Source organism: Pongo pygmaeus, chromosome 6 (assembly GCF_028885625.2).
Source record: "Pongo pygmaeus isolate AG05252 chromosome 6, NHGRI_mPonPyg2-v2.0_pri, whole genome shotgun sequence".
In the NCBI taxonomy this organism is placed as follows: Eukaryota; Metazoa; Chordata; class Mammalia; order Primates; family Hominidae; genus Pongo; species Pongo pygmaeus.
Window position 1 is genome coordinate 129369128 of NC_072379.2, and position 288358 is coordinate 129657485.

The 288358-nt window shown below is 40.8% G+C and overlaps 4 protein-coding genes and 1 pseudogene across 15 annotated transcripts; 1 reads left to right on the plus strand and 4 right to left on the minus strand.

Moving 5' to 3' along the window:
• Positions 1–6087: 6087 nt before the first annotated feature.
• MEST (mesoderm specific transcript) lies at positions 6088–26122 on the plus strand. Of its 2 annotated transcripts, none has more exons than XM_054497312.2 (12): positions 6088–6222; positions 15169–15323; positions 16968–17047; positions 17748–17825; positions 17949–18085; positions 18238–18296; positions 19697–19737; positions 20283–20353; positions 20610–20711; positions 22483–22559; positions 23768–23831; positions 24769–26122. In XM_054497312.2, exons 2-12 carry the CDS (start codon positions 15170–15172, stop codon positions 24884–24886), a joined length of 981 nt encoding a protein of 326 aa, XP_054353287.1. In that variant the 5' UTR covers positions 6088–6222; position 15169; the 3' UTR covers positions 24887–26122. The 2 variants fall into 2 exon arrangements, with proteins under 2 accessions (XP_054353287.1, XP_054353286.1); XM_054497311.2 differs by lacking the exon at positions 6088–6222 and adding an exon at positions 11885–12150.
• Positions 26068–190244, minus strand: COPG2 (COPI coat complex subunit gamma 2). Of its 2 annotated transcripts, none has more exons than XM_054497299.2 (24): positions 190124–190244; positions 188976–189028; positions 188344–188424; positions 184425–184496; positions 174257–174336; positions 138124–138199; positions 134689–134781; positions 133303–133389; positions 132101–132258; positions 85461–85594; positions 84484–84551; positions 82264–82452; positions 74547–74642; positions 73992–74235; positions 71864–71939; positions 70750–70853; positions 70039–70164; positions 68820–68882; positions 67925–68064; positions 67196–67367; positions 28388–28485; positions 27512–27650; positions 27096–27194; positions 26068–26636 (listed from the first exon to the last, which is right to left on the minus strand). In XM_054497299.2, exons 1-24 carry the CDS (start codon positions 190158–190160, stop codon positions 26506–26508), a joined length of 2616 nt encoding a protein of 871 aa, XP_054353274.1. In that variant the 5' UTR covers positions 190161–190244; the 3' UTR covers positions 26068–26505. The 2 variants fall into 2 exon arrangements, with proteins under 2 accessions (XP_054353274.1, XP_054353275.1); XM_054497300.2 differs by lacking the exon at positions 190124–190244 and adding an exon at positions 189716–189854.
• Positions 166835–171078, minus strand: LOC129040789 (glutamyl-tRNA(Gln) amidotransferase subunit C, mitochondrial-like; annotated as a pseudogene).
• Positions 190245–190341: 97 nt separating the features above from the next.
• On the minus strand, positions 190342–214941 carry TSGA13 (testis specific 13). 10 transcript variants are annotated; one of them, XM_054497316.2, is made up of 11 exons: positions 214829–214886; positions 214558–214683; positions 207853–207952; positions 207671–207717; positions 206599–206769; positions 204993–205071; positions 202358–202429; positions 200568–200780; positions 194180–194322; positions 193133–193260; positions 190342–190675 (listed from the first exon to the last, which is right to left on the minus strand). In XM_054497316.2, the coding sequence occupies exons 5-11, from the start codon at positions 206619–206621 to the stop codon at positions 190506–190508; spliced, it is 828 nt and encodes a 275-aa protein (XP_054353291.1). In that variant the 5' UTR covers positions 206622–206769; positions 207671–207717; positions 207853–207952; positions 214558–214683; positions 214829–214886; the 3' UTR covers positions 190342–190505. The 10 variants fall into 10 exon arrangements, with proteins under 10 accessions (XP_054353291.1, XP_054353299.1, XP_054353295.1 ...); XM_054497320.2 differs by having other exon boundaries at positions 190354–190675; positions 214558–214652; positions 214829–214909; XM_054497314.2 differs by lacking the exon at positions 214558–214683 and having other exon boundaries at positions 190354–190675; positions 214829–214909.
• Positions 214942–254489: 39548 nt separating this feature from the next.
• KLF14 (KLF transcription factor 14) lies at positions 254490–257992 on the minus strand. Its single transcript, XM_054496879.1, has one exon. The coding sequence runs from the start codon at positions 257819–257821 to the stop codon at positions 256850–256852; it is 972 nt and encodes a 323-aa protein (XP_054352854.1). The 5' UTR covers positions 257822–257992; the 3' UTR covers positions 254490–256849.
• Between the last annotated feature and the right edge of the window lie 30366 nt (positions 257993–288358).

Sequence of the window (288358 nt, forward strand, 5' to 3'; positions counted from 1 at the left end):
GGCTGGTCTCAAACTCCTGGACCCAAGTGATCCACCCACCTTGGCTTCCCAAAGTGCTGGGATTACAGGCATGGGCCACCATGCCCACCCATATAAGTCTATTGTTTAATTTTCAAATATTTGAGGACTTCCATGTATTTTTCTGTTACTGATTTATAATTTAATTCTACTGTGGTTAGAGAACATATGTCATATGAATTCAAAATTTGTTGAGACCTATTTTATGGTTCATAATATGATCTATCTTGGTGAATATTTCATGTGTAGTTGAAAAGAATGTGTTCTACTTTTGTTGTGTGAAGCTTTCTTTATAGCAGTTAGTTCAAGTTGATTATTATGTTGCTCAAGCATTCTATATCCTGATTTTCTCTCTACTTCCCCTTTATGTTATTGAGAAAAGAGTATTTATCCCCAGTTATAATTGTGGATGTGTCTATTTCTCCACAAATTATCATCAGTTTTTGCTTCAGTTATTTTGAAGCTTTACTATCATATGCATATGCTTTTAGGATTTTTTTATTGTTTTGATAAATTGATCCCTTTTTCATTGTGAAGTCTTTCTTTACTCATGATATAATCTTTGTTCTAAATTTTTTTAGAAGAAGGAATGTATCATTATTGAAGTAGCATCAAAATTATGCCACTTCAGCTTTTTAAATTAATATTTTCTTGGTATACATCTTTTTAAATAACTTTATTGAGATATAATTTACATGCCATATAACTCACCTACTTAAAGTATACAATCATATAGCTTTCTGTTATTTACAGAGTTGTGTAACCATCACGACTACCAATTTTAGAATATTTTCATCACCTCCCTAGAAAACCCTGTACCCATTAGCAATCACTCCCCTTCACTGTTCCCCATTCCAGCCCTAGGCAACCACTAATCTACTTTGTGTCTTTATAGATTTGCCTATTCTGGACATTTTATATAAATGGAATCATACAATATATGTTCTTTTGTGACTGGTTTCTTTTACTTTTCAAGGTTCACCCATGTTGTAGCATGGATTAGTCCTTCAATCCCTTTTATTGATTAATAATATTCCATTGTACAGATACGCCACATTTTATTTTTATCCCTTCATCAGTTGATGGACATTTGGGATACTTGTGTGAACTCAGTGGATTTGCCTTAAAGTGCTTGAACAACTATGATAAGCAGAGTGTTGTAGGATAGAGATAGTGGAAATGGGGGTAGGTGGGTTACAGATGGGAAGGCACCCCATCTATGGTTTTAGAAATTCTGGGTTTTGTTCCTTTCTTTGTTCTTTTTTTTTTTTTTTTGAGAAATGAACAGGCCAAAGAGAGGAGTAATTCATGGATCTGACTTTATTCATGGTTCAATCTCCCCACTTTAGTACCATATTCCATTCCCCACTGCTTAGATCACAGAGGAGAAAGTCTCTGAAATACCAGCCTAAATTCAGTGAAACCTTTCTAAATAAATAATTTCATTCAACTGAAGAATTTTCAGTAGATAAAATAGATAAAATATGGCCTCCAGGACTCTTGCACCAGTCTGACTTTTAGCTGCTGCCAAAAACAAAAGAATGTTTCACTTGGAAGCGTTCCTTGTTCTTCTTTTAAGGTAAATCTTTACTTTGCAGACTGTAGAGTTTTCAATATTATCTTGATGTTAACTGGGGAAACCACCGATCCCATGTTGTAGACATGGGTCAGGACAGTACTCTCTGGTAGACCTTGGCTCCGGTACATTCGGGTTTGATTTCCATAGTACCTTTGGTGCTGACAGCTCCTGCTTCCTACACAGCTGGTGCCAGCACTGTGAAGAGTGAGAACTTAACTTGCAGGGACAGGAGAATGAGACTTTCTGGGTGTGCTATGGGCAGAGTTAGACTCCCATAGAGCACAACAGCCCATGTGATCAAGCTCTGCCCAGCAGCCCATGTGATCAACCACAGGCTGCAATTTTTCATGGTGGAGAAAGAAGGAATGAGGGAGCTTGCGCATTCCTTTAACTGTAGTAGCCAAGAAGGGATTCAGAAAGAGGCTTTAAACCTGGGTTTCACAATTTATCCTTGCTGTCACTGGCTAGTTTGAACTCTCCTTGCTCCTTATCTAGACTACAGCAATCACTTCCCACTCAGTGCCTCTTCTTCCAGAATCCTTATTTTCCTCTATTCCTTCTTCTCATGGATGTGAAATGATGGCAGTTCCTAGTCTACCCTCCCTTAAGTTATGAAGTAATGTTTGCTTAGTGTTGAAACGGAAAGGAAAGACTAAAGCATCCCTTCAGCTGCCCCCACCACCATGATTTCTTTCCTCATTTGCCTCTGAGGGCCAGAAGGAACTGAGGGAAGCAGACAGTGTAAGATAACAGGGAATACATTGAGGAATAAATAGGAACTGATATGGGAGCCTCTCCTAAAGGCATTCTAATTTAAGTGAAAAAACAACAACAACCAACAAACAAATCTTCCTGCAGATTAAATTTGTTCCTGTGCTGCCAATTTGCCCCACCTAGATCTTTCCAGCATTTCTAATACATATACATCTATACCAATATTATAAATGTAACTATAGATGTTTAGATACATGGTACATATATGTTAGACAACTAGGATTACAATATACACACTATTTTGAACTTTGCTCTTTCATGTAACATTGGGAAGCTTTACACGTTAGACAACCTCATAACTAGCACCCTGTAGATGGACATTTGTTTCCAGTTTGAATTTTTTTTTCCAAATAATACAGCATTGTTTGTTCTTAGACATGTGTCAGGGAGTATACATAAAGTATAAATGTGAAACAGTGGAATAGCTGGGTCAAGTTTGATAGCTATTGCCAAAATGCCTTCCCAAAAAGTTGTATCTATTTAATTCTACCAACAGTGTTCCTCTGTTTAATTTTGAACTTTTTTTCTCTGTATATGTTTTATTAGTTATTCACATCAGAACAGCTGCCCTCTTTTCACCGGTCCAGAGTGAACTACCCACAGAAAGTTTCTTTACTCTGTTTATTGAAGAACCGGAGGAACATAAATATGTTTTGCCTACATAAAGTTAATGGCCTGTAGTAAAGAATGTAGACTTTTAAGCAGCCTTCCATGTCATTTGGCTTAGGAAACACTGAGTTAGTGTGCTAGACACCTGGCATGGGTTTGGAGGAAAAAGGTGGGCTTTCTCGGGCAATGCCCGCCAAGTTGGGCCACAGCTCCACCGCCTACCCCTTCCCTCTTGCTCAATATACACATCATCAAGTCTGTGCTCCACTGTTTCTCCTCTGCTAGAAAGGGACAGGAGCCTGGGGGATGGGGATCTGTCTTCCCCTCCTGGAGTCTGAACATCCTAGTTGGACTTCTAGGTGAGGCCAGAACTTCCTTTGAGTACTGGGCCACATCTTCATAAGCTTCAGAGACCTCTTCCCCCTGTTCCCCATTCTCATATCATCTTGGTGAAAGCCTTGCTCTTCCGCCCAGTGGCCCCCTTCCCCCAACCACCAGAGGCAAAGGAGTGCTTGAAACTGTGGAAACTTTAAACATTGTGGATTCTAAGAAGTAAAGCCTTTAGTAGTAAAATATTTGCCAACAAATAAAGTGTTTCTGAAAAAGGTTGCATTGCTCTAGTTCTAGCAACGTGCTCACTCTGCAGTTGTGGGATCTCTGGATGCCATCTTGTTTTCCTGCCACTCTCCCTATTCCCTGGCAGACCCTGTCCCCTTGGAACGCCCACAGAATTTTGATCATAGCTGAATTACATCATTTATCACATTACTTGTTGTCAGCTTATGCGTTTATCTCTACCACTGGATTGCAAGCTACTTGAAGTTCTTAATAAGAACAGCGGCAGCAATAACACAGTGCTTCCTCTGTGCCAGGCACTCCACCAAGTGCTTTACACATATTAACTCCTTTAGACCTCACATGTCCCTCACAATATCTTGGTATCTTCATCTCTCACAACTCATTAAACATTCTATGGTTGTCTTTCAATTTAGATCTCTCTTCTTCAAAAGGAGTTTTTGAGAAAAATCTATTACTGGTTTGTAATATATCAATCTCTAAGCAAAAATACTCATAACATTCATATAATAAGAATGGATTATATGGGATAAAAGTAGGATAATTTTCTCATTTAGCCTGACATCAAGAGTATTTATTTGGCTTTCTATACCATTAGTTTAAATTAGAACACTCTATTTCCATCCACTAGAGTAGAATAGCTATGTGTTTTCCCTTTAAAAGATAAATTAACTCTGTAAGCATTAATACTTTAAAAAATGACTAGTGGTTTTTCAAATATTTTAGTTCTACCAAACTGATGAATAGATAAACATGAGCAGATAGATCTGGATTTAAATCTTGATTCCACAATTTACCAGCTCTGCAACCATGGGCAAGCTCCTTAATCTTTCAAAGCCTGTTTTCTCATTAGTAAAATTAGGATAATAATAGTTCTTCATAGGGTAATCATCAGAAGTTAAAAATGTACATATGAGAAATTCAGCACAGCGTCTGGCACAAAGCAATGAACAAATGTTTGCTGTTATTCATTCTTATCATCATTATTATAAAATGTTGGGTTGAGCTGGGCATGATGGTGCATGCCTGTAATACCAGCTATTCGAGAGGCTGAAGCAGGAGGATTTCTTGAGCTCAGGAGTTTGAGGCTGCAGCAAGCTATGATCACACCACTGCACTCCAACCTGGGAGACAGGGTGAGATCTCTTGTCTATAAAAAGAAAATTAAAATGTTGGGTTGGCAAAAGGGACATAGAAATGAGTAAGATGCTGTCCTTGTCCTCAAGAAGCTCAGCTCTGTGGTAGGAGAGACAAGACAGGTCTGCAAACATCATCACAAAACAATGTGATAAGGCAACTGAGGGACAGAGAAAGCACAGAGGAGGGAGGGATCATTTCCATAGGAAAGTTTCATGGAAGGCTTGCAAGAGGATGTGAAAATTACATTGATTTTTAAAGAATGAAGAGGAATTTTTTAGGTAGCCCAAGTGGGACAGGACATAGCTGGTCCTGGAGAACATGTGTAAAGGCACGGAGAAAGGAAACCGCATGGTGTTTTGGGAGGAACTATAATTAGTAATGTTTGGTCAGATCATGAGGTTTTGGTGGGGGTGGGTAAGATGGAGGTGGTAAGATAGAAGATTCTAGAGGAAGTCAAGGCAAGGACCAGATTTTGAAGTGTTTTGCATGCAGAGCTAAAGAGCTTGAATTTAGCACCAGCAATAGGGTATCGGTAAAGAGTTTTAGAAGAGAGATGTGATCAGATTTGCATTTTAGAAAAATCACTTTGGCAGGTTTGTGAATGATGGACCAGAAAGGTGTGATGGTGGAGACTTGGAAGCCAATTAGGAGGCAGTAGTCCAGGTGAGAAATAATGCCCCGAACAAGGGCAAATGGCATTAGGAATGGAGGGGAGCAAGATGAATTCAAGAGACCCTTGGGAGGTAAGATGAAAAGGATGGGGAGGAGGGAACTTGTTGGGATCTGTATCCAAGGGTACCCGACCCCTTGGCCTCATTCCTCTGTTCCACAGCGGTTGGTGACAGTGTGTGGGAGGCAGGGGTGGATGGAAGTGCATTAACCAAGATACAGACTAGAAAAGGAAGCATCAGTTCTTAGGACAGGGGTCAGTTTGTAGTGTGGGAAAGAGGAGGTAGAGAAAGGGTAGTGAATTTCACCTAGCCCTTGTTGAGTATGTGATGTCTGTGTTCGCCATGTGAACAGCAGAAAGCAGGCAAATATAAGGATCTAGAGCACGGGGTAGAGGGAGGGCTGGCGATGGAGACCATCTTTAGGGTAATTGCGAAATTAGGGGAATGGCTGAAATACGGAAGGCTCGCCAAAGATCTCTAGGTAGCTAATAACTATCAAAATGTCACTTCTTTGGCCTTCACTTTTATTATGTAAAAGTACTCAGATCAGGCCGAATACAATTTTATTCTCTATCCAATGCCGGAGGCTATTGTCGAAGCCACGGCCTGCCATTTCATACCCTTTGCAATAGGTGGCGCTGACGCCCGGCAGGGAGAAGGCGGCAGCACATGCTGGGCTCGGGGGCGATGGGCTTGTGCGCGGACCTGGCGACGCTCTAGCCCCGAGCCGCGTATTCGTGGCCGGGTCCTCCTTGGGAACAGGGTGAAGGCCGAGAACCTCTGGCCTCAGGAAGCGCATGCGCAACCGGTTCTCCCAAACATGGAGTCCTGTAGCCCAGGTCTTACCTGAATCAGGTAAGAGGCGGGCGGGGAAGGAGTGGAGCCTCCACGTGCACCCTCGCAGCCCGCTCCAGGAGTGGGACTAGCCCTCCTTGGGGGTGTGGCTCGTGTGCGTGGGCCACACCAGTCCTGGGGGCAGGTAAGTGCGCGTGGCCCAGGAGGCGTGAGGCTGTGCTGGCGAGGGAAGGGCTCCCGGGGCGCGTGGGTCCCCGCACGAGGTGCGCCGCCGCGGGTCCAGAAGAGGGCCACGTGGGCGAGAGCCTCGGTCGTCGTCTCCCAGCACCTCGGGGTCGTAGAGAACACAAAAGTCACACAACCCTTGCCGAGGCTTGACCCCCGCGACAGCGTTTAGTCATTCCGTTAGCTGGCTCCACCCGCCCTCCTGGGCGTGGGGACTCGATTTCTTGGGAGGCTGCGCCTTCCTACTTGTGGGACAGCCAGCCTTGGAGGTAGGAAAGGTCGCAGGCACACGGGTGTGACCGAGTGGTAGAGGGCGCGGCTGTTCGGGGTCGGAGCTGCAGGTGCCGGTCCAGGCGCTGGGGTCACCAGGGCGGAGAGCGGCAGTGGTGGCGCGGCTGGGGGCCTGGTTCAGGGAGGGGGACAGCTGAAGAAGGTGTGAGGTGAGGAGAGCAATCGAGGAAAACGGAAGCACCTGCTCCTGGTTGACTCATTCTGGCTGGAGGCATAATCTAATGTGGTAAAGTAGTAAAAGGAAAAAAAAAAACAAAAACGAGAAAGAGCGACTGTGCTTGTGCTGAAGCCCTTTCCTCCCCAGGCAGCTAGGAAATTGCCTGTCTGAAAGAAAGTAGCTGTTTTCCTCAGGGGACTGTGGTGAGCGACAAATGAGATGATATATGTGAAAGGGTAAAGAGCTATAAAAATGCAAGATTCTGTTACTTAATTAGAATCCTTCAGCCTATTTATCTGTTTGAGTGGATAAAATGTCCTCTAGGTGCGGGATAGTGGGGCAGGAGTACCTGGTGAAGAAGTACCAGCTGTGGGATAATGGGATGTGTGGAGTAATGCAGAGAGTGTGTGAAGATAGTTTAGGGGTGCCCACTAATACTGTCACCTGGAGAAACAACCGTCTGTCATTTAGGGTCATCTTATTTGGGTAAGAGATTATTCAGTTCCACTGCTTCCCTCGTCTACCACTCATCTTTTGAGCTTTTTACAGCCAAACACTTTTACTCAAAAATGGGCCTGAAGAGGAACACACCAGTCGCTTCAGGGATATATTGGTTAATTTGTTGTTGTTTTGTTTTGTTTTTGAGATGAAGTCTCGCTCTGTTGCCCAGGCTGGAGTGCAGTGGCGCCATCTCATCTCACTGCAACTTCCGCCTCCAGGGCTCAAGCTATTCTCCTGCCTTAGCCTTCCGAGGAGCTGGGACTACAGGCACACACCACTACACATAGCTAATTTTTGTATTTTTGGTAGAGACGGGGTTTCACCATGTTGGCCAGGCTGGTCTCGAACTCTTGACCTGAAGTGATCCGCCTGCTTCAGCCTCTCAAAGTGCTGGGATTACAGGCGTGAGCCACTGCGCCCGGCCACATTGGTTAATTTGGTTGAGAGCGAGGTCGATGTGATTTTATTGATGATAATGTCTTCAATTTGCTTTGCCCTCAGTACGAAGCAGCATGTTGTACTAAGGGTTCTGGGCTGAGGGACATAACTAGGGAAGACTGAGTTGTGGATTTGTCCCGTCAGTAGAGGATCACCCTGGCCAAATTCCAGTTCGTCTTAGAGCCTTATTTTACATCAGATGGGAAAAGACCTTGCAGGTCATTCATTCAGTCTTACATGCAGAGCTTGCATACCTGCCACAGGGTTACCCAGCCCCCAGTGAACAGAGAATTTGTCCCATCCCAAAATGGCTGAGCCATCCAATCCCTCTAGACAGCCCCTACTGTTGGAAAATTCTTTATGTTGAATCGACATCTGTTTCTCTACAATTTGCACTCATTGGAGCCATACAGAATAAAATGTCTAATGCTGCTTCCACAAATATTTGAGGACTGCTAACACATTTCCTTCTTCTACTTACTCCACAAGGCTTCTTTTCTTCAAACTAAACATGCCCAGCTATTTCAAACAGGGAGGCAGTGTGGAGTAGTGGAAAGAAGGCCAACTTTGGAGCCAGGCACATCTGCGTTCAGTTCCCAGCCCCTTCACATCCTAACACTTAGCGTTCCGAGCTGCCGTATCTCTCTCTGAAATCTGTGAGTGAAAATACTCATCTAGCCAGGCTACTGTGAGGATCAGGGATATGTTGGGTGAAGATCCATGCTCATGGTAGGAGCTTAAAATACGAGAGCTGTTACACCTTCAGTTTGCAGTTCATTTAGTTGATCTTCTCTGAATACATTCCTATTTGTCTCTGTTTCAGTATCTATCTGCTATGTAGAACAGAATAAAATGCTGTCTGTGAGATCTAACCAGCAGAATAGAGTAGGATTAGCTTATTTTTGGTACTTCCCCTCAGTCTGCAGTCACAGTAGCCTTTTTTAGGGTCCTGTCTTACTGATTCAGTAAGTTTCTCAACCAAAACCCGTTCGTTAACATGTGCTGCTGTTCAACCAAGTTTCTCCCATTATGAAGTGTTTTAGTTGATTTGAATCTACAATGATGGCTTTTGAAAGTGGCAGTCCTGGTTGTGTCTTGCTGTCTCCATAAATATCCTGCACTTGTCATATTATGGATCTCAAACTGGGGTTAGAAAAATATGGTTCTTGAATCTGTGGTACCATCTCTGCTGATCCCATACCACTGTTGTGAATCAGCGAGATAATAAATGCAGAGCTTTCTACATGAATTTTTGCACAAATCTGAGGTCTTATCATGAGGCGGAACTGTGTTAGACTTGGAATGTGACAAGAATGTGTGATAAGCCACTGGGTGAGGGAGTACTACTGCATGAGATATCCTGCACAGTCCAGGATAGCATCTGTCCAGAGGAACTGAAAGGGTGCAACTTCGAGCAAGCCAGAGTCGACTTTGAATTTATGTGTGGCTGTGTGTTTTCTCAGGGCTCCGAGTGTTTTATACCTTGGGTCAAATTCTCCCCCTGCGGAGGAAGCTCCTTTCTGGAAGTAAATCAGGCACATTTAGAAGATTTGTTAACTCTTTGGCTCCTGGGGGATTATGGCCAGCATTTTCTCTCTTAGACTTCCCACAGCGAATTCCTGGTTGGGCCAAGCTGATATCTTTGAGCTGACTTCTGTATTCAGGGTTCTTCCAAACAGGAATATGCTTTCTCTGCCTAAGACCTGGGTTCCATGCCCATCTCAACCTCAATCCCTCCTTCAAGGAAGTTTTTCCTAACTACTCGGCCAGACATCAATAATGTCTGAAGGGAGGATTTTTCCCGAGTGCCAGACTTGGAATTCCTGTTGTCTTCAGGAGCTCTCCGTGGCGCCCCCCGCTTCCCCCAGGGCCTTTAAACTGTTCCTCCTCCAGTCTGCCCACTTGATCCATGTGGGTAGACATATTCCATGGCCTTCAGAATAAGGTCCTTTATGGGGCACTCAGTCCATAAACAGAAAATTGCCTTCATCTTGGATGCTGGTGTTTCTGGCCTGGTGAGAATGAAAGTGTGGAATTGTTTGTAGGACTCAAAGTTTCCATGAACAATAAATATGAAAAATATATAATACAAAGGCTTTTGTTATTGTTATTATTAAAATAGGAAAGTCTTTACCTTTTTGGAAGAACCGATTTAGATTTTGCAGAGTAATTCAGTCTTTAAAAGGTAGTGGTAGTTAAAATAGGTAATCTTTGACTTGTAAAGAGACTAATTTAAATTTTGTTAAGTAACCAATTAAGGCCATAAAGAGTTTAAATCCATCTGTGGCTTCTCATTTTCTCTAGAACAAATTCCTAATTCCCTACGATGAAATTCTCTTGCTAGCCTAATTTTTTGCCGGCTAAAAGGACTTCCCGTTTTCCCCAAACACGCGGCCCTGAGCCTCCGGTGCTTTGCGAAAGCCGTCCCCTCCGGCTGGAATGTTCTTTGTCTCTTTGGTAAATGTCTATTCATCATTCAAGACCACCCTTCCCCCTCCCCTTAATTACTTCCTCCCCTGTGCGCCCTCAAATTCTTGTACTCATTCAAGCAGTATTTATTAGGGGCCAGCTTTGTGGCCGGCACCGTGGCGGGCTCTGGGGATACAAAAGGTGAATAATACTTGGGCTCGGCCTCTGAGGGCCTTACACGTTAGGGAGGAGTGGGTCAACTGCCACAAACGTTGCTAGGAAATTAAAAGGAAAATTTTAAAAAGTGGCAGTTCTTGTCTGTCTTCCCCTCCAGATGGCCCATGTCTTGCTCTCGGGTCGCGGCTATTTCTCATTTATTTCGCACCCCCGGTTCTCAGCGCCCTGTAGGTGCTAAATCAGCATTTGTTTCATGAGTGCTTTTACTGGGGGCAACCAGACCCCTGCAGAAGTGTACCTGTGTTGTGCCACAGGTTCTGATGATAGGCTCATAGGCGGTAGTTTCCTCAGTGTCCGTGGGTCGCCCCCGGTCCCGGGTTGGATGCCCCGCGGTCCAGCGCCGAACCTTTCGGGGTGCAGAGTTGCAGAGCCGCGGAGGGCCTGGGCCGTGCGCAACCGAAGGGAGTCCTGCAGCGCCCCCTCTGGATGCAGCGGGCACCGGCCGGCCGCCCCGCTCACCCGCTCGCACCCCACGTTTGTTCACCAGTATTTCAGTTTACGGTCAGAAAATGAACACAGACACTTCGTGATACTCTACACTTTTCAAAGGCGTAAGGGATGCCTTTTAAAGGATTATGGATTAGAAAAATTCCTCCCTCTTTCTTGTGCTTCTGGGCCCTTGCATTGTGATTCTCTCTTACGTAAATAAAGGGGGCTTTGCTCTCCTAATTGTGCCCACTGTTCTGGGCAGCGCGGACCGGCGCATGCAGAGAGTGGGGCCGCGAGGGCGCTGCTGTGGCCAGGCGTCTGGCATGCTGACCACGTCGCGCTGCTGTAAAGGAAACCTGTCCCGCGCAGTGGCGGTGGCTGGAGTGGGAGAAACCGGACTTTGTGCAACTTTGGCCATAGTGGCCATCCCATGAATCTGTTTACTAGCTTGGTGGTGGGTCCAACAGAGCTTGTTGCTCCCTAGCCGCTTGCTCGTGCCCTTGGTGGTTACCGGTAGTTAAGCTGAGGGCGCATAGGGCCCTCGTGGCTCGCCACCTCTCACGGTTCAGTACCCACGCTTCAAACGAGGGATGGGAGCAGGCGCCACGGACGGCACCCCAGAGCCCTGCTGCCCCTTAGTTTGAGCGGCCATCCTCCTGTGGGGCTTGTGGGCAGCCTGTGGGGTTTGTGGGCGGCCTGTGGGGTTTGTGGTGGTCTAAGGAAAGAGTTGGGGCACTCAGGGCTCTGCTGTTTTTGCCCATGGCCTAACTCGGGGAGGGTTTCTGCAGCAGAATCTCGGGCTCAGGGTTGGCGGTTCACGAAGGAGCAGCGGGGTCTTGGGGAGGGGGCTCGACACCCCTGAAGGTGCCCCCTAAAGGAGCCACTGTTAGAGGAGCACCCCATCTCTGTGGCCATGGCGGTGGTAGAGCGGCTGGGAGGGGCTCTGCGGCGAGCAGGGGAGCAGGCGGTAGGGGTTCTGCGGCGATGGGCGGGCTAGGGGCGGGGCGCGGGTGGGCTCTAAAAGTCGGTGCCCACTCGCTCTGCGCTGCCGCGGCAACCAGCACACCCCGGCACCTCCTCTGCGGCAGCTGCGCCTCGCAAGCGCAGTGCCGCAGCGCACGCCGGAGTGGCTGTAGCTGCCCGGCGCGGCGCCGCCCTGAGCGGGCTGTGGGCTGCGGGCTGCGCCCCCGCTGGCGGCCGGCCCTGCACGGCTGCGGGCTCCGCGGCGCCCGGTGCTCTGCAACGCTGCGGCGGGCGGCATGGGATAACGCGGCCATGGTGCGCCGAGATCGCCTCCGCAGGTGGGTGTGCGGTGGGAACGAGGGGGTGTGGCTGGCCGCCCTGGGACTAGGGCGCGGGCGAGCCGAGGACTGTGTGCCCGTGTCCGAGCTGGGGCTGCCTCTGGGCGAACACTCTACCGACAGGCGGCACGCATTCCGCGCCCGCTCTGCGTACTTGAGGAGGGGTGTCACTCCTGCCCGCAATGGAATGTTCAGAACGCGGGACCTCCTTGGGTTAGGATTTCTAGACCCCGGGATCGCCTTGGTGAGATTTAGGACTTCTGGACCCCAGCGTCATCTTGATATGACTTAGGATCCATAATGACCCTGGTCTCACCCTGATGCGAATTGGGATTTTTAGATCCTGGCATCACCCTGGCGCGATTTAGGATTTTTATACTCAGCCATTGCTGCAGCATGATTTAGGATTTCTAAACCCCAGCATCGCCCTGGTTTGATTTAGGATATTTAGACTCCGGCTTCCCTCTGGTGCGATTCAGGATTTTTAGACTCCGCCGTTGCCGTGGCGCGATTTAGGATTTATAGATCCCGGCAAAACCCTGGTGCAATGTAGGATTTTTAGACCCCTCCATTGCCGTGGTGCGACTTAAAGGATAGACCCCAGCATCGCCCTGGTGCGATTTAGAATTTTTAGAACCCCGGTATCTCCGTGGCGCACCTTAGGATTTCAAGAACAGGATAATCGCAGTGCCGAGATCGCCGTGGTGCAGCTTAGGATTTCAAGACCCAGATATCACGGTGGCGGGAGTCACCGCAGAGTGACTAGAACTCGCAGTGCTCGTCAGCCGCCTTAAGTATTTTTCAGATTTCAGTAACAAGCGCGAGTGAGAACGGCGATGTGACCAAACTCATGTTGCGCAGGGATTGTTCACCTTGGTTTCGCGGGTTTTCAAAGTGGTTCGTCTCGCGGCGACGCCATCAGGTGGGCGGCAGGTTGGGTGGTATTTTTACGGGAGTGTGTTTTTCTGTTTACAAGATGAAGAAATCAAGGCTCAGAAATTTCTGGAAAGTTTGTTACTGGAGTTTGCTTATTGTGTCCGCTCATGGCTCATCAAATAGTTGGGATTTTGGCCAAAAAATGTTTGCTTAACCCATTTTGCCTACTGACTGCTAGGTTGCTTCACTTCTAAAAATCCTAAAAGGTCATGGGGGCATTTTTACTGAGGTAATAAGACAAAAAAACGGCCCCCTGAGAGGTTGCCTCTTTGCTTTCTTGGAGTAAGAGGAGGAGGGTGTGGAGGGGGGTGTCCAGGAGTGGAGTATGTTGGTCGATCGCCTCGTTTTTTAACCCCCACTTTCCTAAGCACCGGCGGGGAAGCATCCCCATTTGCCGCTCTGGCCGCCCCTCCCGGGGCTCTCTGCTGAGTCACTGCAGAGATTCAGGGAACCCGGTGGATGAATGCGATGAGAAGCACTGGGGGAAGGGAGTAATGAAATCCGCACATGAAAATGTATACATTAAAGTACAGGACAGATAGGGCTGGGCAAATAATCGTCAAAACCTAATGCTTTTTGTCATCTGACCTTTCAAGGATATTGGGATATAGCCTGCTATTGTTGTGGGGTGAAAGCTGTGATATAACCATCATGTTCTGGCACTTTTTTGAACCATTTCTAGTATTATCTTGAGAAGTAGGACCAAATGGTTCTCTCCGTCTTATGGACAGGTACTTTGGAGAAAAAAGGAAATGACTGCCCTAGTAATGCCTAAAAAATAGCCTGGGGAGCTGACATTCTTTAAGAAACATGGTTATTTTACCACTGTAAAACCACAGGCTTGTTTTTAGAGTTTAGCAAAAAGTATCGGGGATTTGGGGGGAAAAAGTATCTCGTAAGTTGAAGTTAGTGAACGGGTAGGTAGATTACAGGCAATAGGGAAGAATGTGTGTACAGACGGAAAGCCATTTCCCCCAGGGCTTTAGCAATTAATTTATTTCAGCTCTATGACAACTCTAATTTTAGTTTTGGAGGGTATTTTTTCCATTCTGGCTGTTTTGAGAGAACTTCCATTCTACTGACAATTCTTGATCTGTTGACCATCAGAAGTCATAGACTTGAGACAGAACTGTTGATAATTCCTGTTTGGCACTCCTTGTCAATGTGGATAAACTGACTTGTGCCTTTGAAGTCCTGGGCATGGGAGGGTTGGGTGTACCAACCAGTGCTCTTTTTCCAAAGACAAAATCAATTCTTACACGCTGGGTATGAGTTATGCCTTATCTGGGGGTGGGGGAGCGTCTTAGGAAATTAAATGGAAACTTAAAGAGTCTGCTAAGAAAAGCAGAAATGTAATCTACCGCCTTGACCTCTCAAGAGATTAGATATTCAGGGTCATGACAAAGCTGCTTATGTTGGAATACACAGTGCAGCTATCTTACTTTCACAGACTGTTTACCCTGAGCAGTTTCTCAGCCCAAATCCAGAAAGGAGTACTAAATGGGGCTTCATTTAGGCAGGAGGGCTGAAAATCAGGAGCAGCTCTCTGCTTGAGGACATGTGATAAGTTACTACACACACACACTCTTTAAAACCTGAGATATAGCACATATATATTTTTTGAACATTTTACTGGTGGGGGCTAGTGGGTAGATGGTAGAGCTTTTGGAGTAAATAAGAAAGAAGTTATTTTTTTCCTGGGAAGCCTTGATAAAAGTCAATGAAAGAGTGTCCAGCATTTAAGTCATGTCCCTTTTATTTATATGAAGTCCTCTTCAGCAGGTATTGGGAAGACCACAAGGGTAGGGGCTAAGGGGTTAAAGTCAGGGAGCAGAGGCAGAAGATTATATGTTGAAATAATGTATTTTTTGTCCTTAAGATTAGAATGATGAACAAATATGGCGAGTGCTATGGCAGACAGAGGTTTGATTATAGTCTCGGTCAGCTTTGTGCCTATGTGAAGGGCAATGTAATCATTGCATAGTAACAGCAATCTCCCACCCCATCTTACCAGGTTTTGGTTTGTAGATGAGTGGACAATGTTACCTGACTGCTTACAGTGGGTCTCTGCTTTTCCTACAGGATGAGGGAGTGGTGGGTCCAGGTGGGGCTGCTGGCCGTTCCCCTGCTTGCTGCGTACCTGCACATCCCACCCCCTCAGCTCTCCCCTGCGCTTCACTCATGGAAGTCTTCAGGCAAGTTTTTCACTTACAAGGGACTGCGTATCTTCTACCAAGGTAAGAAGTGGACTATTGGAACACCTGCGTGTATCGGTCACATAAGTCCCAGCTGAGGTATTTATTTTGTGGCTATTGGTCTCTTGTTGCCCCTTAATGATGGAGAAGAGTATCTCTCTCTCTTTTTCTGTGTAGTGTGCTTACAGAGAAGTGCAGAAAACTGCTGGGAGAATGGGGGTTGGGACTGAGATTCCAACCTGCAGACCTTACCTTTTAGTATAAGTTTTCTTTGTAGCTTGATATATATTCCAATATTAGTTTTTTTTTTTTTTTTTGAGCAACCTTAGTGTCAGGTAATATGTAAAATATTAATAGATGTAACCACCATTGGTTCTCTCTCCTTACCATCCCTGATTTCATTTTATCTTTTTCTGTAGATTATTTGTAGTGTAACTGTGATTTAAGTCTTAATACCATTATATAAATTAATTTGCTAGTGATTATTATGACCACTACTTATCAAGTAATTACCATATGCCAGGCACTGAGTTATGTTTTCAGCCTTCATTGTTTAATCTTCACAACAGCATTTGGAGATAGGTGCCATTAACCTCATTTTATAGGTGAAGAAACTGAGAAACAGATTGGAAATGATTTATTTTGAGCGGGGGTCAAGAGCAATAACGAAAAATGTTTGTCATAAACCGTTTTTCATTATTGCTCCTGACCTCCTCTCATTTGCTATATTCAATTAAGTAAGTATACAATTTTTATTATGTTGGCTTGGGTTATTTCCAGTTTTACTGTTTTAAAAAACTATTGTTGAAGGAAAAGCTTCATGTCCGTACAGTTTATTTTTTCCTTACATTTTCAAACTATATTACTTGTATAAATGGAATGATTTTATTTGCACAGATTCTCAAGAACAAAACTCTTAGGCTAAAGTATATACAATTTTTAACTGCTTCTAAATTATTTTTGAAAACCTTATTACCAAATTTTCATGTCACTGGCAGTACATGAATATACCAGTTTTAATCCAATACTATTAGCAAGGTTAATATTGTCTAAATATTTACCTAATTTCGATGATGCTGAATGCTTCCATATTGTCATATGCATTAAAAAAGTTCATGTTTATGTTGATTAAGCCCTTTATATAGCTGACAGGATTTTGTAATAGTTTATTATGTTTTTGATGTTAGATTGGGTCTCCTGCTGAATAAAAAGTGCTGAGCAAACAGCATAAGCTAAAGGTGTTCCTTGGGAATAGTTGCTATATCTTAGAGAATTTCTGTGAGGCCATTCATGGTAAAGTACAAAGAATTTGTAGTTTATGTGTTGTGATCATATGCTTTTAACTGTGAAAATTTACTTTTCGCTGTGAAAAAATTTGCGTATTACAGAACAAAAGGAGAAATGGGGAGATGCTTTTTAAAAACACCGAGGTGAAAGTAAACAAGGTGCCTTCAAGTATTTTCACATAGCATGATTTTTACAGTGTTTTAATATACAGATTAAAAGGAGAAAAGGCCTGTTCTCACCTAACGCAGTTAAGCTTACATTTTAAAAATAATTGTGTCATTTTAATGTCAATTTGGTCACAGTTTCTTGTCCTTTGTATCAGATTACTTAGATTTTAACATCTTCGAGGTTATTTTTATAGGGATTTGGCATAATTGATTGTACTTTCCTTCTTCCTAGACTCTGTGGGTGTGGTTGGAAGTCCAGAGATAGTTGTGCTTTTACACGGTTTTCCAACATCCAGCTACGATTGGTACAAGGTAATGAAGTCAGACTTCTACATCCTACTATGTCTTAAAAAACCTCGGCCAGGCGCGGTGGCTCAAATCCTAGCACTTTGGGAGGCTGAGGTGGGAGGATGACCTGAGGTCAGGAGTTTGAGACCAGCCAGGCCAACATGGCAAAACCCCATCTCTACTAAAAGTATAAAAATTAGCCAGGCATAGTGGCACAAGCCTGTAATCCCAGCTACTTGGGAGGCTGAGGCAGGAGAATCACTTGAACCCGGGAGGCAGAGGTTGCAGTGAGCCGAGATTGCACCACTGCACTTCGGCCTGGGTGACAGAGCGAGAGTCTGCATCAAAAAAAAAATTTTTTTTAATAAAAATTAAAATGACCTCAAGGATTTTGTTGTCAGCACTAGAAGGCTCTTGCACATTTGAATTGCTTTTAAAAAAATATTAAATGTTGAACTGTTCCTTATTTACTGAAGGGAATAATAAACTCCTTGGCACTCTGGAAGGGATCACTGCCAAGTTACCCTCCCTCAACAGGGATTAATCACCAGGAATAAAGCATTTTCCAAGAGGATCATCTGTGGGACCTGTGGTAGTTTCATGGCATTTTCTCTTTATGGAAGTCTGTTAAGCCAAGATAGGGCTGAAGCGCCTGTGCTACTGTAGGTCTGGTGAAAGGGAGGGGCAGGAGCAGAAAGCCCAAATCATCCTTTCTTTCTTGTAGATTTGGGAAGGTCTGACCTTGAGGTTTCATCGGGTGATTGCCCTTGATTTCTTAGGCTTTGGCTTCAGTGACAAACCGGTAAGCGGCACCTATCTGGGGCTGGTGATGGGGTGTGGGGGCAGACGCAGACTGTGAGGGTCAGGCTGGCAGAGAGCTGTCCTCATGACTTCATCCTGTGTATGTGGGCTTTCCTTTCCTCAGAGACCACATCACTATTCCATATTTGAGCAGGCCAGCATCGTGGAAGCGCTTTTGCGGCATCTGGGGCTCCAGAACCGCAGGATCAACCTTCTTTCTCATGACTATGGAGATATTGTTGCTCAGGAGCTTCTCTACAGGTCAGTGGAGCTTCAGACTTCAGCTTATGATGCTAGGAGAGTACATTGTTTCTGGACTCTTTGTATCCTTTTTCTCTCTTGGGAGTTGTCTTCAGCGGTGCACTGGTTTAAGTCTGCTCAGCTACATGTGTGTTCCCTCATCTCCCTTCTAGGTACAAGCAGAATCGATCTGGTCGGCTTACCATAAAGAGTCTCTGTCTGTCAAATGGAGGTAATTGCCTTGGCGGTAGGTAGAAAGTGGGTGTAGTGTAGAAGGGCCATCTTTAGATACAGCGGCACCTAAATGGTAATCTGATAATGTTTCAAGTAGACATAATTAAACTATGGGATCTCTACCTCTTCTGTGCCATCAACTCCTTTGGTGGTCTGACAAGATTTATGGACCCTTTTTCTGAATGTTTTTAAATAAAGAAACAAACAGCATTACAAAGGATAGTGACTTTACTTACATAGTCAATAAAAAGCTGCATTATAGTCATATGTGCTTTTTCAATGCATTAGATAGCAAGTTCTAGTGGAGGACCTAGTAACAGCTACATCAGAAGGAATGAGGAGTGTAAAGACTGTTTGCCATATCTGAAACAACTGCAATAGGTTATGAGAGTATAGGACTGAAGATACAGAAAAAAGCCACAAGTGTTTCTATACTACTATGATGTTAGTGTAGAAAATCCTTACTTAATGTCATCAATGGGTTCTTGGAAACTGTGACTTTAAATGAAACGTTATAATGGAACCAATTTTTTTTCTCATCAATGTTTTAAAGAAAGGATGTTATTCAAGGACCTGCTGTACCTCATTCTGCTTAAAGCCGAAGTTTCCAAGAACCTATCCTGATGTTAAGTGAGGACTTAATTGTATGAGATTCCCCAACTCCTAACTGATGGCAGTGCCAAGTTTCAGTTAGAAAATACCGAACCCCTGATTAGACTTTCTGGGCAGCCAGCTTGCAAGTTCATGAATACCCAAATGTCTCCTGAATGCCTTAAGAGCAGACTGGGAGAGAAATCCGTCTCTCCCTTTATCACTTATGCTCATGGCTTTCTTCCACTGACTCTGAAGAGAAAGGGAAAAGGAAAAACTCTAGGTTTTTTTAAAGGACCTATACTTATTTAAAAACTTCTTGTTTTATTCTTGCAGCCCAAATCATTAACCCTTGTGTTCTGAGTGATAGGGGGAAATGCTAAGGGGAGTCAGAGCCTGGTTATCAGCATTTTGGATGACCATATATTTTCTCCCTGTTTCACTATCTTTAAGATGGGAAAAGTAATTCCAGTGGGATTTATTGTGACCAGTTAAACACAGAATTCCTGGAGAAGTAATTAGATGACAGTTTTAAATTGTTATTTGTAATTCTGTTTTGGTAGTAAAGGTTGCAGAGGTGATGGTGAATAGGGTGGGTAGTTTCTGATAATGGGCTTGCCTTTGACCTAAATGTAGGTAGGCTGGGCGAGGTGGCTTGCACCTGTAATCCCAGCACTTTGGGAGGCTGAGGTGGGAGGACTGCTTGAGCTCGAGACCAGCTGGGCAACCCAGTGAGATCCCGTCTCTCTAAAAAAAGAAAAAAAATTAAAGCTGTAGGTAAATGACTAAGATAAGTCTCTTCTACAGGTATCTTTCCTGAGACTCACCGTCCACTCCTTCTCCAAAAGGTTGGTACTTCACTGATAGACTTTAGTTTTAGGATTTGTACTGACGTAAATAATGCTGGGACCTTTTAAGGGCCATAGCTCCTGTAATCGGCAGTAGTGAAATCCTCTTCCTTGTGAATTTATATTAATGAAGTTACTTTTTCCCTTCTTAGGCAACTAAAGCAGAGGCAGTGGCCCCTACATAAACCCAAAACCAATCCTAAGATAAGAGATCAACAAATATTTGGAGAAATAACAGCTATGGAAAGATCTGTGTTCACAAGCTTGATGTTTGAACAAATTAGGATCCTACTCTAAACTTGAATATATCAGAGTTAAAGTTTTAGGGATTTAGTGAATTGTAGAAAAGTAATCTTAGATGGAATTAGAAATAGATTTGTCTTCTTTGAGAGAAGAATGCGGGTAGGCAAAACAAAATGCCAAGTACCAAACCATTCAGTAGCAGGAGATCTGGCTAAAGATTTAGTTCCTAGTATAAAACCTTTTGCCCTGGTGAGGATCTTCCTCTGGGTTCTTGAGCTTTACTTCCACTTATTCCCCTCCAGCTACTCAAAGATGGAGGTGTGCTGTCACCTATCCTCACACGACTGATGAACTTCTTTGTATTCTCCCGAGGGTAAGTGTCACTGTCAAAGATTGTGGCCTAGAGCAATGTTGTGAAAAGTTGCTGCCATTACAGTTCTGGGCCAAATCCTAAGGCTTGATATTTTACAGCAAAGGTGTTGGCCGCTTGCCAGGGAAGTAGAAGGAATTCATAAATCACTTATGGGTCAGACTGCATGGCCCAGACTGCATGGCCTCTGAGGTTCCAGCCATATTGAACATTCTGAGTTCTCCTCACACTTACCTTCCTGTGTTTTGGACTCTTTCAGTCTCACCCCAGTCTTTGGGCCGTATACTCGGCCCTCTGAGAGTGAGCTGTGGGACATGTGGGCAGGGATCCGCAACAATGACGGGAACTTAGTCATTGACAGGTAAGAAATTACCCTTTGCTTTGGTTTCCAGAGAAGTGTTTTTGTGGAGAGTGGGGATTGCTTGTTCTGTTCCTTGCTGGTTTATTCCCTATCACAGGAAGGCTGATGATAACCTATGGGGCAAACCAAAAAGTCATGGTCTATATGAAGAAAGAAATAGAAAACAGAGTGAAACTGGACTCCTTGTTAGTATTAAATGCTTCAAAGTATTGAATCATGGTCGTGAAAGTAGCCTAGTGCCTCCCTCAAGGTACAAGGCTCTTCCTTTTGCCTGTCTTTCTGCAGCAACGGGGAGTAAGAAGGCAGACTTCTCTTTCTCTGTCTTGTACAAAGAATTCCCATGCCTTGGTTCAAATGAGAATGTAGACACTTTCACAAGGGACCCAGAGGTGGTGATAGCTGTAACTACTTGGGATAAGGCTCTGTCTTCTAGCCACCTGGCTCAGTGTAGGTTCCAGTGTTTTTACTGATGGCTTTGCTGGGAATTGTGTGTTAGAGGGAGCCAATCCTCCCACCCTCTCCTAACCCCCAACGGGATCCCTGAACATTTCATTTTAGTATTAAAAAACTGAAGAACAATTAAGACTGTCTTTTAAAATTATATTTTCCTTTCCAAAAAGTAAATACTATTTCTAAGATGAGATATTTGAGGTTCACAAAAATAACTGTCCTGGAGTTGCCAGGCAGAATGAGAAGAATACATGAGTTTGAGTTCTAAAATGTGGCAGTGGTGTCTTACACTGGAGAAAGAGGAATCCTCTCCATTTTATCTGTGGTCAGATGAAGCTTTGTGCTCATCAACATCTACACTTAGAATTTTGAAGTAGATGTTGGCTGGCCACAGTGGCTCACGCCTGTAATTTGAGCACTTTGGGAGGCCAAGGCGGACGGATCACATGAGGTCAGGAGTTCGAGACCAGCCTGGCCAACATCATGAAACCCCGTGTCTACTAAAAATACAAAAATTAGCCAGGTGTGGTGGCACACGTCTGTAATTCCAGCTACTCAGGAGGCTGAGGCACAAGAATTGCTTGAGCCCAGGAAGCGGAGGTTGCAGTGAACTGAGATCATGCCACTGCACTTCAGCCTGGGCACAGAGTGAGGCTCCGTCTCAAAAAAAAAAAAAGAAAAAAAAAAGTAGAAGATGTTAACACAGAAGATCATGTGTTACAATCCTCTTATTTTAAAAATGGGGAGGCTAGTCAGGTCCTTTGGCACATGCCTATACTCCCAGCTACTTGGGAGGCTGAGGTGGGAGGATCTCTTGAGGTCAGGAGTTATAGCTGTAGTGAGCTATGATTGCACCTGTGAATAGCCACTGCACTCCAGCCTGGGTAACATAGGGAGACCCTGTCTTTTAAAAAACAAACCAACAAATGAGGAAACCGAGTTGAAATATCTGTGTTATATATTTGAGTCAGAGAGGTAGGTAGTGGTGGAGCCTAAATTGGAACCTTAGACCTGGGCTTTTTAGTTACATAAAATCCAAACCAACTATCAGCCTTTCTAGATCTCATTCCCTGCTTAATAAATACACAAAACCACTAATTCTTATATTGATAGTAGGCATAATCACTACTAGAGCTACATGGTGGTTAACTCTAGAGGTTAACAGAGATGGATAGATTAAGTGGGAGATTTCCAGGAATGCTAAACTGCTTCTGGATTAAGAAATTGTATCTTGTGTTCCTTGTGGCTGTTGTTATGCCCTTGAATCCCTGTAACAGTAAAGGTTTCTTGTTCTGCGCATGCTGACTTACCTGTCCTACAGTCTCTTACAGTACATCAATCAGAGGAAGAAGTTCAGAAGGCGCTGGGTGGGAGCTCTTGCCTCTGTAACTATCCCCAGTGAGTATTTTTATATTATTGATAGGAAACTGAAGGACTATAGGGTTAAAATAATTGCAACTCCTTTATACAATTAGGGTTACCAGATTTAGCAAATAAAAATATAAGATATCCAGTTAAATTTGAATTTTAGATGAACAACAAATGCTTTTTTAGTATTTAAGTATATGTTGTACAATATTTGGGACCTACTTACACCAAAAAAAATCATTTTTCATCTGAAATTCAAATTTATCTGGGTATCCTTTATTTTACTGGCGACTGTACTCATGACATCTGGAACAGTGATGTGTGTGTAGAGTGAAGTATATAAAAAGCTGAGACATTACTGTAAAGGTAGTCGGTATTACTGATTTCTGTGGTGTGCATTGTCAGTGACTGCCACATTACATGCTGAATTGCTCGGATGGAAGGCTGTTTGGATTACTAATCAAGAGGCTATAGGTGGTTTGTGCTTATTTGTCTTTTCATTCTTACAGATTAAAAAAAAAATTACAGTGTTTCACACATAGTGATAGTGCTCAGGAAATTATTGGTTGATTTCAAATGTCAAGGGTCTGTTATAACTGAAGAGAGCCTTAAAGAATGATAGTATCCTGGACTTAGAGAATGTTGAAAGTTGGGCATATTCCATTTGGTCCAGGGTGCAGGAGAGCTGGATGAGGGACCAAATGGTTGTCTGTAGGAGGAGATGTGTCCAATGAATGAACTGGTGCGTGCCTAGCAGTTCTTTAGAGGTTACCTAATAAAACAAGCTAGGTTTTCTATCACACAAAAAATTATTTATAGAAAATATTTTCTTCGGCTGGGTGAGGAGGCTCACGTCTGTAATCCTAGCTCTTTGGGAGGCTGAGGCGGGAGGACTGCTTGAGCCCAGGAGTTTGGCACCACTCTGGGCAACACAGTGAGAACAATTTTTCTCTACAGATAAATTTAAAAGTTAGCCAAGTGTGGTGTTGCACACCTGTATGTAGTCTCAGCTACTGAGGACACTGAGGTGGGAGGATCACTTGGGCCAACGAGTTTGAGGTTACAATGAGCTATGACTGCACCACTGCACTCCAGCCTGAGCAACAGAGAGAGACCTTGCCTATTATAATAAAAAAAGGAAGAAGAAAACATTTTTTTTTGGAGAGGAGTTAATTTTAGGGTGGGAGTAGGACAGATGTGAGAGCTGTTAAGTATTTCATTCCTTTTCTCTTTTCTAGTTCATTTTATCTATGGGCCATTGGATCCTGTAAATCCCTATCCAGAGTTTTTGGAGCTGTACAGGTGAGTCTCCCCGAGAGAGGTCTATGTTTCGTTAGTATCTCATCCTGACAGTGGTAAACAGAATTGCCTGTTGAGGGCTATTGGCTCTAGCCATTGTCTCTAACCTCACTGGCTGTTCATCCAGGAAACAATAAAAATATTGAGTTGAGGAATCTTATTCTAACATAATTGTAGTATCAAGACATTCAGTTATACATTCTCTTGATTTATACATAGTCTGTTTTTACTGTCATGACTGCTACATATTCCTTGGTGTACAAAAAGCTCTCATGTGAGTCAAAGGTTGAAAGTGGATATATCCTACAAAGTGTTTGTTTTAGTCTGATTGTAAAGCCAATTCATTGATTTAGGCTGAGCAGATGGCAAGGAGAGATTGAGAAGAGCTCATTGTGGAAAAGTGCCTTCTCATTGGTTGCTATTCTCTCTAGGTACTTATTTGGAAGGTATCAGAATATGAAATCTTGATTATGTCACATAAGAATGTTCCATACCTTCCTGTGGCCTACTGGATACAAGCTAGTAGTAAACAGCTTGCATATAATTTTAAATAAAATACCCCCTCTCATCTCCTCCTGGGATTAAGGGAAGATCCTTGGTTATCTCTGCTTGGGCAGTGAGTTGCTGTGTGATCCACTTGTTTGATGCTTCATCCTTCTCTAAGGAGCTGAAAGTCATCTTGCTTTGACAATTGTTGCAAAAGTGTTATATTTTCAAGCTGCTGTTTGTTGGATTATGAACATTTAAAAACTAGTTTGTATAAATGGAATTGGCAAGTTTATCTGCTTAAGATACAATTTCAGAGTAGAAGGTGAATAAGCTCTTTGGTGGCTCCTTCCAGTGTGGTGTGTCCACAGGGTCATTTACTGGGGCTTCCCACTGGCTTACATCCCTCCCCCTCCAGCCTCAAGTTCACCTGCGTGCTGTTCTCTTCCACTAGGAAAACGCTGCCGCGGTCCACAGTGTCGATTCTGGATGACCACATTAGCCACTATCCACAGCTAGAGGATCCCATGGGCTTCTTGAATGCATATATGGGCTTCATCAACTCCTTCTGAGCTGGAAAGAGTAGCTTCCCTGTATTACCTCCCCTACTCCCTTATCTGTTGTGTATTCCACTTAGGAAGAAATGCCCAAAAGAGGTCCTGGCCATCAAACATTATTCTCTCACAAAGTCCACTTTACTCAAATTGGTGAACAGTGCATAGGAAGAAGCCAGCAGGAGCTCTGACTAAGGTTGACATAATAGTCCACCTCCCATTACTTTGACATCTGATCAAATGTATAGACTTGGCTTTGTTTTTGTGCTATTAGGAAATTCTGATGAGCATTACTATTCACTGATGCAGAAAGACGTTCTTTTGCAAAAAGACTTTTTTTAACACTTTGGACTTCTCTGAAATATTTAGAAGTGCTAATTTCTGGCCCACCCCCAACAGGAATTCTATAGTAAGGAGGAGGAGAAGGGGGCCTCCTTCCCTCTCCTTGAATGACGTTATGGGCACATGCCTTTTAAAAGTTCTTTAAGCAACACAGAGCTGAGTCCTCTTTGTCATACCTTTGGATTTAGTGTTTCATCAGCTGTTTTTAGTTATAAACATTTTGTTAAAATAGATATTGGTTTAAATGACATAGTATTTTAGGTATGATTTAAGACTATGATTTACCTATACATTATATATATTTTATAAAGATACTAAACCAGCATACCCTTACTCTGCTAGAGTAGTGAAGCTAATTAAACATGTTTGATTTCTGAATAAATTGAACTAAATCCAAACTATTTCCTAAAATCACAGGACATTAAGGACCAATAGCATCTGTGCCAGAAATGTACTGTTATTAGCTGGGAAGACCAATTCTAACAGCAAATAACAGTCTGAGACTCCTCATACCTCAGTGGTTAGAAGCATGTCTCTCTTGAGCTACTGTAGAGGGGAAAGGATTGTTGTGTAGTCCAAGTCACCATGCTGAATGTACACTGATTCCTTTATGATGACTGCTTAACTCCCCACTGCCTGTCCCAGAGAGGCTTTCCAATGTAGCTCAGTAATTCCTGTACTTTACAGACAGGAAAGTTCCAAAAACTTTAAGAACAAACTCTGAAAGACCTATGAGCAAATGGTGCTGAATACTCTTTTTTTTAAAGCCACATTTCATTGTCTTAGTCAAAGCAGGATTATTAAGTGATTATTTAAAATTCACTTTTTTTTAAATTAGCAACTTCAAGTATAACAACTTTGAAACTGGATTAAGTGTTTATTTTCTATTAATAAAAATGAATTGTGACAAAAGTGGACTCTGGCTTCCCCCCCTCCCCCCCCCCACCCCACCCCTCTGGGATAAAAATTTTCCAGCATTGCCAGGAGCTTTCAGGTACACATTAAAGAATAAAATGAAGTTAAGCAGCTGCAGTATAGGATAGTATTTGATTTTCAAGATCACCCGAAGCTGCACCTATCGTCCCAAAGCTGACCAAGTAGAATAAAAAGAAAAAAAAAACAACCCATGCGCAAAGATAGACATTTGCTTGATCTGCTGGCTCAGGGCCAAATGTTTAATTTGCTTCTCCAAAGTCATTCATCTTCAAAAGTCTGATTCTGGGAAACTGATGCCACTAGCCTAAAAGCCCACTGACCATGAAGTGTGCATCAGTTTCCTCTTGTCCAGTAAGCATTTATCCAACAGAAGCTAAGATAACATCTACAGGTGTTCTCTCTTTGCTTCTGACAGTCACCTGCATGGTCACTCCATCGGCTAAGGCCAGCCTGGACCTCACCAATAAATCATAGCCACCTCTGAATATACCTGAGAGAAAAAAGTGAGGAAAACCATATTAAGAACCGAAAACAAGCACTGGATAATGAAATTTATCATGCTGTTCCTGCATCTCCTTTCTATTTATTAGTTTAGCTTTTCCAGAGACTTGTGGAAATTGAATCCTACGCATAAATTCCAAATATGTATATTTTTATATTCCCATGAAACCAGGTACATAGAAGGTATTCAAAAATACCAACTTGGAGTACTCAAAAGGAATGTTGGTGGTGGCCTTGGTATCTGTTGGAGAGATTTGTTTTAGGCCAAATGTACATCTTAAAAGAAAAACTAAGAATAGCATGCAAAACAAGTTATTCATTTTGACTGGGTATCAAATTGTTACTCATATAATGGGATGATGGCACAACAGCAAAGCATAAGATGCCCCTCTACATCCTATTAAGCTTTGCAAGAAAATGGAAGGAAAATCTGATGGAATCTTCTTACCTGCCAGATAGAGCGAATGGGAATTCTTGTTCTCAGGTACTTTATCGGACCTCTCACATGGCTGCATGCCCAGAAATGTGATGATATTGTTGACAGCCTCTGTGTTGAGATGATGTATGAGATAGTATTAGGAAAGTAAAGCACAGGGATCTCCCTCTGCACCAGTGTATGCTGGGAGCTGGGGTGGAAGGGGCTGTTGGTGAAAGGGGTTGTTGGTGATGTGCAGAGGGAGGCTACTACTGGACTAGAAAATGGCTGATCAATTAGATGATGAAGACAGGGTGCTGGCCTTTTAAGTAAGAGATTTATGAAGTTGTTTTTTTTTTTTTTTAAAGCAGTTCTTCTGGAGTAACAAATATGCCTGTTAGGTGTTATACTGTTATCAGGCGATATACTGATAGCAAAATGGGTCTCACCTTCAAGGGTTTTGGTAGAACTGAGGGCAAAGGTTTCCTCTTTCTCAAAGGTATCTCCCACCTCTTCCCAAGCAGCAGCAAAGTTAGGCTTCAGTACTTTCTGAATATGGTCAGACACAGTCACTTCGAGATCTTCCAGCTAGTGGGTGACAAGCAAGCAGTCAGTAAAGAAAAGTCCTTTCTGTTATAGGGCAAAGATAAAGGAACTAATCAATATGGTCCTCTGGAGCCTAGAGAAAACTCTACCACCAAAATAGTTTAAGTTCTGTAGTCTGGATAAATCTAATGTTGTAGCCCTTAGCAAAGGAAAGCAAGAAAACAGAACATCTGGCAAGAGCCTCAGATCAACATCTGTAGCCCTGAGGTACAGAGTAGTCATGTTGCACCCACACTTGACCACTGAGTTCTGGGCACACGGTACCCTCTGATCATTCACTAAGAGGTTGATATTTCTTAAAAAGTTTTCCCTCCATTCTGTGAAGGTTTTTAAATCCATGATCTGGCTATAAACTAACAGCTGCTGAAGCAAAAACAAAACAAAAAACAAAACCAACCCCCCTCCCCAAATCATTTTAAACAAAACTGATCTCAATGAAAATCATGTCATTATTTTCATCTCTTAATTATCCCTATTATAAAGAAAAAAAGGGTGAGTTTGTTTTAATGATGAAGTGGTAAATCTCAATTCTCTCTGGCCTGATGCTGTCCAGTTACAGAAGAGGGTTAGTCCAGGTCCTCCTAAGTTGTCATCTGTTTCAGAAGAATAGAAATCCCTTAAGTTTATGTCAGATGCTCCTAGAAAAATGTTCTCTCAAGGCAGAAGTCACTTAGTGTTTTGAAGGTGTCAAAGAAAGTCTCTATGCTGGGAAGACTCACCACATACTCATCATCATACCCATCCTCATCTGGAACTCCAGTGTTAGGGTCACAGTCCCGGACTGTAAACTTCATGGTGCAGCTAAAGGTGCCTGCAACTGGAGGAGAAGGAAGGCAAACCTGCATCAGTGGGGAGTGCAAGCGAGACGTTTCCATCATTTCTTAGGAAGTGCCATCTGTACTCAGCACTGTGTTCCACATTTTCCAGTTAAACACACATGCCCTGTTTTCTAGGGTAGTGGTTCTCAAAAGCAGCCTACAAGCGGGTCAGAAAGGCAGTCTCACAAAGCATGAATGTAAAGTCTATTCAACACTGTGGGTTACACCAGTACAGAAATGATAACATGGGCAGACTGTTTCTCTATTGGTATGAAGAAAGCAGCAGAGAGGTACTTTTGGGGGCTTTTTGCCATGCCTATCAAAGGGGCCTAAATGTTGAAAAATAAATATTTTGAGAACCACTGCTGTAGGACCTGACCAAAAAAAAAATACTGATGGTAAAAAGCATACAGATCATCAGATTAACATTGACCAATCTCATCAGCATCTCAATACCATCTTTAGATTGTGGACTGATGGCGGGTCCACAGATCACCAGAGAGAACTTGCTTTATTGGTCAACCTTCAGCCTAAAGTGAGTAGGTCAGTAATGAGTTTCTAGTATTGGTGAAGTCAGTGTCTTAAATGGAAAAGCAAGTGGGCAGTTGTATGTTTTCACACAAGTGGTGTTAAGTAATAAGAAATGGAGGTGGGGGTACATTTTTGGAAAGTGAAGTCTTTATAAAGTAAAGACAGGATTTTCTGAAATTTTTGAAGGAGGGGATTTAGCAAGCAGGGATGAAGAAAAGGCATTTAGGATCTTGTCTGTGGTCTGGAAAAAGCTTATAGGTACAAAAAATATTAGATATTGGGAGAGTTAAAAAGTTATTTGGGGGATAGGCAAGGAGAGGAAAGAACAGGCTCAGATGTGAAGACCTTATATGACAGATTGGGTAATAAGACTTTCATCTGCTCAGTCTTGACTTTAAATTCCATCCATTCATCCATCCACACATGTAGTGACTGTCAATACATGTTGATATTACATGTAAAGGTATAAGCTTATGTGCCAGACACTTGGATAAAAAGATGACTGAGACATGATCTCTGTCTCTAGGAGCTGTCTAGGAGTTAAATAAGTGTGTGGGCTGTGTGTGTGCGATCTATCTATGACTTTACAACTCAATGCCATAGATCCTCTAAGTTTTAAGTGAGTGCCATGTGAGGGTGCAGGATTAACAAACAGCCTGGGAAAACTGCAAAAAATGTGAAACGATACAATAGTTTAACTGGCTCTCAAAAGATGCAAAAGAGGTTTGGCAAGCAGAGGAAGATGTACGAAAGAGGCCAGAAAGTCCACGGGGCAGCTGGGAACAGTAAGCGGCATGCTAATGCCTAGGTGCTGAGAAGATAATTTGTTTAGGAATAAATTGTAAAATACCTTGTATTTCAAATGATTTTCCAACAGGCTCTGGTGAGCTGAGGCAGTCAAGAGATTGAAAGGTTAGAGATAAGCTAGATAAGATGTGCCTAATTTAAGCCACTGGTGGGGACTATGAAGAATGGGTCTGAATTCAGAGAGCAGATGGATTCAACACAATATGCTGAAAACAAACGATGGCAGCGGGTTGACCCATATAGGAAAGAATGAACCTATCAAGCCTGCAGAATCCATTTCAATGCCATTAGGAGTTGAGGAAAGAACGACTGTGGTTTAATTAAGATAGGATTTTCTTCAGAGAGAAGGGGAAAGAAGTGAAAGTTAACACAAGGCCAGAACAGGTCAGGTGAGGCATTTTTTTGAAACCATGAAAGAGATACAGGATATGGTAGGGGAAAAGGTCATGATCAAGTTAGAATGAAGAGTCAGGAGAGACATTAAGCAGTAGATTATAGCAACCCAGTGCGGTTCCAATTAAGCAGAGAGGCTACAGCAAATGAGGACAAAGAGACAACATCAAGTATGAAGGCAGATCACAGACTGGGCACAGGGGCTGGGTTTTATGTGGAGGTAAAGACAGAAGACACTTACATATAAGGACCTGATACAGAGAAAGAGATTAACGAAGTAAATAGGAATGGTGTTAGTAGAGATAATGTTCCTGACACCTTAGTGGGAATTTTTTTACTTAAATGGTTTGATTGATACAATGAGAGGTTACAGGGATCTAAGGAAGTCCAGGCAGTAATCTATCGAAGCTGCTAGAGAGGATGAAGAAGTGGGGCGAGGAGGCAAAGGGGGGGGGGCCTTTCCATGGCAAGAAAATATTGAATGCACTGCCATAATGTAAATATGAGAGTTACACAGACAAAGCAAGGCAAATTACCAAAGGGAATCAGGAAAGAATGCCCTGAAGATCTGCATTAAAACTGTTCTCTGAAATTAGGCTTGTCTTGTGAGGATTCACTGAAAATGAGAGTCAGCCACTAAGGAGATTTGTATGAAAAGAACCCAGCGAATTAGAGAAAAGATGGATGCTGGCAGCTAAGACAGGAGAGGGACATGTGAGTTGGGCCAGGGTACAGAACATGCAGTATGGCAAAGGGCAGGGTGGGAAAGGTGGGAGGGAGCTGCCAGGTCTCAACCACCTGGGGGAGACCATGACAAAGTAAGAGACACTTACGAGGTATTTCCAGAAAGCTTTGTTAGAATAATAATTAAAGAAAAGGGTATGTCACTAGGGCAAAAGATTAGAAAGAGGGCAAAAGAGATGGATCTGTACAGGCTAATTGCAGCAGTCTATGCAGGTCTGGACTGAACTGAGAAGGAATGGGTGCAGCATAGCGTGTAGGACATCGAGGAAAGCTGGGCAGTGACTGCCAAAATAAGCAGTACACACCTACCTGGAAAATCGTGTTGAGTCTCTTGGAATGCTGTACAAATGGTGGGAGGGTTTTTCTCTAGGACAAAGTCAGAAAGGGAAGGAGGAATGGTACTGGAAAGCAACATTAGAGTTTTCCTCAGATGAAAAGGAGTTGGTCACTAAGGAATGACACACATCAACAGGAAGGTAAGACAGCATTGCTGGGCCAAACGTCATAAGAGAGTATGAAATAAGAGACTGGAAGCAAAGGAAAGAAAATATTACATAAGGAAGGGCCTACTGGCAGAGCAGGTGTGGAATAAAGATTTAGAATGGGGTATCCTGTCTAGGTCTAAATGGTCGGCTGGATGGGAAATACACAGAAAGGGTTAAGGAGCAAGGAATTCAGTAGGAGGCAGCAGCAGACTAGCTCTTGAAGCTTTTGAGGGAATGGCTAATTAAAGGACTTGCTTGATAGGAAAGTTATAAACTGATGAATGCTGATAAAAAGCTATAGATGGGCCAGGTGCAGTGGCTCACGCCTGTACTCCCAGCACTTTGGGAGGCTGAGGCGGGTGGATCACCTGAGGTTGGGAGTTCAAGACCAGCCTGGCCAACATGGTGAAACACTGTCTCTTCTAAAAAAAAAAAAAAAAAAAAAAATTAGCCAGGCGTGGTGGCTCACGCTTGTAATCCCAGCTACTTGGGAGGCTGAGGTAGGAGAATCACTTGAACCCAGGAGGCGGAGGTTGTGGTGAGCCGAGATCGCACCACTGCACTCCAGCCTGGGCAACAAGAGCAAAACTCCATCTCAAAAAAAAAAAAAAAAAAGCTATACATGGCAACTTTAGAAATATTAGGCTTGATTTATCAAGAGAGTGTGAACATGTAGTTTGTCCAGAGAATGGATTATTGCTACTAGATGGGGAATGGGTGATAATGAAGAGTGAAGTAAAAAAGTCTGTATCTATTTCTGTAGAGACGGTAGGGCCGGGTGCAGCGGCTCACGCTTGTAATTCCAGCATTTTGGGAGGCCAAGGCTGGCAGATCACTTGAGGTCAGGAGTTTGAGACCAGCCTGGCCAAGATGGTGAAACCCTGTCTCTACTAAAACTTTTTGTAAAATACAAAAATTAGCTGGGCGTAGTGGCACATGCCTGTAATCCTGGAGGTTTCAGTGAGCCAAAATCATGCCACTGCACCCTAACCTGGGTGACAGAGTGAGACTCCATCTCACAAAAAGAAAGAGAGATGGCAAGTGAAAGGATGACCGACAGTTAAGATATCGTAGACTATTGCATAGTGTTCCACTGAAGTTGCCTAGAACTTACTCTGCTATGTGAGGATTGGCTAAAAGTGACAGACATTTCCTAGGGAAACATGAATGAAAATATCACAGGGGAAAAAAAAGAGAAGATGGAGGCTGGAAGCTAAAAGACGAGAAGATGTAGGATTTAGGATGGAGTGTGGAATATAAAGTGTGGGTAGGGGCTGGGCACGGTGGCTCACGCCTGTAATCCCAGCACTTTGGGGGTCTGAGACAGGTGGATCATTTGAGGTCAGGAGTTCGAGACCAGCCTGGCCAACATGGTGAAACCCCGTCTCTACTAAAAATGCAAAAAGTAGCCGGGCGTGGTGGCAGGTGCCTGTGATCCCAGCTACTTGGGAGGCTGAGGCAGCAGAATCACTTGAGCCCGGGAGATGGAGGATGCAGTGAGCCGAGATCAGGCCACACTGTACTCCAGCCTGGGTGACAAGAGTGAAATTCTGTCTCCAAAAAAAAAAAAAAAAATTATATATATAAGTATGGGTAGGGAAGGGCATTAAAGAGGGCCAGAATGAGGAACACCAGAAGATGGCAGAGCTGCATATGCAGTAGAGATATGAGTTAAGCTGGGTTACAACCAAAGAAGAAAAGAGAATGCAAAGAGTAAGCAGATAAATAAGAACTGGTGTCATGAGGAAGTGCCATCTGGGAATCTTTGCTTGAATGATGTTTGAAGCAACAAGTGTGACCAATAGAGTGAAAGGTCAAGGAGTTTAAATGAGATGGAGTCTTGCCATAGGCAGTGGCATGAACCCTATGAAGGTCTGGAATGAACTGAAAGTGCAAGTGTTTTCAGAGTAGTGTGGAGGTGACGAGGAAGAAAAGACTAAATCCATGAGAATGATACACAAGATGATAGCTGAAAAAACAAGTGACTAAGTAACAGTTGTTTTACTAGGGCCAACTGGGGAAAATAATGGAAGAGCCTGCAGAACAGACAGAAGAGACGGAGTCATTTGAAGATTGGCAGGTATTGACAGGAGGGATATGGCCCCATAAGTGTAAGATTAAATAAGGAGAGACTGAAAACTGTGTAAAGGGAGAACTATACAAAGAGTAGGTAAGCGTAGGTGGAGTGGCATGGACAGGTAAAATGAGGAAAATCGTTTCCCAGAATGGGAAATCTTGTAAACCCTTAAAATGTGGGTTTATTTGGTCAAATGTTGGCTCTTAATTGCAGACTTTGAAAAGCAGTAGATACAATGGAAGAAGAACAAGTGCTTGAAAAGTAATGGGAAGCTTTTGTGAGAAGTTTAATGAGAAGGATTAGAAGGAGATGGATTAAGATGAGCCCTAATAGGGCAGCACTTAAAGACACCAGGATAGATCTTTGAGTAGTTTGTAGAATGGACGACTAATATTGGAAGAGGAGTGGCTGGAGATCGTGTTGGAAACACATCTCAAGGGTAAAACTTCTTTGTTTCCAGGTACAGATGGTAGATGAAATTATACTCTATATAATTAAGGGAGGGCAAATCACCAAAGGGGAAAAACAAATGAATATCATGTAAGTGCTGTATTAAAGTTACTCTTAGAAGTTACTCTGTCATGTGAAGATTTTCTACAGATGAGAGACAGACACTAGAGAGAATCTGGCTAGGAAGTGCCATTCAGGAGGAGACAGAGTCCATCTGAATGAAATATGGATGGCAGCTAAAAGAAGGGAGGCTGAAGATAAGGTAGTGTACATCTTTAGGGCAAGATAGGTAACAAGGAGAAAAGGAATAGGAGAAAACATTAAAGTTGCCTCCAGATGAAAAGGTCATTTGAAGAATGGCAGGACTGACTGGAGAGACAGTCCCATATTTGGGCCAAAAGACATGAAGAGGGGTTAAAGCTAAGGGGAGCATTATATAAACTAGATAATGATTCTGAAAAGGTAGCGTGGTAATAAGAAAGACCACAGCGCCATAAAGATGCCCAGAGAATCCTGCCAGATCTCAGAATGGGCCCAACTGGCCAAATTCAGTGGGTGTAAGGCCAGATTGCAGTGACTAGTATATGGGAGAGAAGGAAAGACCTGAATAGGAATGAGTCAGTAGACTTGCTCTTGATGCCTTAGTGGGAGATTTTTAATTAAAGGGCTTGGTTGAGGGAGAAGTTGAGAGCAATGCTTCTTAGAATGTGTTACATGGCACTATCTAGGAATCTGTTAGAAATATGAATTCTTCTCCCCTCCCCCAGACCTAGTCAGAAACTCAGGGTGCATTAATCTGTTCTCACATTGCTATAAAGAAATACCTGGGACTGGGTAACTTATAAAGAAAAGAAGTCTAATTGGCTCAAGGTTCCACAGGCTGTACAGGAAGCATGGCTGAGGAAGCCTCAGGAAACTTACAATCATGGCGGCAGGTGAATGGTGGGGAGCCAGCAGTTCACAGGAGAAAGATAGAGAGTGGGAGGAGGTACGACACACTTAAAACAGTCAGATCGTGTAAGAACTCTATCACAAGAACAGCACCAAGGGGATGGTGCTAAACCATTTATGAGAAACTGGCCTCATCATCCAATCACCTCCCACTAGGCCCTACCTCCAACACTGTGGATGACAATTCGACATGAGATTTGAGTGGGGACACAGATCCAAACCACATCATGGGGTAAGGCCCTGCAGCTTGTTTTAACCAGCTGCAGTTGGAGAACCACTGCTTTAGACAAAGGCAGGCTAGGAACAATTCTGATAAAGAGCCTCTTCTAGCAACTGTCGTGTTAGGGTTAGCTGAAAATTAAAAGAAGCAACTGAAGAGACTTAAATGAAAGGAGAGAAGAGATGGAGAGAATGGAGGTGATGGAGGGTACAAAAGGGAAGCGATAAATGAATGAGGCTGGAGGCTGAACTTGCAGCACAGTAAGCGGGCCAGTGAGGAAGGGCACTGAAGCATGACGGGATGAGGAATACTGGGACGGGGAGAGTAGCCACTCTGGTAGAGTGATTTTATGTTAATCCAGTCACAGCCACTCAAGAAGACAGAAGAAGGAGAGAATGTGGCTAGGTAAGAATTGAGGTTATGAGGGGGTCACTGTTCAGGAAGCTTTGGACCTCAGATCCAGTGTGCGGTCTGAACAGTGAGTGTTGAGTGTGAGGGGTCTGTTTATCCAAAGACAGTACTGAATCTATGGAACTGACATATACAGAGTCTCTGAATGAAGAAGGGATACTGAATATAGTTTTTATAAGGCAAAATAAAAAGGTGTACAATAGTGAAGTTAAAATTGCTTCCAGACGAGAAGGCATCACTTAGTATTGACCAAAAAAAGTGTCAATGATACTAACTGGAGGTATTTGGCACCATACTTGGGCGAAAGGTCATGATGAAAAAGAAAGAAGCTAGGTTAGATGCTATCTAAGGGGAAGGGAAGGCTTATCTGAAGAGTAGAAAACTGGTTTTGAATGAGGGAGAGAGTGGGGATATGAGGGGAGGAAACCTCAAAAAGAATATGTATCCATCACTATGAAAGGTTAGGCTATACAGGGGAAGCCTCCAAAGGGAAATTTGGAAAAATGTTCTGAGAGGGACATTAAGGATGTACTCAGAAATTAAGAAAACATATTAGGACTTGCCAAAAGTGAGAGAAGCAACTGAGGAGACTTATATGCAAAAATCGCAAAGAAGGAGAGAACAAAAGATGGAGGCTGGATGCTAAATAGAGAGAGAGAACGTGTGAATGAGGTAGGGGGCAGAACATGCAGTGCAGAAAAACAACAGATATGGAAGGGCATTAAAGAGGGCTAAATGGGAATATTAGGAAATGAGAGTTGGAAATTTGTCAGAGTTGTGTATTAACAAGGAGAGAATAAGGTAAGACGGTGGCAAAGTAAGAACCAGGGTATAAGGTTTTGCTGTCCAGGAAGCTTTGTTGGAAAAATGTTAGAAGTAATGGGTTTGGTCAGTATGGTGAGAGGTGAGAGAGGCTAAGTGGGATGGGCATAAAAGGCAGGCCAGTGGCAAGAATCCTATGAAAGTGTAGGCAGATCTGAGAGCACAGACAAATGCAGTGGAGAATGTGGCACAGGCCAGAGGGCAGTGGGCTGAGCAGCGAGTGCCCAAGGGGAGGGGAGTATCCAGAAGAACCCATTGAGTCCATAAGAATGACACACAGGTGACAGCTGAAAGAAGGAGGAACATAGAAGATACAGCAGCATGATTCTCTGGGGCAAAATGAGGAAGAAAGGAATGGAAGAAGAAAGTGAAGAGTTCCTGCTGATGTGAGGGGATGACTGAAGGAATGGCAGATATTGACTGGGGGGTAAAGGAATCATTCTTGGACCAAGGTTATGATGGAATAAGAAGGAAGAGAGAGCTGGCTAGCTGAGTAAAGGACCATCGTATAAAACAGACAAAAGTTAAGAGTAGATGGAGTGGCAACTAGGCAGATCAGATGTATTTTTAAAAGGGGAAACTGCTAAGATCTCAAAATGGGCCCAAGTGGTCAAATTGGGTGGGAAGGCCCAATGGTAATGAATGGTGCATCTAACAGAGCTTCAGGGACCCAGGCAGGAATGGGAATTAGTAGATTAGCTCTTGATGCTGTAGGTAGACATTTTTGGTTAAAAACTTGGTTAATAAGAAAGTTTAAGGGAGTTTTATTAAGATGAATTCTCCTAAAAAGGTACTGCTAGCAACTTTTAAATACATCGGTATTGACCATTTAGGGAGGGTGGGTGAGTAGTTTGTCTGTAGAGGAAATTAATTGTATTTCTTGAGGACTGGTAGGGAATCTTGAGGGAAGTAAACCTCAAGAGTATAATGCTATATCCATTGCTATGATAATTTAATGCTAGTAGCCAAAATGGATAGGTAAGATATGATAGAGCGCTAGTAGCCAAAATGGATAGGTAAGATATGATAGAGCATAACAGAATAAGAAGAAAGGAGTTTTCATCTAAGTAATGGGAGCACTGTGTTAATTAGAGCAGGGTTCTGAGTGGTCAAGTTGCAAAAAGACAAATAAGCTGTGGACTAAAAAGAACTGGAATGGAGAAATCTGTCAAATCTCAGAAGGGGTCTAATGGGTTAAATGTGTGTTGTTGAAGATTGCAATGAGTGGTGTAGATGGTGAAGAGCAGCGAAGGCCTGAATACGAGCAGGAGCCAGAAAGCAGACTAGCTCTTCAAGTCTTGATGGGAAGTTTTTTCTATTGAGAACACACACATACATTTATACAGCATTGCAAACACAGCACTACATATTATTTATGGATATGTAGTAAAATTATGAAAATATGTATGAGGATAAGTATCAGATTCATGTAGTGATTTTCTCTTGGAAGGGAGAGAGGTAAATGATTTTGGGGAGTGATACCGAGGAATCTCAACTATATGTGCAATATTTGGTTTCTTTAAAAAAGATCTGAAGCAAATACAACATCAAGATAGGAAGAAGTGGGTGTATTAATTTTAGGGGAATGAAAAGTTTTAATTAAAGAGCTTTGTTGATAAGAAAGAGTAGAGGGGGAAGATCAGGGTGAATCTTGATTCAAAGCCACTGATAGCACCTGAAAGACTGGTTTGAGAGAGCAACTGGAGAGCATGGGTGAGTGGTTTATTTGGTGAGAAGATGATCTGTATTTGGTATGGAGCAGGTGGGTGGCATTGAGGGAGTATACCTCAAGAGTATACCTTGAGAAGAATGATGTAGCCATCACTGTGATTATCGATGGAGGCTGATAATACTGATGTTAATATATATGACAGTGCAAATAAAAGAAATTAGGAAGAACTTGCTGAAGCAGGATATTAAGATTTGTTCAGAAAAGAAATATTATGTTAGAACTGGCTATAAGAGCAACTATTAAGATATGTATAAAAAAGAGTGAGTAGGCTGGGCACAGTGGCTCATGCCTGTAATCCCAACACTCTGGGAGGCCGAGGGGGGCAGATCACCTGAGGTCAGTTCAAGACCAGCCTGGCCAACATGGAGAAACCCCGTCTCTACTAAAAATACAAAAAAATTAGCCGGGCGTGGTGGCTCATGCCTGTAATCCCGGCTACTCGGGAGGCTGAGGCAGGAGAATTGCTTGAACCCGGGAGGTGGAGGCTGCAGTGAGCCGACATGGCACCACTGCACTCCAGCCTGGGCAACAGAGCAAGACTCTGTCTCCAAAAAAAAAAAAAAAAAAAAAAGAGTAGAGAAGGAAAAAGTGAAGAAAAATTGAAGCTAAAATTAAGGAAGGAGAAGGCATGTTAGATTTAGGTTGGGGTGCTGAGCATGCAATGCAATTTTGCAAAATGTTAAACAGGGAAGGGTATAAGGAGGGCCGGGATGAGGAGCACTAAGAATCAGAATTACAAGTTCAGTGGAGTTGTATGTTAAGCTAGATACCAACCATGGGAGAAAAGAAGGGAGTGAGAACATAGCAAATAAGAACTGGAGTATATGTTGCTGCCCAGAAAGCTTTGTTGGAAAAAGATTTGAAGCAATTGGTGGAGTCAACAGAATGGGAGGTTAGAGAAAGATTAATGTGATGGACTTAAAATGGGTCAGAGCAGGGATCCCAGGATGTCTAGACTGAATGGAGGGTGGAAAGAGATTAAGTACAAAGTGAGGAAGATGGAAGATGGTTGAATAGTGCTGAATATCAAGAGTGTACATATCATCCAAAAGAGATGGTTATATCCACTAAATGATACAGCTGAATGAAGAAAGAATGCTGGAGAAAATGTAGGGAGTTTGCAGCCAAAGGAGAAAGAGAAAAAGGAGAAAAGGAGTAGAAGGGAAATGTTCAGGTTGTTTGTAAATGGAAAGACATTATTTGAATAGTCACAGATATTGATAGGAAAAATGGCTGTTGCTCTATACTTAAGCCAAAGCTCATGATAGAAAAAAGAAACAGAGGATAGCAAGTCAATAAATGGGACGTTGTATGAATTAGAAAGCAGTTTTGAGTAGGTGGAAAAACAAGAAGACAGATTAAGTATAAATTAAAGAAACAGAACTGTCAGATTGCAGAAGAACCGTATACAGAATGAAAAAAGATCAGGAGTCTGAAAAAGAATAGAAGTTGGATAGGCTGGCACTTGAAGTCTTAGTGGGAAATTTATTTCTTAAGTGACTGCTTGCTAGGGAAGGTTAGAAGCAGATGAATTAAGATAAACCCTGATAAGAAGCCATTGGTGGAAACCTTAAAAACATGAGGATTGACAGGTATAGATCGGGATTCTTTGTAGAACAAATGAATGCTATTGCTTGAGGACTGGTTGGGAATCATGATAAGGTTAACATCCAGAGAATAATCCAGCATTCACTTATTATAGAGTCAGTGGGTAAATGATTTGTACAATATTTACGATATGGCAGGGCAGATATTCAAAGGGAGTTACAAAAGGACATAGCAGTAAGTATGATGTTAAATTGGCCAAGAAGTTAAGAAATAATGTTAGGATTGGCTGAAAGTTAAGCAACTGAGAAGACTTGTGTATATAAAAAAGAAAAAGGAAAAGGGAGAGGAGAAGATGCTTGGTTGGAGGAAAAAAATGTATGAATTAGTCTGGGTTTGGAATATGCAAGGTATGAAACAGCAAATATTATTGAGACCGGAATGAGGAATTCAGATATCACCAGCTATCTGCTCATACAGACTAAATACTTGTTAATATGAAAAGATTTAGATTATATATACCTCTCACCATGTACTTAGAAAATCTGGTACAGTGAGTTAGCATTCTTGTGCTAACAAAAACTTTTAGCTTGCACCCAAGCCTACTTGAGATGGCATATTTTTGCCGTGGCTCTTGTGCTGATAGGCTCATTCCCTATGCTGAAGGATGTTAAATGTGTTATGCATTATTCCTGTCATCTTCCCCATGATATGAGTGGGACAATTCAAGCAACTCATCAGGTGGTAAGTAAATATTTCCAAAAAACTTCTTGTTTTTATATTTTATTTAAAAATGTATATGCATTTGTTATTTATATTGAAAACATTCCATTGTTCCTTGCAGTATAAAAGGCAAATGCAATTATAGTCTTTATTACAGTATGAGACCATTTTGTACTACACACAAACATGTCTGCTAATGAACTGATGATATGTTAAATAATTAGGTCATTATCCTTTAAAATGGTGTATATTATGAAAAATACTTAAAAGTTTTTTTTTTATCATAGTGTTTTAGTGATGATTGAGAAAATAGGTTGAGTTTTTTTAAAGGGAGATGGATAAGAGCTTTTTCAAATTTAAGATAATGCAATATAAGTGTTTGCTACCAAAAATTATTATTCAAGCACACAGGATAATGAAAATTGCTTGTACTTAAAAAGTCGAGTCAGGAAGAAGACTGTGTAGGCAGTTCTTAAAGGGAGAAAGAAAGGGACAAGATAAAATGATAACTAAAAATTGGACATAAGAGAGACAGTGTCCAGGAAAGTACATTTGCATTAAAAAGTGCAATTGACACAAAGATTAGCGACACATTCAGTGAAGTGGACATAAAACAAGGCAAGTGGCAGGGATCCTACCAAGGAACAAACAGAGAACTAAAGCAGTTCAGCATAGTATGCTGGAAAGAAGAAATACCGAAAGGGACTGAGCAGTGAATGGCGAACAGAAGGAGGTGCCTGACAGCAAGATCTTAGTGAATGCACAGGAGTGACACACAGTGTATGAGTGATTAACAATGTGCTCTTCCAAGGCAGAAAAAGAAAAACAACAAAATAAAGGGAAAAGGCATTTAAAATTTACCTTAGGATGGGAAAGTCATGCGAGGGATGACATACTAAAAAATAAGATTTGCCACTATAATCATATCATATGGAATAAGGAAGAAAACAAGTGATGGACACTAAATAAAAAGAGCACTGCATGGATTTGGCAACATTTCAGAGTAACTTAAGTAAACACAGGGCAAATCAGCTTCACAATAAGGAAACCCAGAAACAATGAGGTCAGAAGAACAAGAGCATAAATTAAGAAAAGAGTTATGTGATTAAAGATGGACCAAAGATACGGAAGGGAAAAAGGGTGAAGTAGAAAAGAAGCAAGTCAGAAGACAACTATATGCATCAGAGTAGAATATTAGAAAAAGGCAAAAAACAAAAAAGGTGGAGAGGCACCGTAGATTGAGTAGTATACTTAAATGTGATTCCAAAAAGGAGGAAAGAAGTTCAGAAATGAGTAAAGAGGAACTGAGCTGAGACAGGGGAAAGGGCACCAGGAAATGGAATTGAAGGGTGCACATCCACATCTGGAAAGGGCTGCTCACTGCACCAGAAAGACGGTGGTAAACAGATTATAGTGGCACAGGGGCTTCAAAGTGTCAAAGAAGAGAAAAAGAGGTGCAGAATGGATTGCCAAATGAGCTTCCAGGTAGGACTAAAAGAGTCTTTAAGAAAATCCAAACATGAGATGAAAACATCCTGAATAATAATGAAAAGACAGGAAAGATGCATGGATTAACAGTATGAATGAAGATAATGAAAATACTATAGCACAGTAAAAAGAATGCACGATGGGGATCAGAGGAGTGGGGAGTAACTGGAGGCAGTCCTAAAGGTGGAATCTTGCCACCTGTGTCACAGTAGGTAAACCTCAAGGATAGGAAATATTAAAATAAGAACAGAAAATATTGTACGGGTGTGGAAGCTATCAGGCCGATATGAAGGGGGTTTAGAGTATAGGTCGCTTTCATGTACTGAAGGGTCAAAGTTTCAATGTAGATCTTTAAGAGAAATCCTTTTAAGAGCTGGAGGGTGAGTATGGAGTAGAGAAACAAGGGGTGGGAAGAATGGGGTGGAAGGATGCCAAAGGAAGAAAAGGAAATGTGCAAAAGAAAGTGCTTCCATGGGAAGACTACCAGGTTAGTTAGAATGCAAAAAACACGAAAAATGCTAAGAAAGAAGTATAAAAAGCACATGAAAGAAGTAGTAAAAAAACGAACAAACAGAAACAGGTAGAAAGGGGCATTCTGGCCCTTCAAAACAATGATCTTCAACAGTAAATGCAAGCATAAGAAGGCTCCAGGCTTGGGAGGCCAAGGTGGGTGGATCGCTTGAGGACAGGAGTTCGAGACCAGCCTGGCCAACATGGCGAAACCCTGTCTCTACTTAAAAAGAAAAAAATTAGCTGGACATGGTGGTGGATGCCTGTAATCCCAGCTACTCGGGAGGCTGAGGCAGGAGAATTGCTTGAACTCCAGAGGTGAGGGTGCAGTGAGCCGAGATCGCACCACTGCACTCCAGCCTCGGGCGACAGAGTGAAACTCTTGTCTCACAAAAAAAAAAAAGAAGGCTCCAGGCCTCAAACTCGGGAGACTGAAGTGCAGGGAGTCCAGGTGGCCATAGGGAGTCAAGGTGGCCGTCCACATCAGTGATTCTTATCTGAGGTGGGGGGTGGGTTTCACCCGAGGGAGGGCTGGGGGCATGGACCCCCAGGCAGGCCTATCCAATCATCTGAAGGGTGAGCAGTGTTCAGCTCAGAAAAAGTGAGGGAAGAAAAAAGCAATCTCTAAAAGGAACATAGACAATAGCAAAAGAAGAAACCGAGCCCAAAAGATGCTTCTGATAGGCCGCCTTGGGGTCCTGCATCCTCGGGTGAGAATCACTGGTGGACGCGGGAGGATGGAGAGTCGGGCAGACATGTGGAGTTAGAGGGGAAGATGGACGTGTGGCGGGGCTGATGGAGGCATCAGGGTCAAGACTGTCAGCTGTGGGAACACAGTTCCCGACAGACCAGGACAAGGATGACAGCGAGCAAATGGATGTAGCTGAAAAGGCACCGGGACCATGGTGGTGCAGCTGGGGTTTCCAATGCCTCAGTCCCAGACCCAAGGACTAGGTGGAGGAGTGAGGCCCAGAGAAGGGCCCAGTGACTCAGAGGAAGTGGGCTGTGTGGGTGAGAGCAGAGTGCAGGGGATCTGTTGTCACGGGGAGGGAAGGCACAAAGGGGAATGGAGACGGCATGGAAAAGAAAGCATCTTGAAGACATGGGTGCTAAGGAGGGAGGAGGCAGGAGGAGGGTGGGACTGACAGGAGCACCCAGGAGGAGTGGAGGAGCCGGGTTTCAGGCAGGGCAGGAGAGTCAGGTTGAGACTGGGTGCGTTTGTACCCGTGGGATGTGGGGGACGAGGGTGGGCGGGTGGAGTGGGGACAGGAGTGAGCACTGATGACAAAACTGCTGTGGTGACAGGAAGAAGGTAGGAAATTCAGAGGTGCATGTTCCCCAGAGTGTTTTCACAAGAATGTGAAAGAAAGGATGCAAAGGGAATTGAGAAGGTTTTGGGGAGTCAGGGTTGTGGGGTGCTGGAAGGTACCCATAGCCTGGGCCACTGGGATGTGGACACTGAGAGCTGGGCAGAGCAGGTGGATTCAGTGCAGTACGTGTGACGCAGAGATGACTGCATCTGGCAGAGCAGCGGGTGCGGGGCCGGGTCAAGAAGGGAGGAGGCACCTGAGATCACGAATTAGGCCAGTGTGGGAATCACAGATCGTGCTGAGAGAATGCAGGAGGGTGCAGGTGGGATAGTACCGTGCTATGCCGTAGAGGAGGAAAGCAGGAGAAACGACCAACCTGCGCCCCAGGGGCTGACTGCTGGGACATCAGGGGATGAGTTTGCAACACGTGGGAGAGGAGGATAGAGGAGAGGTGTTCCCTAATGGGCAAGAAGAATGAGTCGGAGCAGGCAATGGAGCCCAGCAGCTAAGAGAGGAGAGCTTGTTGAGAGCAGGAGGGATGCGCTGCAGTAAAGGAGGCATGCCAGGCGCCAAGAGGGAGGAAGCAGATGCAGAGAATCCAGGGAACTTACCCCAGATGGGGCAAAGTGTGTGACACAGTTCATGGATGACGAAGCATAGTGTGGGTAAGACAAGCAAGGAATGAAAGAGAGGTGCGAGGAGGCCAAGGGAGAAGCAGGGCATAAGTGCTGCCACCTTGGAAACACAGGGGACCACGTGTCAATGAATGGTGTGGTGAGATGATGAAAGGTCAGGTGGATTGAGTTCGACAGAGGAAAGGACTGTGTCCGACATGGTGGAACAGACAAGGTAGGATGGTTTCAGACAGCAGATGGACTCAGTACAGCATGCTGGGGATAAAGAGGCTGTGGCAATGGTGGCAGCAGTGAGGGTAGGGAAGGAAGGATTGGATGCTGAAGATGAAGTGGAGAGTATCTGGAAGACAACAGTGGGAGAAAATGCGTGGATGAGTGATGCAAGGTTTTAATGTGAATCCTGAGGAGAAAAAGAGAGACGTGGGAGTGGGGCAGCCATGTGAGGTGGCGTATGGGATGCATGTTGGGTCAGGTAAGTGAATAGGAAAAGAAAGGGACTGAAAGCATGTAACAGGAGACAACCTCACAAATCTGTGGCGGTGACGAATGCTGGTCAAGGGGCCAAGGTGGAAAGGTGAAGGGGAATGCAGAGTTCTCAAACTGGGGCATTGACAGATCTCATGTGGAAAGTTGGTTTCATGACCGTCATCAAGGCCAGACTGTAGGATCAGAGCAGACGCAAGAGCCCAGGAATATGCAGAACTAGGTCCACAGGAGAATGTGGGGGATGGGGACAAATGACTCAGGTTAAATGAAGGAAATAGCATCACTGCATGGTAAGATGGCACTAGGCATGGTAACCTCAGGGACTTGGCAATGGACTCGTGGTTTGAGTCTACTGTGTAGGTAGAAAGATGCTTGCAAATAGTGGAGGAGTAGTTAGGAACCAATGCAGAGGAAGCAATTCAGAATGATCACTGAATCTGAGCTTCTGCTGTCACGGAAGGCTAAAAGGATAGAGGTATAGCTTACAGCTGAAAGTATGTACATAGAGATGAAATAAAGTAGGCAAGGGAGAGTCTCAGACACAGCGGGTCTTGTAGTTGTAATGGGAGTTTAGATCAGTATCAGCTGGGTACATGGGACAGAGTATGGCCAAGGACTGGAGAGAGCTGGGGTGTTTGGTGCTGGAATGTGGACTTCATTTATGGAAAACTTCATCTAGAGGAAAACAGGAGGAAAAGCAGAGGAGGACAGAGAGTGGGACCTATGTAAGAAGGTCTTAAATTCTACACACGGGTGTTGTGAAGGTAGTGCAACCAAGAGGGAAAGAAGAAATGAGTGACCTGGACAGCCTGAATGGGTAACGAAAGGGTAGATGTGATGGGCAGGGATGCATCAGCTCATTGGGGCTTCATCTGAGGTAAATGGAAATAAAGGAGGTGAGGAAAGGAGGAAGAGAAGGAAGTGGCAGGACTGGCTGTGGAGTTTTGTGGGAGCCTTCTTCATGGAACAGAAAGAAAAAAGAGGAGAAAAGGCTGGAGTGGAAGAGGGGAAGGAAAAGGCAGCCTAAGGGAAGGCGCTGGCCTGAATCAGTGGAAGATCCGGAGGAGCAACAGAAAACAGTTCTTGAAGAGAAGGTGGGATAGAGAGAGGATGGAAAAGTTTGAGCGGTGAGGACAGCAGGTCAAAGTAGTGAGCACATCCCTATGGAGAAGAGATGACTGAGTCCGATGAAGCAATAGGCCCTGGGTGGTTGACAGAAATATGGGCCACAGACAGGCAGGTACCTTCCCTTGGCCAAGGAAGCAAAGAGAAGAAATGTATCACAAGGGGAAAAGCTTCAAGAAAGAATGTGGAAGTGGGACAATGAGGCAGCGCAACGGGGGAGTCACCTACAGAAGACAGGGTGGAGGGGCCCCCAGGGAAGGATGGAGGGCAGAGAGCGTGATGGAAGGGAGCTGGGCAGGACAGCCACAGGCAGGACAGCCACAGGTGAAGTGAGGTGAAGGGGCAGGTCCCAGAGTATGAATAAAGGAATCTGGAGTGCCCAGAGCAGCCTGCAAGGTTCGGCATGGGGAAGGGAAAGTGTAAAAGGGGTGGACAGCAATGGGCAGGAAGGAATGACTGTTCTTAAAGCCTTGAACTTTGTTGCAAAGGTGTGAATCTTGGGCCAGGCTCTTTACTACGGATCCGGCGGGGAAGGGTGGGTGGTGGGGATGGGGTTCGGGGTGGGATTTGGGATTGGGTTTGGGATTGGGTTTGGGTGGGGTTTGGGTGGGGGTTGGGTGGGGGTTGACTGGGTTGGGAGCAGTGGGATTGCAAGTGGGAAAGGGGTGGGGATATGGGTGGGGGTGGGAATGGGGGTAGGGGGAGGCAAACCAAACTCTAGGCATTTGAAAAACCATCTTACTTAATTGAGCTGGTGGACTATTACATGTTGACTACTGGGGGTGATGGATACTGGCTGGAGAAGACCTCTGAATCCAGTAGAGTAGCTTCAGGTAGGGTGGAAGTTCAAAGTAAAGAGATGGTTTTTGGGAAACAAACAGGTACATAAGACACAAAGAGGGAAGTCTCTGCAGGACTACCCTGTTAAGGATCTGAAAATAGGAGGAGTGATTAAGGAAACAAGCAAACAGGAAGCCCCTGGAAGGACCTGATGGGTGTCCATAACACCTAACGGTCATGTGGGTAAGTGGGGCCACAAGTGTGTCTGTAGGGATTTTAAAGAACAAATCTCTCATACAGAGTGGATTTTGAGACATGTGTGTTTCAATGAGTAGACAGGGAGGAGAACAAGGTGATTTCAAGCAGAGTGTGCCTGGCATACATGGGGGTGAGGGAGGGAAATGCTAAGGTCTTTGAGTAGGAAGTGTAGCTGGAACTGCAAAGTAATAAATGCTGGAGATGGCAGAGTAAAGGCCAGGGAGTCAAGGTGGCCGTCCACAGCAGTGATTCTTATCTGGGGTGGGGGGGTGGGTTTCACCCGAGGGAGGGCTGGGGGCATGGACCCCCAGGCAGGCCTATCCAATCATCTGAACGGTGAGCAGTGTTCAGCTCAGAAAAAGTAAGGGAAAAAAAAAGCAATCTCTAAAAGGAACATAGACAATAGCAAAAGAAGAAACCGAGCCCAAAAGATGCTTCTGATAGGCCGCCTTGGGGTCCTGCATCCTCGGGTGAGAATCACTGGTGGACGCGGGAGGATGGAGAGTCGGGCAGACATGTGGAGTTAGAGGGGAAGATGGACGTGTGGTGGGGCTGATGGAGGCATCAGGGTCAGGACTGTCAGCTGTGGGAACACAGTTCCCGACAGACCAGGACAAGGATGACAGCGAGCAAATGGATGTAGCTGAAAAGGCACCGGGACCACGGTGGTGCAGCTGGGTTTTCCAACGCCTGGGTGCTAAGGAGGGAGGAGGCAGGAGGAGGGTGGGACTGACAGGAGCACCCAGGAGGAGTGGAGGAGCCGGGTTTCAGGCAGGGCAGGAGAGTCAGGTTGAGACTGGGTGCGTTTGTACCCGTGGGATGTGGGGGACGAGGGTGGGCGGGTGGAGTGGGGACAGGAGTGAGCGCTGATGACAAAACTGCTGTGGTGACAGGAAGAAGGTAGGAAATTCAGAGGTGCATGTTCCCCAGAGTGTTTTCACAAGAATGTGAAAGAAAGGATGCAAAGGGAATTGAGAAGGTTTTGGGGAGTCAGGGTTGTGGGGTGCTGGAAGGTACCCATAGCCTGGGCCACTGGGATGTGGACACTGAGAGCTGGGCAGAGCAGGTGGATTCAGTGCAGTACGTGTGACGCAGAGATGACTGCATCTGGCAGAGCAGCGGGTGCGGGGCCAGGTCAAGAAGGGAGGAGGCACCTGAGATCACGAATTAGGCCAGTGTGGGAATCACAGATCGTGCTGAGAGAATGCAGGAGGGTGCAGGTGGGACAGTACCGTGCTATGCAGTAGAGGAGGAAAGCAGGAGAAACGACCAACCTGCGCCCCAGGGGTTGACTGCTGGGACATCAGGGGATGAGTATGCAACACATGGGAGAGGAGGATAGAGGAGAGGCGTTCCCTAATGGGCAAGAAGAATGAGTCGGAGCAGGCAATGGAGCCCAGCAGCTAAGAGAGGAGAGCTTGTTGAAAGCAGGAGGGATGCGCTGCAGTAAAGGGGCATGCCAGGTGCCAAGAGGGAGGGAGCGGATGCAGAGAATCCAGGGAATTTACCCCAGATGGGGCAAAGTGTGTGAAGCAGTTCATGGATGACGAAGCATAGTGTGGGTAAGACAAGCAAGGAATAAAGGACAGGAGGGAGGATGGCAAGAGAAAAGGAGGATGTAGAAGATGCTGGCACCTTGGAAAAGCTGGACACCACAGTGTCAATGAAGGGCATGGGAATTGATGAAAGGTCAGGTGGATTGACTTTGAGACAGGAAACAGCTGTCTCCAGCATGGTAGAACGAAAAATGTAGGACGTTTAAGGGTGACTTTAGATAGCAGATGGATCCAATGCAGCAAGGATGGCAATGTTGGCAGTAGCAAGGGCAGGGCAGGAAGGGAGCTGACATCAAGGAAATGACTGCAGCGTGCAGTCATTGACTTAGAAGTGGCAGAGGAGGGAGTGGATGCTGAAGATGAAGCTGAGGGTCTCTGGAAAATAACAGTAGGGGGATGTGCAGTACATCTTAACTAGAAAAACAGAAACTGCTCTCAAGTCCTCAAGGCATGATGTCGGACTCAAGATGGGTCCAGGAAGTTGATGGACATAAAAAAGGACAGAAGGTACATGATAGGGGGAGAATCTCATGAATTTGAAGGTCTCAACATTGGTAAAGGGGCCAAGTGAATAGACGGGAGGCAGAATTCAGAGTCCCAAACTGGAGTGTCCGCAGATCTCAGGATACGTTGGTGGTATGCCTGGTATTAAGACCAGACCACAGAGGCAGAATGAAGCAATAGCTCCGGCAGCCTTTAGGAGAAAGTGGGTTAAGGGCCAAAGTGACTGGTTAAACAAAGGAAGCTGGTCAGCACTGCACACTAACATGGCACCTGCATAAAAACCACAGACAGGTAACTTTAGGGACTTCACAGTGGACTCAAGCAGACTGATCCCAGATTGTAGGTAGAAGTGTGTTTGCAAAGGCCAGAGGAGCTGTTAGGAAACAATGCGAAGGAGACAATTTGCAACAATCACAGAATCCACGTTTCTGCTGTTTAAGGGTGGCTGAAAGGATGGAGGTATAGCTTGTAATGCAAAATATACGCAGAGGTTCATAGTGAAGCTGAGGAGGAGGGCCTTCAAAAGTTAAGTGGGATATGTTTAGGTTAGTAGCAAATGGGCCCAGCGGGAGAGAGTACGCCCAGGGTTTGGAGAGGGTCAGGGTGTTGGGTGCTGGGATGAGGGCTTCATGTTTGGAAGCTCAAGGTAGAGAGCAAGAGAGGAGGAAAGGTAGAACAGGATGGAGGGCAGGACCTGTGTAAGAAGAAGTCTTAAACTGTAAACACGGGTGTAGTGAGGGTAGTGTGGCTAAGAGGAAATGGATCCAGATGGGCTTGATGGGGAGCAGATGGGCAGGCACGATGGCAGGGGTGCATCGGCTCACTGGGGCTGCATCCGAGGTAAATGGAAATAAAGGAGGTGAGGAAATGAGGAAAAGAAGGAAGTGGCGGGACTGGCTGTGGAGTTTTGTGGGAGCCTTCTTGATGGAACAGAAAGAAAGAAGAGGAGAAAAGGCTGGAGTGGAAGAAGGGAAGGAAAAGGCAGCCTAAGGGAAGGCGCTGGCCTGAATCAGTGGAAGATCCGGAGGAGCAAGAGAAAACAGTTCTTGAAGAGAAGGTGGGATAGAGAGAATGGAAAAGTTTGAGCGGTGAGGACAGCAGGTCAAAGTAGTGAGCACATCCCTATGGAGAAGAGATGACTGAGTCAGATGAAGCAACAGGCCCTGGGTGGCTGAGAGAAATATGGGCCACAGACAGGCAGGTACCTTCCCTTGGCCAAGGAAGCAAAGAGAAGAAATGTGGACGCAAGGGGAAAGGCTTCAAGAAAGAATGTGGAAGTGGGATGATGAGGCAGCGCAACAGGGGAGTCACCTACAGAAGACAGGGTGGAGGGGCCCCCAGGGAAGGATGGAGGGCAGACAGCGTGATGGAAGGGAGCTGGGCAGGACAGCCACAGGTGAAGTGAGGTGAAGGGGCAGGTCCCAGAGTAGGAACAAAGGAACCTGGAGTGCTCAGAGCAGCCTGCGAGGTTCGGCATAGGGAACGGAAAGTGTAAAAGGGGTGGACAGCAATAGACAGGAAGGAATGGCTGTTTTTAAAGCCTTGAACTTTGTTGCAAAGGTGTGAATCTTGGGCCAGGCTCTTTACTACGGATCCGGCGGGGAAGGGTGGGTGGTGGGGATGGGGTTCGGGGTGGGGTTTGGGTCTGGGTTGGGGATGGGGTTTGGGTGGGGGTTGCATGGGAGGGCAGGGTTGGGAATGGTGGGAGTGGGGCAGGGCATGGGGAGAGGGAATCGGGGTGGGTGGGGGGTGGAGGGTGGGGTATGTTGAGCCAAGCTCCCAGCATTGAGAACACCACTGTATTTAACTGATAGATGATATATGTTCAGGGTTGAGGGTGATGAATTCAGGCTAGGGAAGACCCTGAATCCAGGGAAAAAAGAAAGTAGCCTCACGTAGGGTGCAAGGTCAAGGTAAGGGGCTGGATTCTTACAAACAAAAAGGATTATGTGGATCAAAAGGGAAGTCTCTTGGAGGGGGGCACCTTACCACAAAAGTGGTGATTAAGGAAAAGGGACAATAGTCAACACCCAGAAGAACAGATGGAGGCCAAAGGTAAGGACAGAGTACCTGAGAGTCCTATCAGGTGGCAGGGAGGGGCACAAAGGGTGGGGTGGGAGGCATTGAAAGAACAACTCTCACAGAGAGTGGGATTCCACCTATGTTGTATTTCAGAGAGAAAATAAGGAAGGGAATGGGGTAGTTCCACGTGGAGAGTGCCAGGCCTATTTGAGAGGGTCAGAGGAGGAAATGCTGAGATCTTTGATTAAGAAGTTAAAGGAAAGCACTAGAATGCTCCAGGCCTGAAACTGGAGAGACTGAAGTGCAGGGAACCAAGGTGATCACAGGGAGTCAAGGTGGCCGTCCACAGCAGTGATTCTTATCTGGGGTGGGGGGTGGGTTTCACCCGAGGGAGGGCTGGGGGCATGGACCCCCAGGCAGGCCTATCCAGTCATCTGAATGGTGAGCAGTGTTCAGCTCAGAAAAAGTAAGGAAAAAAAGCAATCTCTAAAATGAATGCAGACAATAGCAAAAGAGAAAACCGAGCCCAAAAGATGCTTCTGATAGGCCGCCTTGGGGTCCTGCATCCTCGGGTGAGAATCACTGGTGGACGCGGGAGGATGGAGAGCTGGGCAGACATGTGGAGTGAGGGGAAGATGCACATGCAGCAGGGCTGATGGAGGCATCAGGATCAAGAGTGTCAGGTGTGGGAACACAGTTCCCGACAGACCAGGACAAGGATGACAGCGAGCAAATGGATGTAGCAGAAAAGCCACCGGGACCATGGTGATGGAGCTGGGGTTTCCAACGCCTCGGTCCCAGACTCGAGGACTCAGGTGGAGGAGTGAGGCCCAGAGCAGGGCCCAGTGACACAGAGGATGTGGGCTGTGCGGGTGAGAGCAGAGAGCAGGGGATCTGTTGTCATGGGGAGGGAAGGCACAAAGGGGAATGGAGACAGCGTGGAAGGAGAGCATCTTGAAGACATGGGCGCTATGGAGGGAGGAGGCAGGAGGAGGGTGGGACTGGCAGCAGCACCCAGGAGGAGCGGAGGAGCCGGGTCTCAGGCAGGGCAGGAGAGTCAGGCTGAGACTGGGTGCATTTGTGTGGATGTAAGGAGGAGGGTGGGGGGAGATAAGAGTGAGTGCTGATGACAAAACTGCTGTGGTGACAGGAAGAAGGCAGGGGATTCAGAGGCAGAGGCTCCCCAGAATGTTTTCACATGGTGTGAGAGAAAAGGGTGTGAAAGGAATTGGGAAGGCTTCTGGGAGTCAGGGTTGTAGGGTGCTGGAAAAGTCCCATAGCCTTGGCCACTGAGACGTGAGCATGGACAGCAGAGGAGGTGGATTCGATGCAGTACGTGTGATACAGAGATGACTGCATCTGGCGGAGCAGTGGGTGCGGGGCCAGGTCAAGAAGGGAGGACACACCTGAGAACACGAATTAGGCCAGTGGCAGAATCACAGATCGTGCTGAGAGAATGCAGGATGATGCAGGTGGGACAGTACCGTGCTATGCAGTAGAGGAGGAAAGCAGGAGAAATGACCAACCTAGGCCCAGGAGCTGGGAGCTTGGAGAGCAGAGGGTGAGTTTGCAGCATGTGGAAAAGCAGGACAGAAGAGAGGTGTTTCCCAATGAGCAGGAAGAATGAGTTGGAGCAGGTTATGGAGCCGAGCAGCTTAGAGAGGTGAGCTTGTTGAGAGGATCAGGGAATATGTTCCAGCAAGGGAGAATTTGCATCAAAATCCTTGGTTTTGCTGTTTAGGAGTGGCAGAAATGAATGGAGGTGTAGCTTGTGAAGCAAAATATTCACAAGGAGAAAGAGACAGCCTGAAGCTCTAAGGTGTAGGGGTTGGGGCACAAGGGTGGGGGTGGGGGGTCCTATGCCAAGGACCAATAAGGAGGGAGAGACATGGGAAATCCATAGACTTTACAAAGTCTATGAAGAAGCCCATGGAGGAGAAATCATGGTACAGGAAAGACAAGCAAAGAATGAAAGAGAGGTGGGAGGAGACCAAAGTGGAAGGAGGGTGCAGCGGTTTTGGCACCTCAGAAATGTTGGGACAATGTATCAGTGAGGGAGAAGGTGAGAGGAAGGAAGGTCGGGCGGATGCCATCTAGAGAGGAAACCAGTGTCTCCCTAGTGGCAGAACGGAGAAGGTAGAATGATCAGAGCTCAAATCAGACAGCAGATGAATGAATACAGCATGTTAGGGACAAAGAAGCTGGCAGTGGCAACAACAGTGAGGGCAGGTCAGGCTGGGAGCAGACCTTAAGGAAAAGACTCCTGAGTGCATTGACTGATCCTGAGGTGGTAGGGAACGTAGACTAGATGCTGAAGACCAATCAGAGGGTTTCAGAAAGACAACAGTGTAAGAAAAGGCAGAGGATGGCTGGTGAAAGGGTCCACACTTTATCCAGTCTGGAGTCATAAGGCACTATGTGGGTCATGAGATGGGTCAGTGATGTTGATGGAAAAAGAAAGGGACAGGAGGGGCGTAAGAGGAGAAATAACCTCATGAATTTGTGGGGGCGGGGGGGGTGGTGGAGCAGAGTTGAGCTTTGATAGAGGAGCCAACATGGAAAACAGGAAGATGGAACAAAGAATTCCTAAAATGGGGGCTGCGCCAGACCTCATGGTGCAAATTGTTGAAATAAGCAGTATTAAAGCCAGACCATAAGAGCAGAGCAGATCGAAGAAGCAAGAGCCTGGGCATTTTTGCAAATTGAAGCCCTTAGGAGAAAATGGGGGAAAGGGCCAAAGTAACTGGGGTTACAGAAAGGGCATCAGGAAACACTGCACATGAAGACAGCACCTCCACAGAAACCACTGGCAGGGAACTCAGGAACTCGGTGATGGACTCATGTGGTTTGAGTCCAGTATGTGTGCAGAAAGATGCTTATAAAATGGCAGAGGAGGGACTGCTAAGCAATGCACAGGAGACAATTTGCAGTGATCACTTAATCCTTGGTTTTGCTATCCAAGAGTGGGAGAAAGATATGGAGGTGCAGCTTTCGAAGCAAAATATCCACAGTTGTCATGAGGCTCCAATGGGGGTGGGGGGCACAGGCTTCATACCTAGTGGAGCATCATAGGATTAGTGGGAAAAGTAGGTCGGTAGCAAATGGGGATGCAGCAATACAGAGTAAAGCCAGTGGTAGTCAGGGTGGCAGAGATGGGTAGAGGCAAGGGTAATTCTTTCTTGGGAGGCAAGAGTGGAGGAAAGGTAGAACAGGACAGAGGCCAGAACCTGTGTAAGAAGGTCTTAAATCCTAAACACAGGTGTAGTGAAGGTAGTGTGGCCAAGAGGGAAAGAGGAAACTGTGGATCTGGACAGCTGCAATAGCAAGCAATATGGGCAGGGGTGCATGGGCTCACTGGGGCTCTATCCAAGGTAAATGGAAATAATGGAGATGAAGAAAGGAGGAAGAGGAGGAAGTGGTGGGACTGGCTGTAGAGTTTTGTAGGAACTCACTTCATGGAACAGAAAGAGAAAAGAGAAAACAAGGCTGGAGTGGAAGAGGGGAAGGAAAAGGCAGCCTAAGGGAAGGCGCTGGCCTGAATCAGTGGAAGATCCGGAGGAGCAACAGAAAACAGTTCTTGAAGAGAAGGTGGGATAGAGAGAGGATGGAAAAGTTTGAGTGGTGAGGAGAGCAGGTCAAAGTAGTGAGCACATCCCTATGGAGAAGAGATGACTGAGTCCGATGAAGCGACAGGCCCTGGGTGGCTGAGAGAAATATGGGCCACAGACAGGCAGGTACCTTCCCTTGGCCAAGGAAGCAAAGAGAAGAAATGTATCACAAGGGGAAAGGCTGCAAGAAAGAATGTGGAAGTGGGACGATGAGGCAGCGCAACAGGGGAGTCACCTACAGAAGACAGGGTGGAGGGGCCCCCAGGGAAGGATGGAGGGCAGACAGCGTGGTGGAAGGGAGCTGGGCAGGACAGCCACAGGCAGGACAGCCACAGGTGAAGTGAGGTGAAGGGGGAGGTCCCAGAGTAGGAACAAAGGAATTTGGAGTGCTCAGGGCAGCCTGCAAGGTTCGGCATGGGGAAGGGAGAGTGTAAAAGGGGTGGACAGCAATGGGCAGGAAGGAATGGCTGCTCTTAAAGCCTTGAACTTTGTTGCAAAGGTGTGAATCTTGGGCCAGGCTCTTTACTACGGATCCGGCGGGGAAGGGTGGGCTGGGTGGAGGGGATGGGGTTTGGGGTGGGGTTTGGGTAGGGGATGAATGGGTGGGGCAGGGTTAGGGGCAGTGGGACTGGGACTGGGGGAGGGGTTGGGGTGGGGTGAAGTGAGCCAAGCTGTAGGCATTGAGAACACCATCTTATTCATCTGAGCTGGTGGACAATTACATGTTGAGTGTTGAGGTTGATGAATACAGGCTAGAGAAGACATCTGAGTCCGGCAAAAGAAGAACAAACAGAGTAGCTCAGGAAGGGTAAAAGGTTAAGGTAAAGGGCTGGTTTCTGGGAAACAAACAGGATGATGACCACCAAATGGGAAGTCTCTCTGGGGGCACCCTGTCATTGATCTGAAAAGAGGAGGGATGATGAAGGAAAAATGTCAGTAGTAAGGGCCTACGAAAATTAGATTGAGGCCAAAGGTATTAACTGAGTGCCTGGGAGTCTTATTAGATGGGTCAGGGCATAAAGGGTAGGGTGTGAAGGTGTCAGAAGCCCAACTCTCTCATGCAGACTGGGCTTTTGGGCACGATGTGTGTTAAGGGGTAAATGGGGAAGACAATGAGGTGGTTCCAAGTGGAGAGTGCCAGGACTGTTGGGCAGGGGGAGGGAAATGCTGGTCTTTATGAGTAGGAAGTGTATCTGGAAATACCAAAATACTAAATGCTAGAAATGGGAGAGTAAAGGCCAGGGAGTCAAGGTGGCCGTCCACAGCAGTGATTCTTATCTGGGGTTGAGGGGTCGGTTTCACCCGAGGGAGGGCTGGGGACATGGACCCCCAGACAGACCTATCCAATCATCAGAGGGGTGAGCAGTGTTCAGCTCAGAAAAAGTAAGGGGAAAAAAACCAATCTCTAAAAGGAACACAGATAATAGCAAAAGAAGAAACCCAGCCCAAAAGATGCTTCTGATAGGCTTCCTCGGGGTCCTGCATCCTTGGGTGAGAATCACTGGTGGACGCGGGAGGATGGAGAGCCAGGCAGACATGTAGAATGTGAGGGGAAGATGCACGTGCAGCAGGGCTGATGGAGGCATCAGGGTCAAGACTGTTAGGTGTGGAAACACAGTTCCCGACAGACCAGGACAAGGATGACAGCGAGCAAATGGATGTAGCCGAAAAGGCACCGGGACCATGGTGGTGGAGCTGGGATTTCCAGCGCCTCGGTCCGAGACTTGAGGACTCAGGTGGAGGAGTGAGGCCAAGACAGGGGCCCAGTGACACAGAGGAAGTGGGCTGTGCGGGTGAGAGCAGAGAGCAGGGGATCTGTTGTCACAGGGAGGGAAGATGCAAAGGGAAATGGAGACAGTGTGGAAGGAGAACATCTTGAAGACATGGGCCTTAAGGAGGGAGGAGGCAGGAGGAGGGTGGGACTGACAGGAGCACCCAGGAGGAGCGGAGGAGCTGGGTCTCAGGCAGGGCAGGAGAGTCAGGTTGAGACTGGGTGTGTATGGGGGGGGATGAGGATGGGCAGAGAGCGAGACACGAGTGAGTGACAAAGACAAAACTGCTATGGTGATAGGAACAAGGTAGGAGATTCAGAGGCAGATGTTCCCCAGAGTGTTTTTACACAGTGTGAAAGAAAGAACGTGAAAGGAATCATGAAGGTTTAAGGGAGTCAGGGTTGTGGGGCCCTGGAAAGGACTCATAGCCTGGGCCACTGGGACGTGAGCTTGGACAGCAGAGCATGTGGATTCAGTGCAGTACGTGTGACACAGAGAGGACTGCATCTGGTGGAGCAGTGGGTGCGGGGCCAGGTCAAGAAGGGAGGACACACCTGAGAACACGAATTAGGCCAGTGGCAGAATCACAGGTGGTGCTTAGAGAACGCAGGATGGTGCAGGTGGGACAGTACCGTGCTATGCACTAGAGGAGGAAAACAGGAGAAACGACCAACCTGGCCCAGGAGCTGGGAGAGCAGAGGGTGAGTTTGCAGCATATGGGAGAGCAGGACAGAGGAGAGGTGTTCCCCAATGGGCAAGAAGAATGAGTTGGAGCAGGTTATGGAGGCCAGCAGCTTACAGAGGTGAGCTTGTTGAAAGGATCAGGGAATGTGTTGCAGCAAGGGAGGCATGCCAAGAGCAAAGAGTGTGGGTGTGAATGTAGAGAATCCTCCTTTTTGCCCAAAAGGGGCAAAGTGTTTGATGCAGGTCATGGAGGAGAAAGCATGGTGTGGGTAAGACAAGGGAGGAATGAAGGAGAGGTGAGATGAGGCCACAGAAACAGGGTGTAGAGGTGTTGGCACCTTGGAAACATTGAGGACCGTGTGTCAATAAAGGGCATGGCGAGACGACGAAAAGCCAGAGGACACAACAGAGAGAGGAAACCGCTGTTCCTTAGAGGCAGAACTGAGAATATAGGATGGTTAGGGGTGAACTGAGACAGCAGATGGACTCAGTACAGCAGGTTGAGGACATGGAAGCTGGCAGTGGTGTCATCAGTTGGGGCAGGGCAGGAAGGGGTCAGAGTTCAGGAAAGATTCCTGAGTCTGTGGATTGACCTGGCGGTGGCAGGGCACACAGGACTGGATGTTGAAGAGGAGGTAGAGCGTGTCTGGAAGATGAAAGTAGGAGGAAACAGTGGTGCAGGAATTAAGTGTGAACCTTGTGTGGAAAAAGTGAGACATTGGAGTGGAGCAGCCACATGGAGGTGGTGTGATGTGAGTGGGGTCAGGGAAGTTGATGGGAAAAGAAAGAGATTTGTGGTGCAGGAGGGGAAAGAACATCATGAACTTGTGGGGAGCTTAGTGCCCGTACAGGGTCCAATGCAGAAAAGGGGAAGGAGGAAATCAGAGTTCCCCAAATGGGGTTTTATCAGATCTCAGGCAAGTTGGTATCATGCCTCTTACCAAGGCCAACCCGTAGGACTACGGTAGGGAGGCAAAATCCCAGGCGTTTCCGAAGTGGATCCTTAGGAAAGGAAAGTAGGGGGAAGGTGCCTAAGTCACTCAGGGTAAATGGAGGAAATGGGGCATCACTGCACATTCAGACTGCACCTGCATGGAACGTACTGGCAGGTAAACCTTGGGGGCTGGGGGCCTGGGGATGGACTCATGTGTTTTGAGTCTAGTATGTGGGCAGAAAGATACTTGCAAGTGTTAGAGGGAACTAATGGAGAGAAGACAATTCCCAGTGACCACTGAGTCTGAACTTCTGTTGTCAAGGGAGCCTGAGAGGATGGAGGTGTAGCTTGCAACTGAAAATATGCACTACACCACACTTCACTACAGAGGTGCAGTGAAGTAGGAGGCGGGGGCCTTCAAACACAGGTAGCATCTTAGATTTAGTGGGAGATTAGGTCAGTAGTAAATGGGCACAGTGGGCATGCCCAGAGGTTGGCTAGGATGAAGGTTTGGGTGCTGATACGGGGGCTTCATTTTTGGAAACTTTTTCCAGAGGGCAGAGAGGAGGAAAGGCAGAACAGGATGGGATGGCAGGACCTGTGTAAGAAGAAGGTCTTAAATTCTAAACAAGGGTATAGTAAAGGTAGTGTGGCCAAGAGGGAAAGAAGAAATGGTGGATCCAGATAGCTTCAATGGGTACTGCAAGATCAGGCATGATGGGCAGGGGTACATGGGCTCACTGGGGCCCTATCCAAGGTAAATGGAAATAATGGAGATGAAGAGAGGAGGAAGTGGCGGGACTGGCTGTAGAGTTTTGTAGGAACTCACTTCATGGAACAGAAAGAGAAAAGAGGAAACAAGGCTGGAGTGGAAGAGGGGAAGGAAAAGGCAGCCTAAGGGAAGGCACTGGCCTGAATCAGTGGAAGATCCGGAGGAGCAACAGAAAACAGTTCTTGAAGAGAAGGTGGGATAGAGAGAGGATGGAAAAGTTTGAGTGGTGAGGAGAGCAGGTCAAAGTAGTGAGCACATCCCTATGGAGAAGAGATGACTGAGTCTGATGAAGTGACAGGCCCTGGGTGATTGAGAGAAATATGGGCCACAGAGAGGTAAATGTCTTCCTTTGGCCAAGGAAGCAAAGAGAAGAAATATATCACAAGGGGAAAGGCTGCAAGAAAGAATGTGGAAGTGGGACGATGAGGCAGCGCAATGGGGGAGTCACCTACAGAAGACAGGGTGGAGGGGCCCCCAGGGAAGGATGGAGGGCAGAAAGTGTGGTGGAAGGGAGCTGGGCAGGACAGCCACAGGCAGGACAGCTATAGGTGGAACGAGGTGAAAGGGGAAGTCCCAGAGTAGGAACAAAGGGATTTGGAGTGCTCAGGGAAGCCTGCAAGGTTCGGCATGGGGAAGGGAAAGTGTAAAAGGGGTGGACAGCAATGGGCAGGAAGGAATGGCTGCTCTTAAAGCCTTGAACTTTGTTGCAAAAGTGTGAATCTTGGGCCAGGGTCTTTGCTATGGATGCAGTGGGGAAGGGTGGGTTGGGTGAAGGGGATGGAGTTTGGGATGGATTTGGGCTGGGATTGACTGGGTTGGAAAGGAGGGAAGGATTGGGAAAAGTGGGGTGTGAGTGGGAGAGGAGGTAGGGAACCAGATGGGGAGAATCGAGCCAAGTTCTAGTTGGAGGAAACTTTCTTACTTAACTGAGCTGGTGGGTTACATATCTAATGTTGCGGGTGATGAATACAGGCTGGGGAAGCCATCTAAATCCACCGAAAGAAGTAAATGAAAGTGGTTTGTTGTAGGTTGAAAGGTCAAGGTAAATGGCTGGTTTTTAGGAAACAACTGAGAACTCAGGAAACAAAGGGGGAAGTTTCTGCAGGCCGATCTTGTAAGGGATCTGAACAAAGGGGTGGGGATTAAGGAAAACTGACAATAGTAAGCACCCATAAGAAACAGGTTGAGGCCGAAGATACTGACACAGTGCCTAAGAGTCCTATCAGGTGGGAGGACAAGAAGTATCAGGTGGGGAGGCATTAGAAGAACAAGTTTCCAATGCAGACTGGTGTTTGGGGTCAGAGGTGTGTTAAAGGGCAAACAGGGAAGGAATGAGGTGGTTCCAAGCAGAGAGTTCCAGGCCTAATGGGGGTGGGGAGGCAAAAGATGAGATGTGTTGAGTGGGAAGTTAAATGGCAAGCACTACAATGGTCTAGGTGTGAAATGAGGGAGTAATGTCAGGGAGTCAAGGTGGCCGTCCATAGCAGTGATTCTTATCTGGGGTAGGGGGTGAATTTCACGTGGAGGGAGGTCTCTGGACATGGAATCCCAGGCAGGGCTATCCAATCATCCGAGGGGTGAGCAGTGTTCAGCTCAGTAAAAGTAAGGGGGAAAAAAAAGCAGTCTTTAAAAGGAACACAGATAATAGCAAAAGAAGAAACCAAGCCCAAAAGATGCTTCTGATAGGCCGCCTTGGGGTCCTGCATTCTCGGGTGAGAATCACTGGTGGATGCGGGAGGATAGAGAGCCGGGCAGACACGTGGAGTGCGAGGGGAAGACGCACGTGCAGTGGGGCTGATGGAGGCATCAGGGTCAAGACTGTCAGGTGTGGGAACACAGTCCCCGACAGATCAGGACAAAGATGACAGCGAGCAAATGGATGTAGCCGAAAAGGCACCGGGTACCCTGGTGGTGGAGCTGGGATTTCCAATGCCTCGGTCCCAGACTCAAGGACTCAGGTGGAGGAGTGAGGCCTAGAGAAGGGCCTAGTGACAAAGAGGATGTGGGCTGTGTGGGTGAGAGCAGAGAGCAGGGGATCTGTTGTCACGGGGAGGGAAGGTGCAAAGGGAAATGGAGACAGTGTGGAAGAAGAGCGTCTTGAAGACATGGGTGCTAAGGAGGGAGGAGGCAGGAGGAGGGTGGGACTGATAGCAGCACCCAGGAGGAGCGGAGGAGCTGGGTCTCAGGCAGGGCAGGAGAGTCAGGTTGAGACTGGGTGTGTATGGGGGGGGATGAGGATGGGCAGAGAGCGAGACACGAGTGAGTGACAAAGACAAAACTGCTATGGTGATAGGAACAAGGTAGGAGATTCAGAGGCAGATGTTCCCCAGAGTGTTTTTACACAGTGTGAAAGAAAGAACGTGAAAGGAATCATGAAGGTTTAAGGGAGTCAGGGTTGTGGGGCCCTGGAAAGGACTCATAGCCTGGGCCACTGGGACGTGAGCTTGGACAGCAGAGCATGTGGATTCAGTGCAGTACGTGTGACACAGAGAGGACTGCATCTGGTGGTGCAGTGGGTGCGGGGCCAGGTCAAGAAGGGAGGACACACCTGAGAACACGAATTAGGCCAGTGGCAGAATCACAGGTGGTGCTTAGAGAACGCAGGATGGTGCAGGTGGGACAGTACCGTGCTATGCACTAGAGGAGGAAAACAGGAGAAACGACCAACCTGGCCCAGGAGCTGGGAGAGCAGAAGGTGAGTTTGCAGCATATGGGAGAGCAGGACAGAGGAGAGGTGTTCCCCAATGGGCAAGAAGAATGAGTTGGAGCAGGTTATGGAGGCCAGCAGCTTACAGAGGTGAGCTTGTTGAAAGGATCAGGGAATGTGTTGCAGCAAGGGAGGCATGCCAAGAGCAAGAGTGTGGGTGTGAATGTAGAGAATCCTCCTTTTTGCCCAAAAGGGGCAAAGTGTTTGATGCAGGTCATGGAGGAGAAAGCATGGTGTGGGTAAGACAAGGGAGGAATGAAGGAGAGGTGAGATGAGGCCACAGAAACAGGGTGTAGAGGTGTTGGCACCTTGGAAACATTGAGGACCGTGTGTCAATAAAGGGCATGGCGAGATGATGAAAGGCCAGAGGACACAACAGAGAGAGGAAACCGCTGTTCCTTAGAGGCAGAGCTGAGAATATAGGATGGTTAGGGGTGAACTGAGACAGCAGATGGACTCAGTACAGCAGGTTGAGGACATGGAAGCTGGCAGTGGTGTCATCAGTTGGGGCAGGGCAGGAAGGGGTCAGAGTTCAGGAAAGATTCCTGAGTCTGTGGATTGACTTGGAAGTGGCAGGGCACGCAGGACTGGATGTTGAAGATGAAAAGGAGTTTCTGGAAGATGACAGTGGGAGGCAACACTGTGTGTAGACTGTGCAAATTTACGTTGGCATACCGCATGGAATGAGAGAGTCTGGCAGCCATTCTAAGGCAGTTATTGGGATGTAAATTGGATGACGGAAGTTTATGGTAAAAGAAGGGACAGGAGGCAGGTAGGAGGGGAGATAACCTTATGAATTTGTGCAGGGCTTAGCATCAGTAAAAGGGCCGACATGGAATAGGGGAAGGTGGAATGCAGAGTTCCCAAAGTGGGGGCACTGGCAAATCTCAGGGGCAAGTCGGTGGTATGTTCGGTATCATGGCTGAGTGTAGGAGCATTTTAGGGAATAGAAGTTAAATCCTAGACGACAAGGGAGTGGGGTAACAACACTTTACCTGTCATGGTAACTACTTCATTGAATAGGATAACAGAAAAAGAAGAAACCTTATAGACGGTGATGGTAAAGCAACCCCAACCGATATGGAAGGCAGTGTTGGCAATCACTGAAGGTCAGGATTTTGAAAGCAAACAATTAACAATGTAAAATTTGCAAGTGTGGGGGTTGGACATAGGTTACTATGTGTTTAACGTGGTCTCCAACAAAATTAGCAGAGCCAAAATGAGAAGGAAGTATTACTCTGTTTAACAAGATTGAAATTAAGGGGACAGTATACAGTTTAAACCACTTTGGGATTTAGGAATGTCAGAGTTGGTAGGGTGGGTATTGTTGCCCCTTGATCCACAGTATGGAATAATGGCAAAGAGGAAAAGTATATAGAAAGAACTTGTCATTAGGGAATTTGGTGGCTTCCTTAAAGCTCCTTGAGGGAAACACTTGATGAATGCTTAGAGTCAGGAGAATAAATGGTCCCATATAGAGATGGGTTTATGAAGTGGAGTCTGAAGGATGAGCTTCATCAGCAATCCTCAGAACATCAGTTCTACTAGCCAAGGATGCAGGTAAGTATGTTGGACAACAAGAGAACAGGAAGGAAATGTTTTGAACACTGGAGGTGGGTCATGAGGAAGCTTATACATATTCACATTGTGAATCAATTTCAAGGACAGATGAACAAAGACTGGGCGGTACCAATAGAACAGGGTTTTGTTTTGTTTTTCCCCTAAGGCAAAAGGCAGAAATGAGTGGGTATACCATGATTAAACTGCATTCTGTAGAGATAGGATCATTTAAGTAAAGTCAGCAACAAAAATTAGAGACATTGAAGATGATGGGGTAGAAAAGGGATATCAAATAGGTTAGAAAGATGGCTTGAAAGGAAATGAGGGAAATTTCAGTGAGTTTGAGGAATGGCAGACTGGGTATGTGACAAATGAGTGGGTAAATAAGGAGATCTCAGACTGAGAATCCTGGCAGATCTTTCAATGGGTTAGACTGCAGGAATATTGATTTTAAAGCCAGGCTGAAGCAAATTCTAGTGATAAAGGAAGGGGAAAGGGTGGCTGAATCATAATGTTCTACCAATCCTGCTTTTTTTAGTATTTGAGTTAAAATTCAGATTAAATGCTTGGCTTAGAAGAATGCAAAGTTTCACTGAGCCTCATTAATATGGATCCCAGTGGGTGAGTGGAGGTGAGTTAAAGTAAAAAACTCTGAGGCAAATCTTACTTAACTGAAGTTGTGTTTTTAGTACAGAATGCCAAGTGAATATGGTTAATACCGAACAAAAAATAATGGAAGGGCGACTACAGTAGCTTAAGCTGGCACTTTAAGGAAATGTAGGCAGAAAGTCAAGAAATTAAAATAATTATGAATCATTATATGGCAGGCAATATTTCCAATGAAAATCAGAGAAAATAAACTCACATACATGTACTGTTACAGCTGATCTTAGTACGAATATTTTCTATTAAAGACTGTTTTAAAATAAGTTATTAATATTTGTTGAAATGGTTCCAGATAACAAGAAATATGATGCAATAAAACCTGATAAATAAAAGCAATATAAAGATTAGAATGGTTCTGAATAGGTAGTGGAATAAAAAGTTAAGTTGGTAGCGGCATTAAAAAGGTCCAACATTGGGAATAATTGGTAGAATGTTGGGTGTATATAATATATACTGTTAACGGGTGCAATAAATATTCAGGGGAAACAGAGCTGCTGAAAGAGAATGAATGCTTAGAAGGAATGTTGCCTTAAAGGCTTTTCTAAAACTTTTTAGGTAAAGGACAAATTCTGGGAGGACGAAAGATAATAAGTAGGACTAGTTACATAGAGACTTAGGATGTCCATAGTCTTTCAAGAAATTGCCCAACCTTTGCGAGAAAGTGTTATGTTGTAATATATTGATGTTAGGTTAAAGCAAATTTTTTCAGATAGGGTAGATTTTTATACATTTATAAAGTAAAGGGGAGTAGGAAAGATTAAAGATAGATCAAAGAAAGGAATAATTGATGGAACAACTTTCTGGAAGAGATTAGAGGGTATGTGTCTTTTGAACTCTGGAAGACTTGATTTTAGAGAGGATAAAGGAAGAAAGTGGATAATTCTAGAATTAAACACCAAAAGGTTCTATGTGTCTGGCACAATGTGAAGCAACTTACCTATTATTTCATTTCATTTAATTTCATCCTATTCACAGTCCTAAGAGATCAAATAATTTGTCCAAGATCACACAGTCAGTATGCAGCAGGGCCAGAATTCAAATCCTCATCTGTCTATCAAACCCATATTCCTTTCTATTATGCTATACTGTTTTCAAGTTGAAGGAAATCAAACCAAGAATTTCTGTTTTTTCACTGTGATTATAAGGAAAAATATTATTTTTCTGAAATGAGACATATTGATGTTTAAGACCTTGAGGTGATAGGTAAAATTTGGAATATCTGTGATGGGAAAATGCAAAAAGGAAGGAATGGGTAAAAGATACCTATTACCATCTATGCCCTGGTATTTCACTTCTTCCATTGCACAGCATAGACTTTAGATTGGCCATGGATTAAAAATTTGAGAATTGTGACAAAAAACTAAATAGAAAGGAGTTTGTTTTTTAAGTAGGTATATGATGGGTCAAATATAAACTTACTACTAACAAAACTTTAAACAATTCCCTAAATGCCAAACTTTTATAAACAAAAATCAAACAAACCATCAAGCAAAAGAGTCCATAGCCAGCAGACCAAATGTTGAAATCTCTGGGCTAATTTGTAAGATCTATGTTTTAAAACTCCTTAGTGAAGAGGGGCAAGAAAACCTCTCCTCTTTTTCCTCTCTTGGTGGAAATGTTTTCTGTTGTTGTTGTTGGTTTCTTCCTATACTATATGTAATTTGTATATTGTTGTTTTGTGTATTTTGGTATTATAAAATTGTACTTCTTAGATTCTGTTAAGAATACTTCCTGGGGTGTGAGCCACCTGAGTTATCAGTTAGCAAAATGAACCTGGGGAAGTGGGAAGAGCTAGTATTCTCAATTGGCAAGGGATTGATTCTTCAATGGGTTCAGCATTTCACTTCCCTCTGAAATTAAGTGGCAAAGTGATAGCATCCCTTAAAAAACAGAACGTTGGTGAGAGGCAGAATAGTGGGAGGAATTTTGAAACATGGAGGGATGGCTACTGGAAAAGAACTGATGAAGTGCAGAGTCTCCCCAGACAATGGTAGAAACCGCAGGACTACATTAAGATTGGGCCCAAATACTAGTTTAGAAAAAGGTAAATAAAACTAGCTTTACTTAAGAGTACAGCCAGCTTAATTACTGGCTAGTGGACATATTTCAGACAAATCTAACTGGAGAGAAAAACAGACCAGGAGAGAAAGCGAAGTTATAAGGAAATGGAACTAGAGAAACCTCACAAAGGGATAAAGGAGGTATTAAAGGTTAAAGCCAGATAGCCTTGAGCTCAAAGGAGAAATATTGGAGGCCAGATAGGAAAGTGCCTTCCTACTCAGGGGGTTATGGATCCAGGGTGGCTAAAGAATAGAGGTAGAGTTCCACCCAGGGTCAGAGGGAACAATCTGGGATTCAGACACAGCAGTGGTGCCAACGTGAATCTACCTCGTGCTAGAGTCTGATTAGCCTGGTCTATCACCCAACACAGATAAGACTGGACAGGGGCTCCCAGGAACCAACATCTAAGAAGGGAGTTTGGAGAGGGGCTAAAAGAAAGCAGGTTAAGCCCCAAATGTAACTGAATGATGACCAGGGATAACTATTTACTAGTGCTTTTATGATTTCTTGTAACTCTATAACTTTCCCAGTATTTGTTAATTTTTTAACTTCTGTTTCTCCTGTACTTACGAGCAGTAAAATTTGTTCAAAACATAAATGTGATGTGTGTGCTTATTTCTGTGAAAACTGGGTAACAGTTACAAATATTGTGCACTGAACATGAGAAGAGAAGAAATCAAGGAGGAAAATGACAGTGGGGGGGGGGGGGAATCAAGTAGAATAAATACTTGACATTCACCTTCTCAAGTCTCCAAATAAGTAAATACTACTATTGGCACTAGTTGGCTGTCTTTTAGGGGCTATTTTTCCGCCCTGCAAAGACTGCATATGGGTCAAGCAGGGAATTAAAAGCCCCTCTTAATGTGGACACATATGGTTGGCTAAGCCACTCACTAGGCTGAGACATGTTCTCAGACAGCAACCTTATGCTACAGGACCTTCGAAAATGATGTATTTTAAAATGCCAACAATCTACTACATAACCAAGTTCTATCTAACTAGATAGAAACTTCGAGGAGAAGCAGGTCAAGATTCTTCACAGGAGACATCAGGTATATGAACTCTCACAAGTGGTCACATTATTCGAACAGAAAGCTTGAGTTCCTTTTTGTGCTACTGCTATACACACTCAGTTTCTCTTTTAAGTGTTCAGCAAATTTTACTCAGAGATTTAGTTTTAAAATTAATATTTCTGCAGCAGTAACCAATTTTATAAATATATATTCACACACACACAAACACATACACACACACACTCATTATCATTACATTAAATTCTAGAAAAGCACCACATTCTTAAACTGAGCATTTGAAGAGTTGAAGAGCTCACAAGGAAATGCATTCTGAATCACGTATCTCCTCCCTTCTGAGGGTTAGTACCTGCTGTAGGGTCATCATCAGGCAAACGAACAAGAGTGTAACATATTCCTGGTTGGTTATAAGGAAGGCTGGGGGCTGGGATACAAGACAGCACTTCATAGGAATCTGATGGCTCCATCTGTACTGTCACTTTTTCCAGCAGCTGGTCATTGAGAGTGTTGGTGCAGTCAAACTGAAAAGTCAGTAAATGGAAAAGTTGTGAAGGATAACAAGTTATCCTTCCTACTCATAACCCACTACTCAGCTCTGGAACCCACTATACCTTCTATCTCTAAAGAGAAGGGTAGGTCTCCTCCTAAGATTCTTCTTTTGGCAACAGGGAGAGCCTTATTCTTGAGGTCTTTTGTTTATATTATTCATCAGTTTTTTCTCTTTCCTGAGACTGCTGTACCAAACAAGATGGCAGAAGTCTGATGGCTGTCAAATCTAAGTTCTCAGAATAGCCCACTTAATCTACCCTGATGTTAAATGATGATTTTAGAAAATTGGTTATACTTTATGTTGTCCAACTTCTTCACACATTTCAGTTTTATGTCCTTTAGATTTTAACCATCAAAAGTTACCCATCACATGAAGGGATCTCTATAGCTCTGGTGTTAAGCAAGAAAACCAGAAATTCTGCCAAATTAATTCTCTATAAAAGAAACTAGAATTATAGGTAAAGGGTATTTGTCTCAAAGCATACCAGTTTATACTAAATCTCTACAGGAGTCAAGGGCATTATCTTACCTGGAACACGATGTGATTGGTAAACATGTGCTTGATACATCGAACAAAATATTCTGTCTCTGCTTCTGTAAGTTGAACAGGCTCAGAAGACTTGAACAAGGGTCCTATATTCAGAAACTCAGGAATGGCAGCCAATTGTTCTATCAAGAAAAAAGAACGTAGGCTATGAAGAAGACAGGGAAAGACTTTAGTCTGGATGCTTAAAAAATGCTTTAGTTGGCCAGGCGCAGTGGCTCACGCCTGTAATCCCAGCACTTTGGGAGGCTGAGGCGGGCGGATCACGAGGTCAGGAGATCGAGACCATCCTGGCTAACATTGTGAAACCTCGTCTCTACTAAAAATAAAAAAAAATTAGTCAGGCATGGTGGCGGACGCCTGTACTCCCAGCTACTCGGGAGGCTGAGGCAGGAGAATGGTGTGAACCCAGGAGGCAGAGCTTGCAGCGAGCCGATATCGCACCACTGCACTCCAGCCTGGGTGACAGAGCGAGACTCTGTCTCAAAAAAAAAAAAAATGCTTTAGTTTCCATAGCCTTACTAATAGTTGAACATTCAACTAATATGTCCCCAAGTTTTAGTGATCTTTCAAGTAAGTGAGCTTATACATTAATGAAAGCAAAAAGCAAAAAAAAAAAAAAAAGAAAGTAAATACTTATTTTACAATGAGTTCCCTGTTAACCAACGAGATACAGAAAAGAAAAACATTCCCAATTAGCAATCACAAACTGGAAAGTTCATGGACTCCGGGTAGCCTCAGCAACTATACCCTATGGTGTTCAGCCACACGAAGATTTCCTATACTGAGAACTGATCAATTTGAGTAAGACTGATGGACTTTATTATATTTACAACACCTAGGGGCAAGATTATTACATCTAATCATCAAATCATCATACCTTGGAAAATGTCTTGCCTGGAAGGAGCCAACTTCTCTGGCTTAGTAGCCACAAGTGTGATTTCTATAAAGACAGATATGAGCAAGTAAGTGAACTTCTCCCCCTACTATCAAGCTAGCAATGCAGACAGAAAGACAGGAGAGCAGACATTTCTAGCAGATGTATAATGAGCTATTACTAAATCATACTTATAGGTTATCTATCACTTCTGGTGGGGGGACACTCAAATTAAAATGTATTTAGTGAACATATGTTGTGGAATCATAAAGTAAGCCCTAAAAATATAGAATTTGATTTAAATGGACTGGAATGTACAAAAATTACTCATAAAAGGAAAAACAATTTATTTTAAAAATCTTCTCATGATCAAAATAGGAAAAATTATATCAACAGAAAAACTGAAAATGTTGAAAAGAAGCATAAAATTGTTTCTTCCCAGTTTTGTGTTCTCACCACTAAACATTTATGTCTTCTTTTGTTTTTGGTTTTTTTTTTAAGTTTTAAAGTTAGATTTTCTTTGGGAATATTTTTTATGATTGTGTCCCATAAATTCTTTTAAGACGAACCTCCAATAACAAAATCAATTAACTTAGAGATTATCAACTTCAGAAAATAAAAATAGGAGGCGACAGCACTATTACTGCTCTGAGATGCACAGTGGCAACTGACTTCAGATACTGTAATGCTTTGCATTAAAAAAAAAACCCTTCATCTTGGAGTGCATTTCATATTACTGCTTTTACGTAAAAACCAGGAGTTTTTTTTAAACTCTAATAAAAATATGTCTTAAATCTAAAAGATTTAGAAGGGGTGACAATTGGCCGAGCACGGTGGCTCCCGCCTGTAATCCTAGCACTGTGGGAGGCCGAGGCGGGTGGATCACCTGAGGTCAGGAGTTCAAGACCAACCTGGCCAACATGGTGAAATCCAGTCTCTACTAAAAATAGAAAAATTAGCCAGGCGTGGTGGCGCATGCCTGTAATCCCACCTACTCGGGAGGCTGAGGAAGCAGACTCGCTTGAACCCGGGAGGTAAAGGTTGTGGCGACTAGAGATCGCACCGCTGTGCTCCAGCCTGTGTGACGGGAGCGAGACTCGATCTCAAAAAAAAAAAAAAAAAAAAAAAAAAGAGTGACAATTAAATGAGTATTAGAGAAAATATGCTAATATTTTTTAGTTTTGCAAAACTACTTATACACAGAAAAACGAATAGAGTTAACCTGCTTTCTGTTCGAAGACAGGAGCCATAGCAAGAGGAATTGATTTCATGTCAAATGGTTTTTCTGAAGGCTCCAACGTGTACTGGTGCAAGGCTTTTTCCATCCCTGGTACAGAGACCGTCAAACCTGTGAAACACAGAGAAATCTCAGCATTATAACCTCTTGCCAATCCTCGAATCCAAATAGGCCCAGGTTTGTAATATTTATGTAAGCTTTCTGAAGGAAGAGAAAAATATAACCAAAAGCTTTATAACCTAAATATAAAGGATATTCTTGAAATTACCTTATAAACTTATAAACTGACTTATTTCATTCCAGGAAACATGGGAGCATAGCATACACATTTTCAACAAAATGTATGTACCTCCCAGAAAAGAAAGCAACTTAGCTATATGGGAATAATGATAGCATAAGAAAACGGGAAAAACGTAAACCCATCCAAGAGAGAGTTCAAGGAGAACCAGGAATAAGTGAGCAACGTTCTTAAAAAATGTAAGGGCCCAATCTATATTCTTATAGATTGTTGCATAGGAATTACCATCACCAAATTAGAAAATATCCTATAAACACAGGTTTCTCTAGAAATGGAAGTGCACTCAAAGACAAAAACCAAGCATTTGCCTAGTGAAGTTAGCTCATATGCAAATCATGAAATATGCTTCCAAGACACCATTTGAGGAACAAAAGTGTACATCCTTGGCTTTCACTGACCATTAAAGATATATGTGGCATTTAGTGCCATCTGCCTCTGCTGCAGCACATTCAGATAGAAGGTAGCTCTGTCTCGTACCTCATCATCAGTATCCATCATACACCTGTCCAGGGGAAACAGAATAGTCATGTCACAGTACCCCAAAGACTTCCAATAGCTCTACTACCAAATCTAAAGGACACAGCTCAGGTCGTCATTTGATACTATCTTTAAAAAAGTGCTCAACAATAGCCAACAGTGGCTCCTAAAGTCTCCACAAACCTTGGGTACTGCTCTGAATTACTAAAGAAATACTGTTACTGTGAATCACAAGCACTACATAAGTAGGCATTAAAATAACGAGGAGCACAAGAACATGAAATACCAGTCTGGAGTCTTTTCTTCCATCTGTAACCACATGACCCTGTTGAAGACTTAGACTTCTCTGTAATTAGGAAATGGGAGTATTATACTTTCCAAGGATACTAAAAAGATAAATTCAAAATCCAGCCATTGTTATTGCTCAAATGACAATTTGTTTTACGTAAACTAGCCAACCTTTGGCTTATAATTTATCTGCTTCAATTATAAGATGCAATCACAGTTTGCTAAAGCAAGTCTTTTCCTCATCAAATAGAGTCATGAAGACAATGAAAAACTATTATTTTTAACTCTGCATAGTGAATTACCTAATAGTTTTTTTAAGTAAGCCCCTGTTGTACAAATTGAGGCACATGTATTTAAGTCATTTTCTCAAAATCATGTGAGAGAAAGCCAAAATCAAATGTGACATGTACCTAGCAAATAAAACCCTATGGAGAACTAATATTTTAGGGAATGGGGCTGGGAAGAGAAGCTCTATAAATAAGAGTGAGGAGTGATGGAAACATGTAGGCTATTGTGTAAACCAAGGCTAGGGGCTTTCATGAAGTGATCAGTCAATAGTACATCAAATTGATTGAGAGGTATACAAAATTACTAAAAAGAGAAAGGAATTGCCATTTGCTCCTGACTTGCTCCAATAGCTCTACTCTTAGGGCTTAGAGTGCATCCGCCCTATGGTAGAATGAGGATTTCACTATTTAACGATATAAAATTCTTATTTTTTTTTAAAAAAGACATTATTTAACTTACCTCTGTAAGAGTACAAGGATGCTTGGGAGAAGACTCTCATTCTGAGCCCCAAATTTAGCCAAAGCACTCACAGCAGCTATAATGAAGCATACAATTATGCTACATAAATATTGGTTTCTCAGAGTTAACCAATAACCATTTGAAAAAAAAATAGAAAAGTGTCCCCATGTTCAATGGAGATAAACTCTCTTGTTTTATTGAGTGTTTCTTGATCTTATTTCTTTGATACTGTTAAGCATAAATAGAATTCTGCAAGCCCAAGAGAGCTCTGAATAGGAAAATCTTCCAAAAATTGAGGAAAAAGATTCATACAGATTTTCTGTAGGAGCTGTATCTCCACCCCACCACAACCCCTTATATATCACACTGATGTGATTAAGCTCTAATCTCAAACAACCAGCCCCAAGCATAAAAAGAAATTCTATTATTAAAATTCCTCTCATTCAACAAAGATTCATTGTTCACCAAACTTTTGTCAGGAATTGTGCCAGGTACTGGGACAGATAAAAGACATGTCCCTGATCTCAAGGAGCTACACTCTAGTGGGAAAGATAGGTATGTAGAGAAAGAATTACAACACATCATAAGTAAGTCCATGGAAGAAATATATCCAGGACGCTATGTGAATACACAGAAAGGAACTAAATCCGAATTGGTGGTGGAAAACTAAGACAAAGAGTTAACACATATTACTTGAGCTAAAATCTGAAGAACAAGTACTGTTAGCCAGAGGAAAGAGGCAGGATAAGAGTATTAGAGGCAGAGAAAATAACAAGTTCGAATGGCCCCTGCCCAGAGAAGAAAGTGTGGTATATTACTGGACAGTTGGGCAAGGCTGAGCATAGGACCCATGCTGGAGAGCAAGAAGAGACAAGGGAGAGACTGGCAATAAAACAAAATTAGGGTATGGTTTAATCTCAACATTATTATTAAAGGATATTAAATATGAGACAAATTTGTATATTTGAAAGTCCCCCCCACCTTTTTTTTTTTTTTTAGCAGAGTGTAAAGAATAGGCTGGATATATGCGAGTCTAGAAGCAGTCAGATAGCTAGGCATCTGAAATGGATGAGATCCTTAATCAGCACCATGAAAATAGAAGAGAGAATGAAGAAATATTAAGGAGACACAATTGAAAGCACTTTGCTAAAGAACAGATAGGGGCTATAAGGCAGCAGAACAAGATTCTATCTTGATAACTGAGTGGATGATGAATGTGAGGTTAGTTTGAATTTCAGGTTGAGTTTGAAGTGCTTTAAGTTATTTGGACAAACAAGTTCAGGAAAGAGACATGATTGGAATGTCACAGCCTATCAGTAGAGCTCTGAAAATGATCACCAAGAGGAATGCAGATGTTCAGAAGTCAAAATCTTACAGAGAACTAATATTTTAAGGAATGAGGCTGGAAAGAGGAGCTCTATAAATAAGAGTGACGAGTGATGGAAACATGTAGGCTATTGTGGAAACCAACGCTACGGGGTTTCACGAAGTGTTCAGTCAATAGCACATCAAGTGGACTGAGTGTAAACAAAGGTAAGAACATTAAAGTATCTAACTTGATTTTACAACTAGTTTATAAGTAATTTTCAATAAAATTACTTCAGAGGATTTTTAAGGGAGAGCTACATTATACTGAGTTAAAGAGAAAAATGAATAATGAATTCATGCAGGCAGCTAATAATGGCTACTTCAAGTTTATCTCCGAGGGGAAGGAAAGTATAGTCAGTAGCTAGTGAAAGGCTCATAGATAGTTTACATCTTTAATGGGAGAGATTTGGATCTATTCATATGCTAAGGGAAAGAAAGATTAGGGAGGAAAAGTCACTTAAAAAAATATATATAGAAACATATAAACAAATTCTACAAACATTCATACTTACGGCTATAACTGAAAAAACGGATGAGCCATCATAGTATTCCTATCATACTGAAAGCAAAGGGTTATTTGTCTAATCTAAGGCAAAAATGAGGATGGAAACTGAGTACAAAGAAAGATATCTGGGCCCTAAGCATGCTCTAAAATCCCACCATCCAATAAATCCTGCACCTTCATTTTCCAATTTCATTATCACTCTCTTAAGTATTTCAAAAGATCAGCATCGTCAATATCAATGTCCCAATGACTCACCAGCTCTGACAGCCTCATTCTCCAGAACAACCCTATTAAAAATAAAGCGGATATATTTGGAGGGGACAGGCGTTCTAGGGCCCTCTTTGCCCAACAAGTGTAGAATCTTAGTAGCCAGAACAGTGTGTTCACAGTCCTCAATGAATTCACAAAGGTGGGCTAGGCCTGCTTCTTTACTCTCAGGGTTCTCTTCCACAATGCTGATTATGCAGTCCACAATGGCCCGCTTGTACTCAAAGCCTCCCTGGCAAAAAAGAAGATAAAATGCCATTCATTCTAGGGACACATTTTGGAGAAATGCTTACACTCCAAGGTTTATGCTTATAATATTCAAATTTCATTTCCCACCTTTTATGAGAGAAACAAAAGTGTTTTTTCTCCAAGTGGGGAAAGCAAAGCAATGGCATGTTTAGTAATAAGACGGTAACCAGACTTAGTGTACTACTTGAGAGGCATACTGAGATGATAAAGAAATCTTAAAACACTATGGTATTTCATGGCAATCCTAAGAATTTAAGACAGCAACTTCCTATGATTAAAAAGTAGTCTACCTACATCATCTCGGAGCATGTTGGAGAGGAAAGTCATCATGACACTGTGCTTTCGAGGGTATTTCTGACAGAGAGCACTAATTGCCTGTACAACCACCACCTGTAGAAAAACAAAAAGAATATTCACTTTTATGACTGTACAACCACCACCTATAAAAAGCAAACACAGAAAAGACATTCATCTTTATAACTTTGGCTACTAAACATATTTTCCTACTTACTCACTACAAGCTAAGAAGATACTGTAGTTGCCTAAAATGACAATAATTGTTCCTCATGGAAGATAACCAAGGAGACCACAAAGGAAAATACAAAGCAATGTAAAAATAAAGTTCATTCAAGAGATCCCTTCCCTCTGCCTCAAACAAATAATCACATCAAAGATTTTAAAGTGAACCATAAAGATAAAAAGCTTGAACAGACTGATTTCCATAGAAGAATAGAGAAAGCTATCAAGGAACTACTTCACAAAATGGTTTCTAGGGGAATTTTACCACAATTTTAAAGACCAGTGTCAGCCAGGCATGGTGGCTCATGCCTGTAATCCCAGCACTTTGGGACGCTAAGGTGGGTGGATCACCAAAGGTCAGGAGTTCGAGACCAGCCTGACCTATATGGTGAAAAACCGTCTCTATTAAAAAAATACAAATATTAGCCGGGTGTGGTGGCGTGGGCCTGCAGTCCCAGCTACTCGGAGAGGCTGAGACATGAGAATTGCTTGAACCTAGGAGGCGGAGGTTGCAGTGAGCTGAGATTGCACCACTGCACTCCAGCCTGGGTGACAGAGAGAGACTCTGTCTCAAAAAATAAATAAAATAAAATAAAATAAAAGACCAGTGTCAAGATGTGTGAAGAATGTGATACTTGTGGCTAACAAGTTAACCTGTCACAATTTCATGGATGCTGGTAGAAAACACGAGACTCCTGGCTCAGCGATGAAAGACAGTTAACTACTCACAGCAGTAGCAGTAGCCAGAGGATGAGCATTTTGGGGTGGGTCTCCTGAGCCCCAATTCCCAAAGTGCAATGCAAAGAGAGCCAGATAATACCTGGTCTTGCAGTAGGCTGCATTACCAAATAAGAACCCTAAGGATGGAACTTGAACATTTTACAGTGAGGAGTAAGCACGCCTGTCCTTTTTTCTGAAGGAAAACATTATTACATTGGACCATAAACATGTTTGCTTTTTTGCCCCAGAGAGATTTTTGCCCAAATACTATTAGTATTTCCTGGGGCTGCAAGGAAATCTTCCCTTTCCTTTAGAGGGAGACAAGATCTCTTATCTTCTAAGGCCAGAAGATGTCTTGTATTATAGAAAGGGAATACAGTTATGGTAGCAGGAAACAGAGGGCAGTTAGCGCCTAACTTGCAAGATGTGCAGAAATGAGAAGAGACTCATGTAGAATTTAGAATTGTCTACCAACAATCGGATAACCCCAAATCCATATATACAGTTTCAGAGCATAGAAAATGAAAGAAAATCTCCATAATGTTTGTATGAAGCAATGATACTTAAGCCTAATAAAGATGGTATATATATACAGAAAGAAAAATTACAGACTAAAATCATTTATAAATACTGATGTAAAAATTCTAAGAAATAATATTAGTTAATAGATTCTAACACTACATTAAAGAAATAATGCACCGTGATGAAATGGGGTTTATCAAGAATGTAAAGATGGTTCAGCATTAGAAAATTGATAAAATAACATCACATTCATGAGTCAAAGGATTATATCCAAAATGCTGAAAAGCCTTTGACAAAATCCAACATCCATTCCTAATAAACATTCTTGAAAAAAAAAAGGAATAGATGGATATGTCCATAACATAAACATATATACTTCAATCCTAATGCCAGCATATTACTTAATATGGAACCCTGAGAGGCATTCCCATTGAGGTCAGAAGTGTTGCAAGGATGCCACTATCTCCACAATTATTTAGCATTATTCTGGAGATATTAGCCAATGCAGTTAGATAAGGGAAAACAAAGAAACAAGAATTGGAGAAGACAAAACAAACAAAAATATCTTTATTTTTAGATGACATGATGGTATATATGAAAACCCTAGAGAATGAATAATAAAACTAACTTGATAATTCACCAAGGCAGCAGGATATAAAATTAACATGCAAAACCAGTAATATTCATATACATAAATGATAACCAGGTAGAAGATAAAATGGAATAAAAAACATTTATAATAGCAATGAAAAAGGTAAGTCATTTAGAAATAAGCATTTTAAAACCATTCAAAACTAATATAAAAATATTTTTTAAAAAACATTCTTGAAAGGCATAAAAGCAGATTTGAACAAATTAAGACATCCTTGTTCTTAGGATGTTCCAACATCATCAGGATATGTATTCTCCCCTAACTTATGAATTTAATGTGATCCCAACAGAAAATGTCAACAAGGTTTTTTATGAAGCTAGACAACTTGATACTAAAGTTCATTAGAAAAATAAACATGTGGCTGGGCATGGTGGCTCACACCTGTAATCCCAGCACTTTGGGAGGTCGAGGCGGGTGGATCACCTGAGGTCAGGAGCTCGAGAACAGCCTGGCCAACATGGTGAAACCTCGTCTCCACTAAAGATACAAAAAATTAGCTGGGCGTGGTGGCGGGTGCCTGTAATCCCAGCTACTTGGGAGGCTGAGGCAGGATAATCGCTTGAACCTGGGAGGGGGAGGTTGCAGAGTGAGCCGAGATCACGCCATTGCACTCCAGCCTGGGCAGCAAGAATGAAATTCCATCTCAAAAAAAAAAGAAACATGCAAGAATAGCCAGGAAAACAATGAAAATAAAGAACTATGATGGAGGGCTAAGCATCCTACAAAGCTTCTATATTTAGAACAGAGTGTAGCAGTAGTATATGAATAAACAGACCAATGTATAAGTAGAAAAGACACTCCAGAAACAGACTCAAGTATATATGCAACTTTTTTGAGTTTGTATGAACATACAAACTCAAGTACATATGATAAAGATGATGTCTCAAATTATTGGGGCAAAGATGGTCTTAAAAATTTTCTTTCAGCTTTCCCGTCTATAGAAAAAATTAAAATAATTTTTTTTTTAGATAAGGTAATGTGGTTTGGATCTGTGCCCCCACCCAAATCTCATGTTGAATTGTAATCGCCAGTGTTGGAGGTGGGGCCTGGTGGGAGGTGACTGGATCATGGGGGCAGATTTCCCTGCTGGTGCTGTTCTTGTGATAGTAAGTTCTTGTGAGACCTGGTCATTTAAAAGTGTGTGACACTGCTCTGCACCCCCCTTGGTCATGCTCCTGCCATGTAAGACGTCTGCTCCTGTTTTGCCTTCCACTGTGAGTAAAAGGCTGCCCCAGAAGCAGATGCTGCCATGCTTCCTGTTCAGCCTGCAGAACTGTGAGCCAATTAAACCTCTTTTCTTTATAAATTACCCAGTCTCAGGTGTTTCTTTATAGTAGTGTGACAACAGACTAATACACAAGATCTTGCTCTGTTGCCCAGGACAGAGTGCAGTGGCATGATCACAGCTCACTGCAGCCCCAACCTCCCAGGCTCAAGTGATCCTCCCACTTCAGCCTCCCAAGTAACTGGGATTATAGGTGTGCACCACCATGTCTGACTAATTTTTGTATTTTTTGTAGAGACAGGGTCTCACTATGTTGCCCAGGCTGGTCTTGAACTCCTGGACTCAAGCGAGGCCTCTGCCTCGGCGTCCCAAAGTGCTGGGATTAAAGGTGTGAGCTACCACACCTGGCCTTAAATAAAATTCTGGGGGGCAACTAACTGTGTAGTCAATGGAAAAGGATAAGATTGAATCTGTTTATAGCATATATAATAAAAAAATTCAACGGACCAGAGATCTAAGTGTAAAATATGAAACTATAAATGTATTAGAAGAGAACATGAGTGAATTACTCTAAAATTTGAAGGGAATATAATTTTTAATTATGACTCAAAGTCAAATAAAATAAAAGGTTGGCAAATATGACTACCTAAAAAAAATAACACTTTTGCATGTCAAAAGACATCATAAGAAAAGTCAAAAGACAAATGACAAACTGGGAGAAAATATTCATAATATCTTTCACAGATAAAGAGCTAATATCCTGAATATACAAAAAAATTAAGGAAACAAAAGACTAAAAATCCTAAAGAAAATGGGGAAAATGCAGGTGGGCATGGTGGCTCATGCCTATAATCCCAGCACTTTCGGAGGCTGAGGTGGGTGAACTGCCTGAGCTCAGGAGTTCAAGACCAGCCTGGGCAATCAATCCTTTTGCCTTTCTCCCAATGGTGAAACCCTCTCTCTACAAAAAAAGCAAAATTAGTCAGGCATGGTGGCTTATGCCTGTAGTCTCAGCTACTTGGGAGGCTAAGGCAGGAAGATCACCTGAGCCCAGGAAGGTTGAGGCTGCAATGAGCTATGATTATGCAACTGTACTCCAGCCTGAGTGACAGGGTGAGATCCTGTCTCAAAAAAAAAAAAGATGGGAAGGGGTAAAATACAAAACTGAAAGCAAACTGAAATGAATCTATCTGTATTTCAAGAGATTTATATAACTGCACTGAAAAAAAAGAAGAAATAACCCACTTAGTCAATATTCAACTATTCTGTGTGCAGATGTTAAAAGATCAATTATAAACTAGCAGTTCTTTCCATACTATACATACATAAAACAACAGTAATAACAGACACATATATTATTCTTAACTATTATTTCATTTATACTTCACAATAACTCTATGAGGTAAGTACTATTATTATCTCCATTGTACAGCTAAGGAAGCTGAGGCAGTAAGAATTTATGTGACCCACCTGAGGTCGCATATCTAATAAGTGGTAGAATCAGGATTTAAACCCAGGGATTTTGATTCTAAAGGTCATTCTCTTCACCACCACAAAGACTGCCTCCAAAACTTCTAACTCCTTCGCCTGACATTTTTAATTAGTCTTGTGCACAGCTGCAACCACTGCCTGGCCAAGGAGGGACAGGGAGATCTCAGTCTCACAGCATCCTGCTGCAGGACAGTAGGTATTGTCCTAAATATGCCATCCTGTGCATCATTAGGATATGCATAGGATAAATTAGGATACGCATTAGGATAAATCTGCTATCCTATGCATCATTAGGACAATACCTACTGCCCTGCAGCAGGATGCCGTGAGACTGAGACATGAGCAGGCTGCTCTCTTCACGGTTTCTTGCCCATACTGGTTGCCTGGGAGGTGCCCTACCCTCTCTGGTCCCAGCCCCAAGGTGCCATTTTGAGAGTTTAACACTGGGCTGTGCCCTGCTCTCAACCTGAGTTAGGGATGATGCAGTTGCAGCTGCTACCTGGCCAAGGAGGGCAGGGAAACCAGGCTATCCTACACATATCTAGGATCATACCCACTGCTCCGCAGCAGGGAGCTGTCAGACTGACATGTGACCAGACCATACTTCTCACGGCTTCTTGCCCATACTGCAAACCTGGGAGGGACCCCTCCCTCTCTGCTCCCAGGTCCATGGCACCATTTTGAGGGTTTAATGCTGGGCTGTGCCCCACCCTGGGTTGAGTTCAAGATGATGTGGCTGCAGCCACCACTTGGTCAAGGAGGGACAGGGAAGCCAGGTTCCCCTACACATACTTAGGACAATATCCAGTGCTCTCCAATGGGCTGCTGTGAGACTCAGACCCAAGGGAACCACACTCCTCACAGCTTCTTCCCCATGCTGCTCACCTGAAGGGTCCCCATCGTCTCTGGCCACAAGCCCACAGCTGGCACCATTTTGAGAGTTTAAAGCTGGGCTATGCCCCACCCTCAGGCTGAGTTTGAGGTGATGTGGCAGCAGCTGTCATCCAACTGGGGGAGGGACATGGGATAACAAGCTCTCCTGAACACACTCAGCATAATACCCACCACCCTGCTACAGGCAGCTGTGGGACTGGGGCCTAGCCTACCCAACCCATCACAGCTTCTGCCAACACCAACATAGACTGCTTGTGTCCCTGTGGGTTGCTCCAACACCACTACGGCCCATCACCCACATCACCCCAGCTGCCAGGGGCCGGAGAACCCACTCACACACTGAGCTCACTGCTCTCAGTATCTCTTTCTAGCAAGCCACCTGGAGGTCCAAGCATAGCCCTCTAGTACCCACAAACACTGGAGCCAGTGTAAGCTGGGCCTAAAAATAGGCACACTTGGTGTGCTGCTGCCACTGAAGCCCAAAGACTGACTGACTATGTGTCCAGATCCCCAGCTAAACTTCACCACAACCTCAATTAATGCCTGTACCCTAAGTCACTGAGGAATCACAGAGACCACTGATCCTGTGTACTGCTCAAGAGGTCATACAAAGATCTCACTACCACAGGCACTCAAAATCAAAGCCAAGGTATCTTAATAACAAATACACGTCTTTAGGAAAAAACTCACTCCTACAAATGCAATTTGAAAAAACTAGAACAGCAACTGCTACACCAGATGCACAAAACTGTCTGCTTGAATACACGGGTAAAGTTTGTTTTTTAAAAGTCTGGATGCATACTAAGTAGAGAGTAAATAGGGTTAGTTATATTACTTGACTGAGTATAAAGAAAGAATGAAGCAATAAAATGTTTCTACTTTTATTCTTTTAACTGAAATTTATTTATTTATTTTTTTAAATCATCTCTGACATACTCTCACCAGTTCTATTCAACCCCATTCTGGAAGTACTTTTTTAATTAGGCAAGAAAAAGAAAGGAAAGGCATTTGGATTGGATATAAAGAAGTAAAACTGTCTCTATTCACAAATGGCACAATTATTTATATAGATAATCTCAAGGAATATGTATAATGATGACTAGAACCAGTAAAGGTACTCAGCAAGGTTACAGGATACAAAGTCAATATGGAAAAGTATTTTTTAAAAGTTTTTCATTAGTAGTAAACAATAAAATAAAAATTTTAATAAAATATCAAAAGCATAAAATATTTAGATATAAATTTAACAAGAGATTTGCAAGACCTCTAAACCCTACAAAACACTGCTCAGAGAAATTAAAGAAGATCTAAAGGGAGAGATATACCATATTCATGAAATAGAAAAATAATGTTAAGATGTCAGTTCTCCCCAAATTGATTTACAGATTCAACACAATCCCAGTCATAATCCTAGCAGGCTTGTTTAGTAGAAATGGATAAATTGGTCCTAAATTTCATAGGAAATGCAAAGGAACCAGAATATTAAAAAAGAAGAAGTTGGAAGACCACACTACTTAAGATGTACCATAATGCTACATTAACCAATATTAGTGTGGTACTGGTACTGGATTGACAAACAGTTTAGTAACATAATACAAAGCCCAAAAATATACCTAAAATTATATGGGTATTTGCTTTGTAGACAAAGGTGCCAAAGCACTCCAACAGGGAAAAGGAAGTATTTCCAACAAATTATGGTGGAATACAGTAGATATCAGTATGGAAAAAATACTGAACTCAACAAACAGTAATTCAAGTTGGATCATTGCCTAAAATGTAAAATCTAAAACCATAAAGCATTTAGCCTAAAGCATGAGAAAATAAGTAGATAAAGGTTTCTTAGGGGACAGTAATAACCATGAAAGAAAAAAACTGATAAATTAGACTTCACAAAAATTTAAAACTTCTGCTTCTCAAATGACACTGTTAAGAAAATAAATAGGCACCCAACAGACTGGGAGAAAATATGATCATGTTTAAACTCTTACCTTGAACTCATCTGAGATTTCAGACACAAAAGAAGATATCTGCTTCATGAGCCTGTCCACACTGCTCTCACTTCCTGTTTTGAGGAGTGTGGTAATGGCTAAGGTAGCAATGCTTCTGTTTGAGTCTGTGATTAAGTTTTCTAAGTCCAGATTGCAGGCAGTAACAGCAGAGGGGTGCTTCATTGCCACCTTGTGGAAGGGCAAGAAAAAAAATTAAGCAAATTGCTTTTGATAAAGGCCAGAACTTAAATTTTAATTGAGGTAAGTGGCAATCCAAAGAGGACAGGATAAGTTAAAAGTAATTGTTTCAAAAAGAATGGCTCCAGTTAACAAGGTATATCTTTTAATAAATGATCAATGGCCAGAGTATAGCATCGTACTCTCTTTTGTTAGGTTCCTCTAACCTTTCTAACATTACCATTTTAAAAAAATTTTAATTGGCCTGTATTTCCTTATAGTACATGTGTTCATATATGTCTATTCTATTAGATGTTAGCAGCACTGACAACAGGATCTAGCATAGTAGACAGTGCTCGACAAAGACTTATCAGTTAAAAAATACTGCTGCATTTCAAGATGCAAACTCCAGCCAAACTGCATTATCTATGGTTACTACATGGTCTGCCATTCTCCTGCATCCTTGTTTTTGTTGATGTTGTCCCACCTCTTTGTCTATCCCAATATTGGTATGGAATCCCTTACCCACAATTTGGAAAATCCGAAAACACTCTGGAAAGCAAAGCATTGGGATGAAAATCCATTTAACAGCAAAATATGACACAAACTAATGCAAAACTCTTTAATTCTTAATTTATACCACTTGACAAGGATAGTCATATGTTTTGTGCAAAAATATTAATGTTTTTTAATGGTGGGATGCTGCCCCAGGCCCACTGGGGTTAGTAAATAAGAGATAACATCATATAACCTTCCTAAAATTTAACTAAAAGCAAATTCTGAGACACACCTGGCCCCAAGATTAGAGATGAGGGATTGCAGACCTGTATCAACTCTTTAAAAACAATTTAGGCTGGGCCTGGTGGCTCATACCTGTAATCCCAGCACTCTGGGAGGCCAAGGTGGGCAGATTACCTGAGGTCACGAGTTTGAGACCAGCCTGGCCAACATGGCGAAACCCTGTCTCTACTAAAAATACAAAAGTTAGCCGGGCATGGTGGCAGGTGCCTGTGATCCCTGCTATTTCGGAGGCTGAGGCATGAGAATCGCTTGAACCCGGGAGGCGGAGGTTGCAGTGTGCCGAGATCGCGCCACTGCACTCCAGCCTGGGAGACAATGTGAGACTCTGTCTCCAAAAAAAATAAATAAATAAAAAACAATTTAAATTGTTGTTCTATAAAGATTTCTTCCATGGCTGCTCTAAACTTCTCTTTTCTTCAACTGTTTACACAATTAATTTATAATTATGTATTGCCTATGACAAGTCTTCTATTACATTTAACTTTCATTTACATTTTCTATGCTTATTTAATTTATTCTGTGTTTCTGTATTATATCCTCTAAATCTATACTGTCTAATAACGTAGCCAACAGCAACATGTGACTACCAGGCATTTGAAAGGTGGTTAATCCAAACTGAGTACGCTGTAAATGTAAATGTACTGGATGTCAAAAACTTGAGATATGTAAAAATATCTATTACATGTTGAGATGACATATTATATGTATTATGATAAAATATACTATTAAAATTAATTTTACCTTAAAAATTTTAATGTGGTTATTATAAAATTTAAAATTATATATGTGATTCACATTGGGTTTCTACTGGACAGGGCTGCTGTAGACCAGCACTGAGCAAGAGAACTTTCTTCAATGACAGAAATGTTCAAGATCTGCACTGTCCAATAGCCACTGAACACATGTGGCTGTGAGTACAAGAATTGTGACTCATGTGACTGAGGGCTGAATTTTTTATTTTAATTAATTTAAATTTAAATAGCCACTGGTGGCTAATGGCCACCATATTGGACAGTGTGGCTCTTGAATATAAAATGCTTAGAAGTCAGAAATGAGTTATAATCTTCAGCTAAATAATAATAAAAATGAGCATACCCAAGGCCACAAATACAAGTGAAGTGTTGTAGAGGTGAAGCCCATAAATCATATATACTAACCTTGGAGAGAAAACCAAATGCTTCACATTTAATGTTTCTCAATTAAATATTGATATAAGTCAATAGTTAGCAAAGAAACACCTACCTTGTTCAAGGTCCTCACAGCTGCATATCTCAAGGCTGGCTTAGGAGAACTACAGAAAAGTTGAAGAACTAAAAAATAATAATAATAATAATATGTAACATTAAGTAATATTACATATACATACTGTGAATACGCCTGGCTTAGGAGAACTACAGAAAAGTTGAAGAAGTAAAATACAGATATAGATACAGTGAATATTACCTATATATGCTGTGAATATTCCTCATCTCATCATATACCATATAGCTGAAAATACAGTACATAATGAATCACATTCAAAACATGCATAAATTTTATCACAGCATCAAAAATTTACATGAAAAATGTAACATCAAAATAGAAAAAGCACTTTTGGGGCGCCTGTAGTCCCAGCTACTCGGGAGGCTGAGGCAGAAGAATGGCATGAACCCAGGAGGCAGAGCTTGCAGTAAGCCGAGCTATCGCGCCACTGCACTCCTGCCTCAGTGACAGAGCGAGACTCCATCTCAAAAAAAAAAAAAAAAAGAAAAAGCACTTTTGGTCAGTTATAAAAACTTAAATAGGAAACAAAGTTTGCTCTTTTTTAAAAAAAATCAGAATATCCATTAATACCTGAACTAAATGGTAGAAATATTGACAGTTCTGAAAACAAATGGGCTTTTTAAACACCAATGAAAACTGTAAAATGTTTTCAAAAGTTTCATACGAGGAAACAGAAACTTTAAAAAAAAGCAATAAAGAACTATTATTAATAAACTATGTACATATAAATAAAATTCTTTCAAAAGTTTTATATAGAGAAATAGAAACATTAAAAAAAGTAATAAAGTAAGGAACAACTAAAATAAACTATCTACATATAAGCTATCAGAATGCAAAGGCTATTTATACACAGAGCTAGTGTTCAAAAAACATTCTTAATACCTATTTTGCAGATCTATGAAACTTAAAGCAAAAACTTAGGAACATAAAAGCCAGCCATCAAATATAAAACAAACCTGAAACAGCAGGTGCCAACTCTCTTGCAGTGCAGTTAGGAAGATGGATGATAGCTGAAGCAGCTTCATAAATAACCATTTCATGTTTATTTCGCAAGCAGCTCTCAATGAAATCAAACAGTGGACTTTCATGGCTGCCAATAAATATTTATAGGCCATTATTTAGATATCAAATAGAGAGGCAATATGCATAGAGATTAAAAGCACAGGCAGATTGAGAGGCACTTCTGGAATGGTGGATGAGGGATTTCTAAAACTTCATTTCATCACAAAGCAATTAGAACACTGGCAAAATTGTCAAAATCAACTTTTGCAGAATTCTAAGAAATTAATCAAAGATTTGCAACAATCCCAACATCTATTTAAGAAAAGTAGCTGAATCTTAGTAAAAATGGTGAGCTTTCTGGTGTTTTAACCTACTCATTCTCAATTTCCATGCACCTCTTCCCAGTTCCATAGTAGCCTTGGAAACCAGCAGCCTCAGAACCACAGTAACTGTGAATGCCAGCAGCCTAGCTACAAAAGCAGCTCTGGGCCAAAACCTCATCCCCAGAGAACTGTCACTATGTGACCTGTCTGGTGCTCCTAGAAAAGCCCTATTCACAGGCTAATCTTTATTTCACCTGACTCAAGAGCTCATTCAGCGTGAAAAGCCCTATGCCCAGGGAGTTTGTCCAAAAAAATCAGTAGTATTTGGTTAATCTTGCAGCTGCCAGAAGAAGCAATTTTAGCAGGGGCAAACAAGAGGCTGGCCAAAAAACTTAAAAGGAAAATTTGGGAAATGAGATGTCCTTAGGGGGCTTTGAAAATTTCTAAAATACTTCTGGGGATACAGAAGGTCATGTGCATGTGCAGGGCTAAGCAAACAGCTACTAAAGACCTGACAGAGCTCCACTCTCTAACCTTTGCTTGATTCTGAGGCTCTGCACAAAGCAGGAAGTGAAGGCTAAGGCAGAGCTGTGAACTCCCGGGGCATGGAAAGCATGCCCCAACATACACAGCACCCATTGGAAAATGATGGTTTAAAGCATTTAAGAAAATCTGTCAAATCATTATTTGTGGGTCAGCTAATCAAACAAAGACTTCAGTGTCTATACAAGATACAGAATAAAGACTACAGAAATAGTCCAGGAAGGTCACAAACAACAACAAAAATAACAAACCCCAGGGATAGGGAAAGGGAAAGTCTGATTACCAGTGTTGTCACATTATGATATTTAAAATATAATGTTTTTGACAAAATAATTATGAGACACACAAAGAAATACTTAAGTATGACCCATCTATGGGGAAAAAGAAGTAGTCAATAGAATTTATTCCTGAGGAAGCCCAGATGTTGAACTTACTAGGCAAAAACTGTAAATCAGCTAATATAAATATGTTCAAAGAACTAAAGGAAACTAAAACATTTAAATTAAAGGGAAGTACAACAAGATGTCTCATGAAAGAGAGACTACCAATAAAGTGACAGAAATGATTTTTTTTTTTAAGAAACCAAATAGAAATTCTAGATTTGCAAAGTGCAATGACTGGAATGAAAAATTCACCAGAAAAAGTTCAATAGCAGACTTGCACAGGCAGATGAAAGAATAAGAAAACTGGTAGATCTACTGAGATAAACCAGCTGATGAAAATAAAAAAAGAAGGAAGAAAAATGAACAGTGCTTTGGAGACCTGTGTAACATGACCAAGGGTACCAACATTTTGGATGCACAAAGGGGAAAAAGAACATAAGAAGAAACCATGGCCGAAAACCTCATAAGTCTGATTTTAAAAAAAACATTAATTTATGTACCCAAGAGGCTCAAAAAGTCTCAAGCAGAATAAATACAAAAATATTCACATATATACACATCAGAGTGAAACTGTTGAAAGCATAAAAATAGTCATTCTGACTGGTGTGAAATTGTATCTCATTGTGGTTTTGATTTGCATTTCTCTAATGATTAGTGATGTTGACCATTTTTTCATATGCTTGATACCATTTTGTACCAGTCAGAATAGCTATTATTAAAAAGTCAAAAAATAACAGATACTGGTGAGGTTGCAGAGAAAAGGGAATGCTTACACACTGCTGTTGGGAATGCAAATTAGTTCAGCCACTGTGGAAAGCAGTTTGGAGATTTCTCAAAGAACTTAGAACTACCATTCAATCCAGCAATCCCATTACTAAATACAAACCCAAAGGAATATGAACTGTTCTTCTTAGGTTTTGATGAGAAGGCGAGGATTAAAGAAAGACTGAGAGAGAGTTGGCGGCTCTACAGCAATGCAGGTTTTATGTCCAGCATAAGACCTGCAGAGGCGGGGCACCAGCTTAATGCCAGGGCCCACCTCTGCTTACAGGCTGGGGCAATTTTAGGCCTGGGAGGGAGGGGTCTGAGGGTTATGGCTTGCTGCCTGGGAGGATGTTGATAAGACGTTCCCATGATGAGGTGGTTTGGCCCTTGTTCTGGCAGGATGTGACAGTGGACTTTTTCCCAGCAGAATGTGATAAGAAAGTCAGGCAGTCGGGCAGGATGTTTCTCACGGCCCAGTCCCCCAAGGAATGTTTCACTTTGATCAAGGTCTGTGAAATGACAAGGGGCTTACAAAATGGTACAGTTCGGACTAACAGTTCTACCATAAAGACACATGCCCTCATATGTTCATTGCACCACTACACACAATAGCAAAGACATGGAGTCAACCTAGATACCCAACAACAGTGGACTGGATGAAGAAAACGTAGTACATATACACCATGGAATACTATGCAGCCATAAAAAAGAATGAGATTATGTCCATTGCAGCCACATGGATGGAGCTGGAGGCCATTATCCTAAGCAAATTAACACAGGGACAGAAAACCAAATACTGCATGTTTTCACTTATAAGGTAAGCTAAACATTGAGTGCACACGGGCACAAAGAAGGGAACAATAGGCACTGGAGCCTACTTGAGGGTGTAGGGTGGGAGAGGATGAGGATAAAAAAACTACCAACTGGGTGGTACGACGCTCATCACCTGGGTGACAAAATAATCTGTACACCAAACCCCCATGACATGCAATTTACCTGTATAACAAACCTGCACATGCACCCCTGAACCTAAAATAAAAGTTGGAAAGAAAAAATAATAAATAAATATATAAACAACAACAAAGAAAGCATAAGATAAAGATAAAATCTTGACAGCAGCAAGAAAAAAACTACTTATCACACTGTACAGGGAAAAAATCAGTATGATTAATGGCTGATTTCTCATCTGAAACAATGGAAGACAGAGACAGTAAAATGTCATATTCAAAGTGCTAAAATGAAAAAACAAGAATTCTATAATCCAACAAAACTCTCCTCCAAAACTGAAAGCTAAAAATGACATTCCCAGATAAGCAAAGACTGAGAGAATTCATTGCTAACGGACTTGCTTTGTAAAAATACTAAAAGAATAGACTGAAAGACTGACTGTAGACAGTGACATGAATCATCAGGGAGAAATAAAGAGCATCACAAAGTGTAAATATATTAATTGATATGAAAGAGTCTACAATTTTTCTCATTTCTTAACTACTGTGAAGAACATAAAATTGTATAAAGCAATAATTGTAACACTATATTGTCGAGTTCTTAACATATACACAGATAACACACATGCCAATAATAGCAAATAGGAGGAGAGAAGGAACAGAACTATATTGGAGCAAAGATTCTAAATTTTACTGAAATTAAGTTAGTATTATCTGAAGTAGACTGTGGTAAATTAAAATGCTTATTATGATTCCTAGAGGAACACCTATGAAAAAACTTTTTTTAAAGTTAAAATATAGATGAAGGTATTAAAATAATATACTAAACATTTTTTAACTCAAAAGCAATCAAAGAAGAAGAGAGAAACAAAAAAGACAGGAAATTAACACAGAACAAATAGCAAAATGGCAAAGGTAAACCCAACAATAATTATATTACATTTGAATATACTAAATACTCTAACTAAAAGACAAACTGCTAGACAGGTTTAAAAAGCAAGATCCAACTACATGATGTCTAAGAGATACACTTTAGATTCAAAGACACAAATAGGATGAAATTAAAAAGACAGGAAAATGTATGCCATACAAACAGTAAGTGTAAGAGATCATGAACGGCTATATTAATAGCAGACAAAATAAGAGTTTAAGACAAAAATGTTATGCAACAAGGAGAGACATTACACAATGTTAAAGAGGTGAATGCATCAGGAAGATTTAACAATGATAAACATACTCATAAAATAGAACCACAAAATACATAAGGCAAAACTTGACAAAAAGAAAGAGAAATATATAATTTAAAAACAACAGGCCAGGAGCTGTGGCTCACGACTGTAATCCCAGCACTTTGGGAGGCTGAGGCAGGCGGATCACCTGAGGTCAGGAGTTCGAGACCAGCCTGGCCAACATGGCAAAACCCCGTTTCTACTAAAAATACAAAAATTAGCCAGGCATGGTGGCACGTGCCTGTAATCCCTGCTACTCGGGAGGCAGAGGCAGGAGAACTGCTTGAACCTGGGAGGTGGAGGTTGCCGTGAGCTGAGATCGCACCACTGCACTCCAGTCTGGGCGACAACGTGAGACTCTGTCTCAAAATAAACAAAAATAATTGTTGGGGGACAAGATCTCAGCCCTGCTCACCAGCTGCCTGGATATAAACTCGGTGGTATTAGTGGGGCACGGTGGGAGAGAGACTTGCCTTGTTGGCTGTGTGGTAGCTGGGTTAGACCTGTCACTGGCAGCTTTCCCCCACTTTCATGGTAACCTGTATGTTGCAGCAGAAGCACCATAATCCCCCTGGGAACATAACTCCACGGGCCTGAGAACCATACCCCCATCTCCCACACCAGCTGCAAGAAGCCCCACCCAAGGACAGTCTGAGCTCAGACATGCCTAACCCTGCCCCCTGCTGATGGTCTTTCCCTACCTGCCCTGGTAGCTGAAGACAAAAAGCATAATCTCTTGGGTGCTCTTTGGCCCCAACAGTCCCTTGAGAAACCCAAATACTTACCCAAGTGACCTCAGAGCAAGCTTGTATCCCCCCATACTACTGCAGCTGATGCTCTCTTGAAGGCGCCACCTACTGGCTGGAGGCCAACCAATTCAAGCCACTGCAGCAACTAATGAAAGAACAACCTTGATCCAAGAAAACAGAAAACAACAGCTAATTCAACCGCTTGTAACATCCTGGCTAACCAGAGGTCCAGAGTCAGTACACATGACAACTTCACTGCTAGCACAACCAGCATTTGAGAAAACCAGCGCACTAAACAAAACTACAACCAAGGACCCTCACAGAGTCCTCTTCACTCCCTTCACAACTTCTGGAAATGAAAGACACATTTAGAGAAATGACAAATACACTGGAAAGTTTCAATAATAGCATCGAACAAGTAGAAGAAAAAAACTTCAGCACTCAAAGATGAGGCTTTCAAATTAACCCAATCCAACAAGGACAAAGAAAAAAGAATCTTAAAAAAACAAAACACAACAAAAGAAATGAATAAAGCCTCCAAGAAGTTTGGGATTATGCTAAATGACCAAACCTAAGAAGAACTGGTGTTCCCAAGGAAGAAGATAAATCTAAAAGTTTGGAAAACTTATTTGAAGGAATAATCAAGGAAAACTTCCCCGGCCTCGCAAGAGACCTAGACATCCAAATACAAGAAGCTCAAAGAACAGCCGGAAAATTCATCACAAAAAGATCATCACCTAGGCATTTAGTCATTAGATTATCTAAAGTCAAGATGAAGGAAAGAATCTTAAGAGCTGTGAGGCACAAGCATCAGGTAAGCTATAAAGGAAAACCTACCAGATTAACAGCAGATTTCTCAGCAGAAACCCTACAAACTAGAAGGGATTGGGGTCCTATCGATAGCCTCCTTAAAAAAAATAATTATCAGCCAAGAATTTTGTATCTAAGCTTCATAAATGAAGCTTCATAAATGAAGCTATGAAACTAAGCTTCATAAATGAAGGAAAGATAAAGTTCTTTTCAGATAAACAGATGCTGAGAGAATTCGCCACCACCAAGCCAGCACTACAATAACTGCTAGAAAGAGTTCTAAATCTTGAAACGAAACGTTGAAATACACCAAAACAGAACCTCCTTAAAGAAAAAAATCTCACAGGGCCTATAAAACAATAACACAATGAAAAAAAACAAGGCATTCAGGCTACAACTAGCATGATGAATAGAATAGTACCTCACTCACATCTCAGTAATAACACTGAATGTAAAAGGGCCAGGTGAGATGACTCACATCTGTAATCCCAGCACTTTGGGAGGCCGAGGCAGGCAGATCACGAGGTCAGGAGTTTGAGACCAGCCTGGCCAACATGGTGACCCCGTCTCTACTAAAAATACAAAAATTAGCTGGACATGGTGGCGGGTGCCTGTAGTCCCAGCTACTCGGGAGGCTGACACAGGAGAATCACTTGAACCTGGGAGACGGACGTTGTGGTGAGCCGAGATCGCGCCATTGCACTCCAGCCTGGGCAACAAGAGCAAAGTCTCAAAAAAAAGAATCCACCAACCAAGTCTGCTGTCTTAAAGAGACTCATCTAACACATAAGGACTCACATGAACTTAAGGTAAAGGGGCGGAAAAAGGTATTCCATGCAAATGGACACCAAAAGTGAGCAGGAGTAGCTATTATATCAGACAAAACGGACTTTAAAGCAACAATAGTTTAAAAAGCAAAGATGGACATTATATAATGATAAAAGCATTAGTCCAACAGGAAGATATCACAATCCTAAATATATATGCACCTAACACTGGAGCTCCCAAATTTATAAAACAATTACTACTAGACCTAAGAAATGAGATAGACGGCAACACAATAATAGTGGGGGACTTCAATACTCCACTGACAGCACGAGACAGGTCATCAAGACAGAAAGTCAACAAAGAAACGATGGACTTAAACTATACCCTACAACACATGGACTTAACAGATATTTACAGAACGTTCTACCCAACAACTGCAGAATATACATTCTATTCATTAGCACACGGAACATTCTCCAAGATAAACCATATGACAGGCCACAAAACAAGTCTCAATAAATTTAAGAAAATTAAAATTATACCAAGTATGCTCTCAGACCACAGTAGAATAAAATTGGAAATCAACTCCAAAAGGAACCTTGAAAACCAGGCAAATACATGGAAATTAAATAATCTGCTCCTGAATGACTGTCGGGTCATCAATGAAATCAAGATGGAAATTAAAAAATTCTTTGAACTGAACAATAATAGTGTATACAGACCTCTGAGATACAGCAAAAAAGGTGCTAAGAGGCAAGTTCATACTACTAAATGCCTACACCAAAATGTCTGAAAGAGCACAAATAGATAATCTAAGGTCAAACCTCCAGGAACTAGAGAAACAAGAACAAACCAAACCTAAACTCAGCAAGAGAAATGAAATAACCAAGATCAGAGCACAATTAAATGAAACCGAAACAACAACAAAAATACAAAAGATAAATGAAACAAAAAGCTAGTTCTTTGAAGATAAACAAAACTGATAGACCATTAGCAAGATTAACCAAGAAGAGAGAAGATCCAAGTAAGCTCAATTAAAAAGGAATCGGGAGATATTAAAACCAATAATACAGAAATATAAAAGATCATTCAAGGCTACTATGAACACCTTTTTACACACAAACTAGAAAATCTAGAGGTGATGGATAAATTCCTGGAAATACACAAACCCTCCTAGATCAAACCAGGAGGAAACAGAAACTCTGAACAGACCAATAACAAGCAGCAAGATTGAAATGGTAATAAAAAGTTTCCAACAAAAAAAAGTCTGACAAGATAAACTCACAGCTGAATTATATCAGACATTCAAAGAAGAATTGGTACTAATCTTATTGAAACTATTCCAAAAGATAGAGAAAGAGTGAATCCTCCCTAAATCATTCTAAGAAGCCAGTATAACCCTAATACCAAAACCAGGAAAGGACATAACAAAAAAAGAAAACTACAGACCAATATCCCTGATGAACACACACACAAAAATCCTCAACAAAATATAGCTAACCAAATTCAACAGCATATCAAAAAGATAATCCACCATGACCAAGTGGGTTTCATACCAGTGATGCAGGGATGGTTTAACATATGCAAGTCAATAAATGTGATACACCACATAAACAGAATTAAAAACAAAAATCACATCATCATCTCAATGGATGCCAAAAAAGCATTCGACAAAATCCAGCATACCTTTATGATTAAAACCCTCAGCAAAACCAGCACAGAGGGGATGTGCCTTAAAGTAATAAAAGCCATCTATGAGAAACTTACAGTCGGCATTATACTGAATAGGAAAAAGTTGAAAGCATTCCCCGAGAACTGGAACAAGACAAGGATGCCCACTTTCATCACTTCTATTCAACATAGTGCTGGAAGTCCTAACCAGAGCAATCAGACAAGAGAAAGAAATAAAGGGCATCCAAATTGGTAAAGAGGAAGTTAAACTGTTGCTGTTCACTGATGATATGATTGTCTACCTAGAAAACCCTAAAAACTCATCCAAAAAGCTCCTAGATCTGATAAATGAATTCAGTAGTTTCAGGTTACAAAATCAATGTACACAAATCAGTAGCACTGCTATACAGCAACAGTGAGCCAGCAGAGAATCAAATCAAGAACTCAACCCCTTTTACAATAGCTGCAATAAAATAAAATACTTAGGAATATATCTAACCAAGGAGGTGAAAGACTTCTACAAGGAAAACTGCAAAACACTGCTGAAAGAAATCATACACAACGCAAACAAATGGAAACACCTCCCACGCTCATGGATGAGTAGAATCAATATTGTGAAATGATCACACTGCCAAAAGAAATCTACAAATTCAACATAATTCCCATCAAAATACCACCATCATTCTTCACAGAACCACACACACACAAAAATTTTAAAATTCATATGGAATCAAAAAAAGAGCCCACATAGCCAAAGCAAGACTAAGCAAAAAGAACAAATCTGGAGGCATCACATTACCTGACTTCAAACTATACTATAAGGCCACAGTCACCAAAACAGCATGGCACTGGTATAAAAATAGGCAAACAGACCAATGTAACAGAATAGAGAACCCAGAAATAAACCCAACTACTTATAGCCAACTGATCTTCAACAAAGAAAGCAAAACATAAAGCGGGGAAAGGACATCCTACTCAACAAATGATGCTGGGATAATTGGCTAGCCATGCGTAGCAGAATGAAATTGGATCCTCATCTCTCGCCTTATATAAAAATCAACTCAAGATGGATCAAAGACTTAAATCTAAGACCTGAAACCATTAAAATCCTAGAACACTGGAAAAACCCTTCTACACATTTGCTTAGGCAAAGACTTCATGACCAAGAACCCAAAAGCAAATGCAAGAAAAGCAAAGATAAATAGATGGGACTTAATTAAACTAAAAAGCTTCTGTACAGCGAAAGAAATAATCGGCATAATAAACAGACAACCCACAGAGTGGGAGAAAAGCTTTGCAAACGGTGCATCTAATAAAGGACTGATACCCAGAAACTACAAGGACCTCAAACAAATCAGCAAGAAAAAAACAAATAATCCCATCAAAAAGTGGGTTAAGGACATGAATAGACAATTCTCAAAAGAAGATATAAAAATGGCCAACATACATATGAAAAAAATGCTCAACATCACTAATGATCAGGGAAATGCAAATTAAAACCACAATGTGGTACCACCTTACTCCTGCAAGAATGGCCATAATTAAAAAATAAAAAGATAGATGTTGGTGTGGAGATGGTGAAAAGGGAACACTTCTACACTGCTGGTGGGAATGTGAACTAGGACAACCACTATGGAAAACAGTGTGGAGATTACTTAAAGAACTAAAAGTAGATCTACCATCATCCAGCAAACCCACTACTGGGTATCTACCCAGAGGAAAAGAAGTCATTATATGAAAAAGGCACTTGCACACGCATGTTTATAGCAGCACAGTTCACAATTGCAAAAATATGGAACCGGCCCAAATGCCCATCAATCAATAAGTGAATAAAGAAAATGCGCTCTCTCTCTCTCTCTCTATATATATATATACACACACACATGCGTGTGCACGTATATACACCATGGAATACTACTCAGCCATTAAAAGGAATGAAATAATGGCATTTGCAGCAACCAGGGTGCAGTTGGAGACCATTATTCTAAGTGAAGTAACTCAGGAAAGGAAAACCAAACATCACATGTTCTCACTTAAAGGTGGGAGCTAAGCTATGAGGACACAAAGGCATAAGAATGATACAATGGATTTTGGGGACTTAGGGGGAAGAGAGGGAGGGGAGTAAGGGATAAAAGACTACACATTGGGTATAGTGTACACTACTTTGGTGATGGGTACACCAAAATCTCAGAAATCACCTCTGAAGAACTTATCCATGTAACCAAACACCACCTGTTCCCCAAAAGCCTATTGAAATAAAATAAATAAAAATAAAAATAATAGTTGGAGATGTCTAGTCCCACCCAATAACTGATAGAACAACTAAGCAGAAAATCATCAAGGATATAGAAGACTTGAACAACATGATCAACCAACTCAAGCTAACTGATTATAGAAAACATTCAACCCAGTAACTGTAAAAATACAAATTCTTTTTCAGTGCTAATCATTTCCAAGAACAAATTAAATACCAAGTCACAAAACAAATCTCAATACATTTAAAATGACAGAAATCATACAAAGTATGTTTTTCAACCAGAACTGAATTAAATTATAAATCAACAAAAGAAAAGAAACCAGGGAAATCCTTAAATATTTCTAAATTAAACACCACACTTCCAAGTAACTCAGGGATCAAGAAGAAATCAAATGGGAAATGAGAAAATATTTGAAGTTGAATGAAAATGAAAACACAACAAATCAAAATGTATAGGACTCAACTAAAGCAATGCTTGGAGAAAAATTTATTTTAGAAACCTATATCAAAAACAAAAAAGGGTCTCAAATCAATAACCTAGGCTTCCACATGAAGAAATTAGGAAGAGTAAACTAAGCCTGCAGCAAGCAAAAGAAAGGAAATAATAAATATTAGAGCACAGGTTAATTGACTAGAATACAGAAAAATAATAATAAAAAAAATCAGTGACACCCAAAGTTGGTTCTTTGAAAAGATCAACAAAATTCACAAACCTTCATCTAAAGTAACCAAGAAAAAAAGAGGAAAGACACAAATTACCAAAACCAGGGATGAAAAAGGGAACACATCACTATTGACACTAAAGAAATGAAAAGAATTATGAGGAACTATTACGAACAACTGTATGACAACAAATTAGATAACTTAGATGAAATGGAAAAATTCCTAGAAATACCAAACTACTAAAACTGACTCAAAAAGAAACAGAAAATCTAAATAATTTCTAATGAGTTGGTTATTAAAAATCACACCTCAAAAAAAAAAAAACACACAGATCCAGATGGTCTCACCAGTTTTTATCAGATATTTAAAATAATAATAATACCAATTCCTCACAACTCTTTCAGAAAATAAATGAGAAAAGAACATTTACTACCCAACTAATTCTATGAAGCTAGTACTACTCAGATAAAAAAGCATGACAAATATTTCACAAGAAAATTACAGTACAATCTCTTCTACCAAAAACAAAAATTCTTAACAAATATCAGCAAACTGAATCCAGTAATATGTAAAAAGAATTATATACATAATTAAGTGGTATTAATCACAGGAATGTAAAGGTGGTTTAACACCAGAAAATCACATTATATATTACATTAATAATATAAAGGACAAAAACAACATAATCATCTTCATAGATGAACAAAAATCAATTGACAAAATCTAACACCCATGCATGATTTTTAAAAAACTTTTAATTTTAGGTTCAGGGGTACATGTGAAAGTTTGTTCATAGGTAATGGTACATGTTACATAGGTAAGTTCAACCACAATGGTTGAACTAATTTACACTCACACCAACAATGTATAAGTGTGTTGATAAAGACATAGAAAACTGAAATTCTCATACATAATAGAAATAGTATGGCTATTTTGGAAAACAGTTTGGCAATTTCTTTAAAAGTTAAATATAAACTTATCATATGACCCCGTTATTCTATTTATAGAAATCTTTGCAAGAAAATGGAAAAATATATGTACACATAAAGCTTTATACATGAATGTTCACAGCAGCATTATTCATAATAGATAAAAATGGGAAAAAAAAACAAGTGCCCATCAATTAATGAAAAAACCAAGTGCCCATCAATTAATGAACAAGTAAACAAAATTTGGTCTAGCCATACCATAGAAGAGTATTCAGTCATAAAAAGGAATGAAGTACTGATGCATGCTACAACACAGTGAACCTCAAAAATATTATATTAAGTGAAAGAGTTTCATAAAGTTAAAGAAGTGAGGCAAGGTACAGTGGCTCATGCCTGTAATCCCAGCACTTTGGAAGGCTGAGGCAGGTGGATCACCTAGGATCAGGAGTTCACATCACAGGACTCTGCAGACAATCCCTGGTACCAGCTTGGAGCTGGGTAGACTTGCTGGGTGTCTAGACCCAGAAGAGAGACAACAATCACTGCAGTTTGGCTCATAGGAAGCCACGTCCATAGGAAAAGGGGGAGAGTACTACATCCAAGGAACACCCAATGAGACAAAAGAATCAGAGCAACAGCCTTCCGCCTAGACCTTCCCTCTGACAGAGCCTACCCAAATGAGAAGGAACCAGAAAACCAACTCTGGTAATATGACAAAACAAGGCTCTTTAACACCCCCCACCCAAAAAATCACACTAGTTCACCAGCAATGGATCTAAGCCAAGAAGAAATCCTTGATTTACCTGTAAAAGAATTCAGGAGGTTAGGTATTAAGCTAATCAGAGAGGCACCAGAGAAAGGCAAAGCCCAACGCAAGGAAATCCAAAAAATGATACAAGAAGTGAAGGGAGAAATATTCAAGGAAATAGACTGCTTAAAGAAAAAAACAATCAAAAATTCAGGAAGCATTGGACACACTTACAGAAATGCAAAATGCTCTGGAAAGTCTCACCAACAGAATTGAACAAGTAGAAGAAAGAAATTCAGAGCTCAAAGACAAGGCCTTCAAATTAACCCAATCCAATAAAGACAAGAAAAAGGAATAAGAAAATATGAACAAAGACTCCAAGTAGTCTGGGATTATGTTAAACGGCCAAACCTAAGAATCATTGATGTTCCTGAGGAAGAAGAGAAATCTGAAAGTTTGGAAAATGTATTTGGGGGAATAACTAAGGAAAACTTCCCCGGCCTTGCAAGAGACCTAGACATCCAAATACAAGAAGCACAAAGAACACCTGGGAAATTCATCGCAAAAAGATCATCACCTAGGCACACTGTCATCAGGTTATCTAAAGTTAAGACAAAGGAAAGAATCTTAAGAGTTGTGAGACAGATGCACCAGATAACCTATCAAGGAAAACTTATCAGATTAACAGCAGATTTCTCAGCAGAAACCCTACAAGCTAGAAGGGATTGGGTCCTATCTTCGGTCTCCTCAAACAAAACAATTACCAGCCAAGAACTTGGTATCCAGCGAAACTAAGCATCATATATAAAGGAAAGATACAGTCTTTTTCAGACAAACAAATGCTGAGAGAATTTGCCACTACCAAGCCACCACCACAAGGACTACTAAAAGGAGCCCTAAATCTTGAAACAAATCCTGGAAATACATCAAAACAGAACCTCTTTAAAGCATAAATCACAAAGGACCTATAAAACAAAAATATAAGTTAAAAAGCAAAAACAAAAAACAAAAAAACCAAAGTACACAGGCAACAAATAGCATGATGAATGCAACAGTACCTCACACCTCAATACTGAGTGTAAATAGCTTAAATGCTCCACTTAAAAGATACAGAACTGCAAAATGGATAACAACTCACCAACCAACTATCTGCTGCCTTCAGAAGACTCACCTAACACATAAAGACTCTCATAAAGTACAGGAGTGCCTTTATGAAATGCCTCATGCAAATGGACACCAAAAGCAAGGAGGGGTAGCTATTCTTATATCAGACAAAACAAACTTTAAAGCAACAGCAGTTAAAAGAGACAAAGGGGTACATTAGATAACAGTAAAAGGCCTTGTCCAACAGGAAAATATCACAATCCTAAACATATATCCACCTAACACCTGAGCTCCCAAATTTATAAAACAATTATTACTAGACCTAAGAAATGAGATAGATGGCAACACAATAATAGTGGGGGACTTCAATACTCCACTGACAGCACTAGACAGGTCATCAAGACAGAAAGTCAACAAAGAAATAATGGATTTAAACTATACCTTGGAACAAATGGACTTAACAAATATATAGAACATCTCATCCAACAACCACCGAATACACATTCTATTCAACAGTGTATGGAACTTTCTCCAAGACAGGCCATATGACAGGCCATAAAACGAGCCTCAATAAATTTAAGAAAATTGAAATTATATCAAGAACTCTCTGAGACCACAGTTAAATAAAACTGGAAATCAACTCCAAAAGGAACCTTCAAAACCGTGCAAATACATGGAAATTAAATAACCTGCTCCTGAGTAAGCATTGGGTCAAAAACGAAATCAAGATGGAAATCAAAGAATTCTTCGAACTGAACAATAATGACAGAACCTATCAGAACCTCTGGAATACGGCAAAGGCAGTGCTAAGAGGAAAGTTCATAGCCCTACATCAAAAGCTCAAAAGTTCAAAAGCTCAAAAAGTTCAAGTGCCTACATCAAAAAGACTGAAAGAGCACAAACTGACATTATAAGGATACACCTGAAGGAACTAGAAAAACAAGAACAAACCAAACCCAAACCTAGCAGAAGAAAGGAAATAACTAAGATCAGAGCAAAACTAAATGAAATTGAAACAAACAAACAAACAAACAAATACCAAAGGTAAATAAAACAAAAAGCTGGTTCTTCAAAAAGATAAATAAAACTGATAGACCATTAGCAAGATTAACCAAGAAAAGAAGAGAGAAAATCCAAATAACTTCATTAAGAAACGAAACAGAAGATATTACAACTGACACCACTGAAATACAAATGATCATTCAAAGCTACGATGAACATCTTTACACACATAAACTAGAAAACCTGGAAGAGATTAATAAATTGCTGGAAAAATACAACTCTCCTAGTTAAAATCAGGAAGAGTTAGATCCCCTGAACAGATCAATAACAAGCAGTGAGACTGAAATGGTAATTTAAAAATTACCAACAAAAAAAAAAGTCCAGGCCTGGTAAGGTGGCTCACGCCTGTAATCCCAGCACTTTGGTAGGCTGAGGCAGGCGGATCATGAGTTCAGGAGATTGAGACCATCCTGGCCAACATGGTGAAGCTTTGTCTCTACTAAAATACAAAAAATTAGCCAGGCGTGCTGGCGCACGCCTGTAGTCCCAGCTACTTGGGAGGCTGAGGCAAGGGAATCGCTTGAACCCCCAGGAGGCAGAGGTTGCAGTGAGCCAAGATCGCACCACTGCACTCCAGACTGGTGACAGACCGAGACTCCATCTCAAAAAAAAAAAAAAAAAAAAAAAAAGTCCAGGACCAGACGGATTCACAGAAGAATTCTACCAGACATTTGAAGAAGAATTGGTACCAATCCTTTTGAAACTATTCCACAAGACAGAGAAAGAAGCAACCCTCCCTAATTCATTCTATGAAGCCAGCATTGCCCTAATACCAAAACCAGGAAAGGACATAACAAAAAAAGAAAACTACAGACTGATATCCTTGATGAACATAGATGCTAAAATCCTTAACAAAATACTAGCTAACTGAATCCAACAAGATATCAAGGATAATCCACCATGATCAAGTGGGTTTCATACCAGGGATGCAGGGATGGTTTAACACACACAAGTCAATAAACGTGATACATCACATAAACAGAATTAAAAACAAAAATCACATGATCATCGCAATAGATGCCGAAAAAGCATTTGACAAAATCCAGCATCCCTTTATGATTAAAACTTTCAGCAAAATTGGTATACAAGGGACATACCTCAATGTAACAAAAGCCATCTATGACAAACCCACAGCCAACATAATATTGAATGGCGGAAAAGTTGAAAGCATTCCCTCTGAGAACTGAAACAAGACAACGATGCCCACTCTCACCATGCCTCTTCAACATAGAAGTTGTAGCCAGAGCAATCAGATAAGGATGCCCAAGAAATAAAGGGCATCCAAATCGATAAAGAGGAAGTCAAACTGTCACTGTTTGCTGACGATATGATCATTTACCTTGAAAACCCTAAAGACTCCTCCAGAAATCTCTTAGAACTGATAAAAGAATTCAGCAAAGTTTCCGAATACAAGATTAATGTTCACAAATCAGTAGCTCTTGTATACACCAATAGCAACTAAGCGGAGAATCAAATAAAGAACTCAACCCCTTTTACAATAGCTGCAAAAAAAAAAAAATACTTAGGAATATATCTAACCAAGGAGGTGAAAGACCTCTACAAGGAAAACTACAAAACACTGCTGAAAGAAATCATACATGACACAAACAAATGGAAACACATCCCATGCTCATGGATGGGTAGAATCAATACTGTGAAAATGACCATACTGCCAAAAGCAATCTACAAATTCAATGCAATCCCCATCAAAACCATCAAAACACCACCATCATTCTTCACAGAATTAGAAAAAACAATTCTAAAATTCATATGGAACCAAAAAAGAGCCCATAGCCAAAGCAAGACTAAGCAAAAAGAACAAATCTGGAGGCACCACATTACCTGATTTCAAATTACACTACAAGGCCACAGTCACCAAAACAGCATGGTACTGGTATAAAAACAGGCACATAGGCCAATGTAACAGAATAGAGAACCCAGAAATATACCCAAATAGTTACAGCCAACTGATCTTTGACAAAGCAAGCAAAACTATAAAGCTGAGAAAGGACACCCTTTTCAACTAATGTTGCTGTGATAATTGGCTAGCCACATGTCGGAGAATGAAACTGGATCCTCATCTCTCACCTTATACAAAAATCAACTCAAGAAGGATTAAGGACTTAAATCTAAGACCTGAAACTATAAAAATCCTAGAAGATAACATTGGAAAAACCCTTCTACACATTGGCTTAGGCAAGGATTTAATGATCAAGAACCCAAAAGCAAATGCAATAAAAACAGAGATTAAATAGTTGGGACTTTATTAAACTAAAGAGCTTTTGCACGGCAAAAGGAACAGTCAGCAGAGCAAAGAGAAAACGCCGCAGAGTGGGAGAAAATCTTCATAATCTATACATCTGACAAAGGACTAATATCTAGAATCTACAACAAACTCTAACAAATCAGTAAGAAAAAAACAATTCCATCAAAAAGTGGGCTAAGGAACTGAATAGACAATTCTCAAAAGAAGATATACAAATGGGCAACGAACATATAAAAAAATGCTCAACATCACTAATGATCAGGGAAATGCAAATCAAAACCACAATGTGATACCACCTTACTCCTGCAAGAACGGCCACAATCAAAAAAATCAAAAAACAGTACATGCTGGCATGGATGTGGTATACTTCTACCGCATCCCTGTAGAAGTATACAGGGAATACTTCTACACTGCTGGTGGGAATGTAAACTAGTACAACCACTATAGAAAAACAGTGTGGAGATTCCTTAAAGAACTAAAAGTAGAACTACCATTTGATCCAGCAATCCCACTATGCAGTATCTACTCGAGGAAAAGAAGTCATTATATGAAAAAGATACTTCACACACATGTTTACAGCAGTACAATTTGCAACTGCAAAATCATGAAACCAACCCAAATGCCCATCAATCAACAAGTGGATAAGGAAACTGTGGTATATTTATATGATGGAATACTACTCAGTCATAAAAAAGGAATGAATTAACGGCATTCACAGCGACCTGGATGAGATTGGAGACTATTATTCTAAGTGAAGTAACTCAGGAATTGAAAACCAAACATTGTATGCTCTCACTTAAATTAGGAGCTAAGCTACGAGGACTCAAAGGCATGAGAAAGATACAATGGACTTTGGGGACTTGGGGGAAGAGCGGGAAGCGGGCAAGGGTTAAAGGCTTCAAATATGGTGGAGTGTATACTGCTCAGGTGATGGGTGCACCAACATCTCACAAATCACCACTAAATAACTTACTGGTGTAACCAAATACCACCTGTACCCCAATAATTTATGGAAAAAAAATTTTTTTTTTTTGAGACAGAGTCTCACTGTGTTGCCCAGGCTGGAATGCAGTGGCGCTATCTCGGCTCACTGTAAGCTCTGCCTTCCGGGTTCATGCCATTCTCTTGCCTCAGCCTCCTGCGTAGCTGGGACTACAGGTACCCGCCACCACACCGGGCTAATTTTTCGTATTTTTAGTAGAGACAGGGTTTCACCATGTTAGCCAGGATGGTCTCTATCTCCTGATGTCGTCATCTGCCCGCCTCAGCCTCCCAAAGTGCTGGGATTACAGGCGTGAGCCACCGCGCCCAGCCAACTTATGGAAAAATTTTCTAAAAAATAAGTATTTACAGCATCCTAAATGTGAATCTTTTCCTTCCTAAGTGGCACCAAAAGTAACTTCTTTCAATTCCAATCAACAAACTATGATTGATTAGAACCATAGCTATTAGCCAACACTCTAACAGTACTAAAAAACTCTTGCATTTTAACAGCAGTTTATAAATTACATATAATTCCTATACTTTAATATTAACCCATCATAAATTCTATTATATTAAAAAATACCACTCAGCCGGGTGTGGTGGCTCACGCTTGTAATCCTAGCACTTTAGGAGGCCGAGGCAGGCAGATCGCCTGAGGTCAGGAGTTTGAGAACAGCCTGGCCAGCATGATGAAACCCCGTCTCTACTGAAAATACAAAAATTAGCCAGGCATGGTGGCACATGCCTGCAATCCCAGCTACCTGGGAGGCTAAGGAAGGAGAATCGCTGGAACACGGGAGGCAGAGGCTGCAGTGAGCCAAGATGGCACCACTGCACTCCAGCCTGGACGACAGAGTGAGACTCCATCTCAAAAAAAAAAAAGAAAAAGAAAAAGAAAAGAAAAATACTATTCAAGAAACTAAGAGAAGGCTCTATTCTCTATAGTCCTAAAATGCTTTCCAATATCCAGTTGGATATTGTTACTACAAAAATCATTCTGTTAATGTTAAATGCAAATGAAAATATAATACTTGCTTTTGAATAAAAATTTTAATTGCACAATATTCACCTTTAAATTTTTAAATTTAAATTCCTCTTTTAAAACTTAGAACATGGATTCCCTATTTAATAAATGGTGCTGGGAAAACTGGCTAGCCATATGGAGAAAGCTGAAACTGGATCCCTTCCATGCACCTTATACAAAAATTAATTCAAGATGGAATAAAGACTTAAATGTTAGACCTAAAACCATAAAAACCCTAGAAGAAAACCTAGGCAATACCATTCAGGACATAGGCATGGGCAAGGACTTCATGTCTAAAACACCAAAAGCAATGGCAACAAAAGCCAAAATTGACAAATGGGATCTAATTAAACTAAAGAGCTTCTGCACAGCAAAAGAAACCACCATCGGAGTGAATAGGCAACCTACAGAATGGGAGAAAATTTTTGCAACCTACTCATCTGACAAAGGGCTAATATCCAGAATCTACAATGAACTCAAACAAATTTACAAGAAAAAAACAAACAACCCCATCAAAAATTTGGCAAAGGATATCAACAGACACTTCTCAAAAGAAGACATTTATGCAGCCAAAAAACACATGAAAAAATGCTCATCATCACTGGACATCAGAGAAATGCAAATCAAAACCACAATGAGATACCATCTCACACCAGTTAGAATGGCGATCATTAAAAAGTCAGGAAACAACAGGTGCTGGAGAGGATGTGGAGAAATAGAAACACTTTTACACTGCTGGTGCGACTGTAAACTAGTTCAACCATTGTGGAAGTCAGTGTGGCGATTCCTCAGGGATCTAGAACTAGAAATACCATTTGACCCAGCCATCCCATTACTGGGTATATACCCAAAGGATTATAAATCATGCTACTATAAAGACACATGCACACGTATGTTTATTGCGGCACTATTCACAATAGCAAAGACTTGGAACCAACCCAAATGTCCAACAATGATAGACTGGATTAAGAAAATGTGGCACATATACACCATGGAATACTATGCAGCCATAAAAAATGATGAGTTCATGTCCTTTGTAGGGACATGGATGAAGGTGGAAACCATCATTCTCAGCAAAATATCGCAAGGACAAAAAACCAAACACCGCATGTTCTCGCTCATAGGTGGGAATTGAACAATGAGAACACATGGACACAGGAAGGGGAACATCACACACTGGGGACTGTTGTGGGGTGGGGGGAGGGAGGAGGGATAGCATTAGGAGATATACCTAACGCTAAATGACGAGTTAATGGGTGCAGCACACCAACATGGCACATGTATACATATGTAACAAACCTGCACGTTGTGCACGTGTACCCTAAAACTTAAAGTATAATAATAAAAAAAAAACAACTTAGAACATGGAGACAGTCCTCTTCTCCCAGCTCCCTAAAGATAATCACTATAATGAGAATTTGTTATTTATCTTTCCTGATCTTTAAAAAAATATTTACCCCCGCCACACACATATACACACAAGGAGAAACTATATTCAGTGTGTAGTTTTTTCTTTTACAGAAATGGCATTGGCTGTATATTTACCTCACATAGTTTTTTTTTTCATGAAACAATGATTAATTCCTGATTACATTTTATAACATCCCATAATACAACTAAACATTTTGTCCAATCGTTAATTCAAAGGATGTTAAAGACATCTCTCAATATTTTGATATTACAAGTAATATTGGAATTGAAATATCTGTGTACGTTTCCTTGAGAAAGTGTATAAGTGTTTCTCTGCAGCAGATATGCAGGGGAGAAACTGCTGGATTCCAAACACTGTACAGGTTTTTTGTTTTTTTTTTTTTAAGAGTCGGGTCTCACTGTGTCACCCAGGCTACAGTGCGGTAGCAATTTACAGATGTGATCACAACTCACTGCAACCTCGAGGGCCTTCTGTGATCCTCCCACCTTAGGCTCCCAAGTAGCTGGTACTATAGGTGCTCACCACCACACCTGGCTAACTTAAAAAAAAAAAATTTAGAGACAGGGTCTTGCTATGTTGGCCAGGCTAGTCTTGAACTCCTGGCCTCATGCAATCCTTCCACTTCAGCCTCCCCAGTAGCTGGAACTATAGGTGTGTGCCACCGTACCTGGCCATATTTACTTTTTAATAGACACTACCAAATTACCTTACAAAGTATTTCTACCAATTTATACTCTCAGCAATGTGGTACGAGAATACCCATGTTCTAGCCAACATTAGATACTACAAAATATTTTAAATTTTTTCAACCTGATAGATGAAAAAATAATGTCATCTTGTTTTAGTCTGCATTTCTCTAATCAATAGTGAGGTGGTGCTTGTTTTTGTTTATTGGCAGGTGCATTTCCTCATCTGGAGCTGTATGTTAATCCCAAATTTTTCCATCAGGATATATTTTCTCCTGATTTGTAGGAGTTCTTTGTATATTTGGATACTGGTCCTCCATGAGTAGCAAATATATGTGTAGCAAATATTTTTCTCCCAGTCTATTTTTGTCTAACTTTATGTGTTTTTTAATCATAAAAGATGTTAAATTTTTGTTGTAAAAACTATCAATATTTTCTTTTTCCTATCAAAAGACTGTATTTTTCTTATGTTTAGTTTTAACTAGATGAAAATTTGAGGTTCTGTTTATTTAAGCCTTTACCCCATCTATAACCTATTTTTATGAATGTAAAAGTCCAAATTTCTCAAGGTAGTACAAAACTAGAAAATAACATGAACAGATTAAAATTAAACAATATTATAATAATAAAGAAGAAAAATCAAATGATTCTTTCCATAATGGCAGGAAAAGCATGATAAAATTAAAAAAAATCTATTCATCATAAAAAATCAATAAACTAGGAATAAAAAGAACTTTTATGATTTGATAAGCGATATCTTTTTAAAAAAATATAGCAAACATGCCAGACTTTTTATCATGCCAAGGGAAGGGCTGATATTAAATACTTCCCTAACCATGAATGCTGGCAAAGATTCCTGCTACTGGCATGCCATGTCATATACCTGTAAGATCTGGGTCACAGTCTCTGATTATACCAGGGAAGGGCTACTTCCCTCCAAAATTTATGCTAGGTTGTCAAAACTGGGCTTACACCAAAACTATGCCACATTATGCTGCTCTTGTATCCCACCTGACCACAACAGTGAGTAGCTGCAGCTTCTGTACTTAATGCAGTTTAAAAACTATAGAGCCCAAGGTTGTAAGCCCTATCTCATAGTATGAAAATGCCATTAGACTTCTATACACTGACACAGAAAGAATGGGCAATGAGGGGACAAGTGCATCTGGTATTACTCCAGGCTCTGTAAGTTTTCCTCCAATGAATATTACTCTAGTAGGCCTTGTATGAATTCTGCTTGGCCATTTGTGCTTAATTACATAAAAACTGTCACAGAAAATTGGACATCAGGTCAGGTTTCTACTGCAGTTTTCTGGAAGTAAAGCAAACGGCCAGAGGTGAAAGACTCATTTTGGCATTTTGGCAGCATGCCCAGTCATCAGGATGGCTAATCACTAACTGCAACTGGGAAATAGCCCTGAAGTCCCAATGAATAAAATATCTGGAAAATAAGACTGGCCAGGTTGGAACTCCTTGGTTGTTATTAATGGCCTTGGTGAGAATCTCCTAGGAAGAGGCAAACTCCACTGAAGGGAAGGTTAAGTAATCCCTGATGAAATTATATAGACACACACAGAGAAGTAATGATGCAAAACAAGAGCTGGAAAATACTCTTACAGAAAAGTAAGGGAGGAAGATTTTCTCTAGCATACATCTACACTAACATAAAGAAAGCTATTATAATAAGGTGGAGTGTTGCTGGCACATAAACAGCAATAAAAAGCAGTGGTGAATATGAGTCCAGAAATAGACAAATCCACATAAAGACACCTGATTTATAACAAAGCTAATATTGCACAGTAGTGGGTATAGACACATATTTCAACTAATGGTGCTGAGATGATTGGGTATTCATATGGAGAACAAAGAAATTAAATTGCTACCTTATACCATATCCAAAAAAGAAAAACAAAATGAAACAATTCCAGGTAGATTACAAACCTAAAATATGAAAGTTGAAGCTATAATGCTTATGGAAAATAGTACAGAGGATATATTTGTGAATTTGGGGTAAGAAAATGTTTCTTACCAAAGAAGGAAAGACACCAAACACATTATCTTACCAAAGAAGGAAGACACCAAACACATTATTTCTAAAGTAAAAGATTGATAAATGTGACTACCTTACACTTACGGAGCTCTGTTCATCAAAAGACACCAAGAAAGGGAAGAGACAAGCTAGAGTATGGGAAAAGCTACTTGCAACACATACAATCAACATCGGACTCACATTTAGAAGACATAAAGAACTCCTAGAAAATCAATGGGAATGACGCAGAAAACCAAGTTAAAAACTGGGTAAAACTCAAACAGGTATTTCAATAGAAAGGATATCCAAATGGATAGTAAACATACAAAAAAGGTGTCAAACTCATTAGTAATTAGGAAACTACAAATGAAAATCACAATTATTTGACAAGCACACCAAGACAATTCAATGGAGAACAAATCGTTTTTCATGAAATGGTGCTGAGACAACTGGATAGCCAAATGCAAAGAATTAAGTTGAATCCCTATCCCACAGCATATACAAAAATGATCTCAAAATGGATCAAAGACCCAAATGTAAAATGTAAAACTATAATAAACTCTTTGAAGAAAACAGGTGTAAATCTTTGTGATCTTGAATTAGGCAATGGTTTCTTAGGTGTAATACCAAAAGCACAAGCAAATAAAACACAGATAAATTAGACTTTATCAAAATGTAAAACTTTCGTGTTTGAAAGAACACTATATCAAGAAAGTGAAGAGACGACCCAAAGAATCGGAGGAAACATTTATAAATTATGTATCTGATAAGGGTTTAGTATCCAACATACACAAAGAACTAATACAATTGAACAATAAAAGACAACCTAATTTTTTAAATGGGCAAAGATTTTAAATAGGCATCTCTCCAAAGAAGATATGGAGATTGGCAATAAACACATGAAAAGATGTTCAACATCACTGGTCACTAGGGTAATGCAAATCGAAACTACAATTAGATTCACACAACCTCTTTACACCTACTGGGGTGGACATAATAAAAAAGACAGACAATGACAAGTGTTGGTAAGGATGTGGAGAAATTGGGCTCTCAAACACTGCTGATAAAATGGAAAATGGTGCAGCCCCCTTGGAAAACAGTTTGGCAGGTCCTCAAAAAGCTAAACACAGAGTTATATTATGACCTAGCAGTTCTACTCCTAGGTATGTACCCCAAAGAACTGAAATGTATTGTCACATAAAAAATTACGCATGACCATTTATAGCAGCATTATTCATTAATAGCCAAAAAATGAATACAAGCCAAATGTCCATCTACAGATGAATGGATAAATAAAATATGGTATATTTATACAATGTAATATTATTCAGTCATAAAGAGAAGTACTGATACTTCTCCAATATAAATGAATCTTGAAAACATTATACTAAGTGAAAGAAGCCAGAAACAAAAGGCCACATATTGTGCGATTCCATTTATATGAGATGTCCAGAATAGGCAAATCCAGAGACAAAAAATGGATTTGTATTTTCCAGGGGGAGATGGAAAAGGAGAATGAAGAGTGACTGTTAATGGGTTGGGTGCTTTCTTTGTGAGGTGATGCAAATGGTCTGGAATTAGTGGTGGTGGTTACACAGCTTTGTGACTATACTAAAAATTAACTATATACTTTTAAAAGGTGAGTTTTATGGTTTATGAGTTATATCTCGAAAGTTATAAGCTGGGAAATTATCAAGGAAATATAAAATAGAATTTAAGTGAACAAAAGCTATAAGCAAAAACAAGGGTGAAATCTTAGAAGAAAATACTAAATGAACAAAACAAGATGCAACTCTCTTGAGTACCTCCACACTCCCTTCAGTGTGCACTTTTTGCTTTGAAATAAAATCTCTGTACTTTCACTATTTTCTGACTCATCCTTGAATTCCTTCTTATGATAGTGTCAAGAGTCTGGACACCGGCTGGCGCTGAGGTCCCATCAGCATTTGGGGACCACCCCTCCAGCCTACCAGTATCATCTTTATGGCCATCCAGCCCAGAGCATCATCAGCCACATTAGAACCACCAGCAGTTGGTAAGTTCCACTGGGGCCTTAATTGGAGTCTTCTCGTTCTCTGGAGTTACTGCTACTTTCTTCCTTGTTCCTACAGCCTGACTCCCCTCAGCTGTAGCGCCTCTGCTCCCTCCAGCTGGAAAACGCAGTTCGCCATGACAGTGACAAATGGAGGTGGGAAGGCTTTGACCTACACCTGAGCTCTGAGGTGCCATGGTCCTCCTGGACAAGAGGCTAATGAGGGTGAGTAGGGTAAAATCCCATGTCCCAGTGGCTGGACAGCCGCCAAGGAGCATTATGACTTTTTCCTGGGAAGTCTTCTGTTCTCCCAAGGGACCAGCTACGTTAAGACACTGACCTTGGTTGGGAACTGTTTTCCCTTTCCCATCTCTCTTTAAACCCTGCTTTTGCTGTTTTCTCTTCTCATGCTTCTTTCTCATACTTCACACAAAAGTTTAGTGAACTCTGGACACAGCAAAATAGGTCCGCTGGAATGCCAAATCTAGGCCTATTGTTTTAAGGGGGCCCTTCAAGGTGGCTATTAATTGGCCATGCTGAATTATCTCTACTCCAAAGTTTTACTTGGTAATAAATATTCAGATGGATTTTGGCAGGCTTGCTACTTTCAAACCAGGTCCACACTCATCCTACTCAACCTTGAAAGCAAAGCCCCAGGGACCATGGACACCTGGGCAACATTAGGGCTCCAGGGACACCTGGACACCAAGGCAGCCAGCCAAGGGAACATGGACAACTGTCTCCCCGGCCTAACCATGGAGCTGGTGTCAAGAGCCTGGACACTGGCTGGGGCTGAGGTCCCACTGGCATCTGGGGACTCCACTGCAGTCCACCAGTATCATCTTTATGGCCACCTAGCCCAGAGCATCAGCAGCCACATTAGAACCACCAGCTCATTCACCCGGCATTTTGTAAATGCTGGAACTAGTCCCTCCGAAGAGGGAACTATACTGTTCTTTTCTCTTTCAGGTCGTGCCGAGGACAAGTCAAGGCTATGGGTAACTCTCTTTTAGAAAATGGGGTGCCATGGTCAGAGTCTAGGACCCTAAAATGCAATACCATCTTGGAATTAAATCTTTTTTGTAAACACCAGAAGAAGTGGACTGAAATAGTATATGTATTAATACAAGCCTTCATGGCTCTTTATCAGAGAACCTTGACCCTCGCAGGAATTGCTGCCTTTGTTATGCTCACAGCCCTTCAGCGGAACCAAATGGGACACCAGATACCCTGCATGATCCCCCTTTTGGGAAACGTACCCCCAGACTCCTGCTAGTCCATCTCCTTACCAACCTTCACACCCTTCTCTACAGAAGGAGCAGAGCCCTGCTGGGGTTGCCCACAGTGCATTTCCCACCTTCTTGACCATTCTAAGTTATGCTCACTTAGGGTAGTGGCCAGTGGGGGCACTGGGACTATCTGGGTGTGTATACCTTTTTCGATGTCTGATCTAGCCTACTGCAGACAGAGGTTGGGCCAATTTTCAGAGGACCTAACTAAAGTTATGGAGGGGTTTTGGGCTCTTTCACTCTCATCTGAGTTAACCTGGGGACATATTCATATTATCTTGTCCATGTGTTGTACCCCTGAGGAAAAGCAGTGTATTTGGGCACAGGCCCAGGCTTATGCTGACAACTTGTTGGCTTGGGACCCCGAACAATATACTGTAAAGGCCATGTCTGTGCCTAACAGTGGCCCTAATTGGAATTATCAACAGGGCCAGGCTTATCTAAGAAAAAAAAAAATCACGTGATGACTTGTTTAGTGAAAGGAATGAAAAAAATGTACCACTAAGCCTGTGAGCTATGATAAAATAAGGGAAATAACTCAAAGAAAAGATGAAAACCCTGCTGTGTTCCAGGGGAGGCTTGTGAAGGCCCTAAAAAATATATACTAACATTGACCCCAATATTGATGCTGGCCAAATTTTTCTAAGGACATACTTTTATTAGTCTATCAGCATCTGACATCAGAAGGAACATGAGGAGGAAAGTGCAGAAATTGGCTTTGGGATCCCAAATGCCTATTAATCACATGTTTCATGTAGCTTTTAGGGTATTCAATAATAGGGATAGGGCTGAAGAGGCTGAAAGGACTCAGCACGGCAAACAATGGGACAGACAGCAGGCCCAAATGACACACAGGGGGATTCTTCGCCCAAGGACCAAACAGCCCTAACAGCAAACCTGTAGGAGGAAATGGTTGCCGCTTCTAGTGTAGGAAGCTGGGACATTAGAGCAAGGGCTGGTTCATGGTATAAGATCTCAAGGATGCTTTTTTTTTTTTTTTAATCCCTCTGCGCACTGACTCTCAATATTTGTTTGCTTTTGAGTGGACTAATCCTGAAACTATTATTACCCAGCAGTACACCTGCACAGTACTGCCTCAGGGCTTTAGGGACAGCCCTTACTTGTTCAGCAATGCCTTGGCATGAGAATTAAGGGAGCTAGAGCTAGAAAGGGAAGCCGTACTCCAATATATGGATGACATCCTTGTATATAGTTCCACTAAAGAGAACTCAGATAAGAATACCATTCAAGTCCTAAACTTCCTGGGAGAAAGAAGATTATCAGGTCTCTCCATCTAAGGCCCAGATTTCTAAAATGGAAATAAAATATCCGGGGTACATCCTGAGCCCAGGAAACCGGATCTTGTCTGTCAAACAAAAGGAGGCTATCTTAAAGACGAGACCTTCACAAATGAAGAAGCAACTCGTAACTTTCCCAGGTATGGCACGATTTGGATCCCAGGATTTCAGCTCATTACTAAGCCACTGCATGAGGCCCTAACTGGGCCAAAGCATCAACTGCTTGGAGTGGCTTGCACTGCAATAAACCCCATCTTCTGTTCTTATACTAACAATTCAGTATTAGCTGAACTACAAGTTCAAAAGATTTACCAACAGGCTATCCAGCTAAACAATTTCAATAACTCTACCATGCAAGCCATCTGGGACCCCATCAAAGGCTACCTACCTAGTGTGACACGGTTCCTACCTTCCCTAGGACTTCTAGTAGCTATCCTCTTATTATTGGTTTTTAGTCCTTGCTTGTTTAACCTCTTTGTAAAGTTATGTCTTCTAGGTTGCAAAAGTTCCACATCAAAATGATGGTCATACAAGGATTCCAAGCAATCCCTGCCTCAGATGCAGACTCTTCTGATGACCCACCCTTGGGACCCTTAGAGCAGGCAGCCAGAGGTTTCCATGCTGGTGCCAGGCAGGGCCAAAGCCCCTAATCAGCAGGAAGCAGGTATAGAACACTGTCCTCCTCCCTCATCAACCCTAAAGAATAAGGGATGGAAGTCTCTGAGGGGGATAAAATGAGACAGGAATAATACTGGGTGGTCACCTGAGTATAGAAAACTCCAGGCAGCAGTTTCACATGACTGGAGGCTATGGGCTGGTAAGTCCCTGAAAAACAGCAGGTGAACAGAGCTGGTTAAGACCAACCAGACCCAATATGGCACTGGATTTGACCTAGATTTCACCTAGGACCTCATTATATGCTCATTAACATACTAAGTCACACACCCATTGGCACCATGACAGTTCCAAGAACACCCGCATTGGGTATGAGTGGGTGGCACTACAGTTCAGAGACATCGCCACCTTTTCCTAGAGATTTTCATAAATATTCTATCCCTTAGTTAAAGTGACCCATAAAGGTAGCAGCCCCAAACCCCCCTTGTAGGGAACTCTCTCTTGAGTATGCCCACACTCCCCTTTCTTGAGTTTGTACATTTCTCTTTGCAGTAAATCTCTATACTTTCACTAGAAGAAAAAAGAAGACGACACAAAATATAACATGATTCTATTGACAGAGCGTTCAAAACAAGGCAAAACTAAACTTTACTGTTTTGGGATGCATACCCAGGAAAAATTTGATATGAAATTAGGATAGTAATTTCCTCTGGGGGTAAATAATCATGATCAAGGAGGATATGTAAAGCATTTCTGGGGTACAAAGAAATGTGCTACTTCCTAATGCATGTGGTCATTTTAAGGGCGTTTCATAGCAACTGTATATATTGGACACACAACTATTAAGTTTTATGCAGTTTTCTATAAGTACAGTTTTCAATTTAAAATTTTAAAAGAATTAATACTGTATATTCTCTCTTAGATGTAGGGTTCTAAATAGGAGGTCAATTTTGTTATCAGTAACATGCAAATCAGTTACAGTCTTACATTGTTATATTTGATTTCTCAGTTTCTGAGATAGCTGTGTTAAAGTCTCCATGAAGAGATCAAGAGGACTTAGTTTCCTCTATTAAGATTTTGATGTGCATATTTTGAAACTATATATTGTTAATATTAAGTGTATACAAGTTCGTTCCTGCTATATTTTTTTAGACCATTACTTTTGTCAAAATACAAAATTCCATTTTGTCATTTTTATTTATTTATTTATTTTTTGAGACAGAGATGCTGTCGCCCAGGCTGGAGTGTTGTGGCACAATCTTGGCTCACTGCAACCTCCGCCTCCCGGGTTCAAGAGATTCTCATGCCTTAGCCTCCCAAGTAGCTGGGACTACAGGAACGTGCCACCACACCTGGCTAATTTTTTTGTATTTTTAGTAGAGACAGGGTTTTTCCATGTTACCCAGGCTGGTCTCGAACTCCTGGGCTCAGGCAATGCACTCACCTTGGCCTCCCAAAGTGCTAGGATTACAGGCGTGAGCCACTATGCCTGGCCCATTTTGTCATTTTTAGTGCTCTACACACTGATTCCTATTTTGGCTTATATTAATATTGTTACATGGCATTTTTTATGTGTGTGAGTGTATAGTTAGTATATATTTTTTATATATTTATTTTCAATGTTTCCTGTCATTTTGTTTATAAGTGTCTTTTGCAAAGGCATAAAGGTCTCTTGTTTCATTTTGTTTACCCAATCTGAGCCTCTTTTAATATGTAAATTCAATTACATTCATTATGATAAATGTTATATTTTGTGTTCTAGCCAGCCTCCAAGATGGCTCCCCAAAATATCCACTTCTACAATTCCACATCCTTGTGTAGACATTATATACACCAGAGTGTGTGTGACCAAAGGAATACATGAGAGGTGATAGCCTGTCACTTTTGAGATTCGGTTATAAACACTGCAACTTCCATATATGGCTCACTCTTTCAATTCCCTTGCTTTGGGAGAAGCCAGCTGCCATGCTGTGAGAACATTCAGGCAGGAAAAAAGCTCATCATAACTGGTCATTAGAGAAATGCAAATCAAAACCACAATGAGATACCATCTCACGCCACTCAGAATGTCAATCATTAAAAAGTCAGGAAACAGATGCTGGAGAGGATGTGGAAAAATAGGAACGCTTTTATACTGTTGGTGGGAGTGTAAATTAGTTCAACCATTGTGGAAGACAGTGTGGCAATTCCTCAAGGATTTAAACCAGAAATACCATTTGACCCAACAATCCCATTATTGGGTATATACCCAAAGGATTATAAATCATTCTACTATAAAGACACATGCACACGTATGTTTATTGTGGCACTATTCACAATAGCAAAAACTTGGAACCAACCCAAATGCCCATCAATGATAGACTGGGTAAAGATAATGTGGCACATATACACCATGGAATACTATGCAGCCATAAAAAAGGATGAGTTCATGTCCTTTGCAGGGACATGGATGAAACTGGAAACCATCATTCTCAACAAACTAACACAAGAACAGAAAACCAAACACCGCACATGTTCTCACTCATAAGTGGGAGTTGAACAATGAGAACCCATGGACACAAGGAGAGGAACATCACACACCGGGGCCTGTCGCGGGTGGGAAGCCAGGGGAGGGATAGCATTAGGAGAAATACCTAATGTAGATGACAGGTTGATGGGTGCAGCAAACCACCATGGCACATGTATACCTATGCAACAAAACTGCACGTTCTACACATTCTGCACATGTACCCCAGAACTTAAAGTATAATAAAAAAAGGAAGGAAGGAAAGAAGGAAGGAAGGAAGGAAAGGAAGGAGGGAAGGCTCTCAAAGTGAGAAACTAAAGCATCTGGCCAACAGCCAGGGAGAAACTGAGGCTTGTCAACAACTATATAAGTAAAATTCTAAGTGGTTCTTCCAGGCCCAGATGACTGCAGGCTTGGCCAACGACTTGATTATAAACTCATATGAGGGAGGGACCTTGAATCAAACTGGACAGATTCTCAGATCCCTGACCATAGCAACTGGAGAATAATAAGTATTACTTATAAGCTGTGAATTTTTGGTCCAATATACCACATAGCAAGAGATAACACATACAGTTACACTTACTTCTACATGATTTCTTTCCTGTTGTCTATTTGAAGGCTTTACCTCAATCAATTTTTTCCTGATCAATTTTCTTTTTTTTTTCCTTTTTTTTTTATTATTATTATACTTTAAGTTTTAGGGTACATGTGCACAACGTGCAGGTTTGTTACCTATGTATACATGTGCCATGTTGGTGTGCTGCACCCATTAACTCGTCATTTAGCATTAGGTATATCTCCTAATGCTATCCCTCCCCCTTCCCTCCACCCCACAACAGTCCCCGGAGTGTGATGTTTCCCTTCCTGTGTCCATGTGTTCTCATTGTTTAATTCCCACCTATGAGTGAGAACATGCAGTGTTTGGTTTTTTGTCCTTGCGACAGTTTGCTAAGAATGATGGTTTCCAGTTTCATCTATGTCCCTACAAAGGACATGAACTCTTCATTTTTTTACGGCTGCATAGTATTCCATGGTGTATATGTGCCACATTTTCTTAATCCAGTCTATCATTGTTGGACATTTGGGTTGGTTCCAAGTCTTTGCTATTGTGAATAGTGCCGCAATAAACATACGTGTGCATGTGTCTTTATAGTAGCATGATTTATAATCCTTTGGGTATATACCCAGTAATGGGATGGCTGGGTCAAATGGAATTTCTAGTTCTAGATCCCTGAGGAATCGCCACACTGACTTCCACAATGGTTGAACTAGTTTACAGTCCCACCAACAGTGTAAAAGTGTTCCTATTTCTCCACATCCTCTCCAGCACCTGTTGTTTCCTGACTTTTTAATGATTGCCATTCTAACTGGTGTGAGATGGTATCTCATTGCAGTTTTGATTTGCATTTCTCAGATGCCCAGTGATGATGAGCATTTATTCATGTGTTTTTTGGCTGCATGAATGTCTTGAGAAGTGTCTGTTCATATCCTTCGCCCACTTTTTGATGGGGTTGTTTTTTTTCTTGTAAATTTGTTTGAGTTCATTGTGATTCTGGATATTAGCCCTTTGTCAGATGAGTAGGTTGCGAAAATTTTCTCCCATTTTGTAGGCTGCCTGTTCACTCTGATGGCAGTTTCTTTTGCTGTGCAGAAGCTCTTTAGTTTAATTAGATCCCATTTGTCAATTTTGGCTTTTGTTGCCATTGCTTTTGGTGTTTTAGACATGAAGTCCTTGCCCATGCCTATGTCCTGAATGGTAATGCCTAGGTTTTCTTCTAGGGTTTTTATGGTTTTAGGTCTAACATTTAAGTCTTTAATCCATCTTGAATTAATTTTTGTATAAGGTGTAAGGAAGGGATCCAGTTTCAGCTTTCTACATATGGTTAGCCAGTATTCCCAGCACCATTTATTAAATAGGGAATCCTTTCCCCATTGCTTGTTTTTCTCAGGTTTGTCAAAGATCAGATGGTTGTAGATATGTGGCATTATTTCTGAGGGCTCTGTTCTGTTCCATTGATCTATATCTCTGTTTTGGTACCAGTACCATGCTGTTTTGGTTACTGTAGCCTTGTAGTATAGTTTGAAGTCAGGTAGCGTGATGCCTCCAGCTTTGTTCTTTTGGTTTAGGATTGACTTGGCGATGCGAGCTCTTTTTTGGTTCCATATGAACTTCAAAGTAGTCTTTTCCAATTCCGTGAAGAAAGTCATTGGTAGCTTCATGGGGATGGCACTGGATCTATAAATTACTTTGGGCAGTATGGCCATTTTCACGATATTGATTCTTCCTACCCATGAGCATGGAATGTTCTTCCATTTGTTTGTATCCTCTTTTATTTCCTTGAGCAGTGGTTTGTAGTTCTCCTTGAAGAGGTCCTTCACATCCCTTGTAAGTTGGATTCCTAGGTATTTTATTCTCTTTGAAGCAATTGTGAATGGGAGTTCACTCATGATTTGGCTCTCTGTTTGTCTGTTATTGGTGTATAAGAATGCTTGTGATTTTTGTACACTGATTTTGTATCCTGAGACTTTGCTGAAGTTGCTTATCAGCTTAAGGAGATTTTGGGCTGAGACAATGGAGTTTTCTAGATATACAATCATGTCATCTGCAAACAGGGACAATTTGACTGCCTCTTTTCCTAATTGAATGCCCTTTATTTCCTTCTCCTGCCTAATTGCCCTGGCCAGAACTTCCAACACTATGTTGAATAGGAGTGGTGAGAGAGGGCATCCCTGTCTTGTGCCAGTTTTCAAAGGGAATGCTTCCAGTTTTTGCCCATTCAGTATGATATTGGCTGTGGGTTTGTCATAGATAGCTCTTATTATTTTGATATACATCCCATCAATACCTAATCTATTGAGAGTTTTTAGCATGAAGCGTTGAATTTTGTCAAAGGCCTTTTCTGCATCTATTGAGATAATCATGTGGTTTTTGTCTTTGGTTCCGTTTATATGCTGGATTACATTTATTGATTTGCGTATGTTGAACCAGCCTTGCATCCGAGGGATGAAGCCCAATTGATCATGCTGGATAAGCTTTTTGATGTGCTGCTGGATTCGGTTTGCCAGTATTTTATTGAGGATTTTTGCATCAATGTTCATCAAGGATATTGGTCTAAAATTCTCTTTTTTGGTTGTGTCTCTACCAGGCTTTGATATCAGGATGATGCTGGCCTCATAATATGAGTTAGGGAGGATTCCCTCTTTTTCTATTGATTGGAATAGTTTCAGAAGGAATGGTACCAGCTCCTCCTTGTACCTCTGGTAGAATTCGGCTGTGCATCCATCTGGTCCTGGACTTTTTTTGGTTGGTAAGCTACTGATTATTGCCACAATTTCAGAGCCTGTTATTGGTCTATTCAGAGATTCAACTTCTTCCTGGTTTAGTCTTGGGAAAGTGTACGTGTCGAGGAATGTATCCATTTCTTCTAGATTTTCTAGTTTATTTGCATAGAGGTGTTTGTAGTATTCTCTGATGGTAGTTTGTATTTCTGTGGGATCGGTGGTGATATCCCCTTTATCATTTTTTATTGCATCTATTTGATTCTTCTCTCTTTTCTTCTTTATTAGTCTTGCTAGCGGTCTATCAATTTTGTTGATCTTTTCAAAAAACCAGCTCCTGGATTCATTAATTTTTTGAAGGGTTTTTTGTGTCTCTATTTCCTTCAGTTCTGCTCTGATTTTAGTTATTTCTTGCCTTCTGCTAGCTTTTGAATGTGTTTGCTCTTGCTTTCCTAGTTCTTTTAATTGTGACATTAGGGTGTCAATTTTGGATTCTTTCCTGCTTTCTCTTGTGGGCATTTAGTGCTATAAATTTCCCTCTACACACTGCTTTGAATGTGTCCCAGAGATTCTGGTATGTTGTGTCTTTTTTCTTGTTGGTTTCAAAGAACATCTTTATTTCTGCCTTCACTTCGTTATGTAGCCAGTACTCATTCAGGAGCAGGTTGTTCAGTTTCCACGTAGTTGAGCAGTTTTGAGTGAGTTTCTTAGTCCTGAGTTCTAGTTTGATTGCACTGTGATCTGAGAGACAGTTTGTTACAATTTCTGTTCTTTTACATTTGCTGAGGTGTGCTTTACTTCCAACTCTGTGGTCCATTTTGGAATAGGTGTGGTGTGGTGCTGAAAAAAATGTATATTCTGTTGATTTGGGGTGGAGAGTTCTGTAGATGTCTATTAGATCCGCTTGGTGCAGAGCTGAGTTCAATTCCTGGGTATCCTTGTTGACTTTCTGTCTCGTTGATCTGTCTAATGTTGACAGTGGGGTGTTAAAATCTCCCATTATTATTGTGTGGGAGTCTAAGTCTCTTTGTAGGTCTCTAAGGACTTGCTTTATGAATCTGGGTGCTCCTGTATTGGGTGCATATATATTTAGGACAGTTAACTCTTCTTGTTGAATTGATCCCTTTACCATTATGTAATGGCCTTCTTTGTCTCTTTTGATCTTTGTTGGTTTAAAGTCTGTTTCATCAGAGACTAGGATTGCAACCCCTGCCTTTTTTTTGTTTTCCATTTGCTTGGTACATCTTCCTCCATCCCTTTATTTTGAGCCTATGTGTGTCTCTGCACGTGAGATGCGTCTCCTGAACACTGCACACTGATGGGTCTTGACTCTTTATCCAATTTGCCAGTCTGTGTCTTTTTAATTGGCACATTTAGCCCATTTACATTTAAAGTTAATATTGTTATGTGTGTATTTGGTCCTGTCATTATGATGTTAGCTGGTTATTTTGCTCGTTAGTTGATGCAGTTTCTTCCTAGCCTTGATGGTCTTTACATTTTGGCATGTTTTTGCAGTGGCTGGTACCAGTTGTTCCTTTCCATGTTTAGTGCTTCCTTCAGGAGCTCTTTTAGGGCAGGCCTGGTGGTGACAAAATCTCTCAGCATTTGCTTGTCTGTAAAGGATTTTATTTCTCCTTCACTTATGAAGCTTAGTTTGGCTGGATATGAAATTCTGGGTTGAAAATTCTTTTCTTTAAGAATGTTGAATATTGGCCCCCACTCTCTTCTGGCTTGTAGAGTTTCTGCTGAGAGATCCACTGTTATATGATGGGCTTCCCTTTGTGGGTAACCCGACCTTTCTCTCTGGCTGCCCTTAACATTTTTGCCTTCATTTCAACTTTGGTGAATCTGACAATTATGTGTCTTGGAGTTGCTCTTCTCGAGGAGTATCTTTGTGGCGTTCTCTGTATTTCCTGAATCTGAATGTTGGCCTGCCTTGCTAGATTGGGGAAGTTCTCCTGGATAATATCCTGCAGAGTGTTTTCCAACTTGGTTCCATTCTCCCCGTCATTTTCAGGTACACCAATCAGATGTAGATTTGGTCTTTTCACACAGTCCCATATTTCTTGGAGGCTTTGTTCATTTGCTTTTATTCTTTTTTCTCTAAATTTCCCTTCTCGCTTCATTTCATTCATTTCGTGTTCCATCACTGATACCCTTTCTTCCAGTTGATCACATCAGCTCCTGAGGCTTCTGCATTCTTCACGTAGTTCTCGAGCCTTGGCTTTCAGCTCCATTAGCTCCTTTAAGGACTTCCCTGCATTGGTTATTCTAGTTATCCATTCGTCTAATTTTTTTTCAAAGTTTTTAACTTCTTTGCCATTGGTTTCAATTTCCTTCTGCAGCTCGCAGTAGTTTGATCGTCTGAAGCCTTCTTCTCTCAGCTTGTCAAAGTCATTTTCTGTCCAGCTTTGTTCCGTTGCTGGTGAGGAGCTGCGTTCCTCTGGAGGAGGAGAGGTGCCCTGCTTTTTAGAGTTTCCAGTTTTTCTGCTCTGTTTTTTCCCCATCTTTGTGGTTTTATCTACTTTTGGTCTTTGACGATGGTGACGTACAGAAGGGTTTTTGGTGTGGATGGCCTTTCTGTTTGTTAGTTTTCCTTCTAACAGACAGGACCCTCAGCTGCAGGTCTGTTGGAGTTTGCCAGAGGTCCACTCCAGACCCTGTTTGCCTGGGTAGCAGCAGCGGTGGCTGTAGAACAGCGGATCTTGGTGAACCGCAAATGCTGCTGCCTGATCAATCCTCTGGAAGTTTTGTCTCAGAGGAGTACCCAGCCGTGTGAGGTGTCAGTCTGCCCCTACTGGGGGGTGCCTCCCAGTTAGGCTGCTCGGGGGTCAAGGACCCACTTGAGGAGGCAGTCTGCCCGTTCTCAGATCTCCAGCTGCGTGCTGGGAGAACCACTACTCTCTTCAAAGCTGTCAGACAGGGACATTTAAGTCTGCAGAGGTTACTGCTGTCTTTTTGTTTGTCTATGCCCTGCCCCCAGAGGTGGAGCCTACAGAGGCAGGCAGGCCTCCTTGAGCTGTGGTGGGCTCCACCCAGTTCGAGCTTCCCAGCTGCTTTGTTTACCTAATCAAGCTTGGGCAATGGCAGGCGCCCCTCCCCCAGCCTTGCTGCCACCTTGCAGTTTGATCTCAGACTGCTGTGCTAGCAATCAGCGAGACTCCGTGGGCGTAGGACCCTCCGAGCCAGGTGCGGGATAGAATCTCCTGGTGCGCCGTTTTATAAGCCCGTTGGAAAAGCGCAGTATTAGGGTGGGAGTGACCTGATTTTCCAGGTGCTGTCTGTCACCCCTTTCTTTGACTAGGAAAGGGAACTCCCTGACCCCTTGCACTTCCCGAGTGAGGCAATGCCTTGCCCTGCTTCAGCTCATGCACGGTGTGCTGCATCCACTGTCCTGCACCCACTGTCTGGCACCCCCTAGTGAGATGAACCCGGTACCTCAGATGGAAATGCAGAAATCATCTGTCTTCTGCGTCGCTCAGGCTGGGAGCTGTAGACCGGAGCTGTTCCTATTCAGCCATCTTCGCTCCACCCCCTCCTTATCAATTTTCAATCAACTTTTCCTCACTCCATTTTCTTTGACATTTTGAAAGCTTTACATTCAATTTACGTTCTTTATATAATTAAATATTATATTAGCTATATCTATAATATTACAATAAAGTTTTATATTATTACCATATTTTCCTCCCATACAAGATGACAACACACATACACAGCATACTTTTACTTCCATCTAATACCACCTTCCTTTTTTTACTTTTGTTGAGACAAAGTCTCGCTCTGTTGCCCAGGCTGGAGTGTAGTGGCACAGTCTCAGCTCACTGCAACCTCTGCCTCCTGGTTTCAAGCAATTCTCCTGCTCAGCCTCCTGAATAGCTGGGATTACAGGCACACACCATCACACCCAGCTAATTTTTGTATTTTCAGTAGAGACGGGGGTTTCACCATATTTGCCAGGCTGGTCTCGAACTCCTGACCTCAAGTGATCCTCCTGCCTCGGCCTCCCAAAGTGCTGGGACTACAGCTGTGAGCCACTGCACCCGGCCAACCACTTTCCTTTTTTTTTTTAAAGCCTACAGCATCCAGTATTACCAGACAGTCTCGCATCCAAGTACTAACCAGGCCCAACCTTGCTTAGCTTCCAAGATCAGATGAAACCTGGCTTGTTTAAGGTGGTATGGCCATAAACTAATACCATCTTCTACACCATTATTTATCATGTTGTCATCCTCTGGAATTTTAGAGCTTGTTACTAATTTAAAAAAAATTATTTTTAAACATCAGTTCAGAATTATCAACTTTTCTACCCCAAATAAGAACCATCCAGCTAAGACACTCTCAAACCCCTGACCTGCAAAAATTATATGGAAAAATAAATATTTACTATTCTTTTAATCTGGTGTTACACATGACAGTATGAAAATCATACGTGAATTACTACAAAATTAATGTGCTCCTACCTCAGAGATAATCATTATACTAACTTTCAATAACATAGGTTAGTTGTGCCTATGTTAAGTCTAAAATAAACATAAATGGAACTATATAAAATGTATTCATTTGTGTATGACTTCTTGGTGAGATGTATTTATGTGATTATATTTAACAGTAATTGTTCATTTCCATTATTGTATACTATTTGACTATATGAATATACCACAATTTATTTTTTGATTCTAGCACTGATAGACATTTGGACTGCTTCCATTTTGTGGCAATCTGGGCATGGTGGCTCACGCCTGTAATCCCAGCACTTTGGGAGGCCGAGGCAGGTGGATCACCTGAGGTCAGGAGTTCAAGACCAGCCTGGCGAACATGGTCACACTCCGTCTCTACTAAAAATACAAAAAATTAGCAGGGCTTGGTGGCGCATGCCTGCAATACCAGCTGCTGGGGAGACTGAGGCAGGAGAATCACTTGAACCCGGGAGGCAGAGGTTGCAGTAAGCCAAGATGGCACCATTACACTCTGGCCTGGGCAACAGGAGCAAAACTCAGTCTCAAAAAAAAAAAAAAAAAATTTTGCGGCAATTATGAATAACAGTACTGTAGGCATCTTGTACAGTTGATCCTCGAACAACATGGGGTTAACAATGCCAATCCCCATGTAGCTGCAAATTCACATGTAACTTTTGACTCCCCCAAAACATCACTAATAACCTACTATTAATCATCTTGTTGATAACAAAAATAGTTCATTAACACGTTTTATGTTATATGTAATATATATTGTATTCTTACAATAAAGTAAGCTAGAGAAAAGAAAATATTAAGAAAATCATAAGGAAGAGAAGATATAACTATTCATTAAGTGAAAGTCGATCATCATAAAGGTCTTCATCCTCATCATCTTACATTGAGTAGGCTGGCATGGAAGAGGAGGTCTTGATGTCTCAAGGGTGGCAGAGGTGGAAGAAAATCCATGTGTAAGTGGACCCATGCAGTTCAAACCCATGTTGTTCAAGGATCTCAACTGTATGTCTTTTAACACACAAATGTATGCATTTCTGTTTGGTTATTTATAAGAAGCCAATTGGGATTGTAATTAGGGGTTTGTGGAATTTATAGGTCAATTTAAGAAGATGTATCTTTACAACATTGAATATTCCATAAATGTTATATACCTCATTTACTTAGGTCATACTTTAATATTGTGTAATTTTCTGTGTAGAAATATACACAAATTTTAGTAGATACATTCCCAAGGATTTGATTTCAATATAATTATAAATTGTACCATCTTTTTGATGGGTTGCTGGAATAAGAAATAAAACGACTTTGGATATTGACCAGCAACACTGGTAAATTTACATATGAGCTCTAATAGATAATGTACAGGTTATTTTGCATTTCCTATATATACAGCCATATTGTCTCCAAATACAGTGTTACGTCCTCCTTTCAAATTTTTAGATATTTTATTTTCTTCACTTATTGCACAAAGTAAGGCTTCTAGCAAAATACTATTTAAAAAATAAAAATAGCAGGCATTTTTGTCTCTCTCATCCACAATCTCAAGGGGAAAGCTTTTAATAGTCCACCAATAAGTATAAAGTTTAATGGAGTTTTTTTGTACTGTTGTCAGAATAATCATGTTCCCTTCCAGTCCTGGTGACAGAGATTTCAATCATGAATTGCCATTAAATTTTATCAACTGCTTTTTTCTGCACCCATTAAGGCATTAAGACTCTTCTGTATTTTTAAAATGAGGTATATTATGCTATGTTTTACTGTTAGATCAACCTTATACTACTAGAATAAACCCATACTGGGAAAAATTGGTCATTATTTCTTCATATATCTTTTTTGCTCCATTCTATCATCTTTGCTTCCGGATTCCAATTACATATGTGTTAGGCCACTTGATCTTATCACACAGTTCTTCAAGGCTCTTTATTTTCTTTAATCTGTTTTCTCTCTGTTCTTCAAATTAGCTACTTTCTCTTGCTCTATCTTCAAACTCACTAACTCTCTTTGACTCTCTCATCAGCCATCTCTAATCTGCTGTTAAGTCCATTCAACAAATTATCTGATTCAGTTATTGCACTTGCTGGGGCAGAATGGCCCCCCCAGAGATGTCTATGTCTTCATTCCTAGAACTGATGAATATGTTACGTTACAACATGGCAAAGGAACTGTGCTGATATAATTAAAACTGTCACCTAAACTACCCAGGTAGGTGCAATCTAATCACATGAGCACTTTAAAGCAGATGTGCTGAAAGAGGCGGCAGAAGAAATGTGGCAGAAAGGCAAATCAGAGAGATTCAAAGTGCAGCTCAACACACCATTGCTGGCTCTGACATGTATGAATCAACATGCAAGGGACTCAAGAGAGGCCTTTAGTTGTTCACTGAAAGCATGAGAAGGAATACAGGCAACCTCTAGAGGCACAGACTAACCTCCAGCTGAAAGCCAGCAAGGAAACAGAGACCTACAACCTACAGTCTCAAGGAAATGAATTTGGCCAACGACTTAAACGAGATTGGAAGTGGATTCTTCCTCAAAGCCTCCAGTAAGCAACAGCACTCCACCAACATCTTCACTTTAGCCCCATGAGGCCTGTGTCAGACTTCTAATCTACAGATCTGAGATAATAAATGGATCTTGTTGTAAGCCATTACATTTAATGGTAATTTGTTATGGCAGCAATAAAAAAAACTAACAGATTTTGGTACCTGTAAGTGAAGTGTTACTGCAACAAATACCTCAAATCGTAGAACTGACTGGAATTAGGCACTGGGTGGAAGCTTGGAAGAATTTTGAGGAGCATGATGGAGAAAGCCTAGTTTTGAAGAGACTTATAAGAAATCTGATCTTAACCTCAGCCTCCCAAAGTGCTGGGATGCCTATAGTCCCAGCTACTCAGGAGGCTGAGGCATATGAATGGCTTGAACCCAGGAAGCGGAGGTTGTAGTGAGCTGAGACTGTGCCACTGTACTCCAGCCTGGGCAGCAGAGGAAGACTTTAAAATAAAAAAATTTAAAAAAAAAGAAAGAAAGAGAGAGAGAGAGAAAGAAAGAGAAAGAGAAAGAAAGAAAAAGAAAGAGAGACAGAGAAAGAAAAGAAAAGAAAGGAGGAGAGAAAAGAAAGAGAAGGAAGGAAGGAAGGAGAAAGAAAGATCGATCGATCTGGTTTTTAAGGACACTGCTGATCAGGGCTTATGAACTGCCTACAGAAATCTGGACTTAAAAGACGCTGTAGTGAGGGCTCAGAAGGAAGTGAAAAACATGTTAATGTAAACTTGAGTAAGGTAGATCCTTGTTATTATGTATTGGCAGAGAGTTTAGTGAATTTGTGCCCTGTAGTTATTTGTGAAGCAGAACTTGTAAATGACGAAGTTGGATATTTACTCGAGGAAAATTCCAAAAATGAAGATGTGACCCAGTTTTATCTTGCTGTTTACAGTAAAATGTGAAATGACAAAGTTCACCCATGGAGAGCAACTTTGGCCTGTGTCCCTGAGTTCCAGCCTCCCTGCAATCTTCCCTTCCTGACAGCCTATCCTATGAATTTTAGATTTGCTTAGCTGGCCCCCAAATTACATAATCAATAAACAAATCTCTACTATTTATATCCTCCAGGTTCTACTTTTCTGGTTGAATCCTGACAGTATTTTTAAGCTCTAGAATTTCTACTTAGCTCTTTTTGTAGTTTCCATTTCCCCTGTTCATTCATGATAACTATTTACCATTAAAGTCATGGACAAGGCTGGGTGCAGTGGTGCACACCTATAATACCAGCACTTTGGGAGGCTGAGGCAGATTGATTGCTTGAGCTCAGGAGTTTGAGACCAGCCTAGGCAACACTGCGAAACCCCATCTCTACAAAAAGCACAAAAATTAGCCAGGTGTGGTGGTGCATCCCTGTAGTCCCAGCTATTTGGGAGGCTGAGGTGAGAGGACTGCTTGAACGTGGAAGGCAGAGGTTGCAGTGAGCCAGGATCACGCCACTGCAGTCCAGGCTTCACAACAGAGTGAGAGACTCTGTAATAAATAAATAAATAAATAAATAAATAAATAAATAAATAAATAAAGTCATGGACAAATTTATAATAGATGCTACAAAGTTTTTGTTTGCTAATTCCAATGTCTGGATCATATCAGGGTCAGTTTCTATTGATTGCTTTTTCTCTTGCCTACTAGTCACATTTTCCAAATTCTTTGTACTTCTGGTAATTTTTACCATCATTAAACCTTGTAATGATATACTGTAAAGACTCTAGAACTTATGGAGTTTCTTTAGCACGAAGCTTGGCTGGGATCAAACTCCAAACTTTATTTCCTCCATAGTGAGTTGCAGCTGAATTCTCCATTCAGTTCTTTCATCTTACAACTACTGCTTTTGGCAGGTCTCCTAGAGTATTCTCCTATATATATGTAAGTTCAGTTGGTCAGCCAGTGATTTTTGCAGAGCTTAAAATTCATTTTGAGACTCATTCCTTTTATGGCTCCCTCTTTTCCAGGTTTTCCATTCTAAGTTTTCAGTTACTCTTCCAACCTCAAACTGTCTTGACCACTCTGTCCAGAAATACTGTAGCTTTCTGTCATCCTACACTGAGGAATTATAGAATGCCTTCAGGAGAATAGCAAAAAAAAACACAAATTTCACCCAGTATAGCTTTTGTCTTTCAGGCATCAACTGCTTCCCTCCAGTTTTTGCTTGCTTTTCACCACTCCCCAATATTTTCATACTGTTGTGGGTTATCTTCATTTTGGGAAGGCATAGCTTTGTACTAATGACAAATATTATTTGCAGGAGGATTAAGCTGGCCAAGCTACACCATTATTGGAAGGAGGAAGCTCAACCAAATATTTTTAAATATTCCATTTTATCTTCTCTGTTGACATTTAAGATCTATACGTTTTACAAAGATTTTTGTTAGTTATAATATTCATCCTCAAGAGATTACAACATTCATCCTTATCACAGTGTATCATCAAACAATATACTACTGCATGAATGATACAAAAACTTTACAAATGTCCATTTTTCTCCCTCATGCCCTTCATACTACTATTTTCATATATTTCACTTCTACATATATATAAGCCCCACAATTTGCTGCTGGTTTTAGTAAAAATTGTATATATTTATAATTTACCTACATATTTACCTTTTAATTTACCTACACATTTACCCTTTCTCTTGTTCTTCATTCCTCCTGAAGATCCAGGCATCCACCTACTATCATTTCTTTTTAGCTGGAAAAACTCCTTTTAGCATCCTTCATGATGCAGGTATGCGGACACAAATCCTTTCGGGTTTTTGTTTCTTCCTGGTTGAAAATGTTTTAATTTCACCTTCATTTGGAAGAATACTTTTAGAGTACAGAACTCTAGATTTTCAGTTATTTGTTTCAACAATTTTAAGATGTCCATTATCCTCTCGTATCCATTTTTCTAATGAGAAGTCAACCATTCTTATTTTTGTTTCCCTGAATCTAATGAATCTAATGTGCCTTTTTTTAAAAAAACGGCAACTTTCAAGCTTTTCTTTGATTCTTTCTCTTTTGGTTTCAAATTTTTACTTGTGATATATATGACTAGGTTATGATTAGGTGTGGCTTTTATTTATCCTGCTTGAGTGTCACTGGCCATCTTGGATTCATTTTGGGTTTGTTGTTATTTTTTGAGATGGGGATCTCACTCTGTCACCTGGGTTGGAGTGCAGTGGTGACATCTCAAGTCACTGTAACCTCCGCCTCCCAGCCTCCCATGCTCAACCGATCCTCCCACCTCAGCCTCCTGAGTAGCTGGGACCACAGGCCTGTGTCACCATGCCTGGCTAATTTTTGTATTTTCTTCTGATAGAGATGGGGTTTCGCCATGTTACTCAGGCTTGTCTCGAACTCCTGAGCTCAAGCGATTCACCTGCCTCAGCCTCCCAAAGTGCTAGGATTACAGCCGTGAGCCACCGCACCCAGCCCCTTTCATTCATTTTGGAAAATTCTCATCCATTGATATGATTTGCCTGTGTCCCCATCCAAATCTCATCTTGAATTTCCACGTGTTATCGGAGGGACCAAGTGGGAGGTAACTGAATCATGGGGGCAAGTCCTTCCCGTGCTGTTCTCATGATAGTAAGTCTCATGAGATCTGATGGTTTTAAAAATGGGAGTTTCCCTGCACAAGCGCTCTCTCTCTTTGCCTGCTGCCATCCATTCAAGACGTGACTTGTTCCTCCTTGCCTTCCACCATGATTGTGAGGCTTCCCCAGCCACATGGAATTGTAAGTCCATTAAACTTCTTCCTTTTGTAAATTGCCCAGTCTCGGGTATGTCTTTATCAGCAGCATGAAAACAGACTAACATATCCATTATCTCTTCAAAGATTTATTCTGCTCCATTCTGTTTCCTTTCCTTCTGAGACTCGTTACACAAGTATTAGGCTTTTTGATATATTCCCTAGGCTTCAGACGTTCTATTCTTTTATTTTCTTTTCTTATTTTTCTCCCTATGCTTCAGTTTGGACAATTTCTATTGACTTGTCTTTAAGTTCTCTAATCTTTTTTCCACTGTGTCCAATCTGCTATTAAGTGCTTCAAATAAATTTTTATTTTTGATATTGTATTTCTTGGTTCAAGATTTTTTTTTCTAGTTTCTATTTATCTATTGAATTCCTTACCCATTTACACATTTTGTCCATCTTTTCCACTCTTTAGTGGAAAGACGTAATTTACAAAAGTTACAAAAGTTCACTTTACAAAACTCCTTTGGTGTTCACTTTACAAAAGTTGTTTAGAAGTCACTGCCTAGTAATTTCTAAAGTCACTGCCTCCTAATTTCTGTATGTGGGTCATCTGTAAGTCAGCTTCTACTGACTGTTTTTTTTCCTTTTGTTTATGGGTTACATGTCCCTGCCTCTTTGTGTTTTTTGATTGTTTGCTAGACACTGCTTATAAAGGTGCAGTAGAGACTGATGTAAATAATACTTATCATTAGAAAAGTGCTTTTCATTTTTGGCAGCTAAAGTTGATCTGGGTCAGGACTTTGCTGCAGCTTTAATTAAATTCAGTTATCTGCTGTTTACAAATGATCTAAGGAACAGATCAGGCTTCCCCTTTCAGCAGGGCATTAGTAGTAGTGGCAGATTCTAGAGATCTTTCTCTATGTTACACCTCAGTTTCCCAGGCCACATAAGAAATCTTTATTTTAGAGCTCAGCCATAAGCCTTCAGGCTGCAGAAGGGGTCTTCTTTGCTCCCTAGATCCATGCCCAGCTTACTATACCTCAAAAGATCTCTCTTTCCTGCCCTTCCCTAGCCTTCAAAAGACTGCTAAAGTATATCTGGTCACATCTTATGTGCCTCAGACTTGCGGAATGATCTTGGGCAAATCACTAAATGCAGTACTTCAACATTCTCTTTTATAAAAATAAAAGGGATAGATAGGATAATTCTTAATGTCCCTGCCAACTTTCATATTTAATTATCTATATATCTTATGATCAATGCATACATTTTTTGTTCAATATCAGTTTGTTAATGTGCTATTAATAATTAAGTACATATACAAGAGCATACATTAAGGTTAAAAAAAAGTGTGACTTGAAATTCCATAATTTTTAAAAAAAATTGAAAAACATCGAAGTCATCTGTAAAGTCAGCACTGCCCTAAAAAAATTCATAAAGGGAATAAACTGTAAGGTATATTAACTTTGCAAATGGAAAACAACCCAGTTTTAGGTGAAGACACTTACCCATCCTCAGTTTCTTTTAGTAAGCGACTGGCAATTCGGATCAGCATGCAGTAAGCAAACTGTGACTTGAGACCAGATTTAGTAAACTTATTCAACATCTTGGAAACAGCAAGTCGATCATTCTTTCTAAGGTGATACAGGACTCCCAATGCATGGTACTAAAGAACATGAAAAAGAAGGTAGCACACGGATTAGAAAGACGTCAAAATATTTACACAAAAATAGAATTACATGGAACTAGATTAAAGATTTCTTTAAAATACCCAGGTCACATGTAAACAAATATTTTTTTCACACTGAACTAAACACAGGCAAGACTAAAAAGATTAAACATTTCTAATTTACCCCCCAGAAGCTGTCAATTCAGACTGGCAGGTATAAGGGAGGTGACATACAATCTGAAGATGGCTTTAGCAGGCTCAACACTGGCTCACACATCCTCAGTACACACGCTCTCAAGTCCAGGGCTTTACTGGTGCTATATGTCTCTACGAGTGGCTTTACATCATCTGTGGCCACCTTAGTAATTAAAGGATTAATCTCCTAAAGCAGGCTACAAGAGTGTCATTATCTTGACACTTCGTATAAAAACACATGATCAGAGTCAGGAGAACGAGAGTGTTTCCCAAGGGAAAAATGACTACTCTGTTTCCTAATAACTGAATATGCTACCATAGAAGTTATAAACAACAAAAGGGCATAAACACCCTCTCAAATAAAATGGGGTACTTTACATACAATTCCCAGTGAAGAATTTAATCTTGTTCCTCTTAAGAATAACCTAATAAATATCAAAAGAAGCTCTTTTTTGACAAAATGGTTTCAAAGTTTCATGAAGTAAAAGCTGCTCTGTATGATTTTTATAATGCCTATAATCAAGGCCTCAGAACTTGGAATTATCTTTTTACACAAATTATTTTTCAAATAAAAGACTGCAATGAGCATCTCAATCTACTACTGAATATAACAATCTTTCCCAAATATTCCTACAAAGGGTCATCTAGCTTCTATGAAACACTTGAAGGGCAGTATTCAAATGGCAGTAATCATAATTAGTAAGATTCCTACTTCAGAATACGTACTAGTAGCTGCTTAATTTGCGTGTAGTTAATGTTTATGTAGGGAATCAATACACTGCCCCTACAATACAGGTTTAAAGAATGCTGATCCTGAGACAAGCTAATGTGATTCAATGACAGTACCTGGACCATAATATTATCACTTGATGCAGCTTCTTGGGCTTCATTGATCCAGCGCTTAACCACATCATAGCTTATCTTCATCATGTGCTAAATACAGAAAAAAAAATGCGAATAAATAATGCATGGTCACTAGAAGCTTAGAAACATGAGTTAGTTTTCTTTGAAAATCACAGACATTTCCCAAGAGGAAGAAAACTATGTAGCTCTTGGTCTATTTTGTGTCTCTACTCCTGGAGCAACTGATAAACCAGAAGTATTTTCTCCCATACCTGTTACAAAGGTGAGTATATGTAAGCTAGGAGAGGTGTGTAAAAGGAAGTAATCAAAGAGGAAGAATAGGATGGGGATGGACAGTCAACAGAATGGTGTTTAAATAACGTTATCATAACAAGCTTTACTTCCAGGAAACTCCCCTGGAAGAAAGAGAGTACTAGTATATTCTCTGCTATAAAACTCAGCCAATTATATTCCAGAATCAGGAACTCTTGTATTTAGATGTCTTACACATTCACACATAGGTAACTGATGTTAATCAAATGCAATGTGATAGGTTTTAATGTATAAATTGTGTTCTGCTGAAAAACGGAAAGAAAAATATATTACTAAAAAAAGACCACTTCCTGGGAGGAAATTCAGAAGTGGGACAGGAAACTTTGGATTGAAGGATACACGTAGACAAAGGGCACCAGAAAAAGCAGAGGACGAAGAGACAAGTAGTAGAAGTCATAAAGGCAGGTCATAAAGAAGATATTAAATGAAAGAAAATGGCCCTAGGTTTCTTCCCTGTCCCATACCCCACACTTACCCCTCTTTTATTATGTGTACAACATAACTTTCAGATTTCCAAAACCTTTCAAACATACAAAAATTTTATGTTTTTAATTGCTCAATGATCCTATAGATCAGCAATCTCCAACCATTTTGGCATCAGGGATTGGTTTTACGGAAGACAATTTTCCCATGGACAGAGGGCAGGGGGATAGTTTTTGGATGAAACTGTTCCACCTCAGATCATTAGGCATTAGATTCTCATATGAGGCCGGCAACGTAGATCCCTGCATGCGCAACTCACAATAGGGTTTGAACTCCTATGAGAATCTAACACTGCTGCTGGTCTGGCAGGAGGCGGAGCTCAGGCAGTAATGCTCGCTTGCCTGCCACTCACCATCTGCTGTGCAGCCCAGTTCCTAACAGGCCACAGACCAGTACTGGTCTGAAGCCCTGGGGTGGGGACCCCTGCTCTAAATAAAACACACTTGGATAAAGTAATAGAGGTGTATACATATTTTTAACTGTTTCATTTGTGAGAGAATCATAGTGATACTTTGTTTTCGCGACTCAAAACTGTATCATGCTTAAGAACTAGGAAGCTGCTTGTTCACTTACCAGGGAAGACACCAGTGCTGAACTGGATACACTGGAAACTTTATCCACAATGGCCTGCTTCATGTATCTTTCAATGGCTTGCAACATTGTTCCCTAATAACATTCAAAAAGAAAACATTGTTAAGGAAAAACAAGTTTATGCAAAATTACTCTTATGCTTCAAAATAATTTTCAAAAACCAATCTTATATTTGTTTCTGTGCAAATATTTAGAATGCACTAAAAGGATGATAATATAGTAATAATATCCCAAAGGGCAGAACCCAAACAACGAAGTTGAAGCTTTAAGAAAGAATATTTAAGATTATATATAAAGAAGAATAACTGTTCAACAATGAAATAAACTGTCTCAAAATGGAGAATCTCAGTTTGGAAGAAATACACAAGTAGAGGCTGAACCCATCAGGAAAGTTATAAAGAAATTCCTATATGGAGATGAAGCCTGCTTTTGAAGTTATGAAGATTCCTCTACGTGAAGCGCACATATTATATACAGATCCCAGAGAGTCCTAGAAATCAAATGTAATCCCTGATTATCTGAGATACATAAAGAATTAAATGTGTAGTGTACTACTATAGTGAGCCCTCAACATAAAATCCTCTGGAAATACAGTTCTTTTTAACTTTAACTGGCAAAAAGCACTGGGAAGGTGGTAGCAGATAAAGATGAGTAAAAAGACTGAGAGCAATATTCAGATGAAAAAAAGAGTTTTATTGCTAGCACTAGCATGGTCAAGTCTCACGCTGCTACCAATGTAATACAAAAAATAAAAAACAATCACAACAGAACAACAATGCACCAAAAAATATTAAAGCATTTCTATTACTCCTTCTAGGATCCAGATTTATCAGATGTATAATTTGGTCCTGCTCAACCTTTACAACTTAAGAAGGTTACAAACACCTAAAATATACCCAAGCATGGGTATATAGCTATTATTCAATTTGCTTGGCCTACCCTTCCTACTCAGAGTTCCCAGAAAGAGACAGCCTAACATACTACATGATCTCATCCCTCCAGATATAACGAACTGTATCAATGTTAAACACCTGACTCAGACACAGGTGGATACAAGCTACTGGCCTATTGCTGGCTGATCAGATTCTCTCTCTTAAATGTTTCAACAAGAGGGCCTGTGTCTAGTACATGATGGATCACCACAGTGAATAGCCTGGCCAACATGGTGAAACCCTGTTTCTACTAAAAATACAAAAATTAGCTGGGCATCGGCCTGGTTTTAGAAAATATTTCATAGGGAAGTTGAAGATCTGGAAATTTATTCCTTTAAAACTCTCCTCAGACAGATTTGAGGATATTGCCTGGGTATTCCTTGCAGTCTTACCATACACTAGGAAAATCTTCATTTACCCCACTTGAAAGACTTCTTAATATAGGCATATCCAAACTCCAATGTCCCTGACTATCCATTATTTTGAGACACCAAAGCAAATGTCCTAGGAAATAAGGAGGAAGACTTCTTGTTCTCGGAATAGAAGTGAGTTATGAGAGAAGTCAAAAAGGATGGCTCCAAGTTGGTGCAGTGTGAAGGTCATGGATACGGTCCTTGGCTTTGCAGTTCTAGAAGTGGATTTTGTCAGTTCTCACAAAGGCATTCATGCTTTGTCACATTAAATCAAACTCATAAGAAGTTATGTACATAACAGAATGCCAGTGCATTCTTTTATACTTATAGCCACCAAGTGAACTGGATTATCGCTCCTGTTGGGGAAATCTTATCTGGGAAGATCAATTATAATCACAAAGTTACATGAGGAATGTGGATCTTGAGCATGGCTATTGTCAATAAGCTGATGAGCAGGTGCTCACTGCCTGGCATATAATAGGAGCTCAGTAATTATGGAATGAATGCACTTCATCTATATCTTCATTATAGATGCTAAAGGGGAAGTTTAAGATTCTGATAGGCCACCCCAACATGTTTTTTGATCAGGTAGATTTTTCCTTTTTCCTCAAGTTATACTCTTAAATGGCTATATCATGTAGATATTAAATCCAATAAAATTTCATGTCAGGGAATTATATAATTGCAACAGCTAAGTTTTATCTACCATCTCTGAGCCTAGAAGATAGGACTGTCCATTTATAAAAGAGATTGGAGATTGCTTTCTTGTGCCCTGTAGAAGTAGTGATGGTGGTAGCGGCTGAATGATCTGTATTTCACAATACTATTTGGTGGCCAAGAGTGTACTGCATACAAAGAATGACACTGGGTGACCTTCAGTGCTGGTGCTTTCCTAGAGGTGGGACACCCTGATTAGGGAGGTGCTGAGCCACCTGTGGGCCAGCCAGCGGTTGTGGACTGTACTGTGGTGAGGAGGAACAATGAATTTCCCCCACTCCTTAGATCCCCCTTAGGAGATAATACTTGATATTGCTTTTAAGGATACACAAAAAGACAAGCCTTTTCAAATTTTAAAATCATTAAGGATGACTTGCCAAAAAATTTGGATAAGTTTTATCTTGAAGCCAGAAGACATTGTCTCCTCAAGGCTTTTTCTGGCTCTAGGATAAGCTATTGAGATACGAGGAAAAGATGCCAGGCTGAGGAGTTTCATTTAGTATTTTAACAATAATAAAAAAGACATACAAAATCCAAACATTTCTTTTTACAATTCAGATATATATTTTTTTTCCAAGTGCAAAATACTCTATGAACTGCATCATTTGCTGTTTATTGTTGATTGTTTAGGAGATGCTTACTATATTGGCAGCAGTAGAAGGCAGATATAGATACAGTATTTTGAGATTTCTTCTGCATTTTAACAAAAAGCCTCCCACATGGTGATGATTATTCTGAAACTTGAGTTCAGCTCACACAGAAGAATAAAGTTTTCAGTTTGTTCAAACTGGTACCAAAAAAAAAATTAGCCAGGTGTGTTGGTGGGTGCCTGAAATCCCAGCTACTCAGGAGGCTGAGGCAGGAGAATTACTTGAACCCAGGAGGCGGAGGTTGCAGTGAGCCAAGATCATGCCACTGCACTCCGGCCTGGGCGAAAGCACGAGACTCCAACTCAAAAAAGAAAAAAAATCTGCTGTTGAATTCTTAAAGCTGCCCAATTTCTTGCCATGGTGTCTACCTATAAGCCTCATCTCAAATTCTGAGAGATTTGTGTCCTATAATAAAGCCTTTTAAGATAAATTTGAATGGGTTTTTGTTTCCTGCAAGCAATGTACCCTCACTACAACAGTTCAAGAGGGCAAATAAAGAGAGAAAATGGACTAACATAAATAAATTAAAAGAAAAAAATCTGAAGAAAAAAGAAAGCCTGGAGCCACAAAAGCCTTTCTGGTGATCATGTTTCTCTTATACTGAAAATTCACAAAGTCAGACTAGGAAATCCTACTAAATCTACGTGGCCACCTGCAGATAAACATAGTGTTCCATTTGATAACTCAGTGAAACACAGAACTTACATCGGTGATTCTGCAGAGAGCTCTGATGGCCGGGCCTCGGTATACATCCTCTTTTCCAGTCATGTCTTTAGTCAGACTAAGAAAAATCAAATTGGTTAACATAAGATCAATTAAAATCTCTCCCGTGGAGTTCACCCCTAGCCAATTTCCAATTGTCCCATAATTATCTTAATGCAGCTACTAATTCAACAAATATTTATGGAGCATATTGTTTGTATATGTGCTAAGACTACTGAGTAGAAGACTGTTCTAATTCAAGAATAAAGCAATGAGCAAAATTAGTAAAAAGCAAAAAGTCCTTTGCCTTCATGGAACTTACCATTCTAGGAGGAAGAAAGATAATCACGTAAACAAAACAACCCCTTCCCCATAATTTTAGATACTGATAATTGGCATAAAAAATAGACTAAGGACAATGGTATAAAGAGTCCTAGTCTGACATACCCCCAAATCCTAAAATTTCATCAGACTAGACATAACTTTTTAAAATAAATTAACAAAAATAATTAACTCATGAGGTATCTCTCTTTGGCATGGTTTTCTAAAATTATCAATGGCTTCAGACCTTTCTGCTGAGCTTCAAAAACAGGCAGAGGTGTGAACTGAGCTACAAAATTCCATGTCCATGCTTTAAAGAGGTTTTTAACCTTTTACCCTCCCCTCTTTAGCTCCCCATGCATTTATACTACCGCTATCAATCTCTCCACTTCCTCAGCTCCTCTCACATAATCCAAAATGACCTACAACTCTGACTTCTTCCATCAGGAAACCAAGAGGAAGAAGTTTTGACTGATAGTCCTTCATTTCTTTTTCAATTGAAAAAGTAATTTGGCTGGGTGTGGTGGCTCATGTCTGTAATCCCAGCACTTTGGGAGGTCAAGGGGGGAGGATCACTTGAGCTCAGGAGTGCAAGACCAGCCTGGGAAACATGGCTAAACCCCGCCTCTACAGATAATACAAAAATTAGACTGGTGTGGTGGGGTGTGCCTGTAGTCTCGGCTACTTGGGAGGTTGAGGTGGGAGGACTGCTTGAACCCAGGAGGCAGAGGTTGCAGTGAGCTGAGATGGCACCACTGTACGCCAACCTGGGTGACAGAGTGAGACCCTGTCTCAAAAAAAAAAAAAAAAAAAAAAAAAAAAGACATTTTTTTGGAAGTGTCCTGCACTTAAAAAATTTTGTAGTGTGGGTGTTTTTCCCTGATGCACTCTTTCTGGCTCTGTCAGATGCAAGCTTGGTTTTCCGGATTTCCAAGAGGATCTATGAACTAGATTCTACTGTCAGCAATGGGGAGCCCTGAACAATACACTCATTCAGTAATTTAAGTGCCAAGGACTATGAATTTTCCTCTGAGCATAGCTTTAGTTGAAATCATAGGTTTTCATCATTAGATTTTAAAAATATTCTGTAATTTCAATTTTTACTTATATACTGGCCCAAAAGTTGAGGTTTTCTTTTTATTTTTCCATTTTGACATATCTGGGTACTATCTGTTCATTTTCTTCTCAAAATAAATGTATCATTTGATTGTATTGTAATGACAGAATAAGTCTCTACTATATTTCCGCATTCCAGAAATAACAGGTTTTCAGGGGCTGAATGCTGAATAATTTGTTAAGTGTTCCATGAATACTTGTAAAGGTGACTTTTCTATTATAAAGGTAAGATTTTCATAAGAATTAATTAATCTGTATCAAGTATATTATTCATATCTTTTTTACCCTTAGGTTCTTCCTTCTTTTTAAAACAAGGGCTGATACTATTTTGTTTCTATTTACATTTTTTGTGATTTTTGGCTTATGTACTTTGGTGTTACATTAATAAATAATTCATGATAGTTCCTCCTCATTTTGGATAAAGTACCTCATTCTTGTCTCATTCAAAACTTTTTGCATTTAATTCAATTTTCTAATTATTAATACATTCACCCAAGGTTCCTTTCAGTAGTGTTTGCCTTATATACTTTCACCCCTCCTTTTACATTCAAATTTTGCTTTGCCTTGTTTTATATACATCACAATATGTAGCATACAGTTAGTTGTATTTTATTTTTAAACTAATCTGTATTTTCTTTTAATAGGCAATGTCTGGTGTTAATTCTGTCAATTTGTTTTGTGTTACATCTCTATTTTTAGTACTTTCTTTGTTTCCTATAAGGCAGTGTTATCCAACAGAACTTTTTTCAATGATGGAAAATGTTCCATCATTCAATATGGTAGCCACAAGCTAAATATGTCTAATGAGCACTTGAAATATAGCTAGTGTGACTAATGAACTGAATTTTTAATTTTACAAAAGTTCAATTAATGTTCGCTATAACAGCCATATGTATCTAATGGCTATCTTACTGGACAATACAGATGTAAGAGTGTCTTTTGTTTTCCTAAGTGAGTGTGTTTTCTCTCTGAAATATGGGAGATTTACATTCTAGTTCTTTTTGTCGCTGCCATAAAACTTTAGATAAAAGAGTTAAGCTATGAAAGCAAAAAAATTAATGCACATAAGCTTTCTCCTCTCTCATCTGCCCTCCCGTGTATCTCTAAATTTTTGTTAGTATTATTCTTTTTGTATTACCATGGATTATAACATTTATATTCTATCTTTAATCATAATTTCTATAGTAGTTTAACCCTACTTCTATAATTGAATAAATTCAATGCTCACTGGTAATTCATTTCCTGTAGCCCCTCTATTACAGAATTCACTCTTTTGATTTAATATAACTTCAATGCTTAATTTTATTTTTCAAGAAAAGCTCACAGGTGTTATGGTCCCTGAATTCTTTCCAGTGTGGAAGTCTGCTTGTTGTCCCTGTACTTGAATGACAATTCGCTTAGCTGTATCATTCTTGTATCACATGTTCTGTTTCTTAAAACTTTGCAGACACTGTCCCCATTCTTTTCTGACACTGAAAACTGCCATGAATGGCTGAAGTTGGACTTAGTTTTTCTCACTTTTAAATGACTAGCTTTTTCTGCCAGAAGTCTTAAAAATTACTTGTTTCTCTCCACAGTACAAGTTAACCAAGATGTATGTTAGTGTCAGTCATTCTGTTACAATTTTTGTTGGAATACAGTATGCTATTTTAATATGTAGATTTATTTTAATATGTAGCTATGTTTTTAAAAGTTCTCTTTTTTAATGTTTTATCTATAAATAGGGTTACTACTTCAGCAATGTCAAAAGTTTTGCCCTCTCATCTGTATTAAATTGCTTACATTTTTTTCTTTCAGTTCAGCATTTCAATGAGTGTCTGTTAAGTGTCAGACACTGTTCCAGACACTTAGTATACTTTAGCAAGCAAAAGACACAAAGACTCCTGCCCTCAACAAGCATACATTCTGACAGGGAACAATCTAGTAAATATTTCAGGCTTTGCAGGCTATATGACTACCCCACAACCACTTGATTTGGTTGCTGTAACATAAAAGCAGCCATACCCAATACATACACAACCCTCTGGCCCATAGAGTGGAGCTGGGTGCCACAGGGATTATTCCCAACCCTTGAAACCTAAAAGTTTGCCTGATTAAATTTAAAAATTGTCTGGTGCTAGTGACTCTTTTCTTTCTCTCATTGTCTCCCTTTCTGAATGGGAATGTATATAATCGTTATTCTATGCCTGTCCCACCACAGTATTTTAGCAGCACATAACTTGTTTGCTAGTTTCACAGGTCCATAGATAAAGAGGAATTCTGTCTTGGGATGAATCATACCCAGAAACTCACCTATACTGGAGTTAGATGATTAGATGATGAGATTTGGGAGTTTTGAGTTATAATATTTAATGAGATTTTAGACCTGAGTTAATGCAATGGGTTTAGATTTTGGAAGATTTTTACAATATGGTGAATGTGTTTTGCATGTAGGATGGATGTAAATCTTTAGGGACCAGACGGAAGCCTGTGGTAAGCTAAATAGCAGCCCCCAAAGACATCAAAGTCCTACTCCCTAGATCCTTAAATGCACCTTATATGGCAAAAGGTACTTTGCAGATGTGATTAAGTTAAAGACACTGAGATGGGGAAATTATATTGAATTATTTGGGTGAGTCCTAAATGTAATCACAAGTGTCCCCATAAGAGCAAGGCAGAGGGAGCATATGTGACAACGAATCAAGAGACTGGAATGATGGGAAGGGGGAGTTAGGATTCAAGGAATGCAGATAGTCTCAAGAAGCTAAAAAAGGCAAGAAAACAGATTTTGCCCTAGAGCCTGCAGAAGGAACCTGCTCTGCCTATACTTCTGACATCAAACCGGTGAAACTGATTTTAGACTTCTAGTCTCCAGAACTGTAAAAGAATTTGTGTTGTTTTAGGCCACTAGATTTGTTAAGTTACTAAGTTTGTGGTAACTTGTTCCAGCAGCACTGGGAAATCAATGCACAGGAATGGCACATTTATTCTGTAAATATTTTAGACTTTACAGGTTATATGATCTCCTCACAACTACTCAATTCTGTAGCTGCAGCACAAAGGCAGTTATACACAATACACTAAGAAATAGTGTGGCTGTGTTCCAACAAAACTTTATTTACAGCTGGGCAATAGTGCTCACGCCTGTAATCCCAGCATTTTGGGAGGCCAAGGCAGGCGGATCACTTGAGGTCAGGGGTTCAAGACCAGCCTGACCAACGTGGTGAAACCTCGTCTCTACTAAAAATACAAAAAACTGGCCAGACGCGGTGGCTCACACCTGTAATCCCAGCACTTTGGGAGGCCGAAGCGGGTGGATCACAAGGTCAGGAGTTCGCGACCAGCCTGGCCAACTAAAAATACAAAAAATTAGCTGGGTGTGGCAGCGCACACCTGTAATCCCAGCTACTCGGGAGGCTGAGGTGGGAGAATCACTGGAACCCAGGAGATGGCGGTTGCAGGGAGCCAAGATCATGCTACTATACTCCACCCTGGGAGACAGAGCAAGACTCCATCTCAAAAAAAAAAAAAAAAAAAGACAACAAAAAAACTTTATTTACATGGTTTTGGCCATGTACCATAGCTTGTCAACCCATGTTCTATACCTCTGTCATAGCTTTGGCTGTCCTGACAGCAAAGGCTTGCATAAAGGTAGTTTATTTAGGAAGGTGTTCAGAGGGAGAAGTGAATGACAGGGAAATGAACAGGGAAGGAGGTAAAAACAATATAAAGACCTTTCCTTGAGTGGGTCACTGATGCTGGCAACTGGTTATTTAATGAGCAATCTTCTGAGGAGCCTTATGAAATACATCTCAGAACCACTAACTGTTAGCGCCTGGCTGAATGTTAACCCCAGAGTATTAATTCCCCCATACTTCTGGGGAGTACACATGTGAGCTGCAAGTGAATCTGAGTAGGCAAAAAACACTCAGTGCATACTTGAAGTAAGGCAGTAACAATGCCAGTGAGCTGAGCCCCAAAAGAATTGCTCATGATGCCACAGCTGGAATCAAAGATAAGACCTGAGACCATGTGAAGTGGCTCAAAAGAGGTGTCCAATACAGTCTACCCTGTCCATCCCTCAAATTTGTTCATGTCCTCCATTAAGTCTAATCTATCATGGAGGCTTCAAGATGGTAGCAATCACTATTTCTACAAAAGACTAAATAAAGGAAGGTGAGTGGAACATAGTTCAATCCTTGCTGCTACAACTAATTCCAAAGCCATAGTTGATATTCATCATCTCCTTCCTAAAACCACCCATTCCACATTTCCCTCCCCACTGGCCAGCACTTCATCTAGTTTTGGCTACTTCTCCAATAGTTGACTCAAACCTTTATCCCAAAGGATGTAAGCCCCGTGTTGGGTGTACCCTGATTGAACCACTGATTGTTCTCTATCCCTACCACCACTGTCAGAGGCAAGAAAGCACCAAAATATACTCAAGTGAATACCATGAATTCTAGACAGAGTCCTTTCTGCCACCATTATACAGAAATGATCCTAGCTCCTGATAGGAATCAAGGTCAATGACCTCTATGAGGACGGTAGCACTTTCCTTACCTTCACTAGAATGAAGAATCCAAAGTGACCTAACAGTGATCATCATTCCAAATATGCAAACTGGCTCAGTTTGTGGCCCTGACTTCTCTGACATGCGAGTGTCAGCTGCCTGTGGTTGCCAACGTGTCACTCAGACATATATAATCCTGAAGTGTGGGGTATTTCTGTGCTAAAGATAATCCTCAACCAGCAGGAATCAAGAGCCAATGAGTTAAATGCTTCTGTCTTTTCACACCTGAAAAACACTGGCCCCAGGAACCAGGGTGCCTAATTCACATTTGGGGTACAGATGGGATGCTGTCTTAGTCTATTCCATGGGTCTAATTCTGTACTTTCCATCTGTATCAGACTGTATCTGAAAAACGCAGATCAGTCTGACCAAGGTGACCACATTACAAAGTCACCACACAATTTTATTCCACGGTCTGTCAGTCTGTTCATGTGCCAGTACCATGCTGTTTTAATTGTACACGCCTTAGATTTACTGACTAGTAGAGCTAGCTTCCTCTCCCCTCTACCCCATCCCTCATGGTTTTCCTTTTTCAGTGATTTCCCAGCTATTCTTACATTATATTTTCCACGTGAACTTTAGTACTAACCTGCCTAACTCCATAATATGGTCTGTTGGTATTTTCATTGGGATTCCATTGAATTTATAAATTAGTTTAGGGAGGAATAAAATTTTTATAACATTGAGTTGGCCTATTAAAAAACAGGCAATAACTCTGGGCATGGTGGTGCATGCTTACAGCCCCAGCTACTCAGAAGGCTGAGGTGGGAGGATTGCTTGAGCCAGGAGTTTGAGGACAGCCTGGGCAACATAATGAGACCTTGTCTCAAGGAAAAAAATTGAAAAATAAAACGTTTTTTTTTTTTCAAAAAACAAGATATCTTTACATTTGTTTAAGTATACTTTGAGTCTTTCAGGAGTATCTTAGTCTACTTGGGCTGCTATAACAAAATATTACAGACTAGGTTTCTTATAAACAATAAACATTTATTTTTCACAATTCTGGAGTCTAGGAAGTCCCAGATCAAGATACTGGCAAATGTGGTGACTGGCAAGGTCCTGTTCCCTGGTTCAGATGGCATCTCTTCTAGCTGTGTCTTCACATGGTAGAAGAGACTAGGTAGCTCTCTGCAGTCTTTTCATAAGGGCACTAATTCCAATCCCAAGGGCTCCATCCTCATAATCTAATCACCCCCAAAGGCCCCATTTCCCAACACCATGAACTTGGAGGTTAGGAATTCAAAATACATACTTGGGGGGACACAAACATTCAGACAAGAGTAAGGGGCTTAATATTTTTTCTAAGTTTTGTACATTTATTGTCAAATATATTCCTAAGTGTTTAATCTTTTTGGTTGTTATTGTAAATGGGGTTCTGTCTGTCTACTATTATGTCCTCTATGTGCTGTTTCTATAAAGACTATTGATTTTTTTTACTTTTTTATTTCAATAGTTTTTGGGGTACAGGTGGTTTTTGGTTACATAGATAAGTTCTCTAGTGGTGATTTCTGAGATTTTTAGTGCACCCATCACCCAAGCAGTGTACACTGTACCCAATATGTAGTCTTTTATCCCTCACCCCCTCCCAACCTTCCCCTCTTCCAAGCCCCAAAGTCCATTATGTCATTCTTTTGCCTCTGTGTCCTTGTAGCTTAGTTCCCACTTATAAGTTAAAACATATGATACTTGGTTTTCCATTCAAGTTACTTGACTTAGAATAATGGCCTCCAGTTCCATCCAAGTTGCTGCAAAAGACATTCTTTCGTTCCTTTTTATGGCTGTATTCCATGGTGTATATACATACCACATTTTCTTTATCCACCTGTTGACTGATGGGCACTTAGGTTGGTTCCACGTCTTTGCTATTGTGAACTGTGCTGCTATAAACATGCATGTGCATGTGTCTTTTTCATATAATGACTTCTTTTCCTTCAAGTAGATACCCAGTAGCGGAATTGCTGGGTCGAATGGCAGCTGTACTTTTAATTCTTTAAAGAATCTCTATACTGTTTCCATAGTGGTTGTACTAATTTACATTCCCATCAGCAGTGTAACAATGTTCCCTTTTTATCACATCTATGCCAACATCTATTTTTTTTTGACTTTTTAATTACGGTCATTCTGGCAGAAATAAAGTGGTATCTCATTGTGGTTTTAATTTGCTTTTCCCAGATGATTAGTGATGTTGGGCATTTTTTCATATGTTTGTTGGCTGTCTGTATATCTTCTTTTGAGAAATAAGACTATTGATTATTATATATGAATTTTATATCCTGCTGTCCCACTAAATTATTGAGTTCATTTTATCACTGATTATCTGGGGTTCCTAGGTATTCAATCACATCATCTAAAAACAGATAGCTTTACTTCTTTGTTAACTCATTCTTATGTTTCAACTTGGTTTCTCTTGTCTAACTGCATTGTTAAATACCTCCAGAACAATGCTGAATAGCAGTGAAGATAATGAACATCCTTGCCATGGTTCCTGATCTTAGTGGAAATACCTCTAGTGTTTCCCCATTTAAAAAAAAAAAAAGGGTCATTTTTGACAACCTGTATTTGCCTAAAAAATTATCCGTTAAATCTAGGTTTCAAATTTATTTCAAAGACTACAAATTTGTCTTTTGATTTTTACATTTCTTCCGTTTCTCCCTTGTCATTTATTTTGCATATTTATGCTTTCTCCTTTTTTTTCACCAACTTAGCTTATGAGTTTATTTATATTGTTAATTTTTTCAAAAATAGGATTTTGATTTAATAATTAGGTATGTTTTTCTATTTTTTCCTCATTAATTTCTGTTTTATCTATACTAATTCCTATCATGTGCTTTCTTTTGAATTACTTTGTTGTTCTTTACCTAGTTTTTTTGAGCTAAGAATTTAATTAATTTTTTATTCCTTCCTTTTCATTGATAAAAGGTATTTACTGCAATGAGTTTTTCTTTGATCACTGCTTTAATTCACCATGTAGATTTATTAATTTATTTTTAATTGACATAATAATTGTATATACTGATGGGGTACACAGTGATGTTTTGACACATACAATGCATAGTTATCACATAAGGGTAATTAGCATATCCATCTCCTCAAACATTTATCATTTCTTTTACTGGGAACATTCAAAATCCTCTCTGAGCTATTTGAAAATACATAATAAATAATTGTTAACTACAGTCACCTTGCAGAGCTATACAGTCTATAGATTCTGATATGTAGTTATGTAGTGATTTGCCTTTTTTTCCCCCAAATTCAGCATGACCATAAATCACAAATGACATCTCCAACCAGAAACATTCCAACCATAAAATAAACCCCTCCCTGACCAGAGACATGCCAGCCCCAAGACAACCTCCCCTCCGGCCGGAGAGATGTCAGCCTCCCAAGTAGCTGCGACTACAGGCGCCTGCCACCACACCCGGCTAATTTTTTTTTTTTTTAGTAGAGACGGGGTTTCACTTTGTTAGCCAGGCTGGTCTCGAATGCCTGACCTCATGATGCACCCAACTCGGCCTCCCAAAGTGCTGGCATTACAGGCGTGAGCCACCATGCCTGGCTAATAAATACTCTTAGTCTGTAAGAGAGAGTGCTCCTGAACAAAATCAGCCAGAAGCCCCTCTCATGTTTATTCTCCAAAATAAACCTGTCTTTGACTGTTGAGCTGCTTTTCATGTTTCTTTCCTCTTTCTTTAACTCTTACACTTAGACCTTGAAGGACCCTAAATAACCACCTTTCCTTCCTTTTCCCATTGACCACCTGATTGCCAAAAGGCACTTCTTTTTTCCTTTTTGCCTTTTTTCTCCTGGAGAAGTGTATGTTTGGAACACTGTCGTCCCTTTATGTTGTGCTGGTCCTTTTAAATTACACTTGCCCTTTTATGTTGAGTATTTCTCTTTAAACTGTGTGTCTAGACTCTGAGACAGGGTAGCTCTGTTGTCAAGGCTGCAGTGCAGTAGCACGATACTGGCTCATGGCAACCTCCACCTCCCAGGCTCAAGCAATTCTCTCATCTCAGCCTCCTGAGTAGCTGGGACCACAAGCACACCCACCATGCCCACGTAATTTACGTATTTTCCTTGTTCGGTAGAGATGGGGTTTCACCATGTTGCCCAGGCTTTTCTATTGTGCTTAAATCTTTAAATCAAGTATACTTACCCAGCCATCCCATTACTGGGTATATACCCAAAGGATTATAAATCATGCCGCTATAAAGACACATGCACACGTATGTTTATTGCAGCACTATTCACAATAGCAAAGACTTGGGACCAACCTAAATGTCCAACAACAATAGACTGGATTAAGAAAATGTGGCACATATACACCATGGAATACTATGCAGCCATAAAAAAAGATGAGTTCATGTCCTTTGTAGGGACATGGATGAAACTGGAAACCATCATTCTCAGCAAAATATCACAAGGACAAAAAACCAAATACCGCATGTTCTCACTCATAGGTGGGAATTGAACAATGAGAACACATGGACACAGGAAGGGGAACATCACACTCTGGGGACTGTTGTGGGGTGGGCGGAGGGGGGAGGGATAGCATTAGGAGATATACCTAATGCTAAATGACGAGTTAATGGATGCAGCACACCAACATGGCACATGTATACATATGTAACAAACCTGCACATTGTGCACATGTACCCTAAAACTTAAAGTATAATAATAATAAAAAATTTTTTAAAAAAACAAAACAAAACAACAACAAAAAAAATCAAGTATACTTTGAAATCCGTTTCCTATAGTAAATGCTCTTATCTTCCCCACTAACTTTTTAGTATTTTCTGAATTACAACTGTGGAGTCCTAATCAGGGAAAAGAGGTCAGGCTGGCAGGACCAAGGAAAAACAAAAAGAGAACATAGATAAGCTCTAAGTCAGCCTTTCTTCATGGTCTAGGACACACAGCCCTCCTGCACAAATAACTCACAATCTTCCTATGCCCAACTTATCACTAGACCATCAGCTAATAGAAAAATGCAAGTTAGCTAACTGCAACCTTGGCGTTACCAGTACTGCACAAAGCCCTCTTCAGCACAGCAAGAGCACCAACCTATAAAATCCCTGGCAAGCCTTTGTCTCCCTGAAGTCAGCTCCGCTCTTGCTGACTGGGCCATTGCACCCTAGCGACATGTTTTCACTTTTTTAAAGAATCTGTCTTTCTTTACCTCCAACTGTCTTAGTCAATTCTTTTTACCGTCTTTGTGACACCAGCCCCAGATAGTCACTACCCACAGCAACAACTTTAATCTTTCTAGTTGTTGTTCCCACCTGGTGGTTGCTAACCTCCCTCTTCTATCTATCTACAACTTCAGTGGTTGGCCACTGCTTGCCCCAAAGACTTTGGGGGTGCAGCGGGGGGTGCAGTTCAGGGGAGAGATAAGGAATTACCATACTGGCATTTGTCAGTTTTTCTTTTACTCAAAGTGGTTTTGTACTTTTGAGCATTCTCTGAATTGAAATAACTCTGAGGGTGTAGTTTTACCAAGAACAACTATAGTTGTAAAATTGTTTCTTATCATTTAGGGAGATTTTGAGTCATTGATTAGTATACAACAGCCTTCATTGTCTTCAACTAACTAGAAATCCACATATGTCATTTAACTGGTGTGCTTAGACAATTCATTACTAATATAATTACTGACTATGACTGTATTGAAATCTGTGGTCTTGCTAGTTTGTTTTTTGTTTTTATTGTTGTTTTTTTGCAGGAGACTAGAGTTTTATTATTACTCAAATCAGTCTGTGGTCTTGCTAGTTTTATATTTGTTCCATCTGGTCTTTGTTTCTCTGCCCACCTCCTCTGCCCCTGCCCCCTTTCTCCCTGAGTTTGGGTTAACTGAACAGTTTTTTCTTTTAATAACTTTGGTACCAACTATTTTTATTATTCCATTTTATTTCCTTTACTAGTTTATTGTTTATACTTCTTTAAACTTTTTTTAGTTGTTGCCCCCGTGTTTATAATTTATATCTTTACTTAATAACTAACAGAGTATCACTTCACGGCTAGAATAAGAACCTCACAAGAGTACATTCCCAATACTTTCCTTCTATTCTTTGTGCAATTGTTCTAATATATTTTACTTTTATATATGCTTTAAACACATTACACTACTATTTTTTGTTTTAGACATACAGTTATTTTCCAGAATAATTTTTCAAAAAGAAAAAAGTGAATGTGATTTTGCCTTGGCTTGATTCCAGTGTTCTTTTTGTGTAGCTCCAAGTTTCTGCTTGGTATCACATTCTTCTATCTGAAGAATATCCTTTAACATTTCTTGCAGCGTAAGACAGCTACCAATAAATTATCAGTTTTTGTTGTGTAAGAAAGTCTTTAGGCTGGGCACAGTGGCTCATCCCAGTAATCCCAGCACTCTGGGAGGCCGAGGCAGGAGGATCACTTGATGCCAAAAGTTCAAGGCCAGTCTGAGCATCGTAATGAGACCTCTCTCTACAAAAACAAAAATAAAAAATTTGTCAGGCATAGTAGTGTGTGCCTGTAGTCCCAGCTACTCAGGAGGCTGAGATAGGAAGACTGCTTGAGCACAGGAGTCATGCCACTGCACTCCAGCCTGGACAACAGAGCAAGATGCTGTCTCATAAACTAGTAAGTCTTTACTTTTCTATCACCTTTTAAAGATATTCTCACTGGGTATAAAATTATCGGTTGACACACCATTGTCTTCTAGCTTGCATGTTTTCTGAAAAAAAGTCTACTATAATCTGTTTCTATCTGTATAACGTTTTGTCTTTTTTTGGTGGGGGGGGGTGGTACTTTTAAAATTTTCTCTTTAAATTTTCTTTTTGGCAGTTTCATTGATATGCCTAGAGGTATGTGTGTGTGTCCCATGTGGTGTTCTTTGAGCTTTCTGGACATGCATTTTGCTGTCTGTAATTGATTTTGGAAAAAAAATGGCCATTATTACCTCAAATGCTTTCTCTTTCCTTTCTCCTTCTGGAATTTTATTATTATTATTATTTTTTTTTTTTTTTTTGAGACAGAGTCTCACTCTGTCATACAGGCTGGAATGCAGTGGCATGATCTCGGCTCACTGCAACCTCCGCCTCCTGGGTTCAAGCAATTCTCCTGCCTCAGCCTTCCGAGTAACTGGGACTACAGACACATGCCACCATGCCTGGCTAATTTTTTGTATCTTTAGTAGAGAGGGGGTTTTGCCAAGTTGGCCAGGCTGGTCTCAAACTCCTGACCTCAGGTGATCCACCCACCTCGGCCTCCCAAAGTGCTGGGATTACAAATGTGCGCCACCACACCTAGCCCTTCTCCTGGAATTCTACATATGCTAATCTGTTTGATATTCTCTCAGCTCTTGGAATTCTTTTTTAGGAATTCTTTTTGTGGGTCAGTTTAGGCATTTTTATAGACCTATCTTCAGGTACATTTATTCTTTCTTTGGTTGTGGTAAGTCTACGAATGAATCTGAAAGCAAACTTCATCTCTGCTACTGTTTTTAATTACTAGCATTTCCATTTGTTTCTTTCTTTTCTTTCCTTTTTTTTTAAAAAAAGACAGTTTCACTCTTGTCACCCAGGCTGTAGTGCAATGGTGCAATCTCAGCTCACAGCAACCTCTGCCTCCTGGGTTCAAGTGATTCTGTCGCCTCAGCCTCCCGAGTAGTGGGATTACAGACACACGCCACCATGCCTAATTTTTGTATTTTTAGTAGAGATGGGGTTTCACCATGTTGGTTGGCCAGGATGGTCTCGCTCTCTTGACCTCATGATCCACCTGCCTTGATCTCCCAAAGTGCTGGGATTACAGGTGTGAGCCACTGTACCCGGCCCCTATTTAGGTCTTAATTTCTATCACCAATGTTTTGTAGTTTTTAGTCTACATATCTTATACATCTTTCATCAGATTTACCCCAAAGCATTTCATATTTTGATGCTACTGTAAACAGGATTAATTGCAAGTTACAACTGCTCTTGACAAGTATATACAACATAATTTATTTTTACATATTGATCTTGTATTCTGCAAATTTACTAAGCTCACTTATTACTTCTTGTAGCTTTTGTTGGATTCCACAGATTTCCTACACAGACAATGTCATCAGCAAACAAAGAGTCTCAGTTTTCTTGTTCAAATTGCTTTTCCTTAATAATTTTTCTGTATACTTGCTCTATGTTTTTGAGAGATGGGTACTGAAATTTCCAGCTTTAACTGTGGATCTGTTGATTTCTCCTTTCAATTCTACCAAGTTTTGTTTCAAGCATTGTGAAATTCTGTTATTAGCTCCATAAACAATTAGTATTACTTTGTCCTCTTGGTAAGTTGACCCCTTTATCCCTAGTAATATTATTTATTCTGGAGTCTACATTATCTGATGTTAACAAGAATACAGCTTCTTGTGATTACAGTTAGCATGGTATATCTTGCTTCATCTTTTTAATTCTATTTGTTTCTTTATATTTAAGGTATGTTTTTATAGGCAGCATAAAGTTGGATTTGGCTTTTTTAAGAAATCCAAACTGAGCTGGGCATAGTGGCTAATGCCTGTAGTTCCAACTACTTGGGAGGACCGCTTGAGCCCAGGGGTTTGAGGATGCAGTGAGCTATGATCATGTCACTGCACTGAGTGACCCCATCTCTTTAAAAAATCCAATCTAGCCATCTTCGCCTTTTAATTGAAGTGTTTAGAATAGGTGCCTTTAATGTAATTATTGATATGGTTGGGTTGGAGTCTGTCATCTTGCTATTCCTTTTCTATTCATCTCATCTGGTTTTTGTTCCCTTTTCTTTTTCTTTTCTTTTCTTTTTTTTTTTTTTTGAGATGGAGACTTGCTCTGTCACCCAGGCTGGAGTGCAGTGGCATCATCTGGGCTCACTGCAACCTCCATCTCCCAGATTCAAACGATTCTCCGAGTAGCTGGGATTACAGGCACATGCCACCACACCTGGCTAATTTTTGTATTCTTAGCAGAGATGGGGTTTCGCCATGTTGGCCGGGCTGGTCTCCAACTGCTGACCTCAGGCAATCCACCTGCCTCGGTCTCCCAATGTGCTTGGATTACAGGTGTGAGCCACTGTACCTGGCCTGGATTTTGTTCCCTTTTCCTCCCCAACCTTCCTTTGGGTGGAATATATGTTACAATTCTATTTAACTCTTTCGTTGGCTTATTAGCTATAACTCTGCATTGTTATTTTAGTGGTGGCTTTATACTGTAAATCTTTTACTAGATTTTCTTCAAGTGCTAAAACACTTCATAAAGAGGGTACAAACTTTATAGTAATAAAGTACTATTTCTCTTCTTTGCCTCACGCTATTTTTGTCACAGATTTTATTTTTACATATGTTATAACCCCCATACTAAATTAAGATTTTTCTTTAAGCAGTCAATTAACTTTTAAAATTACTTAAACAAGAAAATTTTCTTGTTTATCTACTCAGTTTAACATTTCCAGTATTCTTCATTTCTTTGCATAGATCCATATTTTCATTATCATTTTCATCCTGGTGAAAAAATCCCTTTTATAATTACATGTGACTCTGTCAGAGATACATTCTTTCAGCGTTAAGTCTGAAATTGCCTTTTTATCACCTTCACTTTTGTAAGTTATTTTCACTGGGTATCGAATTCTGGATTGACAGTTGTTTTCAGCTGTTGTTGTTTTCTTTAAGTACTATCCATATGTTGTTTTGGTGGGATCAATCTAGTGTCATCTCCCTTCAGCCTGAAAAAACTTCATTTACTATAATATTTACCGTACAGCAGGTCTGATGGGGACAAATACCTTTTAGTTTACCTTCATCTGAGGAAGTTTTATTTCACCTTCATTCCTGGAAGATATTTTCAGTGGATATGGTATTCTGAGTCATCACCTCCTTTCTTTCAGGACTTTAAAGATGGTGTTCCACTGTTTTTTGACTTCCAGATTTTCTGATGAGAAACCCACAGTGATGTGTATATGTAATCAATCATGTTCCTCTTGGTGCTTTCAACAGTTTTCCTCATCTTTGGTGCTCAGCAGTTTCATTAAGTGTCTGAGAGTAGAGTCCTTTGAATTTACCTTGTCTAAATTTCACTTACTTTCTTGAATCTGTAAATTTATCTTTCTCCAAATTTGGAAGTTTTCAGTTATTGTTTTCCCAAATTTTTTTTTCACACCAATACCTTTCTCCTCTTCTTCAGGGACTTCAATGACATGAATGTTAGGCCCTTTGATATAGTCTCACAGGCCAGTGAGGCTGTTTATTTTTGTTTTCTTTTTTCTCTCTCTCTTTTCAGTTGGGATTATTTCTACTGGTTTATCTTTAAATTCACTAACCTGTTCCTCTGACATCTCCATTCTGCTACTGAGATGAACCAATGTTTTTTTTATTATTATTATACTTTAAGTTCTGGGATACACGTGCGGAACGTGCAGGTTTGTTACACAGGTATACACGTGCTGCACCCATCAACCTGTCATCTACATTAGGTATTTCTCCTAATGATATCCCTTCTCTAGCCCCCACCCCAAGACAGGCCCCGGTGTGTGATGTTCCTCTCCCCGTGTCCATGTGTTCTCATCGTTCAACTGCCACTTATGAGTGAGAACATGTAGCGTTTGGTTTTCTGTTTCTGTTAGCTTGCTGAGAATGATGGTTTCCAGCTTTATCCATGTCCCTGCAAAGGACATGAACTCATCCTTTTTTATGGCTGCATAGTATTACATGGTGTATATGTGCCACATTTTCTTTATCTAATCTATCATTGACAGGTATTTGGGCTGGTTCCAAGTGTTTGCTATTGTGAACAGTGCTGCAATAAACATACATGTGCATGTGTCTTTATAGCAGAATGATTTATAATCCTTTGGATATATACCCAGTAATGGGATTACTGGGTCTAAAGGTATTTCTGGTTCTAGATCCTTGAGGAATCACCACACTGTCTTCCACAATGGTTGAACTAATTTACACTCTCACCAACAGTGTAAAAGCATTCCTATTTCTCCACATCCTCTCCAGCATCTGTTGTTTCTTGACTTTTTAATGATCGCCATTCTAACTGGCATGAGATGGTATCTCACGGTGGTTTTGATTTGCATTTCTCTAATGACCAGTGATGATGAGCTTTATTTCATAATCTCTTCTTTTGAGAAGTGTCTGTTCATATCCTTCACCCAGTTTTTGATGGGGTGGCTTTTTTCTTGCAATTTTAAGTTCTTTGTAGATTCTAGATATCAGCCCTTTGTCAGATGGATAGACTGCAAAAATTTTCTCCCATTCTGTAGGTTGCCTGTTCACTCTGATGATACTTTCTTTCACTGTGCAGAAGCTCTTTAGTTTAATTAGATCTCATTTGTCTATTTTGGCTTTTGTTGCCATTGCTTTTGGTGTTTTAGTCATGAAGTCTTTGCCCATGCCTATGTCCTGAATGGTATTACCTAGGTTTTCTTCTAGGGTTTTTATGGTTTTAGGTCTTACGTTTAAGTCTTTAATCCATCTTGAGTTAATTTTTGTATGAGGTGTAAGGAAGGGGTCCAGTCTGAGTTTTCTGCATATAGCTAGACAGTTTTCCCAACATCATTTATTAAATAGGGGATCCTTTCCCCATTGCTTGTTTTTGTCACGTTTGTCAAATATCAGATGGTTGTAGATGTGTGGTGTTATTTCTGAGGACTCTGTTCTTTTCCATTGGTCTACACATCTGTTTTGGTACCAGTACCATGCTGTTTTGGTTACTGTATCCTTATAGTATAGTTTGAAGTCAGGTAGTGTGATGCCTCCAGCTTTGTTCTTTTTGCTTAGGATTGTTTTGGCTATGTGGGATCTTTTTTGGTTCCATATGAAATTTAAAGTAGTTTTTTTCTAATTATGTGAAGAAAGCCAATGGGAGCTTGATGGGGATAGCACTGATTCTATAAATTAATTTCGGCAGAATGGCCATTTTCACAATATTGTTTCTTCCTATCCATGAGCATGGAATGTTTTTCCATTTGTTTGTGTCCTCTCTTATTTCCTTGAGAAGTGGTTTATAGTTCTCCTTGAAGAGGTCCTTCCCATCCCTTATAAGTTGAATTCCTAGGTATTTTATTCTCTGTAGCAATTGTGAATGGGAGTTCACTCATGATTTGGCTCTCTGTTTGTCTATTATTGGTATACAGGAATGCCTGTGATTTTTTGCACACTGATTTTATATCCTGAGACTTTGCTGAAGTTGCTTATCAGCTTAAGGAGATTTTGGGCTGAGATGATGGGGTTTTCTAAATATACAATCATGTCATCTGCAAACAGAGAAAATTTGACTTCCTCTCTTCCTATCTGAATATCCGTTATTGCTTTCTCTTGCCTGATAGCCCTAGCCAGAACTTCCAATAATATGCTGAATAGGAGTGGTGAGAGAGGGCATCCTTGTCTTGTGCCTGTTTTCAAAGGGAATGCTGCCAGCTTTTGCCCATTCAGTACGACATTGGCTGTGGGTTTGTCGTAAATAGCTCTTATTATTTTGAGATACGTTCCAACAACACCTAGTTTTTTGAGAATTTTTAGCATGAAGGGGTGTTTAATCGAAGGCCTTTTTCTGCATCTATTGAAATAATCATGTGGTTTTTGTCATTGGCTTTGTTTATGTGATGGATTACACTTACTGATTTGTGTATGCTGAACCAGCCTTGCATCCCAGGGATGAAGCCAACTTGATCGTGCTAGATAAGCTTTTTGATGTGCTGCTGGATTTGGTTTGTCCGTATTTTATTGAGGATTTTCGCATCAATGTTCATCAGGGTTATTGGCCTGAAATTTTCTTTTTTTATTGTCTCTCTGCCAGGTTTTGGCATCAGGATGATGCTGGCCTCATAAAATGAGTTAGGGAGGAGTCCCTCTTTTTGTATTGTTGTAGTAGTTTTAGAAGGAATAGTACCAGCTGCTTTTTGTACCTCTGGTAGAATTTGGCTGTGAATCTGTCTGGTCCTGGGCTTTTTTTTGGTTGGTAGGCTATTCATTACTGCCACAATTTCAGAACTCGTTATTGGTCTATTCAGGGATTCGACTTCTTCCTGATTTAGTCTCGGGAGGGTGTATGTGTCCAGGAATTTATCCATTTCTTCTAGGTTTTCTAGTTTATTTGCATAGAGGTGTTTATAGTATTCTGTTACGGTAGTTTGTATTTCTGTGGGATCAGTGGTGATATCTCTTTTATCATTTTTTATTGTGTCTATTTGATTCTTCTCTCTTCTTTATTAGTCTGTCTAGCAGTCTATTTTGTTAATCTTTTCAAAAAATCAGCTCCTGGATTCATTGACTTTTTGAAGAGTTTTTTGTGTCTCTATCTCCTTCAGTTCTGCTCTGATCTGTTATTTCTTGTCTTCTGCTAGCTTTTGAATTTGTTTGCTCTAGCTTCTCTAGTTCTTTTAATTGTGATGTTAGGGTGTAGATTTTAGATCTTTCCTGCTTTCTCCTGTGGGCATTTTAGTGCTATAAATTTCCCTCTAAACACTGCTTTAGCTGTGTCCCAGAGATTATGTTACGCTGTCTTTGATCTGATTGGTTTCAAAGAACTTATTTATTTCTGCCTTAATTTCATTATTTGCCCAGTAATCATTCAGGGGCAGGTTGTTCAGTTTCCATGTAGTTGTGTGGTTTGAGTGAGTTTCTTAATCCTGAATTCTAATTGGATTGCACTGTGGTCTGAGCAACTGTTTCTTATGATTTCTGTTCTTTTGCATTTGCTGAGGAGTGTCTTACTTCCAATTATGTGGTCAATTTTAGAATAAGTCCAATGTGGTGTGGAGAAGAATGTATATTCTGTTGATATGGGGTGGAGAGTTCTGTAGATTTCTATCGTCTGCTTGGTCCAGAGCTGAGTTCAAGTACTGAATATCCTAGTTAATTTTCTGTCTCGTTGATCTGTCTGACAGTGGGGTGTTAAAAGTCTCCTACTATTATTGTGTGGGAGTCATTATTGTGTGGGAGTCTAGGTCTCTTTGTAGGTCTCTAAGAACTTGCTTTATGAATCTGGGTGCTCCTGTATTGGGTGTATTTATATTTCATATATTTAGGATAGTTAGCTCTTCTTGTTGCATTGATCCCTTTACCATTATGTAATGCCCTTCTTCGTCTCTTTTGATCTTTGTTGGTTTAAAGTCTGTTTCATCAGAGACTAGGATTGCAACCCCTGCTTTTTTTTTTTTTTTTTTTTTTTTTGCTTTCATTTGCTTGGTAAATATTCTTCCATCCCTTTATTTTAAGCCTATATGTGTCTCTGCATGTGAGATCGGTCTCCTGAACACAGTACACCAATAGGTCTTGACTCTTTATCCAATTTGCCAGTCTGTGTCTTTTAATTGAGGCATTTAGCCAGTTTACATTTAAGGTTGGTATTGTTATACGTGCATTTCATCCTTTCATTATGATGCTGCTAGCTGGCTATTTTGCCCATTAGTTGATGTAGTTTCTTCATAGTGTCAATAGTCTTTACCATTTGGTATATTTTTGCAGTGGCTGATACTTGTTTTTCCTTTCCATATTTGGTGCTCCCTTCAGGAGCTCTTGAAAGGTAGGCCTGGTGGTGACAAAATCTCTCAGGATTTGTTTCTCTGTAAAGGATTTTATTTCTCCTTCACTTATGACGCTTAGTTTGTCTGGATATAAAATTCTGGGTTGAAAATTCTTTTCTTTAAGAATGTTGAAAATTGACCCCCACTCTCTTCTGGCTTGTAGGGTTTCTGCAGAGAGATCTGCTGTTAGTCTGATGGGCTTCCATTTGTGAGTAACCCGACCTTTCTCTCTGGCTGCCCTTAACATTTTTTCCTTCATTTCAATGTTGGTGAATCTGACGATTATGTGTCGTGGGGTTCCTCTTCTCGAGGATTATCTTTGTGACGTTCTCTGTGTTTCCTGAATTTGAATGTTGGTCTGTCTTGCTAGGTTGGGGAAGTTCTTCTGGATAATATCCTGAAGTGTGTTTTCCAACTTGGTTCCATTCTCCCCATTACTTTCAGGTACACCAATCAAACATAGGTTTGGTCTTTTCACATAGTCCCATATTTCTTGGAGGCTTTTTTCATTCCTTTTCATTCTTTTTTCTCTAATCTTGTGTTCACACTTTATTTCATTACATTTATCTTCAATCTCTGATATCCTTTCTTCCACCTGATCAATTTGGCTATTGATACTTGTGTATGCTTCACGATGTTCTTGTGCTGTGTTTTTCAGCTACATCAGGTCATTTATTTTCTTTCTAAGCTGGTTATTCTAGTTAGCAATTCCTCTAACCTTTTTTCAAGGTTCTCAGTTTCCTTGCATTGGGTTAGAACATGCTCCTTTAGCTCTGAGGAGTTTGTTATTACCCACCCTCTGAAGCCTACTTCTGTCAATTCGTCAAACTCGTTCTCTGTCCAGTTTTGTTCCCTTGTTGGCAAGGAGTTGTGATCCTTTGGAGGAGAAGAGGCATTCTGGTTTTTGGAATTTTCAGCCTTTTTGCACTGGTTTTTCCTCATCTTTGTGGATTTACCTATCTTTGGTCTTTGATGTTGGTGACCTTCAGATGGGGTTTCTGTGTGGATGTCCTTTTTGTTGATGTTGATGCTATTCCTTTCTGTTTGTTAGTTTTCCTTCTAACAGGCCCTTCTGTTGCAGGTCTGCTGGAGTTTGCTGGAGGTCCACTCCAGACCCTGTTTGCCTGGGTATCACCAGCGGAGGCTGCAGAACAGCAAAGATCGCTGCCTGTTCCTTCCTCTGGAAGCTTTGTCCCAGAGGGGCTCCCGCCAGATGCCAGCTGGAGCTCTCCTGTATGAGGTGTCTGTTGACCCCTGCTGGGAGGTATCTCCCAGTCAGGAGGCACAGGGGTCAGGGACCCACTTGAGGAGGTAGTCTGACCCTTAGGAGAGCTTGAGCGCTGTTCTGGGAGATTTGCTACTCTCTTCAGAGCCAGCAGGCAGGAATGTTCAAGTCTGCTGAAGCTGCACCCACAGCCGCCCCTTCCCCCAGGTGCTCTGTCCCAGGGAGATGGGAGTTTTATCCATAAGCCCCTAACTGGGGATGCTGCCTTTCTTTCAGAGATGCCCTGCCCAGAGAAGAGGAATCTAGAGAGGCAGTCTGGCTACAGAGGCTTTGCTGAGCTGCAGTGGGCTCTGCCCGGTTCGAACTTCTGGGCAGCTTTGTGTATAATGTGAGGGGAGAAAACCACCTACTCAAGTCTCAGTAATGGCAGACACCCCTCCCCCCGCACCAAGCTCAAGTGTCCCAGGTGGACTTCAGACTGCTGTACTGGCAGCAAGAATTTCAAGCCAGTGGATCTTAGCTTGCTGGGCTCCGTGGGGGTGAGATCCACTGAGCTAAACCACTTGGCTCCCTGGCTTCAGCCCCCTTTCCAGAAGAGTGAACAGTTCTATCTCGCTGGCATTCCAGGTGCCACTGAGGTATGAAAAAAAAACTCCTGCAGCTACCTTGGTGTCTGCCCAAACGGCTGCTCAGTTTTGTCCCTGAAACCCAGGGCCCTGGTGGCGCAGGCACCTGAGGGAATCTCCTGGTCTGCAGGTTTGAAGACCATGGGAAAAGTGTAGTATCTGGGCTTGAGTGCACCATTCCTCAAGGTACAGTCCCTTACGGCTTCCCTTGACTAGGGGAGGGAGTTCCCCAACCCCTTGCACTTCCCCGGTGAGTTAACACCCCACCCTGCTTCAACTGGCCCTCCAGGGGCTGCACCCACTGTCTAACCAGTCCCAGTGAGACGAGCTGGGTACCTCAGTTAGAAATGCAGAAATCACCTGCCTTCCATGTTGATCTCGCTGGGAGCTGCAGACCAGAGCTGTTCCTATTCAGCCATCTTGCCAGCCACACCTCCACGTCTGAGCCAATGAATCTTTTTATTTTACAGATTATAGTCTGTCATTTCTAGAATTTTCATTTGGTTTTGTATATATAGCTCACTGCTGAGAATTGCTCTTTCCATTCATTTCAAGAGTGTCTACCTTTATGGTACACGGTTGCACTAGCTGCTTTAAAGTATTTAAGAATCCCTACAACTGAGTCATTTTGGGGGTATCTATTAATTATCTTTTCCCTTGAAAATTTCCAAGTTTTTTCTAATCAATAGATACCAACCCCAAAATGACGCGGCTGTAGGGATTAACATTGGTTCAAGGGAACCGATTTCCTTTCCTGGTTGACTGGTTTTGGATTGTATCCTGGACATTTTGATTATGTCATGGGACTCTGGATCCTATTAAAAGCCTCTGGGGACTATTGACTTTTTTGTTTTAGCAAGGAATCAACCCAGTTAGTTTCAGATTACAAGTTCTGCCTGGCCTTCTGTGCATATTGGTTCCAATGTCAGTTTATACTTCAAAGCTTTTGCTATGCTTCTTTAGGAATAGTCCATACGTGTAGTGCTTTGGTAAGTTATCCATTCCTCCATGTCTTTCCTCATGTCTTTTTTCCCATACCATCTGGCTGTCAAAGACACCTTTCCCAGGTCGTCAGCCAGAAATATTGGGTTCTCTCAGAGTTTCAGTTCCCTGTACTATGCAAGTGGGCCCACCTTCATGATGAAGAGGTAAGAAAAGATAGAAAGAAAAAATAATAATGTGGCTTTTCCCCCACTCTTCACCCAACAGCCATTCCTTTTCTCAGTGGTAGGTTTCTTCTCAGGGTTTTAAGTGCTCACAACATTGCTGTCGTATCCTAGTAAAGTTGTTCCACAACTAGGGCTGACCTCAGGATGGGAAAGAAAACGAGAAAAACACAAACAAACAAACAAGGATTCTCCCCTAGCTCTCCAGCTTGCAGTCACCACCAACCTTTTTTTTTTTTTTTTGTAAACTGTGCTCAGGCCAGAGAGATGGGCTCCTTTCTGAGTCTCTATTGACCACACCTACTATATAGTTCCCTGATTCAGACTGCCCTTGGGTCAAACTCAAGGTATAAAGATGAAAATTAACCATGAAACTCACTGTTGCTATATTGGTCGTTCATTAAGTATTGTTTTCTCTCCCTAATTCACCTACTATACTTACTATTTGGAGGCTTCAGGTAATTGTTTTTGGTTTTTTGTCCAGGGTTGTTGTTATTTATTATTATTATTATTATTATTATTTGTAATCACTGGGAAAGATGGGCTCCAGTAGCTTTATTTTATCTTGGCTAGAATTAGAAGTATCCTGGCTTTCACTTTTATTCACTGTTGTTCATTTCACTAGGCTTTGGAGAAGGAAGTTTTATGACCTGGCATCACTTCATCATCTTTCCTGAAAAGTCTGCCACGATTTCATTTTAAAATAAAATAAGTGTTAATCCAAATAAACCAGGAAAGTTGGCTTGCACACTGGGCAGGAAAAAGAGAAGGGAAGTAGGAGACAGAAAGGTTTCTCAATATGCATTAACACACCTTTCTCCACTTCTGCCTATGTCAGCGCTTTCCTGAGGTAGAGAGGGAAACAAATAATCCTTTTGATTCCAATTCCCTTGCTTGAAGAGAGAAAATGGATTATCTTTTAACTCATGCAACACTTTTATTGCATGTCTAATAATACAAAGCACTTTTCCAGGTATTGATGATACAAAGTTATATGTGTTTCTTTCTCTCAAAGAATTAATAATTCAGAGGGCAGAAAAACTATGCAAATAATTATAGTACAATATATTAAAATACCAGAACAGAGGTTAAAAAAAAATGAAGCGTTAGAACAACCGAGGCTGGGTGTAGTGGCTCTCACCTGTAATTCCAGCACTTTGGGAGGCTAAGAGGACTGCTTGAGTTCAGGAGTTCAAGACCATCCTAATCAACATAGCAAGACCCTATCTCTTAAAAAAAAAAAAAAAAAAAAAGAACAACAGAGAAGACAATGACTAATCTGTCAAGAAAGAAGAAGCAGGAAGTCAGTACCTATAATGACATGTATTTGAGCTATGTGGAAAAGGAAACAGAATAATTCCAGGCACAGGGAGAAGCATGTACAAATATAAAGGGTATCAAAGAGCATGATGAGTTTGGGAAACAGCTACAGCACTTATATGAACCCCAGGGAATACCAATATTTAGATGACAGGCAGAAGAAAACCAGACACTTCTGAGGTATCATAGAATAAAATGGAGAAATCAAAGAGGAGAGGAAATCCAGGACTATGGTTTCTGAAAGCCAAAGATGGTACAACTCCAGGAAGTACTTAACCATGTTAAAACTGGGAGAGAGGTCCAGTAAAATGTGGACAGAAAATTAACTTTGAAAATTAACTAAGTAAGAAGTTACTGGAAATCTTTGAGAGGAGTTTCACTACAGTGGTGGTTAAGTCATAATAGTATCTCATTTTCTTGTTCTAAACCATGTCCTGGCAGTAAATCTTCAGAAGTAATTATTCAGCAACAGCTGCACCATTCAAATAGAAAAGCTGTTTCGGGCTTGTATATTTCTTACTAAGTGGATGAACTTAGCATTTAGTTTCCTTAGGAAGCACAAAGTATTTTTCTCCCTCTACCCGAATCCACACATTATCCCCACAATTGATTTCAAAACTGCCTAGCTGATAACAGTTTCTACAACCCATTTATTTCTTCCTAAACCAAGGTCTTTGAATTTTTCATTTGATTTTCTGAAACCAGGACGTAACTTATCACATACTGATGCCCACTCCCCAGAGTACTCCCTAATGTGACTGATGGATCATTCCTCAGGACTCAATTCCAGAATTCTCAATTCTCTCAATTCTCAATTCCTCAATTCTCTCAATTCTCTCAATTCTCAATTCCTCAATTCCTCAATTCTCTCAGGACTCAATTCCAGACTTTCACTGGGTGGGTGCCATCACATAAGGGTATGCCTTCTTGTAACGAGTAGAACAGTATAATCAGGTTGTCAATATACATTTAGTTAGTTAAGACACTAACTAAATCTCTTTTTTTTCACCGAGTTGTAATTTATACAATAAAATGGACAACTTAAATATTACATTAAATCAGTTTTGGCAATTGTGATCATCTATGTAACCTCCATCCAAAATAAAAATACTGAACATTTCCATCACCCCAGAAAGTTCCCCCATGTCCATTTCCAATCAATTTCCTCTAACCCAGCAGACTTCTGACTTCTATCACCACAGATGAGTTTGGGGGCTGTTCTTGGAGTTTATATGAAGAGAATCATCCAGAAAATATTCTTTTGTGTCTGTTTTCTTTCCAACATAAATGTTTTAGAAGTTTATCCATGTTGTTGCCTGAATCAGCATTTTCCTTTTATTGCTGAGTAATAGTCTATTGCATGAATATATCACAATTTGTTCCTTCTTCTTTGATGAGCATTTGGGTTGTTTCCAGTTTAGGGCTATCACAAATACGAGGGGACTTCAAAAAATCTGTGGAAAAATGGAATTAAAAAATAAACCTAATGGCTGAGCACAGTAGCTCACGCCTGTAATCCTAGCACTTTGGGAGGCCAAGATGGGCAGATCACTTGAGGTCAGGAGTTTGAGACCAGCCCGGCCAACATGGTGAAAGCGCATCTCTACTAAAAGTACAAAAATTAGCTGGGCGTCGTGGCACACAACTGTAATCCCAGCTACTTGGGAGGCTTAAGCCTGGGAGGCGGAGGCTGCAGTGAGCCAAGAGCACACCATTCCACTCCAGCCTGTGTGACAGAACAAGACTCCGTCTCAAAACAAAAACAAAAACCACAGAACGGGCGCGGTGGCTCCCAGCACTTTGGGAGGCCGAGGCGGGCGGATCACGAGGTCAGGAGATCGAGACCATCCTGGCTAACATGGTGAAACCCCGTCTCTACTAAAAATACAGATATTAGCCAGGCGTGGTGGCAGGCGCCTGTAGTCTCAGCTACTCGGGAGGCTGAGGCAGTAGGATGGCGTGAACCCGGGAGGCAGAGCTTGCAGTGAGCCGAGATCGCGCCACTGCACTCCAGTCTGGGCGACAGAGCAAGACTCTGTCTGGAAAAAAAAAAAAAAACCCATAAAAACTATAAATTTTATTTATCGAAAGAGCTCCATCAAGTTCAAGACACATTTTAAAGTGATGATACCAGTCATTTAGTCCATCCCTAAACAACTGAAGTTGCTGGGAATGTAAGCATGTCAATGCAGTCATTTTTACATTATTTTTTTTTTTTAAGGAGCCAGGAGTAGATAACTTTGTTTATATGGGGATTAAGATAGTTGCTCTGATATTGGTTTGAGAACTTCAACTCCAAGGTTCGGGGTTCTCTTTTAATTCAAGGCCAAGCTTTGTAAATTAAGCTGCCTTAAAGAAAAAAGAAGCACTGCAGATAAAAGAAGGGAATGGGAAAAATAAACACAGACTTTTAAGAATGAGCAACAAGCTAGGCATTGTGGTTTACACCTGTGATCCCAGCACTTTGGGAGGCCAAAGCATGTCAGAGGATCCTCTGAGGCCAGGAGTTCAGGACCAGACAGGCAACATAACAAGATCCCATCTCTACTTAAAAAAAACACACACACACAAATTAACTGGACGTGGTGATACACACCTGTAGTCCTGGCTACTCAGGAGGCTGAGGTGGGAGGATCACTTGAGCCCATAAGTTGGAGGCTGCAGTGATCTCTGATCACACCACTGCACTCCAGCCTGGGTGACAGACAGAGACCCTATCTCAGAAAAATAAAAGAAATGAGCAGCAGCGCAAAGATCATTGGGAAATTCTTAGCCAAAACCAACTCTGGCAGTTTGGTTAGAGGAAAAAGTCTCTCTCTGATTCTATTACTTAGAATCTATTAATTAGAGAATGAATCCCTAAATAGGTTTCATTTATCCTTGGTATCTGTTTTAAAACAAAAAACTCCACAATCTTGGACTCATGTCAATTTAATAATCATTTTGGGGGTGAGAAGGGCTACTTTGTCCCAGGCCCACGGCTACTTTTAGGATAAGTTCTCTTTTCAGAAAGAGAAACACTAGGTATGACTAGTATCCCTTTTGCATTTAATCACTTTGTGGGATGGCAGATGGTTCTAGGTTAGGAGTTCCCAAGGTCTAGTCTACTTTGAACACTCTTCAGACCATAGCAGAAAGTTAGCCCTTTTCTAGGAACAAAGTGGGTAACTAGGAACAAATTCAGGTATGTCCAGTGAAGATAGGGTTGCTCAAATCAATTCAAATAGCAACTAAAAATGACAACCAAGGTTGTCACATAGTGATCAAGATGCTCCATCTACCATTTAAGTAGATGTAAAAGTTCACTTTCATGCAGTTGGTATAGTCCTTTGGAGAGAGTTAAAGGGGGATAAATAGTGTCTTCCATACTGAACAGGCCTGTTAAGCGAATACCTTGGAAGCTATTTCCTTGGAAGGTGACTTTTGCTTTCCTTTTACTTCAGTTAGCATCAGGAACTCACTGCCTTGTTGGCGTCAGATATTTCCCAATTCTGTCTTCAGAAGAGTCTGCTATTAAGAAATGCTGGCCAGGCGCAGTGGCTCATGCCTGTAATCCCAGCACTTTGGGAGGCCGAGGCGGGCGGATCACCTTAGGTCACAAGTTCGAGACCAACCTGGTCAATATGGTAAAAGCCCTTCTCTACTAAAAATACAAAAATTAGCCCGGCATGGTGGCAGGTGCCTGTAATCCCAGCTACTCAGGAGGCTGAGGCAAGAGAATCGCTTGAACCCAGGAGGCGGAAACTGCAGTGAGACGAGATTGCACCATTGCACTCCAGCCTGGGGGACAAGAGCGAGACTTCAACTCAAAAAAAAAAAAAAAAAAAAAAAAGAAAAGAAAAGAAATGCTTAAGCATCCATTTTTTCAGGTGACTGGAAAAAGCAGGAAAATTAGTGTTCACAGTAAGAAAATATTGTCATCATGCTTCCACGTATTCAGAGAGTACCCCCTTTCCAGAATGAGCTACTCGGCTGTGTGAGAAAGGCTCTTGTTCATTCAGCTTTGGCAAAGAGATATTACCTGGGGAGCCACAAAATACTCCTTCACGACGCAGTGGGAGTTTTGTAGTAATTCTTCAGCACAGTTGCCTTCTTCTACATTGTTAGATCTCAGGTATAGACATCTGCCCTCCAGGACCGACTCCATCGGCTCCACCCGTCGGTGTCCATGGGGTGGAGCCCATGGGCGAAGACGATGGCTCTCTCCAGCCGCACCACTGCCTCGTGACTGCCAAAGTCCACAGGCACTAGAGGCTCCAGGGGCTCAATCACCTCAGTCATGATCCGGCCACTGGCTTGAAGGTGAAACCCTGGCGCCCACCCAGCCACATCATCACCCACGCTCAACCATTTTTCCATTATTAACTGAAGAAAAATGGGTACCCTTTAGAGATTTTTTTCAAGATTAGGAAGCAAAAGAAAGAAGCAGCCAGATAAGAACTCTAAGGTGGAGGCTATGGACACTCTTGCAAAATTGCCCTTGTTTGATGACAGGAATGAACAGACACACTGTCGTGGTGGAGAAGGACTCTCTGGTGAAACTTTCCCAAGTGTTTTTCCACTAAAGCTTTGGCCAACTTTCTCTAAATACTCTCATAATAAGCTATTATCATTACTTGGCCCTCCAGAAAGTCAACAAGCAAAATCCCTCAAGCATCTCAAAAAACTGTTGCCATGACTTCTGTTTTTGACAGGTCCACTTTTGCTTTGACTGGACTACTTCCACCTCTTGGTAGCTATTGCTTTGATCATACTTTGTCTTCAGGATTGGACTGCTAACCACATTTCTTCTCCCGTTACAATTCCTCAAGGTAATATCTAAGAATCTTGATCTCATTTGTTTAAAACTTCCACTTAAAAGCTCTGCTCTTGCCTGCAGCCAATCTAGATGCAATAATTTTGACATCCATTAAATAGTTTGCTCAACTTTAATTTTATTAGTCAGAATTGGGTAAGGCTGAACCAAATGAGGTGTCTATACATTGGCTATTGCTGCTGTTAATCATCAGTTTTACAAATTGATGTAGATGGTCTGCTGCTGAAGATGAAGGACTTCATGGTCAACACTGTCTCATCCCTTCTTAATACAACTTATCCATTTGTAAACTGCTGATTTCTTTGGGTCACTATTGCCATGTTTTTTTGTAATTTCACCATTCTTCTACCCAAAGTTCACCATAAATGTAATGTTTGTTCTTGTTTCAATTTTAGCAGAATTGATGTTGCTCTGAAATGGATTATTTTCAAACGGATGTATTAGTGTCTCAAGCTAGATACTGTTCGGACATGTTATTAACAAGTTAGTCATGAGTTTATATTTTAGTGCAAAAAAATTTTGAACTCTGATATGGTTTGGCTCTGTTGTCTCCACCGAAATCTCATCTCGAATTGCAATCCCCACGTGTTGAGGGAGGTAGGTGATTGGATCATGGGGGCAGTTTCTCCCATGCTGTTTTTGTGATAGTGAGTGAGTTCTCATGAGATCTGATAGTTTTATAAATGGCAGCTTTTGCTGTGCTTTCACTCTTTTCGCTCTCTTGCCGCCATGTAAGATGTGCCTGCTTCCCCTTCTGCCATGATTGTAAGTTTCCTGAGGCCTCCCCAGCCAGGAGGAACTGTGAGTCAATTACACCCCTTTCCTTTATAAATTACCCAGTCTTGGAGTGTGTGTGTGTGTGTGTGTGTGTGTGTGTGTGTGTGTGTGTGTGTGTGTGTGTGTGTGTGTGTGTGTGTGTGTGTGTGTGTGTGTGTGTGTGTGTGTGTGTGTGTGTGTGTGTGTGTGTGTGTGTGTGTGTGTGTGTGTGTGTGTGTGTGTGTGTGTGTGTGTGTGTATTTTTTTTTAAGATGGAGTCTCACTCTGTCGCCCAGGCTGGAGTGACAGTGGTGTGATCTTGGCTCACTGCAATCTCTGCCTCCCAGGTTCAAGCGATTCTCCTGTCACAGCTTCCTGAGTAGCTGAGACTACAGGTGTGTGCCACCATATCAAGCTAATTTTTGTATTTTTATATGGGGTTTCCCCATGTTGGCCAGGCTGGTCTCGAACTCCTGACCTAAAGTGATCTGCCCCACCTCAGCCTCCCAAAGTACTGGGATTATAGGTGTGAGACACTGTGCCCGGCCTCAGGTAGTATCTTTAGAGCAGTATGAAAATGGACTAATACAAACTCCATGGATATTTTTTCATAACACATATTTCCCATAAACTTTTTGAAGAACCCTCATAAGGCTGTTATGACATTCTTGTACAGTCTTTTTTGTGGCCATATATGTATTCATTTTCCTTGAGTAAATACCTAGAAGAGGTGTTACTGGTCACAGGGCAGGTATATAATTAACTTTATAAGAAACTGCCAAAGCTTTTCTAAGGTGGTTGTATCATTCTACATTCCTATCTACAGTGTATGGGAGTTTCAATTGTTCCAAATGTTCAGTATTGGAATAGGCTTTTTTATTTTGGTATTGTCAAGCTTTTTTGTATTAACCATTCTAGTGGGTATGCTGTATCTCATTAAGATTTTTTTTTTTTTTTTTTTTGAGACGAAGTCTCACTCGGTCACCCAGGCTGGAGTGCAGTGGCATGATCTTGGCTTACCGCAACCTCCGCCTCCTGGGTTCAAGCAATTCTCCTGCCTCAGCCTCCTGAGTAGCTGGGACTACAGGTGCCTGCCACCATGCCCAGCTAATTTTTTGTATTTTTAGTAGAGATAGGGTTTCACCGTGTTAGCCAGGACGGTCTTGATCTCCTGACCTCGTGATCCACCCACCTCGGCCTCCCAAAGTGCTGGGATTACACGCATGAGCCACCGCGCCCAGCCTATCTCATTAAGATTTTAATTTGCATTTCCCTGATGACTAATAATGTTGAGAACATTGTGCTTACTGGCCATTTGCATATATTCTTTTGTGAAGTATGTGCCTTCAGATTTTTTTAATCTCCATGGTTTCTTGCCAAGCCAACAAATTTTCTATGCATACAGAAAGGTCATCTATAATATTAGTTTTCTATTCCTGCTGTAACAAATTACCACAATTAGTGGCTTAAAACAACATGAATTTATTATTTTCAGTTCTGTAGATTAGAAGTCCAACATAAGTCTCACTGGGCTAAAATCACTGTGTCATTAGGGCTGTGTCCATTGCACAAGCAAAATACATTCATTCACCCCCTTCCAAGATCCCCCCAAAGTCTCAACACACTGCAGCATCAATTCAAAGTCCAAAATCTCATCTAAATCTCATGGACTCAAAAATCTCAATCTTATCAAAATCTAAATTTGGTGTGGGTGAGACTCTTGGTATAATCCATCCTGAGGCAAAATTCCTCTCCATCTTTGGACCTACGGAATTAGAAAAGAAATCTCCTGCTCCCAAAATACAAGGACAGGACTGCCATAGAATATAGTTACAGATATTCCCATTCAAAATGAAAGAAAGTGAAAGGGAAGACATCATTGGTCGCAAGCAATTTTGAAATCCAGTTAGGCAACCTGGAATAGGTCTCTGCATGGGCAGAATTCTGTAAAGCTCTCAGTTCCACCCTACAGGACTGCCCTTTTGCCCTCAGAGTCTTCCTTCCTTTTTCATAAAGGGTAACCAGAGTGTATTTAAAGCTGAGTAGTTTCATCAGCTTGTTTCCTGCCTGTAGAATTTGGGGCTCTGACAGCCTTCTTTCACTTCATCCTTTCATTTCTTTTCTAATTCCACAGGTCCACAGATGAAGAGGAATTTTGTCTCCTCTTTGAGTCTTTCACCTCATCCTCTCTCACTCCCTCTGAGTTGCTGCTGACGTACAATTCTCAAAAACCTTGTGGGTCTACTGTGTAAGTACAGAGACTCCCTCCATTAGACAAGAGGCTCCTCCACAGATCTTGCCTAGATAATCCCATCTCTATTTCTGGCTTCTACTTGGATGCTAAGGGAATCTATGAGTCACACCCCTTGATCTCTTCAGTGTTTTGTGTGAGTGAATGCTCTGACCTTTTTATCTTTCTGAGGTTTCAGCAAAAGGTTGCGCAGCGACTCCTTTGGCTTTTTCTTTAGAGCACATTTTCCTGACGGTGAAACTCCTGACTTTAGCACCCTTTGCCACTTAGGTAGACTAAGAATTTCCAAAATCATCGAGCCCTGGTTCCTTTTTGTTTAACAGGTCTCTTTTTGATTTATTTCTCTACTTTCAATTTTACTATTAGTGGCAAAAAGAAACTAGGCCATAACTTCAACACTTTGCTTGGAAATCTCTTCAGTTAAACATCCAAGTTCACTGTTTGTAAGTCCTCCTTTCCACGTAATTGTAGTACACAAGCCTGCTGAGCTTTCTGCCACTATAACAGGGATCCCTTTTCCTCTAATTCCCAACATTTTCCTCTGAGCCGGCACCTTTAATGCATTTCCACCATCTGTTCACAATGATTTAGGTATTCTCTAAGATGATAAATGTTTTCTCTATCCTGCGCCTCACTTTTTTCTAAGTCTAATAGAGTCATTAACACCCATATTTCTAATGTCATAGCAATCTAGGTGTTTTCTATCATGCACCTCAAAATTCTTCCAGATGTGCTCACTGCATAATTCCAAAGCTACTTCCACATTTTTAGGTATTTGTTACAGCAGCACCCCACTTCCAGGTACCAAAATCTGCATTAGTCTTCTATTGCTGCTGTAACAAAGTACCACAAACTTAGAGGAAAATACAACATTCATTTCTTTATCTTACAGTTATAAAAGTTAGAAGTCCAACACTGGTCTCACTGGGCTAAAATCAAGATATCGGTAGGGCTACAGTCCTTTCCGGAGGCTAGAAGGGTGAATCCTTGCTTTTTCCAGTTTCTAGAGGTTACCACATTCCTTGACTCATGGCCCTCTTCCCCCATCTCCAAATCCAGCAACACTGCATCTCTGACCTTGTTTCCATCATCACATCTCTTACTGACACCTCTTCTGCATCCCACTTCCATTTTTAAGAAGTGTAGTCCTTAAAGGGCCCACCTGAATGATCCAGAATAATCTCCCTATCAGCTGTTTAGCAATCTTAATTCCCTTTTGCCATGTAATGTACATATTCACAGGTCCTAGGAATTGGGACATGGACATCTTTGGGTCACTATTATCCTGCCTACCACAACTACTAATCACTTAAAATGAACTATTAATAGAAATACACCATAATTCAAGGTAGCCTAGCAAAACTCAGAGGCAAGTATTGACAGCTAAAAGAAACAAACAAAAAACTCTCAGTCAACGACTAATTTATTTTAAAATTTTCAAAATATTAGTGAATCTAGCAATCTAACTGAAGGTTTTCTGGTTTTTTTTTATTTTTATTTTTTTAACTTGTGGTAGATACCATTAGTTAACTAATCCAACACCCATTTTCAACCCCTTCTCCTTTTTCTGTCCCTAATACTTGGGCTATAAAATACTAAATACTCACTTTCCTGGCTTCCTAAGGGTAGTCATATAACACAGTTGTACCAAGTGAAATCTAAAAATTGCCTTGGGAAAAGATATTGCATTCCTGATAAAAGAGGCAGATGGTGTGGCCTTCCCTGGCTTCCTTCCCAGTACCCCTCTAGCCTTGAATGTGGTACATTGCCAGTAATTTGGGCATCTATTTTGCAATAATGGAAAATGTCCAAAGAATTCAAGCGACACTACCCTGACACTGCTGAATGACTGAGCCAACACCAGCTACTCTAAGCCTCTAGACTTACGGTTATATGAGAAAAAATAAACTCCCATCTTGTTTATGTCACTGTTTACATCTGCTTTTCTGTTATTTTCAGCTGAAAGCTTTCCTAATTCAAACTACATTCCACACTACTACTGGTTAAACACAAGCACCCTCCTCTAAACATTTATTATGTTATACAAAACCAGATTCACTTCAATGAGTTACAGTAATTAAAAAGGCAACTATTTTTAAAATGTTTATTATAACTATAAATTATATATACTTATTCTAGGACATTTGCAAATTATAAAAAGTTTAAAGAAAATAACTATCAGCCACAATCCCAACCATCCAGAGATAAGTCTGTGTAACTTCTATCCGTATTTTTTATATATATACATAAAATGTTCTTTTTTTTTTTTCTGAGACTGAGTCTCGCTCTATCACCCAGGCTGGAGTGCAGTGGCACAATCTCGGCTCACCACAATCTCCACCTCCCAGGCTCCAGCGATTCTCCCGCCTCAGCCTCCCAAGTAGCTGGAATTACAGGAGCGTGCCACCAATGCCTGGCTAATTTTTTTGTATTTTTAGTAGAGACGGGGTTTCACCATGTTGGCCAGGTTGGTCTTGTCCTGACCTCAGATGATCCACCTGCGTCGGCCTCCCAAAGTGCTGGGATTACAGGCGTGAGCCACCACGTCTGGCATATAAAATGTTCTTTGAAGTGAGACTATATGGAATACGTAGATTGACTCCAACCCCCATTTAGCACTTTATGAAGACTTATTTATATCAGATGTTTCAAAAATATCTCCAAATTTTAAAATATTTTATAATATGATGATATGGTTAATTAAATAATTTTATCAATGGTAGACACGTAAGTTGTGGGTCCTTTTTTCTACTGTAAATGGTGTTGCAACAAACATCAATATATATAAGTTTTTCTGTGTTATGTCTGATTATTTTCCAAGGATAGTTCCACAGTTGTGGCCTTACTAGGTCAAAGGGATAAAGCCTTTCAATTATTCAACAAATGTTGCTAAATTACTTTCTATTGAAAAATTGAATCAATTTATTACTCTGTCTCCTTTGTACAAGAGTATGTCTCCCTTACACAAGTACTGAATGCTGCCTTTTTGCTTTTTTGCCAGTTTGATGAGTAAAAAATATTATACCTCATTCTTGAATTTTTAATTTATGTTTCTTGGTTACTATTGAGAACGACTATCTAAAGACATTTAGATCCTTTATATTGGTTATTTGATGAATTATCACTTGTTTCTTTTTAAAAGTTCTTTATATATTACAGATGCTAGCCTTTGACGTATTTGTTGTAAATATTTTATTTCAGTGCACGTTATCTTTTACTTTTTAGTTTTATCCATTTTTATGAAAATTTTGATGCACTCAAATCTATCAGTATTATCTTTTGTAACTTCTTCCTTTGCTTTATCAGATACGGATGGCTTTCACTGATGAAAACTTCATTTTAGAAAAGAATGCTTTAAGATATTATATTCTTTTAAATTCCTATTGGCTTTCTTATGGTCAAAAAATGAAATCAACAGAAAGCAAACAGCAAATATATAAGTATCTCATCCTAGATTTTGACCATTCACATACCTGCTTGTGACAATTATCACATCCTCAGAGATGGTAGCCATTTCTTTGATGGTAAGGTAGCACATTCTCCTCAATGTTTGCTGAAAAATCATTTATAAAAGGTAACAGATTATTCATAAGGAAATGGTTTTTTAAATTATTTGAAGTGAGGACCCCAAGTAGATATATATTTTAGAAAGATATTCTTTAAAAGAGTCTCATCTACCAAAAAAAAAAAATTAATATCTGGGTGAGAAACTATTCAGAATACTAGTATTTCCTAAACACAACTGATGCATTGACACAATAGGTAAAAACTTAAAAATTCAATTATATGGATCTTTCTACTGAGAGATACAAACTTAGACTCTGATAGCTTGAGTCCAAAGACAAAGGTTTTTTGTTTTGTCTTGTTTTGTTTTTTTGAGACAAGAGTTACGCTCTGTTGCCTAGACTGGAGTGCAATGGCGCAATCACGGCTCACCACACCCTCCGCCTCCCGGGTTCAAGCAATTCTCCTGCCTCAGCCTCCCAGGTAGCTGGAATTACAGGTGCTGGCCACCACGCCTGGCTAATTTTTGTATTTTTAGTAGAGACGGCGTACAGTGTTAATTAAAGGCTCATTCCTGGAAAACATATTTTTTAAGTTCTTAAAAAATACGTAGGGATAAATGTGCAAACTCTGCACTTTCCTCAGTTCAATGTATACCAATGTTTCCTCCTGAACCCTAAATGAGATTTCTAGATGAATACCTGGATCCAAGTAAGAACTAAGCTAACAATGCTCCACCTACTCTCCCCGACTCAACTGGATCTCTGATTTATTCATACACTATGGATAAATGGGCAGCAGCCAGACACCAGGTTCCTCTAGTCTGTCCAGCCTCATCCCTTACTGAGTAACCTCAAATTTCTTTTAAGTAGAGAAACCCAAATACATCAGACGCAGCTCCAGAGTCCAAGCTATGGAGAAAACCTTGATACTACTGGACCCATTAAGGAAAGAGAAGAGAGTGAGGATCCTCGTGGTGATTAAACACAGGAAAAAAAAAAAAAAACACACAGAAAGCCAGTATGGGCACACACATGGGGCAGATCAAAGCTACTATGAGAAGAAAACAAAAAATTAGAATCAAAATTTCAGGAACACCCCACCTCAATTTAAAGAAAAAAAAAGTTCTGTGAAAAGCAGAAAACTAGAGACACAAAAAAAAATTTCATTAAAACACAAAAAATGGTGGCTCAACATTATTAGTCATCGGGGAAATGAAAATTACTTATCCAATGAAAAATTAAAACCACATTTCAGAAACTACCTCACACCCACCAAAATGGTGAAAATTCAAGACAAACAATACAAAATGTTGGCAAAAAATGTGCTCTTAACCACTAAAACATACTGCATAAACAAATACACAGAAATGCTGAATAAAATCGGAACAAAAAATTTAAATGTGTAGCCAAGGACAAAATAAAGAGAAATTCACAGATGCTAGAAATGAACACAACCAAACATTCATAGCCACAGAAGGATCTTACTGGCATGGGATATAGTATCTAATGTCTACAAAAATGAGGTTCTAAAAGGTATATTCTTCAAGCACAAGGAAAATCATTCCAGATAACTCAGAAATAGAGCAAGGAATGAAGAGTTTTTAAAAAGTGCTAAAGACAGGAGTAAGTCACAATGAGCAAACAAGACTCACAAGAAAATTATGGCATAGAATATATGAATGTAAATGTGCACATGTGTATGCATATATACACATATGTATGTCGATATACTCATATACGTATAAGGAGTCAGAGTATCCTAAGACTCTCCAATTTCCCATGAGTAGGGAAAACACAAAGATGAGTATTCGATTTTGATAAGTCAAAAACCCACTGCAATTTTGAGTACAAACAATAAAAAAACTTCCAAAGTATTACCCCACAGGTTGCTGATGCTCTGTTTATTTCTAGTCTGTCTTTTTTTCCTCTCTGCTTTATTTTGGACTTCTACTGCTGTCTTCAATGACCCTGGGTTTTTTTGTTTGTTTGTTTGTTTGTCCTACATCTCTAATTTGCTATTAACCCCATGCAGTGTAGTTTTCATTTTATATATTTCTTTTCTTTTTTTTTAATTTTTGGGAAGTGTATTTGGATCTCTTTGTATCTCTCCTATTTTATGCTTTATTCTTGTTATGCCTTTCTTTACACTCTTAAGCATATAGATCATGTTAACAGTTGTTTTAATGACATCATCTGCTCATTCCATCACCTTTACCATTTCTGAGTTTGTGTCTGCTGATCCATTTTTCTCCTGTTTATAGATAATATTTCCTGTTTATTTGCATATCTGATAATTTATTAGATGCTGCACATTGTGAAGTTTATTATTTTGGTGTATGATCTTAAATAGTATTGAACTCTATTCTGTCGTGAGGGAAGGTTACCCAGGACTAGTTTGTTTGTTTTTTTTTCACTTTGAGGCTTACTTATAGGCTTTTTAAAGTTTTAGTGTAAGGTTATAGTATATTCCCATTACTTAGGTAATAATTACTTATGAATGGTTTCCTTTTGAGAACTATACCAGATGTCTTACGCAATACAAGGTCTTTCCGCTCTCACTGGTGGGAATACAAACTACTCTGAGTTCCGTATTTTTCGGATTCTTTCCTTAGCTTTGAGTAGTTTCCTTTTTTACACACACAGATCAGTTTTTACTTAACCAAAGACTCCAGGGATAGTCCTCAACAGATCATGGAATCCCTCCCTCTCCTCCTTCCTTCTCTCCCCGCCCCTCTTTTTCTCTCCGGCTCCTTCTTCTTTGGTATTCTGCTTCACAAATTCGAGCTTTCTTGGCTCCCAACCTCCATTTGTTTTCTCAACTCTGAGAGAGAACTAGGCCTGTAATCTCTTTCTGGGCCACGATCTAGTACAATCCTAGGGCTGACAATCCTAGGGTTTCCCTTCTTCAGATCACAGTCCTGGGATGCCTATTATCCAACGTCTGAAAACTGTTATGTCATAAATTTTGTTTGATTTTCTAGGTATTTATAGTAGCAGGGTAAATCCAGCCCATTTACTTTATCATGGCTGTAAACAAAACAGAAAAATGTTCTTACTATCAAAATAAATGGCAATTTATCTAGTTATTCTTTTATTATTAATTTCCAACACTATCCCATTGTAAATAAAGAACACAGTCTATATGATTTCAATCCTTTGAAATTTGTTGTGTCTTGCTTTATGGCTCAATATACAATCGACTTTTTGTAAAGGATCTTTGTGCTCTTCATTTACATTTAATGTGGATAATCATATATTTGGGTCTATATCTACCAGGTCATTATAAGATTTATGTTTGTCCTCTTTGGTCTATGTTTCTCCTCCTCTTTTTTTCCCCTTCTTTTGGTTTGATTTTTTAGCTTTTTTTTCTTTTTGCACAATTAGATTGGAAGAGAAAAATAATTAATTTTTTAAAAATCAATGAAACAGAAAGCTGGTTCTATGACAAGATCAATCAAGTTTATAAATCCCTAGACAAGCTTCCTAGGAATAAAAGAGAGAAGACACAATTAACCAGTATCAGAATGAAGGAAGAGACACCACTAAGGATTCTGCAGACATTAAAAGAATGGAGGAATATTATGAAAAGCTTTATGCCAAGTTCAACAATTTAACTGAAATTCCTTGAAAGATACAAACTACCAGAGTACACTCAAGAAGACAAATAACCTGAATGGCATCATATATACATTTTTTTAATGAAGTTAATTAACCCCGAAAAGCCTTCCCACTAAGAAGACAGCTGCAATAGTGAACTCTAACAAACATTTAAGGAGATCACAAGAAAAAGGTCACTATATAAAAGTTCATTTAATTCTAGAGACTACCAATAAACAATACAAATACAAGAGCATCAAAACATACTATCTACTTTAGGGATAAATTTCACAAAATATGTGCAAGACTTGTACACTGAAAATTATAAAATACTGCAGACAGAAGTTAGAGAGACTTGAATAAAGGGATACATACCATGTTTGTGAAGCAGAAAACTCAATAGTGCTACAATATCCATTCTCCTAAAATTGCTCTTTAGATTTAATGCAAGCCCCACCAAAGTTCCAGCAGGATTTTTATATCTATATAAAAAGATTATATTATATATAATATAACCTTGTCTATTTCTAGATATCTACATATTTCTATATTATCTATATATAATATAGATATTTAAAATCCATATGGAAATGCAAAGGGCCCAAAAGAGCCAAAACAATTTTGAAAAATAGAAAGATTTGCACTATAAAACTTATAGATTTTAAACCTATAGTTAATCAAGACAGCATAGAGCTAAAGCAAGAACAGACATATAGGTCAATGAAACAAAATAATGTTCCAATGTGCCAATGTAACTCAATCATCTTCATCATCTCCTCCCCCTCCTCCCCTTTCTCCTTCCATATGGATATTCAATTGTTCCAGAATCATGTGTTGAGAAAATGAAGAAAGAAGAAAAGGAAGAGGCAGTGGATGGAGGAAGAGAAAAGAGGTGAAAAGAAACCAACCATTACTTTATACCATATACAAAAATTAATATGAAATGGATCATAAGGTAATTGATATGAAACTACAAACACCCAGAAAAAAAGCACAGGAGAAAATCGTTGTCACCTTCGGTTAAGCAAAGATTTCTATGATATGACATAAAAAGCATCACCCGTAACAGAAAAAAATTTGATAAACTGGACTTCATCAAAATTTAAAACTTCTGCCCTTTGAAAGACTTTAACAAAATAAAAACATAAGCCACATACTGAGAGACAATATTTGTGAAACATATCTGATAAAGGATTTGTATCGAGAATGCGTAAAGACCTCTTAAAACTCAATAATAAGAAAATAAACAATCCAATTTTTTTAATGGACAAAAGATATTAACAAATCCTTCACCAACAGAAGATATATGGAAGGTAAAAATACAAATGAAAAGATGTTTGAGATCATCAGTCATTAGAAAAATGCAAATTTAAGCCACAAAGGGATACCTTTATACACTATCAGAATGGCTAAAATTAAAAACAAAAATAAAAACGACAATACAAAGTGCCAGAATGCAGAGCAAACTGCCGCTCTCATACAGTGATGGTGAGAATGATTACAAATATTTTAGAAAAATGGGTTGGTAGTTTCTCACAAAGTTAAACATACCACACCTACATATGGCCCAGCAATCCCACTCCCAGGCATTTATCCAAAAGAAATAAAAATGTATGTTCATCCAAAAATCAAAACATGAATGTTTATAGCAATGTTGCTTATAACCACCAAAAACTGGTAACAAGCCAAATATCCTTCAACTGGCAAACAGATAAACAGAGGTACATCCATTCAATGGAATACGACGACAAAATAAAAATACTACTGATACAAACAATAATATGGATGAATCTCACATGCATTATGCTAAGTAACTGAAAAGAAACTCAAAAAAGGCTTCATACAGTATGATATCATTCATGTGACTTCCTGGAAAAGGCAAATTTATAAGGACAGAAAGGAGATAACGGATTGCCAGGGGCTGAGGGAGGCAAGGAGAAAATAGATGATAAAGACACAAGGGAACTTTTTAAGGAGATGGAAACGTTCTAAACCTCAATTGTGGTGGTGATAACACCACTGTATGTGTTTGTCAAAGCTCATAGAACGATACCCTAAAAAGGATGAATTTTACTGCATGTAAAAACTACACTTAAAAAAAAATAATAGTCCAGTAAATGAAAAGGCAAGCCACAGAGGGGGAGGAAATATTTACAAAACACCTGTCTGATAAAGGACTTCTAACCAGAATATATAAAGAAACTTATAACTCAATAACATGACAACCTGATTTTTTTTTTTTTTTTTTTTGAGACGGAGTCTTGTACTGTTACCTGGGCTAGAGTGCAGTGGCACGATCTCAGCTCACTGCAATCTCCGCCTCCTGGGTTCAAGTGATTCTCCCGCCTCAGCCTCCCAAGTAGCTGGGATTACAGGTGCCTGCCAGCACACCCAGCTAATTTTTTGTATTTTTAGTAGAGACAGGGTTTCACTATGTTGACCAGGCTGGTCTAAAACTCCTGACCTCATGATCTGCCCACCTCAGCCTCCCAAAGCACTGAGATTACAGGCGTGAGCCACCGGACCCAGCTGACAACCCGATTTTTTTAAGTGGTAACAAATTTTAACAGACACTTCATCAAAGCAGATATACAGATGGCAAATAAGTACATGAAAATATGCTTAGGCCAGGAGCGGTAGCTTACGCCTGCAATCCCAGCACTTTGGGAGGCTGAGACGGGCGGATCATGAGGTCAGGAGATCGAGACCATCCTGGCTAACACGGTGAAACCCCGGCTCTACTAAAAATACAAAAAATTATCCAGGTGTGGTGGCGGGCGCCTGTAGTCCCAGCTACTCAGGAGGCTGAGGCAAGAGAATGGCGTGAACCTGGGAGGCAAAGGTTGCAGTGAGCCGAGATCATGCCATTGCACTCCAGCCCGAGCGACAGAGCGAGACTCCGTCTCAAAAAAAAAAAAAAAAAAACCAACAAACAAGCATTATCTAGAAATCCACTTGTAGGTATCTACTCCAGAAAAAGCCTCACTATGTACATAAACATTATGTGCAGTATTATTTGTAATAGGTAAAATGTGGGAACAACTTATATCTACCAATGGGAGAATGGATAAATAGAATTACTGTATATTCACATATTGGAATTCCATATAGTAGTGAAAGTAAATAAAGTAGAAGTACATGTAACAAGCCAGTAAATCTTAAAAATGTATTAATTATAAACACTGCAGGCCGGGTGTGGTGGCTCAGGCCTATAATCCCAGCACTTTGGGAGACCAAGGCGGGCAGATAAGGAGGTCAGGAAATTGAGACCATCCTGGCCAACATGATGAAACCCCGTCTCTACTAAAAATACAAAAATTAGCCAGGCATGGTGGCACGTGCCCATAGTCCCAGCTACTCCAGAGGCTGAGGCAGGAGAATCGCTCGAACCCGGGAGGCGGAGGCTGCAGTGAGCCAAGATCGCGCCACTGCACTTCAGCCTGGGCGACAACTCAAAAACAACAACAACATTGCAAAGTAAGAAGATGATGTTATTTTTATATTTTAAGACACACAAAAATGCAAAGTATTGATTACAGATGTAAAGTATGTAACCCTCATATATTAATATAAACAAGGATAGAAGAATACCAACTTCAAGACAGTAATTACCTTCTGGTAAAGGAATGCTGGTAATGGAAGGAGCTCCACATATTTCTGGCAAAATCTCTACCTCTCTTTGCCCCAAAACAATCACTCCCTCAATTCCGTATTTTTGCCTAAGGAATCATTAAAACTAATCACATCATGCTGTACATGGCTACTTACCTCAGTCACTACAAAAAGCCTAAAATATTCTGGTCATTATTCATAACCTGCAGACTTATTCCTTGCATCTGGGTACAGCACCTCGTCTGACTCCATTTTCCACCCTTCTAATCAGCGCCATTATATTTTCTGACACTTTCATCAGCAAAATCCCCTATATTCTCAAACTCTTCCCTGAATGTTCCCATCTTTTTCTCTAACTGAAACCTGGCTCTCTCCCAGGGATCCTCCTGCAACCCTCTGAAATAGCAGCTGTTTTCTCTCCCATAACCCTCATACCACCAGGCCTACAGGTGGGGAAGCTTATGCCTTTATACTGTGTCACCTGCTACCATTGCTGGTTGTCCATTAAACCCCATGTCACTTCCTTATTTTTAAAAAATACCAGTACCTTGTTCACTGTCTCTCCAATGCAATCCCAGTAATAAGTATTGGTGATTTTAATATCCATACAGATGGTATCTCTAAACCTCTGACCTCTTCATTCCTCGACCTCCTCTTCTCCAATGATGCCATCCTCCTACAATGATCACCCACTGCCACAGCCTCTATCAGTAACAGCATCCCTTTCTAATTTCATTTCCAAGCACTCACACTCCTGACTCCAAAATTCTTTTCACTCTCTCTTTACCTACAATCCACTGGTCCTACCAACTTTTTGCTGTCCCTGTCAGCCCATGTTCTTGCTTCCCTCCTAACCGAAGATTCCACAGTCGATGTTCCAACCACTCAACTTTTTTGCTTCTCCCTCTGTTCACTAACCTGGCAAAACTTCAATCCTGATTAAATCCTATCTCTAAGCCTTCAGTGCTTTAACCTGCAGGCTGTAGCTGAAGAAAAACATTCACCATGCTACTTGCTAATACTTTAAATTCATGAGCACTAACTTCAACAGGCTATTAGTCCTATCGAACAATCCTACATTTCCCTAATCCACTTCCTAGAAGACAATTTCGTATCTTCTTTTCTTAATATAAACCTCTGTGCTACAGGCTTCAAAAGTTTGTCCTCATCCTGTTTCTTTCTTACTCTGCTTCCTTTTCTCCACTACATGTCCAGCTTTTCTTCCCAACTGTCAGCCCTCTGAGTAACAGCAGCCTTGGGAAGACACCTGGCTGCAAAAACAAAGCCACAAAAGAGGCAATAGCCTTCCATGACTTATGTAACAGCCACCCTCTGAACCCCACTCCAGCAGCTCAACCTGCCTAGTTTTCTAGTCTAATTCCTCTAATAAACACCTAATTCCACAATACTCATAGTGGTTCTGTTTCCCTGTTTGAACCCTGAATTTCTGGTACAGGAAGTGGTTAAAAGGAAAGAAGACCTTAAAGATATGAACCTGAAGTTGCTTCGCTGATTTGATTGAAGGTATTAATAGACCAGTTTCCAATGGTAAAGGGGCTACTAGTAGTCCATGGCATGCAGTGGCAAAATATTTAAAATCATCATCTGCAGACAAGGACCTACAGAAGACAAAGCTTTGGGTAACTAAGTAGTTGATGCCATAGAAGATTTTAGTAAAAATAAGTTGTATAATGGGTTAATTAGTTGTTTCTAGGTACACTGGAGAATTCTTTTCTCAGGAAAAGAAAATTATGAGCTCAGAGTCTTAAAAGCACCACTCAAATCTGGGTAAGGGGGCCAGAAATCTATAACTGCCTTCATAGAAAGCCTTATATCATGTGGCTACAGGGCTGAGATTTCTACAAAGCATATCCTGCAGGTGGCTCAGTTACAATGCAAATTCAATTCACACTCTTGCAGGACATCTTACGTTAAAGTTAGGACCTTGACTGGCAAGGAATGGGGCCCTGAAAAGTAGAATGAAGATATATGGGCAGACTCTGATGAAGCCAAGTACCCCGAACTCCTAAATTCTGTGACATCTTTTGCTAGTAGAAGTGTCAGTCCTTTATCCCATATGTGAGGAAATTGGTCTTCCTTTGCCTGTAGAGTATATAATGGCCTCCCCTGAAACAGCTGCATTACAGGGGGCTGCTGATCTTCCTGAAGATCTGCTCCTAAAACCTCTCATTATTTAGATCCATAACAAGACTCAAATCTCAAGAGGTTCTGGGGGTTGACACAAAATGTGACATGTGATGATATGCAATACATACCAAAAAACTGCAAGATTTGGCCAATTTATGTTAATGGAAAGCTGGAAAATACATATCCCAGAATTGCCTTCCCTGTATGGTTCTGCCTTAGAGCTAGGCAAAAGAAAAATGTACACAACACTTAGAAGACAGACAAAAAGCAGCAGCCATATGTTCTGAAGGTCAGGGTGGTCTAAGGTAATGAGAGGCAGGTTTAGTTTGTACTCATTTTTCTTTTTCCTTATTCCACTTCTTTTTCCTTATTCTATTCCTTATTCCCCTTCCCCACTCCACATCCAGCTCTTCTTCTCAACTGCCAGCCCTGCTGACTAACAGCAATCCCAGGCCCACCAGAAACTTGACTAAGAACTGACAAATGTGGTAGCTATGTGCACTGACTTCTTTATCAGTCCACCTTCACAGTGTCATGCCAGAAGCTAGGTATTAACAGTCTTTATGACTTCACGGTAGATCTGCAGGGAAAAGTTTTATACTGCATACTTTAATTCTTCCATTTTCACGTCTTATAATGAACATTTGTAAGTTTTATAAGCAGTTAAATAATTTAAAATATTTCAAGCAATGCTCCCTAATTTAGAACACTCTTAGTTCCCTGGGGAAAATAAATAAAAGGAGGTTTTTCATCGTTAAAAAAATTTAAAAAGACTTACATCATTAGATTGAAACAATCGCGTCATTGCAAAGAAGGCTTCTGTAGCTTCCGTTGTTCCGAAGTGTTCACCCTAAGTAAAATTTAAAACAATTTTTAAGCTTTAAAAAATATATATTCATATATATGTACATATACACACACAGGATTTTCTATTTCTGCAAAAATCCTTTAGAACTCAAGAAAAAAGAATCTCTTTGTAAACATTCTGCCTCTGCAATTTTTCTGGCTTTCAATGTATAAACCCACATAGCCATTTATCCCCCCTTATTTAAAATAATTCAGTATTGCATACCATGCTTAAAAGTTCTGGCATGGTGATCTCTAACCTTTTAGTACAAAGTATTTGAAATTTCCCTGAAGTACTGTAGTTTACAAGGAGGCAGAAAATTACAGCACTCACAATAGGACATTATTATTACACTGCCTAAGAGCAGAAATCATATCTATAATCTAATGCCCAGCACAATGCCTAACATGTCATAGGAGCACAATAAATTTTAAAATATAAGGAACTATCTATTAGGAATCTCAGCAAAATGGCAAGAAGGGGACCAACCAAAAGGGCAGGAACCAGATTCATCATATTAAAAAACTAGGCTTAAGGGGCTGCTATGTAGCTCAATATTGGTTCAAGCCCCTAAAAACATGCTCTGGATCAGAGCTTCAAACGCTTTAATGTGCATGACAATTCATCCTGGGATCTTGACAAAATGCAGTCTGATTCAGTGGCTCTGGGGTAAAGCCTGAGATTTTGCATTTCTTTTCTTTTTTTTTTTTTTTTTTTTTTTGAGACGGAGTCTCACCCTGTCGCCCAGGTTGGAGTGCAATGGCACAATCTTGGCTCACTGCAACCTCCACTTCCTGGGTTCAAGTGATTCTCCTGCCTCAGCCTCCCAAGTAGCCGCAATTACAGGTGTGCATTACCACGCCCAACTAATTTTTTGTTATCTTTAGTAGAGACAGGGTTTCACCATGTTGGCCAGGCTGGTCTTGAACTCCTGACCTCTGAAATATATCTGTTTCAGATATATTTCACCTGCCTCGGCCTCCCAAAGTGCTGGGATTACAGGCTTGAGACACTGCGCCTGGCCTGAGATTTGGCATTTCTAACAAGTGATTCTAACAAGTGATGCAAATGCTGCTGATCTGGGAACTACATTTTCTGAGCAGTGAAAAAGTGTTAGATAACGTATTTCAAAACATCTCAAATCATAGATTACCTCAAATATTACCATTTCAATATTTAATGTCTTCACTAAAAGCAATCCTATATAATATGTTACACTCAATCACTTTTCAGAGCTTCAGATTCCACATAAAATATAACTAGTCTTCAATCTATTTGCCATAGGTATAAGAATAAATTTTGGTGAAAAATACTGACAGTTTAGGATGAAAGACAAAGTACAATAAGTTTATACTTACTTAAATCAGCGTATCCAGCCTGCTCATCAGCAAGAGATTTACCTCTCTTTCTTTCACAACTATTTACTGAATACCCAGAAGTCTGTGTGCTTTTTAGTTATACAGGAAAACCTTACATCCTACTTTTTTACTTGAAACTCAGATAACACATGGATATGTCAACTCTCATAGAAACTCAAAAGTATCTTTCTATAAAGCTCTACCAAGTTCTAGGCAAAGAGATAAAATTTATGTTCCCAAACCTGTTTATATAGTTAATTGTGTTTATGCTGTGCTTGGTAATTTCCTTATCAAGATAATTAAATGTTTCAACATGAGTTGCCTCATTGAAGAGGTAATGACCAACATAAAAATACACGTTACTCTCAATCAACTTTGACTATTCAAAACTTTTGTTTATACAATGGATTTAGCCAACTTGGACACAATGTATGCTATGAAAAGTTAAACCCAATTGACTATGCTTTAAATATTTCTCATATGCTGACACAGAGGGATTATGTTGCTTGTGAACAGATATATTTTATTTAAAACTATGTGCTTGATGATCGGGCACAGTAGCTCACATCTGTAATCCCAGGACTTTGGGAAGCTGAGGTGGGCGGATTACCTAAGGTCAGGAGTTTGAGACCCAACTGGCCAATACGGTGAAACCCCATCTCTACTAAAAATATAAAAATTAGCCAGGCGTGGTGGCACGCACCTGTAATCCCAGCTACTCAGGAGGCTAAAGTAGAATTGCTTGAACCAGGGAGGTGGAGGTTGTAGTGAACCGAGATCGTGCCACTGCACTCCAGCCTGGTGACAGAGCGAGACTCCATCTCAAAAAATAAAAAAAAAACTATGTGCTTGTTGCTTAGTCTTCATTTGTAAACAAGAAAACTTTATTAAATCTCTGAATGAGGTCTTCAGTCACAAAACAAAGATAATATATTCTCTTAGAATTCAAATTGGAAACCATGGTTATCTTAACACCATATGTAAACCACCTGAGGTATATGGTATATATGTATGTTTTATGTGTCCGTCTGTATGTGTATAGACATATATAGTCAGCCCTCCATAACCATGAGTTCTGAATCTGTGGATTCAACCAGCCTCGGATTGAAAATATTCAAGGAAAAAAAAAACTGTGTTTGTACTGAACACTTACAGATGGTTTTTTGTCATTATTCCCTAAACAATACAGCACAATAACTATTTACACAGCACTAACATTGCACCAGGTATTATAATCTAGAGATTATAATCTAGGTATTATAATCACAGAGATGACTTAACATATACGGGAGGATATGTGTAGGTTATATGCAAATACTACACCATTTGTATGAGGGACTTGAGCATCTATGGACTTCAGTATCCAATGGAGGTCCTGGAACCAATTCCCCACTGATACTGAGGGAATATGAATCCATGAAACAAAATCATATTTTCTAAGGCCTTAGACATTTCATGAGTTTTTTTTAAGACTGGGGCAAAAAAAAAAAGAAAAAGAAAAGGAAAATTAATAACAATAGCAGCAAACAGAATCTACATTTCATGAGTGCCAATATTTGTGCTGGTTTGTCTGCTATATCCCCAACACCTAAAACAGTGCACAGCACACAGCAGCTACGCAATAAATATTTGCTGAATGACGGAAGGAAAACTATCCCTGAATGCTTACTGTATGTTCAGTACTATTCTCAGTGCTTTACACTAATTATCTCATTTAGTCATTACAACTCTGTGACAGGTATCATCATAATCCCCATGTAGAGAAAAGGACATCAAGGCACATAAAATGGTTAAGCTACTGCCCAGAATTATTTTGCTAGTAATGGTAGGATAGGGATAATAAATATAAAATCTGAATATTAACAATCAAAGCTTTAAAACATCATTATTACACAAACAAAAAAGAAAACATCTGGAATTTGCCTGATCTTGCACTGTATTTTCAGAAAAACATGAAGATCTCCAAACACATGTAAACATGTTCTAACTAGTACTCATTAAATTGAAACCAAAGGATTTATTGAGAATCTACTATGCGCATCATTGGTTTAGGACCTCATGAATAAAAAAGAAGTACAGGTGGTTAAACATCTCTAATCTCAAAATCCAAAATCTGAAATGCTCCAAAATCAGAAACTTTTTGAGTGCCAATATAACACTCAGTGTAGACACTCATCAGAGCATTCTGGATTTCAGATACTCAGATTAGGAATAGTCAGTGAGTATGTATTCTGCAAATATTCCAAAATCCAAAAAAATCCGAAATCCAAAACACTTCTGATTCCGAGCATTGCAAATAAGGTATACTCAACCTGTATATGTTATAGTCCTCATACTCAAGTTTTACACATTATTTTGTTAACCAAACGTTGTATATGTTAAAATTAAGTGAATTTAAAATAAATAAATATACTTTCCAGAAAGTATTTCATTGAATCTTCAGTATTTCTATTCCACGACACACTTATCTGAGGAAAATAAAAATAATTTACCTGGTTCAGTAAGTAAAGAATCTTTGTAAGAATATGCAAACATCTTCTTGGATTGATTGGAGTTTCATTGAATATACGAGCCTATGAAAAAACATAAAAAACATTGTTACTTTTCTACCTTTTCTATCACAGATTACAGCAAATCAACTTTAATACAGACTATTTTTAATCACGGTATCCAAAGAACCTGTCTATAGTTCTCAATTTACTAAGGTATCTGATAAATTATTACATGTGGCCTTTATTTCCCATCCTATACTTTCTAACTCATTCTCTTAGGTTGACTACTTCAATTTATGGGCTATGCCAGTTAAATAAGGATCACAATACTTATCTATATCATACTAATACAATGAGATTAATACAGATAACTGATTTCAATAACCTTGCACTAAACACCTGTTCTTACATTTAAAATTCCCAACCTGTGACAGTCTTGTCTTTGCATTTCTATAAGCTCTAAATTCTCCTGTGACAAATAACCCCTCTTTCTTTTCCCTCAAATCTGTATTCCCTAAACTCTGTTACGTTTCTTGTTTTGGATGTCGTGATCACAGTAGCCCAAGGATTCTCTGCTCACCACTCTGAAACAGAACAGAAAAGAAAGGGCACAAGATACTTCCCAGTCATACCTCCTGTAAAACAGCACTCTTCTCCAGATGCTGGAAAGGATTGGAGCCACTACCTATTTATAAAACAAAAAAAAAATGTTCTGAATAGCTGTTCTACACAAACTTATATACTTTCCAGAGAAGGGTACTGAATGCTTGGGAAGTGAACACTTGGATGGCACAGTGATAATCATTGCTAATATGCATACAAACTGAATGAAATCATTTTGATCCCAGCTCTGTCACTGCCATACTTGAAGAGCTGAGACTTCTCTTTTGCAGCAACCCTCTCCAAAATGAGTGTCTTCTTTCCCTGCCCTCTTTTTCCATGAATGTTAAAAATGTGTCATTTCCACAACAACGAAGATTAATGAGATTGTGGTAGGGTGCTTTTGATTTCCTTAGGTAAGCACTATTTTATGTGTTTCTAACACTTAAGGAGAGGCAGAAACGAAGTTTCCCAGAGAATCATGCAGGCGTAAAGCTGCAAGAGGCCATGAAGGTTGACTAACCCAATCCCCTCTCACACTGTGGGAGATGCTACCAAACACTGAGAATTTTTTTCTTTTTGAGGATGCTTGGCATCTTCCCCATTTGCTCTGGACCAAAGACGGGTATCAAGACGCAGGTCACTTCTGGACGCCTGAGCATTCAACGAGCTGTGTCCCACGGGACAGTCTTGCCCCCGGGGACCCGGACAGAGCCGGGGCCCCCAGGAAAACGATAAGGTACCAGGCACCTGAACGTTCCTCCATACACACCCTGTGGCGTCGACCCCAGCCCCGGGAACAGGGTGCTCCCACTCGGGGTCCGACCCTACCAGCACCCCTGGACGCGGAGACGCGCGCACGCCCTCGGCCCCCGCCGGAGGCCCGCGCGCTGAGGCGCAGGCGGCTCGGAGGGGCTGCGCCGCAAGAGGGGCGGGAACGGGGCGCGCGCGGGCGCCGGGGCGGGAGCGCGCGGCCCGAAGGGAGGCTCCGGCGCCCGGGGGAGGGGCTACGGGCAGGCCACCGGCGGCCGCGAGGGGAGGGGAGGGGCCGGCTCCAGCTCCGGCCCCCTTGCACGCCGGCGCCCACGCCCCCAGCCCCGCCGGCCCGAAAGCAGGTGGCGGCGGGCGGGGGAAGGGGCGTCCCGCGGCTGAGGGTGGGCCTCGGCAGCCCCGCGCGTACCAGACTCCTCGTCCTTCTTGTCGAATTTTTTAATCATCTTGGACGACTTCCCAGCGCCCAGACCCACCGCAACCGTCCCAGGCGCCGCAGCCGGCGAGCGGAAGAGGCTGCAGGAAGGCCGGCCCCGCGCTCTCACGCCGGTTGGGCCGCCGCGCCGTCACTCGGGGCCAAGGCCCGCCCTCCCCGGCCGCCCTCGGCCCCCGGGACGCAGCCACGCCCTCTCCTCCTCCCGCGGCCCGCCGGAGGTTTCGGCTCGACCCTCCCGGCGTGCGACCCGGGAGCCCACGCCTGCAGCAGCAGGAATGTGATTTTATTTGGTTGGCGACTTCTGCGGACCCCTCAGTCTCAGGAGAGCGAGGCAGGAGGACTGAGGGATCTGTGTTCACCCGATGACCGTGGCCTTTTTGATAATCCACTGCGGGGCCCTCCCGTTGCGGAAGGCGCTCTCCCCGGGCGCGGTTCTGGTGGGCATGTCTTCCAAGAGCGATGCGAGTGTCAGTGGTTCCCGAATCACTTTGGAAATCGGCCTTTCACTCGCTGACTTCTTGGAAGCTACGACAAAGCACAGGCACCCTGGTGAATGTGGCTTTTCAGAAGTACTCGAAGGATGCTTAATGTGAGACGTGAAGGAGACCCACTTTGGAGGGACCAGAGGCTGGTCTTTAGAGGGTAGATTTTGGACCGTGTAATACCATTCCCAACCTATTTTATAATTTTTGGATTCCTTCATTTCATCCAAACCCAGTGGAAAACTCATTGCCAGTTTAGAGTCTTCTTGTTCAAGCCTACTTCTTTCAATGATTCCATCTGAAACCATATTGACACTTAAGAAACTCACTAACCTGCATTCATTCCTAACTCATGTTCCTCTTTTTCTCAGAGTGTATGCTGGCTTTCTGTTCTCTTGTCTAAGAGTGTGGCTGAGAAACTTTGTCTGCCTTTGGCTTCACTGGCATAACTTGTTTAGAAATGTAAATTGGGTCTATACTCAACAGGATTGTGCCCCTGAAAAATTAGAGAAATTCTAACCTAGATTACATTCTACATCCTAGAGAAATTCTTTCCCTGAAATATAGATTTAAGATGAACTGTTGATGTCCTACATATGGTATCATTTAAGATTTAACTCCGACTTGACTAAATGTACTATTAACTACTATGTTTGCTTTATATGGCTTGTAAAGTTCAAGTCATACTTTGTAGGTGGAGTTTTCCTTGAAGGAAATGGAAGTCTGCACTCATTTATTCTGGGGGTGAAAATAAACAGGCTTTAGGGAAGGAAACATCCTCTTCCTCTTCCTTGGCCCAAGCGTATTGGGAACCTAAGCAGAGACAGTGTAGATAATAGGCCCAGAGGTTCCCAAGATGGGTAATGCCCCGGAGACCTGCTGGGAAGTAGAAGGACCTGAGTTCAGATTTGGGGCTGACCCTAAGACTAGCCCCTTGTAAAGCAAGATCAATCATTCTCTGCTGTTCTTCAGCTTTTCTGTATATCTATGAAGTTTTGTTTGATACCACAGGTTGTTTTTAGCTATGCAGTATTTACGGAGTTAAGAGTGTCAGTAGGTGGAAATGGGATGGGGTGTGGTGGCAAATAGGTATAGCAGGAGCAGAGAAGCCTGAAGAAGCCAGTTAAGGGATGGTATAATATGACCCGAAGCCTCTGGTATCAGGACTATTTGGACTGAGGATGGCTGGCAAAGGGGTTGAGCAATCACTACAATGGCTTTGTGGGACAGGCAAGGATACTTTAGGGACCTAGTCTCAGAAATTGTTTAAGGAGAGAAACCCAGTGGGAGAAATGGACCTTATCTTAAAACCATGAGCTGGTGAAGTCTGAGGACCCACAAATTATATATATCTAATACACAAATGTGTACTCAGTGCCCTGAAATTCTTCACTGGGTCCAAACTGCCTACTGGATAAAACACAAACCTTTATTTAAATAATATTTAAGGCATTATGGTATTTTTGATTTTTTGTTATTGTTGTTGTTTGTTTGTTTTTCAGACAAGGTCTCACTCTGTTACCCAGGCTGGAGTGCAATGGCATAATCACAGCTAACTGCAATCTTGAACTCCTAGGCTCAAGCAGTCCTCCTTCCTCAAGCCCCTCAAGTAGCTCAGACTACAGGTGCATGCCACCACACCCTGTTAAATTTTTTTAAATTATTTTTTGTAGCGACAGGATCTCACTATGTTGCCCAGGCTAGTGTCAAGCCCCTGGCCTCCCAAACTGCTAGGATTACAGACACGCCCAGCCTCTCAAGGCCTTTTATGATCTGTTTCATCGCTTTCACATATTGAAAGTGCTATTTTTGGTGCTTGATAAGTGTCAAACACTTAATAGGAACCCTTGAAATACTGTTAAATAAATGATAATATGTGAGAAGGATTCTCATTGTACCCTCTGCCATACAACCTTATTCCAAGCCCCTTCTACCCCATTCCCTACCCTAATCCCAGAGACTTTTGTACCTCTAAGACACACAGACTTACCCTTTGGCCCTTTTAGAGCAGTTTTTTTCTTCAAAGTATAATATGCATACCACTGGGTGGTTCTAGGTGGTACATAGGTAAACATTTTAAAATTTCATTATTATAAATTTGATTTAAGTGTTTCAGAAAAGCATATAATTTGTACATCAAAACCATGATATCAATAATATAGTATTAATTAGGACAAGATTTTTTAAAAATCCTTTTTAAAAAATGCTAAGTAAATTAACAGCAAGTAATACATCAATATGGCAAAAACTATTAAAGTGCTGGGTGATATAGCTTAGGAAACACTGCTAGAGCTTTCTTGAAATTTGAGGATTTAAACAGGGTCCAGAGCTTTGCACCTTTTGAGCCTCTATTTGTTGTTAACTTCCATGCTATAGGGAAAAATAGTCTCCAGGACTACCACGAGAGAAGCCAGTTTGCCACATCTATAATCCTCATGGATTGTATCTCCAGCCCAAATCTCAGTCCAGTAAGCTTTTGCTTTGAAAGAGAGGAGCTTACCATCTTTCCTCATATCTCTCTCATGGACTGGAGCAAAGGTGAGCTGAGGGTACATTTTCTTCTGTGTCCTCAAAGTGTAGACTTTTGAATACTTCCCTTCGCTCTTGAAATCATTGTCAGTGGAAAACCTTAACAAAGAAAGTTCTTTTTTTAGTAGATCCTAGGGCAGGGGGATTCGTGGAACCATTCACTTTATTTTATTTTATTTTATGTATTTATTTTAAGACACTAGTCTTGTTCTGTCACCCAAGCTGGAGTGCAGTGGCATGATCTTGGCTCACTGCAACCTCTGCCTCCTAGGTTCAAGCGATTCTCCTGCCTCAGCCTCCCAAGTAACTGGGATTACAGGCACTTGCCACCACTCCTGGCTAATTTTTGTATTTTTAGTAGAGACGGTTTTCACCATGTTGGCCAGGCTGGTCTCGAACTCCTGAGCTCAAGTGATCTGCCCACCTTGGCCTCCCAAAGTGCTGGGGTTACAGGCATGAGCCACGGTGCCCGGCCCCACCATTCACTTTAAAGTTGGCTACATTCTCAGAGAAGACAAGACAATGATAGGAGGCTGTTGATTGGTGCCAAGTAGGAGTATTGTTCTGTGGCAAGAGATGCTTCTGAACTTAAAACTGTAAACCTTTGGAGGAACTCCAGAATCTCTTCTCTCCTCTTTAAACTACACATAGGCTTCTCTTGTAAGTAGTTTCACATAAAACCTCTTTTGTCTAATGTGTTCTCATAGCACATTGTTCCTGTGATATAGCGCCTAACTTGTACTGAGGGTACTTTTTTTTTTTCCTGTTTCTTCAAAGCACAGACCTTGGAATATTTCCCCTCAATCTTGAAACCATTGCCAGTGCAAAACCTTAGTTTTGCATGACTGTTTCTCTTTGATTCGCGTGTCAATGAGGTTAGGGTCATGTAGGGAAAGTCGTGTCTTACTATCTTTGTACAACCAAAGAGTATGTCATTAAATTGTATGGCAAAGAACCAGAAACGTGAATAGGGAAAAGATACAAAAGAAAGGGAGTACAAGAAGAAGCAAGATTTCACCTAAACCATTGTTCTCGCTTGGATGTGGGATCGTCCAACAGTATCAAAGGGAAGATTGGTTTCAGCTTAGATCTTAACTTTTTTTTCTGAGGCATGCAGGGCAGCCAGAGGTTCTCAGTGGGTTTGTGCTGTTGATGACTTTCCTGTAGGGAAACAAGGGAAGAAGAGTGAGGGAGTAAGCTGAGTCCCTTGGGATTTTAAGTTTGGACCAAGTTCCTGGACTAAGTTCCAATTCCCCTACAATGATGCAACAAAACCTGTCAGAGGGGGAAGTTCCCACTTCCAGAGTCAGAGGAAGCCGTTCCCTGGGAGAGAAAACACTCTTTTCATTGCCAGATTACTTGTCCAAAACCTGTTCAGTTTCCTAAGTAATTGATTAAATTTGCCTACTGGCCCTTGGAAGTGAATGGCAGAGAAAGTTACCCAGTTTGGGGAAGGATTCAACCAGAGAAGTCCTTGGGAAACTAAGCATTTGGCAATAAATTGGGAAATAGATCCATGGGACTTTACCTTCCTTTCTTGGAGATGGCTGCCTCATCCACATTCCATTCTCCTTAATGAGAAGGCCATGGAATGGGATGTTGTGAAGTAATAATTATACCATTACTAAAGGTCATAGAATCAAAGTCTTTCAGAAAGAATCTTAAGTCATCCAGTCTGTTTGTCTGACCCTCCTAGACCCTCCATAATCTCACTATCAAGTGCTCAATCTTTATATACCTAAAAAAAAAAAGATTTCACCTTTGATCAGCCAATAGATATCTCCCTGTAACTTTTACCCTATAGTCCAGAAGGAACAAATCTAGTCCTTCTTCCATAGAGTCCTTAAACATTTTGAAGGAATCCATCACATTCCTCCTAAGCTCTGTCTCTTCCAGGCTAAACATTGCTAATGTCTTGAACTTTTTTTCTTATGACATGGCGTTGGGTTCCTTTTTCTTTTTTTAATGTCATTTGAGAAAGCTACAGTTCATATTCTAACTAATGTGCAGCAATCTGAAATGAAAACAATATGCCAGGTGTAGTAACTGCATGGCATATCCCCTGGCCCCATGGAAGTGTCTATTCAAAAGTCAACCAGGCGCGGTAGCTCATGCCTGTAATCCCAGCACTTTGGAAGGCCAAAGCGATGGATCATTTGAGGTCAGGAGTTTGAGACCAGCCTGACCAACATGGTGAAACCCCGTCTCTACTAAAAATACAAAAAAATCAGCTGGGCATGGTGGCGCATGCCTATATTCCCAGCTACTCGGGAGGCTGAGGCAGGAGAATCGCTTGAACCCAGGAGTCAGAGGTTGCCATGAGCCGAGATCACGCCACTGCACTCCAGCTTGGGCAGCAGAGTGAGACTCCATCTAAATAAAACAACAACAACAACAAAAAGTCGTCAATTCTGAGAGCCTTCTTCTTTTTTTTGAGATAGAGTCGCTCTGTCGCCCAGAGCTGGAGTGCTATGGCGTGATCTCGGCTCACTGCAACCTCTGCCTCCTGGGTTCTAGCGGTTCTCCTGCCTCAGCCTCCCGAGTAGCTAGGATTACAGGTGCATGTCACCACGCCCGGCTAATTTTTGTATTTTTAGTAGAAACGGGGTTTCACCATGTTGGCCAGGCTGGTCTCGAACTCCTGACCTCGTGATCCTCCCGCCTTGGCCTCCCAAAGCGATGGGATTACAGGCACGAGCCGCCATGCCCAGCCAAGCCTTCTTAACTACACTATCTAACATTGCCCCTCACATCCATCACATTCCATCTTCTTATCCTGCTTTGTCATGGCATTTATCACATTATACATTATCTGTGTGATCATTTGTTTATGGTCTAAGTCACTAGAATTAAGCTTCATTAGAGCAAAGACTGGGTCTTAGTCATTAATATATCCCTAGCACCCCTAATAGTGCCTGGCACATAGTAGATGTTCAATAAATATTTGTTGAATGAATAAATGACCAAACTAATTAACATATTGAGCTTTTGCTATCAGAATCTTAAAGCCTTTTTGTCCTTTAATACTTGCTGCTTCTGAACCATGTCTTTTCAGTTCTGAACTTATTCTTTAAGCTCTTGTATTAGGATGGTGCAAAAGTAACTGCAGTTTTGCAATTATAATGGCAAAAACTGCAGTTACTTTTGCGCCAACCTAATAATTTTAAGGAAAAGAAATCCATTTGAGTTATCTTAAATAATAGGTGTTTTACTGTAAGAGTACATGTGCCTAATAACTAAGATACAGATAACTATCCAGCCATAAGAAAAGCAAAACCCTAGGAGAGCTGGACCTCATATCAGAAAAACAGTAACTGAAAAGTTATTTGGAATCCAAGACAGCACTAGTGAAGGACCACTGTCTTAACGCAAACATATCACTCACATGTTTCTCCTACTTTCTTCATATCTGCTTCCTTCTCCTCCCTCTACCTTGTTCACTCCTCACCTTTACTCCATAAACGTGTGTGTGTGTGTGTATATATATATACGTATATATATATATATGGTTTTTTTCTACCTATAGCTTCTGCTTATTTACGTCTACTTCCTACTTCCCTATAACTTCAGCCTTCCCATACTCTACTTCATGGCCTCTTCACTACCTTTCTTCCTCATGGTTTGAGTCTTTTTTTTTTTTTGTGGGGGGGGTGGTGGGGATGGAATCTCACTCTGTTGCCCAGGCTGGACTGCAGTGGCGCAATCTCCACTCACTGCAACCTCCACCTCCCAGGTTCAAGCAATTCTCCTGTGTTAGCCTCCCGAGTAGCTAGGACTGCAGGCACATGCCACCACGCCTGGCTAATTTTTTGTATTTTTAGTAGAGACAGGGTTTCACCACGTTAGCCAGGATGGTCTCAATCTCCTGACCTTGTGATCTGCCCGCCTCAGCCTCCCAAAGTGCTGGGCTTACAGGCTTGAGCCACTGCGCCAGGCCGGTTTGAGTCTTCTAGCCCTACTCTATGTGTCCTTTTAGCTTTCATTCCTACTGCTTCAATCTTTTCATTTCTCAATTCAGAGGCCTGGAAACAAGAATCTGATTAGCTCAGGGATTCTGGGTGTTGGTAGGTTGGTTGGTTTTTGTTTTGATTTGTTTTTTGTTTGTTTTGGTTTTAGGGTACCAATCCACATCACAGGTCACTACCCAGCCTATGAATTTTGCTTTGTTGGGTCTGATATCCTCCTCTGGTCTCAGCTAGGAGTGGGGACAGAGTCCTGTTGTACAAAATAGAACTTCTCAGGATATTCCCTTACTCAGGAGACTGTGGTAGGGTCAGTTTCACTTAGAAGGGGCTGTTAGTATGACAATCACTGTAATAGATATATCTAGTACATTCTACAACTTGCCTACTAGAACTCACACTCTTTTTGGATGCATGCCTGGGCGTAGCAAAGAATGCTTTTCTTGTATATGATTCTAGGTTTACAAAAGATTATCACATTTGTCCAGCAAGGGAAGGAAAGGATGCTGCATGAATATTAAAGAGGCATTGTAGATATCACACGTTTCAATCTTCTTGGGCTTGTTCCAGTCCAATAGCCCCATAAAATTACCATGGTGCCAGTCTTTGAGCCTTAACTCTATCCATTAGTACAATTTAACTGGTACCACAATTTGCTCATCAATATGATTAGATTCTGCACCTGAACTGGAGGGTTCACAAAGTGTGCAGGCTGTTGGAAGAAAGCTCTTCCCGCACCCAGTTTACATGATAGCTTTGTATTTCCTTCTGCACATTAAGCAGGGCAATCCTGGCCTGGCATTTATCCCTTTCTCAACGTATGGTCCACCCACTGCCATGAGAAACTACCACTGAGCTGACCTTCAAAGGGCACAAATTCTGAGACCCAAGAGACCACTTGCAGTAAATTCATTAACTCCTTTGTTAGTATATGCCATTGGATATTAGCATTTTATCTTCCACTTGAAGGAGAATCTCTCACTGTCATCCATCTAGCAACTATGGAAACACTAACTCCAAATTCACCACATTTTATTATAAGGGTCTCACTTGGGTAATCCCATGCCCAGCATAAAATTTCTACTAGAATCGTTTCTTTGCACTTTCACTTAACTCATTTATTTAATTTGTTCTTGTTAGATTAGACCCGCTCTTGAGGCTATCATGACCTTTTTTAGATTTTGATTCTTTTTTTTTTTTGAGACTGAGTCTCCCTCTGTTGCTCAGGTTGGAGTGCAGTGGCGCGATCTCGGCTCACTGCAAGCTCCGCCTCCCACGTTCACGCCATTTTCCTGCCTCAGCCTCCAGAGTAGCTGGGACTACAGGCGCCCGCTACCACGCCCGGCTAATTTTTTGTATTTTTAGTAGAGACAGGGTTTCACTAGGTTAGCCAGGATGGTCTCAATCTCCTGACCTCGTGGTCCACCTGCCTCAGCCTCCCAAAGTGATGGGATTACAGGCGTGAGCCACCGCTCCCGGCCAGATTTTGATTCTTAAATATGTCTTAATTCAATTTTCTCTACTTCCTCCGCTAATGATTTAGTTCAAGTCTTCAATATCTCTCACCTTGACTATTTTAGTAACATTATAACTTATCTTTCTGGGTTTTGTCTCTTTCACAACTACTAATGCACCTTTCTTCAACCTCCAAAACAGTCTTCCTAAAATGCAAATTTGATTACATCCTTTTGTCTCCTGCCATTTACTCTATTTTCTTTTTCTTTTCTTTTTTTTTTTTTTTTTTTTTGAGATAGAGTCTGGCCCTGTCGCCCACGCTGGAATGCAGTAGCGCTATCTTGGCTCACTGCAACCTCCACCTCCCAGGTTCAAGCGATTCTCCTCCCTCAGCCTCCTGAGTAGCTGGGACTACAGGCATGCACCACCACGCATGGCTAATTTTTGTATTTTTAGGAGAGATGGGGTTTCACCATGTTGGCCAAGCTGGTGTCAAACTCCTTATCTCAAGTGATCTGCCCGCCTCAGCCTCCCAAAGTGCTGGGATTACAGGCGTGAGCCACCGCGCCTGGCCCTGCCATTTACTCTCTTACATCTTCCTGAATGTACCTCATTTTCCCATGTCTTCATGCTTTTGCTCTTTCCTCTGATTTGATATTTTCCTGTTCTTTTGTCATGGGTCACTTCCCTACTCACTCCCTTTTTCCCAACAGAAATACTGTATTCTACATTACTTCTGTATTTTGTATATTCTTCTATTACTTTAACATACCTCATTTATTGATCTTTCTCCTATTAGATTCCAAGTTCCTTTAAGACAGAAACTGTCCTGTAATCATCTTTATATTCTGGTTTTTAGCTTACTATATCCTCAGCAATTGCTTGTTGAATGGAATTTGAACTTCCTTAGTCTATAAAGGAGTTTCAAAGGTTTGGCTACTGTGTAGGCCAGGTGCGGTGGCTCACGCCTGTAATCCCAGCACTTTGGGAGGCCGAGGCGGGTGGATCACAAGGTCAGAAGATTGAGACCATCCTGGTTAACACGGTAAAACCCTGTCTCTACTAAAAAATACAAAAAATTAACCGGGCTTGGTGGCGGGCGCCTGTAGTCCTAGCTGCTCGGGAGGCTGAGGCAGGAGAATGCCATGAACCCGGAAGGCGGAGCTTGCAGTGAGCCGAGATCGTGCCACTGCACTTCAGTCTGAGCGACAGAGCGAGAATCCGTCTCAAAAAAAAAAAAAAAAAAAAAAGGTTTGGCTACGGTGATGGCAAATTCCCTCTTCTGAAACTGGAAAGTAATGTGTACTAAAGCATCTTTACTCCTTTCCTGTTTAGATATTCATCCCTGTTTTTATTCCTCATTTCCTGACTTTATTCTCAACTAGAAAGTCAGTAGCTAGTCTACCCTTTGTTACTTACAAATTAAATATCTTTGGCCAAAGAAGAACACTTTCCAACGAAGACCCCATTTTCTCCCTGCAATGAAGTTTCAGCACCCAAGCTTATTGAATTCTGATTCCCAGGTTCTCCAGATGCTGTTTTGTGAAGCATAGGATCAGGAATAAGAAGGAAGAGATAGACCAAGTGCAGTGGCTCACACCTATAATCCCAGCACTTTGGGAGACCGAGGCTGGAGAATCACGTGAGGCCATGAGTTTGAGACTAGCCTGGGCAACATAGTGAGACCCCCCCCGTCTCTACCAAAATAATAAAAAAAGTTTAGTCGGGCATGGTGGTGCACACCTGTAGCCCCAGCTACTCAGGAGGCTGAGATGGGAAGATTGTTTGAGCCCAAGAGGTCGAGGCTGCAGTGAACCATGATTGTGCCACTGCAGTCCAGCCTGGGTAACAGAGTGAGACCCTATCTCAAACAAACAAACAAAAAAATTAAGAGGTTTGCTATTCTCCGTGTTAAGTTAACTTCCTTCTCAATGCTAACTCCTAATTCTTCAGGGTTCACATTTTGGGTGCCAGGAGACTTCTGCTTACCATGACCTTGAGCAGTAACTCCTTGGAAAAATATTTTGATGCACTCTCCTTGTCTTGCTGGGTGATTGAGCAGGGAGGTGGGTTGTTGGTCATAATCAGTAACGTCTTATCCTGGTCATACTGTGTTACTTTTAACATGAAGCTGGTGGTTTTCCTGTTTTGAGCCAGGAATTTCTGCAGGGCAGTGGCCTTCAAAGGCTTATAGTACTGGGCCTGAACAGACAGAAAGGTTTCCAGAGAGAAAAAGAGATTAGGCCAAGAGCAGGTTAACAAATCAGTTGGCTAATACTTAGCCTCTGTGGGGTAAGAACAGAAGCTGGACAGACTTGCTGCAAAATCTGTAGGGTTTTTTGGTTTTGTTTTTGTTTTTCTTGAGACGGAGTATCACTCTGGTGCCCAGGTTGGAGCGCAGTGGCATGATCATGACTCACTGCAACCTAGACCTCCCAGGCTCAAGTGATTCTCCCACCTTGGCCTCCTAAGTAGCTGGGATTACAGGCACATGCCACCCTGTCCAGCTGATTTTTGTGGGTTTTTTTGTTTTTGTTTTGTAGAGATGGAGTTTTGCCTTGTTGCCCAGGCTGGTTTCAAACTCCTGGGCTCAAACGATGCACCCGTCTCAGCCTCCCAAAGTGTGGAGATTACAGAAGTGAGTTATCACACGCAGCCCTAAAATGTGTTTATCAGAAACTGTCTGAAGCTCTCAGTCCCTCTCTTCCCTTGGTGCATTCCCCTGGAAATACACTAAGGGGCTGGGGCAATGTGGTGGAAAAGTTTCCATGGTAAAAGGAGTCAGGTAACTTAATTCTTCCAATATAATGGGACAAGCAGAGAAGTTTCTACATGGCTAAACCTAATTGGCCTTGTCTCTACAACTCTCTCTAAGGTACGGGGGAAAGCTACCAGGGACCAAATCTTGCTTAAGGAATTCTTCAGAAGTTGGCACAGCCAAATGCAACACCTTCCCATATTTACGTCTTCCACGTAATGTTCCATATTTACGTCAACATTTCTCAGGCACAACCACATTGACATGCACTCACAAGCACAATGTTAAAAAAGGAAAAGCAGGCCAGGTGCGGTGGCTCACACCTGTAATCCCAGCACTTTGGGAGGCCGAGGCGGGTGGATCACGAGGTCAGGAGATCGAGACCATCCTGGCTAACATGGTAAAACCCCGTCTCTACTAAATATACAAAAAATTAGCCGGGCGTAGTGGCGGGCGCCTATATTCCCAGCTACTCAGGAAGCTGAGGCAGGAGAATGTCATGAGCCCAGGGGGCGGAGCTTGCAGTGAGCCGAGATCGCACCACTGCACGCCAGCCTGGGCAACAGAGCGAGACTCCGTCTCAGGAAAAAAAAAAAAAAGGAAAAGCAGCCACAAAAGATAGCATGTCACTTAAGGTGTGGGTGAGAAAGGGGCAGTCCGACTAAATTTGCCCCTCTCTCAATAGGAGAAAGGAAGAGGGTTGGGGGGAAGGAAGTGAAAGGGAGAAAATGGATTACAAATATATTTTTTTCCTGATCATAAATATATTTTCTCAACTTGAAAAAAATCAGCTGTGGGGACCCACTTTCTTCCCAGTTCTTGTCTCCCACTTTGCCACCCCAATCCTCAGCACTGCCTCTGGCATCATAACCTAGAGGCAGCTCTGCCTGCCTGTCCTAAGAGTACGCACACTCACAGAAGCTGAGGACACTTGGAGGCATTAGGGACACTCGCAGTGGGCATCTGCACCACTGCTGAAACTTCCCCTTAGAGATCTTGGGGGAATGCTTTTTCTACCTACCAAATTTGGGTGGACTGTGTAATGCCGAAGGTTCTCTAGAACAAATTTTGATCGCCCGACTGCATCAAAAATCTAAAGAGGATAATCAAAGTTAGTGGTCTGAAGTTGCACCTATTCTAAACAGTATTCCATTCCTTACCTCACCTTAGTCTCACTGGAGAACTGGTCTCTAACTTACACTAAGTAAGTTAGAGAAGTACAGTGTGCTTCAGATTTTGTACTGTAGGTTTCTGGAACAAGGGCACCAGCAAGGAGACCTGGATTCTAAGACCTCCTGAACATGACACTTGTCAGCGGAAATGGAGCCAGCGTTATGAAATGTCAGGGAAAGCCGTTAGGAGGGGAAGTAGACAAGGGCAGCATCAGTTCAGATTGGGACAAATCTTTCCAAGGAGTCACTTCTTTCTTATGCCTTTTCCATAGCTATAGGAGTGAAATGAGGTGAAAATCAACATGGAGGACAAATCTTTAAGGAGAAAAGCAAGTTTCAAAAGGGGATTAACCTAAAAGTTGTGGGTGCAAGGGGGCCCTAGGGTCAACTCTGCCAATTGAGCTGGGAGCCGACCTACTCACAGAGAAAGGAAGAAGAGCAGTGCATGTTGCAATTTTGGACATCTCTGCAGTATGAAATTCTTCCAGAAATGTTGCAAAAAATTATTGAATTTTGGTAACACTTCTGTCTACCACTTTGCTTTTTATTTTATTATTATTATTTTTTTTGCTGGTGGTAGTCCTGGATGTTAGTGGATTATTTGAGTGTCGTATCTGATAAGTAGAGGAGCTGAGCCTTTTCCATTCCCTTTCTGCTGACCTAGTGTTCTTGCTTCTCCTCTTGCATAGCCCTGCCTAAGGATGAATCAAGGACATAGGAACACAAGGAGATAAAAGCTCTGAATTATCTTCTTCTGGCTTGGCATTGTCAGAAATCAGAAAAAAAGAAGAGTGCATCATAATCCTGTGTTCGGATCAGCATTTCTTTTTTCTTTTCTTTTTTTCTTTTTTCTTTTAAAGACAGGGTCTCACTGTGTCCCCCAGGCTGGAGGGCATTGGCGCAATCATAGGTCACCGTAACCTTGAACTCCCAAGCTCAAGTGATCCTCCCGCCCTCAGCCTCCCGAGTACCTGGGTCTACAGGCACGTGCCACCGTGCCCAGCTATTATTTATTTATTTATTTTTCTTTTTTTTTTTTGCTATCGAGCCTCGCTCTGTTGCCCAGGCTGGAGTGCAATGGCATAATCTTGGCTCACTGCAACCTCTGCCTCCCAGGTTCAAGCAATTCTCCTGCCTCAGCCTCCCGAGTAGCTGGGATTACAGGCTCCCACCACCACGCCTGGCTAATTTTTGTATTTTTAGTAGAGATGGGGTTTCGCCATATTGGCCAGGCTGGTTTCAAGCTCCTGACCTCCAATGATCCGCCCGCCTTGGCCTCCCAAAGTGCTGCGATTACAGGTGTGAGCCACCATGCCTGGCCTATTTTTTATTTTTTGTAGAGATGGGGGTCTCACTGTGTTGACTAACTCTTGGGCTCAAGTGATCCTCCTACCTTGGCCTTCCAAAGTGCTGGGATTACAGGTATGAGCCACCACGCTCAGCCTGGCTCAGCATTTCTAAAGATTTCCATACCTCCCCCATCAGGAGGCAGTATGGTAAGGTGGGTACAGAGGAAAGGGAACATGCACTGAAAAGTTAATAAAGCAAGAGGGCTAATGGAGAAGGGGGAAGCAGTCAGAATGGGACAGAACTATGAGTTAAGAGGAGGCCCTGCTATGTTCCAGGAAGAAAAGGCCAGAAGTTGGCAATTCTTGGCAGTTGGAGAAGGAGAAGGAAGAAGCATAGCAAAGCCACTCCACAAATTCCTTTAGAGAGGGTGGGATGAACTATGAGATGGTGGGATGGACCCAAAGACTCAATCATTTAATTTTTACCACCTTATGGAAAACTGAAGTTCATTTGTTGAAAACAGAAATATATTATGAAAAACCTGCTTCACAACTATGAAATGTATGACATATTTAGAATCATAGAAGTTAGGAAAAACTTATTTGGGGGAAAGGTATGAAGACCCTTTCTCTTATAGTTTTTTTTAAAAAATAATTTTAGGGGGAAATTCCCTGGTGAAAATGTTTTTACTCCTGAAGTTTTCTGAAGTATTGCATATATGTTCCAAATTAGTCTCTAGCAGTTGACTAAACCCACAAGATTGTCCAAATTGGAATGTGTTTTTAGTTTTGTTATGTTGAATTTCACTATCTGTGGCTGATTAAATAAAAGTTGGCCTGGAAAATTCACTTGAATGTGGTAAACATGGGAAAACAACCAAGATACCCAATGGAGTTTTGCTACAAGAGGTAGTTGTAAAGTCTGCGTAAGTTAGGGTTTGACACGCTCTTACTCCCTAAGATAGGTTTCTGCTTCCTGGGTTTTATGTCCTGATTTGTTGCTGATGTGTCTTTTTCCTTCTTTTTCTGTGCTCTATTTCTCTTCAATAACATTTGACAAGTTAACCTTGTTTTCTATATACATTTTTACTCCTTTTTGCTTTTCAATAGGAAAGTTTGTGATATCCAGCTTATTAAGTACACTAAGCAGCTCCAAAGAAAAATTAAACATTGAACACTTACTAACGCTCCTTACCTCTTTGCTATTGGCAACCATTCCTTTCTCACGTTTAGCTGAGCTATTTTCTGAAGTCTTTGATTTGCCATTTTGAAACCTGAAAAAGAGGCATAACATCTGGTTGCACTTTCTGGCTCAGAGGCCTGGCCTTCTGCGTATTGTCAGTCTCCCTCAACAAAGTTTGGAAGCCTAACTCAGACAAGTCCAATTTAGGTGATCACATCACTGATTGACTAAGTAGCAAAAAAATCAGACTCATTATCCAGCCTGCATGCTAGGGAAAAGCAAGACTTCAGTTTGGAGAGTTAAACAAGTGGGACCTTTGGATGACTCAGTGACATCCATTGAGTTGGTTTCTTCTAAAATAAGGATTTTAGACCATTCACAGAAGTGCTCTAATGACTGCTTAAGGAAATTATTTTGGGAAGTTAGATCCTCTCAATACCCTTAAAAACCACCGGCTATTTTGAATACTTACCTGCCTATTCTTCTTCCACATGGAAATTGCCCTGTTTTTGCCAGTGATTGGCCAATGATTAGCCAATGAATCTGTGAGAAGGAATATAGTTAATAGAACCTCACAACTAAGTTTCCAATTCTTGTTGACCTTGCTTGGATTACTGGCTCTCATGTCTTCCTAACCACATCTCTGAAGACTTCTCTTCTTAGAACTAGGGTAGTAAAAATAATCAACAATGGCAAATATTTCTGTACTCTGCTCTTTTACCCTCACCCTAATACCAATTCTCTTTGCAGAAAATAGGGTGAAGCAGATTCTATTCTTTGCTATTCTTTTTAAACCCATTTGCTGCCAGAACATAATGTAAAATGCTCCTCAGTAAGATCTGGTTAATGATTAAGATAAATGGCCTGCTTCTTCTTTGCAGATAGTACCATTGGGGGGTTAAATTAGCTCAAAGTAAGAAGAATTATGCAAATATCTCAACTAGACCTCTCTCCTTTAAAAATGAGGATAGCGGAATAAGGACCAAAATAAAAGTAGAAATAGCCACGCTATGTAGTTTGTAGGTCAACTGGCTATAGCGTGCTACAAATAATTCCCAAATCCATGATTAAATCCCATTCAAGGATGGCTACCTTCCATCTGTTTCTGGCCACCAGTTGCACCATTAACTCAGGTCAGAGGTCTTAAAAACGGTCCCAAGTAGAGTAGGTGACCCATGATGGAGAGACCAAAATTCATCCCAACTTAACTTCTTAAAGTTTGTACCCTTTCATTAAGTTATCTAATAATTAGTAATACAGTATAATATTTATTGTAGCACTTTTCAAAATGATTCTTTGATACCTAAAAGGAAGCACAGAATCCCAGATACTCTTCTTCAGGGCCAATTTAAGTCATAGAACTATATGAAAAGCGCTTCTTTAGCCCAACAGCGTCCATCTGGAACAAGCTGGTGCTTTCTTTTTGACAAAAGCTCCTCTAGTTGTTGCATGAAATACAGACCAAGATCTGGTTTTTGATCCAGGGACAATCAGTCAATTAAAATATGTTTAATGAGAGTCTACTCTGTGACCAGCACCATTCAAAATGCTGTGGGCTATGCAATAAGTTAGTATAAAGTGGTATTTATAACTTAGTTGGGCAAACAAGACTACATACTTGGTTTGTCTCTTTTGGCTCATTGCTGTTGACTATTTGGCCAACCCAAGGCAGGTATTCACCCAAGGCCAAATTCAATGTCTCTGAATAGTCCACGTTCTGCAGGGGTTCAATTCAATCCAAATATTCTTTCCTTAGCACACAGTGTGTACTCAAGCCCCATTCTTGAGCCTGTATGGGAAACAAGAAAAGACTGATAGGTGGTATTGTAGATGTAGAAAGTGCACAAGACATGATGATGCTTGCTCTTAGAAGTTAAGTTTATTTGACAAACGGGGGAGGTGGGAAAAAGCGATTATCCAATGTAAAACAATAATGACAAATACATGCTAATATATTAGGTAAGTCACTTTATCTCTTGGGGTCTCAATTTCCTTATCTGCAAAATGGAAAGTATTAACTAAATGATTTAAAGGTGATATTCTAATTCCATGATAGTGATGAAATTTAACTATAAAAAGATCTGAAATAAAATTAATTCACATATGTCCGTAGAAGGCTAAAGGTGGAGAAGCAGCCATCTTTCAATTTTCTTCTCCTATCAACAAAGCCATGCTCATTCATAGATTAGGCCTGAGAAGCTGGGAAAAGTGTTGTGTATATATTGGGGATGAGAGGATTGCTATACTTTTTGATATAGACAATTAGAAATGGAAGATACAAGCTGATAAGGTAGAGCCTATCATTTAGAGAAAAGAAAGGTCAATAAGCCTTGGGATGTTTCCTAAAGGATGTGAAGCTTGAGCAGAACCTCGCAGGATGGTGTATGAGTAGTGTAATTGGAAGATTATTTGTTGTTGTTAAGCAGGAAGAAATAAAAGTAGGTAGGTAGAATGGAGTCACATTATAGGGGCCTTGACAATTAAGTAGAACTTTGAAAAGACCTACATCAGCCCAAGTTCCTTTGAAGCCTACAGATTTAGTGGAAAGCCCATAGACAAGGGTTTATGTCTAACCCGATTGTCTAGACAAACCCTAAAGATGATTTCTAGAGTTTATGACAAGACTGAGCTAAACCCTTAAATTTCCTTTCTAGGGAAATAGACTAATAAGCTTTTCACTCTTTTCTCACCTTTAATTTTTCTGGAATTGTAAGTCCAGTTCATGTATATGTTGAAACTAAAATAAAAATGAGCTGTCAAATTGGGCAGTATAAGTCTTGGGTTGCTAATCTGCAGGCCAGGCTGAAAAACAAATCACACAAACACTAAAACTACTTTCAAAATAAGAATGGAAAAACCTGGTGTACACTACCTTTAAGAACATCAGGAAATCATAGTTTGGTGAAGAAGGCAAAATCTTTGGCATGGGAACTTTCCATTTTGAAAATATCTTAATTATTCTTTTCTGGATTCTGGAGGAGACAGAGGGAATTTGTGATGAATAGGCAATCTAGAATGCTGAGGTGTTCTGTGTTGGAGACAGAGAATGAAAAGGCCAAAACTTAAAGGCATATTTAAACAAAATCTACCAATCTCTTATTTTGTCAGCCAATGACTTCCCTACACACACACACACACATGCACACACACACACACACATAAACTTCATCATCTCTTAATCTACCTCTACCTAAGCCAATGTTTTCACTGCATTCTTCAAATACAGTGAGCATTTTTTCTTATTCCTTATACTTAAAATGCTGTCCCCAATCTCTTCAGCCATTTGAATCTTCTCCTTCTCCTTCTTCTGATGGAGCCTTGCACTGTCGCCAGGCTGGAGTGCAGTGGCGCAGCCTCAGTTCACTGCAACCTCTGTCTCCCTGGTTCAAGTGATTCTCCTGCCTCAGCCTCCACAGTAGCTGGGACTACAGGCGCCCACCACCATGCCCGGCTAATTTTTGTATTTTTAGTAGAGACGGGGTTTCACCATGTTGGCCAGGATGGTCTCGATCTCTTGACCTCGTGATCCACCTGCCTCAGCCTCCCAAAGTGCTGGGATTACAGGCGTGAGCCACCATGCCCAGCCCTGAATCTTCTTTCTTTATGTTGCTACTCAGGTCATTCCTTTAAGGAGAAGATTTTCTAGATTAATGCAATCCCAAACTCTAGACTATAGTCACTGGGTTTTGTGCATGTCATTGTATAGTGTCTTGTAGTTCTGTTTTCACTTTTCTTATGTGCGGGTCTTGTCTGCCTCTTAAGCTGTGAGTCCCTTAAAAGTGGAAATGTAAATTTTAAACATATTTGTGCCCCCCTCCAAGTGCTTTGTATCTTATGCATTCAAAACTAGTATTTGCTTATTTCAATATATTTGCTGAACATTTATGACATATTAGACACTCTCCTAGGTGATGAGAACAAAGCATAAATCAGATGTAATTCTTGAGCTCCTTTAGGAGCTCACAGTTTAGCCAGGAAGAGAGACAAAGAAACAGTGGATTGCAACAGAGTGGAATGCCAAATTAGATCTAAGTTTAGGGTACTATGGAAGCAATGAGGAAGGGGGCTTAACCCATACTGAGAAGAGACTGGGAGAGATTTGAAACTACTGCCTAAACTGAGCTGGGGAAGATGAGTGTGAATTAACCAGGTGATGAGAGAACAGACGTTTGAGAAAGAGGGGGAAGCACAGGCAAAACATGAGAATTCAACAAAGCCTGGCTTATTTAGGGGAATTGAAAATACTGTAATTGCAGTATGCCAGGAACATAAGATTTAGAGGAAGGGTAGTGAGAGGTAAGACTAGAGAGGTAGACAGGATCCAAATCCTAAAATGAACTATTTGATAGGAAGTTTGTGGGTTATTCTGAGTAATGAAGAGCTATCAAGAGATATTAAATGAGATATAATCTCCTTATTGAACAATATATATTTTAGAAATACAAAAATAGTGATATGTGAACTATAGATTGGAAAGACAGAAGAACTATAGATTAGAAAGATGCAAAGAGGTCCTTGAGAAGTCTATGACAGTACTGAGGAGGGGTTGAGAAATTATAATGGTCTATAGCCATCACCAATTAGTGCCATTCACTCCTGCGTCCTAGCCCTGGATGATTGATTCAAAGGTGGCCAACCAGGTTATACTAAGAATTTGAAAGTTTGATAATGACCCACAGAGCTGAAAGATGATTGCATCTGAGCCACCTCATGTGGTGTCCCAGGCTGGAAGACTCTGAGCTCTGAGCTCTACCTGCTGAGGGCCCCGGAGCTGCCCCAGATCTAGTCCTTCCTAAAGCAAGACTACACAATTTTCCCTTCAGTTCTGTGAGCTTTCCTAATATTCTTTCAAATAAATCCTTTATTTTCTTAGGGTTCATTTCTGCAGTTTATGACCAAAAGAAAAACCTAATATGGGCTCTGAAGCAGGGTGTCCAATCTTTTGGCTTCCCTGGGCCACGTTGGAAGAATTGTGTTGGACCACACATAAAATACTCAAACACTAACAATAGCTGATGAGCTAAAACAAATCAGAAAAAAAAAAAAAACTCATAATGTTTTAAGAAAGTTTTTGAATTTGTGTTGGGCTGCATTCAAAGCCATCCTGGGCCACATGTGGCCCATGGGCCATGGGTTGGACAAGCTTGCTCTAAAGCAAGGTAGTGGCAGTGAAGAGGGTTAAAAAAGGATACTTGAAAGATGTTAGGAGGGTAGAATTAATAGAACTTGGTAACTAGTTGAATACATGAGATAAGGAATATAATCACATTTTTAGCTTGGTTACCTGAGTTAATGGAGGTGCAAGTTACCAAATTAGAGAACAAAGGGAATGGAGCAAGTTTGGGGGATAAATGATGAATTTTGTTTCTGGTCAGTTGTGTATGAGGCAGAGGTGAGGATGTTGTCTAGTAAGTGGTTTAAAATATGGGTCTGGAGCTCAGGAGAGACAGGTTTGGTACTATAAATTGAATGTTTATGTCCTCTGCCTCCCTAAATTCATATGTTGATACTGAGTCCCTAATTATGAGGGTATTAGGATGTGGAGCCTTTGTGGGGGCAATTAGTGCGCTTATAGAAGAGGCTTCAAAAGCACATCTTTACTCCTTCTGCCATGTGAGGACAAAACAAAAAGCCAGTCCTCACCAGATACTGAATGTGTCAGCACCTTGATTTTGGACTTCCCAGCCTCTGGAACTGTGAGAAATAAATTCCTGTTGTTTATAAGCCACACAGTTTATGGTATTTTGTTATAGCAGCCTGAACAGACTAAGCCATTTGGGTAGAATTACGCATTTGGAAGTCAGCCTCAAGTATTATGTGCTAATTGAAGCCACTGGACTAGATGAGATCAAGTAGGAAAAATGGTGGACTAACAAGAGACTAAAGCATAGAACCATGCCCCAGACTATGCAAACATCCAAAAAAGAGCATCATAAATGAATTTTGTAAAGAACACGGAAAAGGAGTGGCCAGAGATTGAAAGAGAACTAGGAGGAAGTGGCCACAGGTGGGACGATATCACTGGAAGGGATGCTATTATTAAAAAGGAAACAAACTTTTTAGCTTCAAGCAGCAACTTTTGAAGGTATAGAAAAAGATTAAAACTTGCAAAAATGACCAAAAGCTTAATAAGCAATCCAATGCTGCCATTTATAAGGCAGATAAATCTAGACTGAAAAAAACCTACAAGGCTTGAGTTCATGGAAATGCCAAGATTTGCTTGAAGAAACAGAGACCATCTGGTAAAAGAGAATGTGAATCCCCAATGGTTGTCTTCTTTTTTCAGAGATACAGGGGCTGCATTGATCAAAACTCAAGGAGATCCCCCCTTCCTACCACTCCTTGGGTGTTGATCTATGACAGGGCTTAAGAACAGCTCCTCCTTATCCCTTCACCTACATAACTTTCCACATTCAGATGGAGACTTCACACCCCAGGTAACAGCTGGGCGGGGAGGACAGGGTGCTGGGGTGACACAGTGCATTCTGAGAGATGTGACCTCAGGAGCAAAGAGCAGGAGGAAGGGTACAAGATGGGAGGAACTGTTTTTTTGAACAGTTTTGTCCTCTTTTCTCATTTCTAACTGTTTATAAAATAGAAACAGCTACGTTTATGGAAGCATTGGTATGGAAAGTAGGTAAGGGTGGAAAGAAGCATCTACCGTTCACGAAAAAAGGTAGTGGCACAGAATGCTGAGCAAGGGTAGTTTGCCCCATTTTGTTTTCTTTCTTTCTTTCTTTCTTTCTTTCTTTCCTTCTTTCTTTCTTTTCTTTCTTACTTTCTTTCTTTCTTTCTTTCTTTCTCTCCTTCTTTCTTTCTTTCTTTCTTCTTTCTTTCCTTCTTTCTTTTCTTTCTTTCTTTCCTTCTCTCTCTCTCTTTCTTTCTCTTTCTCTCTCTCTCTCTTTCTGTCTTTCTTTCTCGCATTTTGAGACAGGGTCTCATTCTGTTACCCAGGCTGAAGTGCAGTGGCATCATCATAGGTCACTGCAGCTTCAAACTCCTGGGCTTAGGCACCCACCCACCTCAGCCTCCTGAGTAGCTAGGACTAAAGGCATGCACCACCATGCCCAGTTTTTTTTTTTTTTTTTTTTTTTTTTAAAGAGACATGGTCTCACTATGTTGCCCAGGCTGGTCTTGAAATCCTGGCCTCAAACAGTCTTCCTCTCTCAGCCTCCCAAAGTGCTGGGATTACAGGCATGAGCTACTATACCTAGCCACTCTTCCTTCCTTCTTCCCTTTCTCTCCTTCCTTCTTTTCTTTTTTCTTTCTTTCTTTCTTTCTTTCTCTTTCTTTCTTTCTTTCTTTCCTTCTTTCTTTCTTTCTTTCCTTTTTTTTTTTTTTTTTTGATGAAGTCTTGCTGTGTCACCCAGGCTGGAGTGCAGTGGCGTGATCTCGGCTCACTGCAAGCTCTGCCTCCCGGGTTCACACCATTCTCCTGTCTCAGCCTCCCAAGTAGCTGGGACTACAGGCACCCGCTACCACGCCTGGCTAATTTTTTGTATTTTTTTTAGTAGAGACGGGGTTTCACCGTGTTAGCCAGGATGGTCTTGATCTCCTGACCTCGTGATCTGCCCTCCTCGGCCTCCCAAAGTCCTGGGATTATAGGCATGAACCACTGTGCCTGGCCCACTCTTTCTTTCTTAAACAGCCTGCTGGCAACACATGAAGCTCTTGCTTTCTTGAGGAGAGGCCTATTATTTATCAGTGGCTGGGTAAATCTTTCCAGTTCAGGGGGATGTGTTAGAAAGCCCAATTTATGTTCAGGCCCCAGCCAGTCTCCAAACCAACTTCTAGCAAAAAGCTGATATTTTGAACTTACCAGATTTTTGCATGTGTTTACTAACTGCTTCAGAACCGGTAAGGGAAAGAGATGTAATTGGCACCTCAAATATTACTTTTGCACCAACCTAAATCAACATCCTGGCTACAGTGAATGCTACAACTGTTATTTTCCATAGTCTACATAGACTCAGATACCAGAGAATATGTAAGTAGGAATTTGAGAAAGTTATCTCCCCAGCAAAGCAAAAAATGAAAGCCAGATAGAAACTGTGGACTGGGCAGGGAGGTTTGCCTAGCAACCTGCCCTCCGTCTCTGGTAAGAAAGCAGGACCAGAGTTTATAAATTCATTCATCTCATGTATTGACCAACACCAAGACTCAACAAAGCTAGCATTATTCAGAGATGAATGAATGGAAAATGATTTTTAGGGCTAATGCATTTTATGAGGAGTAGAATGTAGCAGCAGCAATAGCTGCTCTGGCAAGAATAGGGAGCTAAGAAGCTGCCAGAAGTGGAGGAATACAGAGAAGAGAAGGAGGCTGGGAATCTGGGAATTAGGAATCAAGGCCATGAAATTTTTTTGTAGATTTATCTATTAAAAATGTGGGGAAATCTACTTACGAAAGTGGAAGCTGTCCCTCCACTCAGTACTTCCATTCAATTTAGCACTGGAGTGTCAGGAAAATGGGGACCAAAGGAGAAACCAAAATTGGGGTGGGGAATGAGGTTTTAAATATACAAGATGGACAGTAAGGGATAGAAGATGGTCTCAGGAAAAACTCTGGGACTGAAGATGCCCAACATGGCAAATTTCTGAAGGTTTCCAACATGGTGGGATGATATATGAAGGAGCAGTGGATATGCATCCCAATTCAGACATTCTCTGCAGACAGCAGTGAGAAATCTCATGTCTTCTCCTCCTCTTTTTTTTTTAACTTTTATTTGAAGTTCAGGGGTACATGTGCAGGATGTGCAGACTTGTTACATAGGTAAACATGTGTCATGGGGGTTTGTTGTACAGATTATTTCATCACCCAGATATTAAGCCTAGTATCCATTAGTTATTTTTCCTGATCCTCTCCCTTCTCCCACCTTCCACCCTCTGATAGGCCCCAGTGTGTGTTGTTTACCTCTGTGTGTCCATGTGTTTTTATCATTTAGCTCCCACTCGTAAGTGAGAACATGCTGTTTTTGGTTTCCTGTTTCTGTGTTAGTTTCCTGAGGATAATGGCCTCCAGCCTCATCTATTTCCCTGCAAAGGACATGATCCCATTCTTTTTTATGACTACATAATATTCCATGGTGTATATGTACCACATTTTCTTTATCCAGTCTATCACTGATGGGCATTTAGGTGGGTTCCATGTCTTTGCTATTATGAATAGTGCTGCAATGAACATGTATGTGCATGTGTCTTTATAATAGAACAATTTACATTCCTTTGGGTATATACCTGGTAATGGCATTGCTGGGTCAAATGGTATTTCTGTTTTTAGGTCTTTGAGGACAGTGTATAAGCATTCCTTTTTCTCCACAATCTTGCCAGAATCTGTTATTTTGTGACTTTTTAGTAATAACCATTCTGACTGGTGTGAGATGATATCTCATTGTGGTTTTAATTTGCATTTCTCTAATGCTAAGTGATGTTGAATTTAGTAAACAGACAACCTACAGAATGGGAGAAAATTTTTGCAAACTATGCATCTGACAAAGGCATAATACCCAGAATCTGTAAGGAACTTAATACACAAGAAAAAACAAACAATCCCATTAGCTGGACATGGTGGTACGTGCCTGTAATCTCAGCTACTCGGGAGGCTGAGGCAGGAGAATCGCTTGAACCAGGGAGTCGGAGGTTGTGAGCCGAGACCGCGCCACTGCACTTCAGCCTGGCAACAGAGCAACAGAGCGAGATTCCATCTCAAAAAAAAAAAAAAAAAAAAAAAAGGTGGACAAAGGACATGAACAGACACTTCACAAAAGAAAACATACACATGGCCAATAATCATATGAAAAAAAAAGTAGCAAATTCTTAGCTTTTAAGTTCAAGTATCAAGGACTCAACTGTAAGACAGACTGATTTAGGAAAATAGATATGATCAATTCAGATGCCTCTGTCTAACAAAGAAGACAGTTTGTTAATATTACAGGTTTCTACCCTGATAGGGGAGATGTAGTGTCACAACTGAGTCACAATTGAATGTCATAATTGAGTCTATCCACAAAAGGTAGACCCCGGCAACTACCACTAACTTATTGGGATCTTGAAGCTTCTCCCCAACCTCATACTTTTTCTTTAAATTTTTTATTTTTAATTCTTGTGGGTACATAGTAGGCATATATATTTATGAAGTACATGAAATGTTTTGATACAGGCATGCAAAGCATAGTAAGTAATCACATCATGGGGAATGGGGTATCCACCCCCTCAAGCACTTATCCTTTGTGTTACAAACAATCTAATTACATTATTAGTTATTTAAAAATGTACAATTAAGTTATTAGTGACTATAGTCACCCTGTTGTGCTAGTAAACAGAAGGTCTTATTCATTCTTTCTAACTATTGTTTTTGTACCCATCATCCTCACATTTTTTAAATTTTCTTGGTCCTTCTAGTTTTTCCAAATAGCTCCAGACTCTGCATGATGTGATAGCCAGCAATAGCAATACAGGATCATACATAATCGTACTACCTTGTATATCTTCCCATATATTAAAATTTCACACCAAACTATACATTGAATTATAATACTGGCCAAAGCTTTAAAAACATCAGTTAGGGTGATGGGGATTAGGGGTGAGAAGGAAGCTATTCAGGAAGTCTCTTCTGTCTCACTCTCCCACTTTGCTTTCTCTGAAGAAGGAAATTCTTATCACTATTTGGGCTTTGGTTCTTTGGGGGAAGTCTCTATCTATTAAAAGTTCATATAAATGGGTTTGGCTTGCTCCTCTGTTCAGGCTCTCGCCCTCCACTCTCTTCATTCTTCCTTCTTGCATGTGTCAGCCCAATCGAGAAATTCAGGTTTGAATTCAGAGTGGAGATGGGCCCACTGGACTCTGTACTTCTTGTGAGTAGCCTCCTCTGACAGCTATTCACCTACTGTCTCTCAGCTTTAAGCCCCCCATTCTAGTCTCCACTTTGAGATGCAAACTACATTTCCCACATCCTCTGGCCAATGCACTTCCCATTAGGTTCTGGCAAAAGGAGAGGCTAGTGGGAGATTGGACGGTAAAGGGAATAAAAAAATCCTCCTGGTCTTCTAGTTCTTATCAGCATCTCTGTGACAAAGGCAGTTGGCCCATCTGTAGTATTCCTCAGTATTTTAATTTTAGGTATTGATAAATGGTCTTTGTTGTCAGTTTGCTTTTGTTTGTTTGTTTGTTTTTGGAGATGGAGTCTTGCTCTGTCGCCCAGGCTGGAGTGCAGTGGCTTGATCTTGGCTCACTGCAACCTCCGTCTCCTGGGTTCAAGCAATCCTCCTGCCTCAGCCTCCCAAGTAGCTGGGACTACAGTTGTGTACCACCATGCCCCGCTAACTTTTGTATTTGTAGTAGAGACGGGATTTCACCATGTTAGCCAGGCTGGTCTCGAACTCCTGATCTCAGGTGATCTGCCTGCCTCAGCCGCCCAGAGTGCTGGGATTACAGGCATGAGCCACCAGGCCTGGCCTATTATGTTTTATTGTTTTTAAAGCCCTTAGACTTACCCCTCATATATTTGTTTATTTATTATTCATCTCCGTCATGAGATGTACCCTCTAATGAGGCAAGGATCTTGGTTCCTTACTATAACCCCTGTGGCTGAAGCAGTAGTACTTGACACAAGGTAGACACTCAGCAAATATCTGCTGATTGAATGAGTGATTGAAAACTCAACTGAAAGGTTCCATGTACACTATGTGAGATTGTTGGTTTTGATTTATCAGTTCTGGTCATTGTTGGTGGTACTTGATAGCCATCCCAAATTTTCTTACTTGTTATCCTGTTCTGAAAGAAGACACACTAGATCCAAGGAAAAATCAGATTGAATGAATATCATTTATATGTTGTATCCACAGCCTCTCTGAGGCATTTCCCTACCTACTCACCCTCTGCTCTGTGCTCTCAATGTGGCCCTGACATGTCCATATTGATGACCCAATCACACTTGTTACCATGATAGCAATGTAACAAAGGCTAGATGAAGAGAAAGAGGATTCTTCTCGAAACAAAACAACAACAAAAAAAAACAGTCCCATCCCAAAGATTGAAGAATCACTTCAGGGAGCCTGCATCTGCTGTGCCTTTGCTTATGGAGTCAGGCTTGCCCAGAAACAGTAGAAGGGCTTTGATCAGCAGTCAAGGCCAACCTATCTTTCAGACGAACAGAAAACGATGACTTGAGAAGGATAGCTTTAGATATGACAGAAAGCAGACTGGGGATATATCATCAGATGAATGAAGAGAGACTGATAATTGGGGAAGACATGAGATCAGAAACGTTAAAACTAGTCATAGAAGAGAAAAAGATAGGTGTCCCTTTAATTTAAATCCAGACCTAACTGCCTCTACATTTGGGGATGAGGCTAGAAATGGGTTGCGGACATGTTTTTAATGATAGAGGACCTGGGAAAATGCCTGGGTCCCAAGAGATTTAACAGAAGAGGAATGAAATGATATTAGGGAGCAATTTGGAATTATACCCCAGGAGGGAGCCTAGATTCAGGAAATTATTGAAAGTCGCCCTCTGATGGTGACAGATAGAAAGTCCTTAACAAGAACAATTGGGGGACATTCCTTTGATGATAGGGACAACTCCCCAAGATGGTTACAGAAAACTTAGGTTTAAGAAAAGAAGGCCAGAAACATGATTGGGGAGTACTTTAGTATTCTTTTCTTTTCTTTTTCTTTTTTTTTTTTTTTGAAATGGAGCCTTGCTCTGTCACCCAGGCTGGAGTGCAGTGGTGCAATCTCGGCTCACCTCAACCTCCGTCTCTTGGGTTCAAGTGATTCTCCTGCCTCAGCCTCCTGAGTAGCTGGGACTACAGGTGCATGCCACCATGCCTGACTAATTTTTGTATTTTTAGTAGAGACGGGGTTTCACCATGTTGGCTAGGATGGCCTCGATATCCTGACCTCGTGATCTACCCACCTCGGCCTCCCAAAGTGCTGGGATTACAGGTGTGAGCCACTGCGCCCGGCCCTAGGTATTCTCTTGTGGGTTTCAAGGTGATGTGGTTTTTGTAGGCGGGAAAGCATGACTAGCACATGCCACAAGGGGCACATTCAGGTAATGTACAAGGCTAGGTCTCTAAGGAAATGCAATACGCCAACATGGGCCAGACAGAGACACAACAGAATAGGTGTAGGGCATTATAGGCAAACTCTGACCCAGGTCTCCCATTTTCACCCAAAATTAACTTTATAAAAATTGCATTTTGGGCCGGGTGTGGTGGCTCACACCACCTGTAATCCCAGCACTTTGGGAGGCCAAGGCGGGTGGATCACTTGAGATCAGGAGTTCGAGACTAGCCTGGTCAACATGGAAAAACCCTGTCTCTACTAAAAATACAAAAATTAGCTGGGTGTGGTGGCGTACACCTGTGATCTCAGCTACTCAGGAGGCTGAGGCAGGAGAATTGCTTGAACCTGGGAGGCAGAGATTGCAGTGAGCCGAGATGGCACCACTGCACTCCAGCCTGGGCAACAAGAGCGAGACTCCATTTCAAAAAAAAAAAAAAAAAAAAGTGCGTTTTGAAATTTTAAAGGCAGTTCCTAAAAGAATGTGCAAATATGTCCCACAGAATGTCTTGCTTTCTTGCTTGTTAGTATTGTGAATGTTTTCTTGCCTTTTTTTTTTTTTTTTTTTGACAGAGTCTTGCACTGTTTCCCAGGCTGGAGTGCAGCAGCGCGATCTCACTGCAACCTCCACCTCCCAGGTTCAAGCGATTCTCTTGCCTCAGTCTCCTGAGTAGCTAGGATTACAGGCGCCCGCCACCACGCCCAGCTAATTTTTTTGTATTTTTGTAGAGTCGGGGTTTCACTACATTGGCCAGGCTGGTCTCAAACTCCTGACCTCATGATGCACTGCCTGGGCCTCCCAAAGTGCTGAGATTACAGGCATGAGCCACCGCGCCCAGCCTTTCTTGCTTTTAGATACTAATTTTATAGGCTGGGCATGGTGGCTTATGCCTGTATTCCCAGCACTTTAGGAGGTCAAGGTGGGTGGATTACTTAAGGCCAGGAGTTCAAGACCAGCCTGGCCAACATGGTGAAACCCTGTCTCTACTAAAAAAAAAAAAAACAAAAATAAAAAAATTGGCCAGGCATGGTGGCGCACACCTGTAGTACCAGCTACTCGGGAGGGTGAGGCAGGAGAATTGGTCGAACCTGGGAAGTGGAGGTTGCAGTGAGCCAAGATCACGCCACTACACTCCATCCTGGGTGACATAGTGAGACTCCATCTCAAAAAAAAAATACGAATTTTATAGATATATATTTCTCAATACAATATTTTTCATCCACTATTTGTCTAAGAAGAGTTTATGTTCATGGCCTTAAAACTCAATACCACTTTAAAAACGTGCCTTTTAAAGATGTGCAAGTAATCATTTGATTTACATTCCAAATACAATTAGCAGAGTGTGGAAATCATATGTAGTCGTTTTATAAAGCACAAGTATTGACAAACGGTCATATGAGTTTCAGATGTTGCTGGTATTGAGAGGCCAAAGTATTGCATCAAACCATTTGTTAACATTTATATTCATTGTTTTTCATCAGAAAGCTACTCTAAAGCATTTTTCTCTCTAACATGAAAATGTGTTAATGATATATGGACACTTAAGTTATGTTTTAGGAACTTGATTGGGGGACTTTTGTTGACATGTAACCCATTATAATAATTTCCATTTAAAATTATAGGAAGTACATCCTTACTTAGCATTTTTATATGTAACATCTGGTTTTCAGGAAAGTATTATTGACTTAAATGGGAGATGCCTGAACGTTTATAATTTTCAAACAAATAGAAATGAATTTTAAAAATTGATGTAGCATGAGTTAAAAAAGAATGAGAATAAAAACAAAAACAAAAGCATGTTAAATTGAAGACACAAAATAAGATGGTAAAAATTAAAAGTTCAAATAAATTAATAATCATATTAAACATAAATGGATTAAGTTCACCTAAGAGAAAGATATTCTCAGGGTGGATTTTAAAAATATGGCCATGTACTATTTGCCTAGATATATCAAAAATATAGTAACACATAATGGCTGAAAAAGGTAGTCCTAGGAGTTTTTTCTCATTCTTTATATCCTCTTTAAAAAAATTCCTTCACCCCCATCTACTTTGCCTCCTGTGCTACCATATCTTTATGTCACAGGTGACGTCCAAGAGCCTCCTACCAAACAAGAGGGCCAATAATAGCAGGTTGAAGATGTCCAAGTAAATCTAGGAGGTATTGGGTTACTTTGGCTGGTTTAAAAAATACCAGAAACTATTTGCTTTCATCTGGCAGGGACAACAATACATCTTTACCATTTTGCGGCAAGTGTGTCAGATATTTGCCCAATATTTTTCTGTACTCTGCACTATGATACTGTGACTAAACACTGCAAACTTCACGTTCCAGAGCCCCTTGCTAGCTAGCTTCTGCCAATTGGAGGCACTTCCAAAAACCATAAAGTAGAGGAGGTAAGAAGTAGTGTCTTCCAGTTTCCAGTTTGAGTTTGCTTACTCTCCAGCTACAGCAGACAGCTATGATTTGATTCCAGCCTTCAGCTTGTTATTCCCAGCAATAATCTCACTATGACCCATCAAGATACTAGTAGCAGCCAAGCCCATCATTCACTTTTATCCATTTGGCCATAGCCCCTTGAATGGTGCAGCCTACACTCCCTCAGCAGTCTAAGCACCAGAAATAAAGTATCCTCTTCTGTATGTTCTGGTAATATCACTTCTTCCATTTTGTTCCCCCAGGTCTAAGGTGGTACCTTCTAAAGAGATTAGTCTGTGGGTTGCCTCAACCTCTCATTTTTGCTTGTTCAGTGTTCCAATATCTGTGTAATCAATTCCCTTTTTTAAATACCCTTTGTTCGAAATATCTAGTGTGGTTTATGCTCTTATGATTAGACTCTGACTGATACAAGAACCTTGATCCTCTCATCATTCCAAAGAAATTATGCTGGTCCACTACAGAGAGGGGTAAGAAAGCAGGGAATATCCTAAAAGCTTTGGTAAAACTCATGAATGTCAGGAAGAAGAAAATATGAGGGCTTTTACATTAATGCATCTTCTAGAGGGTCCAGTTTAGGAGTATACAGGTTATCTCCTCCTGAGTGGACTGGCCTGCCTTACAGTAAGAAAAATGTAAAATTTTTGGTGGCAACCAATGGCACATTTGGGTGTGTTACACTGACAGATCCAATAGGTGACTTTGAAAGACTGACAAATTTTAGTGGGACTTAGAGCAAGAAAATTCCTTCAGCTGGTTCAGGCTGCAAGCAAGCAGCTCTGTCACGTGGCTCTTAGGATTCAGTAGATCCAATGATGCAAAAAGATCAGGATGACGAAAACAGCCCATGTGACTCCTCAGTAGGTAGGATCACATTAGTGACCTGCAGCGTTCTGTGGAAAAAGCCACGCCCTATGGGCAACTAAATATTCTCCTTATGAACCTCATGTTATATTTTGGGGGAATATATGTCTAAAAAATAAAAATGCTGGGTCATAAGATATATTTGTTTAATATAATTTGTCTGAGAAATGTCAAATTGCTGCCTGTAATCTCAGCACTTTGGGAGGCCGAGGCTGGCAGTTCACCTGAGGTCAGGAGTTGGAGACCAACCTGACCAACATGGCAAAATCCCATCTCTACTAAAAATACAAAAATTAGCCGGGTGTGGTGGCTTGCACCTGTAGTCCCAGCTACTTGTGAGGCTGAGGCAGGAGAATTCCTTGAACCCAGGAGGCGGAGGTTGCAGTGAGCCGACAGAGTACCACTGCACTCCAGCCTGGGCAACAGAGTGAGACTTTGTCTCAAAAAAAAAAAGAGAGAAAAAAGAAAGAGAAAGAAATGCCAGATTGCACTCCACAATGGCTGCCTCTTTTAAATATCTGCTTTGAAGGATTGCCCTTGGGCTACTGGAGCCACTTATCCCAGAGAATAGGAAGTGTCTGGGAGATTAGGTACCCCCAGTACATCTGTAGTCAATGGACCACTGCAGTATAAGGGTGAAAGCCCAGCTCCTTTGCCTTAGACTCGTTCAGGCTGAGGCATAATTTCCTCTCCAGAACTCCCTTATAGGATCAGATTAAGGCTAGGACTCTGTCTGAAATACAGTACATCTTTCTTTAGTTTCTTCTATTTTTCTGTCCTTCATCCCCAACTTCCCTACCAGTTTATGCTGAGATGACTTTCTTAATAAGTTATTTGAAAATAAATCTATGTCTCAAGATTGGTTTTTGGCGAACATGATCTAAGTCACATTGCCCCATCCACACTTAGTATCATTCAACTTTCTAATTTTTCCCTATTTCACTGTTGTTTCAATTTGATTATTCTTTGATTATTAATGAGTTTAAACATTTCTTCGTATTTATCAACTTTTGGTTCCTTATTTAAATGCTGATTCATATCTTTTGCCTATTATTTTAATGACGTTGCTGACATTTTCTTGTGAATTTGCAAGATTTTGTTGTATATTCTAGATATCAACCCATAGTCAGCTTTAAATGGTATGAATAATTTTCTTTAATTCTATTAGCTGTACATTAATTTTTTTCCCTGGATAGAAAGCTTTTGTGTGTGTGTGTGCCTCCACCAAGATTTTTTAAATTAACTATTTTGAATTCAGTGACATTTAGTTCATTTGCAGCGTTGTGCAACCATCACCTCTATCTAGTTTCAAAACATTTTCTTCACTCTAAAGTAAAACCTTTTGCGCATTAAATAGTTTCTCCCCTTTCTCTCTAACCCCCCAGTACCTGGCAGCCACCAATCTGTGTTCTGTCTTTATGAATTTATCTATTCTGGATATTTCATACAAATGGAATAATACAATATGTGATCTTTGGTGTCTGGCTTCTTTCACTTAGCTAATGTTTTAGAGGTTCATCCATGTTATAGCATGTATTAGGTATGGTACTTCATCCTTTTTTTTAATCACTGAAAAATACGCTTATGAATATACTGCAATTTGTTTATCCACTCTTCCATTGATAGACATTTGGGCTGTTTCCACCTTTTGACTATTATCAATAGTGCTGTTATGAACATGTGTGTACACTTACTTATTTGAATGCCTGTTTTTATTATTTGCGGCATATACTGCTAGCATTTACCTAGGAGTGTAAATGCTAGATCGTATGGCTAACAATTTTACATTCCCACTAGCAATGTATGAGGTTCCAATTTCTCCACATCCTTGCAAACATTTATTTTCTGGTGTTTTTTTGTTGTTTTTGTTTTTGTTTTTCACTTGTAGTCATCCCAGTGGGTGTGAAGTATTACCTCGGTGTTGGAAAGCTTTTTTGATGTAAATAGGTTAATTAATGTTTTGACTTATGGTTGTATTTTCTAAGTCTTGTTTAAAAGTCTGTCTGTGCTCCTAGGATATAAAAGTTTTCTCTGTTTTTTGCTTCTATTGACATATTTTTTCACATTTAAGTCTTTAACCTGTTTAGAATCTTCCTTTGTATTTGATGTTAGTTAAGGATCTAGTTTGCATTTCTCAACAAAATGATGATATTAGGTAATAATCTGGTTACTATTGCTCCACATAGCCAATTTCATCAACACCATGTACTGAAAAAACAATTTCTCAATGGATTTTTCGTGCCTTCTTTAATATATGTTAAATTCTGATACATAAATGGTTGTTTCTAAATTATTCTATTCCACTGGTCTGTTAGTTCTTGATCCCAAACATGCTAAAATCACATGTTAATACTGTTAATATCAGGCAGGGCAAATTTCACTATACTCTTCTTTTTTTTAAGGTTTAATATATTTTTTAATTAATTAATTTATTTATTTATTATTATTATACTTTAGGTTTTAGGGTACATGTGCGCAATGTGCAGGTTAGTTACATATGTATACATGTGCCATGCTGGTGCTCTGCACCCACTAACTCGTCATCTAGCATTAGGTATATCTCCCAGTGCTATCCCTCCCCCCTCCCCCCACCCCACAACAGTCCCCGGAGTGTGATGTTCCCCTTCCTGTGTCCATGTGTTCTCATTGTTCAGTTCCCACCTATGAGTGAGAATATGCGGTGTTTGGTTTTTTGTTCTTGCGATAGTTTACCGAGAATGATGATTTCCAATTTCATCCATGTCCCTACAAAGGACATGAACTCATCATTTTTTATGGCTGCATAGTATTCCATGGTGTATATGTGCCACATTTTCTTAATCCAGTCTATCATTGTTGGACATTTGGGTTGGTTCCAAGTCTTTACTATTGTGAATAATGCCGCAATAAACATACGTGTGCATGTGTCTTTATAGCAGGATGATTTATAGTCCTTTGGGTATATACCCAGTAATGGGATGGCTGGGTCAAATGGAATTTCTAGTTCTAGATCCCTGAGGAATCACCACACTGACTTCCACAATGGTTGAACTAGTTTACAGTCCCACCAACAGTGTAAAAGTGTTCCTATTTCTCCACATCCTCTCCAGCACCTGTTGTTTCCTGACTTTTTAATGATCGCCATTCTAACTGGTGTGAGATGGTATCTCATTGTGGTTTTGATTTGCATTTCTCTGATGGCCAGTGATGATGAGCATTTTTTCATGTGTTTTTTGGCTGCATAAATGTCTTCTTTTGAGAAGTGTCTGTTCATATCCTTTGCCCACTTTTTGATGGGATTGTTTGTTTTTTTCTTGTAAATTTGTTTGAGTTCATAGTAGATTCTGGATATTAGCCCTTTGTCAGATGAGTAGGTTGCGAAAATTTTCTCCCATTTTGTAGGTTGCCTGTTCACTCTGATGGTAGTTTCTTTTGCTGTGCAGAAGCTCTTTAGTTTAATTAGATCCCATTTGTCAATTTTGGCTTTTGTTGCCATTGCTTTTGGTGTTTTAGACATGAAGTCCTTGCCCATGCCTATGTCCTGAATGGTAATGCCTAGGTTTTCTTCTAGGGTTTTTATGGTTTTAAGTCTAATGTTTAAGTCTTTAATCCATCTTGAATTGATTTTTGTATAAGGTGTAAGGAAGGGATCCAGTTTCAGCTTTCTACATATGGCTAGCCAGTTTTCCCAGCACCATTTATTAAATAGGGAATCCTTTCCCCATTGCTTGTTTTTGTCAGGTTTGTCAAAGATCAGATAGTTGTAGATATGTGGCATTATTTCTGAGAGCTCTGTTCTGTTCCATTGATCGATATCTCTGTTTTGGTACCAGTACCATGCTGTTTTGGTTACTGTAGCCTTGTAGTATAGTTTGAAGTCAGGTAGTGTGATGCCTCCAGCTTTGTTCTTTTGGCTTAGGATTGACTTGGCGATGCGAGCTCTTTTTTGGTTCCATATGAACTTTAAAGTAGTTTTTTCCAATTCCGTGAAGAAAGTCATTGGTAGCTTGATGGGGATGGCATTGAATCTGTAAATTACCTTGGGCAGTATGGCCATTTTCACGATATTGATTCTTCCTACCCATGAGCATGGAATGTTCTTCCATTTGTTTGTATCCTCTTTTATTTCCTTGAGCAGTGGTTTGTAGGTCTCCTTGAAGAGGTCCTTCACATCCCTTGTAAGTTGGATTCCTAGGTATTTTATTCTCTTTGAAGCAATTGTGAATGGGAGTTCACTCATGATTTGGCTCTCTGTTTGTCTGTTATTGGTGTATAAGAATGCTTGTGATTTTTGTACACTGATTTTGTATCCTGAGACTTTGCTGAAGTTGCTTATCAGCTTAAGGAGATTTTGGGCTGAGACGATGGGGTTTTCTAGAAATACAATCATGTCGTCTGCAAACAGGGACAATTTGACTTCCTCTTTTCCTAATTGAATACCCTTTATTTCCTTCTCCTGCCTAATTGCCCTGGCCAGAACTTCCAACACTATGTTGAATAGGAGTAGTGAGAGAGGGCATCCCTGTCTTGTGCCAGTTTTCAAAGGGAATGCTTCCAGTTTTTGCCCATTCCGTATGATATTGGCTGTGGGTTTGTCATAGATAGCTCTTATTATTTTGAGATATGTCCCATCAATACCTAATTTATTGAGAGTTTTTAGCATGAAGGGTTGTTGAATTTTGTCAAAGGCCTTTTCTGCATCTATTGAGATAATCATGTGGTTTTTGTCTTTGGTTCTGTTTATATGCTGGATTACATTTATTGATTTGCATATATTGAACCAGCCTTGCATCCCAGGGATGAAGCCCACTTGATCATGGTGGATAAGCTTTTTGATGTGCTGCTGGATTCGGTTTGCCAGTATTTTATTGAGGATTTTTGCATCGATGTTCATCAAGGATATTGGTCTAAAATTCTCTTTTTTGGTTGTGTCTCTGCCCGGCTTTGGTATCAGGATGATGCTGGCCTCATAAAATGAGTTAGGGAGGATTCCCTCTTTTTCTATTGACTGGAATAGTTTCAGAAGGAATGGTACCAGCTCCTCCTTGTACCTCTGGTAGAATTTGGCTGTGCATCCATCTGGTCCTGTACTCTTTTTGGTTGGTAAGCTATTGATTATTGCCACAATTTCAGAGCCTGTTATTGGTCTATTCAGAGATTCAACTTCTTCCTGGTTTAGTCTTGGGAAAGTGTATGTTTCGAGGAATGTATCCATTTCTTCTAGATTTTCTAGTTTATTTGCATAGAGGTGTTTGTAGTATTCTCTGATGGTAGTTTGTATTTCTGTGGGATTGGTGATGATATGCCCTTTATCATTTTTTATTGCATCTATTTGATTCTTCTCTCTTTTTTTCTTTATTAATCTTGCTAGCGGTCTATCAATTTTGTTGATCCTTTCAAAAAACCAGCTCCTGGATTCATTAATTTTTTGAAGGGTTTTTTGTGTCTCTATTTCCTTCAGTTCTGCTCTGATTTTAGTTATTTCTTGCCTTCTGCTAGCTTTTGAATGTGTTTGCTCTTGCTTTTCTAGTTCTTTTAATTGTGATGTTAGGGTGTCAATTTTGGATCTTTCCTGCTTTCTCTTGTGGGCATTTAGTGCTATAAATTTCCCTCTACACACTGCTTTGAATGCATCCCAGAGATTCTGGTATGTTGTGTCTTGGTTCTCGTTGGTTTCAAAGAACATCTTTATTTCTGCCTTCATTTCGTTATGTACCCAGTAGTCATTCAGGAGCAGGTTGTTCAGTTTCCATGTAGTTGAGCAGTTTTGAGTGAGATTCTTAATCCTGAGTTCTAGCTTGATTGCACTGTGATCTGAGAGATAGTTTGTTATAATTTCTGTTGTTTTACATTTACTGAGGAGAGCTTTACTTCCAAGTATGTGGTCAATTTTGGAATAGGTGTGGTGTGGTGCTGAAAAAAATGTATATTCTGTTGATTTTGGGTGGAGAGTTCTGTAGATGTCTATTAGGTCCGCTTGGTGCAGAGCTGAGTTCAATTCCTGGGTATCCTTGTTGATTTTCTGTCTCATTGATCTGTCTAATGTTGACAGTGGGGTGTTAAAGTCTCCCATTATTAATGTGTGGGAGTCTAAGTCTCTTTGTAGGTCACTCAGGACTTGCTTTATGAATCTGGGTGCTCCTGTATTGGGTGCATATATATTTAGGATAGTTAACTCTTCTTGTTGAATTGATCCCTTTACCATTATGTAATGGCCTTCTTTGTCTCTTTTGATCTTTGTTGGTTTAAAGTCTGTTTTATCAGAGACTAGGATTGCAACCCCTGCCTTTTTCTGTTTTCCATTTGCTTGGTAGATCTTCCTCCATCCTTTTATTTTGAGCCTATGTGTGTCTCTGAACGTGAGATGGGTAACCTGAATACAGCACACTGATGGGTCTTGACTCTATCCAATTTGCCAGTCTGTGTCTTTTAATTGGAGCATTTAGTCCATTTACATTTAAATTTAATATTGTTATGTGTGAATTTGATCCTGTCATTATGATGTTAGCTGGTTATTTTGCTCGTTAGTTGATGCAGTCTCTTCCTAGTCTTGATGGTCTTTACATTTTGGCATGATTTTGCAGCGGCTGGTACCGGTTGTGCCTTTCCATGTTTAGCGCTTCCTTCAGGAGCTCTTTTAGGGCAGGGCTGGTGGTGACAAAAATCTCTCAGCATTTGATTGTCTGTAAAGTATTTTATTTCTCCTTCACTTATGAAGCTTAGTTTGGCTGGATATGAAATTCTGGGTTGAAAATTCTTTTCTTTAAGAATGTTGAATATTGGCCCCCACTCTCTTCTGGCTTGTAGAGTTTCTGCTGAGAGATCCGCTGTTAGTCTGATGGGCTTCCCTTTGTGGGTAACCCGACCTTTCTCTCTGGCTGCCCTTAACATTTTTGCCTTCATTTCAACTTTGGAGAATCTGACAATTATGTGTCTTGGAGTTGCTCTTCTCGAGGAGTATCTTTGTGGCGTTCTCTGTATTTCCTGAATCTGAATGTTGGCCTGCCTTGCTAGATTGGGGAAGTTCTCCTGGATAATATCCTGCAGAGTGTTTTCCAACTTGGTTCCATTCTCCCCGTCACTTTCAGTTACACCAATCAGACGTAGATTTGGTCTTTTCACACAGCCCCATATTTCTTGGAGGCTTTGCTCGTTTCTTTTTATTCTTTTTTCTCTAAACTTCCCTTCTTGCTTCATTTCATTCATTTCATCTTCCATCGCTGATAGCCTTTCTTCCATTTGATCGCATCGGCTCCTGAGGCTTCTGCATTCTTCACGTAGTTCTCGAGCCTTGGTTTTTAGCTCCATCAGCTCCTTTAAGCACTTCTCTGTATTGGTTATTCTAGTTATACATTCCTCTAAATTTTTTTCAAAGTTTTCAACTTCTTTGCCTTTGGTTTGAATATCCTCCCTTAGTTCGGAGTAATTTGATCGTCTGAAGCCTTGCTTCCCTCAGCTCATCAAAGTCATTCTCCGTCCAGCTTTGTTCCGTTGCTGGTGAGGAACTGCGTTCCTTTGGAGGAGGAGAGGCATTCTGCTTTTTAGAGTTTCCAGTTTTTCTGCTCTGTTTTTTCCCCATCTTTGTGGTTTTATCTACTTTTGGTCTTTGATGATGGTGATGTACCGATGGGTTTTTGGTGTGGATGTCCTTTCTGTTTGTTAGTTTTCCTTTTAAGAGACAGGACCCTCAGTTGCAGGTCTGTTGGAGTACCCAGCCGGCCGTGTGAGGTGTTAGTCTGCCCCTGCTGGGGGGTGCCTCCCAGTTAGGTTGCTTGGGGGTCAGGGGTCAGGGACCCACTTGAGGAGGCAGTCTGCCCGTTCTCAGATCTCCAGCTGCGTGCTGGGAGAACCACTGCTCTCTTCAAAGCTCAGATGGAAATGCAGAAATCACCCGTCTTCTGCGTCGCTCAGGCTGGGAGCTGTAGACCGGAGCTGTTCCTATTCGGCCATCTTGGCTCCTCAGGTTTAATATTTTTAAAGTTGACTTTTATTCACATTTAAGCATCAGTTTTTAGAACATGTGGAAAAAGTATTGAAAATATAAGAATATCTAATAAAAATGAAAAAAACAAACAAAAAAGAGTAAGTTTATCATCTTCCTTGAAAGGTCCAGCTGTAATTAATTTTGAGTTGGATTACATTAAAATTATATATTAATTTAGAAAAATTATTATAAAATTGTACCATATAAAAGCATAATTTTTTTCTATTTAGATCTTTTTCATATTCTTTATTAAAGTTTTCTTCAAAATAAGTTTGTACCATCATGTTGCACCATTTAAGAGCATAAAATTTTTTTAGATATATTTTATATCCTTTATTGGAGTTTTAAATTTTTCTTCGTAGACATCATATGCATTTGGGATCAAATTTATTTCTAGCTATTTTATGGTTTTTGTTGCTAATGTGAATAGTGTTTTATGTGTATTACATCTTCTACGTGGTTGTTATTGGTTTAGTTCTAACAGTTTGTTGAATCTGTTGGTTTTTCTAGTTCAATGGTCATATCATCTACAGATAAAGACAGTTTTTATCTCTTCCCTTCCACTCCCTTTGGCCACTTCTATCTTTTTTCTTTTCTTATAAATCTGTCTAGGACCTTGAGTATAAACAACAGCAGAGATGGGGACATCCTTGTCTTGCTCCTGATTAATGATTAAAGTTTTTCCATTAATTATGTTTGCCATTGGTTTTTGATATAAAACTTTATCAAGTCGAACAATTTTTTTCTATTCTTAATTTTCTGAAAGTTTTTGTAAATTATAAATAAGTCTTGAAACATAATATTTTTGTTGCCTACTACTACTTACTACTAGTGTAAATTCTTTTTCTGCATTTTTTTCTTTGATCAATCCATGAGGTAAATTTTGTTGATGGATTTTCTTGTATATACTTCAACATATCAGATTTTGTATTATACCTCAATATCTCAATTTCTGAGAAAAATTTTAATTGTTTGTGATGTATTATTTTAAATTTCTCTATTAGATTCGAGGAGCTATTTTTAATTTTATTTAAATTTATGTTTATAAATGAAATGAGCCTATACTTTACCCACCCTTTTTAAAAAATGACCTCATAAAATTAGGTTTCATATGCAGGACAGAAATTAACTGTTCTTTGAAATTTTGGTAGAAATAAGCCATGAATAACATGTGGTTTTGTGGGTTTAGGAGGAGAGGGCAAAGCATGGTCATTTTTAAGTGTGTAACATTTATTCATCTCTTCAAGGTTTCTATTTCTTCTGCTGCTAATATTGACTTTTATATATTTCTAGGAATTAATAAAACACAAACCATTTATAATACTTCAAAAAACTTTTATGTCTCTAGTTATTTTCCCCTTTTTTGTTCTGTATCTTTTATGTATTTTTTTCTTTTTTTTTTTTTTGAGACAGAGTTTCACTTTTGTTGCCCAAGCTGGAGTGCAATGGCGTGGTCTCGGCTCACTGAAACCTCTGCCTCCCGGGTTCAAGCAATTCTTCTGCCTCAGCCTCCCAAGTAGCTGGGATTACAGGCATGCAGCACCACACCTGGCTAATTTTTTGTATTTTTAGTAGAGATGGGGTTTCATCATGTTGGCCAGGCTGGTCTCGAACTCCTGACCTCAGGTAATCCACCCACCTCAGCCTCCCAAAGTGCTGGGATTACAGGTGTGAGCCACCGCTCCTGGCCTCTTTCACGTCTTTTTATCTGTATTGTTCTTGCCACAGATTTATGTAATTGATGCTTTCGAATAAGCAGCTTTTGGTTTTGTCCTCTAACTCATTGATTTCTGAACCTATCTTTACTATTTTCTCCCTTCTTATTTTTTTGGGTTTACTCTATCACTCTTTTATCAACTTCTTGAATTTTCTTCTTAGCTTATGTATTTTTTTTCCTTACTATCCACCTCCAAGAGAAATCACTATTCTTGACTTCAAACAGCATAGATTAGTTTTGTCTGGTTTTGTATTTTATATAAACAGTGTCATAAAGTATGTATCCTTTTGTGTCTGGTTTGTTTTGCTCAACCTTATGTTTGGGAAAGTCATTCATATTTTGTATACAGTTGTATGCCCTCCATTGACGTTGCTTTAGAATATTCTATTGCGAGAATATGGCACAACTTATTTATCCATTCTACTGTTGATTATGCATTTAGATAGTTTCTAGTCTGGAACAATTACAGAATGTGCTGCTATGAACATTCTAATTCAAGTTTTTTTGGGGGACACATGTACTCATTTCTATTGGGTATATATCCAAGAGGGGGAATTCCTGGTAATGTATATGTTAGGCTTTAGTGAATACTGCCAAACAATTTTCCGTAGTGGTTGTACCATTTATACTCTCATCATTGTGGACGAGAGTTCCCGTTGCTCCACATTTTGGTGTTTTCTGCCTGTTTCATGTTAGTTATTCTGGTGAGTTTGTAGTAGCGTCTGGTTGTGTTTATTGGCATTTCCTTGATAACTAATGAAATTGACCAACTTTTTTTGTTTGTTTGTTTGTTTCTTGCCCACATTGATGAAACTACTTCAGCTCACACCTGCTTCTTCTCAAGGAATTCCCAATGAACAGTTGACTAAGAAGGGGAAATTGACCCTTATTTATAGATGGCTCTTCGTAATGGCACTAGCCAGAAACAGAATGTAGTGGCATTGTAACCCCTATCAGAGATAATCATGAAAGAAAATGGAGTAGGAAAATACTCCCATGGGGTAGGACTTGAAGTATTACAGCCCATTGTCTTATTGTCTACTGTTTGTTGAAGGTGAGATGATCTGGCATAAGACTCCTTACTGATTTGTGAACAGATACGTGAGGAAACGATTCATACTGATTTATAGTTAGAGCTTAATAGTTTGGCCACATAATCAGGGACTGATGAGGCATCAGATTAAAGGACAGATGACAGTGAGATTTAGGAAACAGGTTTTGAAAATTTCTCCTGTCTTTAAAGCCTTTTCTTGACCCCACTTCCCCTTCTAGCTGCATCCCCGTTTTCTCTCCTTCCCTTTATAACACCCTTCCTTGAAAGGTTTGTCTGCACTTACTATCTCCAATATTTCTCCTTCCATTTTTTAGGCCCACTTCAAGCCATCTGACATCCTTAACACTCAATTAAAACTGTTCTTACAAATGTTGCTTGCATTGCTTCTTCCAATGGTAATTTTGGATTAAAGTCTTATTTAACTTCTACTGGTTTTACCACGTATTCCATTATCCAGAAGTAGCTGGGTGAAAAGGCCTTCTGAAAACTCAGTTTTGGTGACAGCTGACTGACAACACTTGCAAGATTGCAAGATTGTAATCCTGATGAGCCGGGTATGTGGTCTGAACCAGAACTTACATATGGTGCTGTTTTTCCCAAAACCAGAATGCATGGGTCAGGATAAATGTTGGAGTGCTATTCTCAGATCACTCTTATTTAAAGCTTTTTTTTAAAAAAAAATTTAAGAGACAGGGTCTCCTTCTGTTATCCAGGCTAGAGTACAGTGGCATAATGATAGCTTACTGCAGCCTCAGACTCCTGGGCTCGAGTGATCCTCCCATCTCAGCCTCCCAAGTAGCTACGACTACTACAGGTGTGCATCACCATGCCCAGCCAATTTTTAAATTTTTGGAGATATGGAGTCTCATTATGTTCCCCAGGCTGTTCTCAAACTTCTGTGCTCAAGTGATCCTCCCACCTTGGCTGCTGGGATTATGGGCATGAGCCACCATGCTCGGCCTGTTTAAAGCTCTTAATACCAAAGGAAGGAATGCCTCCACCAGGAGGTCTACAACGGTGCCATCGAACTGGAAACTGATCCACCTCCTGGACATTTTGGACACTGCTCTGCATGCCACTAGGAAAACACGCTAGAAATGAGATTATGACATTGGCTGGTGCGCCTTTGATTCTTGGTAAGGTTGCTACTGTACTAACTGGGCAAGAATGTAGGGAGGGGTATGAATGTAATCCAAGGGTCTTAGGAGAGAGAGGAGATAAATATCTGAATGTCTAATGTAATTATCTTAGAGAAAAATCTCAACTCTTACATATAAAATGAAATATTTTTCCCAGTGACTGCTATTGTCTGTTTTCTTTTGAAACTCCCTTTTCTAGCAATTCAATAATTTTCAGTAACTTTCAACTATTAGAATGGTCATTTTCAGTTTTTACAACTTCTTGCTGTTAATTTCACAACTTAAACCTCATATGTAATTTTTTTTTTTTTTCAAGAGTCTTGCTCTGTCGCCCAGGCTGGAGTGCAGTGGCATGATCTTGGCTCATTGCAAGCTCCACCTCCTGAGTTCACACCATTCTCCTGTCTCAGCCTCCTGAGTAGCTGGGACTACAGGTGCTCGCCACCACGTCTGGCTAATTTTTTTTTTTTTTTTTAATAGAGACGAGGTTTCACCGTGTTAGCCAGGACGGTCTCGATCTCATGACCTTGTGATCCGCCCACCTCAGCCTCCCAAAGTGCTGGGATTACAGGCGTAATTTTAAGGTCTCCCCCAGTAAGCCCCTTATTCACTCTAGTTTTTATTGTCTTAGAGTCTGGCTCTCACTCATCTCCTCTGGCACATACCCTTCTGATGATGGAGTGGAGAAGAGGGATAGCAAAGGTAAAAACCTTCTTATGGGATTGCCCATGGAGAGATTAAGGTCATCTCTTTGGCTCATTGTCTATGGGCATGGTGTGGACAAAGTGCTAGTTTCAACAGGCTCTGCAGTAGACTCACTCACAAGCAATTCTCCCCCTTGGCTAACTTTCACTTGGGGCCTCATGTTCCATTCCCCTTATGTGTGTACACCTTTGGCCCACTGTGGCAGTCTCAGAAAGACTGTGTCTCCTGGCCAGGCATGATGGCTCATAACTGTAATCCCAACACGTTGGAAAGCCATGGTGGAGGAATAGCTTGAGCCGGGAGTTCAAGACCAGTCTGGGCAACATAGTGAGACCCCATATCTACAAAAAAATTTAAAAATTAGCTGGGCACAGTGGTGTGTGCCTATACTCCCAGCTGCTTGGGAGCCTGAGGTGGGAGGATCACTAAGCCCATGAATTTGAGGCTGCAGTGAGCTATGAAGGCACCCCACTGCCTGGGTGACAGAGAGAGATCCTGTGGCCCCCAATGGCATTCACCCTCTGCAGCTAATTCTTGGGTACCCAGGCATTTGGAGAACCCACATACCGTTTCTCCCAGAAACCGGGAACTTGGTGAGGGAGTCATCTCGGCTGTCTGTCGTCTTTGTTAGCCTTGCCACATAATTTCTTCTCCATAATTTTCTCCTGATCTCAAAGCACAGGGGCAGGTCCCCCAGTTGTCCTTTGGTTAAGAAGACCTTCCCTTGGAGTGCCAACTGCCAGCATCCCTTACAGGGCATTGGTAGGAATCTTCAGGAAAATCACTCTGTCAGGAATTACTATGTTAACAATGAGTCTTTCTCTTTTTGGTCAAGAGTCAGTCTCCCAAATTAATTGAAACCTGTTAAGTCTCAGTTTATAAGAAAATAATAAATGCAATCTCTCTTTAAAAACAGGGCCGGCCAGGCACGGTGGCTCACACCTGTAATCCCAGCACTTTGGGAGGCCGAGGCGGGTGGATCACGAGGTCAGGAGTTTGAGACCATCCTGGCTAACATGGTGAAACCCTGCCTCTACTAAAAATACAAAAAGTAGCTGGGCGTTGTGGTGGGTGCCTGTAGTCCCAGCTACTTGGAAGGCTGAGGCAGGGGAATCGCTTGAACCCGGGAGGCAGAGGTTGCAGTGAACCGAGATTGTGCCATTGCACTCCAGACTGGCGACAGAGTGAGACTCTGTCTCAAATAAATAAATAAATAATAAAAATAAAAAAATAAAAATAAAAACAGGGCCAAATGGCCAGGTCTGGGATCATACAGGCATGTGCTCCTCCTTGATGAGCCTAAGTTGGAATCTCTTGGCTCACTGTCTACTGACACGCAGCTCAATGTCATTCTGTTATGCTTTAGCGTTGTTGCCAAGCCTTTTTCCTGTTTGGCTTTTGGAAGCATAGACAACCTGGAAATCTCAACTGTACACCTCTGGGGAACAAGCCCAACTCTGGAAAACAATCCAGGAAGGCACTTTAGCATCTGGCTTTATTTTATGCCAAGACTCAAAGTGATGTGCTATGCGTGAAAAATTATTTAACCCAATCCCAACACATTATTCTGCTTAAATCAACACCTGACAGGTAACAGAAGGCCTTCATTTCTATTCTTTCCCTAGTGATTTCACTGTAGGGACGTTGCTTATGCCCTGGCCCGAATGACTAATTTCAAACCTGTTCCCTCTATCTTCTGTACCAAGCATTTACAATTGGACACCTGGAACTGACTTCTCCAAAATGATTTACTGCATTCTAAATTAGATGGGATGCCAAGCAACAAAATCTTTGAAATGCAGCATCCCTTAACCTGCTGTTCATGACCAGGTGCAATGCCTCCAGACACTGCCTCGCAGGTAACTTTCTGAGGTCTCTCTCTGAGCCCACTAAGGGTTACCCAATATCTTTCAGGCTAGCCTAGTTTAGACAATCTCATCCCCACAAATAAGAGCATGGCTGGATATTTGTCAACCGGGACCCATCAGTCTGTCTCAGGATTGCAATAAGACTCTGGGGAACTTAGAAAAGTCTGTGGGTGAGTGCTCTCTTTCTGGCTAAGTCTATTTTGATCTGATGGAAGTCTCTTTTCTTTTTTTCTTTTATTTATTTATTTATTTAGACAGGGTCTTGCTATGTCGCCCGGGCTGGAGTACAGCGGGCGTACATTCATGCCTTACTGCAGCCTCAACGTCCCAGGCTCAAGCGACCATTCCACCTCAGCCTCCCTAGTAGTTGGGACTACAGGCATGCACCACCACGCCTGGCTAGTTTTTTGTAGAGATGGGGTTTTGCCGTGTTGCCCAGGCTGGTCTTAAACTCCTGGACTCAAGTGATCTGCCTACCTCGGCCTCCCAAAGTACATGGATTATAGGCAGGAGCCACCACACCCAGCCAGAAATGTTTTAATAAGGGTTCTGTTATTACTATTAATCACTTATTCTTAATTTTGAAGATTGCCCAGTACAATTGGAGATAGTGATGGTATACAGATATTGATGTAACTTGCCTCTGTCAAAAAAAATTTTTTGGCTCTGTTAAAATTTTAAAGTTGATTACTCTCAAATGATTCAGGAATAAAAGTGTATGTTTGTGTATATAAATTATCTTTGTGTTTGTGTATATACACACATACACACACATGCATACATACAGAAAGAAAGAGATGGATAAAGCAAATATGGTAAATGCTTAAAATTTGGGAATCATTGTGAAAGGTATGTGGGAATTCTGTGTATTATTATTGCAATGTGTGTGTCAGTCTAAAATTATGTCAAAACAAAAAGTTCAAAAATATACAAATACACAATGTATGATCAAGAAATTTTAAAAACACATCCCTAGTATTAGCGGTGATTATTGCTAGAATATGGGTTCACATTATTTTCTCCTTTTGGTTTATCTATATTTATAAATGTTCTACAATGGGAATGCATTGCTTTTTCTCAGTACTAAGGACAAAGGAGCATAACAATTGTATTACAATTGGTAAAAGGCAATATTTTTCAAAGTTGATCTTGTTGGCATGCTAACCACATGATAGTTACTGCTCTTCTTGGGAATGTAACTTAGACATAGGGTTCTGTAATGTGTGGTCTAGAGCTCCTGTTTTGAGTGAATAGAAAACATTTTGTTCTGTGATCAAAACAAGTTAAAAAAAAAGACCACTGTCATTCCTTCACCTCCAGCCTTCCACAGTTATTGATATTTTGCTGGATGTCTTCTTATACTTCTCCAGATCCATCTACCACCTTCCTCTCCTCTTCTTCCTCAGAAGTCTGACCTAGTCAAATGCTCTCTTGTTCTCTGGCTTTCATTGGGTTTGGCCAATGGTGAACAAGTAGTAAAAGATCCATGGGAGGGAGGAGACTGAGATCTGGGTAACTTTTTTCTTGATTCCACCCTTGCAGTCTTCCTATAGTTGGCTTTATCCCTTAACTGAGGAACATTGCACCTGTCAGGTGACCCTCTCCACACAGCTCTCTCCTTCAAGTTAAGAATGGTAATGACACTCCAAGTTACTAGCTGTAGGATACAGAACTATCCCTTGCTTAATCTCTGCTCACATCTTTGAAGATAGTGCCTTTATTAAACTCTCCTCCATTGACTCAGTTTGAGTGGGAAGGTGATTCTGGATGTGATTAACGTTTGAATTGGTGGAGTGAATAAAGCAGTTTGCCCTCTGCAACGTGGGTGGGCCTCATCCAATCAGCTGAAGGCCTGAATAGAATAAAAAGGCTGACTCTCCTGCAAGTGCAAGGGAACTCCTGCAGCCTGACTGCTTTCAAGCTGGGATATCCATGTTGTTCCTGCCTTCAGACTTTGGGTTTCAAGACTGCCAGCCTTCAGACTGGAACTATACCATTGGCTCTCCTGGGTTTTCAGCTTGCAACCACAGATCTTAGGACTTGTCAGTTTCCATAATGGTAAACCAGTTCCTTATGATAAATCTCTTTCTGCACACACACACGCACAAACACACACACACGTGTGCCCTATTGGTTCCTATTAGTTCCTTTTTCTCTGGAGAACCGGGACTAATATGCTGGCCCTGGAAGACTCTTTCTCTGGGTTCAATACTGATTTTCCCTCCCAGACAGTGCCTGCCCTTCATACCATCAGAGTTGTGAAATCTCATTTCATTACGTGCCGTGATGTCTGTACCTTCCCTCTAGTAACCAGGATTTCATTTCCCTGCTGCCTATATTCAGCGTTAGGCCAGTAGCAAGGGTATCCAGTGAACTTCTCATTGACCCCTCTGGCATCCGGCATTGTTCATGGTCAAAGGGTTCGCTCAGTCACACCAGCTTCCTGGCCCACTGGGTGGTGCCTCTTGTCCACACAGTGGAGACCCATCTGGCTACCTGCTTTTTGGCTAGGTTTCTTCCAGCATTCTTCTGCACATCAATCCACCTCAAAGAGGGAATCTGAGCTCTGTTTTTGTGACTCCTGCCTGTCACTGTGCCCCCTCAGATTCTGAAGCTAACTAACCTCCAAACCTTGCTGGTAAGAGCATTCATAACTTTCACTGTCAAAAACACCATGCCTAGTCACCTTTTGTGTGCATTGATTGGCCTAAAGAAGTTTACTTTTTCCCCTTGCTTTTCTTTTTTTTTTCTTTTTGAGATGGAGTCTCTGTCACCCAGGCTGGAGTGCAGTGGCATGATCTCGGCTCACTACAACCTCTGCCCCTCTAGGTTCGAGAAATTCTACTGCCTCAGCCTCCCAAGTAGCTGGGATTACAGGTGTCCGCCACCATGCCTGGCTAATTTTGTATTTTTAGTAGAGACGGGGTTTCACCATGGTGGCCAGGCTGGTCTCCAACTCCTGACCTCAGGTGATCCTCCCACCTTGGCTTCCCAAGTGGAGAGAGTACAGGCATGAGCCACCGCGCTGGGCCTCCCCTTGCATTTTTTTTTTTTTTTTTTGAGATGGAGTCTCGCTCTTGTTGCCCAGGCTGGAGTCCAGTGGCGCAATCTCAGCTCACTGCAACCTCCGCCTTCCCGCCGAGTTCAAGTGATTCTCTTGCCTCAGCCTCCCAACCCCTTGCATTCCTTTTTTTTTTTTTTTTTTTTTGAGACAGAGTTTCGCTCCTGTTGCCCAGGCTGGAGTGCAATGGTGTGATCTTGGCTCACCACAACATCCGCCTCCTGGGTTCAAGCGATTCTCCTGCCTCAGCCTCCTGAGTAGCTGGGATTACAGGCATGCGCCACCATGCCCAGCTAATTTGGTATTTTTAGTAGAGATGAGGTCTCCATGTTGGTCAGGCTGGTCTTGAACTCCCAACCTCAGGTGATCGGCTCGTCTCGGACTCCCAAAGTGCTGGGATTACAGGCATGAGCCACTGGGCTCAATTTATACCTTACCTTTCTTCCTGCTTTAAACATGAGTAAGATGCCTAGAGCTGGCCCTATTGTTCTGTGGCCATAATATGGCAGAGTAAGAGATGCTGAACCTGCCAGTATAGAGTGAACTGAACAAATCACAGCAGCACTTTCCTCCAAATTTCTTGCTATATAAGAAAAATAAAACTCTATTTAAGTTACTGTAGGGTTTTCTGTTGCTTCCAGCCAAAGCAATTGTACCTAATACAGGTGCTTTAGCAGAATTAAAGGATTTCAACATATGTATCTTTCTCAATGGGGGGGACAGAAGCTTCTAATATCTTCTCCCCCTAGGATCCAGATCCTAAGTTGGCTCTGTGAGATGGCCAAGGATACTCTAAATACTAATAGGACCTAGACAGGGGACTACATTCTCTTTTATGAAGGTCAGTTTTAAGAATAAAATGCTAGCATACAATAATAATCACACTCCAGTTTCCAACTGGGAGATAAAAAGACTGGCCTCTATCCTTAGAACCCAATTTATTTTTAAATTTAATTTAATTTAATTTTTTTTGTTGAGACAAAGTCTTTCTCTGTCACCCAGGCTGGAGTACAGTGGTGTGATCTTGGCTCACCGCAACCTCTGCCTCCCAGGTTCAAGCAATTCTCCCGCCTCAGCCTCCTGAGTAGCTGTGACTACTGAAGTGCCCTACCATGCCAAGCTAATTTTTTTGTATTTTTGGTAGAGACAAGTTTCACCATGTTGGCCAGGCTGGTCTCGAACTCCCGACTGCAGGTGATCCACCCACCTTGGCCTCCCAAAGTGCTGGGATTACAGACATAAGCCACCATGCTTGGCCCTTAGTACCCAATTTAAATTTGCCTGGAGTTCCAAGTTGAGGACCATGGAAAATCTGTATGGGACTAAGGATGCTGGATTCTCCCTTCCCCTACAGCAACCACTCCTAGTAAAATTTGATCTGTGATCCATGCTAAGAGTGCCCTGGGGGCAGGTGCATTAGGGTGGTGCCTCTCCTAAAGGCAGTTAGTATAGCAGCATAGTCTGGGCACATACTCAGTAGCCTGGTGGTCCAGAAAGAAGAGAACAACTTTTGCTCTAGGTGACCACAGTAACTGCAACCTCATCCTGCAGGTATTTGTTTAACAAAACTAAGGAAGGTAGAGAAAGTCTTCAATAAGGTTTTCTGGGCTTCTTGGAGCCAAACTGCCCAACCAACGGTACTAAATGGAACTAAGGCATGATTTTCCTTTATTCTCATATAGGATATTTTCCTAAGTATACTCAAGGGATTAAAGGGACCTGCATAAAATTAAGATGTGAGATGGAAATCTGAATGACTGAGGACTATGAGTCCAGTATTCTGGGCAATATCAGGAGAGTTGACCTACCGCTCCCAAGTCAGTAAGTGTCTTGTACCTTGTGTCTCCAGCAAAGTATAAAGAGGAGATGCTGAGGCCCTTTAATCCTACACATCTACACAACCCACCGTGAGGGGCTAAGGAGGTATCTCATAAATATCCCTTGGAGGCTGAGGCAGGAGGATTGCTTGAGCCCAGGAGGTTGAGGGTGCAGGAATCTGTGATTGTACCACTGCACTCCAGCCTGGGTGACAGAGCGATACTCTCTCTTCTCTCCCTGTCTCTCTCTCTCTCTGTCTCTCCTCTGTCTCTCTCTACATATATTTTTCTATCATCTATCTATCTATCTATCTATCTATCTATCTATCTATCTATCGAGAGATATCTGAATAGATATATATGCCTTGAGATTATCACTATGCCCTTGTGTCAATGATCTAAAACCCATTAAGCTAACTATAATCTGTGAAGAGTTTTTTGCTTTATCTACACAAATACCTGGGAAGATGGGAGGGGAGATTTTCTGGGATTTTAGAGCAAAAATCATGTTTGTACCATAGGAACTATATCAGGATAGGCTGTGCTGTGAGCACAACCACAGTGGGCCTGTGACAGGGTTGAATACACGTCCTGGGCATCCTGGGCAACAAGTCAAGGTCACCTGTGGCAAGACATTAATGTCACTGCAATGGAGTAAAAGAGCCAGCCTGTCTCAGTCACTCCAGTTATAAAGGAGATCAAAATGCTCCAATCACACTTTAAAATGGTGCTGGGAAAAGAAATCATGAGATATTAGCTTTCTAAAGAGAATGGTGTATATGATCTGGGAATCAGAACTTAACACCTCAGAACTCTTGGTAGATGTTTTCTTTCTACTGTCCAACCTGGAAATTTCTCCGGAAAGATGAATGGCCCATCAAGGGTTTGAGACTAGAAATTGAGTGACTTACGGGCCACTGTAACACATAGCAGGCCTTTATGGAGAAGAAATCTGAATCTCCCTCAAGTAAACAGAGGCATAAATAAATCATTGGAGCAAATGGAATGTTTGTTGTGTTGGGGGCAGCCAATTTATTGCTCAAAGAAATAGTACAATGTTACTTTTTTGTTTTTGGCACAATTCTTGTGTTCTAAATACCTGACACGACTTTTTACCAATAAATATAATATGTGGTTGCAATTATAGGAATAACACATGTAATGTATGAATTATTGTGTGTTAGTGGAAGAAAAAACAAAACTGAAAAGAAGCAATACCATTAAGGTGAAGAATGTGTCTCTTTTTGACATTGCTGGCATAAAGCAGTAACCCCACTCTCAGGAGTATACCTCGTAGGAAGAAACCCTTGAGAAATGGATAGGGATCCCTAGGAAAATCCCTCTTTGTTGTGCTTCTTACCCTTTAGGCAACTATTATCTTGTAATAATATTTTGTTTTGTTACAGTGTAATAGTTAAACAACTGAGGTAGAAATAGTATGTTTCAATTGTAAGATTCAATTAGTGATTTACTTTAAGAGTATCAGTGGGTCATTCCACCATATTTCTTTTTTTTTTTTTTTTTTTTTTGAGACAAAGTCTCGCTTTCACCCAGGCTGGAGTGCAGTAGCATGATCTTGGCTCACTGCAACCTCCACCTCCGGGTTCAAGAGATTCTCCTGCCTCAGCCTCCTAAGTAGCTGGGATTACAGGTGTGTGCCATGATACGCAGCTTAATTTTTATATTTTTAGTAGAGATGGGGTTTCATCATGTTGGCCAGGCTGGTCTCAAACATTGAGGTCTCTTGACCTCAATGATCCACCCGCCTCAGCCTCCCAAAGTTCTGGGATTACAGGCATGAGCCACTGTGTCTGGCTTCCCCCATATTTCTTAAAAATTTTATCTCCTGGCTTACCTTTACTCTTGCCATTACTACCCCTGCCTTAAGTTTGGTGAATGTCCCATACACATAGATGAGCCTGACATCTCAATTCTTTTTTTTTTTTTTTTTTGAGATGGAGTCTTGCTCTGTTGCCCAGGCTGGAGTGCAGTGGCACAATCTCGGCCCACTGCAACCTCCGCCTCCCGGGTTCAAGTGATTCTCCTGCCTCAGCCTCCTGAGTAGCTGGGGTTACAGGTGCGTGCCACTATGCCCAGCTAATTTTTTGTATTTTTAGTACAGACGGGGTTTCAACATATTAGCCAGGATGGTCTCAATCTCCTGACCTCACAATCCACCCATCTCAGCCTCCCAAAGTGCTGGGATTACAGGCATGAGCCACCGCGCCTGACCAACCTCTCAATTCTTGACCTCCTCTCCCACAAGGATCTTCTCCACCTCACCTTCACTATTCACTTCCATGGCCATTGCTTAGATTTTATCATTACATATAGGTGTGACCCCTGCATAATCTCCGTGCTATGATTCCCATTGTCTGATCACTTTCTCCTATCTTTCCAGTTTACTGTCTAACCCCAACAAACCTTTGGCATCCTATACTCAAAATACATACAATATTTATTTACAAAAATTACATTGGGTAATACAGAGGGCAAATATGTGCCAAAGACAAAAAGAACATTTTTAGAGCCATAAAAAGAACATTTTAAGCCATTTCCTGAAGCAATAAACTGGCTTCCATAAAAAACGCACACACCATTCCATTCGTACCAATTTATTTTCCATTATTCTTCCCAACCTTGCTGTTCTCATTCCTCTCCATATCCAGTTTAAAGCCCATGGTCTCTTATTGTAAGTACTCCCATTCACATAACTTTGATTCCCTTGCCCCCTCGCACTTTTTGGTCAAACTAAAACTTGGGTAACTCAACTTCTCCGCCCAATCTGTGTCTAAACCCACACAGCTGAATGAGGCTGATAAGCGTGCACAGACACAGACTGACTAATCTCACATTATTACAATTGCTAGCGTCAAGTGAATTATTAATGCTGCCTGGGAATCACACATAGCCTAGTTCATTACTCTCCCCCTCTCCGAAATGACTCACACATTTTCCTTTCTCCTCAAACCCCCAATTAGTTCATGTCTCATTCACAAGCTCAGTTGATGACCTTATTTTCTAATTCACTGAGAAATATTACACAATCAAGAAAGAACTTCCACAGTCTCCCATCACTGCATCCACCCACTTACCTGTGTCTTTAACCTCATATTATGCCTCTCCGACTGCTTCACAGATGAAATGTCCACGCTTCTAGCTAAAATCAATCCCTTTGCTTGTGCATTAGATCCATTGTGCTCGCTGCCTTAAGGATATTGTTCCTGCAATTCTCCCCCTCTTTCTCTTGCATTAATAATTTTTACTCCCTCTTGAATCATTTTTATTAGCAAACAAACAGGCTGCTTTCCTTCCCATCTTAAAAAAAGAGAGAGTAAAAGCAATCATTTCTCTTGACCCTGTTTTTCCCTGCCAACTTCTACTCTATTTCTTTGCTCCCATTTGCAGGAAAATATCTCAGAATAGTGCCCTGTACTCATGGTCTACAGTTTCTTTCCTCTTATACTTTTTTTTTTTTTTGACAGAGTTTCGCTCTTGTCGCTCGGGCTGAAGTGCAGTGGCACGATCTCAGCTCACTGCAACCTCCACCTCCTGGGTTCAAGCGATTCTCCTGCCTCAGCCTCCCAAGTAGCTGGGATTACAGGTGCCTGCCACCACACCCAGCTTTGTATTTTTAGTAGAGAAGGGGTTTCACCATGTCGGCCAGACTGGTCTTGAATTCCTGACCTCAGGTAATCCGCCCTCCTGGCCTCCCAAAGTGCTGGGATTACAGGTGTGAGCCACCGCACCTGATCCTCTAATGGTTTCTTAAACCCACTGCAGCTGGGGTTTTAGCTCCTGCCACTCCATCACAATTACTCTGCTCAAGGCTGCTGATGACTGCCTCCTGGCTAAAGCCAACAGTCAGATTCCCAGCCTTCCTCCTACTTGACATAGCACGAGCATTTCACAAAATGGACCACTCCATTTTTGGGTGCACTTTCTTTACTAGGCTTCGAAGACACCATACTCTTGGCTTTCTTCCTACCTCACTGGTCATGCCTTCTTCGCCTTCTTGGCTGGTTCCTCCTGCTTCCCTTGGAGTGCCCCAGGGATCAGTCTTAGCTTTTTTTCCCTTCACCCTCTACACCCTCTTGTTGATCTCATTTGGACTTACAGCTTTAAATAACATCTATATGCTGATAACTCCCAAATTTTTCTCTCTAGCCCAGACTTCTTTCTGAAACACCAGATGTATCTATTTTACTGCCTCGTCAAAATTTCCATGGGATGTCTAATTTTTATTTCAAACTCAACAGTCCAAAACAGAATGCTTTTTCTTCCACTACAAATCTGCCCCACTTCTAGCCTTCCTCATCTTAGTTGATGGAAACTCCATCCTCCCAGCTGCTCAGGCAAAAGACTTTGGAGTCACTGTGACTCTTTCTCTCACTCCCCATGGTCAATCCTTTAGGAAAATCTATTGGCTTTTCCTTTAAAATATATCAGAATCTACCATCACTATGGTCCAAGCCATCATCATCTCTGATCTAGATTAATGAAATTACCTCCTAACAGATCTCCCTGCTTAAACCCATCAAACGTAGCAGTCAGAATGATCCTTTGAAACACAAGGTAGATCATACTATGTTTCTGTTCAAGATCCTCAATGGCTTTCTAGTTTACCCATAGGAAAAGTCATTACAGTGACCTATAAGGCCCACATGGTCTGGCACCCTCTCCTCCTTCTGACCATAACTCTGCTCCAGTCCTGCTAGTTCCTTTACTGTTTCTTGACCTCATCACCTAGGGTTGCTTCTTTAGCTGTGCCCTCTGCCTGGGACACTTTTCCTCCAGATATCTGCCGGCTAACTTTCTCAACTCCTTCAAGTCTTTGTTCAAGTCTCATTTGCACAATGAAGCCTATTCAGATCACACTGTTTATGACCTCACCTTAACCCCTACTCTCACCTAGCACTGTTGATCCCACTCAGCCTGCTCTACTTTTCATTAATTCCATATCTTCTATTACCTAATGCTGATTTATTTTTTATTTTCTATATTCTTTCTGCTGGAATATAAAATCATAAGGGCAGGGATCTTTATTTTATTCACTTCAATGTCCCAAGTGCCTACAACAGTGTCTGCCATATTTTAAGTGCTCAATTAATCCTTGTGGAATTGTATTTTTTAGCCCATGAAAGCCTGGTGTTTTTTGTTGTTTTTGTTTTGTTTCATTAAAGATAAAAGCCATGACTACACACGACCCCAGAAGGAAAGCCTCAAGCTAGCACCGCCTCTGGATGCACTTCAGTCCAGTCCATTGCTGACCCCTGCTGGAACTCAGCGACCAAGTTGTTGTCTGTCCCTTGACTGGATGAGTGGACCTGGAACTCCTTGGGGACCAGCAGGGTGACAAGAGGCTGTTGATATCCTCTTTGCCACCTACTTTTTCCATACCCTGTTTGTAAGAGTCGTATCTGTAGTCCTACCTCTCCCTGGGGATTTTCCTAATTCTAGGGGTCTGCACAAGACAGATTAAAGCCTTCTTTTGTTTTATTTATACTTGGTAACTGTCTTCTCTTATAAAGACCCAATAAGAGGGAGAAAAATAAAATAAAAAATCCTGCTCTGGGTTCCACTTTCAGAACTAAGAACTTAATCTTTAACCAGACTAAAACTTCACATGAAGTAGAGAATCTGTTTTGAAAATATTAATGGGATTTCTTTTCTTATTCTCTTCCATATAATGACTCCCTTCTCAACCAGAGACATCCTTTTTCACCAGAGAGCATTATGGTTGTTACAGCAGGAATGCAAAGGTACACGGGACTTGAATTCAGCTTTTGAAGCCCATAATTAAATAACAGTCTTGAAAGCTTTTTTGAGAAAATAAGCTCAAAATTCCAAAACCTCTTAAATATTAAGAGCAAAAAATGTAGCCTGGACATCAGGTTTTACTCTAATCTGTAGGTAGAACACACTTCGGGTATGACGGTGGGAAGTTGCCATCTACCGAGGGACAAAGTAAAGTGCTCTTCCAGTTGAAAGAGCCAAGGACAGGGGGCAGGTTTGATGGGTTAAGACTAACTGATCCTTGGATCCCCGGGAAGGAACCCCTCAGTCCCTTCAGTCCTTGGGCCTTGGCCCAGAATGGGAAGATGGTCATGACATCAGGAACCCCAGATAAGTTGAGGGAGAATCTGGAACTTCTGGCCTGTCCTTCACTTCTACTCCATGTTCAGTGTGACACTGGGGCAATATAGTGCCATTCAAGAGGTAGTTCTTACATGGTTGAGAGGTATCTAGGCAGATGGATCTGGATTTGCAGCCCAGTTCCCTGTGGCCTTGGTGTGGAATGGGGGACAACCAGAATTTTTTTTATGCCTTGGAAAGAGCATGCAAGAGTGCTGAGAAAACCCAAGGTCCAGAAGTCTGCATTGGGGATGAGAAAGCCACATCCAGCAGAGACCTCCAGTAAGAGGTATAGCAGGACTCCAGACTCCAGACTGCAGCAGTGAGTGTCAGAAAGGCATCAAAAACACCAGACAGGACCTGTTGCAATTCACTGGGCATAAGCACAATATTCCCAGAGATCCCTAAAACAGCCACACAGCATAGAAAATGAGTGAGGATCCAGAGAACAGCAGAGGACACAGCCATGAACTGCTTCCCTTTCTGCTGTTTTGAGTATATGTAAGCTCCCAATATTCAGGAACCATGGTGAGAAGAAGGGGAGAGTTTGAGCTTTGAATTGACTGAATATTTATACCCAAAACACTGAATTAAATTGAATGGGACTATTTTAAACAGAAGACTAACTGAAATACAACTAAATTACCTTAGTTGACAAGTTTAAATTTTTCACCTGTCATTAACAGGAGTGGGAGCTTCCTAATAAGACACAAGCAGCAATAGATAATAAAAAATGCTACATTTTTTTTCTTTCAAGTTGAATAGTAAATGTTTGTATGCTTTGACCATTTTGCTTTTCTTGCCCTTTACTAAACTAGAATATTTTGACAGGGGAACTAGGATTCTGGGTCAAGCTCTGGATCATCAAGAGCTATTCTGGAAAAATAAGAGAGACAAACAGTATTCTGGAGTGGAGTGCATGAGATTTTCCTTTGAGAATTCAGATTGGGCTCATTTCCTGTGTGGTTTGTGTTGACACTCCCCTAACTCTATCCCTCCAATGAGCTTAAGAAAATGGGAATGAGTCTCTGAATTCCTAGTGAGGGGTGAGGGGCAAAAGAAACTCCCTGCGCAAGTCCTGGAATAGGCATGAGAGCGCCTGAGCTGACACTCCTATATACGGGCACAAAGGTTCTTATCGATTTGGATTCTTAGTGTACTATGATTTTTCTCCATATAAAATTATCTACCTTTGCTGCACTCAAGTTTTGTGCTTGGAATTGTATTTTGACTCTGATATTAATTTTGTCACATCTTCTTGCTTTTATTAACACTTAATATTTGTTTGGTATATCCTTTCCAAACCTAGGATTTTTCTTTTTTCTTTCTTTTTTTTTTTTTTTTTTGACAGGATCTCACTCTTGCCCAGGGTGGAATAGTGATGTGATCACAACTCACTGCAGCCTCAACCTCCCGGGCTCAAGCAATCCTCTCACCTTAGCCTCCTGCATAGCTGGGACTACAGGCATGCACCACCATGTCCAGCTAATTTTTTTTTTTTTTTTTTTGTAGAGACAAGGGCTTGCTGTGTTACCCAGGCTGGTCTTGAGCTTTTGTCTCAAGCGATTCTCTCACCTTGGCCTCCCAAAGTGCTGGGACTGTAGGTGTGAGTCATTGTACCTGGCCTGCTTTTGTTTTTTTAACCAATATTATTTTGTTTCTGTCCTTTAAAATACTTTAAAATGTCAATCTTGTTAACTTATACAAGCAACACATGAAGGTATTCTGCTTTAAAAAAAAGTCAAAGTAGGCTGGGCTCAGAGGCTAATGCCTGTAATTCACCACCTCCGAAGGCTGAGGCAGGAGGATCACTTGAAGCCAGGAGTTCGAGACCAGCCTAGGCAACAAAGCAAGACCTCCCGCCCTCATTTCTACAAAAAAAATTAATAAAAAAAAGAATGAAAGCATTATATATAAGGCTAGAGAGCCCCTAACCAACACTCTCAATCCTTGTCTTTTCTTTAATTGCCTATTACTATACTTTGACAACTTTTTTGGTTCTTGTCTCTTGAATTTTTGATCCTTTATATATTCCAGACATTGATCTTATGCCTGATAAATATTTTTCTCAGAATGTAGCTTGATATTTAATTGTGTTTAGGCTTTTAAAAGTAAAACATTTAAAAGCTTTCATGCAGTCAAATCTTTTTCCTTCCTTAAATTTTTATTTTTAATTTTTTTGTGTCCTAAACAAGATGACCTTCCTTATTTAATGATGATAGAGAGATTTTCCAGTATTTTTTACCAATATTTTATAGCTTAAACATGTTTAGGTCTTTACCATCTGTAATTTATTGTTATGAAAGGTTTGAGAAAGAAAGTAATGCTGTGTATTGTTTTGTTTTCTTCATGAAGAGGCAATTGTCTCAATAGCATTTATCAAGTAGCCTATCTTTTCCCTGATTACATGAATGCCAACTCTCTCGTCCACCGGACTGTATTTACAGGTTTATTTCTGAACTCTTTATCCAATTCCACTTATCTCTTTGTCTATTCCTGCATTATACCACACTGGCTTAATTAATATAACTTTGTCATATTTTAATATCTGGTAAAGCAATTTTCCCTTCCTTTCCCTTATGTTCTTCTGTAATATTTCCTTTAAAAAGCTCGACGAAAAATCATTGTGGGGTTTTGATTGGAATTGCATTACCTATACAGATCAATTTGAGGACAGAACTGACATTTTTATAGTATTGAATTTTACCATCCACAGACATTATTTTTATCCATTTAGTCCTCTTTTCTTTTCTTTTTTCTTTCTTTCTTTTCTCTCTCTCTCTTTTCTTTCCTTTTTTTTGACGGAGTTTCGCTCTTGTTGCCCAGGCTGGAGTGCAATGGCGTGATCTCAGCTCATCACAACCTTCACCTCCCGGGTTCAAGCGATTCTCCTGCCTCAGCCTCCTGAGTAGCTGGGATTACAGGCATGCATCACCACACCCGGCTAATTTTGTATTTTCAGTAGAGATGGGGTTTCTCCAATTTGGTCAGGTTGGTCTCAAAAGTCCTATTTTCTTTTATGTCATTCAGTAAAAGTTTTATAGTCTTCTTCATAGATGTTCTTTATATTATTTGTTGCTACCAAATATGGAATCACTTAGTCTATTACATTTTCTGATTGATTACTGGCACATAAGAAAGTAATTGATTTTCTTCTTTATTCAATTAATGTAGTGAATTATGTTTATAGATATTATTGAATTAATCTTGCATTCCTCAGATAAACTTCACACGATTATTATCATGCATTATTCTTGTCACGCATTGCTGAATTTTACTTAGGATTTGTGGACCTGTCTTTATAGATAAAATTGGTGTATCTTTTTTTCTTGTCTTTTAACTTGCCTTGTTTTGGTATCAAGGTTAGCTTGACTACATAAAATAAATGGGTTAATTTTCCATCCTTTTCTATGCTTTAGAGTGCTTTATAAAAATAGAAATTATCTTTTTCTTGAAGGCTTAGAAAATTTGCCAATACAACTGCTGAGACCTAGTGCCTTTTGGGAGGTACAACTTTGACTATCACTTCAATTTCAGATTTTCTACATCTTCTTAAACTATTTTGAAATGTTATATTTTTCTTATAAAATTATCCATATAGTTTTCAATTCTTAATATAAAGTTTTTTGTATTATTCTAATTTAAAAAATCTGTGTTATGATTTTATGTCTTTATTCCTGATAACTTTTTGTGCCTTCTATTTTATTTTATTTTATTTTATTTTTTAGACAGGACCTCACTCTGTTGCCCAGGCTGAACTGCAGTGGTACGATCACAGTGCAGCCTCGGCCTCCTGGGCTCAAGCAATCCTTCGACTTCAGCCTCCTGAGTAGATGGGACTACAGGTGCATACCACAAACCCAGCTAATTTTTTTTTTTTTTTTTTTTGGTAGAGACAGGGCTTTGCCATGCTTCTTGAACTCCTGGGCTCAAATGATCCTCCCATCTTGGCCTCCAAAGTTTTGGAATTACAGGCATGAGCCACTGCACCCGACCCTGACTTCTCTTTTTAAGAAATTTATATTTGCCAAAGAAACCTACCGTTATTCACCTTTTAAAAGAGTTTTGCTCAAAGCTACCTATTTTTTCTTCTGTTTCATTAATTTCTGCTTTATTAATGACAGTATTTTTCATACTTTTTTTATTATCACCCCTCCAGAATTGGTTTCAGATTTTTTTTTCCTAATCACTCCCTGTTTGCCACATCCCTGTGAAATCTTAAACCACACATATAATGTATATCTATTTATGTAGTATGCTCTTTTGGAGGCCACAACCATTGTAATATTTAAATGTTTTCCTTTTCTTCTGGAGTTGAAAGCTTAGTTCATTTATCTTCATTCAACCTTTCTCTTTTTCGAATAAAATATTTAAGGCTATAAATTACATTTCTTCCCCTAGTGTTTTTTGCTTGCTATATAGTGCTTTTTGTTTTCATTCAGCTCTAAATTTCTGCAATTTACCCTTCTGTCTGACTTACGTAGAGGATTCCTTTTACATTTCTCAATTTATGGATTTTTAATGATATTTTTGTTGCATTTTTATGTGATTACCTGCCTGAAGTTTGTCTAGACTTTGTGTCTTACCATGTGGCCGATAGGAATGCTTGCAATCTTTCAACATTTAAGTTTGATTTTTATAGTAGGCTTTTGGTAGACACCTTTTATCAACTTAAGAAATTATCTTTTGTTACTAGTTTACTAAGGTATTTTTAAATTAAATCACAAATCATTGTTGAGTTTTAACAAATACCTATTTTTGAAACTATTGAGATGGTCATGCCTTTTTGCTTCCTAATTTCTATTAATTTGATCAATTACTTTGATATATTTCATGTGTCTCATCTTCCTACACTTTCTAAAGACTTACTTCTTTCTGTACGTTCTCCAAGCAATCATCTATATTCCCACTGACAATGGTAATATCACTGAAACTAAGCTAAAAATACTTGGAAGTATTGTTTACATTTTCTGTAATGATCTACTATACCTATCTCAGTGATAGGGATGATTTCCCTGTGCTTTCTCTGCAAATTTAAACAGGTATCGCTCAATATTTTCTTGGACCTGAGATCCCGAGTGAAGACAGACATTCATGCAAAGCTTGCGTCCATTCTTCTGTTAGATCTCTTAGGGTTCTAATCACCTCCTCTAATCTACTAATAATTAAAATGCCACTCTCCTTTATAATTCCATGTTTAAGATTGTTGGCTACTGGTCTTTCTTATTTTTCTTTTCACATCATCAATACTGTCCTCTGAAAACACCACCTTTCTTCTAAATAAATTCTTCTCTTCTTTCAGCTTAATCAAACCATCATCCTTTCTTCAGTTTTCACCCTTGTACTGCTTCTATTTTGATTTCAAGATTTAAATATATATTTGAAACAAATATGACTCCCATTTTATTTCCTGAATAGACCCTGATTCCTAGGGAGAGAAGGATTCAGGCAAAAGCCTTTTTAATACCTTTCTTGCCTTCGGCATTATGGTATACAATGCTTTTCTCTTCCTCAAACCCCTATATAACAAAAACTTCCATTCCTCTTTATGTATTTATGATAAAATCCACCATTTCTCTGTGGTTGAACACACAATAAATTCAGCTGAGGCCTTGAAATTCCACTGTCAGGGCTTATATAGTAAACACATCTGGCACCAACTTGGAACATAAATAGAATGTGATTCTGGATATCCCATATGAATTAAAGGATTTGAAACCTCCCATTGGCCTCTCCTTAGCCCTATTAAAGGGTGCATTTCAAATCCCGATAATGGGGAAACTGATCTGTTACCACCTGATACTTCCCAGAAGAATTTAAGAGCTAGAATGTCCTTAACCTGTGCTCTTACATATACATGGAACTTATGCCATTGACCTTAGAATCCTCAACTGCAATTCTGGCTGAGAATAAAGGCAGCACAAATTGATCTATTCAATAGTGCCTTCCCTTTCTGCAGTGATCCCGTCTCAGCTACATCTATGTGAATCAAAATCAGCCACAGTGTTCTGTACAGCTCACTTTTGCCAAAGTCTATGCTCAGCGACTCTAAAAAATTAGTGGCTTGTGTGAGGACACTTGCTATCATAGGCTGCTAAGATTTGAAATGACTAAAGAACTGAAAGGCTGAAGATCATTAAAGCATTAAAGCCCTGTACTCTGGCATTACAGACATCCAATCTCCACACATCTTATTTTGATTCCCTAATTCCAGGTGAAGTGCCTATTTCTCAAGATTTAACAGGCAAGGCACATCTCAATGTGGTGGGGCCTAAGGGAGAAAATTAATTCTACCTCTTTCCCCTCTATGTTATCAGCCAAATGAATAATAGATATAAGAATCAGATAATGAGGGTCAAAATATCAGTACAGTCATCCCTCGGTATACACTGGGGATTGGTTCCAGGATCCCTGCGTATACCAAAATTCATGCATACCCAAGCCCAACTGGCCCTGTGAAACCCATCTATATGAAGTTTCATACTCTATTCGCATGTGACTTTTTGTATATGTGTAGAGAACAGCATATGAGCAGGCTCTGCATCCCACAAATACTCTATTTTTGAACTGTGTTTGGTTGAAAAAAATCTGCACATAAGTGGACTTGTGCAGGTGAAACTCATGTTGCTCAAGGGTCAACTGTTACTTTGCTGATTAAGCTGTATCATGGTCAAAACTGAGTTTTCTAGTACACTGTCTCCCCCACCCCTCCTAATTCCTGGTCTTGGATCTGGACTACCCAGAGAAAAACATACAGTGGAAATACTTACCTGGATAGCAGCAAGGAACAGAGCTGCCCCAAAAGTAGGAACAGAGAGAGGTGTTCTTCAGACCTGCCTCTAGAAGGCAGGTCTGGGGCTCAGCAGGTGTGTTTACCCTATGGAAGCAGGATCTGAGTGAAGTGCATGCACACTGCGGGCAGGGAGGTGCAAAAGACAGAACTTAAGAGTGTGTGTGTACAATGACCCCCCCATGTCTCCATCAGAGAATACAATCATTTCTCCTTTGGGGAGAAGTGTGTAGAGGTAGAGATGGGGGTCAAAAATGATATTCCAGAATGGTTCCCTGCTTGGAGAAGAACAGGGAAATAGGGACAAATGACATATTCTTGCCTCCATGGGTGGGGGCAAAGCCTGTATTCTTCACATCCTCCCAGCAGAAGCAGGGGATTCAACTCCCTCACAACCAAGGTCTGACCTAGAACTCATTCCCAGCCTCCAACCCATATTTCAGGAAGAGGTCTATGAATAGTTTCTGCTACTAGGTCATTCCTACATACGAACTGTGGATGGCAGGGATGGGGCAATGGCTCAGAGGTTCAGTCTGACCCCAACCAACCCCCATATGTACTCACTCATTGAGTGAGTACATCTGATTAACAAAAAGAAACCAAAGAAACACCAATAAAATTAGGAAGCCCTTTTCATGGCATTTCACTAACTATTCCTTGAGAACTCTCTGGTTGCTGGAGTGAAAAAGGTAACAATAATACTCAGACTAAGAAAGACCTACCTAAAACCTTGTATCTGGCTACTCCCATGTATGTGCTGAGTATCTCCTTCCCCACCACCTCAAGACCTGGGAGGAGTCAGTTTTACCAATGAAAGACATGTCACATTGAGATTGTCAGAGGCCATCCCCAGATAAAAGTCCCCAATGTACAAGAACCCAAATAAGGACACTATTTGGGAGCTTGAGAATCAAAAGTTATTTATCAACAGGTGATTGGAAAAGCCAAGCTTTCTTGAAACCAATTTCAGAATGGTTAGCGGAAATTCCTGTTAGCTTCTTTGGTCCACTTACCCAATGGCAGATCTTCAACTGAAAAGGACAAAGAGGAAACAGTAGTCTTCAATAGGACCCACAGTGCCCTAGCTATCCAGCCCTAGCTGAAGAGACAAACAGAGCAAAGAGAGGACTCCTTCCACTACCAAAAATCACTGTCACAGTGGGGGCCTTCTCCTCCCACATGTAACTCAACAGCCCCAGCTTCCCTGCTTAGCCTTCATTAGGAAATACTGAACCTTTTCACGGTCATAGGCCATACTCTTTGGGTCCTTTCTAAGGACTCCTCCCTCACTTGGTGTAGGAGCACTTAGTATAGTCCCAATGCCATGTTTGTATCATTCACTCTCTTGAGGATGCCGGAATGCCCAGGACCAGAAAAAGAAGGGAATTCACACTGAAAATTAACCTAGCAGGTCCAAAGAGAAAGTCTCTCCTAGGATGCCAAAAAGTCATTCTCACTTTATGTCCACATGGTGTGAAAGGAGGGAACGTAACCAGTTAAGAAAAGGGCTTTTGGGTCAAACACAATAGGCAAATTCAATCAACATGTGAAGGTACATAGAAGCCATACAGAATAGGGAGCGAGGGAGGGACTAAGGTCCCAGAGAGGAGGAAGAGATGGGGTAATCAAGTGTGAGGGAAAGAGTCACTTAGCAGGCCAGACACCTAAGTTCTAGTCATGGCTCTTCCCAGCAACCCAGCATATGACTTTGAGCTTATCTAGTCTTCAGTATCCTCATCTGCAAAATAGGGGAAAGCAGTTTGTTTAACCAGATGCCCGTTAGGGTCCTATGAGATTACAGCATCTTCCCCAAATGTCAGTGATAGACTATTGCAAAATATTCAGAGGGGGCCAGAGGGGATCTCCCAGGGCAGGAAATGCCTTTCAGCCTCATCTCTAAAGAAAGGGTCACATATATACACATTCATACATACACAAGCAGAGTGGTCAATGATTTCATCCACAGCAGCAGAGACACATATAGAAAAAACAAATACTGTTGATGTTTGATTCCTTCTTATTGGGAGAGGGGCCCTGAGGATATAACTTGGAGGGACTTATATGGTCAGAGGAGAAAGTTCCTCCTATTTGATAACAGCTATCACCTTGCTACTCTTTCCTCAAATCCAAGGCAGCCAGCTCCTTGGAAGAAACCAGTCTGTTACCCTTCCCTCTCCCATCCACCAACTCACCTGTTTCAGAAACGAAAATCTGCAGACTCTGAGGGAAATAACCCCCTAGTTAGCCACTAGGAAATTAACAGAATCTACCACTCCTGAGATTACATAAGGTGGGGCAGCTGTGTCCACACGCCTCTATTTCCCTGAAAGTTATCAATGGTTATGAACGGTCTTGTTTCGGGCCCCGCCCAACCTTAAGGTCGCTTGAGTTTTCTCTCTGAGTGAAGGGGGAACTAGTCTGGACCACCCCTTTCTTTCTGGTGCCTTTACGGTTGTTTTCAAATTGTTTAACCAATCTCAGCGTGAGAGGGAGCCAGGAAGTTACCATCCTCAAGTAGGAATCCAAATAGGGAGAAGGGCTACGACGCAAGCGCGGGGTTCCAAATCATGCAATAGGACCTGCAAACAGACTCACACCCCAGACATCAAGAAGCATCTCCCAGCCACACATCTACATGGAGCTTATGTGGCCTCTCCTAGCAGAGGTAGCTGGGGCAATTGGGGGAGTGGAGGGCATTAGCCTTCCATCAACCTGGGATCCCTATTTAAAAGATGGTAAAAATAAATTAGTAAACATTGCTGTTTACAGAAATAGAAATCATTTCTGTTTCCAAAGGCCTCTCACCATCCCAGTCCTGGACATTTCCAAGACTGCCACCCCTGACACCCTCTCCAAGGTCCGCCCTGGTGGATGGGTGAGACACCAGAGTCCTTTGAGACTGGGAGCTCCTCAGGCATCTGAGAATTCCAGTTTCACATCCCTGGTTCCAGGGAGGGGAGAATCTTCAGTACTCTGGAGAGTACCGGAGTTCATCCCTTCTTATCAGTTCCTGGGGGCTGTCCTGAGGCAACCCCCACTTTTAGGATGATATACGCGTTGCAAGAATTCCCGCTATTTTCCGGCCCCCAGTACCTCCCCAGAGTCCACATGTCTGCCTGGACCCACCCTCAGAGCAGAGGAACCAGTCTGTGCCTTGGTGTAATGACTCTGGGAAAGAGGGATGGGCAGAGAGAAAGCAGGGACAACGGCTTGGGGGATCATCCTTGAGGGTAAGACTGACAGCAATGACTGTCCTACAGGCAGGTAGTGAAGCTGGGCGCCGGGCCGGGACCGGAGCCGGAGGCGGAGCTTTCCACCTCGCTGGTGAGTGGCGGGTCGATGCGGGGAGTTCGACGACGTCCCCGGTACTCGATCATATCTGGATGATAGGTTGGGTGGCGGCGAGCATGCTTGGTCAGGTGGTCGCTCCGGGAGAACTGCTTGGGGCAGAGGGGGCAGGAGAAGCGCTTCTCGCCCGTGTGCGTCCTGTAGTGGCGGGCCAGCTCGTCGGAACGCGTAAACTTCTTGTCGCAGTCGAGCCAGTCGCAGGAGAAAGGGCGCTCACCCGTGTGGGTGCGCTGGTGGGACTTGAGGTGCGACGACTTGTAATAGGCTTTGGTGCAGCCCGGGAAGGAGCATTGGTGGCGCTTGGCAGCAGGTGTGACAGGCCTCCTACGGGGCACCTGATCCGCGGCGGGGGCGGGGCCGGCCCCTAGGGCCCCTCCAGAGACCCCACCAGAGGCTGCTCGTGCGCCCGGGGCGGCAGGCGCGCTCGGGACGGCGGGCGCATCGGAGGAGCTCTCGGGAGCGCAGACCGCCGCGGCGCCGGAGGCGGGAGCCAGCTCGGAGCACGGGGTCTGGACGGAGCACGGGATCGGGTCGGAGAAGCTGGACGAGGCGCGTGGAGCTTCCCCCGAGTTCTCCCAGGAGCCCTCGCCAGAGCTGCCGCGCAAGTCCGCCCAGACGCTTGCAGCCAGCAGGTGGGGCGCGGCGCCGCCCGCGCCGGGGCTGGGGGCGGGGACCTGCGGGAGCGGGGGGACCGACGCGGGCCCCGGTGGCCCCGGACCCGGCAGAGCGGACTCCGGCGGCGCCGCACCCACCTCCGAGCCTGCGGCTCCGCCCGCGCCCTCGGGGTCCGGCGGGCGGCGGTGAACCACGGCGCCCGCGGACATGGACACCAGGCACTCGGCGGCGAAGTAGTCCAGGCACGCCACAGCGGCCGACATGCTGAGACCGCCCGGCCGCCGGCGAGCGCCGTCCGAACGCGGCCGGCCGCGGGCGAGGGAGTTCCCGGGAGCGTCCGTCCCGCAGCCTCGGAGCGAGAAGCAGGAGGCCGGGTGCTCGCCGCCCGCCGCCCGCTGCCGCAGCCGCCGCAGCCGCCGCTGCCGCCGCCGCCCGCGCGGAGCCCGCCCCGCCTGACGCGCCCCTGACGCACCGGAGCCCGCGGGGGCGGCAGAGACCCGCCCCGGCCCGCAGGACACCCCCTCGGAACGCGCGGCCCCCCGGCTAAGTCATGTTTAACAGCCTCAGAAATTATCTTGTCTCCGCGTTCTTTCTTCTGCCGGCGAGCCAGGTAATGGTAACAGAGCGAAACTCCCCGGTCGGAACTTCTGGGCTGCCGCAGCCTCGCCCCCCCTCCCCGCAGCCCGCCGCCCGCCGCCCGCCGCCCGCTGGTCGGTCGCCAGCTGGGTGTCCCGCGGAGTCCCAGAAAGTTTTTTTTTTTTTTTAAGGAAAAAAATGGCTAATACCTGACATGTCTTTCCGTTCATAATTGCGATTGTTAGCGAAGTGGTCTGGAATTCCATTTCATTCCCCGTTCGCCGCTCTCAGACTAAATTGCAAATATCCCCAAGTCTGTAGCAAAAAAAGTTTTCTCATTGAGCAGCTCAACTGTGAACCCGGGGCCGGGAGCAGTTCCCTAAATAGATCCGCTACGTAGCGATTAATTAATAGCATCTCGAACCAGAAACAGTTTTAACCTTGGAAAAGCAAGGAATCCTCTCCCGGTTGAAATTGAAACTTAAAATCATTTGGGTAACGATTTAACTATTCAGCCAACGAAAGAAAAATGCATGTTTAAACTGCATTAACCTGTCACTGGCATCCAAACAAATTTAAACGCTGAGATATAAATTATAGTCTAGCGGCGAGATAAACACATTAAAATGGACTCCCACCATTTTAATAATAGAAAATCACGTTTCCAATTAGACAGTATCTTGTAATTTGCTTTTGACGAAAGTTAAAAGTAAGGAAATGCAGCACATGATATAGAATGCTCATATGGTGTTTTGTGATTGTGGAGGTTTGCCTTTTTTATAATCAAATGCATATACGGTTTCTTTTACGTGTCTTCATTGCTTTCATTTTTTCCCTCGTTTTTCTTTTTAAAAATGTGAAACCACATAGAAAAACAAACAGGATAATTTCTAAAAATAATCATATCTTAGTTTTTGATGTATACAAGCTTTTATATGAGTGAATTGTGTGCATTTTATTTGTAGTTCTTCAGTACTTTTTCTTTTGAAAATTAATACGTGTGTATCAAGAATAACATACGTTCGTGTATTTACTGCCTAGGATAATCAAATGTGAAATTTTTGTTATAGTTGTTTCATGTTTTTATTTATATTAAACATTACAGATAGAGTTGAATGTCACTTTATTTCCCTCCCCAGTCCCATTCACCTTTCTCCCTCTTCACTTTTCTAGGTAATTAGTATTATAAAGTGGTTATTTAATCTGCATTTGTTTTGATACCCGTATTACCTAATTATACATGTAAATATATGTATATATTCATGCTTATTTATTAAAATTTTTAAGTAAATGGTTCACTAGTATACATATCATTTTGCAACTTTTTTCCCTCAGTATGATTTTGACAGCTATCCAGGTTGACACCTATAGAATCTACTTTATTCATTTCAGCAGTTTTTAAATAATATTGTCAGTGTTATTATTTTTAAGGCGATTCCATTGCAAAACAGTTAATTTTTCTGAAGTTCCTCTAGACGATTAACTCTTCATTAATCTACACATTAAAATCTATCAGATAGAATGATTTACTAGCTGTTTTAATTTTATTATTTAAAAAAAAGTGAAGATATTTAAAATGCAGAGAGAACATTACAAGCACCCATATACCTGTCTCATATAATGAATATGTTAACATTTTGTCATATCTCCCTCAGATCTATTAAATATTCAACATTTCTGATAAAATTGAAGGTCCCCTTGTACTGCCCCCAATACCATTCTCCACCCTTTTCCCCAAAGGCAAAAACTAACATGAATTTGGTATGTAACTTTCCAATCTGGGTTTTACACTTTAACTGGATGTGAATCTATAAAATGCAGAATATTGGTTTATATGATTTTTTTAAATGTACAAACCTCGTGTTAGGCTGTGCATATTATTCTTGGACTTGTTTTTTTCCTTCATGGTATGTTTTTATTTTTTCTCTTCGTGTTGATAAATATAGACCCAGTTCATTCATTTTAATTGGTATAGTGTGGATCCATGCATACAAATGTGTCCTGTTTATTCATTCCCCTATTGATGAATATTAAACTGCTGCCAATATTTTGGTACTACTTGTACATGTTTCCTTTGCACATATGTGAGAATTTCTCTATGTATCTACCTAGATGGGGAATCGCCGGGCTCCACACGCATTTTCAATTTTGCGAGAGACTGCCAAATGCTTCAATTTGCACACCCATCAGCAGTGTGTGACAGTTCATGTTTCCCTCACATGATCTTCAACACTTTCTAGATTCAGATTTTTATTATTCCTGCCAATTTGATTATTTTAAAAAACAGTATCTTGTTGTTTTATTTGAATTTCCCTCACTGCTAGTGAAGTTAAGCATTTTTTCCCATGTTTGTTGGTTATTGAGGTTTCCAAGTATGTGATTTGTTTTTTCACAGTCCTCGTTCGTTTTTTTCAGTAGATCGTGTATGTTTTATCTTTTTTCCTCCTGATTTGTAGGAATTCATGCATATAAACATTAAATATATTGTCTCAGTCTGTGGCTTGTCTTTTAACTGCTTTTGATGTCTTTTGTACTATAGACAATTTAAAATTACTCATATTCATTGATCTCTTTCTTTATAGTGTCATTTGTGGATTATTAAAGAAACCTCTCCATACCTGATGCATAAAGGTAGCCTCTTATGTCTTCTTCCTTAATGTTTTAAAGTTTTGCCTTCCACACATGAGATTGATCTATCTGGGACTTATTTTTTTTGAATGGTGTAAAGTAGAAATTTAATAATTTTACTCCTCCCTTTTCCCCCAACCCCCATATGGAAGGCGTGTGGTAACCTGGTTTACTGAACAGTCCTTCGTGTCCCTATTAATGTGTAATGCCACCATGATTGTAAATTAAATTTCTATGTATTCATGGATATGTTTCTAGTTTGTCCTTTTCCGCTGATCAAACCAAATTTGAGCCAATACCACAGTCTTAATTACTATGGCTTTGTAAATCTTGATGTGTAGAAGGACATATCCTCTCTTTGTTCATTTAAAAAATTGTTAGGTAATGTGCACATCATTTTGCAACTTGCTTTTCTCCCTCAATGTGATTTTGAGAGCTACCCATGTTGATACCTGTAGAATCTGCTTTATTAGTTTCATGAATGTATAGACTATTTTTGGACTTCTATTCTTCTATACTAACTTTAGCATTAGTTTGTCAAGTTGCATTGAAAAACTCTTTTGGTATTTTGCTTAGTTAAATTTATAGGTTAAAATTTGGGAACCATGACAACTTCATAAAATTGAGCCAACTAGTACATTAATATTATTCTGATTTTTAAATGTCTTTCAATAACGTTTTATAATTTGTTTATAAAAGTATTGTACCTCTTTGTTAGACTTACTCCTATTGTACCTTACAGCTTTTGCTGCTATTATAAGTGAGATCTCTTTTCTATTAAATGGTTAAATTGGTCATTGCTGCTACTGTCATTGGTAGAGATCCTGTAGATTTTGAAATAACCTTAAAACTGTGTTAGATAATGTTGGCAAACATGCTGAACTTATTAGTTAAATAGTTTATTTGTAGATTCTCTTGTGTTTTCATGTAGATGATAATATTATCTATAAATAACACCCCTAATACATTTTCCCCTTTCTTATCTCCTTGCATGGGCTGGGACCTTCAATATAACATCAAATAGTAAGGGTGAGTACAAGCATTGTTTTCCTATTTTTATCTGATTGAAAATGTTTCTCGTGTCATAATTATGATATTTGTTGTAAGTCTTTGGTGGAAACCCTTTATCAGTTTCCTTCTATCCCATTTATGCTTAAAGTAGGAATATTGTTAAACCATGAAATGAATATTGAAATGTTATTAAATGCTTTTTCTAAAGATATTGAGATGATTACAGGTTTTATCTTTGCTATGTTAAAGTGACAGGTCACATTGATAGATATTTCTAATGTGAAACTACCCTTGCGTTCCTGAGTTGAACCCTGCTTTGCCTTAATGTACTGTTATTTATTAATACAGTGCTTCGTGTATTTTATTTTAGCATCGATGTTCATAAGTGACATTGGTTTAAAACTTTCCTTTCTTGCTCTTTGTGCAAGAAGGAAAATGCATTTGGAAATTTCCTTCTTTTTCTATATTCTGTGACAGTTTGGATGAGATAGGTATGATTTGTTCCTTGATTATTTGGTAAATCTCATCTGTGAAACTATCATATTTTGAAAATTCAATTTAATTTCTCTAATGATTGTTGGTTTCTTTGGGTTTTCTATTTCTTCAATCAATTTTGATGATTCACTATTTTTTTTCCTAAAAAATTAGATACTACATTTAAACCTTTAAAATGTTGGTATATGGTTCATGGTATTCTCTTTAAACATTCTTTATGGTGTCTGTAGTTATACCCTATTTTTCATTATTGATATCATATATTTGTGAATTCTCTATTTTTTCTTTTTTGTCTTAACAAAGATTTGTCTGTATATTCAGACAAACTTATAGAGATTTGTCTGTATATTCAGACAAACATAGAGGTTTGTCTGTAGTCTTTACAAGTAGGCAGCTTTTGTTGATCATATATCTGTTTCTTTTAAAATGTATATATTTGTTTAATTTCTATATTTGTTTTTATTAATCCCTCACTTACATTTTCATTGAGTTTAACGTGTTATTCCTTAGCACCTTAAGTGCTTTTCAAGTTAAATACCTATCAATTCATTTCCAGTGTTTCTTATTTTCTAATATATAATTAAGGGCTATAAATTTCCCTTAAAGAGAAATTTCCCTTGCTTTATCTGTATCCTGCAAGTTTTTAAAATAGTGCTTTTATTGCCATTCAGTGCTAAATACTTTATAATTCCACTGTGATTTCTTAAATATGAAATTTTTGGAAGGGTGCTGTCCCTGGATTTCCCTGGCATTGTATCACTTGAACTATTCTCTAACCAGTGCTCCTTGTGTAACCTCTCAGGAACTGGGTCTGGAAGTATAATTGGGGATTATTTGAAAAGGAAAGTAGAATAAGGGTAATTTTTTAATGCAGCATATACTGTGGCCTTGAAGTAAATGTTACCAAAATATTATCTCTCCCAAGCCCATTCAGAAGCTTCCAGGAACAACATCAAAGAGATGTTCCTGAAGGCCTTGAACAGCTGACTGGTCCATTCTTTTGGTCACAAGTAGTTCAGGGGATGTACATAGTAGGTGTTACATAAATATAGTAGAATAAATGAATAGGAATGTACAAGCTGACAGATTAGTATTACTATTCATTTATGATTATTAATCCCAAACAGACATTAAACATTCCTAGAAATACTGCACACCAGTTTGCATCTGTTGCCTTTCTCCTTCCCGCCTTTTGGCAAAAGCTAGTCTGTTCTAGTTCTAGCTCCATTATCTCTTGCTTTCTCAAGATTCACAATCTATAACATACCTTCTCTCTCTCCAACATCATCTGTTTTTTCTTCTGTACAGAATAATTTGAATCAACATTCAATAATGGATTAATACCTTCAGCTAAAAAAAAAATCCCTCTGTCTCTCTCAACTCTCCTTTGTCTTCTAGCTACTGCTACATAGTTAGGTTGCCCATGAAAGCCAAATTTCTGAAGTGCCGAGTATATTCTGTCACCAATTCCTTACCTCCATGGATTATTAAGTTTGCTTCAATATCGAACCCTCACTTTGCTACAGAAATTCTTGTCAGGATCAGCATTGACGCACCACACAATGCAAATGTCCTTAACACTACTGAACTGTACATTTAAAAATGGTTAAAGTGAGAAATTTTATATTTTACATACTTTACTGTAATTTTCAAAGCTTTCTTTTCTCAAAAGGAGAAAAAAATTAACATTGACCCCCTTGTTGCTAAATTCAGTCCTCAAATAACTAGAACTCTCAGCAGTTGAGCAATCCTTGAAACATTCTCATCTTTTGGCTTCTGTGATATTACATTCTTTTGGGCTTTCTTCATCTTTCTAACTGTTCCTTAACAGTTTAAGTCTTAATTACTTATTCCACCTCTTTACCTAATCTCTGAAATTTAAAATTCTGCATGACTGTATCCTAGGTCTCCTTCTCTCAATCCTACCCACTCTCTCTAGGTAATTTTAAACATTTTCCATGGTTTAAGTACACCTGTATCCCAAGAACTTATAAATTTTATACTCTTTAGCCCAGATCTCTTTTCCAGAGATGTCAGAGAGTCTTAACTACTTGACATCTCCCCAGCCTTCCTGGAGTGTCTCATTGAGATTTCAAACAATAGATTAAAAAGTCAAATTCTACCCCAAATCTACTCTTACTGTATTCTTCCCTGTCTTAGTACACAGCACTTTCATCCACTCCTGCTCCTTAAACCAGGAAACTGGGGTCATTCTTGACACTTCCCTCTCCATCAGCCCCAACATTTAATTAACCTTCAAGTTTGGTTATTCTGCTTTCAAAATGTGTCTTGACCATCTCTTTTCTCATTTTTCCTGCCAGTACCCTAATCCAAATCAACATCAGCTTTTGATTAAACTGTCATAATATTGGGTTCCCTTAACTAGTTCCTCTACTTCACTCTTGCTCCATTCCAGTGTCTTCCCCATATAGTTGCTACATGGTGAAGTCATCAAAACCTTCCTGTCATAGTTAAGACAAATTCAAAACGGGGGGCAATGATCTGGCTCCTATTTCCCTTTCTACCTGACCTCTTACTCACTCACTGTATTCCAGCTTTCACTGGCCTTTGAAAACACTAATTCCTCGAATGTTCAAACTGTAAAATCTTTGCATATGCTGCTTCTTAAACCTAAACTGCTCTTGCCTTCACTTTTTGCCTGAATAATTCCTATGTATCATTCATCCATTTTCACTTCCTCTGAGAATCCCGACACCCACAATATAAACTGTATCCCTTCTTTTACACAGGCATTCATTGATTTAACAAATATTTAGCGGTTATTCTACTAAATATTACTAAATATTTACTGTTCTTCACCTTGCATAGTTTTAGGCACTGGTGATAGAGCAGTGAACAAAGCAGTTTCTGCCCTCATGGAGCTTACATCCTAGTGAGAGAGCCTGATAACAAGCAAGTAAGTAAATTCATAGTATTTCAGATATTCAGTGACAGATGCTGTGGAGAACAGTAAAACAGGGGCAGTGAGATAGCAAGTTCTGAAAGGGGTTATTTTGTGTATGGGGGTTAGGCAAGACCGTTACGATGAGGTGAACTGAAGGGAGTAGTCTTACAGAAATTTAAGAGAAAAATAGGAAGTGCGAAAGTTTTGAAGCAGAAGCATGTGGGGTGCTGGGCAGCTTAGAGGCTTGCACTAGTTTTCTACAGCTGCTGTAACAAATTACCATAAACTTAGTGGCCTAAAACACAAAAATTCCGTTTCTCACAGTTCTTTAGTTCAGAAGTCCAAAATCAGTCTCACTGACTAAAATCAAGAGATCACCAGGACTGCATTCTTTGCAGATCCTGGGTGAGAATTCGTTTCCTTGCCCTTTTCTAGCTTCTAGAAGCAGCTGTCTCTTGGACCCCTTCCTCCCTCTGTAAAGGCAGCAGTGATGGGTGGAGTCGTTCTCTGATTTGCATAAATCTGATCTACTCTTCTCCTTCTTATTTCTGCTTATAAGAACCCTTCTGATTGCATTGGTCCCACTTGAATCCAGTATAATCTCCCCATCTCAAGATCAACTAATTAGTAACTTTTATTCCATCTGAGTTCTGGGTATTAGGATCTGGACATCTGTGGGGAGCTATTATTCTGCCTAGCACAGGGTTGAAACAGACTAAGGGAAGGGAAGAATGAGTTCAGGGCCTAGGCTGAGTGGAAGGCAGGTCATGTAGGGCCTTGTAAACAATGTGGAGAGGGAGATGGGAAGTCTTAAGGAGGATTGATTCACCTTGGTTGCTGTGTGGCTAGTAGACTCAATGGCAAACAAGAGTGGAAGCAGGAGACCAGTTAATATGCCATTGCAGAATTCCAAGACAAAGATGATGGTGGTTTAGACCAGTGAAGGTGGTGAGGTGCGGTCAGATCCGGGATGTTGTTTGGAGCTAGAGTGAGGGATATCTGCTAAGGTGTTGGATGTAGGGTATAAGAGAATGTGAGGATTCACGAATGACTGCAAGGATTTCAGCCCAGTAATTGGAAGAATATAGTTTCCATTTTGAGATGGGGACGGCTTTAGAAGAAGCAGGATATAGGAGGTGGAAATTGGGAATTTGCTTTTGGACACTTGGAGATAGGGAAGCTAAGTTGGCTCTTGGATCTGAGTCAGATGCTGCTTTTTTTTTGTTTGTTTTTGTTTTTTGAGACAGAGTCTCACCATGTTGCCCAGGCTGGTCTTCAACTTCTGGGCTCAAGCGATCCTCCTGCCTCAGCCTCCTGAGTAGCCAGGATAGTCTGATGTTTTTATAGTTCAATGAAGTCCAGCTACCCTGACTGGGCAACAGGATAAAAGGGATTTTTTAAAGCTATGTGTTTTTATACATATGTTTCTGGAGAACAGAAATTGTAACTCTTAGTAGAGTTTTTCAAAATGCCACGTATAATTATTTGTTTAATAGTTTTTTACTATAATGATCACAAGATGTTATCTAAATATATTTAAAACTGATTGTTTTGTGTCAAACTGTAAAAACAAAGATTTATATTTTAGGAAATCTAATCATTTAATATCTAATTTTTTAAAGTTCAATTTCCATTCTTGATAAAACCTCTATGTTCTTAGCTGTCAGGTTTCTTTTAGATCGCTGAACTTCTTTCCTGTGACATTCACGCTCATGTTAATTTACAAGTCTAAATGAACTATATGTGACCTTATGAAAAACAGATGAGCTTTTCTTTGGTGAATTTCAAACACTTTTTCAGTGCCTGTAGTGTTGTGGGCACATAGAAGGTAAAGACACATAGCAAATAATTGGAAAATATTTTTATATAATGAGACTGAGAGCAAAGGTCCAACTGAGATGTTTGTATGAGACAGAAAAAAAAGTGGGTGGTGTTAAGATTCTGCAGTATGATAGCTCAATAGTTCAGCAGTATGTGTGGTGACTTTGGAGTCTAACAAGCCAGATTCAAATCTCAGCATGAGGCATAGGACCCTCTCCTTTCCCATGAAGCGAATAGAAATTGGCACAACAGTTTGATGATAACCTGTCAAGATGATGGTGTTCATACATACTCTGTAACTTAGAACTTTTGTACCTTAGTTATATGCCGTAGAGAAATTCTTGTACTTGACCCTAGGAGACTTCTACAAATACGTTCAGAGCACCATTTGCTGCAAATTTTTGAAGCAACTTATTCATTAAAATGTAAGGCAATACTACACAGTAATAAAAATAAGCAGTGAGGCAACATATCAAAGGCCTGTCTCTTAAAAAAATAAAAATAAATATCATAGCCAGGTGTGGCAGCGTGAGCCTGTGGTTCCAATTACTTGGGAGACTTGAGCCCAAGAGTTCGAGGTTACAGTGAGCTATGGTGGTGCCACTGCACTCCAGCCTGGCGACAGGGCAAGACCTCATCTCTAAATAAATAAATAGATAGATGTATAGATTAGATTAGATTAGATAGATAGACCAAAACTAGTTAGATCATGGATAATGCTTTCTGCTTAGTAAATAGAATGAAAAAAATCTAAGATTTTAGAAGACTGTGTCAAATATGATATCTTTTACACAACGTAAATACATGATCATAATTACTATATCAACACGTTATAATTGTTAATAGTACAGACTCTGCAGCCAGACTGCCACATTCTGCTTCCATCACTCACCAACTACATGACCTTGATTGAGTTACTTTGCTTCATTCATAAAAGGGAATGAGAATAACATCTACTTTATTTGGGTTGTACTAATTAGTTAATACATGTAATATGATTAGACCACACATAGGCGTGTAGTAAGCACTGTATTCATTATTATGTATTGTTATCCACATATTATTCATATATGTCCATAATATACCCATACATTAAAAGTATAATACATTAGCAGGTGTGATAAATACCAAATTTAGAGCAGTAAGTATCTCTGGTACAAGAGGAAAGGGAATGGAGTTTCAACAGATTCTTTTGTTATTTGTTTATTTTTAAAAAAATCTGAAGCAAATTAGGTAAATGAGATTTGTCAATATGAGCATAGGTACAGTGCTGTTTGCCATATTATTCTCTGTACTTTTCTGTGTGTGTGAAATGTTTTTTTTTTTAAATCGCAGAACACAGCCAGAATATTAGATACACAAAACATATCTGCCAAATAAGTGAGTGGACTGAGGATGCAGCCCTCGGAACGTCTGGCTGGACTCCCCCTTTATTCTGCTCTCCAGAATAAAGGATAGCAGGGGGCATCTTGGCCATTAGGAGGGACACTCCTCTCCAGCCATGTGGTTGCAGTGGAGCCAGGCTTTCAAGGTTCTGAGGGAAAATTATTTTGAACTTAGAATTCTATACCCAGGTGAACCCATCATTCAGTGTGAGAGCAAAACGAAAACACTTTCAGAAGTTTTCAGGTTCAGGAAATATACCACTCAAGCACCCTCTCTGGAACAATAACTAAACATCGTATTCTGGAAAGAAAAAATGAATCAAAGAGGAAGGCACAGGGGACAGGGAACCCAGTGACAAAACACAGCATAATTTAAAATAATCATTGATTGGGGGGAAAGGGGAGAGAGAGGGAGGGAAGGAAAGAGAGAAATAACAACCATCTGACATTCTGGAATTAAAATCCCTAATGGTCTTTACATGGGAGGTAGCAAAAGGGCAAAGGAAAAAAGTAGAGGCGTGAAAAGGTTCCTGACTTGTTCAGAGAGAAGCTAGTCATGTTGAGTAATTGAAGATGTTGATTTTATCAAATAATTTTAAATATGTGCTACCAAATGAAAGAGTAACCACTGGAAAAATTGAAATAAGATACCTAATTTCCTAACCATTAAAAGAAAACATTAAATAAGGAAAATGTCCTCAGTTCAAGAAAAGGAAGAGGAGAAAAGGAGAAACAATAACAAAGTACAGTAAATAGAAAACACAAAATAAGATGCAGGAGTTAGTCCAAAGTGTCAATAATCACAAAGTGAATTAACCAACCAAATGAAAAGATAGAGCCCCTCATACTGAGTTTAAAAAATAGAGAAGGGAGGGCAGAAAATTCAAAACCCTAAAAAGCTATATGCTGTTTATCTAAAACAAATGACCCAGGAATTTAAAATTGAACAACAAAAGCAGATATATTATGAAAATGTCAACAAAGCAAACCAGATTAACATTTCAAGTAGAAAAAAAATAAGGATAAAAAAGATTCTAATAACATAAGAAGTTTTATATACTCAGTTTAAATGTACGTGGAATATTTACAAAGAAAATTTCAATAGATTCTATAAAGTAGAAATTATACAACCTACACAGTGACCACATGCATAAAATTATTATTTAACAACAAGAAGACAGTAAAAAACAACAAACAGAAAAAGCACTATCCTCTTGAAAATGAGAAGGCACACTTCTAATTAACTTGGATTACAAAAGAATTAAAATTGAAATTACAAACTACTTAGAAATGAACAAATGAGCACACTACATTCCAAGATTTGTGAGTACTGCCAAAGTGGTACAAATGGAAAGATTTGCAGCCTCGAGTGCTTGTAGAAAACAGAAATTGTAAAAATAAACAAGCTAAGTTTTTGACTCAAGAGTTAAAGAACAGGAAAAATAAGTCCAAAGAAATAAAAGTAGAAACAAATTGGCCAGGCATGTTGGCTCATGCCTGTAATCCCAGCACTTTGGGAGGCTGAGGGAGGAGGATCACCTGAGGTCAGGAGTTTGAGACCAGCCTGGCCAACATGGTGAAACCCTGTCTGTACTAAAAATACAAAAATTAGCCAGGTGTGGTGGCAGGCGCCTGTAATCCCTGCTAGGGAGGCTGAGGCAGGAGAATCGCTTAAACCCGGGAGGCAGAGATTGCAGTGAGCCGAGACCATGTCATTGCACTCTAGGCTGGGTGACAAGTGCGAAATTCCATCTCAAAAAACCAAAACAAAAATAGTAGAAATAAATGAAATTTAAAAAAACCCCAAATGGGCTTCATTAATAAAACCAATTACTATTTATTTGGCAAGACCAATAAAATAGATGAATGGTTGGTGAATCAGATTAAGAAAAAAAAAGAAGATATACTTAATATAAGGATCAAGAAATGTGGAAAAAGCCAAATATTACTATGTACAACTTTAAATAAATATAATTAAAATTAAGATAAAATGTTTGATCCATAAATGCACAAATTACCAAAGGTGGTTCAGTAAGGAGCAAAGCTCCATGGACCATTACCTAAAAATAAATGGAAAAATAATCAAAGGTATACTTAAAACAAAACACCAGATCCAAGTAGTTTTGCCAACTGGAGCTACCAAAACTAAAAATAGGTATTTCCCATGTTATATAATGGTCACAGTCCATAAAACAGATTGAACAATTTTTCAATTCATAAGAGGTTGTTTTTTTTTATTACCCTAGTTCTGAAATCAGATAAAGATAGGATCCAAAAAAAAGAGACTAATTCTCACAAACATAGTAAAAAATTTCTAAATCTAGAAGTGTATTTTAAAAATAGTGCATCATACCCAAGTTGAGTTTTTTCCAGGAGAAGAATGGTAGTTGGATGGTGAAAGCGTATTAATAGAATTCATTGTATTCTCTGAAGAGAAAATATATAATAGGCACCTCAAAAAGCAGTTGATAAGATGTAGCACACATTCCTGGTTTTAAAAAATGATCTTAGTAAAGAAGTCATAGAAGAAAGCATCTTATATTTGAAAAGGGGTTTCCAGCGGAAATCTACAACAAACATAATGCTTAACCATGAAATACTTGAAACATTCCCATTAAAATTAGGAACAATACAAGGGTAGCCTTTACTAGTACCACTTAGCATTAAAGTAGACATCCCATTCAGTACAACAATGGGGAAAAAGCCAAGAAAGAAGATGAATACGTATTGGAAAGTAATATACAAAACTGTAACTTTTTGCAGATGCACATTTCCATGTACCTAGAAAAATCCAAGGAAAATGTCAGAAAAACTTGAGAGCTAGTAAGATTTTGGTAGGGTGACTCTATAAAGATCTTGGTGAAGAAAAGTATACAGCTGAATTAAAGTTCTCATATAAAGATGTGAATACGTGGAGAAACACACTGTTTCTTAACAGAAAAACTCAATGCTATAAAAGACAATTATTACAAAACATTTATAAATTTAAGACTGTTTCATTCAACATAGCAGCAGGTTTCTGTATAAAATTTGGCAAAATAATTCATCCGGATGAGAAAAAAATAGGAGGAATAACATTGTTCTAGCAGGTATTAAAACATTTCATAAAGCTTTAGAATTGATTCGGTGTGGTATTGTCATAGAAATTGACCCGTAAATTGGTGGAAGAAGGAGGTGATATAGAAACAGCCATTTATACGTGAGAGTTCAGTATATGATAAAGGTGAGTGGGGGAAATGATAGACAATTTATTAAAGAGTATTCAACAGTTAATCATTTGGGGGAAAATAAAAATCACTCCCACGGCCGGGCGTGGTGGCTCACGCCTGTAATCCCAGCACTTTGAGAGGCCGAGACGGGCAGATCACGAGGTCAGGAGATCGAGACCATCCTGGCTAACACAGTGAAACCCCGTCTGTATTAAAAATACAAAAAAATTAGCCAGGCGTGGTGGCGGGCACCTGTAGTCCCAGCTACTCGGGAGGCTGAGGCAGGAGAATGGCATGAACCCGGGAGATGGAGCTTGTAGTGAGCTGAGATTGTGCCACTGCACTCCAGCCTGGGCAACAGAGCAAGACTCCGTCTCAAAACAAAAAAAAAATCACTCCCATGTATAAAAAATAAACTCTAGGTGGATTAGGGAGCTAAGCATAAAAATCAAATTTAAAGCACTGGAATAATCTCAATAGATGTAGAATAAGTATTTAACAAAATTAAAGATTCCTTCATGATTAAAAAACTCTTAGAAAATTAGGAGTAGAAAGGAATGTCCTTAATTTTATAAATGGCATCTACAAAAAAACCTACATTGTACTTAACAGTGAAAAATGGAATGATTTTCACCTAAGATTGGAAATAAGCTAAGGATGTTCACTCTCTCACTTCAATTCTCAGATATTATTGTCTATTAAGAAAATCCCAAGGCAGCTATCCAAAAGTTCATAGAACTAAGAAGTCATTTTAGTAGAGTTTTCAAAATACAAGGTCTGTATACTAACAATGAGTACATAAAAATCAAAATTAAAAAACAGCATTATTTCCCACACACACCAGTTCCAATTAGCACCAAAAAGATAAATATTTAATATATAGTTAACGAAATTTTCATTATCTGTGTACTTAAAACTACAAAAGACCAATGAAAGACAGCATATACCTAAATAAATGGCAAGTCTTCCATGGATTGGAAGATTCAGTACTGTGTAGATGTCAGTTCTTCCCAAACTGATATATAGATTCAAATGGCCATAATCAGAATCCAAGTAGGAGTGTGACTTTTGTAGATATTATATTGAAAATTGATATGGAAAGACAAACTAAAATAATCAAAACAATTTTGGAAAAAAACTTTTGAAAATAGGATGTTAGGAAATGCATGCTATTTGATTTTAAGAGCTATTACAAAACTACAGTGATTAGGACAGTGTGGTACTGGTGGGAAAATGGACACAAATATTAACGGAGCAGAGGGAAGATTTCAGAAATAGATCAAACTGGCCAACTGATTTTTGGCAAAGGTGCAAACACAGTTCAATGGAGAAAGAATAGTCTTTTCAGCAGATTGTTCTTGAACAATTGGACATTCGTTCATAAAACCTGAATTTCAATTCATACCTTGCACCTTCTACAAAATTATAATCAAAATGGATTATAGACCTAAATATAAAAATCCGAAACTGTAAAACTTCCATGGAAAAAAAAAGAAGAAAGATTTGTGTTCTAGAGTTAGGCCAAGATTTCTTAGATTTTGATATCAAAAACATAAGCTATAACAGAAAAAAAAAGATTGGACTTCATCAAAATTAAAAGTTTCTCTGCAAGACACCTAAGAGAGTTAGAAGACAAGCAACAGACTGGAAGAAATATTTGCAAATTACATATCTGAAAAAGAATTTGTATTGAAAAAATATATATCTGAAAAAGAATTTGTATTGAAAAAATACAAAGAACTTTCAAAGTTCAATATTAAACAATAAATAATTTTTAAAATGGACAAAAGATTTAAACACTTTACTCAAGAAGATGTGGGGCTGGCAAATAAGTATACAAAAAGATGCTCACTATTAACAGTTAGGGAAATGCAGATTGAAACCACAATGAGGTACCGCTATACACCTTTTAGTTGTTGTTGTTGTTTTGTTTGTTTGTTTGTTTTTTAAGACAGTCTCGCTCTGTTGCCCAGGCTGAAGTGCAGTGGCATGATCTCAGCTCACTGTAGCCTCTGCCTCCCGGGTTCAAGCAATTCTTCTGCCTCAGCCTCCCAAGTAGCTGGGACTACAGTCACGCACCACCACACCCAGCTAATTTTTGTATTTTTAATAGAGACGGGGGTCTCACCCCATTGGCCAGGCTGGTCTCGAGCTCCTGACCTTGTGATCTGCCTGCCTCAGCCTCCCAAAATGCTGGGATTACAGGTGTGAGCCACCACACCCGGCCCTTTTAGAATTTTTAAAATGTTCTTTTTAAACCAGACAGTACAGAGCAGCTGGAACTCTCAAACTCTGGAACACTAAAGCCCAGTCTGCTAGACGGGAGAGATGCCTCCAAGTTCTTATCTCTAGCCACTGGCTTCAGCCATTTGTATGTGGTGTTCTATTTCTAATGTGTAGGCCAGCTTATAAAGTTAAACACACATTTACCACATGATCCAGTAATCCCTCTCCTAGGTAGTTAGCCAAGAGAGCTGAAAACTTATATTCACCCAGAAACCTTTATGTGACTGTTCATGATGGTTTTATTCATAATTGCTCAAAATCAAAAACCAGAAACAACCCAGATGTTGTTCTGCTGGTGAACGGACCAACACACTGGCACTTCTATGCAATGGAATGATAATCAGCAATGAAGAGGGGCAGACTGTGAGAGACACAGCAGTGTGGAGGGACCTCATCTGCGTTATGTCAGGAGAAAAAGTCAGATAAAAGGCCACCTACTTTATGGTTGCGTTTATATGAGGAATCCCTTAAAAACAGATCCGTCGTTGCCACAGGCTGGAAGGGCAGGAATGATTTTGGAGGGTTCTAGAACTGTTCCGTATCTTGTTTGAGGGGGTGCTACATGACTGTGTGAATTGGTTAAAAACTCATGGAGTGATACACAAAGACAGAATTTTGCTGTTTATGAATTTCAAAATGTGAATTTAAAAATTACTGTGAAAAAATGTAGACTCTTGGTAATTGCACAGTAGGATAGGAAGATGTGAAAACTCAGACGCTGTGAAGGAAAAGACTCATAGATCTGATGACTACAAAATAGTAAATTTTTATAGGACAAAAGTCACCCTAAACAAATGAAAAAATTAGGCCACGGGCTTGTGAATATATATGTTCAGCAAATATTACAGAGAAAGGACTAACATCCATAATGCAAAGGGTGCCTACAAATTAACATGTAAAAAGGTAAATGCTATAAAAGACAAGTGGGCAAAGTACATGAAGTATGGGGTAAGTGTAGGGAGTTCACAGAAACCAAAGAGTCAGTAGATCGAAGAGATTCACAACCTCACTCTCCGTCAGTGAGCTGTGAATGAGAGCAATGATACGGTATCATTTTCAACCATCAGATAGGCAAAGCTTTTAAAGATTGTTAAAACCCAACACCAGTAAGGGTGTGAGGCAACGGTCCCATAGAGTTTTTGGGAGTGTATACGTTCATACAACTTTTTGAAAGATAATTTGGTAGTAGCTATCAAAAACCCAAATGTGCATACTTTTTGACTCAGCAATTTCACTTCTAGGTATTGATACTATAAAATACTCATGTAGATGCACAAATATATATATAAAAGATTTTTTATTAGAACATCATAGTAGTCAAAAATAGGGACCAAATTAAACATCTGTCAGCAGAAGAATGGTTACATAAATGAAGTGAGTCTGTAGGGTGGGCTGCTGTGACAGTACAGATGACACATATGTGAGCACTGATAGAGTACTCTGTCAATTTATTTATAATGAAATGCATTATTAAGTGAAAAAAGCAAGTAACAAGAAAACATGCATATTGTCCTGTTTAAAAAAAATTACAAATCTACGCACACACGCACACATACACACACATACAAGGTCTGGCTAAATACACATCAAAGCTCAGGCAGTGGTTCTTAAAGCTCAGGCAGTGGTTCTTAAAGTGGGTGGGGGATCATGAAGGAAAGGTACACTTTTAACTCAACAAAATTTGGTCTTATTGGAACTTTAAAAATGCAAATGTGTTTATGTTTTGTTTTATTTTGCTTAACAAATATCTTAGTATTTTACTAAGCTTTTAAATTAGTGAAATAAAGAGGCATAATTCAAACATATTTAGACACTTTAAATTAAGTAAGCCCAAGTAGAAAACAAAAAGGTGTATAATTCCCAAATCATGAATGAGGAGAAAGAATAAATTTGATTACTATAGTAAAAAAAAATAAACAGGAAGTATTAAAAATAGAAACCATAAAATAAAGTGATAGAACAAACACCAAGTATAACTTTTGTCATGACAGATGTGGCTTGAAAATATCTTTCAAAACACAAAAGACTCAGATTGAGTAAAAAAAAAAATACAATTTAGTTGTAAGCTGTTTACAAAAGGAGATACTGCAAAATGAAATTGACAGAGAAGGTAGAAAAGTAATGAGATGGGCAAGAATATCAGAGGCAAATGCAACCCAAAGAACCCATCCATGTATGCTAGTATTAAAATCACATGAAATAGAATTCAGGACGAGAATATAAAATGGAACAAATATAATTATTTTTATATGAATAAGTGATGTACTATGAAGGCAATACAGTCAATATAAATGCTTCCAAATAGGGAACTGGTGAATTATATTATGGTACCTATTTTATTTACAGTGAACCTCTACACAGCCAGGAAATTGCTAATGTAGAAAACATATAATGACCTGCAAATGTTATAAACTATAAAGCAAAAACAAGGTTATATACTGTAAGTACGACATGATCGCAATTTCGTTTTAACGTTTTATTAAAGAGAGAAAAAGGACTGGAAGGCTCACAGTATCAGGGTGCCATGCAGGTGCCATGTGGAGGGAGGACAGACATAGCGAAGCAGTCCTAAAACAACACTCGGTCACATGTGAGGACATAATAATGGGTGTTCAGCCTGGTGGCTGGACAGCTCTGCCTTCAAACCAGCTTCAGCTGCTATGTCTTTTCCCCTTTGTTCTCCAGCCTTCTCACTTCCTATATCTCTTGGCTCCGTAACAGGACTGCCTGGTAATAGCTCGTAATCCCTTTTCCTGAGTCTGGTGTGTACCATTGTGAGCTGTCACTCTTCTCGTAAGGTTTATGTGATTTCTGTATTTGGTTCCATTATTGATGTTGTAGGATATCCCATGAGAGGTGTCAAGACATTAGGAGGACATAGATTGTGTTGGAAGCATTTAGGTGATCAGGGGAAGGTGCTGTATGTCACAAGGTGGCCAAATCCAATGAGAACAAGATGACTGTGGCTTCCCCTGGGGACAGATATCTGCATTGATCCTGGAGCTCCTATTGAAGGCTGTCTCCCCTGATAACATCTTCATAACGTCTCATGGGGATTGGGTTGTTGTGGTGCTAAGAAGGGAATAAATTAAGAAAAAATTGAGAAAATTTTGCTATGGAAGAAGGGGCTCTTGATTTATGTAAGCCGTGGTCAACACATTCTCCCTGCAACTAAGCTTGAGGTAGTACATTTCCTCTTCTCTGATGCTGGGTGCCATCATGAGGCCAGAAAATGTTCCTAGGTTTGGTGAGCCACATTAATCTCTGTCCTTCTCTGAATTACCTTGAAACACTGGAATTTAAAATGTGTCCTAGACTGGTACCAGTAGGGACAGGGGAATTTAAGTTACTGACAAGAGTGGTTGAGGAATAGATTGGACACTGACAGTAACATCTCAGGGGAAATAATTGGGGGAAGATTAGTGCCAAAACTACAGTAGGAATCTGTTACTCTGGGACACAGATGCAGGGTTAATTGGAATGAAATGTTACTACTTAGTGTGTAAAGGGAGGAAGCTGACTAAATTTCGTAGATTTCTATGAGACAGAAAGGATATGCAGACTGGAAATCTTCTCATGCCCTTTACTATCTGTGACTTAGGGCAAACCCTCTAGAACGGTGGTTCTTAAAGCTGAGCCTGCACCAGAAGCATCTATAGGGCTTGTTAAAATCCTGATTGCTTGCCTCCCTGCCAACAATCTCCCACCCCCAGGTTTCTGACCTGGTAGGTCTGGGATGGGACCTTAGAATTAGCTTTTTCTTTTCTTTCCTTTTTTTTTTTGGAGATGGAGTCTTGTCCTATTGCCCAGGCTGAAGTGCAGTGGGACGATCTCGACTCACTACAGTCTCTGTCTCCAAGGTTCAAGCGATTCTTGTGCCTCAGCCTCCTGAGTAGCTAGAATTATAAGCACCCACCACCACGCCTGGCTAATTTTTGTATTTTTAGTAGAGACGGGGTTTCACCATGTTGGCCAGGCTGGTCTTGAACTCCTGACCTCGGGTGATCCCCCAACCTTGGCCTCCCAAAGTGCTGGGATTACGGGGATGAGCCACCGCACCCGGCCAGAATTAGCATTTTTGACATGGTCCCGGATTGATGTTGTTGTTGCGGGTCAGGAGACCACACTTGAGAACCACCTGCTTAGAATCCCTATGGACAGGTAAAGAAAGTAAGTGAGTGAACGAAGGATCTCAAAAGATCCTCACTGTATTGAAGAACTTCCCCATTCAAGGGTTGTTAGACAACTGTTACATTTAAATGGGATTGGCTGTCTGGCTGCTCCGGCAATGACCTCAGAGGTGCTGTCCCTCTTTCAATACGTTGGGTCTGGTCCTTCACCTTACAGATTGAGTAAAGCCACAGATTGAGGAATGGGGTAAAGGAAATAATATAGAATCGAGATTTTAGATAAAATTTGTTCAAGCCCCTTCCAGCATCCTGGGAAAATTCCAGTGACTCCTTAGGATGTATGTGACCTTCTAGGGACTCATTTCTCAGCATTACCTTGGGTTCTGAGTCCCTGTCTCACTGACCTCTCACCTTCTATGCCTGTTCCCTTCTTTCTACTGCACATGCCCAGAAAGTGGAATTTGGCCCTTTCCTTATTCCCCCAATGCCACTCAGAAGGGATGTGGCAGACATCGTTTTGCCTGTCCAATAGCCCCCACTTCCTGGTCATAGAACCCCAGGCAGCTTTGGGAAGCTGCCCCTCCTCCCCCTCCTCAGTGGAAATGGATCCAGAGGGCCGGTAAGGTGCCCTGTCGACTCTAGGGCAAGGAGCCGGGAAGTTGTATTCCTGCACTCTGAGTCCGGAGTGGGCAGCTGCCCACTGACCTCAAGAGCTGCAGACCAGCTGGGTCACCAGCACCACATTTCTGATCCTTGCTTTTCAATAGTTCCTTTAATTCTTTGATTTGCTGCATATTTTCCAATGAATCCTGCCGTTCTGAAGTTAGCTCCAGTAGTCTTGCTTGTAAAGAAAAAGAAAAAGCCACAGACTAGAGGTTTGGGATTGAGAAGGGGTTTGTATTTCAGCAGTGCAGATAACTTCAAAGGCAATGTTCGACAGTCTCATTGATTTTATTTAAAAAGTCTTTGGCCCCTCTGCCACAGGACTGTGCTTCTTTTCACCTTCCCTCATGGGCCTCAGTCACCTCGTGTGGTCCCCCCATTTCCCCTCCATTCCCACCTACGAATTTCCCCAACTTTCCTCTGCTCATGGATGTGTCCTGCAGAGCAGCGCGACTCTCTCTCTGTACTGTCTCCTTTCCGGCCATGCCATGGGGTGTCACCCTCCATATTCAAAGCAGTCTATCTAGGTCTTCTCAAAGAAGACAATTCTCTCTTGAAGAGTAACCAAGGGCAACAGCAAGCCTGCTGTTCAAAAAGTACATCTCACTCTGCAACAAATCAGTGCCTACTATATACTGGTTCTTACAAAGTGACACGTCATCTGATGGAGCAGGTCATTGTATCTTGTGAATGCTAAATAAACCAACAAAATGCTGATTTATAAACCATAACAACTTATTATTTAGAGTCAGGGTCTTATTCTGTTGCCACGGCTGGAGCGCGGTGGTGCCATCATAGCTCACTGCAGCCTCAAACACCTAGGCTCAGGGGATCTTCCTGCCTCAGCCTCCCAGAGTGCTGAGATTACAGGCATGAGCCACCTCACCTGGCCTCAACAATTTATTAATTTTAATGTAATCAACCAACAAATGGATTAGAATGGGGGTTGTCAAACTGTGGTCTGCAGGCTGTTTTTGTACAGCCCATGAGCTAAGAACATTTTTAAAGTAGTTTTAATGGGTTGCAAAACGAAAAGAAGACTCTACAGCAGAAAACCCATATGGCTTGAAATCTTGAAATATTTATTCTCTGGCGCCTTACAGAAAACATTGGCTAACCCCTGGAACAGAATACTCTTGTAACAAGGTCCCTGAGACTGGGATGGATACCCAGACCTTAGGAAATTGATCAACGTTGGGCTATTTTATTTGGGGATTGCCTATTTAGGCCAGGAAGCCCTTTCTGCCTGTCATTATAGGAGGTGGCTAATTCTATGGTTGAAAAGGAAAGAGGGAGGGATGATCTGTGATTGCTGGGCCCAACTTGGAAGTATGAGGAGGCCAAAGAGGTTCTGGGGTAGGAAGAGCTGCTCTCGTCCTGTGGAGGGCCTGGAAGTTGGGCCCCACTGGCCTCTGTGGTCTTTGTCAGAGGGAGTGGTAGCAGAGGAGGCTGGGGCTGTGGATTTGCAGGATTGCATGTGAGAGAGGCAGTCCTGGCAGTGGTGGAGTAGCCCTGGATGCCCCTTAGTTCAGCAGGAGGGGAGGTATGGGGTGAACAAACAGCTGTGGGGATTGACCTGGATTGGGGAACATTTGAAGCTGGCTCTCCCAACTTGTTATAGCAAATGAGCCACGGAGTTAACTGGCTCTCAAACCAATGGATGCCACCCTTATCTCCTGATATCCCTGGCTTCTCTACCTAAGATTGCATCACCCTTACCCCTTTCTTCTTATAGATCCTCTCACTTGTTGCTTTCTCTTCTTGCTACTTGGTACTCTCTAGCTCTGATATTATTTAACCCACCCCTTATTTCTCATTTGTCTCCTTCACTAGAATGCTAGCCCTATGAAAGCAGGGATGTTTTGTTCACTGCTTTAACTATAATGCTTTGAACGGTGTCTGGCACACAGCAAGTGCTTAATAAATATTTGTTGATTTAATTGAATGAACTTTATTTCCTTCATAATATTCATGGGAAAAGAACCACTGGAAAGTCTTAATTCCTACTAATTTGGTCAGGAAGGGGCTTAAAGTCCCTCCAAATTGAACGTTAATGGAAATGTGGTCGTATTTTGTATCCTTAACTAATAAAGACTGCCATATTGGTGATATTAGTATCAGTTTGCCAGTACATTTCTCCTTAGCAAAATGCTTACATAGGATGCTAACTTACTAACAAAAGGTTATTTACTGAATCTGGAATCAGAATAAAGGTTGTTTCAGGCGTAAGCATAGTAGCTGGTGTTAGGAAGCTGTAGGATAGCCTGATGACCATGTACGTGGGACGGGAATACATCTTTCAAGGGGATCAAGAAACTTAGGGAGTGTCTGGGGCCCTTCTCTCTCCCATATAATAATAACAGGCCACACTCATAGTGCCTATTCTGTGCCAGGCACTGTTTGTTAAAGTCTTTCTGTGTAATTGGTTGAATGAGTTTATGAGTAATAGTGAATATTTTGAGCATTTACCACGTACAGGTACTATTCTGAGAACTTTTCACGTTATTTCATTTACTCCTCGTGAGAATCTGATGCAGTAGATTCTGATTGTCCTCCCCATTTTGCACTGGGGCATCAGAGGCATTGACAGGTTGAGTAAGTTGTTTGAGCTCACACAAATTAGTAGGTGATGGAACTGGGATTTGAGCTCTGGTAGCCACCAGGCCCCTGGTGGACAGTGCTGGAGACCTACTAACTACTGTTGCCACTGGTCTTTTACTTCTCTTCTCTTTTCTTTTCTTTTTTGAGATGGAGTCGCTCTGTCACCCAGGCTGGAGTACAATGGCGTGATCTCGGCTCACAGCAACCTCCGCCTCCGTGGTTCAAGCGATTCTCCTGCCTGAGCCTCCTGAGTAGCTGGGGTTACAGGTGTGCACCACCATGCCCAGCTAATTTTTTTTTTCTATTTTTAGTGGAGATGGGGTTTCACCATGTTGGTCAGGCTGGTCTCAAACTCCTGACCGTGTGATCTGCCCACCTTGGCCTCCCAGAGTGCTGGGATTATAGGCATGAGCCACCATGCCCGGCCTGGTCTTTTTATTTTTCTAAACTGTACGTGTATTCCAGCCCTTATAACACAGAGCTCTGCAAGTAACAGATGCCCCCAACGTAAAAAAAAAAAAAAATGAAGCAAATCCCAGTTCCATGTTCTTTCGGAGATACCTCTTCCCCTTGATTTGACGTGTCTGACTCCCAAGTCTCATCAGGAATAGGCTGTTATTCTCTAAATCATAACTATCCCTTGTAAAAGTAGCTACCACTTTAATTCGAAAACCAGGCTAATATTTTAAGTGTATCAAGAGAGGCTTTTTATTGTCACTATCTGTTGAAACCTTCAGTAAATCTGAGAGTATTCTTAGAATCAACACATAACTTTTGTGTTTTGTAAGTTTGGAACGTTGCCTATTGGATTTTCTTAGTGTGGCACATGATTGAAGGGAGCATGTTAACCTTTTAACTAAAATAAAGTGTTTTTGCACAAATTTAGTGATTAGACCTGAGCTGGTTAATGTAAGAGAAATGATCTTAAACATGAGCTTACTCTCTTGTTGTGGAGGTAAGACAGACACAGGATACAATTTGATAACCAGTAAAATTGCTTTTGATTAGTGCCAAAATGGATGGAGCAGATATTGAGTCCAATAAGTTTGGATAAAATAAAATATCTTGGAATATTTTGGGACTAATTTTAGGATAGACATATCATTGTTAGGAATGTTTATAACAGTTCCCATCAGGAGATAATCCCTTCTAGAAGGTTTCTTAGATTGGAACAGTCTTGTTTAAAAAGATAAAAGCGCCTAGAGGGAGCTCACTAGAGGGAATGTGGTTCCCTCTAGTGGTGGTAGAAGAAGTTGTGAATTTTCTTATTTATTTCTTTTTTTCATATTTATTCATTGCATCCTGATACATAGTAGTTCCTGTATTAGAGATACAGAAATAAAAGACACAGTTTTATTTATCAAACTCTTACAAAGTTAGAATAGAGAAGAGCAAATAATTATAATACTGTATCTGAAAATAGTAAAAAGCCTCCTAGTCCAGATCTAGAGGGATGGGGTTAGACAAGGAAAGACTTCCTGAAGAATTAGATGTTATCTGAGTTTTTATAAAAGGAGCACCTATTATTTCTTCCTCTATAGAACAGTAATGTATTATATGGGTATGTTTGACGTTTATTTTGGAAAATTTTGGAAACACAGATAAGTTTTTAAAAAGTCCATTATTTCTTCACCAAAAGATAACCACTTACAACATTTTGCTGTATCTGCTTCAAGCCACTTTTTATGGATAATTTATTTTTTAACAGAATTTATGCCCATGACATTTTGTAATGTACTTTAAACAAGTTAATATATTTTGAAAATTTTCTTGTATTAGTACGTTCACTAGCATAACATTATTCTTTCTCAAAATAGTATTCACCATTTTCTCACTGTTACTTTTTCAGATGAACTTTAGAAAAATTTTGTTCATTTTTAAAATTCCATTGATATTTATTTATTTATTTATTTGAGACAGAGTCTCACTCTGTCGCCCAGGCTGGAGTAAAGTGGTGCGATTTCTGCTCGCTGCAACCTCTGCCTCCCGAGTTCAAGAGATTCTCCTGGCTCAGCCTCCCAAGTAGCTGGGATTACAGGCACCCATCACCATGCCTGGCTAATTTTTTTTTTTTTTTTTTTTTTGAGATGGAGTTTTGCTCTTGTCACCCGGGCTGGAGTGCAGTGGCACGATCTCAGCTCACTGCAACCTCGTCCAAGTGAGTCTCCTGCCTCAGCCTCCCGAGCTGGGATTACAGGCGTGTGCTACCATGCCTGGCTAATTTTTGTATTTTTAGTAGATACGGGGTTTTACTGTGTTGGCCAGGTTGGTCTTGAACTCCTGACCTCAGGTGATCTGCCTGCCTTGGCTTCCCAAAGTGCTAGGAGATTTTTTTTTTTTTTTTTGAAATGTAGTCTAGCTTTGTTGCCCAGGCTGGAGTGCAGTGGCGTGATCTCGGCTCACTGGAAGCTCTGCCTCCTGGGTTCATGCCATTCTCCTGCCTCAGCCTCCCAAGTAGCTGGGACTACAGGTGCCTGCCACTATGCCTGGCTAATTGTTTTTTTTGTATTTTTAGTAGAGATGGGGTTTCACCGTGTTAGCCAGGATGGTCTCGATCTCCTGACCTCGTGATCCACCCGCCTTGGCCTCCCAAAGTGCTGGGATTACAGGTGTGAGCCACCGCGCCCGGCTGTGCTGGGAGATTATAGGCGTGAGCCACTGTGCCCGGCCTAAAATTCCATTGATATTTAGTTGTGAGAAATATAGAAATTTATTTGGGGAGAGTTTATATCTTTATAATATTAAATTAAGTCTTTGTATCTAGACATATAGTAGGTCTCACCATCCATTTGAACCTTCATTTTTGTTCTCCCTATCAAATGTTACAGTGTTCATCATTGGGTACAGCACTTCAATTTAAAGGTTTTTTTCTAAGTGTTTTATATTTATATTTTTATTTATTTATTTGAGACAGTTTCGTTCTTGTTGCCCAGGCAGGAGTGCGATGGCGTGATCTCAGCTCACTGCAACCTCTACCTCCCGAGTTCAAGCGATTCTAGTGCCTCGGCCTCCTGAGTAGCTGGGATTACAGGCACCTACCACCACACCTGGCTAATATTTTGTATTTTTAGTAGAGACGGGATTTCACAATGTTGGCCAAGCTGGTCTCGAAATCCTGACCTCAGGCGATCCACCTGCCTTGGCCTCACAAAGTGCTGGGATTACAGGCGTGAGCCACCACGCCCAGCTTGTATTTTTATTGAATTGGCTATTGGATCTTCCTTGACTGTTTTTTTTTAAACTAATTATTATGGATATAGGCATAGTAACACAACTGATTTTTAAATGTTTTGAGACCTTACTGATGCCAGAATTTTAATCTTTTTAGTTTTTTTGTTGTTGTTGGTTTTTCATGTAGATAATCGCAACACCTAAAATAATCACCATTAATCCTTTTATTTTTTCTTATCTTAATGCATTGGGAGGAATAGCCATAACTACATTAAATAATATAGGAACTTTTGTCTTGCTTTTTACTTTATTCTTGTTTTACCTTCAAGTGTAGGATTGTCTGATTTTTTTTTTTGACATAGATATTTTTCACATTATGCCTTATTTACTAAGTTCTCTTTCTTTTTAATTTGGAATAAGTACTAAATTTATCAGATGTCTTTTTGGTATTTATATTAGTTTCCTAGGGCTGCCTAAAAAATCACCATAAACGTGGTGGCTTAAAACAACAGAATTTACTTTCTCACAGTTCTGATGGCTAGAAGTCCAAAATGAAGGTCTTGCATGAGTTGACATCTTCTGGAGACTCTGAGGGGGAATGTCTTCCACGGCCCCCTTCCGGCCTCTGATGGCTGTCAGCAGTCCTTGGTACTCTTTGACTTACAGCTCTGCCTTCATCTTTACATCTTCTTCTCCTCTGTCTGTGTCTTCTCTTCTCGGGACACTTGTCATTGGATTTAGAGCCCACCTGGATAATTTACAGTGATCTCATCTTGAGAGTCTTAATTATGTCTACAAAGACCCTTTTTCTAAATAAGGTCGTGTACACAGATTCCTGGTGGACATATTTTTGTGTGTGTGTGTATGGGCCACAACACAAACTACTACAGCATCTATTAAGAAAGGTATCTTTTTTACTGGACGGGCAGTTTAACCAACTAAGACGCAGTGCCGCCTAAGAAAGATATCTTTTGGCTGGACATGGGGGCTCAAAACCATAATCCCAGCAGTTTGGGAGGCTGAGGTGGGAGGATTACTTGAAGCCAGGAGTTCGAGACCAGCCTGGCCAACATAGTGAAACCCCGTCTTTACTAAAAATACAAAAAATTTAGCCGGTTGTGGTGGCACATGCCTGTATTCTCAGCTGCTGGGAGACTGAGGCAGGAGAATCACTTGAACCTGGGAGGCAGAGGTTTCAGTGAGCCGAGATGGCACCACTGCACTCCAGCCTGGGTGACAGAGTGAGACACTGTATCAAACAAAACAAAACAAAACAAACAAAAAACCCGAAAGGTATCTTTTAACTTGTTCTATAGATAAGTCTCTCCTCTCCCCATCTCTCCTCTCATTTCTCTTTCTTCCAGGAAAAAAAAATCCCTTTCTCTAACCCCATTCTTTCTAATACTGTTTTTCAGATCTCAGCTTAAAGGTTACTATGTGAAAAGCTGTTTTTGATTCAGTAGACTTGGCTAAATACTCCTCCTATGTATGGTATGTGCTTTTTGTAGCCCCTGAACATCTATTATCATATTACGTCATATCTTCTTGTAAATGTGTTTCATTGTTGGCCATTTTTGTGACCCTATAACTTGGAATCATGGATACGTCGCTCCCTATTTTATTCCCAGAGATTGATGCATCAACCAACATATAAAAAGATTAATACATATTTTGGTATAAAAACTTAATATGATGCATTAAACTAATAGATTGTCTTCTGTTGAACTGTTCTATTCTTGTAACAAATTGCATTTAGTCATACTGTGTTATTCTTTTACTATAATGTTTGAATTTGCATATTAGACATTTTATTAGATTTTTTGCATCTATATTCAAAAGCAGGTTTGGTCTTTTGCTATTCATTACTTTGGTCTAGGGAGCAGAGATAAGCTAGATAAATAAGTTATCTGTCTTCTGGAAGTGTTAAGTAGCATGGGAGGTATGTGATACTTGAGTGCCTAAAAGAGCTTCATCATATAGCCATCTAGGCCCACTAACCTTTCAAGTCTGGCTAAACATCTCCCAACTTTTCATCATTATTGGTTTTTGTACTTCTGTCTTGAGTTTTTCTACTTCTTTCTTGAAGAAAGATAGCTCGTTCATTGTATTTCGATTTTCAGAAATTTGATAGGCGTTGTATATTGAAATCTCTTACAATTTAAAAATGTATTTCATAGTTCCAATGATGTCTTCTTTCTCATTACTAATGGTGTCTTTGTTGTTTCATCTTTTTCAAGTTTAATTTTCTGCAGATTTTTTTCATTAGATTTTTTAAAATTAGGTAATTAATTTAAAAAACTTATTGAGGTGTATGTGACATACTGTAACATTTATCCATTTCAAGTTAACAATACAATAATTTTCAATAATGCTACCCTGTGGTTTGGCCATCAGCATAAATCAGTTTTAGAATGTATTCATGTGCCCCTAGAAAGATCCCTCATGTCCATTAAAAGTTAATTCCCATTCCCGTCCCCAGCTCTAGGCAACCAATAATCTACTTGCTCTCTCCATAAGTTTGCCTTTTCTGGACATTTCGTATAAGTGAAGTTATAAAATATGTGATCTATTGCATCTGGATTATTTCGCTGAGCATAATATTTTTGTGAGTCATCCATGACAGGCATGTGTCAAGAGTTTGTTCCTTTTCATTCCCACGTAGAATTTCATTATATGAATATACTGCATTTTGTCTTTTCATTCACCAGTTGAACCAATCAGTTAGGTTGTTTCTAGTTTTTTCTATTATAAACAGTGCTGCTGTGAACATTTGTGTGCATGTGTTTGTTTGGACACATGTTTTTGTTTATCTTGGGTAGGACCTAGGAGTAGAATTGCTGGGTTATGTATTAGTTTTATGACTTACTTTTAAAGAAACTGTCAAACTATTTTCCAAAGAAAAGAAAAAGACTTTTCCACATTCCAAAGAAAAAACTTTATCTCCATACTTTTATTCAAGAATGGGTTAATTATTTCCAGGTCTATTTTTATTTTTTTGAGGACCCTCCATACTGTTTCCATTATGTCATACTAATTTATATCCTCACCAAAAATGTGCAATGCTTGCCTTTTTTCCACATCCTTGCCAATTCTTATTATGTTCTGTCTTTGATAATAGCCATTCTAACAAGTGTCAAGTGATATTTCACTGTGGTTTTTATTTACATTTTCCTGTTGATTAGTAATGTTGAGTTTTTTTTTTTTAATATATATACCTATTAGCGCTTTGTGTGCCTTCTTTTGAGAAATGTCTCTTCAGGTCCTTTGCCGATTTTCTAATTGGGTTGTTTTCTGGCTGTTGAGTTATTTGAATTTTCTTATGTATTTTGGATGTTCATCCCTTATCAGGGATGAACATTTTTTCTTTTTCTATACGTTGTCTCTTTACTCTGCTATTGTTTCCTTTGCTGTGCAGAAGCTTTTGAAGTTGATGTAATGTCGTCTATTTTTGCTTTTGTTGCCTGTGCTTTTGGGGTCATACTTTAAAATACATTTCCCAGACCAATGTCAAGAAGCTCTTCCTTTATGTTTTCTTCTAGTAGTTTTATAGTTTCAGGTCATATATTTAAGTCTTAATCCATTTTGGTTTTTTTTATATATGGTATGAAATTAGGGTCTAATTATATTTTTCTACATATGGATATCCAGCTTTCCCAACACTGTTTATTGCAAATACTGTCTTTTCCCTATTGTATGTTATTGGCATCTTTGTTGAAAGTCAATTGAATGTAAATGCATAGACTTACTTCTGCATTCTCTATTCTGTTTCACTGGTCTATGTGTGTGTATTTATGCCAGTACACACACACACACACACACACACACACACACACACACACACAAACACACACATATATATACTTTTAAGTTCTGGGTTACATATGCAGAACGTGCAGTTTTGTTACATAGGTATACACGT

What these genes read in the sequence shown, in the direction of transcription:
- MEST (XM_054497311.2), top strand. Translation starts at nt 12,125, where the DNA reads ATGGTGCGCCGAGATCGCCTCCGCAG. An exon ending in CGCCGAGATCGCCTCCGCAG is followed by an intron (nt 12,151 to 15,168) that starts GTGGGTGTGCGG and finishes CTTTTCCTACAG; the next exon opens with GATGAGGGAGTGGTGGGTCC. An exon ending in TTGGCTTCAGTGACAAACCG is followed by an intron (nt 17,826 to 17,948) that starts GTAAGCGGCACC and finishes TCCTTTCCTCAG; the next exon opens with AGACCACATCACTATTCCAT.
- TSGA13 (XM_054497316.2), bottom strand. Translation starts at nt 206,621, where the DNA reads ATGAGCCAAAAGAGACAAACCAA. An exon ending in AGTTACTGCTCAAGGTCATG is followed by an intron (nt 194,323 to 200,567) that starts GTAAGCAGAAGT and finishes GTTTCCCTACAG; the next exon opens with GAAAGTCATCAACAGCACAA. An exon ending in AAGCGAGAACAATGGTTTAG is followed by an intron (nt 193,261 to 194,179) that starts GTGAAATCTTGC and finishes TTCTTTGTTAAG; the next exon opens with GTTTTCCACTGACAATGATT.
- COPG2 (XM_054497299.2), bottom strand. Translation starts at nt 190,160, where the DNA reads ATGATTAAAAAATTCGACAAGAAGGACGAGGAGTCTG. An exon ending in CTCTCTGCAGAATCACCGAT is followed by an intron (nt 134,782 to 138,123) that starts GTAAGTTCTGTG and finishes GAATGTTATTAG; the next exon opens with GGAACAATGTTGCAAGCCAT. An exon ending in TGATGATGACCCTACAGCAG is followed by an intron (nt 28,486 to 67,195) that starts GTACTAACCCTC and finishes CTTCTCCTCCAG; the next exon opens with TTGCAGGCACCTTTAGCTGC.
- KLF14 (XM_054496879.1), bottom strand. Translation starts at nt 257,821, where the DNA reads ATGTCGGCCGCTGTGGCGTGCCTGGACTACTTCGCCGCCGAGTGCCTG.